The sequence below is a fragment of the Callospermophilus lateralis genome, chromosome 13 (assembly GCF_048772815.1).
Source record: "Callospermophilus lateralis isolate mCalLat2 chromosome 13, mCalLat2.hap1, whole genome shotgun sequence".
In the NCBI taxonomy this organism is placed as follows: Eukaryota; Metazoa; Chordata; class Mammalia; order Rodentia; family Sciuridae; genus Callospermophilus; species Callospermophilus lateralis.
Window position 1 is genome coordinate 93,999,019 of NC_135317.1, and position 278,002 is coordinate 94,277,020.

At 38.9% G+C, this 278,002-nt stretch overlaps 2 protein-coding genes, 1 non-coding gene and 1 pseudogene across 8 annotated transcripts; all 4 read left to right on the top strand.

Moving 5' to 3' along the window:
• The first annotated feature begins 20,137 nt into the window (after nucleotides 1–20,137).
• Niban1 (niban apoptosis regulator 1) lies at nucleotides 20,138–156,397 on the top strand. Of its 2 annotated transcripts, XM_076831767.2 has the most exons (14): nucleotides 20,138–20,278; nucleotides 78,402–78,532; nucleotides 81,699–81,830; nucleotides 85,323–85,437; nucleotides 90,817–90,984; nucleotides 127,526–127,641; nucleotides 134,043–134,147; nucleotides 134,458–134,620; nucleotides 139,033–139,220; nucleotides 141,848–142,009; nucleotides 143,604–143,714; nucleotides 145,275–145,382; nucleotides 150,108–150,219; nucleotides 152,047–156,397. In XM_076831767.2, exons 1-14 carry the CDS (start codon nucleotides 20,224–20,226, stop codon nucleotides 153,135–153,137), a joined length of 2,757 nt encoding a protein of 918 aa, XP_076687882.2. In that variant the 5' UTR covers nucleotides 20,138–20,223; the 3' UTR covers nucleotides 153,138–156,397. The 2 variants fall into 2 exon arrangements, with proteins under 2 accessions (XP_076687882.2, XP_076687883.2); XM_076831768.2 differs by lacking the exon at nucleotides 90,817–90,984.
• On the top strand, nucleotides 106,198–106,954 carry LOC143379503 (large ribosomal subunit protein eL33 pseudogene; annotated as a pseudogene).
• On the top strand, nucleotides 122,206–122,312 carry LOC143379780 (U6 spliceosomal RNA). The gene has a single exon (XR_013088557.1). It is a non-coding gene; the product is annotated as a U6 spliceosomal RNA (small nuclear RNA).
• Nucleotides 156,398–183,433: 27,036 nt separating the features above from the next.
• Edem3 (ER degradation enhancing alpha-mannosidase like protein 3) lies at nucleotides 183,434–254,357 on the top strand. Of its 5 annotated transcripts, XM_076831422.2 has the most exons (21): nucleotides 183,434–183,776; nucleotides 188,296–188,341; nucleotides 202,296–202,396; nucleotides 202,883–202,922; nucleotides 207,653–207,765; nucleotides 208,812–208,965; nucleotides 212,310–212,444; nucleotides 215,268–215,373; nucleotides 220,289–220,386; nucleotides 222,018–222,143; nucleotides 222,611–222,694; nucleotides 224,807–224,890; nucleotides 225,417–225,541; nucleotides 229,679–229,844; nucleotides 230,064–230,218; nucleotides 231,144–231,300; nucleotides 233,572–233,763; nucleotides 235,011–235,176; nucleotides 238,624–238,809; nucleotides 250,382–250,810; nucleotides 252,829–254,357. In XM_076831422.2, exons 1-20 carry the CDS (start codon nucleotides 183,616–183,618, stop codon nucleotides 250,789–250,791), a joined length of 2,805 nt encoding a protein of 934 aa, XP_076687537.1. In that variant the 5' UTR covers nucleotides 183,434–183,615; the 3' UTR covers nucleotides 250,792–250,810; nucleotides 252,829–254,357. The 5 variants fall into 5 exon arrangements, with proteins under 5 accessions (XP_076687537.1, XP_076687536.1, XP_076687539.1 ...); XM_076831421.2 differs by having other exon boundaries at nucleotides 250,382–254,357; XM_076831424.2 differs by having other exon boundaries at nucleotides 231,144–231,243; nucleotides 250,382–254,357.
• Nucleotides 254,358–278,002: the final 23,645 nt, after the last annotated feature.

Here is a 278,002-nt window from a genome sequence, read left to right on the forward strand (position 1 = left end):
GTGAAAAGTATAAAGATGGAATTCTGTGATGACAACACCTGAAAGGGTTGGGAGCGGAGCAGTTATAGGAACAGAGTTTTTGTATGTTATGGAACTTCAGCTGATCTAACGTCAAATTAGAGTGTTGTAACTTTAAATGTTGAATATAACCCCCTGTGGTAACTACAAAGAAAGTAGTAACAAAAGATACACAAAAGGAAATCCGGAAGGAATTTAAATGTTTCACTGCAAAAAATCAACTAAGCAGCCAGGTGTGGTGGCTCACCCCTATAATCCCAGAGGCTCTGGAGGCTGAGGCAGGAGGAGCATGAGTTCAAAGTCAGCCTCAGCAAAAAGCGAGGCACTGAGCAACTCAGCAAGACCCTGTCTCTAAATAAAATACAAAAATAGGCCTGGGGATGTGGCTTAGTGGTTGAGTGTCCCTGAGTTCATTCCCTGGTACAAAAAAAAAAAAAAAAAAAAAAAAAAAAATCAACTAAGCATAAAAGAAAATAGTAATACAGGCCATGAGGAACAAAAAAGCTATAAGACATATAGAAAATAACAAAATGACAGTCTTTACTATCATTCATTATTTAAAATGTCAATGAATTAAATTTTTTTCATCAAAAGACAGAAATTGGTAGAATGGATTAAAAATATGATCTTCTGTTTATAGAAGACTAACGTTAGAACAAAAGATACAAATAAATTGAAAGTGAAGGATGGAGAAGGATATTCCATGCAAATAATAACCAAAAGAGAGCAGGGGTGACTAGTATCAGCCAACATAGATTTAATTAATTTATTTATTTTAGGTATAGATGGACACAACACAATGCCTTTATTTTTATGTGGTGCTAAGGATCGAACGCAGGTCCCACCCATGCTAGGCAAGCGCTCTACCGCTGAGTCACAATCCCAGCCCCAAAATAGATTTTAATTCAGAAAAAGGTTAGAGGAGAAAAAAAGGATTAATAAAAGATTTAATATAGCAAGAAAATGTAATAATTATAAACATTTATATGGCTGTGTGCAGTGGTGCATACCTGGAACTGCTGCTACTAGGGAGGCTGAGGCAAGAGGATTGCAAGTTCAAGACCAGCCTGGGCAACTTAGAAAGACCCTGTCTTATCAAAAAACCAAAAATTGGAGATGGAGCTCCATGATTAAGCACTTGACTTCAGTTCAATCTCCAGTGCCACAAAAATCAAACAAACAAAGCCCATTTATACATATAACAACAGACCAGACCATCAAAATATATAAAGCAAAAATGGACAGAATTGAAGGAAGAAACAGTTTGACGATGATAGTTGGAAAACTCAATACCCTACTCTTGATTATGGATAGAACAAGACAGAAGATAAGCAAGGTCTTAGAGGACTTGACCAGCACTATATGCCAACTATATCTCATGGCTATATGTAGACTACTCTACCCAACCACAAAAGAATATATAGTGTTTTTGAGTTCCTGTGGGCTTTTCCAAGATAGATCACATATTAGACCACAAATTGTCAATATATTTGATTTATTTTTTTATACCAGGGATTGAATCCAAGGATACTTTACTACCAAGTTACATTCCCAGCCTTTTTTATTTTTGATTTTGAGACCTCACTAAGTTGCTGAGGGTGGCCACAAATTTGTGATCCTCCTGCCTCAGTCTCCCAAGTTGCTGGCATTACAGGCATATGCCACAATGCCCGACTCAATGTATTTGAAAAGATAGATATCATTCAAAGGATGCTTTCTATATTTTCTTTTGCTTTATTCAGAAAAAAATTAAGTGGATGGTGGATTCAGAAGCTGGTGAACACATTACTACAAGGAAAAATTAATGTTTTGGGTGGATGGTAGTTACTGAGAAGCTTTCCAATCCACAGTGTGTTGGGGTGAAGGAATATTCATAATTTTCACCTGTAGGACCTGAAAGCATTTAGAATACTTGTTTTGGTCAGAAATCTCACTAATATCCTCTCCGTTTTGGGGGCATCAACATTACCATGAGGGCAATGGGAAACAGCAGGGGGCACCTGACCCTGGCATCAGTTTTTGGGGACCTTGATCCTGTACCTTTTAGCTATTTTTTGTTCCAACTGCTTATCTTCTCTTAGATTCATTCCTGTTGGCTCAGTCTCAGCACCTCTAGACAAAGTTGCCTTGCTCATACAAAGCGTGCATGGACAGAATCTAGGTTTTGCGGGCTTCTGTGATTGCACTTACTCCATCTGGATGCTCCTGTTGTCTGGATTAAGCCTGCCCTTGAGCCTCCCTGTCCTCCTTTGCTTGATGACCTATTTTTTATGTGTTCTCTGGCCTCTGCTCTGTATTCTCCTTCAGACAGTAACCTATGCACAGAAGTACCCCTTCATCTCCCTGCACTGCAGGGGCACATCTATACAGGAACTGGACCCACAAATCTGTTGCCCACCAGGACTTCCCAGTAGAAAGAAAAAAATTGTGTTGGGCTCATTCTTCAGTGTGAGTGCAGCTTTCTGTCTGGTTCTCAGATGAGTATTTATCCAGCCGCCTCTGACTCTCAGATGCCTTTCTGGTCTCTGCAGAGTTCTTGGCGCCTGCTCTCAGTTTTCGGTTCTGGCCTCCCAGTTGACTTGTCTCCTTCCTGCCTCCCCTGGCAAGCTCCACCGTGTGAGACTTGGATTTAGTCCTGATACACCCATAATGGCTGTTCTCTCTGCTTCTATTTGCTGATTTTATTTTATTTAAAAAAAATTTTTTTTAGTTGTTGATGGACGTTTATTTTTCTCATTTTCTTATATGCAGTGCTGAGAATTGTGCCTCACACATGTGAGGCAAGCGCTCTACCACTGAGCCAAGACCCCAGGCCCTATTTCTTGATTTTAAAGGCACAATATATAAAAAGGAATGAAGTTCTGATACATGCTACAGTATATATATATATATATATATATATATATATATATATATATATATATATATATATATGCTTCAAAGACATTATACTAAGTGAAAAAGCCAGACACAAAAGGACAAATATTATATGATTCTACTTATATGATCCTACAGATATTATATGACCTCTACATTGGGCAAATTCACGGAGAAAAAAAGATGATTCACAGAGAAAATTCACAGAGAAAAAAAGCTTCCATTGTTTGGAGAGAGGGGAGGAATGGGGAGCAATTGCTTCGTGGTTCCAAGATTTCTGTTGGGTGCAATGAAAAAATTTGGGGAATAGTGGTAGTAATTGCACAACATGGTAAACTATACACTTAAAAATGGTTAAAACGGTAAGCCAGGTCTGGTGGTTCACAGCAGCTCAGGAGGCTGAGATAAGAAAATCGCAAGTTCAAAGCTAGCCTCAGCAATGGCGAGGCACTAAGCAACTCAGTGAGACCCTGTCTCTAAATAAAATACAAAATAGGAGTGGGTACGTGGCTCAGTGGTCAAGTGCCCTTGAGTTCAATCACCGGTTAAAAATTGTACATTTAAAAAATATATATTTGATTTTATATATTTTAATATATTTTTATAATTATAATTTATAATCACAATAAGACAAAAGAAAAAGACACAATGATACCTCCTTGCCCTTTTTTTAGCTTCCTGCAGGCTGTGCCTTCTCACATGCCTCTCAAACATGAGAGTTCAGCCTTATTTGGCTCCTGGCTCATTCTTTTTTTGAGTATCGGAGATTGAGCTCAGGGGCACTCTACCACTGAGCCACATCCCCAGCCCTATTTTGCATTTTACTTAGAGTCAGGGTCTCACTGAGTTGCTTATGCCTTGCTTTTTGCTGAGGTTGGCTTTGAACTCATGATTCTCCTGCCTCAGCCTCCCAATCTGCTGTGATTACAGGCATGTGCCACCGCGCCTGGCTGCTGGTTCTTTCCTATACTGTCCTGCCTGCTCCTTCTGGCTAATCTCCAGTTTGCTAATGATGACTAGTCCTGTGTTTTTAGCAACTCTCTCCTGAGGGGCAGTCCCAGGTTATTAAGCGATGACTTGAAATCTCCACGTGGGGATTCATGCTCCACTGGCTCATCGATCTCAACATTCCCCAGCAGAATTCATCCATTTTTCCCTCTGTCAATCACCAGTCTTCTGTTCTCCACCAACCACGGTTCCCCAGACCACATACTCAGGTGTCTCTGCTTCCTTTTCCCACATCCAGGGTCTTGAAAAGCCCTGTCTTTCCTGCTTCACCTTCCCCAGTGCCCCACCAGTTACCCTACAGCAAAGCCGAGCGGCTGACCTGTCAGTTTAACTCTGTGTCTTTGGAAGCTCCCTCTTTCTGCCTGGGATATTTTAGAATCATCTTCCTTATTCATGGTGTCTTTTTTCTCATTACCCTAAAATCCCTGCCTCTTCAACTTCGAGACCTGGGTAGGAGGTTTACCTTGTTGATATTGTCGTTTATTTACCTTCCCTCTGCTCTCCCTTTCTGTTTGGCAGGATAATCTTTCTGTCCTTCTTGCCTAAGGGAGATGCTTGGTCCATTCAGGCTACCCTAATAAGGTACCACAGACTAGGTGGCTTGTAAATGGCATAAACTGATGTCTCCTAGTTATGGGGCCGAGAGTCCAAGATCAGTGTTCCAACATGGCTGGGTTCTCCTGAGGGCCCTCACAAGACTGTAGACTGCTGACTTCTGGTGACATCCTCATAGGGTAGAAAAAGGGATAGAGAGCTGTCTGAGGTCTCTTTCACAAGGGCAATAATTCCATTCATGAGGTCTCCACCTTTATGACCTCATCACCTTCCAAAATCCCACCTTTGGCACTAGGATTTTAACATGAATTGTAGAGGGAGATAAACATTCAGTCCATACCCGTGGGAAGTGGTCTCATAAATGATTGTAAATGCACGAGTTTCGAAAATCATTTTTTTTACAGCTCTCCAATCATTGGGATTGCTTGTTAACTTGGACCATCTCCCCCACCAGGTTCTCTCTCTCTCTCTCTCTCTCTCTCTCTCTCTCTCTCTCTCTCTCTCTTTTCTCATTCTTTGCAGGGGTGGAGGCTGTGTCCAGCTCCCAGCAAACACTCTGGTCCATGGTAGGTCCCCCTCAAAGTCTACTCATTTAACCTTTCAGAGGTCTAAATCTATTTAACACTTGAAGTTCTTGTGTTTTTCAGAAAAGTCAATTCATTTTATGTCTTTTCTCTCTTTGTTATTGGGTGTTGCTAAATGGCTGTCACCTAACCGCTCTGAGCCCTGTTGTAATAGCAATTCCCTCCATTTTTTTTTTTGTTACTCCAGATGCTTTTCTGATAATCCAAATTTTCTACTTCAGTGGGTTTAAATTTGTTGGGACAGGCAGGGCTCAGCCCACACCTCTAATTGCCGTATCTCGGGAGGCTGAGGAAGGAGTATGGTCAGTTCAAGGCCAGCCTGGGCAACTTAGTGAGACCTCGCCTCAAAATACAATTAAAAGACTAGGGATATAACTCAGTGGTACAGCACCCCTGGGTTCAATCCTCATGACCAAAACCAAACCAAAACAAGAAAGCCAAGCACGCGCGTGTGCGCGTGCACACACACACACACACACACACACACCCCTTACTGGAACACATCTAAAGACAGATATTGCAACACAATCTGGATACAAGCTAAGAACTGAAAAGAAAATTCTAGGGGATCCCTGAAATTAGCACTTCAGAGGGTATAAAGTTGTAGCATTTTCTCTTTGCCTGATTTAATGACAACCTCAGTACTCTCTCACAGCTATAACCACAAGGATTTCTAAAATTAAAATGACTCACAATTAATTTTATTTTTAAGATGTTCAGTCTATTTGTACTGTAATTAGAGTTTGAAATATTCCAAAGCAGGGGCTGGGGCTTTGGCTGGGGCTCAGTGGTAGATCTCTTGCCTTGCACCTGAGAGACACTGGGTTCTATCCTCAGCACCACATAAAAATAAATAAAGATATTAAAAAATATGTATTATAAAAAAGATTCCAAAGCATATTTTGGATTTGTTTTTGAATAAATGCTATTAGAGGCTCTTATTTGCTTCAGTCATCTTAATACTAGTTGACTTTTGATCTGTTACAAATAATGTAGTTACTGTAGCAGTCAAGATTCTCAAGAGAAACAGAACTAATAGTTTGTGAGAGTGGGCAACTTCGTTTACAAGTCCTGAGACTGGAGAGTCCACAGGAGTGAAGCCAAGAGAGAAGTAATTGGAGCAAAAAGAGCCAGGATGTGTAGGAGCCAGTCTCCCAGATATCAGCGACAGATAGAGCACCTGCCTATCGTTTCTGACTACCCCTATGTTGGTGTATTTTCCTCAAATACTTAAAATATATCATTGCAATTTACAATGAAAAAGAAAAGAAAACCCTTCTGACTATATAATATCCTATATATGTGAAAAGATGAATGGTTTACGGGATTGCAGTGTTGGCAAATATGAAACTTATAAGCAGGCCTGAAAACTAGAAATTCAGGCAAGAGTTGATGTTGCCATCTTGAATCTGAAAATTTGGGGACAGGCTGACAGCTTGGAGAAACTCGATAGGAATTCTGGATTGCAGTCTTTTTTGTTTTGTTTTTGTACCAGGGATTGAACCCAGGGGTGCTGACCACTGAGCCACATCCCCAACCCTTTTTTAATATTTTATTTAGAGACAGGGTCTTGCTGAGTTGCTTGGGGCCTTGCTAAGTTGCTAAGGCTGGCTTTGAACTTGCAATCCTCCTGCCTCAGCCTCCCAAGCTGCTGGGATTACAGGCTGTTTCAATTGATTGAATGAAGCCTATCCACATTATTGAGGATAGTCTCCTCTATTTAAAGTCAATCAATTATAGATGTTTATCACATCTACAAAATACCTTTACCTTATTTATTAGACCCTGTATGTGTATTGGGGTCCAGAGATGTCATTTCTCTTGTCTGCTAAAATTATTTTTCTAATTAAAAAAAATCTTCACATAAATATCTGGACTAGCATTTGGACAAACAGCTTAGCATAATAGACTATCAATCAACACATGAAATTGAATCATCACAGGTACTCTAGTGGATATATTTATTAGTAGAGGATAACATAAAGCAGTAGTGTACTCATCCAATGTATCTAAGCCTACAAAAGTTCTAGATGGTAAAGCAAAGAGATGTCTAACAAGGTAAATCCTAGCAGAATTCCTGACTACCTTGGTGCAAGTTAGCTGCAAAAGGAATTTTATAGTGGTGTTATCAGAAAAGAGATCAGAAATATGTATAGAGCCATTGCTGGGTGGGTTTTTAAAAAATATTTATTTTTTAGTTATAGGTGGACACAATATCTTATTTTATTTTTATGTGGTGCTGAGGATCGAACCCAGTTCTTCACACATGGTAGGTGAGCGCTCTACCTCTGAGCCACACCTTTAAGTGTGGGTTATTTTTACCTAATCCTGCATCTTGACCTCTGAGTCAGAATATTTAACTTGAGGAAGATAGATCATTTTAAACTTCAATAGGCAAAATTCAGGCTATTGAGCTACCCATATTTTTGTTGTTGTTGTTGTTGCTGGGTTTTCTTTTTCTTTTCTTTTCTTTCTTTTTTGTTCTTGTTACCAAAAGACCTGATAAGAACAATGTAGAGGTAGAAAGTTTATCTGGGGCTCATGGTTTCAGAGGTCTCAGTCCATAGTTGGCTGACTCTAGAGCTCTAGGCCTAAAGCGAGACAGAACATCATGGTGGAAGATTGTGGCAGAGGAGAGCATGGCCACAAGGAAAGGGGGTGGGTGAGAGTCAGCCCCACACAGGAGGGACAAAGGCATGCCCCCCAACAACTTCCCTCCTCCAGCCACACCCCACCTGCCTACATTTACCATCCAGGAAATCCATTCAAGTGGATGAATGCTCTGATTAGGTTTAGGCTCTCATAACCCAATCCTTTCTTCTCTAACCTTTCTTGCCTTGTCTCATATATGAGCTTTTGTGGGACACACCAAATTTAAACAATAACAGCTATAGACCTAATGTTATGATTTTCTAATTCCCATAATTGAATACATTTGTATGCACCCGTTAGAAAATAATCCTTTCTTAGCTATAAAATAGAAATAATTTCTACCTTATACTGCTGAGAATAGAACATGTATTAAAGTGTCTATACATGCCCAGTACACTGTAGGTACTCAATAAATGTTTTAGTCACCCTTCCTTCAGTAGTTCTCAGAACTGCCACTGGAGAGAACCCTGAAGCAATAGCTCCTTGGAATTCATGAAAAGGTAAGCAGATGAAACTATTTTTGTCTGTGAACTTTCCATGAACCTTCAGTGTCTTTCTTTTGTATGTTCGTTCGTTCATTCATTCATTCATTCACTTGTGTGTTCACACAGCTGTCCTTCACTCTTGATGTTCTGCTCCAGGCATCATGGCAGGTACTGAGGACACAACTCTGACTGCTCACTGTGGTCCTTGTCCTCAGGGGCTCATAGATGATGATAGGGTGACCAGGATCACTCACACATAAGACCAGATAGAATGGAAGGGGGGCATCCAGGGTCCTACTACTAGTTTCACATATAATTATACAAAGGCTAATAAGCATCCAGTAGATAAAATGCTATAGCTTTAAAAATACAGCATGTTAAAATGAAAAGGAAGAACAGTAGTGGATGATAAAATGTCTTAATGACAAAATACTTGCCCATGGATGCTGTCTGCATTTGTAATGTCCATTCTTACGTCGCAGTTAAATACCTGATCTTTTTTTCTTTCACAGATGGGGACTGTACCTATGACGTATCATTTTGGATAATCAACTTAAAACTTAAAGGAATAGCTTCTACTTTAAAATTTCTGTTACTTTGATAACCACACCAAATTAGGAATAGTGATAGTTCATTTCCTCTGGGTAGAGCATTCTGTCCTTCAGTTCTGAGAATGACTTTAGGATTCTCATCTTGGGAAATGGGAAAAATAAGGTACAGAGCACTGATGGGATGAGACTTTGAACCAGGAAGCCCAAAGTCAGAACCTGTCATTTTAATCACTATCAGGTAGGGAAAAAATTTAAATAACACAACAGACTGAGATCTTAGCTTTTGCTGCGTCTGTGTTCGTGTGTGTGTGTATACCATTTTATTTAATTTTATTTTTTGCATATTGCAAAGTATATGTAATACTCTTGTCTGGTTCAAGATTTTTAAAAATATTTATTAAATATCTCTCTCTCTTTTTTTTTTTTAGTTGTTGATGGACCTTTATTTATTTGTATGTGGTGCTGAGAATTAACCCAGTGAGTGTCTCACACATGCTAGGCAAGCGCTCTTCCACTGAGCTACAACCCCAGCCCTCTGATTCAGGATTTTAGAGATACAAATGGGTATATAGTAAAAAAATCTCTGTGTAAGCCTCATTCTCTAGCAACCTATTCTCCCTCCCCTAAAAAAAAATAAACTTTTATGTGTATATTAATTTCTCCACATTTTGCACTAATGGTGGGCTACTACATAACCCATTCTCTCTTAAAAAAAATGTATCCTAGGGAACTTTCTGTATTTTTAGTTTTCGTTTTTCTACATTGTAACATAAAATGTCTCCTCATTCTCTTTTCAGGTTTGCCTAGTAGTCTGCTGTTTTTTTGGATGTCTTAAATTTTCTGTACTTGGGCTGCGTTATAGCTCAGTGGTAAAGCGCTTGCCTAGCATGTATGAGGCATGGGTTTGATCCTTAGTACCACATAAAAATAAATAAAATAAAGGTATTATATTCATTTACAATTTTAAAAATCCTTAAAAAATTTACTTACTCTGTTCACTGTTAACAGACTTTAAAGTTTTTTTCCAAAAATTTGATTTTACAAAAATAGTTTTGTGTTCCTCAGATTATATATAACATACAATTAGTTTCCTTGTTTAATCTGCACAATGTTGAATATATAATGCACTTAACTGTTTACAAATACATCATACAAGAAAGTGGACACATTTTACAAAGGATTTTTCCCTCTTCCTGTCTGTTCCCCAGCCTTCCTGATATAGGAAACCAATGTTACTTGTTGCTTGTATATTGTTCCAGAGATATTTCTCCATATCCTCCTTTAAATAAGTCTTAGCATGCTATGCATCTTGCCTTTTTAAGCTTAATACTAAATCATGAAAGATCAGATACTCCATTTCAAACTAGATGGACTGATTGGGTTACAGCTCTCACAATCTGTTCATTTCCCTTCTGAACATTTCTGTATTTACACAGGAGTTGTTGGAAGATACCTCATATCCAAACCATCACATTTCCTTTTTATGGTTTCTAGGTTTGTTTAGTTTTGAATATTTTATTATGTTGCTATATAAATTGACATCTTTAAAATAAACCAGAACTCTTTAAAACTTTGCAGGAAGTCAAAAAGAATATGGTGGACATAGGTCTGTCATGACCTCCCCTCATCTCTGCCCATTTTCTCCTCTTCATTTTCTTTGAAGTGCTATAGCTGTTTTTCTTTCCATTAAACACATGAAGCACATACCTGTCTCAGGCTCTGCCTTGTATTTTGAATATTCTTCCTCCTACTCTTGCATGGCCATCTTTCACTCACACCTAGCTCACATCTGGGTAAATTTTCAGTACAGAGAATTTACCTAAATCATCTCCTGTCATTCTCTACCACAACATTCTTCATTAGTATTTTCCTAGCATCATTTATCAGGAGCTGAAATGATCTGATTTCTTCATTTACATGTTTTGTAATTACTAGAATTTAAGCCCCTTGAAGACCAGACTTTGCTCTGGGGTATTTCCATTATCTGAAACATGCCAAATATTTATTAGGTAATGGGCACTTGATAGATGTTTATTAACTGTTTACGACCTTCATCTCCGTTGTGTGCAGCTAATTTATCTCTTTTGTTCTCCATTCCTTCACTATTAGGATAAAGAAGCTTGAAAAAAGGACACCTGAAATTCCCTCTCCTCTGGTTCAGTGCAGATGACTGTGTCCCAGAACCTAGAGCAACAACAGAAAAAAATCTTATTGTGCCAAAGATTTTTTTTTATATCTGCTGTTGAACACTATTCATTAAGCAAGCATTTGTTGAGTGTTCTGCACAGTAGACATGACTCAGAGCCATGAAGATAAAAGTGCAACTCTCTCAAAAAACAAAAAATCAAAACACAAACAAACGAACAAACTCTGACAACTCAGAAGTTTGATGCTTTTTTTCTCCAGAAGGTTCTATACTGATACTTTTATGTCAATTTTCTCAACATTGCTTAGTTTATGTATACTGGGCTACTTCTAAATTAAAGTTATTATCGCTCTTATGGTAGCTATTTTCAAGAATTTGAAGATTAAGTTGTAAAATTTATACAGCTATAACTTCAATAATACCATGTAAAACATGGCCATTAATGCTGTAGATTTTCTATCAATCTGTTTTAATTCTAATCCAAATTCTGCCATACCTCCTCATTTAAATGCATCATTACTTGAGGAAATTTAGAATTATTTGAATCAAATTTTAAAAAGAATAAAATTATATATATATAAAATGATATCTGCACATCTCTCTATATATCCAGGTCATGATGTAAAGCAGGATTGCTAATTATTTTGCCAAAATTTGAGCCAGCTGCTTTTAAATCTAAATTGGAATTAGTGAATATGTATAGTCAATTATTAATCAAATGCCTAGAATGAGAATAAATCCAAATTGACTATAAAGAATGATAAATTACTGAGAAAAGTCAACTGTCATATATAATAACTGCCATTTGTTGGCTCATACTGCAAATCATTTATGGACAATGATCTTTTATTTGCTTTAATCAACTGTGTAAAGGAATATAATATAGCTATGGAATATTTTAATCGTGCATACGAGCAATTTATTTAAAGCCTTGTTTTTGTAAAAATGCTTTTGGTTGGGAAAGAAGGCAGACATCTACTTTAAATTTGCTTCACAAATAAAAGCAAGGAGAATTTATGGTTTCATATGAGTGGGTGAGCCAGGACTCAAGTAATGAGATGCCATCAGATAATTATTTTCTCTCAATGAGGATCTCTCCTTTTGATGGACAGATGTCCACTTAGCAGCTCAAGATTCATATTCTACCAGTTTATCAATCCAGGGGAACCCTAGTCCTCTTCAATAGCTGCAATGCAGAAATCCTGCGCAAGATCCTCCTTGACTGTTTTAGAAATAACTAGCATAGTGTGTTCTAAAAGACCCATGCTTCTAGATTACGTTTCCTTCTTCTTCAAACATGATTCTGGCTGATCCTAGCTAAAATTTTGATGGAATGCAATCTGATTACATGGATTCACCTTAACATATGCAATATAATAGCTTTGTCAGCTATAACTTAAGTGAACCCATATTTGGTGTCATGTTAAAATGGGAAAATGAATGAAGTAGGGTGGATGAAGATAGTTTTAAACAGGTACAGTAAGGCATGCCAATGGAGAAGAGGGGATATTTTTTCCATACATAAGCTGTGAACATCTCTACCCCACTCCCTCCCCACACCATTTGTGAGTATAAATATTCAGAGGTATGTGGGGGTGGGGAATATGTGGTAAGGGTCTGCCCTTGGGTCAGGAAAAAGGAACACATTGTGGGACATCAAAAAGCAATAATAAGCTGGATGCAGTAGTGCACACCTGTAATCCCAGCTACTCAGGAGGCCGAGGTAGGAGGACCAAAAGTTTGAGGCCAGCTGGACAACTTAGTGAGACCCTATCTCAAAATAAAAAACAAAGGGGCTGGGGATGTAGGTCAGTGGTAAAGCACCCCTGGATTAAATCTGGAGAGGGAGAGGGAGAGAGAGAGGAGAACAAAAATGGGGCTTTACAAACTAAAATGTGTATTATATACAATAAGTACAAGCTTGTAAAAATATAGATGTAAATCCCAGAAAAAGAGACTAGGAATGGAACCACATATGTGTTCTAGAGGGTAATTCGTTTGAAAAGAAGCTTAATGTTAGTACTTGTAAGAAACAGATGAGTAATAATGAGTGACTTATAAACTGACCCAAGTACACTCATGTTAATTGGGTTTGGACCCCGGCAGTGCTATTTCCCTCAATGCCAGGTAACCTTGGCCCTGCACTGAGTATCATTAGTGGTCCAGCAGGTGGCGCTCTTTCCTAGTACTGTGCACTAGTACCGAATGCAGCATCTTCCCACCCCGACCGCCAAGGTAGTTCAGAGCTTTGCATCCTAAAGAACCTGTAGAATTCTTGTTGCCTTTGGCTATGATATGTCTATAGTTTTTTTTTTTTTAAACAAAGACGAGTGTGCTGGTCTTTGACATATTTGAAGCTATGTGCCTACACCTTTAAATTTCTCTTTGGTTCTAAATTTGTCATTCTTAGTTCTACGCCTTTATTGGTTTCTGCTAAAACATTTATACTTCTACTTTTTAGAGGTCTTGTGCAGTGCTCAAGGGCTATATAAAATTGTGATGATTCGTGTTTGAAAAGTGCATTGAATAAACGTTCCTCTCGGTAAAAAAAAATCGATGTCTTCCTTTTTGTTGTTTGTTTTTAGTTAGACTCGGAGCACAAATAAATTTTTAAAAATAAAATCCTGTGCTTATATATCTAAATGAACTAACATTTGATTATCTACTGTTATATTGTGTATTAATCTCTTTTTCTCCTTTAGCAACATGCTTTTTATTTTTTCTTTGTACAATATAAGTATCACAATAGTGGGATTTGTTGTTATACATTCCTACATGCACATAACACAATCCAGTCAATTTCATCCCCTAGTAGCTCCCCTTTCTCTCCCTTCCCCTGGTTCGCTTTCTCTACTCTATTGGTCTCCTATTTTCACGAGATTCCTCCCTCCTCTGTTTTTTCTTTAGCTTCTACATATGAGAGAAAACATATGATCCTTGACTTTCCAATTCTTGCTTATTTTGCTTAAAGCTCTCATGTTCCATCCATTTTCCTGCAATTGAAATAATTTTTTTCTTCTTTATGGCTGAGTAGTTTGTGTGTATACACAATTTCTGTTTCTGTTCATTTGTTGACCAAACATCTCAGCTATTTCCTTCATATCCTGACTTTAATTCTTTAGGATAAATACTGAGGAGTGGTGCTGAGAGCCATTAGCCAAGCAGGTATGACAATTTCCTTGCCAGCGTACCCCATGTTACTTAGAGGAAGGACTCGTGGAAATGGGCCTTGGACATTTGCAGTGACATTGCATGTAAGGTGACCTTGCTTAAGGACCAGGGTGGATCCGGGTTTAGGGCTCTCCTTGGGTTTATGGCGGTTCCAGGTTTAAGGTGTACCCTGCTGGGAATAGGGCGTATCCTGCTGCCTCAGGCGTGCCCGCTCCTGGAGTTCCCATTGAGTTCTCCCGGGATTTAGAGAGTATTTGGGATAGAGAACGTGATTTTCCCCAGAACGTGATTGTAGAGTGCCGGTGTGAGATCGGGAATAAAGAATTGCTGTTTGAATCTACAAAGCTGTGAGTGGCTCGTGATTTTGTGCCCAGCCAGACTGCGGTAGAGTGGTCTAGCTGGGTCATTCCTAGACTAGAAATGTGATTCCATTCCTAGTCTCTTGAGAAATCTCCATACTGATTTCCATAGTTGTACAAATTTACAATCCCACCAATAGTGTGTAAGTGTTCCTTTCCCCTTAATCCTCTCCAGCATTTATTATTTCTATTCATGATTTTTAAAAATATTTATTCACAATACCTTTATTTCACTCATTTATTTTTTACATGTAGCTGAGGATCGAATGTAGGGTCCCGCGTGTGTGATAGGAGCACACACTCTACCGCTGAGTCACAACCCCAGCCCCTGTATTCATGATTTTTCAACTCTTATTTATTTATTTATTTTTTTGTGGTATCATATGTTGTGGTTTGGATGTGAGGGGTCCCCCAAAAGCTCACATGTGAGACAATGCAAGAGATTGGGAGAAGAAATGATTAAGTTATAGCCTTAATCTAATCAATACATTGATCCCTGATGGGATTAACTGGGTAGTGGCTGGAGACAGGTGGGGTGTGGCTGGAGCAAGTGGCTCACTGGGGTATGGCTGTGGGGTAGATATTTTGTATCTGGAGAGTGGATTCTCTCTCTCTGCTTCCTGATCACCAGGTGAGCTGCTTCCCTCTGCCACACTCTTCTGTCATGAAGTCTTGCCTCACATTCAGCTCTGAGGAATGGAACCTGCTGTCTGTGGATATGAAACCCTCGGCCCCTTAATAAACTTTTCCTCCACTACGGTTTTTCTGGTTGGGTCCTTTAGTCACAGCAGTAAGAAAGCTGACTAAAACACTGGAGATCAGACATGCTGGGCAAATGCTCTGCCACGGAGCTGCCCCCCAGCCCAATCTGTCCTTTCTTCTAACAAAAGTTTACACACCCTGGAACTCCTGCAGCTCTTTCCCTCTCAAAAATTGTTGATGAGCAGAAGTTGGATTCCATTTTATTCAGCTCAGCTTTCTATAGCTTGTTCTGTGAAACAAAATTAAGACTTAAGATAAAAGAAGCACACTCAGGGTTAAACAATGAATCTGGAGTCAGACGAGTCCAGGGCTCCAGTGACCTTAGATAAATTTCTTTTTAAAAAAATTTTTTAAGGGGCTGGGGATGTGGCTCGAGCGGTAGCGCGCTTGCCTGGCATGCGTGCGGCCCGGGTTCGATCCTCAGCACCACATACAAACAAAGATGTTGTGTCCGCCGATAACTAAGGAATGAATGTTGAGATTCTCTCTCTCTCTCTCCCTCTCTCACTCTCTCTTTAAAAAAAAAAATTTTTAAGTTATAGATGGACACAATATCTTTATTTTGTTTTAATTTACTTATTTTTATGTGGTCCTGAGGATCAAACCCAGGGCCCCAAATGTGCAAGACAAGCACTTTGCTACTGAGCCACAACTCCAGCCCTAAATTTCTTACATTTCTTCATCTTGGTTTCCTCATCTGTTAAATAGTAATAATAACAATTACCTGAATGGGTTTTGTGAAGATTAAATTACATAACTGATGTTACCAATTAGTCAAGTAATTTAAGAGTTCTTTTTTTTTTTTTTAATGTTTATTTTTTAGTTATCGGCGGACACAACATCTTTGTTTGTATGTGGTGCTGAGGATCGAACCCGGGCTACACGCATGCCAGGCGAGCGCGCTACCGCTTGAGCCACATCCCCAGCCCAATTTAAGAGTTCTTATTCCTGTATTACAGAGCAATATGAGGTACTCAGGGAAGTACAAAGTCTGAGACCATTCCTGTTCTGTAGGTGGTTAAATACCCCCAAGAGACAGATGTCCCTATGAAATGAGAACATAGTAAACAAGTTCATAATTCTCCTTGCAAGGGAATCCCCAAATACAATATTTAAGGGTATTATATGACTATTAAACAAATTTGGTTTTTCAAAAGTTCATCTAAATGGGTAAATTTTATGGTATGTGAATTATATCTCAATGAAGATGTTGATGTCATTATTTTGGTGTGTGATATATCACCTGAAAGAAAGGGTCATTAGAGTATTTTAACACAAAATATACTGATACAGAATAGAAATGAACATTGCAGAGGAGATTTTCTAAATGAGCTGATTTGAGTCATACGAAATTCAGTCTGGTTCCTAAAGTTATTGAATTACTTGGAGACTTACTTTTAATGTGTGATTAATAAAATGATGCCCACATAGGACTTTCAAATATTAAATACTATGACTAAAATAATGAATTCTTTAATTTTTCCTATAAACCATTGGGAGAAAAAGAATTTTATTTGTTTTGGGAAGAAAAAGCAGCAGTTTCTTTCTTAATGCAGCACAATGGTTTTCAAGATCCAAATAACACTTCACTTTCTCTAGAAAATTGCTTCCTTGATCACTCCTGCCGTCGCTGGTGATGATCCTAGCTTCCATTTATTGGACACTCTAATACTCCTGGGAATGTTAAGCATTTCACAGACCTGACCGGATTTTTTTTTTTTTTTTTTTTTTTTTTGTCAACAGCTTGTGAAAGAAGTGTTATTAGTTTCACTTAACTGATGAAGAAACCGAGATAGGTACCATGATCTGGATCTGGAATGTCTCCCAAAGGTCTGTGTGTTAAAGGTTGGTCTTCAGTTCCACACAGGATGGAATTTTTAGGAGGTGACGTCTAATGGAAGGAAGTCAGGTCCTTGGACCATGGCTTTGAAGGGAATATTTGGATCCCAGCACTTTCCTCTCTCTCTTTGCTTCCTGGCACCCACAGGTGAGCAGCTCCTCTGCTGCACACTCCTGCCCTGTTGTAGTGTGCTTCTGCAGGCCCAAAGGAATGGAGAGGCGACAGAACCATGTGACCATGGTCTAAAACCTCTGAAACTGTGAGCCAAAATAACCCTTCCTTCTTTTAAGTTGATTCCCTCAGGTATTTTGTCACAGTGACACAAAGCTGATTAACACAACAGGCGAGTTATGCAATCTGTCCAGGTCACACTGCTAGTTAATTGTTCAAAGCTGGAGCTGCCAGGTTATAAAACTGTTAATACTACACCATGCAGATCCTTTCTTGTACCTTGTTCCTGGTGTACATGCCACAAAGAGGAAAGAATGATCGATTGGTATAATCAGTCTTTTCTCGGAGAATTCCTAAAGAAGAGGTGACAAGCTAAAACTATACTTCTGGCAGGAGATCTGAATTAGTTTTCTTCAGGAATAATAACATTCTGAGGCACAATTGCAGCGAATTATGTAATGAAAGGGGTTCCTTTCATTATAAAAAGTGGGAAAACACTTCATTATCAGTGACTAGAACATTAACAACATTGACAGAAGAGCTCAACACTGAGTAGTTTAAATCATTGAGTAGGTATCTGGAAATGCTCTTCATTCATTGAGGACAGTTTTGGTTTTTTAAAAATTAATTAATTAATTAATTCTAATTAGGTATATAGGACAAGCAGAATGCATTTTTTTTAAAGAGAGAAAGAGAGAGAGAGAGAGAGAGAGAGAGAGAGAGAGAGAGAGAATTTTAATATTTATTTTTTAGTTATCGGCGGACACAACATCTTTGTTTGTATGTGGTGTTGAGAATCGAACCGGGCCGCACGCATGCCAGGCGAGAGTGCTACCGCTTGAGCCACATCCCCAGCCCGCAGAATGCATTTTGACTCATGGTTCACAATTGCAGCACAGCTTTTCATTTCTCTGCTTGTACATGATGTAGTGTCGCGCCCTATGTGCAGTCATACACATACCTAGGGTAATGATGTCCACCTCATTCCACCATCTTTCCTGCCCCCCCTCCCCACCCCTCCCTTCCTTTTGGAGAAGAGTTTTTGATGAGTCCATATTCTTAATGTTTTATATTTAATTCATTCATTTTTTTTCAGTGATTTTTTGTATTGAGCACCTACTATGTGCCAGGTGCTGTTCTAGACATCTGAGATCTATCAGAAGGCATAATAGACAAAAAATATCTGCCCTTGGTGAAAATAAAAATGGAAAAATAAAACATTTATTAAAAAACAAACAAGAAAGACCAAAGACAAAGAAAATTCATGACTTTATGGAGTTTTTATATCAACAGGAGAAGACAGAAAATATGTTAGATGATGCTAAATGATATGAATAAATATAACAAAGGGCAAGGGTGGTGTTCAGGACTGCGTGTAGACAGGGGATCAAGGAAGGCCTCTTGGAGATATTAGCATTTAAGTGGAAACTGGAATGAAGTGGGGGACTTAGAGAGTACCTGTGTGACTATCTGGGGGAGAAGATCATTGTAGGCACAGGAAGAACAAGTACAAAGGCCCTGAGGTTGATGTGTCCCAGGAAAAGCTGGAAAGTCCACGTGGCTGGAGCAGAGAGCAGGGAGGTAAGTGGTGGTGGATGAGGTCAGAGAATAAGCCAGGCCTAGGTTGTGACAGATGGCGGCTTTTTCTCTGAAGAAGGGAGACCAGTTAGGAAGCACTGAAATGATCAGTTGAGAAATACTGGCAGTGGAAGGCATGAGAATTGGTTGGATATTGGACATATTCTGAAAGTAAAGCTGACAGGACTTTCTGATGGATTGGAATGTGGGGCATAAGAGATTGGGTGCGAGGTGTGAGAAATATCTGTGTTAAAGTGCTTGTTGATTAACTTCAGAGGCTGCCGTGGGGAGCCCTCAAAGTCCTTCTCGGGCTTGGTGGTGGTGTATAGAGACCATTTGACCTTGAGGTTAAGTCAACAGGAGTTGCTAAACATCTGACTACTAAGTATAGGTTGAAATCCTGGTGACCCCTCTGCCCAGGCTGATCTTATTTGGGAGAGACTGCCAAGCCAAACAGCAGTTGTGGGAAAAGAACAAGGGTCCTTTCTAATGATCTACTTCCAGTTGGATCAGGAGAGGACCAACCTGAAGGTCTTCTCTCTAATCTTCCAGAGAGTCTTAGGAAGTTTTAGGGCTGGGAGTATAAGACTCAGCCTTAGTTCTTCCTTAGGTTTTAACATTTTTCTCTCCTTTCCCCCCTTCATTTCTCACTCTGTCCTTGGCCCAACTTCTTGGCCGCAGGAAGAGATCCTCTACTGGTTCCCATATCTCAGTGTGCATGGGAATTCCCCGGAGGGCCTACACCACGGAGCTACACCCCCAGCCCCTTCTTTTATTTTGAGGCAGGGTCCAACTAAGTTATCCAAGTTGAACCTTAAATCTGAGGTTCTCCTGCCTCAGCCTCCCGAGTGCGTGGGATTTCAGGCGTGGACCCCCGCACATGCTCCCTTGGAGCAGATCCTGGAGTCCCACTCCCAGAAGTTTTAATTAGACTGAAGTGTGTGCCTGTGTTTAGGGGGCTGGAGAGGGAGGGTGCTGAGGATCTCAGGTGGGTCTTGAGAACCGGTGCTTCAACAAGAAGGGTGAAAGCAAGGGGAATCTTGCCTCCTCCTGGTTCCAGGTGAGCGGGGAAGGTTCCAGATCAGGGAGCACTACAGTCAACTGGGAAGTGGTCCACTTCCTCCAGGACGTCTCTGGGCTGCCCCCAAACTGGTGAAAACCAGCGAAAGTCCGCCATGAGTAGGAGCGGGCAGTCCTTCGGGGTTAGACAGCCCCTGAGGGCTGGGAAGTGAGGCGAGGGCGGGAGACAGGCCGAGGCCAGCCCACAGATCCTCCGAGGGCGCGGACCGGGAGGAGGCGCCCCAGAAGGCGACGCCTCTTGGAGGAAGTTTGCTCTTAATTACGGAGCCGGGTTCCCGGTCGCATCAACCTTCAGGAGCGAGCAGCGCGCGCAGTCCTGAGCGGCCAGTCCGGTCCGGGGCTCGGGCTGGGAAGTTGCTGCACTCTGCACGCGCGACACAGCTACCATGGGCGGCTCGGCCTCCAGCCAGCTGGACGAGGGCAAGTGCGCCTACATTAGAGGTACGTCCGATCGCCGGGGTCCCGGGGCCAGGGTGGTCGCTGGGCACCCGCCCCAGGGTGCATGGGCAAGCCGGGGCCAGCGGGGTCCCGGGGGTCCACCTGCGCCACCCCGGGTTTCCTATTATAGGCAGGAGCGCAGCTTGCAGAGCGCACCCGCCGGGTGGGGACCTGGGATGGTCACCGTCTGGGAAGCACCGGCGGACTCTGGGGAGAGGGGCAGGTGCAGGATGCAAGGAGGGGATGACTGACTACCCCTCCGCTCCTCCCGCCCGCCCGGGTGTCATTTCGGTCCCCTCCCGGAAACATCTGGCCTTCGGGTACCTGGAGCTGGATTTAGTTCTGAACTTGGCCGCAAAGAAAAGAGCGGGGATATCCCTGGCTGTTAGAGGTCTCCCTGGGGATTCCCGGCCTGTGAAGCAGAATTTCCCTCTGGGTGATGTTGGCTGGGTTTTGTAAAATGCAGCCTCGGGCCACGGCTTCACTTGGACTTCATCGTCGCTTGCAGGATCATTTCTTCAGAAGCAGAAAAGACCATGTCATTACGTCCCCAGGTTGCAAGGTTCCCTTCCCTCCCCAGAGACGGGGGAAAGCGAATGAGGAACCCTGGCATGTTTTGTAAGAATTGCTAAAGTTACAGATGGAGAGAAGCTCCTTTGGGGAGATGGTCAGAGATAAAGCGACTCGGTAAAGTGAAAGAGGCAGAAGAAACCAAAAACCAAACCGAACTGAAACGGCAGGAAGTGATGAGCCTTTATCTCCTGGTGTGTTTGGCCTACCCCCACCCCCCAGCCCAACCTTGCCCTCAACCATTACCTAGTTTCGTGATCTTGTAAATTTAGGAGTCTCTGTGTGTGTGGAAGGCGGGCAGGGGGATAGGTGTATTTCCTGGCTTCAGAAATCCTTTTAATACCTAGGTATTAAACCCTTAAATTTTACCTTAATTCTTCCCAATACCTCTTTCTGGTCCTAGACACTTATTTGGTGGTTTTGTTTTGTTTTGGTACCAGGGATTGAACTCAGGGGCACTCCACCACTGAGCCAAACCCCCAGCCCTATTTTGTATTTTATGTAGAGACAGGGTCTCACTGAGTTGTTTAGTGCCTCCCTTTCTACTGAGACTGGCTTTGAACTTGCGATCCTCCTGTCTCTGCCTCCTGAGCTGCTGGGATTACAGGCCTGTGCCGTCGTACCCGGTCTTTATTTGGTGTTCTTATTCCATATTTGTTTTCTGTGGCCACAACATTTAGAATCACTTTAAAAGGATATCAGATCAGGGCACTCGAAGGGCAGTGTATTGTAATTGATTTTCCAGATTCTTGCTCTGGTGCTTTTGAAGGTAGAAGATCATCAACAATCTGTACTGTCAGGCAAGAAAAGGTGATCACATATCCCTTTGCTGTTGTTTATTAAAAGAGGCAAAAGATGGATGTTTTGTTTAGTTAATCTAAGCCCGCCTGGAAAGTTTGGCAGTTTGCTTGTTTTCACCGGTGGGTGGGGCAGAAAGGTGCAGCAGAACAGTAAAGAAGGACTTGTATTTGGTTCTTAGCAACATTAAATTTATGGTCTTTGTAAGACTTTGTTTCACTGGAAAGTTTCAAAGCACCTGAAGTTGAAACAAAGCAATGTATAGTAATCATCTGAAATTCAGCAATATGAAGATAAACTTGCTTGAAGACTTCAAGGTCATGAGAGCTATTGTGACGGATGCAGATATTGCACTCATATAAGAAAATATTTTCTTCTTTATTCTGAAATAAATTATTACACATACAAAAGTACAGGGTACATTTGAAGGACTTGTCATGGATGCATTTGGATGAGTAAAATTGCAGCAGATTCTGCGATAGCCTAGTTCAATTTTGTCTCTTCTTTCTCTTTTTGGGAGGGACTTTCAAGGTATGTGTCATAGAGGAGGGGAGAAAAGAGTTAAAGTTAGAATACCTCCAGATAAAATGAGACATGGCTTCATGTGAGAACACTAGTCTTGCCAAAAAAGAAAAGAACCTTGGAAAAATGCACTGTGTTGTGAATTGTTCTTGCGTGAGCAAATGCAGATCACGGGGCTGGGAGTTCTTGGTGGTTTTGAAGCCTCCAGTCCCTGAACAAAACCATGACCCTGTCTTTACCCTTCGCCCATCCCTTAGCCTATAAACATTCTCAGCTTTGATTTAGTTATAGGCAAACAATGGTAGGTATGACTGCAAAGTTTAAATACAGTTTTATGAACTGTTTCTCATAAAGAAGCCACCAGTGAAATATGAATTTGAAAGCTCCAGACAATAAGTTTTTTTTCAAGCCTGAAACATTTTGTTAATATGGGGAATGACTAGTCCATATATTTTTTTGAGTTTTGTTAACTTTATTTTGTATGTATTTTAAGCATCTGTACTTCCATTATGCTAATGAGTCAATCCGTGTGTTTCCTCTCACACAAGTCCTTTAACAGCTGCAGTTTATTGTGTGCCTTAAAACTTTGTGTTCACTGTGATCTGTGTCATGTGGCTGTTTTGAAAACACATCATTTATTTGGATTTAGTCAGTCTCTAGGTAAAGAGATATGAGATGCATTGAGAAGTTACTTCATTTGTGAAAGTGTCAGTTTTGAAGATGACAACACCTATGTTTCTTAAAATGGACTAAATTTTAGTATGGTTTCTAGAGGACTTTCAGTAATTTCCCATGACACAGTGTTTCTGTTAATAAATAATACCGAGACCAACTTGTCTTCAGTGTCATCATTTAGCCTTTAGTGATGCATTTGGCACTAATCTACAAGGATTTTTCCTTTTGTGAGGAACAAAACTCATCTAATCCAGGCATTAATGGTCAATTTAAAGTGTCTTTTTCTTTTTATGCCATATATTTTTTTCCTTTCAAAACTTTTGGGCTGGGGTTGTGGCTCAGTGGTAGAGCGCTTGCCTAGCACGGGTGAGGCCCTGGGTTCGATCTCCAACACCATATAAATAAAGTAAATAAATAAATATAGATAGATAGATATTGTGTCCAACTACAACTGAAAAATAAATACTAAAAAATTCTCTCTCTAAAAAAAAAAAAAAAAAAACAAAACTTTTGACATGGCTAATATTGAACTTTAGCTAAAAACAAAACAAAGCAAGCAAACAAACAAAAAACCAGGAACAAAACAAAACGAAAACACAAGTTCCCAAAGTACAATGTGTTTTCCTGTTTAAAGCAATGATTTTATTTCCTTTTAAAAGTCACTATTGAATTTTTAATGAATCAAAAAGAAAACAAACCTGAAACTCTCCCATGTAAGGAGTCCTGTAGAAGATCATGAAAGTAATGGAAATCAGTGCTGCGGCTGAGAGTGGGGACACACAGGTGCTGGGGGGAGTGCTGGGTTCTAGGCCTGCTGGCAGCCAATAGTTAGGAAAATCTTTTTTTTTTTTTCTTCCCCTCTTTAATTCTCTACTCCACTGTCAGTGACAGTCTGTAAAGGGCCCAGGGGTTTATTTGGAAATGCTCATCAACCATCTGATGTTTATAAAGTCAGAATTGAGTTTCAGCTTAAGGCAGCACACGTTTCTCTCAGGGGAGTGCTCCCATAGTGACACCCGTGTTGGTGGCTTTATGCTGATAAGTATCTGAGGTGGAGTCTCACTGGCAATGTAGAGGATGGGAGAGCCGTACCCATTTGCAGTCTACCCAATGCAAGTGCGTAGCTCTAGGACACACTTTTACTACTTCTTCTGCATAATTTGTTGATGGGGGATGGGTGTAAGAACTGGTCTGGTTAATCGAGCTAATCCTTTTGACGGTCACCGTGGAGTCCAAGTTACCTGGCTAGTAGCAATGGGAGTAGGCTGTGATGGAAATGTTAGGATATGGAGTATGGTAGTCCTTGCGGGATGCCAACTCAGCTTCCTTTCCCCATTCCTCTTCCTAACAGAGCCCCATTTGGCACTGTGTTGGAGAGCCTATCCTCATGTATGGCCCTGGTAGGGTGGTGCTGATTGGCTTGGGCTTCATTGCACTTGAATGAGATGTATGAGCTGCTGTTTTTTCTTGAAGAAAAGAGGGAGCTAGCTTAAAGACAAAGGCATTACTGGACAAAGGTAATAGTTGGAGCTCTGCAAAGTGGAGGGAGCTTCTCTTGCTTTTTTTTTTTTTTTCTTCATTATTGTTGTTGTTAGCCAAAATATTATTTTTATTTATTTTTTATTTTTTTATTGGCACATTATAGTTTTACATAATGGTGGGATTCATTTTTCCATATTTGTAAACGCACACAACATAACAATATAATTTGGTCAATATCATTCCTCAGTATTTCCATGTCCCTCCCCTCTTCCTGAGGGAGCTTCTCAAAGGGAAGCTATGACATGCTTTGCTCATCACCTGCTTTTCCTACCCTAGGTCTTTCCTGTATATGAAATGTCAAACTCCCTTGGAGTTGGGGTAGTAAAGATTGTTAGTTATCTTCCAGTATCATTCTCTCCTGCCATCTTCTATAATAGAAATTCCACATTTTAGCTGACCGCATGAGCCCCCAGAATAAACTAGCTTCCTTTGTAACTGAGTTTTGGCTGGTGGGTTATAAAGGTTGTATGCTATTTCCAAAAATTTGACATTAAAAGGGAAGAGTGGGGTGTCTTTTGTCCTGTCCCCCCCATACTGGCTGGATTGTGAACGTGGCTACATAGCCATCTTGGATCATGAAGCAACTTTTTAAGGAGTTTGTGCAGAGTGGAGTAACTGCACAAAAGGGGCCCCGGCTCCTGTGGCGTTCACACGGTAGAACCTCCATAATGAGTTCTGGAGTATCTACCCTGGACCTTAATAAGAGAGAAAGAAGTCTCTATCTTATTTAAGCCAGTGTTATTTGTGTTATTACTCTTATCCACAGACAAACTTTATCTGTTCTTTGTGGCCAAAAGTATTGTAGCCAGTGTACAAAATGCCATCCTATTTTCTCTTTTAAGAAAAATTAGTCCAGGGCTGGGGATGTGGCTCAAGCGGTAGCTCGCTCGCCTGGCATGCGTGCGGCCCGGGTTCGATCCTCAGCACCACATACAAACAAAGATGTTGTGTCCGCCAAAAACTTAAAAAATAAATATTAAAAAAAAAAATCTCTCTGTCTCCCTCTCTCTCTTACCTCTCTCTTAAAAAAAAAAATTAGTCCAAAGAAAGTAGAAAGCAAATAATGATTCTACCATTAGTATTTGTCTTAGGTTCTAATTTATAGAAATGAGTGGACTCTTCTGAGAAGCAAGGAATTACAGCTCTTCTGGTGAGAGTTAGGGGGCTGGGTAGGGGAAAGAGGAGGGAGAGGGTCCTGTATATTACTTTATATTCTGATGTGTGTGTGTGTGTGTGTGTGTGTGTGTGTGTGTGTGTAGTTCTGGGGATTGAACCCAGGCCCTTGTGCATGTGAGTCAGGCACTCTCCCAACTGAGCTGTATCCCCATTTTAAAAACAGAATATATTCTGATTTTAAAAATGTCTTCAAGCATCCCAAACTACTGATGAAACTACTAGGAGTTTTGAATCAGGAACACTGCTGCAGACTGGGAATTTCCAGGGTCAGCTATTACCTTCTACTTCCTTCAGTCTTCATGAATGGAAACCAAGATTTTGGGAAGGAATGCTCTTTAGAAAGCACCAAATCTAATGGTGGAAAACCATAAAAGATTTTGTGAATGGAGAGGGGTTTTTTTGTATTGAATCAAAAAGGAAGTAAAGACGGCAGGTTGAGACAGATGAACATTTTCTCCTGTCCTTGCGGAGGAAACAGTGACCTGGTCTCTGTGAATTCTAATACAACCTTTGGTGGACCCCATGGGGTCTGATGCTGAATCAAGACCTGTTCTCGATGGAGCACCTCATTCCACTGCAAACTGACTGCAAAGGACCACACCATGACGGGTGCTGTAGTGATCGTAACTACTAAGGGGATAATAGTAATTTATGTTACTTTATTTTTGCTGTGGACTGCTGAACTGACTGTAGTCTTACTGTAATCTTTGGGAAAGTCTGAACTGGATTCACAGGTAGAAAGTACAACAGCAGGGGTGCAATTTGTAGTAATAGTTTCTAATTTAATTAAAATAAGTGTACTATGAAAGTTTTATAAAAATATGCTGTATAAATTACAATAATAGAATTCTGATCTCTTAATTGGAAATTTTATTTTATTTCTTTTCTTAGTAAAGCTAGGTAACATCACTCTAAGGAGCAAAAGTCCATATAACAATTTACATCATGAAATGGGAAATGAAGATAAAGGATGATGGAAAGAATAAAAGCACACTACATCTGCTACAGTAGTTTAAAGCACTTTCTTAAATTATAGGACACGAAGGCTGAAGTTCTAAGTTTCAAACTAAAATACACTCACACAACCAAACAAAACCCCAAATGCAATGCAGATTTTTGTCCTTTGAAACTGGAAAATTCATTTTAAAAAGAGACTAGCAAATTGTTGCCAGTAAGAAAATGCAAGCCAGCTTTTAAAAGTACCTTTTTTTTTTTTTTTGGTACTGCGTGTTTTTCTCACTTGGAGGAGAGAATAAAAGGTTCAGAGATATGAAAGCAATTTATTCAGTTTCACAAATTGCAAGGTCTAAGACCCAAAAAAGCTCATATTTCTATGCTTGATGTTGTATGGAATATGTCTATAGGATTAGAACAAATGAATGGTTTTTGCTAGGAGCCCAGAAGTGATTTTTTTTTAAAGCCCATTCTGAAGGAATTTTGGAAGAAGAGTAAGTGTCTCTATGCCAAACCATGTGGATATTTTTTTAATTCCTTTTTAAAAACTATTCTTATTTTAAAATAAAACATAGGATCAGAAAACCACACAGAAAAGATGCATAGCTTAGTGAATCATATAAGACAAATATTCGTGCAGACATTACTCAGGTCAAGAAATAGAAAGACCCTCTACAGCTGGGCATGGTGGTGCACGCCTGTAATCCCAGTGGCTCAGTAGGCTAAGGCAGGAGGATTGCGAGTTCAAAACCAGCCTCAGCAAAAGCAAGATGCTAAGCAACTCAGTGAGACCCTGTCTCTAAATAAAACTCCAAATGGGGCTGGGAATGTGGCTCTGTGGTCAAGTGCCCCTGAGTTCAATCCCTGGTACCACTCCCACTAAAAAGAGAAGCCATTGCTGAAACCTCCATGTGTCCCATCCCAGTTCTCGTCCCCTTTGTCTGTCTAAAAATAGCCATTATTTGCCATAGTCTGCTGCGCAGCAGACTCCTTTAAAGATGCTGGCTCTCATAGCGTATTTATTTGTTCACAATTCTGCTGTCTGGACTAGGTCCAATTGTGTGGTTCTACTTCTTGTTTTTGCTTGTGGTCCTTCCTGATTCAGTGGCAGATCATCTGGTGGCTGGACTTTTCTGGGGGGGCTTTCTTTCTGTACAGGTAGCCTTCCTACATGGTTGATCCAGTAGATTATCAGACTTTTAAAATAGTGGATCAGGGTTTGCAAGAACACCAAAGCTTCTGGAAGGTGCTAGGACTTCTTATGGCCTGGGTCTGTAGAGGCACGACATCACTCTGCCATCTTCTGTTGGGTAATGCAAGTCTCAGAACCAGTCCAGATTCCAGAGGAGGGAACTATTCATAGGCAAGAGTACCAGGAGGAATGGCGACTTAGGGGCCACCCCAGTCACAGACCACTCATCCTAGATTTATGATAATGACTTTCTCAGATTTTCCTTATGGTTTTATCAACTCAACCATGCATTTCTAAACACTGTAGTCTTATGCTCTTAAAAAAACATATCTTTCAAGTATATATTGTTGAAGGAGCTGGGCTGTTTGACATGTGGTTTTCCACAATGAAGAGTTTGCTCCTGGTGCAGTTCCACACATTTCTCCTGTATTTTCTACAAATAGAGAGATGGTGAGACTTGATCCTCAACCTTTTTTTAAATCAAGACTACGTGTGTTGCTGTTCTTCATTTGATGACATATAATATACAGTTGTCCTCCCATTTAAATTTCTTTTTTTTAGGTGTAGATGGACACATATACATTTATTTTATTTATTTGTTTTTATGTGGTGCTGAGGATCGAACCCAGTGCCTCACTTGTGCTAGGCAAGTGCTGAACCACGGAGCCAGAGCCCCAGCCCCAGCCAGTTGTCTCTCCTTTTGATGTTAGCAGCTATGGATGCTCATTGCCAGGACTCATTAATTCACTGAGGAATGAAAAATAATTTTTTTTTTGATACTAGGGATTGAACCCAGGGTCACTCAAACACTGAGCCACATTCCCAGCCCTTCTTTTTATATTTTATTTTTGAGACAGAGCCTTGCCAAGTTGCTTAGGGCCTTGCCAAGTTGCTGAGGCTGGCTTTGAATTTGTGATCCTCCTGCCTCAGCCTCCTGAGCCATTGGGATTATAGGCGTGTGTCACCACACCCAGTCCTGGCCCATTGTTCATGTTTTAGTTTAAAATGAGATCTTGCTAAGTCCTTAGGACCTCGATAAATTGCTAAGGTTGGTCTTGAACTTGCTATCCTCTGTCTCAATCTCCCAGGTCGCTGGGATTTTAGGCGTACACCACCATACCTGGCTCCAAAAATGATCCAATCTTTAAGTCTCTCTGTAAAAGAAAGAAAGAAAAAAAATCTTTGCCAGTTGCCTCGCTAGCAGACTTCCCTGACGTCCCATTGATCAGAATTAGGCACAAATGTCTTCCTAAGCCATTGCTGGCAAGAGTATGGAATTATCATGATTTGTTAGACCAATCAAAATTTGCCCCTCAAATGAGACGGGGGGGCCACTTTCCTGAAGCACATGGCTATGGATCATGGACACCTGAACAAAATCAGGTTCAGTTATAAAAAGCATGAATGGCTCCAGGGTAGGTAAGCAACATTATAAATTTTGATAAATGTCACAGGGGGAATAAAAAGGGAATTAAAATAGAAAACTGTTGGTAGTAGAAAGATGAGATACATGTGAGAGTGTTCAGGAGGATCATAAGTTGCTCTTTCTGTGAAGAGCAAAGGGAAGGATGGTTTTGACGAGTAAATGTTAGTTTAATGAATGAATGAAAGGAGAAAAAGATTTAAAATCTACAATGGATTTCTTACACAATAAAACAACTGTTAAGTTGTAAAACAGGTTCAGGATGTGATGATATGATAATAGAATAAAAAAGAGCTCTTGCAAATTAAAAATCTGATGCTCAAAAATTTAAAAATCCACTTGGTACTTTACAAAATAAAGTTGAAAAACATTTCAGAAAATATATAGAAAATAGAAAAAAGATAGAAAATGGCCAGGTATGGTAGCGCATGCTTGTAATTCTAGTGACGTTGGAGGCTGAGGCAGGAGCAATGCAAGCTTGGGGCCAGACTGAGCAAATTAGTGAGACTCTGTCTTAAAAATTAGAAATAAAAAGGGATAAGGATATAGCTTGGTGGTAGAGTTCCCCTGGGTTCCCTCTCCAGTAGCAAAGAAAGAAAAAAAGAAAGAAAGAAGAGGAAAAATGCCGCAGTCTGTCTGGGCACAAAATCACCGAGCCACCACAAAGACTTGTAGATTCAAACAGCAACTCTTTATTCCTGAACTCTCACCAGCACTCTACACGCATATTCTGGGAAAATACACTCCCTCCACCGGGCTCTTTGTACCAATTCTCTCAGAACCCCGCCAGAACTCATGGAAAAGGAAATTTAAAAAGAAAATCCAAGAGTCAATCCAAAAAATTTTAATGTCTGACTAAAGAATAAAGATAAGGGAGAAAATTATGAAAGAAATAATATAAGACCATGTTCTGGAACAAAGATCATGTGTCTTTGGGTTTATAGGGACAAATAATTCTTGGAACTCAGAGTTGGGAATAGTTCATGCTTCCATCATCCAAAATAGAAAGACATTGGGCAAAGTCTTCAGTAGTGAGCAGAAATTAACCCTAGACTACAAGGCTGCTCTGGACCTGCTCTAATAAAAAATTAAAAGAAAACCTCAAAAGAACCAAACCAATCCCAAATAACTTTATTGAATGAGTAAACAAAGCCCAAATCTTTATAGGAATACAACAAAACGAATTTCCAACAATGTAAAATGGACAATGTCCAGCACCTAATTGAAAATGACTATGCAAGTGAAAAATACAGGAAAATAGCTATAACTACAAGAAAAAATAAACACACCAATAGAACGGAGTTAGGAATTACAGACATGATGAATTTAGCAGACAAGGATGATAAGGCAGTAATTACAAATATATTCCATCTGTTAAAGTAAAGAAGAGAAATGAAAGATAGAAGAATACTTTTTTAAAAAAAATTAATACCAAACTAATACTAGTCTTAAGGAAGAACATCACAACTTCTGTGTTTCATAGCTGGTTGGGACATCTGGAGAGAGGATAGCTGTGCTGACCTGCTACTAGTGTTCTTTTCTTTTTTAAATTTTGTCTTTGTAGTTGTAGATGGACAGCATGTCTTTATTTTATTTATTTTTATGTGGTGCTAAGGATTGAACCCAGCACCTCACACACAGCTAGGCAAGTGCTCTGCCACTGAGCTACAGCCCCAGCCACTGCCAATGTTCTTAGTAGATCTAGGAGAGGAGCAGGGTAGCCTGCAGAGAACTCTGTGAAAGGTGAGCTGGTGAGGCACCAGGGCTGATCTGGGACCAGACAGATGAGCAGGGACAATTCAAAGATGAAGGGAAATTATGGGTGTTCTTTTTAAAAAGGAAATTGTTAATAGTGGTCATGTCCCCTTAACTATGGGGCTCACAGAGACAAGTACCAATTTCTATGATTAGCCCAAAAGAATTCAGAGGTTTTCCAAATTTGGACTGCATGTGTTTGCTTAAGGAATTATTTCCTACGTAAGTCATGCTGCATGTGTTAGATAGATATGTCTGAATAATTGCCCAAGCAATGCAGACAAGGCTTAGAGTTAGAATAAGGATAAGTTTTATTAGCAACATGGCATATGTGTAATATCTGAGTATAAATATTTAAAATGGTTATGCTGGAGGGAATTAAATGAATAACAATAATTGAAATGCACTGTTTAAACTTAAAGTAAATAAGAATTTTAGAGTATGACTAAGACCTGTGCAAATCAACTGAGATGTCAGTTCTTAATTACAAATAACTCCTGTTCTGAGGAGTGATAACAACAATAGTAAAAGCTAACATTTATTGAATGCCTACCACGTGCCTGGAAAGTAAATGTCTTAGAGAAAGGGAACAGGATAATTCCACAAATTCTAAGTCTTTCTTCTAGAAATTGCCCATTCACATGGCTTTTTTCTTTAATGGAAAACAGTATCGACTTGATCAGATTTGAGCAGTGTCTTAACTCTTTTCAGCCCTTCAAGTGAGCCAAACCTGTTATTTGTCCCTTGGTATAAGATGAAACATTTATCAAAACTTTGATTTCATGTTTTGATCCTAAATGATCTGGATTTTTTTTTGTGTGTGTGTGTGGTGCTGGGGATTGAAGTGCATGCGAGGACAATATTGGTACTTGTCTTTGTAAGCCCCATAGTTAAGGGGACATGACCAATATTAACAATTTCCTTTTTAAAAGAATATCCATAATTTTCCTTCATTTCTGAATTGCCTCTGCTCATCTGTGCTGGTCCCAGACCAGCCCTGGTGCCTCACCAGCTCCCCCTACACAGAGTTCTCTGCAGGCTACCCTGCTCCTCTCCTAGACCTACTAAGAACATTGGCAGTGGCTGGGACCGTAGCTCAGTGGCATTAAAATTGATCCAAACATATTATGAAATTTTCAAATGATGCAAGAAGTATTGCAGGTCATTTTAACTTTAAATAAAATGATGCTGCTAGGTAACTTTTCCATTACAAAGGGAGAATTTATATTTGGGAAGCAAGGGACAGAAGTCTAATTATTGGAGCTTTCAAATTTGAAGAACTGGCATGACAATCTCCTGAGGCCTTGCTGAATCTGAAATTGGATTCTCCATAGATATTGTATCTGTGGGCAGGCTACCTTCAGTTTCTTATATGTAAAACAGAGGCTGTAGCAATGCTCAGGGAGATAAATGGAGCTGAGAAATGAATGAGATAACATAATAAATGTAATGCGATTCCCAGATTTCCCAGTTCTACTATTATGCTAATCAATTTGTTTTACGATCAGTAATGGCATCAGCCTTTGCAGAGTAAATAATTGGCTTTCACATACTGCCAAATAATACCTATCTTACACATTTGTTCTGTAGACTAATTAATGTTTGAGTGTTTAAACACAATGCCTCTACAGAAGCAATGGCATTATAATGTGTTGGGACACTCTAGTATTGTAATTAGTACTAATTAGATTCTTTTCAACAGCTTGTTGAATTTCCAAATTACTGCATGTAAGGTATTCTGCTTTATTTACTCATTATGAAAGTGTCAGTCACGATGGTTTAAATGGAAACCTTTAAGTAACTATTCTCAACGTTCAAAACCATCCCCTCCCTTAAAGCCAAGAAAAGGCAAAAGGAAGACACCTTCCAAGGAATTGTCATGGGGTACAGCCATCCAAGGAGTGGGCCAGGATCCCTTTTACCCTGGCAGGAAAGAACTTGCTCTGGACATTCCTTCCTATTGCAGAGTTCACTGATATCACATTGGTGGTTGGAACCAGCCATTACATGGGTCCTTTCATTTATTTATTTTTTTGAGACCCCATTTACCAGCACATGACATCCAGTACCCTTCTCTTCACTGTGTGGAGTCTGCTTGCAGCGGTCCAAAGCTAGATTTCAGCTATACTGTGTTTACAATGGGCAACAGCTGAAATAATCATCCCTCACATCTCAGTGATCCCAGTGTGACTTGTGGGACTTAGGAATAAGAGTGGGGTCACAGGACCCAGACGCTTTTTACCTAGGACATTCATTGTGCCATGGACCCTTTGGTATTGTAGTGAAACCTATGAACCCCTTCTTAGAATAACATTTTAAAATGAAATTAAAAGCAAAACCAAAAACAACCACAGGACTAAAGAAGTAGTATTACTAAATTAACAAAACATGTTTAAAAGTCGCTGCCATAGTAAGATATATGCTTCTTTAGGAAAGCACTCAATGGCAAGGTCTTGCAGTGGATTTAATAACTACTGTCACTTTAAGAAGTGCTGTTCTAAGATCTGTGGCAAATGAAATGCACTATGAAAACATTCCTGAGCCTGGTGGCAAGGTCACAGTACAGCTAAGTTCTGTGGTTTGTTGCCTGTATTCTGTGTTTGTTGCTGAATTGAAGTTGAAGGTTAATAAAAATAAAGGTGGTATTTTCCTCACTCGACTCTAAACCCCTGAATTTGGTCCACAGAGCCATCATAAATCCCCGTTTAAGAACCCCTGACCTATCCTGACCTAGGGACTCTCTTACTCAGGGCCACAAAGACCTAATGGAGACTTGTGCATAAACACAGGTAAGGGAAGAAGAGTGGAGGAATTTGTGGGTAGATTTGGTGGACCAGGCCTCAAGGTGGCGTGAACCATTTCTATCTAACCTTCCCATTTCAATATGCCAGCCTCCTTTTGTAACTTTCCATAGGTAATTCTTATATTAAAAAAGCCCTATTCTTTTCTCTGTCGGTCACCTCTTATATCACACTGAACATGTTAAACTTAACCTTTTGATGAATGGTTTTTCTGCTTCAAGTGGATTCTCACTTTGAAGGCAGACTATATATCTTTTTTATCTTTAAGTAGGAACAGTTGAAGCCCTCTAAATCTGCACCGTCCAGTAGCCATCAGATGTCAGTGACTTAAACACTTGAAATGTGGAATAATTCCAAATTTATGATGTAAGTTTGAAGATTGAATGCAAAGAGTATATCAATCTTGAAGATACAAATTCAAGCTATCCAATTTTGAAGATTTAGTACAAAGCAAAGAAGGCAAACTAGCTCATTAATATTACTTAATAGCAATTATATATTGAAGTGATATAGATTGGGACTAATGGATTGAATATAATATGTTAACATGAATTTGTTCAGTTAAAAATTTTCACATAGCTACTAGGAAACTTTTTTTTAATATTTATTTTTTAGTTATAGTTCAACACAATATCTTTATATATTTATTTTTATGTGGTGTTGGGGATTGAACCCAGAGCCTCGCCTGTGCTAGGCGAGCACTCTACCGCTAAGCCACAACCCCTGCCCCAGGAAACTTAAAGTTACATTTAAGGCTCACATCTATGGCTCGCATGGTACTTCTTTTACATTGCTGTTCTTAGATAAAGATTCATAAAAGGATTCATAGTGCTGCAACCCTTTTATTGTACTCTGAGAGGCTGAATGAGCTACCCTCACCTGCTTAGCGAGTAATGGCAGAAACACTCCTGGTACAGAGTTCTCATAGTCCATGATGTCTAATCAAACCAGACCAAAAATTTCTAAGTTTTGAGTTTCTAGTCTAACCCTGAACATATTCAATAATTCAGCCATAAGCAAGAACCCTGAAAATATGTGTGTGTGTGTATGTGTGTGTGTGTGTAAGCTTACATAGATTAAAATTTTAAATCTATGGACTGTAGTCTTCATCCATAGATTTAACACACACAGACACACACACACACCCTTATCTGTTCTGGATTTGGTCTTATGGGGATGGAAATATGGGGAGCCCATATTTAACATGACTACCTGCTTCCTCACAGCCAGGTGGTGGTAAAGTGAAAAACATTTAAAATAAACCAATGATGGGCTTTAATTCCCCCCCCCCCCACTTTTTAAAAATAATAAAGAGGATATCTGTAATCTTTACTGACCTTTTTGTTTCAGAATATTCCTTCCCATGGGGTTTCCCCCGCTCCAACTCAGTCTCCTTCTGTAACTTACCAATTTCTTTTCCTTTTTCTTTCTTTCTTTCTTTCTTTCTTTCTTTTTTTCTTTCTTTTTCTTTACTTTTTTTTGTAGTTGTAGATGGACAGAAAGCCTTTATTTTATTTATTTTTAGGTGGTGCCAAGGATCAAACCCTATGCCTCACACATGCCAGACAAGCACTCTGTCACTGAGCTACGGACCCAGCCCAACTTACCAATTTCTGTAGGATCGTATTTGAGACTGTTATGGTTTAGCTATGGGGGGAGCCCAAAAAGTTCATTTGTGAGACAATGCAAGAAAGTTTAGAGATGAAATGATTGGGTTTCGAGTCCCTGAACCTTATCAGTGCAATAATCCACTCGAATGGATTAATGGTAGGCAGGTGGGGTGTGGCTGGAGGAGGCAGGCCACTGGGGGATGTCTTTGGGGTTTATATTTTGCTCCTGGTGAGCAGAGCTTTCTCTCTGCTTCCGGTGGCCATGCTCTGAGCTGCTTTTTCTGCTGTGCCTTCTGCCATGATGCTCTACCTCACCTTGAGCCCAGAGGAACTGAGCTGGCTGTCTATGGACTAAGACCTCTGAAACCCTGAGCCAAAATAAACTTTTCCTTCTCGATTGTTCTTGTCAGGTTTTTTAGTCACTGATGAAAAAGCTGACTAAAACAGGGCCATTGTGTAGTTAGGAGATATTTTTAAGATAAAGGCCTAGATAATAAGGCCCGTTTTTTAATATATTGCCAATACAACATTCCCTCCCCTCCCTTAGAAATTTTAAGTAATGTTAGTGCTCTTTAAATTGTATATTTTGCTGTTGTAATTGAAATCGTAGTTACATTACTTCGCATTCTTTGCAAAAGATATGACACCTAGACTCAGCAGTTGTCCCTCTTTTTTTTTTTTTTTTTTTCATTTTCAGTGGTCTGTAGAATTCTAAGTTCTAAAATGAGCTCTCAGAGTGATAATTTCAGTGACTCACTGACATGTTTCGTGTTTTGGCATTTTCTGTCTTTAATATTGTTATTTGGCACTTGTTCACAAGAAACTCTTCAAACCTACCTTAACTAACTACTTGGCTAATTTCAGATTATCACAACCACTGACATCAATGGATGTCCAAGAGAGGGAACACAAACCCTTCCTATCTCCATATGGGTTTTGTAAAACTATATACCTTGAAATGTGTTGACAAGCCAAACTCAGCACTTCTCCAGGGATATTTTTAAATTTTTGCATTGTTAATTAAGAGAAGAAATAGATACATGTGACATATTTTGCAAATAATTGTGAGCTTTGCTAAGATATGTAATAAAAACTTTCAAAATATTATTTACAATATGTATCTAATCATTTTCAGAACACTGGATAAAATAAAATGAGCTTACAGAGCAGCAGAATTCTTCTATAATGTTAACCACGTAATTTTCTTGATTCACAGTGCCTTGACTTGTGGGAAGATACTTGTGTTTAGTCACTGACCCACACTAGCTGTGCGGCCTTTGGCAAGGTATCTGCCCACCTCTAACCTTGGTTCCTTACATTGCAAAATGGGAAAAGATTGTTTATTTTTAAGATTGTTGTGAAGATTCATGACACCAATTCTTGTAAAGTGCTTAACACTGTGATAGGGACAGGGACTCTCAACAACAGGTAGCTTCTTTCTTTCTTCCTTTCTTCTTCTTCTTTTTTTTTTTTTGGCAACACCATGGTTGAATCCAGGATCTTGTGCAAACCAGGCAAATGCTTTATCACTGGGCCACACCCCAAGCCAAGTTGCAGCCTTTAGTTTATTCCTTAAAATTTGAACTTCACGGAACCCATCTATTTCTCAAAGTAAAGTGTTCATGGCCGCCTTCATTATAGTCGCCAAATAGAATATGCCCTGTTTTATGAAAGGCAATGAACAAAACAGGCTAAATCACACAGAGATGGTGGTGAGGAGAAATAAAACAAGACTGCCTCTGGTGATAAGTTTTTTGAAGCAAGAAGGTCCGTGTGGGTACAGAGGATGAGTGATGGGAACTGTGGGCAGGGCAGGGCAGGGACTGGGGTGGAGTCACATCACAGAGGGGTGGATAGGCATTGTCAGGCTTGGGCTTTTTTCCATGGGGAGTTGTGAGCAGCAGTGATTTCTGTAACTGCTGTGTGGAGTTAAAGAGAGAAGAGAGGGAGCAGGAAGGTTAGGAAGAAGCTGGAGATATGATCCAGGTTGGGGATTATGGTGGTTTCCACTAAGGGAGAGCTGGCGGAAGTGAGAAGAAGTTGGGTGATAAACGCATTTTGGAGGTGCAGTCGACAGGATTCGCTGATGAGGTATGCGGTATATAAGAGATCAGGAAGTGGCTTCAAGGGCGACTCCAAGGTTTACCATCTGTGTAGTAGAAAAAATGGAGTTGTCACTCACTGAAGCAGGGGGAGACTGGGGGAACAAATGTAAGGACAAAAATGAAGAGCTCATTTTGGGTCATGTTAAGTTGAAATTCAAGTGGAGATGTCAGGTAGGCAGATGGATGCCTTGCCTAATAGTGACTGTCATGTGTCAATGAGGCCCTAAATTACCTGCCAGGCACTATGTTTAGAACTTCATACATGTGACCGCGTATAAATTGTCACAATAACCTCCTGAGGTAGGTGCTAGTACCCTCATTTTGCAGATGGTAAAACTGAGGCCCAGAGAGATTATCTGTGGTGACATCTGTATGTCTAACACTTAATGGGCAAAGTTCTCCTTGAAGCCAAAGCCCTGCTCTTCCATATGTTTCTCATATGGAAGAAGAGGCTGGACTTGAGAATAACCCGACTGAGTTCATGCTCCCATAAGGAGTTTGCTGTGTAGCTTTGTTTCTGTTGTGTTGATTTCTCTTTGTCTTCATACTAGTGGACACCTTGAGGGTTATTGAGTTTCAGGTCAGAAATACCATTTGCTATTTAAGAGCAGAAAGATGCTGAAGACATATATTTATGATATATTTTACTTCTGAGGATTACAATTAATTTTCAGCACCAAATACCATAATTCAAGAGAATAGTAAGAACTGTCATCTGATAAAATTATTGTTTCTAAAGGAAATAAGCTTGGATGCTGATCTTTGTCCATTATTGTCTTCTTTTATAGCTGAATAAGGCATTTGGCCATGAATTTTCCTTTCCAGCATATCCGGATCTGAAACCAGCTTCTTATTTGTGATGCTATTGAGCAAGTGAAGTTCTTCCATCTATATTTCATGATAGCCTTTAGATGAACAAGCAGAAGTATAATCATGATGTCCTCATTTGCATAAGCATCTCCCTGACAGGTCATCAGATATTTTTATTGTTCTTGGGTACATTTCATGGGCTGCTGAAGGCATGCATAATCATCTTTAGCAATTCATCTTTTTACCTAGCTTAATGGCCCCTGTTACATATCTGGAGAATGATGGAGTGAAAAGACAGTGTGTCTAGGGCCTGTCTGCCTAAGAATGTGGAGTAAATTACACTGGGGAATGAATTACATTAACTCTTTCTCATCATTCAGTTACCTTTTGAAATTTTTATCTCACTGGGCTACACAATCCTGGATGACCTATAAAAAAAAAAAAAAGTCAGACACTTTCTCACTAGCTGGTTCACATTCCTTGTTCCCTGTTAAGATAATAGAAACGGATTCTATTATCTCTTGAGACCAGCTACTTCTAAATTAATAAGGCTGGTGCATTTACTTGAGTTGGGGTTGGGGAAAGGGTTCTTACCTTTTTTTTTTCTTTCTTTCTTTTTTACTGTTTTGGAGAGAAAAGCAGATAAAAATCATCTTGTTTTAAATACACAGTTGATTGAATTTTCAGTTTATTACTTCTTTCTTGGTCTCCACTCAACAAAGATGGCGGTAGTGATGGTGGTGGCTATTGACTGTGATGGAGTCTGGCCTGTGGCTGGTCTGTGGCAGAGCAGAAATCCAAACCCTGTAGATATGGTCATCCTCAGTTTCCTAATAGACTTCATTCAGGCCTATGGTTTCTTTTGTTTTTTTAATTTGAATATGTGAAATTCATCCCTGTTAGCATTTTCCTGACTTAGCTTTGATAGTCTGAAGGAACACAAGATATTTATTCTCACAAGATTCACAATTCTGTTTCCAAAGGGAAGTGCTCTGTGCCACCTCTTACTCTGTTTTCAAACTTATAGTTGGTTGGACAAATAGAAGGGACACATGGGTGGCTGTGTGATTCAGTGGAAAGACTGAACCAAGGATTCAGAGCAGCTCCTATTTGGGTCCTATTTGGGTCACCTTGCACAAGTTATTTACTGAGCCTCAGTTCCTACATATGTAAAATGGGGTACTAACAACTAATTTGCATTTAGTTGTGAGGATTCAGCCATGCTGTGTTCTATTCATAGGGATTCAACGAAAGATAGTTTTTTTTTTTTTTTTTAATTACTATAAGCCAACGTCTTTGAAAAAAAATTTCAAAGAAAAGAAGAGAGGCAAATCACACACTCCAGAGCTTAGTAAATGTAGAAGATTTTAAAACAAAATTAGGGCAAAATATTAAAGAAAAATATCACTTTTATTTAAATATTTTAAGTAATAATTCTACCTATAAATTACTACATGAAAGATGAAGGAAAATATATAAAAAAGTAAATTATTCCTGATCCCTCAATCCACTGATAAATAATTTGTTTCCTTTCTCTCTTTTTATCTACAAGTATCTTTGTCTCTTTCTTTAATATCATACAAATTTATTAATGCACATAAAACACAAGTTTGAACCATATTTTTCATTCAAACCTATATATTGCTACTTCATATTATATCACAAGTCCTCCATCACTAAATATTCTTCTAAAGAGTGTTTATTGGCTGTGGAGGATGCTAGCTTTTGTATATCCTATAATTTATTTAGCCATTTCTCTCTTGTTGGGCATTTAGATAATTTTCAAATTTTTATAATTATAATAATATTTAATTGAACATCTTATATATATATATATATATATATATATATATATATATATATATATATATATATACTCCTCTGATTATTCTCCTAGAATTATTTCTTGGATCAGAGTTTGAACAGTTTTTTAAATTGTAGTTTTTAAAAGAAGGCATAACAGATGCATAATATATCAGCTACACTGAATATCAAACCTCTTGGAATTCAGTAACGAGTCTGAGCTCTTGGTGGCAGAAATTTTATCTCATTTATTTTCCTACCATTTCTGTATTCCATGTTATCTCTCATCAATCTTTGTTTGTTGAATGAATGAATAGATGAATACGTATTTCCTCTGAACAGGTGTGAATTGACTCTAGACCTCTTACAGAGAGAAATGTACTTGAATTAGGCCTTTCTAGATATCATCTATACCTGAAGGACTCTTGAAAACAAATTCTGTAAACTTATATAATAATGACTGTTGTATTTGACTGTTCTTATGCCAAAGGATTCTTCTCTTTTTATTACATATTCTTGAATCTCCCAACTGAGCTTATCCAAGAGTAGGTGGAATAGCTAAATCATCTGAGAGTTATTTTTCCATATCTCTTATTTTTCTATTTCACCATTATTTCGGGAGATTTCTGAATATGTCTCCTAGTTCAAGGGGATTATGATAAAGGAATAAACATCACCTGCTTGGCCTTTTGGAAGGGAATTTAAAGGTCATTAAAGGTCACCTCATGCTTGAATGCTCTTATCAAACAGGTGAGCAGCTTTCAGTACCGGCAGTAATAGGAAACTCGCTATCTCCTCAAGCCAACCAATCCATATTTGGACAGTTATTTTGTTCATGAGTTATACCAGGGCAGAATTCTTCCGAGTTCCACCCCTGCCTCTTGGCAGGCACTTAACTCCCATGCCAAGTCCTCTGCCACCCTTTCTTGCCTAGGATCAGCCACTTCTTCCTCATCTCTGGCCCCTGATCAGCACCAGGACGGACTCCTGTCTGTGTAGGCAGAGAACTCAAATTACAAGAATCTGCAATTCAAACCCAGTTCCGTTTAATCTCTGGTCACAGCCAGACTTTTTTTATTTCCCTCCCCCAAACTGTGGTAAAATACATGTGACATAATATTTATCCTTCAACCATTTGTATGTATGCAATTCAGTGGCATTAAGTGCATTCATGATATTGTTTAGCCATCACCACTATCTGTCCCCAAAACTTTTCCATAATCCTCATCATTGCCTTTTTTCTGTTGCTATAACAACATACCTAAGGCTAGTGATGTAGGAAGGAAGAAAAGAGGTTTATTTAGCTCACAGTTTTGGAGTCTGAAAGTCCAAGATCAGGCAGCCACAGGTGTTTGGCCTCTGGTGAGGACCTCATGGGGGATGGTTTCTCAAAGGTGAAAGCACGTGCAGAAGAGATCACATGATGAGACAGGAAGGCCTGAGACACTCAGGGTCTGGCTTATCTTATAACAGCCCACTCTAGTGGGAGCTAACGGAGTTTCTGGAGAACTACATTAATCCCTCCTGAGGGTGGAACCCTAATAACTAGATTCCTCGCACTGGGCCTCATTTTTAAAGGTTGCACCACCCCCTCAGTGTTGCCAGACTGGGGGCCAAGTTTCCAGCGTATGATTCTTTGAGGGACACTCTCAGACCCCAGTGATCCTTACGTAAACTCTGAACCTGTTAAGTAACAACTCCCTATTTCTCGTCTTCCAATTCTGAGTGACCTCTCTTTTACTTTCCGTTGACGAGTTTGCCTGTCCTGGGTACCTTCTATAAGTGGAATCATGTGACTTTTGAACTCGTGTGTCTGAAGCCAGACATCTTCCCACTGCAGCGCCCGGCCTCTGTGGCACTGTTCTCTAGCCCAATGCATTTTGGCTGTTTAATCTTCCTGTACTCTTTTGGGTCCTAGAGCTGCCACACTTTATAGAGATATCACAGGCTTTGACTATGTGTCATGTGATCCAATAGAGAGCAAGGAGGAGGACAATGCAGGTCTTTGTCTTGAACTCTATATAGACTTTTTAGGCAACTTTGCTTCCTGTAGAGCCAGATTCCTTTTTACAAAAATATGAAGAATGTTCCTCCACCCCCATTCGCAGTCATTCTGGTTTTGATCCTGCTTTAAAAAAATGAGGGGCCAGGGTTGTGGGCCCGGTGGTAGAGAGCTTGCCTAGCATGCAGGAAGCACTGGGTTCGATCCCTGGCTATACATAAGAATAAACAACAATAACAACAAAAAATAAAGGTATTGTGTCGATCTACAATTAAATTTTTTTTTTTAAATGAATGTCTCTATTATTTCTCCAATAAATTTGGTAACAGCTGTTAGTTTAGAAACAGATACTACTTATCGTCAATTTGCTTAAATCATGAAGTTGCAAGCCATCCATTAATGTCAACTTTATAATCCTTCCTGGTATTGAAATTAAGCTCAAAGTCTTCAATATATGTGAATAAATCCCCACCATTCCTCCTCTTTTCTCCTTTTGAGAATCAGATCTATATTTGTACATTGAACTCTTCTGGCACCTCTCCCTGTTGGCAATGCTGAGCACTCTTATCCGTAAATTTTTCCAGTCCACTGGATTGTAGCTGTTTTATAGTGCCCAATTGCCCACTTTATTTTTAATTAATACATAGTAATTGTACATATAAATGTGTTTCCTTGGGATACTTCCATACATGTATACTGTGTGCATTAATCTTATCTGATCCCCTTCTTCCACTGTCCCCTGCCTACACAACACTCTTCCTAGTCTCTGGTAATTGCTATTTTTACTTTTAGATCAACACTTTTAATGTTTTTCCCCACATTTTAGAGAGAATGTGGTACTTATTTTTCTGTGTCTGACTTGTTTAATTTAACATAAAATCCTCCAGTTCCATACATATTGTTGCAAATGATAGGATTTCATTCTGTGTGTGTGTGTGTGTGTGTGTGTGTGTGTGTGTGAGAGAGAGAGAGAGAGAGAGAGAGAGAGAGAGAGAGAGAGACATTCAACTAAAGTTCTGCCTCAACCTCCCAAGCCAAGTGTGTTAAGAACACACTCTACCACTGAGCTACACCCTAGCCTTTGAAAATTTATTTTAATTTAAAATATATTAATGAAACATACATGTCATTCACCAATCTTTGGCATGGGCTAAGTTCTTTTTAAAAGAAGTTATTTGAGTCTGTGTTGTAACTTTTTCATTATTTGTAATTTGAATTTTTTAAAAGTTGGGGACACCTTTTTTTTTTGGTACCAGGGATTGAACTCAGGGGTACTCAACCACTGAGCCATACCCCCAGCCATATTTTGTATTTTATTTAGATACAGGGTCTCACTGAGTTTCTTAGCACCTTGCTTTTCCCGAGGCTGGTTTTGAACTCACTATCCTCCTGTCTCAGTCTTCTGAGCCATTGGGATTACAGGCATTTGCCACTGCACCTAGCTTGGGCAACACCTTTTAAAGAAATCTTACTAGAGACTCCATCTAGATCTGTATTCTTCATAGTTTTTAAGTTTTCAAGTGACCTTTACAGTGGTCTTGCCTACACCTAATTTAACAGCAGTTCTTTTGTAGCTGTGAAGACATCCTAAAGCATTCGACTTAACTAACAACTCTTCTTTTTACATTAACATTTATTCAGCTTGAATACTATTTAAGTTATTGATGCATCATGTCCAGGACAACTGGCATGAATAGGTTGAAAGGAAACACAACTGGTTGATTGATAGGCCCACAATTTGGCAGGTACTAGAGAGTGGTCCATGGAACTGAAGCCCTGGCTCCCTGGACATCAGCAACATATTTCCACAAAGACAGTGGAAAGTGAGTGAAAGTTGGGGGTGGCTGAGAGTGCTTCTACTGTAAGCAATAATGATACCATTGATTTCATCCAAATTTCATTATTTCACTTCACGAGCTGGTACAGCTCCAAGTAGCAGTTCCCCTGGCAACTTCCTCTTTCTATAGAGAAAGTTGTTATTCTGTCCAAGCACTAACTTGCCAGACATTCTGCTTTTAGTTGAGTCTTTAATTGCATGTAGTGGAAGTTTCCCATCACAACGATTTCATCCTGCGTGCCAGCATTGTAAACTGAATTAGAAACACATCATCCATTTCTTCCATTTGGCCAGAGAGTCTGCTAATATCTGATTCATCAACAGTATGATTTTTTTTGCCTCTCATTTAATCCTCATGCAAATGCTATTTCATTGTCTTTATCACCCAGGTTCATGGTTCAATCACCACAAGTGATTGGTGATATTTCTTTCTCTCTCTTCCTTGCTGATATATCTTTGGAGTACTCCCGAATTCCAGTAACTAGTATAAGACGGTATTTGTCATCTTTCTCACAAGTTCCCATGCTCTGTACTGGTCCCACCATACATCTATGGGACTCTTGAGAGTATCATGTTGGGAACTTTTCCCAAAAAGTATAGGAATCTCATGACTCTGCATGCATATTCTTTTCCCCACGGCATGACCGTAGACTTCTGTGGTAACTGGCTTCATGGTTTTAATCTAAGCATTGCTTTCTTCCCTTCTTCATATTCTATCTAAACATCACCTAGTGTCTCCAAGACTCTTCCCTGTTCTTGCGAGATGTGCTTCAACCCTCCCGAAAGTCCATCACTGTGTTACCTGATGGCATTGCATAGCAGTGGTCCTCGGATTCCCTACTCACCCCTTCTAGCCCACCACTCCCCCAGTATTCCTTTTCCAAAGTCTTAATCCTTGAGAGGAAGAGGCTACAAGAACCTCATCTGTACCTCTGGGTCTTTCAGTTTCCAGCCAGTGATTTTTTTTAGGTGCCAATGATTCTCCTTCTGTCTTCAGTAGTGCGGACACTCCCGTGAAGACCTGGGGGTTAGTGTCTCATGATGTCTCAGGAGACTATTCTGTTCCAGAACCAGTCACCAGAAACACAGACAACAAGTTTGACTGGTCATATCTTGTCTGCACAGAGACCCCATCCCTTCACTTCCTCCCAGGGCAGTGGCAGGTTTCCTTGTACTAGTGGTCCTTGGATATCTTTTGGAGGTGATTCCCTGATGCTCTATGTGCACAGAGATGGCAATCAGCAATGTCTACAGAGGTTACTGTGTAGCTGTTGCATTTGTCAGGGGCAAATGTCAGAGACAAATGCATGCATGACTTTTCCATATATCCTTTGGGAAGAGTGGCCTATTCACCCCACCTCTTTTTGGTGATAAGCTTAAAATTCTGAGTTTTCTCTTTTCCCTTTGGGTTGCATCGACCACAGTGTCTAGTATAATGTGTGAGAAAATTTGGCACTTAACACATATTTTTTAAGTTAATTAATTCATCTAAGATTCCACTAACTATATGAGCAAAATTTTTGAGAGTCATTTTTGAACAACAATTTGCAGTTGCTGTGTTGTTGGTGTTAACTTGCTACACTGTATTTCCTTAGCACATTGCAAATATTGAAGCAGCAAGATACATCTTCAACTTCTTAACACAACGGTTGTTTTTCTTTCCTGTGCCATTCAGCGTTAACGTGTTCTAGCTCCATTAACCTGAACCTCAAACATAGCCTCTTTGCCTCTATTATTAGGAAAATGGAAATTTCTCCCTAAGACTTTTGTGTTTTATTTTGAGATGAGGATGACTTGGGACTTGCAATCCTCCTGCCTCAGCCTCCCAAGTCCCTGGGATTACAGTCGTGTACCACCCAACGCCACGGGAGTCATCATTTTTATTTCTTTGAATATTTTCTACTTTTTTTATTATGTTAAAATACACATAGCATAAAATTTACCATCTGAACACTTTAAAGTGTAGAGTTTAGTGGTACTAAATAGATTCATAGAGTTGTGCCATCCTTACCACGATACATGGGCAAAACACTTCCATTTTTATAAAACTGCAACACTATAGGAGTTGTCACTTAAAGAACTGAACTTAAGTCTGAACTGAAACATCCATAAATTTTGATGTAATCTCCTTCCTTTGCCTTTCAGGCCAAGGCCATTGTTTCTCCACTCATGGGCTAATGCAGGCTTCCCACATAATGTATTCCGATCTTTTATTTATTTATTTTTGGTATCAGGGAATTGAACTCAGGAGAACTTAACCACGGAACCCCATATCCAGCCCATTTACTGTATTTTATTTAGAGATAGGATCTCACTGTGTCACTTAGGGCCTCAATAAGCTGCTGAGGCTTTGAAGGTGCGATCCTCCTGCCTCAGCCTCCCAAGCTGCTGTGATTAGAGGCCTCCGCACCTGGCCTGATCTTCTTTTATAAATGAGAACATGAGGAGTGCTAACTTCAGAAGGGTGCTTCACAGACATCTCAATCAAAGTGTCTTGACTTGGTGTCAGGGAATTTGAAGTGACAAAATTTTGTGACTACATTAGTTTTTTTTTTTTTTTTTTCTGTATTCAAAGCTTTCAGCAGGCTACTAAAGGGGTGCATGGCCCCAAAAGCTTAACCATTTTTCTCCATATTTTGATTTACTGAAAAAGGTATCACTTTCTCTCCAAAATAAGCAAAACACTTTGTTTACATTCTCATTGATGTTCTCATCTTTGCGTGTGACTTTTGTCCTGTTTGGGTTGAGGATTTTTCAAGTCACATGGAAGTGCCTCTCTCATCCTTGACCTGAGAGGCGCTGGCTGAAGTGTCAGGGCAGTTAAGGTGTGAGTGTGAGAGATGTTCTGGCCAGTCGTCCTGGGTGCTGGGCTCCTCCATAGACAGTGTCCAGGAGAAATGGAATGCTTCCACAAATGGCAGCTCTCAGCACATTTCTACTGCACATATATCTGTGAAGTTTGGCTTTAAATATGTTGGTAAAGATTTTCTTTAAACAGGTGATGAAATTCATGGCTTTTGTCGATTTCATTTGTGTTCTTTCTGCTGTGCTAAGTGTTTTTGTATTTTATAACCCGCAAAATGAACCTCCTCTTTTAAATTGGAAATAGCTAAATGGAGGCAAGAAAGGTATAATTTTCATGCAGGAAAGGGAAAGATACCATAATTATCATGTTTTTTTTCCTGATAGTTTATTATTGTATTTCTTGGCCTACATAACTTTCATAATGAACTCTGTTAATTCCCTCAATTTTTCTACAGGTCAGTAATTTGTGAGTATTTGAATAAATAACTCAGAAACCTCTGCAAATTTTAAATTGTCTCTCTTAATTTGTGTTTGTGTGTGTGTGTGTGTGTGTGTGTGTGTGTGTATGCGCGCGCACGCGCGTGCTTTCCTGGGGATTGAACTCAGGGCCTCAGACATGTTAGGCAAGCCCTCTACCATTGAGCCATGTCCCAGCAACTTCATTTGTTCTTGCAAACTGTAGGCATTGTTATGATTCTAAACACTCTCTTAATATAGTCTTTGTTGTTGAGCTCTGAGCCAGGGGAATTTAAGTCAAGATCGGTCCTCTATTTTGTCATCGGCTATCATTACACTGTCTCCATATACTTCTCTATGGTTAAAAACTTCCCTCTTCTTCTGGGAACCATGAACATCCTTCTCGTGAGAGACACCTGCTCTCTGTACTTCTGTGTTGGAGTAACTGAAGACATTGACCCTGTCTGACCTCAAAAACCTAAATGACAGACACGACTCTCCTTATCTATAGTATTGTATGGCTTTCTAAGTCCTAGAGATACTTTTTTTTATTTGTGCTCTTTATTTTTTAAAATTTGTTCTTTTTAGTTATATGTGACAGTAGACTGTATTTGACACATCATGCATACATGGAGCATAACTTCCTATTCTTGTGGTTGTACATGATGTGGAGTTACACTGGTCGTGTGTTCATATATGAACATAGGAAAGTGATGTCTGATTCATTCTACTGTCTTTCCTATTCATATCCCTCTCCCTTCCCTTCTTTTCCTCTTTGTCTAATCCTAAGTACTATTCTTCTCTCCTCTTCCTTATTGTGTGTTAGTATCCACATATCAGAGAGAACTTTGGGCCTTTGAGTTTTGGGGATTGGCTTATTTCACTGAGTATGATAGAGACACTATTTTTTTTTTTTTTAGTTGTAGATGGACACAATACCTTTATTTATTTTTATATGGTGCTGAGGATTGAACCCAGTGCCTCATCTGTGCAAGGCAAGCACCCTACCACTGAGCTACAACCCCAGCCCCTTAGAAGAGACACAGTTCTTAATGGGGCTAATACTTTGTGACACATGTTTCTTAAAGAGAACTGGGAGGATTCGACCTGACTTAGGTCAGAGAACTGCAGCGTAGGTGGTAGAAGAATTTGTTACCAATTAGGGCAAATATAGTCTCCTTCGCCTCTGAGCACCTGATCTATTGCTTAACCCCATCTCTCCACATGTTGCAGGAAGATGCCTATGGGCCCCCACCTGTGATATTATTTAACATGGAACTCAGGGAAGCAGTGGTAAATGGTTTAAGCAATGTGAGTAAAGCAATAGTAGGATCGTATGCTGTGTTCCCCTTGTCCCCTCCCCCAGGGATCTGAATTCAGGAGATTCATGGAATCTCTCCCAGATTCTCTAAATAAAAGTGTTGACATTTTAGGTGTTTAACTTTCCTAACTTAGAATAAAACTTGTTGGCATTGAGAAGGAAAGGAATGCTAAATAGCCTCAACTGGCTTCAGTGTGAGTGCTACAATTTCTTTTCTCCTTTCTTTATATTCTCCTCTTTCTCTTTCCTCCTCCTTTTGTGTATCGGATCCCTGAGTGAAGTTTGGGTATTATTATAGGTGATGTCAAGAGCTGATGAAATGTGTATAAAAATTTCCCAAAGAGTGTACAAGAAGAGCAAGGGACAGAAAGGATAGAGTGCAGGGTGTCCAGATCTGAATTTGCATGTACTGACTTTGCAGCCAGCTGAGAGGTGAGGGACATCCACCCAGAGAGCCCCTCTCCAGCAAAGTGGGTGAAAAGGCTTCGATGATTCTACTGTATCTTTTCGGTTCAGAAGTAGGAAGGGCCTCCTCACATTTTTACAAGAACCATTTGTCTCTTAACTAAGAGTCCTAAATGTGTGTGAGCATTTTTACTGACAGAATTCATAAGAAAAAAAAATCACTTTGCTTAACTTTCTTGCTAAATATTTGCTTTAATAGTAAGTTAATGAGGATTGTGACAAGGTTTTAAGACAACAGTAGCTCTTTCCCTACTCCTACCAAAATAAATTAGGGAATGCTAATAATTTACACTACTTAGGGTACCACATAGTAGGTGTTTAATATGTTTTCCTCAGAAAAGCATTTAAAAGCAAAAAATCATAAATTGCTCTCTTTCCTATATTTTCAAGCCACTCACCACTCGGTGGTGTGAGGGAAGTCTGTGGTATTACACGATTTGAGGAATTCAAAGTTTCAGGTCATTGCTGGGTCTGCTAAATTCATTTGGGGAGATTTGTTCACTACCATGCATCTTTGTGCTATTCATGATTACTGATTTCTTTAAAGCCAGGTCTTGCAGTGGGCATGGAGACTCTTATTTATCCACTGAGGTCCACTCACAGATCTGATGGTGCTGGCCACTAGGGGCTATGGCTGCAGGCTCTCTTGCCAGCATGATCTCTGAATAATCTCTTACCCACACTGCCCTTTTTTTCAGGGTTGGGGTGTCTCCCCAGAACCTCGGGTTAGCCCAGGACCCAGGATTTTTATTCACTCCTTCTCATTCTGCCTGGAAACGTGACTTCCTCACTGTTTTCTTATTTTTGGAGAAAATGCTTCAGTCAAGCCCACTTTACCAGTACCAGCATCACTGTCTCCACCCTCACAGCCAAAAATCCTTCCCTTGGTCTTTTGTGTTGTCACCCTCATTGGGTGCTATCCTTTTCCCTCTTTCTTTAACCACCAAACTTTCAAGATTACAATTTATATTCATGACTTTGATCCTTCCGCCTTACTACTCTGTATTCCTGCCTCTACCTTCACTTGTCCACAAAAAACTGCCCACAGATAAATGGTGGCCTCTTTTCATGAAATCCAATTTGCTCAGTTGTCCCTCTCCTTGTCTGTAACATTTGCCACTGTTGAGACCACCATTTTTGTTTGAATCTGTTACTTCCTGTGTTTTCCATGATTGAGGGTGACCTCCAGTTTAGTTTCTCCCTTACCAATCTGGCCAATCCCCCTTCCCACCACCTCTGCCTTTTCTTTCCTTTCCAGATTAGGGAGATTATTCTTTTCCAGATTGTGAGATTATTCTAGACCTTATTCTTCCTTTCTCCTTTCTTCTTACTATTCGATCTCTTGATACCACTACTGGTGGTATCAAATATAGCTCTCAATTGTACACATCCTGGTGGATGATTTTCTTCTGAGTTCAAATTCTGAATTACTGTCTGCTTACTGAATATTTTCTCCTGAAGGTCTTCTCAGAGATACTTCCAGAGCCACACATTGGCTACTGAAATATGCAATTTCTGTCAGAGATGAGTTGGAATTTATCCCTGCCCACCAGAGGTGTACGATCTAGTGTGGGAGACAGAGTTCTGAGTGGGTCATAATGAGAGTGGCTGGTACCTACTGAGCCCTGAGCTTGGTGGGCATGGTGCTAAACCCTTGATCTAACTTATGCTCTGCCATCCTAGCCTGTAGCATCCCATTTGCTAGATAGAGAGATCAACAGAAAAGTTAAGTCATTGCCCCAAGTACTTGAGATGACAAGTGGCAACATGGGGTCTTAAAACCTGTCAGTCATTCTTAATATTAAGTGATGAATGCATTTAAAATGTGTTCAGAGGGGCTTTGGGAATTCCCAAAAGGAAGCTTTAAATTTACCTAAAAAGGCCAGAGAAGGCTTCTTAGAGGAAGCAACCTTTGAATTGAGACCCACAGAAGGAGGAAGGAAGAAAGGAAGTTATTTTAGGCAGAGGAATCTGCACCAGAAAAGGACTGCTGTACTGGGGACAGTAAAAAAAAAAAAAAAAAAAAGGTAGGGGGAGAAGGCTTGGCCTTGTCACCCTGTGTGTTTTTGCTCTGGTGGTTCTCCCTGCCCCAGAGTCTTTCTGCCTTGGTCTCTGCCTTTGGTTATTTCGTCCTGGGAGCACAGCTGTCCTCGGGTCTCTGACAGCCTTGTCCATGGCTCTTACCCGGTGCCCAGTGCCTTCTGCCCTGCACTAACAGGCTGCATCTCACCCTGCACCTTGTTCTCCCTTAGAATTCTGAGGCATCTAGGACTGTTACATATAATAACAACTCGACACACTTTAATTGAATGTTGAATGATGTTAATCAGGGCAAGACAAGCAAAATCAGAAAAGTGAGTAAAAATAATCCATAATCCTTCCCAGATGGAAGGGTAATCAATTTGCTTCAGGAGTAAATTATCAAATGGGTATTTGATAATGTAACTTGATTTAGCTACTGAGCTGGCTTTTAAACATGCAGCTTCTCCACTGGTCATGGGATATTGGTCATGATTTCTGTGGTAAGCCCTAAAAGCCTACCTTTAAAATTTTGTTTATATTTGGCATCTAAGTCCTCTTAGAACTATATAATTTCTTATGGGTGAGAAATATGCTTTAGCTTCAAACCCCCATCACAATCATTACATGTTCTGAAAGTAAAGCTTAACAGGATCTAAAAATACTTTTCCTAGTGGCTCCATGAGGTCAAGACAACCACTTTAAATCTGAAAAATATGTCCAGCATACTTGTATTGATGTCATAGTTTGAATTTCTTTTAGAGTCACAAGGAAGGATTTGATGTGAAAGAAATAAAACACACAGAGAACGCGAGAGAGAGAGAGAGAGAGAGAGAGAGAGAGAGAGAGAGAGGAAGAAGAAAAAGGCAGGCAGGCCCTTCTCTTAGTTGCTTTGAAGTTATGCAGATATAACTTGAGAAATGTGGAGGTGTCTTTATCTTTTTCTTCTCCATTAGCTGCCACAAACAGCTCACCACTAAATAGTAAATTCTAAAGTCCTCTAATAGACCTCTTCTCTTACCGATTTCCATGTCAATGCCAACTCTATGCTTTTAGGAATCTTTGCCAGGATTGTTGCACCAAATTGTAACTGATCTTCACGACACTCATTTTCTATGATCTCCAAACCACCCTTGACATGTATAAATCTGAGCATGTGACTTCCCCATTACAGTGTTTTCAACGGCTCTCCATGACCGAGTCCTGCTCACCTCTCTGGCTTTATCTTCTGACTCTCTTTCCACTCACCTCATGCTCTCAGCTTTTGTCTGGACTGGCCTGACAAACCTCCACCTCCTGCCAAGTTCATTTCAGGCCTTATGTCTGTCAGTTTTCCCCAGGCCTTCTGCAGCCTCAGAGCTCCTTGAACCTGTAATGTCCCATGTGCTGAACATCTATTATGCTATTTAGTTCCCACAACGGCCTGTTTAGAGTGGACAGTCTTTATCTGCACACTACAGAAAATTGAAGCTCAAAGAACTAAAATAATCTGCCAGAGGTCACACTTTAAGAAAGTAAGTGGGGCTGGGTATGTGGCTCAAGCGGTAGCGCTCTTGCCTGGCATGCGTGCGGCCCGGGTTTGATCCTCAGCACCACATACAAAGCAAAGATGTTGTGTCTGTTGAGAACTGAAAAATAAATATTAAAAAATTCCCTCTCTCTCTCTCTCTCTCTCTCTCCCCCACTCTCTCTAAAAAAAAAAAAAAAAAAAAAGTAAGTGGTAAACTGGAATTTGAATCCAGTTCCTCAACACGTTGCTCAATTGCTTGAGCTTCCCCCAGCACCCATGTTTCCTTTTATCATGACATTGACTGCAGTCCTCTCTTTATGCTGCACACATTGAGGGAATCAACTCTCATTTGATATTTTCAGAAATTATAGAGCATGGGGCTCAGGAGAGTGGTGAGGTATGAATCAAACAACATGCAAACAATATACAAACCTCACCTGTCTGTGTATAATGTAACTTGGTCTTTTCTTTGTGGTGATGCAGAGAAGCAGAAGGGGAAGAAGTAATGGGTACCACTCTCTGGAGCAGAAATGGTATAATAGAAGGTGCATGACCTCTAAAACCACTGTAGGAAGGATTTAAAAATCAGCTACAAAAAGAGAAGTTAGGAGTGAATACCTAATGATCATTTTATTATTTTTGAGTATTTGCATTGCCTGATATTTATTGTTTCTCCTGATGAACTTATAATTAATTCCTTATAAAGAAATATTCCTATGTAAGGAGGAAAGATACATAGAAGGAATAGGAAAAGGATGGAGAAGACTTGGGTCCATATGAGACACTGGGTTACTTTATTTAAAAATATTTTTATATTAACAGTGGAGATGAATTTTCTTAATAAGGTGCATTAGGTTGAAGAATGTCTCCCAAAGATGGTCCTAACCCATGGAACCTGGAAATACTACCTTATTTGGGAAAAGTGTCTTTGCAGATGTGATAAAATTAAAAATCTTGAGATGAGGCTATTAAAATACATTCACATGTATCTTCATAAGAGAAAGAAATCAGTTACACACACACACACACACACACACACACACACACACACACATTTGAGAAGCCAATGTGAAGATTGAGGCACTATGCAGTAAGGTAGCCACAAGCCAAGGAGTGCCTGCAACCACCAAATATGAAATAAGTCAGGAATTCTCCCTAGCACATCTGGAGGGAGTGTGGCCCTCTAGAGGTTGGTGGGACTGCTGATACCTTGATCTCATCCCAGTAATACTGATTTAGACTATTGGCCTCTAGATCAGTTGGCCTTTAGGATTTCAGCTTTTTTTTTTTTTTTTTTTTTTTTTTTTAAGATTTTGAAATATTTGAATGTATATAATATCTTTGGACTTTAGACCCAAAGCTAACCACAGGATTTACTAATGTTTCATATATACCCTATACATATAGCCTGAAGGTAATTTTATACAATTTAAAAAAATAATTTTGTTCGGGGAATGGAATTTTGTAGTGTCATGTTGGTGCTCAAAAAGTTTTTGAATTTTGAAGGACTTCAGATTTTTGGATTAGAGATGCCCAACTTAAATGAAAAATATGAAGCCCAAGGAACAGAGAGCTCTGTGTCATCCCTCTATGTCATCCCTGTTTCTCTTGGGAAACTGTCTACTTTCATTCTCTTGGAGATCAAAGACAGGAAGAGCCTGCCTCTGGAACCATACTCCTGGAGTTAGTGAGCTCTCCTGTCGTTCTCTCTCTAACAGGATCCCGATTCTAGCATCCACCACAGTGGAGGCCCAGCATAGATGCATTTTCTCCAGTGAATAGTATACGGCTTTCCCCATCTGATGAGGGTATCTGGGAACAGGGCTGTATCAGGATGAGGTCAGTTCTGGGAGGGCAAGCTCATGCTACTTAATTAGTTTAGCATAAATATAAACCTTTAGATAGGCGCTGAGCTTTCTCTTATTTTTGCATCATCATAAGAATAGGTAGAATTAGATGACAGCTTTGGCTTCTTCAGACTCTGAAGTCCTGTTACTCTCTCACTGGTCTCCGTTGACTTTCACCTGAGACTGTAGCTCGCTCTTAGGTGACCTTCTGCCACCAAATCCAAGTTGAGCTCTCTTTCCCCATATAAGTTCCTGGAGAAGGAGGTTTTATTTTTCATTCTGGATCCCAGATAAAAGTTCAAAACAAACAAACAGACAAACCTCATTTGGTGTCATTGGATTTTGGAATTTACTCAATTAGGCTTTCTTTTCCCAGGTACCTACCTTTACCCAAAATTATGACCACAGCTTGATCAAGCCAGGTTGAATTCTTACAAACCATTATTCCATTTTCTACATTTTTTCCCTTTTAATTCATTTCTATCATGTTGCTTACTTTAGATCTTCCATTCTCAATCATTTCCATCAATTATTGCCTCTTTTGAGCCCACGATATATCCACATACATTCTGAGATTCTTCACTGTTCTCGTCTTTCTCATCCCAGTTTCCAATAAGAGTTCAATTTGCCTCCACCTCTCACAATGTCAAGGAGGCCAGTTGGTCCTCAGACTCCCACCTCTGCACCATGGGATTGGAAAACCTGGAACACAACTTTCTAACTAAGTACCTGCTCTAAGCCAGACATTCTATAGCGAGTGTTCAAACTGATTGTCAGACATAAAATCCAAGTCTTGTTCATTGTGAAGAGAATAGGTAAGATAACCACACCAATAATAAGATGAAGTAGGTGTTTCTGTTGATGGAAATAGCCTCAGGTACAAAGTCAGTAGACCTAAGTTATGGTCTCAATTAGGATAATTGCCATGGGTGTGAATTTATGAAGATTAGTTTTTTAATACACCCAGAGAGTCTAGGGAGACCATACTTTGGAAGGTGTGTGAATTAGATGGTGTAAGTGTACATGGAAGTGTCTAGCACTATCCCTGGTTCATAGCAGGAAATTGGCCCGAGGTTCTAAAATAGCAGAGAAGGGGATTCAAAGAAGGAGAGATCACTTGAGGTTGAGAGGATTCAAAAGGGCTTTGTGGAACATGTGGTATTAAAGAGGGCAGGAGACTTCTGTCTTAGATTTTACCTATCCTTAATATTTTACATAGACACTGTGATTACCTTTTCCATAACTCATTTCACAATTAGATGTCATGTTTCAAATTTTGCAAGAGGTAACCCTGATGTGCAGAAATAGTTGCAGGTATATGGAAATATCTGAAGGGAGAACCACAGAGAGGGTGTTAAAGACAAAATTGACTGTGACATTTGTTTGACTTGACCCTGACCTCAGTTTTAAGTGCACCCTTATTTTGTGTTCCATTAAGAAAAAAAGTGTTGCCAATTATGTTTAATGATTGTCCTATACTTCACATGAATCAGTCGTACCAGCTTCTCATTGCTTTGACATTTCTTGCATCTGTTCTGAGATATTTAGCACTTTGGCCTGCTCTTATGTATTGCTTGGCATGAGATAGACAATCTTTTGCACATATCTCTGTAGCCAAGTGCAACTCAGCTCCATTTATCTGTTGTTCAGATGCCACAAAATTATTGTTGCTTTTTAGTAAAATAGTGAGTGGTGGAATTTTTCCAAAGACAAATGTTTATTCCACTAATATTGAATTTATCCATTTTCATGCCTTTCTACTTACATGATAATTTTTTGTTTCCAAGTTTGAATCACTGTAATTTTTAAAAGACATGTAAAATGGCAATTAATTGAACATAATTAAACAAAGCTCAATTAAGATGCCAGCAATATGAACGTCTATGATCAAGTTTTGTGCGCATGCGACTGCTGATAACAACTGGTAGAAGGCAGTTTAAGACAGCATTGATTATAAAACACACTCCCAAATTATAGATGTTAAAATGGAAATAAAATATGTGGAAACAATGGAATACACGGACTTTAGAATGTGCCCTTGGGCCCCTTCTACCTTTTGCTAAAGTATTTGCTTTATCTTTCAAAGACTCAATTGGTTGAACTATAGCATATCCCTTTGTGGCTCTGGTTTCCTGATGTGCACTAATGTACCCTCTAACCATAATGGATGTTTGGTGAGTACATTCATCTTACCAAAGGGCTATGCCAGAAGGGAGGCTGGTGCCCTGAGCATTCATGAACTTGAACCCTGTTTCTCCTATCTGGTGCATGAGGAGGCACCATTGACATACTGGTTCTTGCTTCTGTTCACCTGTTATATGTACCAGTTAGGAGTTTGTTTAATGGATGATTTTGTGATTTTGTTGTGTGTTTACTTCTTTTTTGTTTTGTTTTTGTACTGGGTATTGAATTCAGGGGCTCTTGACTTCTGAGCCACATCTCCAGTCCTATTTTGTATTTTATTTAGAGACAGGGTCTCACTGAGTTGCTTAGCGCCTTGCTTTTGCTGAGGCTGTCTTTGAACTCGAGATCCTACTTCCTCAGCCTCCTAAACTGCTGGGATTATAGGCGTGTGCCACTGCGCCTGGCTTCTGCTTACTTCTTGATGGTTCACATTTCATAAATCATATATTCTTTTATTGAAATCACATCACTTACCCTCCTTGAGCCAGTTTCATTCTTACCATTTTGAGCTTGCTCATCTCAGACATCCCTGTACTACAGAGTGTGCCTACAAATAGAGATGTGGGAAACCTGCCAAAAGAAATCAGACTGTCATTCTCCTTCTCTTCCAGGCAGCAGGTTGATAGATATATCTGTCTGTGTTTTGGCAGCCTTCACTCTGAATTGAACAGATTTCAAACTTTCCTCTCAGCAGTGTACCTAGAGCGAATCTCTGAAGACTTATTTTATTGCTCATTTGCAAAATGAATAGATTTGAGTTTTACCCTATCCATTTTCTTCTAGTTGCTTACTGGTAAAAGAAATACTGAGTAGGAAGTTAGGAAAGAGGATAAAGCAATGCTCAGCAAACTAGACAGTCCTGAAAAGTCCGCAAGAGACTTTACCTGGAAGGTAAACATCCCGTGGCTCTTATTCCTGGCAGTCAAGGTCATTGCAACGTGAGCAGGACAACTTCAGCAGAGTGGACTGATCCTTTGGGTGTTCTCTGGGGCTGGAAGATTTCTTAATTCATGCCTTTGGTCTTACTTCTATTACCATCTTAAGAGGATTGCTTTTGTTCTAATCTACTGAGTGCTGGTTAGATGGTGAAATGTGATGTTTATAATCCTAAGCATGATGTTTAGTAGAGGTTATACAAATCTTTCTGTGCCCTACCAGGTATACTCTAAAATTTTGATTACACCTTAGTTGAGCTGAAACAATTAGCTAATTCATATATATATATATATATATATATATATATATATATATATATTTATATATAATATGTATATTATATAAATATAATATTATATTTTATATATTACATATTATATAAATATATATTTAGTTGTAGAAGGACACAATACCTTTATTTTATTTTTATGTGGTGCTGAGGATCAAACCCAGTGCCTCATATATGCCAGGTGAGCATTCTACCACTGAGCCACAGAATTGTATAACAATTCTTGTTTTTATTAAGTTTGAAAAAACAAAGTTTACATTTAAATGTATAATCCATTTTATGGAGAAAAGAAGACATACTTTCAGAGGGAAATTCTTTTTTTTTTTGGTGGGGGGTACCAGGGATTGAACTCGGGAGCACTTGGGCACAGAGGGGAATTCTTATGCTAATGAATTTTATGTCTTAAAAAGTAAGCGTCTGAAAACATATTTCTTTTTCTTTGAGAAAGAAAAAAGCCCAGGAAGTTGCTATTTACAAAAAATAAGTGGCAGAGGCCTTTCTGTCACACTTTTAGAAAAGCAGACTTACTAAATATCACTTAGTAAGTCAAAACAAAACACTACTTAGAAGCACTTAAAATACTATTATTTTGAGGGAACATAAAAATTTAATATTTTATATTTTTATATAAATATTGAATATTTTGAGGGAACATGAATATTTAAATGAGAACAAAAGTAAGTAAGTATTTGTTACAAAAGTATCTGTTAGATGGACTGTATTGGTTTTTTTCAATCTGGATTTTCTGGTGTGAAAAAATATTTCATATTGTGATCATGATGTTTGTACAGTTATGAACATTTGTTACAAATCACTGAATTTTACTCTTAAACTTGGTGAGTTTTTTGGTGTAAATCATACTTCAGTAAGGCTGACAGAAAAATAAAGTGCTTTGGGACTTAGCAGAGGACTGGATGAAATTCCAAGGAAGGGAGTTTCTATGGACAAACTATGACACCAATGTAAGAGATGGGAAGAGAGGTTATTTTAATCAAAAGCCAAGTGAAATGAAACTGTTAGGAAAATGATTCAATATCTGTGCCTTACATGCATCCCATGAAAATGAGAGGGGTACAAAAGGTAATCAGTGAGAGAGTCAAGTCGTGGGGAGGGTAGTTCCTTCAACTCCCATGAATTAATTTGCCCTAATTAGGTGCACGTAGGGAAGAGCTAATGTATTTCAAAAGGATCGTGTTTGAAAATTGTAATATGAAAGCAAATATGAGAAGAGAAACAGATGAACCCATGTTGGCTCTATTGTACAATAACTGGTTCTTTAAAATTGGGACTCCAGGCTTCAAATAATCATAGTTCAGAGTCATATAGTTTAGCTAAATCAACTACTTATTTCAACTGTCTGGCCTCAAAAATGATGGCAGAATTGATGCTATTTTGAGGATTACCATTGATTACTACCCTTGAAATTATTGGATTGATTACACCTTACGTGGCAGTTAATAGATCACCCATTTGCTTTGATTTTTAAGTACTAAGTTAATGATATGTAATAGGTAATTTGGGCAAATATTGTATGCTCTCTAAGCAGGTTATTACTTTGTACAGTTTCCTTGGAGAAAATTTTTTTATACCCACTTAAAAGTAAGCTATGTCTGCATGGCATATCGTTTTATAAAAACAGAAGGAAAATAATTTATCTATGAGCTATTATCCAATGACAATCACTGTTATCATTTTGATGTATTTCCTTTCAGTCTTTTTTCTCTACATAGCTGGTTTTGTTTCTTTTATTTATTTGTGATCTTTCTCTATGAAAGTCTTTGCTCACTTTTTGGGTTTTTTTTTTTTTTTTTCTATTTCTTTTTCTGGTACTGGGGATTGAACTCAGGGGCACTCAACCACTAAGCCACATCCCCAGTGTTATTTTGTATTGATTTTGAGTATGTGTGATTAAGAAAATTGGGGAGGGTTGGTTATTAATTAGTGTTTGTTTTCTGTGTTTACTTCCTTACATGCGGGTTATCAAGGAGCAGGTGACTCAGAAGGCACTGTGTACTCACATGCACTTTACCCTTATCACCAAGGGTGTTTACCCAGCCACCCCTGGGGCATCCTTCACCTGCTGCCATCTCTCACAGGTAGACCAAAGCCGATAATGAAAAAGAGCAAAACGGATGAAAAGGTAGCTCACTTCTTTTCTTCTGAAGGGTTGTTCTTTTAAAAGTTTTTTTTTTCCCAAAATAAATTTGAGTATTTTCTTTCCTAGCAAGTAAATAATGTCTGATATTCAAACAGTTTAAAGCTGATTCTTTTCCTCACACACTGAGTTGGATTAAATTAACCAAGTTGTGTGTGTGTGTGTGTGTGTGTGTGTGTGTGTGTCTGTGCATCTGCACATGCATGCCACATAAGCAGTATCTTCATCTAAATTTCATCTCAAAGCTTTCTTGGTAAATGTGTGGCTTTGATTCTTTTCTCTCAGATAGGATTTGGAGAAGAGGAATCAAATGCTCCCTGTGAGAGCTGCCCTCCTGAGCCCCAGGAGAGGAGCAGGTCTGCTTGGTTTACCTCCAGGTCAGGACAGACCAGTTGATACCAGATGTTAAAACACTTAAGTTACTGATCATCCTTTTTCCAATTTGTCTCATCCTAAATCCCTGTATTTTAAAACATATTGCTTTAGGATGAGTCTTCCTGACACGTTATTATTTATTTGAAATCTTTCTGGTCCTCTAATGAAGGGAAAATAAACTCGTAGTATATATAAGAAACAGACAGGTTTGGAATGGAGTTTTCTGAAGAATTTCAGAGGTACTACTCCTAAGTGTAAACATTGATATAAATGTTCCATTCATGTGGAAAATTCATTTTCCATTTGCTTTCCTTCAAGTCCCATGGTGGAGGAGTTTGGGAGGGTATACAAGGAAATTGCACTTGATATAAGCTAATATTTGCAATGTCGATTCATCAAATATTTATGGAGGAATACTTTGTGCCTGGTACTGACCTCAAGGTTCTCAGGGACAAAGACGAGTAGTGATTGTTCAGTGAGCTGATGTACTAGAGGAAAAGGGCATGTGACTCTATCACTAAACTACAGTGTAGAAATGGGCCCAGGTGGGAGTGGGGCGGTTCAGGTAAAAGCCAGTGTAAACATAGAAAGGGAGCAATTAATTATGACTGAGGTGGTGGGTGAAGGGACGTCAGGAGAAGCTTCAGAGTAGATGATCCGTTGACTTTGAAGATCAACAGCAGTTTGCCTGGGTCTGTGGGTTCCAGGAAGAGGGAACATTTCTCAAGCTGCATTTGAGAGATATTTCCAAGGTCAAATGGGCATGCTTTGTTGATTGTGGCACCAAAAGGAGGAAAGTAAAGGAAAATTCTGAAATGCTTGCTGCAGGTACCCAGGTGATGGTGAGTCTGTTAACTGAGAGATGGGAGCAAGTCTGAAGTGCCTGAAGGAGATGAGTGCTTCTTTTTCTTTAGGGCTTGAGCAAATTTGTGGGTTAAAAAACCAGTAGAGAAGGAGATAAGGATGATCCAAGAAAAAGGAGATGATCGATAGGGTGAGTCTGCAAGAAGAATATTAGCATGTTTTCCTTTTGAGACAAGCAGAAAGAAGGAAAGTGTAGCTGATGATGAAAATGAACTTTGAACTGGTAGAAAGAAATGCCATTTATAATACCTGTATTTCCTTCAATAAGGGGATCTTCTGAGAACAAACGGAGGGTGGAGACCAGGGTTTGTGGATACTTATAAAGATGCAATAGCTTCTTTGAAAAGTGGACCAGTCAGCCATTAGGCATGAGAAACATTTGTTGGGTAGTGACGGTCTGGCCGAGGCCAGTGCTCATTTGTTTGTACTGGAACCAGTGCATAGCTTTCCACGATTTTCCGCATGCCTGGGAAGCCTGCAAGAATCAGCCAGAAAAATGGACAGATGGGTTGATCCAAGGCTATAAAATGGCTGGGAAGATTTTGAAGAAAGATAATGAGTGGTAAGAAAATCCAAGTATTCTTGACTATGGTGTTAAAGGATAAACTGTGGAATTCCAGAGGTCAAGGATAGGTTGTGAAGGAAATTAAGCCTGAAAAGATCCTAGGGGCTAGGAAAATCAAGAAGGGCAAGTGCCAGGAAGGCTGCAGGAGATTCTAGTAAAATAGTAGGAAGGAGGAAGGAAGGGAGAGATGGGAAGAGGAAGGGGGGGATGGGGAGAGACAGGGAGGGAGGGAGGGAGGGAGGGAGGGAGGGAATGTTAAAGGCAAGGAGAAGTGGTGTTTTTACCCATATCCAGTTTATTCATTCATACACTCTTTCCTTTAATAATTGAAATACTTATTTTTGTTATATTATCATAAATATAAAATATTTCTATTTTGTTACATTAAATGGAAACTTAAAAGCAACCTTCTATCTTATCCTGGTAATAAAATATTTTACTTAAAAAAAGCCCTCATTTTAAAGCCTTGGCCACATTATGTGTAGTTTATCTGGATATATGTAACACATAATATAAATATATAAATGAATTATACTCGTGATAAAAGGAAGTGAATGCATTTTTGTTGTTGTTGTTCGTAGCTGGGTTATCTCCCACTTTATTAGCAAAATAAAAATCAAATACGTAGAATTTTCCTATCATTATCATGTACATGTTAAAATTAAATAAGGTGAAAAATTTAAACGCAGGTGAAATTTCTAACCTAAGCTTCTTTTAGTTTTACACGTAAACAATTTACTCCCTTCTCCTAACTTTCTTTCCCTCTCATTACCATTTTTGTGTTCCCCCGTTTGGGGATCTTTGTTATAACGTGGACCCCATGCTAGCTCTTTTTACTCTCCAGATGTGTTTCCTTAATGAGTAGAGCCCATAGAAACATTATTAACAGGGGATGTTCCTACTCTGTAAGTAATTACCTTTCTCCTGTAATGTTGGCGTCTTTTATTTGGAGAGCCTCATTTACTCTGAAAGAATCCCATTTGGTTCCCTGAAGGAAAGTAGATGAGCAGATGGCTCCCACAGCTGCAAAATGGGAATGTTCGTGGGTTTCTGAAACCGTACTGAAGTTGCAGAACTCTCTGGCCGTGATATGATATGCTCCTTGAAACAGCCGCGGATTCAGGGCTGGACTAGAATGCAGGTCGTTTGCCAAAAAGACACCCTTTAATCCTATTGAGATCATTCTTTTTCTGTTTCCTGAAGTTAACCTGGCCTCCAGGAAGACTTTGCTCTGGAGTTTTTCTTTCAACCTTTGTCTCTCCTCTGTTTCTCTCTCTCTTTTCTATCGTTTTTCAAATTGCTTTGAGGGTGCAGCTGCACATCAGTGGTTTTCTCTTACTTCCCATTCCAAGCTCCTTCACCAGATTTCAAACACAATTTATCATATCAAATTGAGAATAGAGTCAAGATCATCAGGTCATCCCTCCTTTAAGCGATGCATCAAGACATCCTGGACTCGTATTGCTGTGTTCTTCCTTATCACAACAAAACAAAGACGAGCCCTCTGCACTCTGGAACATGGAACTTGACAGCCCCCATCCCTACCCTCCAGAAATACAAGACTGTCTTACTATTTTTCCAAGAGCTTTGAAGTGGGTTTTTTGATACCAGGGAACAGGTATGTGAACAATTAACATCTCCAGAACACAAGACTTCTTCCTCTGGAATATGCTCAGCACCAGACACCTTGCTAATGCTTAGAAATGCAGGCATCTACACTTCATTATGATGCTATTAAATACATTGAACTAGCCTGATCACAAGAATCTCCTGGAGGAGAATATTGAAAACAGATTCTCTGTCGTCTTTCGGGTACATTTGGATTCAGTAGATCTGAGGTAGTGAACAGGATTTTCTATTTTTTATCAGGCAGCTGAAGAGACTTTTAGGACCAGATAAGTGATCTTTAAACCCATTTAAAAAATTTTTTTTTGTAGTTGTAGATGGACAGAATGCCTTTATTATATTTGTTTATTTTTATGTGGTGCTGAGGATCTAACCCACTGCCTCACGCTTACGAGGCAGGCCCTGTGCACCCTGAACTACAGCCCCAGCCTTTTATCCCTGTTTTTAAGATGAAGATGTGAAGGTTTTCTACAGCTGCACTGCTGAATATGATAGCCACACATGGCTATTAAAATGAAATTATTAGTTTAAAAAAGTAACCATGTGAGATTTGACATATGTTAACCTGCTTTGCAGACGACACTTACTAGACAATGCTTTTATAGCACAGGAAGGATGTTTCTTGAAACCTTTCTTGTAATGTTTGCATCTTTTATTCGGAGAGCTTACTGTACTCTGAAAGAATCCCATTTTGTTCCCTGAAGGAAAGTAGCTGAGTGGATGGCTTCACAGCTGCAAAATGTGTTCTGAAGATAAAGTAACTTGGCGAAGGCTAGGTAACAACATGGTGGAATTAGCTTAACAGGGATTTGGACCTGCACCTTTCTGGGGAAGAATCCTGTGCTGCTCCAAGTTCATCTTTGTTTAGCAGGTTGAATCTGTGTTGAGATTGAACCAGCCCTCTTTAGATGTATCTGAAACCCCAGAGGTCTCCCATTTGATGTGCTAGTTAAGTGAAATAGTGGGCCCTCTCATAGTGGCTGCGTGTGAACCCCTAATGGTACCATGCTCTGGGCAACACAGACAGATAACAGCTACTAATCTATTCCACAAAAAGTCAAATTTGTTTTCACAAGGGTAACCTGAACTACCTCCAATCTATATCCAATCAACCGCAGGAAGTTCACCTAATCCAAGAGAGGATTCACTTTTAAAACATTTCCCTTGGCAAAATGGAAATAACAGTTTCTATTCTCATATCCAGGCAGTCCTTCATGTACTCCAAATGTTTGAAATTTAAGTCAGTGGTTTGGATTTTTGAATGCTTTTTCTTAAAGGAATGGTATTATAAATGTTGCTTTGGCTTCCTGGCTTGTCCTACAAAAGTCTGCAAGGTACATTAAGGAAATAGTGTAGTGAAGTACAATATAGAATCATAAGTTATATGTAGCTGCCATTTATAGCTCTTCTTTGGTGAAACTATACAATATACATTCCAACTCTCAATGCTGAGAATAATTCTTCCCATTCTCTGTTAACTACAGTTTTAATGGAGGGCTGGCTTAAGCTCAGGTGGGTGGGATGATATTTCTGGGCTCTTTATTAACTCTCTACATCTGCATAAAAGAGGAAGCTCTCATTGGCAAAGTGGTCAAATTCCAGTGGAAGGTAGTTTGTCCATTTTTGTTAAAATTTCAAATGCATTTACTCTTTGTCTTGGCATTTGACTTTTGCAAATGTATCTTATTTATAATACAGCTGCTCAGGCACAAAAGCTATCTATATATAACATGATTTATTCCAGCATTGATTATACTTCACAAAGCAAACTGCCCAAGTATCTATTGATAGGGAATTGATTAACCCATTAAGTCCCAAGTTTTTAATTATGTGAATATTTCAATGAAATTGACACAGATCCATTAAAATAGCTAGTAAACCATGATCTAGAGCTTATATATCCTTAATAAATCACACGTACATGAAATACCTATATTTTTTTCAAATGTGCTAATCATCTCAAAAGAATAGAACCCTAAAAACATAATATTTATTTCAAAAGTTACCAGAAGTGATATATTTGTTGCTCAATTTAATTTTCTATAGGTGTTCCATGTCTGGGACAATGGGACTTACCAGGTTAAACCAATGTTTCCAAACTGGTATATCACAATCACTTGGGGGACTTGCTAAAACATTGATCTCTAGGTTGCACTCCCAGCCTTTCTTATTCAGTAGGTGTGGGGCTGGAGGGCAAGCAGAGCTAAAGTCTAGCCCACGCTGTATTCTCCATTCAGGTGGGACTGAGCATCTGAGGCAGGGATGCCTTCCCTAGGTTACACATTGGTGCTATAGTTGTGGTCCTAGATGGGAAGACTACATCATAAATCTGTCAGCCTCATGACAGCCATAAATCCATTATTATTCTGATAAAAAGTCAACCTTGTTTATCCATGGAACTTGACATAATTCACCCAAAATTCATGTGGAAGAACATTGACAACGAATGGCTAAGAAAATTTGAAGAAGGACGAATGGGAGGATTTTCTTCTCCAGATATTGGAAATTATTCTAACACTATAATAATTGAGACTGTAAGGTATTAATAACAGTACTGGATGAACAGTAGACCACTGGAACAGAATAGAGAGCTCAAAACAAACCATTTCAAATGCAGAAACTTGATATATATATTTAAGAAGAGTCTCACAATTATCTATACGTAAAAACACATTTCCAAATCGTACTCTATCAATCCATAATAGCTAAAACTATGGAACCATCCTAGGTGTCCTTCAATAGATGAATGGATAAAGAAAATGTAGTATATATATTCAATGGAATATTACTCAGCTTTAAAGAAGAATCAAATTATAGTATTTTCCAGTAAATGGATGGAGCTGGAGAATATCATGCTAAGAGAAATAAGCCAATCCCAAAAAATCAAAGGTTGAATGTTTTTGCTAATATGCAGATGCTAATTCACAGTAAGGGGGGGCACTAGAGAAGAATAGAGTTACCTTAGATTAGGTAGCGGGAAGTGAAGGGAGGGGAGGGGGAAAGGTGTGGGGATAGGAAGTACAGTAGAACAAAACAGACATTATTATTTTATGTATATATGTGACTGCATGACCAATGTGATTCTACAATATGTACACTCAGAAAAATGAGAAATATGATATATTAAAGTGCATAAATGCATTCTACTGTCATGTACAGCTAATTCAAACAAATAAAAAAATTTAAAAAATGATAAATCATACTCTACATAAAAATAAACCCTCAGTAGTAAAAGACCTTAATGAAAAAAGCATTCAAAAGAAAATATAGGAGACTGTCCTCATGAAAAAAAAAAAAAAAAAAAGAATAAAGGAGGATTTCCTAATCCAGACACTGGTGAAATTTGACTTTATTAAATTTGCAAACTTTTTTCAACATAACATTATAATTGAAGCAAAAAGGTAAGGCACAGATTACAAAAATATACTTGCAATGTTTCTGAGAAGGGTTCATACATAAACTTTATAGGCAATGCTCTCATGTCAATAAGATAAGATGGCGTGGGGGAAGAGGGTGTGGATTTATCCAGGAAACCTGAATGGCCAGTGAATATATGAAAAGATGCTCAACTTCACTAGTAAACTGAAGTTAAAGTACCATTTTTAACCTATCAAATAGAGAAGAATGTTAAGTGTGACAATATCAAGAGTTTCTGAGGACATAGGAGGGTAGAACCCTGGTTCTCTGCTGCAGAGAAGTGGTTTACACACTTTGGAGGGCACTTTGCTTTAGTTTTCTGGAAACACATTCTAGGTAAACTCACATATATGCACCAGGAGATACATCAGCTAACGTTCATATCAGCGTTGATTATAAGAGTTAAAAAAACAAAGGAAATAAGTGACAGGCCCACTAACAAAGAAAAAGGTTGCACTGTTAGAGTTATAGAAAGCATTTAAAACAAACTAGAATGAAATATATCACGTGTGTATATAGGTTGTGTGTATGTATGTACATATAAGCATGTATGCATGTCATATATATGATGTGAGTCAAGAAAGCAAGCTGCAGAATTACAGGTAAAGTTTGAAAACATGCATAACAATGCGATTAATTGCATATGGATACAAAATATGCTGTAAGAGTTTAAAATGATTTGTAGGACTAAACAGTTTCACATGGTGGTACCTGGTGATGTTGTGGGGCAGGGTAGAGGGAGCTAAAAAAATATAATTATCATAACTTGTTTAAAAAACTCTTGAGGCAAATAAGCCATAATGTTGACATTTACTTAGCTGGGCAGCAGGCATACATATTATTTCACTTTATTATTTTGTATTTTTGAAATGTATCACAATTAAAGAAAATACACACATACACAAAAAACTCATTATTAGTGATCTGTAGCTCAGCATATCTCATCTCTTGCTTTAAGTTGAATACAGAGCAGAGACAAGAGAAACGTGGTTAAAGGCTTTTCAAATACCCCGCAGATGATAGATCTGGTCCATAGTAGTACCTCTTAACCTTGATTTCATGGAAAATAAGTTCTTAATTGGTAGATAAGAAAATCTACTTAATTAGTGCATTTCCCAGGGAGCCTTATGTTATTAGCCAGCGAGGACTGCAGCTTTAATTGAGACGGTGATGCCACTTAATTGGAACACCTGAATAGGATTAAGGGGTACTCAGATAAGGTCAACTGGTTTCCCTGGTGCTCAGAGCTCTGCTGGGTCTCTGTCCTCTTGCTGGCAGCTTCTGCCAACTGGATGAAGCTGAGCCACAGGCTTTCACTGCCTTTCATAGATCACCTGATAGAATGTTTTAAGCACAGATTCATGTATTTGTGAAACACTGGCATGCTGTTTCTACTGCTAATTTTTAAAATGCATTATGTAGAAGCACTAGGCGTTTGCTTGTTTTCAGCTTGTTATTGTTCCAAAAGTTTAATATATGTTAAATGGAATAAATTGATGATTGGGATGGCACTCAATGTATTTCACTCAATGATATCTGTATAAGTCAAGGTTCTCCAGAGCCACAGAACCAATAGGATACATATATCTATGTGTGTGTATACGTACACATAATGAAGAAATATAAAAGCATCTTCATTATGAAGACTTGGTTCATGCAATTGTGGAAGCTGATAAATCCCAAGATCTGCAGTTGGCAAGTTGGAGGCCCAGAAGGGCTGATGTAGTTCTAGTCCAAAAGTTGAAAGGCTGGAGATCCACGAGGAGCCAATATTTTAGTCTGAGTCCAAAGAGTAATGTTCAAGCTCAAGGAATTCAGGAGGATAAAATTTCATCTTACTGGGTATGGGGGTAGGAAGGCTAGATAGTAGAATGAATCAGACATCATTACCCTGTGTAGATATGTAACTATGCGACTGGTGGGATTCTACATTATGTATAACCAAAGAATGAGAAATTATACTCCATTATATATGATGTATCAAAGTGCATTCTACTGTCATATATAACTAATTAAAACAAATTTAAAAAATTCCCTCTTACTTAGTGCTTTTGTTCTATACAGGACTTGAACTGGTTGGATTAGGAATGGCAATCTTCAATCAATCTCAGTCTTCCAATCAAATGTTAATCCCACCCAGAAACACCCTTTCAGACACAGAATGGTATTTGACCAAGCGTCTGGGTGCTTCATGTCCAGTCAAATCAACCCATCTTTTCACCCCAATTTAAAATCATTTCATAAGGCTTCTTGACAATGTGGTTTTTATTACCAAAGTTTACTTACATTCCTTAATTAATTATGAAACATGCTTGGATTCCTCCATAAAATCAATATTGGATTAGCAGAGGGAAAAACTCTTAAAAAGTTGGCATTGGTATTTAAAAAATTTTTTTTCATGAATGTTCTATTGCTAACTAGTTTTATGACTTTGGACCAATTAATTTCTTTATCTAAAAATAGGAGAACGTTGGAGATGACTGTTTTGATCCCATCCAATTGTAGAAGTCTATAAACTTTGATCTTTTTATCAATATAGAAGTTGGCATGTCATTGGCATGGGCATGTCTGGGCTGCCACCCACATGAACTCAAGATGCTCACTTAGGTGCACTGAGGAAGGTGGTCTCAGTTATTTACAGTGCTACTTCATACTTAATCCCTTGGATGCTTGAATGACTAGTTAGGGGGGAATTCATTCCAACGTGAGCCTAGACTCCACGCAGAGCTGATATCCTGAGGTTGCAGCACATTTGTTAAGTGCCATGTGAACTCACTTTACAGAAAAGCAACTTTCATCTGAAAATGGGGTGGCTTGGGAGAACCTAGTGCTTTCTGTATAGTGCCTTTGGAGTTTTTGGCAAGCATTTATTTTTCCTTGTTTACTTTTAGAGCATCACATACAATAACTTTTGGATGGTTTTCCACTCATGTTTATCACTCAGGAATTTAAAATTTAATAATAATTAACTGATCTAGTGAATGGAAATTATTGCATTGCCAAAAAAATCAAAATTTGACTGTGGAATGAGCTGTATTTTCTTCTTTTATTTTTATCAGATTTTATTGTTGGCAATGTTTAGATTGTTATCAAGAGGACTATATACAGAAACCTAGTGCCTAATCAGTTCAAGAGGATGATGGGTAGAACCATGATGGCAGTTCTCAAAAACCTTGTAATGATATGCTAAAATAAATTTTTCTAATGGGTACCCTGTCATCCTTGTAAATAGTTTCAAAAAAGTTGTTGGCCTACAGAAGTGTTGAATAATCTTCAAAGTTTTTGTTAGAGCCTACAAATGCTGCCTTTCATTTCTTAGCCAAGCCTGTTCCTTATTATTTCCCATGTTTTCAGGTGAACAGAATATAAGCACACCTGAGCCCAAACCACAGTTATCTAGAAATGCATTTTTTTTCACACGAATGGCATAGATTCTTGAGAGAGAATCTATAAAGTATTTGAAACAAACGTACCTCTATGTGGAGAGGAGAAAAGTGGCATGAAATAAGACAATGGGAAGGACACCAGAAGACCAAATGTGTTGCAGAGGGAAACTAGTCAAATTCCTGCACTTGCTGCCTGGTCTGTTTTGAGTCTGGCCTGTCTTCTTTAATGACCATGTTGTGTTTATTTGCATGGTTGCAATCTCTAAGCAAAGAATATTTTCAGGATTGTGGAGCAATTTGAAAGCTTATGCTAAAAATATGTACAGAAAAGATTTAGTAACTATGATTAGACTCAAAAAGAGCAAAGGGAATCTCATTCTTTGGATTTCTGAATTTTGGTAATACACTGTCTTCAAAACCAAAAAAAAAAAAAAAAAAAAGCTTGTCCACTAAGCAAAAACATTATTATTTCTCTCAAAATCACAGTTCTTCTGATACTGTCTGAAAATTCAGCTGTCAGATTAGTTTAATTTCCTTTTTCACATTCTTCCCTCTCATTTTTTTTGTAAAGAACAGACAGCCAATCTGCAGCTTCCTTGGAGGACATTAGCTTAGAAAAGAGGCAAAATAAACAAGATTTATTCTCATCCGATATGTCATGAGAAAATGAGAGGCATGCTGTGAAGTAATGGCAAAATAATCTTGAAAATTTCCAAGTACTTTATCCAAATGAAATGGAAGAAAATTCAAAGCTACCTCCATCTAATTATGGCTCAAGAAAGATGTGTGCACAAATGTACTGACACACATATATTTTTCTAACAATAATAGAAAAAGAGGAGACCAAACTTAAGTCCTTATAGTTCTAGAAATCTGTTCCAGATTTTTCTAAATGTGAAAAAGGTGGTCACAGTGGGGTTTTTAGTTTTCTATAGAATAAGGTAGTAGAAATTAAAACTTACAAAATGGTAATGTTTTTCCTTTCTATGTCTTCTTCCATTTCTCTCTCCTTCTCTTTTTAATTTTTGAAATACTGGAGATTGAACCCAGAGCTTTAGCATATGCTAGATAAACACTCTACCACTGAGCTGTACCCCAAGCCCTTTATTTATTTAGAGGCAGGATCCCAATAAGTTGCCCAGTCTGGCCTCCAACTTGGACCCTCCTGCCTCAGTCTCCTGAGCTACCACGCCTGGCTTCCCATTTCGCTTACCTATATTAATATGTGAAGGTATTAGTCTACGAGTATGTAGAGCAGATAGGACCTTTATTTCAGTGACTGTGCTCCTTGGTAGAAAATACTGTTTCTGAGTCTCCTGGTGCTTGCTCTTTTATGTAGCATCATAAGTGCCTATAAAAGATGGGTGGCCATGTAAAATACAGGACTTGCTTTTTAGAACAGGCTTGGGAGAAACGTAGGGTTTCTAGTGGTCTGAGGGCAAGCTTACTCTCAGCTTTACTCACAGAGTGTAGGAAGGCTGTGAGTGTGAGTGTGGGAAACGAGGAAAGTGTGTTCTATTGTTTGTTCCTGAGTGTGTCTGCTTTTCTTCCAGATGCTCACCGAGCCCTGGGAGGGTCCTGGCATGACTTTTAATATATTTAATGTAAGCTCTGGTGAGCATGAATGCTGTGTGTTTCTCTTGGTGGATTAATATCCAAAGTAAATCATAGAGAGTTTAAGTTGGTTTATAGCTCATATTTTTAACTCAAGGTGGAATTTCCGCAGGGGAGGCTGCAGAAGCAAGGCTGCCCATGAATCATTTTGCCTTTACCTAGTGGAGCCTGTTCAAAAACCTGTCACTTGAGCACGAGTAATAAATGTGCTTTAAAAAATAAACACACACACACACACACACACACACACACACACACACCCTTTAGTTCAATTATGGAGAATCCAATTTATCTTCATTCTCTAGGGTATTTGCTAGAAGAAAAAGAGAGTCCTTGGGCATTATTCTGTGTAATTAGATTTCTGCACCTCTGTGTGGTGAATTGGGATTTCCGATTTCCCCACCCTAAGGGGTAAAGAGATGGCGCTGAGCAAACTGAGATCATAGCTGATGCTATAATTCATAAGGCTTTCAAGCTTTTATAATTTGAGAAACTCTGGGGAAAATAAACAGTAGTGGATATTGTACTTTATTTTGCAATTATGAAGAATATTTTATTTTTCAGAGGCATTTGTCTTGTTTCCTCAAATTAATCTTCACTTGAAACTGTCAAGGCTTTTAAGAAACAATGCCAAAGGCCTGATTAACCTTCTCTCATGTGTGGATTTACATCAGTTCCCAGGAAATAGCCATCTTGTTAAAATATGTATATTTTTAAATTTCTGTATTTTTTTTTCATAATAGCAATGGAAGTGTATCATGTGTAAAATCATGATTTATTTAGAATGTCTAGGAAAAATAAAGATGAAGTGTTATATAAGTAAAACCGGATACTAATACAATAATCCTGTTTTTTAAAATTTTTTACCTTTCGATGGACACAATATCTTTATTTTGTTAATTTATGTGGTGCTGAGGATCTAACCCAGTGTCCCACGCATTCGAGGCAAGCACTCTACCACTGAGCCACAACCCCAGACCCAATAATCCTGTTTAAAAAATAAAAAAAGAAGGGAATATAGGAAAGATAATGTTTGGATTTTTTATATCTTTTCGTTCTTCTGAACTCCTTTCCCCAAAATAATAGAAACAGGGAGGAATCTGAATTGTCAGACGTTTTACAATATATCATAGTTGTGACACTGGAATAACGGGTAGATATAGTAGATCCTCTACTATAAACAGTATCTTTCAAGATTGTTGAAAAAGCGTAGATTTGAGTTGGACTTTTGTAGGACTGGGAACCAGCTTTAAAAGAACCTTCTAGAATGAGAAACTCTTTCGTTCATTCAACAAATATTTGCTGAGTATATTCAGACTTCATATAAGTTTTAACTAGACCTTTAAATACCTCCTATATTTCCAGACTGGTAAAGGAAAAGAACAAACTAAGAAGGGATTTTGTCTGTAAATAATTTCCCACAAATATTTCATGCACAAAAATCATTTAAAATCTTAAAAAAGAAATTACCCTTTAAGAGTCTGATTTTTTAAATTTTGGTAAGCAAATATGAATTAATTGAGCGTATATTCTTTTTTTTTTTTTTTTTTTTTGTGCCTCACTAAGTTGCTGAGGCTGACTTTGAACTCCCAGTCCTCCTGCCTCAGCCTCCTGAGTTGTTGGGATTAGAGGTGTACACGACCATTCCCGGTGGTATATTCAAGCTGAAAACTATACCTTTCTCCTTTCCTGGGAAATTGGCACGGGTTTCATTATTATTATACACTGTGATTTGCTTTAGTCAGTCTTGAATATTTACTCAACCACTCTTTCATTCATTCAACAAATATTTGCTAAGTATATAAATACAGTATACCCTTGGAGGAAGGATGAGCTATATTTAAACAGCTGTAGCAAAAGCAGTGCATGGTTTCGGGAGAATGCAGAAGAGCTTATTTCCTGCTGAAGAGATCCAAAAGACTTCTTTTAGTGTTGGGATTGCCTTCTAGGCTTGAAGGGTCTGAAAGTGGCTGCAGGGTTCTTGGGGGCAGAAGGAGCGAGGGCATTGGTATCCACAGGGCCCTGAGGTTGAGTGGAAGAGGCGGGAAATAAAGACAGCTGTGCCAGATCCCGCCAGCACTAGGCCGAGGCATCCCCGCTCCTCAGGCAATGGGGGAACTGCTGAGGGTTTTTACAAAGGTACTGAGTGACAAGGTCTGGCAGCGACGTGCCAGAGGTTCGCGCCTCCAAGACTGATGATAAATGCTCCGTGTGGCTTCTGAACCCGTTCCCTAGTAGCATCAGTGCTATGACTTGGTTCTGAAGGACGGTTCCCCACGTTAGCTTCTGGGTCTTGGTAACTTGTGCCAGTTTTATCTTTAGTGGGATCACTGCCAGCTTGGTTTTGGCTTCTCCTGTTCTGCCCCATCAGCTCTGGACTCTGGCCCTCTCAGAAGCTGCCTCTGCCCCACAAACCAAGCTTTGGCGTCCTCCCCACAGTTCTCTGGGATCTGGATATCAGTCCCACTCCGTTTTTGACTTTATTGTTCCCTTTTAAGAGCTGAAAACTACTTAGGTTTCTGTGCTCTGCTGTGGTGCTGACTTAGGTCAGATTAAAAGATTTCTTGGGGCTGAGTTGTGGCTCAGTGGTAGAGCGCTTGCCTGGCATGTGTGAGGCACTGGGTTCAACTCTCGGCACCGCAAATAAAATAAAGGTCCATTGACAACTAAAAAATATTTTTAAAAGAAGATTTCTTTATAGTTATGGAGAGAGAATAAGATCTTTATAGAAGGTGCTGTGGGTGGGATGGGGGAAAAGGAATAGATTCCAGAAATGTTGTAGAAATAGGATTGACAGCACCTGAGAACTGAATGTGGGAGTGGAGGAGGAGTCATATGAGGGCTGCAGGTTTGAGGCTGTATGGGTTAAAGCGGCCTTTTAAAGGAATACCAGATGACTTCTCTTATTTTTCCAAAGTTGAAGTGAAGCTCCATTTTGTGGATAGAGCTGTGGAAGGGGCTTCTTTTTGGATTGCTTAATGACTGTGGCCTGTGGAGTGAACTGTACCCACACAGTGCTCAGCACAGGCCACAGTCATTGAGTAAGATCAAAAGAAATATGCTAGGTCCAAGGGCTGATGTACCAAAATGTGGAAGAAGCCCTTCCATCTATCCTCATCTTTCTATTATCCAGTAACCAACCTCCCTCTCATGGGAGATTTGGTACCATTTTGCAAACAATTTAGGAAAGAGAATGTCATCCTAAATTTGGGGGCAGGGAAATGAAGGAAATTCAACACTCAAGAATCTTGAAAACTGGGGCTGGGGATGTGGCTCAAGCGGTAGCGTGCTCACCTAGCATGCACGTGGCCCGGGTTCGATCCTCAGCACCACATACAAAGATGTTGTGTCCGCCAAAAACTAATAAATAAATAAATAAATAAATATTTAAAAAAAAAAAAAGAATCTTGAAAACTGTAGAAAACAAGCTGATTTCAGCTGAGTTAATTTTGTGTGGCACCTGTGGGATGATCTGCTTATCTGAATGCTTTCACCATAGAATATTAAATAATAGCAAAAATTTATTGATCAGCTAGTGGATAGTCATTTTAAACACTTTGTTTTTACATGGTGAATTTTTCATTGACTCCTCACAACACGCTGGGCATTTTATCTCCATTTTGACAGATGAGAAAATCAAGACTCTGAGAGAGAGAAGCTTAATGCAGCATTGCTACTAATGAGTGCCTTTTGCCCTAATGTTTTACTTGGTTGGTTTTAATTCATCAATGCACGGATTGTCTCTTTTTCTGATATATCTGTGAGAATATAGGTTGTATTTGTTTTGAGCATGCAAGAGGTGGGGCAGCTGTTCTGTTGCAGAAGGTCAGGATGCCCCCTGAGCAAGAGTGCTTTTTGGATTCTTCCTGATTCTTAGTTCAGCTTGAGGACCTTCTCCTGGTGCTTGACAGGGGGCTTCATTGTTATCATCATCTTAGCTTGAACACCTTCTGTGTGCCTGCTTCAGTGCTGCGCTACATTGCTGTATGTAACCATTACACCACCTTAGGAGGCCGCTACTCTTGGCTTCACGTAATGCTCATGAGGTACCACGGCTGGCAAGTAGCAAAGATGGGACTGGAAACCATGGCCAACTACTCCACAGTCTGTCTTTCTGAGTACCAGGGCATTTTGCCCAATGTGAGACCTTATTTTCATTCTCAAGATCCCTACACCCAAGGCTCCTTTATTTTGGTTCAAATTTATTTAAACTAAAATACAGATACATTCGGAGAATAGCATTAGGTTCTTTTGTCCTTAGAAATTAAAAAAAAAAAAGCAAAATGTTAGTATTAATGGGCTAAGACAAAAAGCATGTGTGAGTAGGAGTGTTACCTGGAGTCTTTCCCTGCGCCTCAATTTCTTAGCTGTAAAATAGGGATCGGGGCTCATGTCACAGGGGTTTGTGAGGAGCAAATGAAATACTCAACATGCGCAAAAATACTTAGAAGAGTGCCTGACCACACATTCATTAATTGATACGCTTTTACTATTATTTACATTTCTGAACCTATCATTGCATTAATTACCTAAGGAAGCTGTAGTCCCTGCTTTATAAGTGCTGCCTGGCAGGTGATGTGCTGATAGTACCATATGCAGATATTTAAATCACAGAAGCATTCTTCTCCTGTATTAAAAGGGAGTGGTGGCATCAGAGCACATCAGTAGAAGCAAGGTGGACCTGGGAGAAGCTTGGTGATGTAGCAGGTCAGCTTTTGACGCTCTATAGAGGTCATGGTAACATGACCACAACCTCCTTTCATTTCCATCCAAATGCTTGCAAGAGTGCAAAAGTTAGCATCAGCAATTAACAGTCTGCATTTTTGATGCAGAAAGCAGTGCTTACTTGGAGCTAAAGGGCAAATTTTGTTAATCATTTTGTTTTGGTAAGGAGAGACTCATTCTCATTGTGGGATGTCCCATTCCTACATAAGAAAATTATAGACAAGGATATAGAATTTTACTATGGCTGCATGGTAATAAAAGCTAATAAAATAATAACCAATTAGATGGTTATAAAGCTTGAGCATATTAAAGTATTATGCAAATACTGATTAACTATAATACCATAAACTCACAAAGCAAGCAAAAGCATGCCTGATTGAAATTATAGGAGCTTTTATTTGCATGTCTACAGAATCTATTATTAGTGGGTCTCAAAGGACCTTACAAGAAATAATTACTAAAGCCCATAAATATGACCAGTAAATGTCATTTTGCTAAAGGAATGCAAAAGAATTCTCCTTTATCTCATACATATCCCAAGACTAAGATGCCCGAGCAAAAGTATTCTATCTGTATAGAGAGGGTATTCATATATTCTGGATGTTTGGGGTGGTGATTTCCTAAGTGTACAAACAGGTTTTTGTACACTTCTTTTATAGAGTAGGTTCTTTTATAGAGTAGTATCTCAGTACACTAGGTTAGAATGCTTCACTTATTTCTGCAAATTTACATGAAGAATAGCTTTAAACAAACTTTGCCAATAAGTTATATTTTAATAGTTCTCTGTTGACTATAGTATCAAATTTGGAAAACAAAAATTATGCCAAGTTCACATGAAGTGTTTAAAAATGTTTTGGAGTGTTACGTCAGGTTTATTTTTCCTCAGGCTGACATCCTATTCCATGGGCTAACTACTTATTGACACAGGCAGAGAAACTTCACATTTTTTTTCTTCTTTCTTCTGTAGCAAGTTCTAAAATGTTGTGAGGACTTCTAAGCTGCCCTTTCTGGTCCACCTTCCCGCCTCACATACTCCCCAAGCTAAGGAGGGGTTGGAAAAGCAGGAGAAAGTTCCCAGGGTCCAACTCTCCCTCTACTTCTGGTCCTCACACTCTCCACGCGTGGTTGATACTCATTCTGTGTCCGGGGCTGATAGACTATTTATGGCAGCTGCCAATCACTGTTGTGAGGGAGCTGTACCTCTGTGACCAGACCTGCGTGCGGTATGGGACACTGGAGCCCGGAGAGCTGAGTGAGTTGACTGAGGTCAGACAGCTGGTTTCTGCCTCACAATTAGATAGGGGACCACAATCGAGGTCCCCAGACTCCTAAACCAAAGTCCTCCCCCCCGCTTGATCTCATGGTGATTATATAATGCTTTGAGTCTCTCTCTCTCTCACATACACACACACATACACACATACACACACACATACATACACAATCTTGAAAGTCAGAAGCAGAGGACCACAACTAGAGGAAACTCTTTGTTGGCTTCATCCAGGACTGTGGGTTGAAAGTCTAGAGGTGGAACTTCAGAGATCTGGAGAAAAATGGAGAGACATGCATGCAGAGTTGAAAGGGTGAACTGTGGGAAGGTTGGGAGGAAGAAGCTGAACAGTTGGACGTGCAGGAGACTAAAGAGCAAGGCAAAGTAGAGAGACCAGGCAGAATGGTCTTAGAAGTACTAGGAAGATGATTGAGTTTGTGCCCATGGCAATGGGTACAGTGTACATGAAAAAAAAAAAAAAAAAAACCCTCTTGATTACTGGGTGAGGAGCCTTAGGTTCCTGCAGTCTCTTGGGAAGCGGCCAGAGGGGAGGGAGAGAGCCAGGCAGGTGCAGCGGCCATGGACATTCTCAGGGAACACAGGCTGAGAACGAATCCCTGGGAAACAGTGGCATGAAGGAGACTGCTGAGAGAATTGTGTAGGTTGGTGTCTATTCTGTGAGAGATGCTACATTTAAAATTATAATTTTCATATTTTTCCAGGGAAAACTGAGGCTGCCATCAAAAACTTTGGTCCATACTACAGTCGCCAGTATTCGGTGGCTTTCGGCAATCACGTGCGCAGTGAAGTAGAACAGCAAAGAGATTTAACGTCACAATTTTTGAAGACCAAGGTAACTATAGACCTTTGGCTCATGAATTTCTTCCACTGAAGAAAGCTTTATAGTTCATAATGTTTCAGAAATAAATGATTTGAATGATAGTTTAAAAAATATGCTCTGAAATCATTTCGTGTTCAAAAAATCCTGTTTGCTTAGAAATTAGAATATATAGGATTTCTTTTTTTTAATTTATTATTATTTTTTTAGTTGTGGATGGACACAATACCTTTATTTCATTTATTTAACTTTTTGTGGTGCTGAAGATTTGAACCCAGTGCCTCACATGTGCCAGGCAAACACTCTTACAACTGAACTACAACTCCAGCCCAGCTATAATTCCAGCCCTGTATGATTTCTTGTTGATAGTGTAATCCATATAAAAAGAAATTGGCATTATTCCACATGTGTTTTTTTCCCACATTGATGCTTTGATATCAGGAAATCTGACCTGCTGTTGGAAAGTTCAGTTTTTAAAAAGTCATAATTGCAGTGTCTTCTGCTATGGGCATTTTTATTTTGGTTCCTGATCAAATATGATTTTTCTCTTTGAGCTCTCTAATATATTCTTATTATTTTGCTCCATTATTAACTTTAACCTCAACAAATATTTATTAGCACCTCCTTGTCAGACTGTTATTTCTGACAGAGTGCTAATGCATATTAGAACTGGAGAGTGAGACCAATTCTCTGCCTTCTTGGGGTTCATATTCAAACATAGGAATCAGGCCATAAACTAACAAACAAACAAATATCGGGTGATGTCAGGTCATGGAAAACGCCACAAAGAAAAATAAAGCAGACATCTTCTTTTGGGGAAGTTGGTAGGCGAGGGAAGCCCTCTGTAGAGATGGCTGGAATGAATGACAGCTATATGAGAGTTCATGGGAAGAGTATCCAGAGACCCTACAGTCAGGCTGGGAAAGCTGGTGTGCCCAGAGTGCTGTGTGCAGGGGACAGGGATGAGCAGCGATTACAGAAAGGCAGACAGAGACCAGACGGTGTAGACCTGTAGGACACCAGAAGGGTTTGATTTTGTTTTAAATGTAATGGGAAATCCCACTGGAAGCTACTAAATACGGAGTGACCTATGAAGGGTGGGTAGAGAATAGACTATGGGAAGGGAGGGGAAATGGGAGACTGGCAAGGAGGCTACTGCAGAAGCCCAAGAGAAGAGTGGAGAGGAATTGAACTAGAAGGGCGGTGGTGGTAGAGAGAAGAAGTACTTATGATGGAGGTGACAGAACTTGCTATTAGCAGGACAGGATCAGTGCTGATCTCTTGGTCTTTAACCTGAGTAATAAGTGGATAGACTTGCCTTTTACTGGGGAGTGAATGGGAGGCCTGAGTTTATTTTTGCCAAAGGTTGAGATGCTTATTTTACATACACCTATAGAAATATTGAATAGGCAGTTGGGTATTCCGATCCGGAGCTCAGTGGAGAGATTGGGACCGGAGAAGAGCCATCTGGGGAGTTGTTGTCTTATAACCAAGAGGAAAGTCATGGGGTGTAATTGAGAATGAACACGGAGAAGAGGCACAGAGTACTGGCCCCACCAGCATTTGGACATCAGAAAGAGGAGAAGGATCCAGACACGTGGGCTAAGAAAAAACAGCCTGTGGAGTAGGAGAAAAATCAGGAACGTGTAAGGTGCCAATAAGGACAGGATTTCAAGGAGGAAGTGGGTGATAAATGGTGAAACGCCACGCAGAGGCTGTTAGCCACTAGATTAAGCAACACGGGTATGTAGGGAGAGCTGATAGGAATCCCTGTGAAGCTTTGGTTCTTAAAATTTAGGGAGCTTGTTTAAAATGCAAATTCTGAGCTGGCTGGTAGTGCAAGCATGTAGTCCCAGCACTGGGAGACTGCTTGAGCACAGGACTTTGAAACCAGCCTGTCCCCAAACAAAACAGATGCAAATTCTGGTCCACACCCCAGAGAATCTGATGCAGTAAGTCTAGGGTGAGTTCACATTTTTTAGCCTAGCAAGCTTATCCATTGATGAAATGGCCCAGCTTGAGGAAAGATGCATGTAAGAAGATGAAGTTCCCCTTATATTGGTTCCAACCTCATTTGACAAGAGGAGTGAGGTCTTCTCTGACCTTTATTTTTGGTACTGGGGATTGAATTCAGGGGCACACGACCACTGAGCTACATCCTCAGCCTTATTTTGTATTTTATTTTAGAGATAAGATCTCACTGTGTTGTTTAACGCCTCAATTTTGCTGAGGCTGGCTTTGAACTGGCAATCCTTCTGCCTCAGCCTCCCAAGCCACTGGGATTACAGGCATGAGCCACCGCACCTAGCCTCTCTGACCTTTTAACTAGGCAAGATATCAAGCTGCCACGTTGTCTGTCACAATGGAACTTTAAGCCACTTTGCTGGACTACATTTTGAAATAACGTGGGAATTGTACAATGAGAGGGGATAGAAATTATCCCTACACTTCAAGCCCAATGGAGGACCTAAGTAGGAATCTACTGGAGATTCCCCTGTACCATATCTATCATCAAAGTTAAGGAGAGATGCCCAGCCTTTTAAATCGGAGAGGTAGAACTGAGGTTTGCTGGCTTGATGCCTCCCTGTTTTTGAACCCAACATGATATCAAGGAGAGTCAGGATGGGTGAAGTGTTTGTAAGCCTGGGTCCCCATGGCTTTTGGGAAAGCCATTGAGCACTGGCTCTTGAAGCGCCCATGGAGGTGTGATGAATCGAGGAATCACCTGTTCATTCTTCTACTTTTCTGGAAATTACCCTGAGACATGCCAGGGATTTGGGGTACATGTCCACAGCTTACATTATCCCAACTCTCTCCCTCTCCCCCACAGCTTATCGAGCATTTATTAAGTGCCATGTGTATGCAAGGTACAACTTTATTGTGATAATCCCTTCTACCATATGCTCCTATACCTACAGCAAAATACAGGAAAATGAAAATGTTATTTTTAATACATAAAAATAACAATAGGACAAATATTTGTGTTTGGTCAGGAGGAAGGGGCGATGGTGGAGGAGAGGAGGAAGGGGCGATGGTGGAGGAGAGGAGGAACGGCCATTTCCCCAGGTTCTCTGCACACCATGATTTCCTCAAACAGGCCTTGAAACACCAGGACTAAGGCCATGGTAACCCAGTGTGTTCTCTCTTGTTGAGGTGGCTAACTTTGTCCATCTTCTTTAAGCCACCGCTGGAACCAGGAACCGTCTTGTACGAAGCAGAGCTCTCACAGTTTGCTGAAGACATACGGAAATGGAAGGACAGATACGTTGTGGTTAAAAATGATTTTGCTGTGGAAAGCTATGAGAACAGAGAGGTGAGACATTTCCCTGTTACCCCAGATTCTCGCAATATTCTTACACCCTTGGTGAGGTGGATCGGCTCGTCCTCTCCTTTGCCACAGATCCGTGCAAGAAGCACTCATTCGGGGATTATTTCAATTAAAATGACATTTATTGAATTTTTATTCTGGGCCAAGTGTTACACAAGGTTCTGGTTAAATGGCTGTTGATTAGACAGATGTTTACAGTCCTGGGGACAAGACAGACTTTGAGCACATGATCACAAGTGAGTGTGAAAACGGAAGGCTGCGCAGAGTGGCTGAGTTCGCACAGGAGCCTTTCCCACGGCCCTTCAGCCTCCAGGTCTTTCCCAGTCACTGGCTTGACATCCTTCCCTCTGCTGTCTTCATGTCTTCCCACTCTTAAGCCTTGTGTGTGACAGAAGGCAAAGGAGTTACTTATTCACTAAGGTTGTGATGGGATTTGCCTGGGTTCCTGGGAATTTAGAACACTCCACCTACTTTATTCCACTTCTTGATGATTCCCCCCACCGCTTTTGGACTTTTTTCCTGGTTATTTTTCTTGTTTGTAAAAGGTTGAAAGATGATGTATATAAAATGGACTAGACCTTGAGAGGACTTCAGTTTTTTTGGTTCCTATTTTTTTCCCCACGTAGGGATGTAACACACGAGGGAAAGTACACTGGGCAGCGAATTTGGGAGAGTACAGTTTAGGTCAAGCGCCACTCATTGGAATTGAACTCATGGACAAGTGACCTGCTGTCTCTGGGCCACAAAAGTAGAAAATTTGGTTGAATGATCCCAATGGCTCCTTCCAGATCTCAGACTGTACACAGTTTTATCTACATAAAATCCTCAACCCGCCCCCGCCCCCTTGGAAATGAGTGATCACGATTTACCAGTTAAAGATCATAACATGTTTAAAATTCTGCAAAGTTCAAGAGCGGTCAGGACAAGCTGCATGGTATGGAGACAGCTGCCTGATACTCAACCGTAGTAGGAAGCTTCGGGCTGGCAGACCATGTGTTTCCTTCCCATTTCTGGTAGAAATTAGGAATAAAATATAGTGCAAACATATTTCACAGGCTACTGGATGAGGTTCAAGTGCTCTCTTGAGTAGACTTACTTCCTTCAACATTGGCTAAGTTTATACTTTCTCCACTTATCTATGTTAGGATTTCATTCAACACTTAATTTGTACTCAGAAGCAAAGTATTAATACACTACAAATTGCAATGGTAGTAATAACAGATTGCTTTATTTTTTTTTAGAGAGAGAGAGAGAGAGAATTTTTTAATATTTATTTTTTAGTTTTCGGTGGACTCAACATCTTTATTTTATTTTTATGTGGTGCTGAGGATCGAACCCAGCGCCCCGCGCGTGCCAGGCGAGCGTGCTACCGCATGAGCCACATCCCCAGCCCTGCCTTATTTTTTTTATGGCCCCTTATAATGTCCTTTCAGAGAAGCTTGAGGAGAGGCAGTGTAGCATACTGGTTAATCCGACAGGTTTTGAGTCACATCTTTGCCAGGTTCTAGGGATATGTCCTTACCTAAATTGTAAATCTCCTTGAACCTCAGTTTTCTCATTAATGAATGCATGATCCCTTTGTTGTTTACAATAAATAAATTTATTGAGGCATTTAGCACCTAGCCAGGCCTTTGGTTGAACCCAATGTTGTGCAGATATGATTATTTCTAACTAAATTGGGAGGAAACCCTGAAGGGCTTTTTCTTTGGTTTACTTAAGGTTTTTGCTACATTTGACGCTAATTGAAATTTCTCTGTGAATCAAATTTTGGTGGTTTGTTTTACTTCTTGGTTCTGAAAACTTGCTCCCTCAACTTGAAATTTATGAGTGATACTGTTGTTTTTTCGTTTTGTTTTTGGTCCAGTACTTTCCACCAACCTGTGGTCATTAAGATAGAATGGCTGAATTTGATAATAAACACATATTTTTATAAACTCACTTGGATATTTAAAGGGAAATTCCAGTCACTTATCATTGCTTACAGCTTTAATAAAAATCATGATTTTTAATTTATAAAAGTGCTTTTAAAAAAAATACACACCCCAGAATCGCACATTAAGAACCTATAAATTGCCTGTTGTTTTATTGTGAGTCCAATTCTGGGTGGTAACTAAGCAGGAGCACTGATAAGTCTACCTTCTGCACACTGGCCCTGGGGCTGGACAGACATGAGGAAAATCCTGGATTTGTTACCTACTCACTGCTGGGCCATTGGCAAGTGATTCAATCTCTTTGAGCTTCATTTTTCTCACTTGTAAAATAGAGATAATACCTAACTCATTGTGCTGTTTTTAGGATTAAACAATGTAATGTTTATGAAAGCCAATGAGCTTATTATAACTAATAACAATTCACATTTGAGTCCAGCCTGAATCAAATTGCTTCTGAAATTTCTCCAGACCATACATATTTAGATTGTCCTGTGTTAGGCTCTGGATCCCAGATGTGTTGAAGCCGTTGATGGATGGTTCTCACAAGTATGAAAACAAACTTCTCAGATATCTGAGAGTTTGTTTAGTTTGGGTTTCTTCACTCGCTATCTTACTGATGCAGAATGTGTTATTGTTATTCTGAGTTTGTTGCCTAGATCAATGTTATTTTAGTTATTCCCAAGGGTACTCTTGGGCGTTTGGGTCCCACAGTTTCTTGGTTTCAATTCTCAGCTTGCATTAAGGTTTCTATTTTCAAAATTCTGCCTGGATGTAGGCATCTCCCTTCCGGCACACATACTTCATCTGGGTGACCTTGTGGCTGTGTCTGCCTAACTGCTCTAGGGATGCTCTGTGCCTCTTCTGCATTTCTTAAACAGCAGAGCTTCCTGTCTGCCACCAGAATGGTTTGATGTCACAAAACTGCACTACCATCTCAACTATTTTATGCCCAACAGGCACATCTGAGGGCCAAGCCGTTGGCATATTTTATCACAGAAACATTTTAAAGTTTCTGATGGAAATCCAGTAACCATCATTACAGTTCCTTGTTGCATCGTCTTGTTGGTCAATGAACCTGGTCCACATCAGTCACCGAGCATTTTGTGCAGCAACTGTGAGGTTGTCACCTTCTCGGTTATCAGAATGACTCGGCATTAGTGACTGAAATGGCAAATGTGGTGTGTGCGATTCTGGGGTGTGCATTTTTTTTTTTAAAGCACTTTTATAAATTAAAAATCAAGTGCATGTTGCTGAAGTCATTTTTCCCATTCGAGAGCATACCTACGAAGAATATTCCCGAGATTAGGGACCCTGATTTGACATGTTGTGACCATCACACAAAAGTACTAGATACTGCCTTGCAAGTGGCAGGTATGCAGAACAGATTTTTTTTTTTTTTTTAAATAAATGGCTCTAACTCAGTGACCTAGTGTGGAGATTTCTGTCTCTGGGTGTGTGTATCTGAGTCTACGTGTCCATTTTTAATATGACTTTCCAAAAATCCAAATGGGGAAGAAATTCATTCACTTATGCCTTTTCCTCCCAGGCCTATCAGAAGGGAGCGGCTCCTAAAAGTCGAATTCTTCCAGCTGGTGGCAAGGTGTTAACATCAGAAGATGAATATAACCTACTGTCTGACAGGCATTTCCCAGACCCTATTGGTAAGTCACTGAGCATCTTTTTTCAAGGAAAAAAAATTAAACTGATTTTACTGAGCCAGAGCAGTGGTTCTTAATGGGGAAGAGGAATTTAACTTTGTAGGGCCATTTATCATTTTGGTTGTTTCAATTAAAATGTGAGTGCTACAGGCCAGGGATAGTGGATACAGGCCAGGATGCTGCTGGAGATCCTGTAGTGCATGGGACAGTCTCCAACAATGAAGAGAAAAAATCAGTAATGTCCAGGTTGAGAAACCCATGCCTCACAGACAAAGGGAAGACATCATTTCTCTTGTTTAGCCAACATTATACCACTTCTGTTATTTGATGTTCCATTTAGTATTACACAAATCAGTTATTGTGTTTCTAGCACATGGAAAATTTGCTATTGGTCAAATACCTGGAAGCTTTTGAACATATTGCAGGCTTTGATAGCACTTCCCAGAGCAGTGGAAATAAATAGGTAGGGCTCAGTCTGTGAAAAGCACAATCCCATTCTTTGAATAAATAAGACTGACCCTGTTGGGGGATTATTGTCTTTCTAATTTTGGGGTGATATGCAATTAAACATCCCAAATTGACAAAAAAACGAATTTAAATATTATAGCAATTCATAGCTAATATGTAAAAAATTTTAAAAAGGCACTGTATCAATTCATCTGTCTATAAATAAAGCTGAGCGCTGCCATAGAAAGAGCATGGAACTCAGAACTGGGAGCCGGGACTTTTATCTACTTCTCACTGTGCCACTTATCAAATATTTTAGAGGAGCAGGCTGCTGAACCATTCTGGTTTCTATTTCTCCAATTCTAAAATGAGGCTTTGAACTTGAAAGTCTAAAAGGGTATTTCTGATATTTCTAGCTTTAACATTCTTTGATTCTCATTCATTCCTTTTTTTTTTTTTTTTTTTTAGAGAAAGTGATGGATAATGTATAGACTAAATAGGGCAATTCACAGAGATTCATGAACTGTGAATAATGTGATAGCTCCATCTGGCTTTGTATAAATCATACCACATAGTAATTACTTGGCTTCTTGAAGAGAGGCCTGGTTTTTATTAATAGGCACAATCATTTCATTATAATTTATGGGAAAAATGTAATCATTCCATCAATTGTTATTTTGGTGAAGAATGCTTAGCATAGTGTTTTTAATAACACAATTATGGGATTAGTACATGGATCATAAACCTAGATTAACAAATTATTACTAAGTAATTCAGGCTAAAACAACACTTTATGTACACTATACACATTATTATATTTTTTATTTTCTCTCAACATTTACTTATTTGCCATCCTGACTACAGAGCTGTAGCTAGAAATGGAATACCAACATATTGGCTGTTCAGAATTTCTCCAGAACTTTTCAAGGAAATCCATCGGAACAGACAATATACTTATTGATTTGTTCTTGAAATCATACCAGAAGAATGAAAAGCAATGAAAAACACAAAGCTTATGTGACTAATGCCTTTGTCCCAAGGCTTCAGATTGGGGCATTTTAATGACTATTTTTATCATATGGTGTGGCCTTCTGAGTTTTAAAAATAGAATATTCTATAGTAGGTCATTTGTGATGTCTTTGTGATACAATTCAGAAAATATGCAGATGGATGGCATTTGGAAAAATTATTGTAAAAGGTTAAGTGAGGGAACTCTTGGCTAATAGGAGTGGATTTTATGGGTCTTGCTGAAGCTTTTAATTGCAGAGGGTCAAAGTTGATTTCAGTTGTTTGTACAAAATTGTGACATCTTGGAAAGGGCAAGGAGAATTGATTCACAAAACCATGTTAATCAAGAGGACTTACTATGTGACAGTATTTCTACCAAAAAGAAACTTAGGCAAGATAAAAGGAATTGTCCTTGCTTGATTGAGAAAAGGCACCAGAGCTTATGAATATTAAGGCGTCTGTTGTTGACCCTATGTTTTGCTAAAGTGATTCACTTATTTGGCATTTTATTAGTTAGATGGTGGTTTGCTGCACATGAAGAAAAATTCAATTAAATACACAGTTTTTATTATCTTTTTTTATTTGTTCTAATTAGTTATACATGACAGTGAACTGCATTTTGACACAGCGTACATATATAGAGTGTAACCCCTCATTCTTCTGGTTGTACATGATATAGAATCACACCGGTCATATAGTCATATATGCATATAAGGTATTAATATCCAATGCATTCTACATCCTTGCTAGAAATATTTGGGTTTTAATCCAGAGTTGGTGTGGCAAATCCATAAATTTGTCAGGGATAGGCTCTGTCTAGTTTTCTCCTATTTATTTCTAGGCTGTGGACCTTAATAGCAGAGTCCAGGATGGCTGCTGGAGCTCCAGCCACAGCTTTCTCATTTCAGGCAACAGGAAGGACAAAACAGACGGAGGGGTGTGCATTCCCTTTCTCCAAGGTTGCATACACCACTTCAGTTACATCCCATTGGCCAGAACCTAGTAGCTATGGGTTACCAAACTACAGGGAAGCTGGAAATATGTAACAGTCTTCATGCAGTCATTTGCCCAACTGAAAATCAGGGTTTTTATGCTGAGAAAGAAGGGCTGAAAGGGTGCTGTTACATCTAGAGGTGTCCACAGCCTGCAGCTGTTCATGCATTGGTTTGTTAACTCACATGGCGATTCATTCTTAGTCACTGTGTGCCAGGCTTGGTGCTGGAGGCCAGCTTTTGCCCCCAGTGCTTCCACTCAGTTCCCTTCAGGTCCCAGGACAATGGAACAGAGCTTCTGTATATGCCCCCTAGAAGTCTGTTCTGTCCTTGAGTCAATCCTATTTTATTAACTTACCAGGAACTGGCTCCTTCTGGGGCCTTCCTCCCAACATTAATATTTTTTTAATTTATATATGACAACAGAATGCATTACAATTCTTGTTACACATATAGAGCACAATTTTTCATATCTCTGGTTGTATACACAGTATATTCACACCAATCTGTGTCTTCATACATGTACTTTGGATAATAATGATCCTCACATTCCACCATCATTTCTAACCCCATGCCCCTTCCCTTCCCCTCCCACCCTTTTGCCCTATCTAAGTTCATCTACTCCTCCCATGCTCCCGCTCCCTATCCCACTATGAATCAGCCTCCTTATATCAAAGAAAACATTCAGCATTTGTTTTGGGGGGATTGGCTAACTTCACTTAGCATTATCTTCTCTAACTCCATCCAGTTACCTACAAATCTCATTTTATTCTCTTTTATTGCTGAGTAATATGATGTATATATGCCACTTTTTTTTTTTATCCATTCATCTATTGAAGGCCTTTAACTTGGTTCCACACTTTAGCTATTGTAAATTGTGCTGCTGTAAACACTGATGTGGCTGTGTCCCTGTAGTATGCTGTTTTTAAGTCCTTTGGGTATAGACTGAGGAGAGGGACAGCTGGATCAAATGGTGGTTCCACTCCCAATTTTCTAAGAAATCTCCGTACTGCTTTCCATATTGGCTGCACCAATTTGCAGTCCCATCAGCAGTGTATGAGTGTGCCCTTTCCCCCACATCCTCGCCAACACTTATTGTTGTTTGTATGCAAAATAGCTGCCATTCTGACTGGAGTGAGAAGAAATCTTAGAGTGGCTTTAATTTGCATTTCTCTAATTGCTAGTGATGATGAATATTTTTTCATGTATTTGTTGATTGATTGAATATCCTCTTCTGAGAAGTGTCTGTTCAGGTCTTTGGCCCACTTATTGATTGGGTTATTTTATTTTATTTTTTTTTTGGTGCTGAGCTTTTTGCGTTCTTTATATACCCTAGAGATTAGTGCTGTATCAATGTGTGAAGGGTAAAGATTTGCTCCCAAGACGTAGGCTCTCTATTCACCTCACAGATTACATGCATTGGAGAAAAGATAGCCTCCTCAACAAGTGGTGCTGGGAAAACTGGAAATCCATAAGCAACAAAATGAAATTAAGCCCCTGTCTCTCATCATGCACAAAACTCCACTCAAAATGGATCAAGGACCTAGGAATAAAACCAGAGACCCTGCATCTAATAGAAGAAAAAGTAGGCCCTAATCTCCATCATGTGGAATTAGGCCCCAGCTTCCTTAATAAGACTCCTTTGGGGCAAGAATTAAAATCAAGAATCAATAAATGGGATGGTCTCAAACTAAAACGTTTCTTCTCACCATCTTTACTATTAACGACGAGTTTCTTGAATGCCAGTGCTCTCTGCAGACTCCCAGGGGGTCCTCTTCCCCCCCATTCCCTGCTCATTCTGTACACAGGGAACACCCAACCAACTTTTCCTTCTGCATGTTCTCTGGGACTCTGGGAAGAAGCAGGGACTTTTAGCCATGTGCAGTGGCTTGTAACTGGAATGCAGGAAAGGAGTCACGCGGAGGCAAGGCTTCTGCCGAGTAGCCTGGTTGAACATGCGTTGCTTGGAAAGGATTTGGAGCAAAAAGATGAAAGTCTCATTCTTGAGGGCTTCTAAAATTCCCCAGGCCAACATGGCACATCTGTTGACTGAACACGCTGACGCTAAAGGTCTCCTGGTTCCCCTGATTGTGCTGTGGGCTGAGGATACCAGGACGTGTGAGAGGCCGTCCCCACCCTCTGGGAGCCCACTGTTCAGGGTGGTGGCTCTGCTTCCTGGGAGGCGACTGTGAGAATCACTGGGGAAGCTCATCGCACTCTCCCCGCCACTGTCCCCTGAGTATGGGGGCCAGACATGGCAACCGGTCATCACGGTGGTTTGGGGGAGCAAGGAGAGGAGCACCCAGTTCTGTCTCAGGTGGCAGAGGAGGTGCTGGCAAAGGCATCCCAGAGGAGATGGCTTCTGAACCAACTTTTGCAGGAGGAGAGAGAATGTTCTATGGGAGAGTGTGACGGGAAGGAAGGCGGGAAGGGTGGTGTGGAGTCCAGGAATGACAGGAAACGTCACGGAGGGGATGAGCCCACCTGGGCTGGTGTAGACAGAGTGGAATAGAAACCACTGGAGACCAGCACAAGCATCATCACTTAGTGTGACACGGGGGGATAGCAAAGGAACCACAAGGTGACAGAGAAGAAACGGCTTTAAAAACAAAACAAAACATACAGGAAACGGGGAGAGAGAAGCTCTTAGAAGTGAAGAGGTGTTGCCAGCAGCAACAGCTACCCTAGATCAGACCGAAAGGGCAGGTAAGAGAGAAGCAGCCATGTGCTGGCAGTAAGGATGGCACTGGTGACACCAGCCATGGAGTGAGACTAGAGGTGGGGGGCACTAGGGAAGGGATGGGCCGAAGTCCGAACTAGCGTGTCCCTCACCCATGTTCCATCTCATGGCCTGCCCCAGATACCCTCCCAGCCTGAAGTTGGTATTTAAGGTAAGAGACCTGTGTGCTGAGATTGTGTTTTAACATGTCTTTAGCTTCCAGTGAGAAGGAGAACTCTCAGCCGTTTGTGGTGCTGCCCAAGCCTTTCCCAGTGTACCTGTGGCAGCCCTTCCTCAGACATGGCTACTTCTGCTTCCACGAGGCCGCGGACCAGAAGAAGTTCAGCACCCTCTTGAGTGACTGCATCAGGCACCTGAATCATGGTACGGCACCGCTTCCTTCTCGTCCCGAATGGGCTGCCTTTCCTGAGTTGACTTGGTCATTCGAGATTCCCAGAAGGAGGGACAGAGAGTACGGCCCGGGGGGTGGGGAGGGACACCCAGGGAAGTGACAGTTCTGTCCTGGAGGCATGTGGCCCGCTCACTGGTTGTTCAGCCAGGACTGGGAAGTCTCAGGGAAACAGAATGGGGCGTGGGGATCTGGTGGCCGTGGCTGCTCTGTGACTCTTCATGCCTATCATTTCACACCTGATTCTCCCTCCTCCTCCTCTTTCCTGATGCTTTTAATCCATATGCCAGCAAGAATGTGCCAATTGACCCCGGCAAACTTCTAGTCTTTATGACGTTTCTCGTTTCTTTTCACCTTTATTTCTGAATAACCGTGCCACTTACCTGACGTCAGCTTTCAATATGTCGCCATAACAGGTAAGGTTCCTGCGGCTCAGGGTTGGAGGCTGCAGTCTGTGGTCGCGGGCCCATTGCTTTGGGGCCTGTGGCGGGCAGCACATCTTGGTGGGAGCAGGTGGTGGAGCAGAGCCCCTCACCTCATGGCTGGGAAGCAACAGGGAATGAGGAGGGAACCAGGGCCCCATGATCCCTTCCAAAGACAGATCCTTAACCACCTTAAAGACCTCCCAGAGTGTGCCCACTTTTAAAGATTCCTCTACCTCCTGTAAATACCTAGCTGGGGACCAGTCCTTTACCATGTGGCTCTCCAGGGGACATGTACCCAAAACCAAAGCAATGGCTCTCAGAACTTGAGAGTTTGTGAGACTCACCGGGAGAACCCAGTTAAAACCCAGGTGTCAGGGCTCCACCGCAGACGTTCTGACTCGCTGGGTCTGGGCTGGGCCCTGGGTTTTGCTTTTCCTACGAACTGTCAAGTGACCCAAGTGCAGCTGGTCCAAAGGCCACGCTCGGAGTGGCATTGCTTCAGACCCTTTTGCCTCAGGTATTGATTTGATGAATATTCCAGCTATAATAAAAAGACCTTTCATTCCATTATGTGGTGTTTTTGATACCTGGATGTGAATGCATTGTGTTCTTTGGAAGTCAAAAAGGCAGCCAGTCAAATGCCATCGGCCTTAACTCTGTGCCCAGCTCCACGCGGGTGTTAGGAACGCAGGAAGGAAGTATGCAAAGTTCCTCTCTCAGGGCATATTTAGACTCAAACAGGGGGAGCGAAAACATATTCTGATTTGATAGTTATCAAAGTTAATGTGTTAAAGAGTTAACTAGAGGTCACAGCCTAGGGAAGAAGCGGCTACAGATGGTCTCAACTTGACAGTGTTAGAATTAATGATTTTTCTAGTTTATGACAGTGCAAAAGCAATATGCATCTGGGTTCATAATAATGAGTATGATTCTCTCTTGAAGCTGGACAGTGGCAGTGAGGGCAGCTCCCAGGCAGCCACATGATCATGAGGGGAAACAACCAATACTTTTCCAGTGTGTTATGTTGACAGAGATTTCTAGATCTCATGCTTTGTGTTTTTGCATCCTATCATGTCTACAAAACACCCATCTCTGTGTGCATGAGGCATTCAACATGTTACTATAAAATAGGTTTGGCCTTAGATTATTTTTCTACATTAAGTTAATCCAAGTGTGCTAAGCACATTTAGGGAAATCTAGGCAAGCTCTGGAGCTTGATAGGTTAGGTGCATTTTCAACTTATATTTTCAACTTGTGATGAGTTTATTAGAATATAGCCCCATGAAGGTCAAGAGGCACCTGTCTAGTACTGAAAGTCTTGAGCAGTTGACATTGAGCAGAGTTACCTTCCATGAGCACCTTATTTCCTACTATGGTTAATTTTATTGTACACCATGAAGTTCAGGGGTTTCCCCAAGACCATCAGTCCCACAGAGCAAGTCACTAGTGATGCATCTCAGCCACTTCTTGGGTTTTAATTTGCATATCAATAGGAGGCTAATGGAAAAAAATAATGTCACCCTGTCTTGCTATAGCAACTCATCATAATATTGACTCCTGACTAGTTAGAGTCTTTATAAAAATAATTCCCTTATTAATATCTTGCCTTGTGGTTTTGATGTTTCAGAGACAGAATCGTCCAGCTCTGCCTGTTCCATGCAGCTCATTTTTCAATACTCTTACCACCTCTGAGTCTAGTACGAACATGCAGTTGGCACTGAACACAAGAACTGCGAAGTTTCACTGAACAGAGAATGTTCTGGGCCTAGCCAAGTGGGACTGACCACACTCCCCCTCCCATGTACATAATAGGAATTTCTCTGGGGAGTTTTGAATGTTATGTAGCCTGCATTTAGACACCATTTATGGAAGACTCCAGCAGATTCAAAACCCAAGTCTGCTCTCCAGTATGTTATCAAAGGCACTAAGATAATGAGGCCTAGTTTTATTACCCTGGGTCTGTGGCACATTCTTCTGTCCAGAAACCATTTGTCCCTCACTAAGTCCTTATGCAGAAAATCTGGCCTAACTTCCAGTGGCTCCAGTCAGAGTTGCAGACCATCATGACATTACAGGGAAAAGTGGTTGGCTATTGTGGGCTGGTGAGCTCATGGGTCTTTCCTGTCTTGCTTCTCTTTCTGTTCTTGTGTGTGTGTGTGTGTGTGTCTCGCTGGGGATTGAACCTTGGGCCTTGTTCACTCTACCAACTGAGCTATATCCCTACTCCCCCATTCAAAAAAAAAAAACAAGTAGGAAGCTTTATGCTTTTCCTTCCTTCAAGGGAGGGGAACATTTAGAGGCCAAGAGATTTTTACACTCTTATGGAACATGGAGGTGTGGGGGTGTGCACACATGTGTGTTTTGCTTTGATTTGATTTTGGCACCTCTTTATTGAGCAGGCATAAAAATAACTCCCAAGATTAATCTTTAGCAGAACACCTCACTTCACGTCACTTAATATTAAGCCCATCGAATGGCATATGCCTAGAACAACAGCTGCTATTCCCTGTCTCTTGTCCCTCACTGGAGAAGGCCAGGGTTCTTAATGTGAGCTGCTCCAAAATGGGATTTGCATAAATCCCAAAATGTTCTGAGTCATGTACTGTCATCCAAAATTCAGTCCTATTCTTCCGAATTTTAGTTTGCAAAATCTGGTCATTATAGTTACAGAGATACAGTTAAAACTTCAATAAATGTAGAGGGCTGCACACACGCAATATGGAATAATGGTCACATGGATGTGAGTCTGCTCTTCTGGCTCAGGATCATCATTCCTTGGCATGTGACTTTGCAGGAAGAGGAAAAAGTGTTCCTGGCAGGAGGCATGGGATATGTAAGAACCAGATGCAAGACAGAGCCTGGACCGTCCAAGGAACTGGAAGAAGTTTGTTGTGGCTGTTGCTCAGATAGGAGTCCATCAAAGATGGGGAGACAGGTGAGATCCAGGTTTTAAGGGGCTTTGTGATGCACCTTAAAAATTTGGATCTTATTCTAACAGTAATAGGGAACCACCTAAAAGTTTTAAGTAGATAAATGACCTGATCAGACACCCACTTTGGAAAGGTCATAGTGGCTGCAGTGCACGGTGACAGCAGGGGTGGATATAGCTTTCTGGGGTTCCAGGAGGCCACTTAGGAAGCTTTGGCAGGTAACAGATGCTGGTAGCTTGCAGGGAGGAGTGCAGTGTTGAATGAAGGAATAGGTCAGTGTTAAGCCATTGACCTCCACCTAAAGGATTGAGGAACAGAAGAGGTGGATGTTAGAGGACAGCCATCACTGGATGAATGATAATTCTTCCGAGGAAGTGGAATACTGGCAAAGTTTTTTTCAACAGTGCTGTGCTGGCCAGAGGATAGCCTAACTGCCACTAAGCAATTGCTAGTGTTCACATCATTATGAGCACTAAGGAAGAAGGGACAGTAGAGTATCTGGTAAGCGTGAGGGCAGTGGATTTAAAAGTACAGAAGAATGACCCAGGGGATTTTGACAAAAATGATCACAATGGTGTAAAGAGACTCTGTAAACCTCAGCAAGCTGCTCAGTCACCTGTGACAAATTGTCACCTCCAAGGGTCCTTGTGATGGGGTCAGCAGGCTGGATGTGGAGCTGTGAGGGTGATTGCATTTTGGAGCTCTTATCCCAGAATTCCCATATGAAACCAGACCCCTTTATTAGATTTGATTTTGGCACTTGGACCTTTTAGGTGTTCAATAAATGTTGCTGAATTAAACTGAGTTTTAGAACAAAAAAAATCACTTATAATTCAAATCAGATACAGCAAATAGTTTGGGTGTATTTATTTATGCGTGGAGTTTGAGGCTCTCTAGTCCTTAGTGACAGATCTCAGATCTATTTTCGCCAACTGAATTTCTACCCAGAGCCCATTTTTACCTATGAATCAAGTTCATTAGTTGAGGGACTAAGTGTTGGGTGTGGGCATCAAACAATTCTTGCTGAAAATTTACAATGAATTTTAGTTTGTAATAGATGAAAACATACTTTTAAATTTCATGGCACAAACTTATATTTTTGGACAAACACATATTTATGAGTTGGAAAATTGCTTAGGCTTTTTGGAGCACTTTAAATGAATAATGTTTGGAGAAACTAAATAAGAATACAACTTTTGCAAACATCTTTTTGGATGCTTTGACTTAAGAAATATTTTATAGTATACTTTTGTTGCAATGCATAAAAGCCTTTATGCATGTACCCAAAACGCTTGGTAATTACCATTTCATAGAAACTAAGTACCAATTTTCTGTTTTAGTAGGACTGTGTCAAACTAGAGTCTTTAAAAGGATTTTTCTCTGCTTGGATTGCAGTCTCTCCTGGAGTTTAGCTTGAGTTCTTTGTGTCACACAGTTAATATTCTACAATTATAAATATTTCTCTTTCTTCCTTTGTGAGTATGTGGTTTTCTCTTAAGAAATCATCACTTCCTCTTTCTGGTCCGTGGTGACTAGTCATCAAACTCTAAATTTGGGAGAGACCTTTGTGGTCACCCATTTGTCTCCTTAGAGTTTCTTTGTGATAAGGCTCAAATAGGTCATAGCAGGGGGTCAGTTGTCCTGACATCTTATATCCTAATGGCCCTTGACAACTGTTTCAGTTGTACATGTCAGGCCTTATAAAAACTTATCTTTTGGGAATTTTAAACATGCTACTTTTTAAGTCGAATCACTCTTGTGATACATTTGCATGATCGGGAGGGAAGCAAATCCAGAGCTATTCATCTGAGGTCATCAGAGAGCTGGGAGGGTTTCTTCATTGGTACTCTGAAAGCTCACTTGGCATCTTGGTCTGCCTGCTAAACAGAATTTTATCTTTGCATATCTTTAGGTTTGCTCTGGAGATAAAGTGGCTGAGAATGTAGCTTATTTACAGGTTAAATTTCGTGTAGTCTAAAATGCAAATCACATATGATTTTATACAACTTAAATAAAAAGACTTTACACTGCTTGTGAGCATATGGGTCGGAATAATTTTAAAATAATTGATCTGAAACATGCTTTCATAATATTTAGTCTTCTGATTCTACTTCAATTACCTGAAATTCTCAAAGAAATCTAAGAGTTGGAGCTGAAGGGACGGGTCTCCACCGGAGTCAAGAACAACAGAGAACTGCTCTCTCTGGGCCATTGGCCCATCTCCCCTTAAGTTCATTGCTGCTTAGAGCTGTGTTGACATGGAACTGCTTTCAAATGCTTCGTTTGGCCTGTCCAACCCGATATTGGTTCATTGAAACCACTAATGCTCAACCCCTTTTCTACTTCCACTCACCAAACAGTTATTTTGATATGAAGGTCTAAAGAGTGTATGTTTACAGTAGTTAAGGGTGACAAATTGGAACAACTACAATTAAAAAAAAAAAAAAAGACTAAATAAGCAGAGAATTGAAGTTAATGCAAGCAAAAAATTCTTTTTTTTTTTTTTTTTTGGTCTGTGCAGTTTAGATTGTGTAGCCTCCAAAAATCACTGGACAGTTTTTGAGATGATTGTGACTGATTGTGGCAACCTTTGAATAGTTTTCAAGTTTTTGTTCCTTTTTTTCTGTTAACTTGTGGTTGGAATCTGTTGAGATTGAAACATACTAATTAAAGTGACAGAACAAATGTGATGGATGTTTTAATCAGTGGTGAGATGATCAACATTTTGAAAGGATTCTACTTAGCATCTATCCCTGAATTTCTTTTAAAAATCTTCAGTAAGATTAAATTGCACCTTGTATAAGGTATAGGCTTCTTTTAAAAGTCAACATCCAGGAGCACTTGGAGAAAATGCTCTCCTGTTGTTCTAGAAAGGGGAGCTATATTTATTTCCTCTCCCACACACACATCAAGAACAAACTTAGAGAAGGGATGTGAGAAGGAAGAGAAGCACAATAGGAGCTACATTGTTCATTCCATTAGCTACTCAGAGTTTTTTAAGTTAAATATTGAGCAGACATACACGAATGCTTAGGATGTATTTAGGAGACATAGAGAACATCCCTGCTCCCTCTGAAATTTCATGTGTTCTTCCCTGTTACTGGTGCCTTCTTTCCTTTGGAGAGAATGCCATCCTGGATTTTGTGCTTTTCTTTTTGATAGCTTTACCCCATACGCTCGATCCTGTTGCATATTTTCAAACTTTATCCATGTGGCATTTTACCACATCTGTTGTCAGGAGGACCCACCACAGGGGACAGCTTGTGTGTTCCCACATGACAAGGGTGAGGTTCTCCCAAGTAAGTGACCCGAGACAGAGAAAGCAGGCAACAGTTTTTCTGATTGTGACCTTGTTCTGGAAGTCACATAGCATCAATTCTGCCTCGTTCTGTTCATAATTAAGTCACTGTGTCTGATCCAAATTCAAAAGGAGGAAAATGGGGCTCCCTGGTTGAAGAAAAGAGCACCAAAGGACCATGTGAGTCATCCAACCTTGGAAGCCTGTGCTTCCTCTTGTCAGCCTTCAGAAGGCTGCAGGATTGGCCATCCTGGGCTGCAGCCTAATGAGGGACCTCAGGCCAGAAGCACCTAGCCAAGCTGCCTTGGGGTTCCTGACCCACTACCATGAGAGATGATGAGTGTTTGTTACTGTTTTTTTTTTTTTTCAGTTGTCAATGGACCTTTTTTATTTGTTTATTCATCTGTGGTTTTGAGGATTGAACTCAGTGCTTCCTGCATGAAAAGCAAATGCTCTGCCACTGAGCTACAGCCCCAGCCCCTGTTACTGTTTTAAACTAGTAGCTTTGAGGGTAATTGGTTTTGTAACACTGGAAAACTAAAATACTTAATTTGTCATCAGTCTTTCTTTTGTTAAGTAAAATGCCATAAATTTCACTCTACAAACTATTTTAGCTGATTTTCTCAGGTTTATTGTGCAGTATTTTTCATCATCATTCAAATGTTTCCTAACTTATGTAATTCCTTCTTTTACTATGTGCTACTTAGAATTGTGCTTCTTAAATTCCAAATATATGTTGTGTGTTTATTACTGATTTCTAGCTTAATTTCATCATGGACAGACAGTATAGTCTATATGATATTGTCTTTGAAAATTTTTTTCACCTGGCTTTGTGGCCTGATATGTGGACATAAGCTCATGGGTCAATACCTACTTTATAATCATAGGTGCAATTGACATAGCAATGTCAGCTATGCCCTTCAAACCTAAATCCTGATTATTTTTTTGCTATGCTAAAATGATCAGTTACTGATCATTATGTTCACATCTACCACCATGATGTTTAGTAGATTTATTTATTTTATTGTTTGCATTAATTCTATTAATTGTTGACTTCTAATTTTAAGATATATGCACACAAACAGACTAAATGGATACACATTTAAAATTGTTGTAGCTTCCTAGTGAGCTGAGTCTTTTTTCATTATATAATGACATATTTTTCTCTGTTAATGCTATTTGCCTTAAATCTTTTTTGTCTAATATTTATGTAGCTACACCATTTTTTTTTTAGGGCTTGCATAGAAAATCTACCCAATAAAAACACCTGACAGTCTCTTAGATGGACCATTCAGTTTATTTATGCCTATTATAATCACTCTTATTTTTGGTTTTAAATCTACTATCTTATTTTGTGTTTTCTATGTATTCCACTTTTCTGTTTCCTTTTCTTTACTTTCTTGCCTTCTTCTGAATTATTATTGCTATATAATAGAAATATATTCTATTTCTATTTTGCAAGTAGTCCCAGAAAGTTTAGCCTGTAGGACTTAACTTGAATCCAAAAATTAATCAACATATTTAACTACCATGAAAAATTAGAGAACTTAAAGTTCTATAATTCCTTTAACATACCCCTCTACTTATAGGCTGTTGTGAACCTGAACTTTAATTGAATCTTTTTATTTTAACCCCCAAATATATTGTCTATTTTAAACTTAGATTCGGTTACTAAGAGGACAAAGGTCTACAAGTTTAATTTAATGTTGATATTTTTACATGGTATGGAGGCTTCACAGAAATGTATAGAAAAACCCCAAAGAAGCAGTTAGATTTGGGTTCTGGTACTCAGCATTTGAGGAGGCCGTAAAAGTGTTGCTTAAGGTCACAAGATTCTACTAATGCCTTCAAAATGAAAGCTAGCTTCAACGCTTGGCTTTTGTTTTTGGTTTTTGTATTAGTTTACTAGAGCTGCCATAATAGCCAAGTACCACAAACTGGGTGACTAAAACAGTAGAAATTTATAGTCTAGTTCAAAATCAAGATGTGGTCAGATTGCTTCTCTCTGAGGGCAATGAGAGAAGGATCTGTTCCAAGCTTCTCTCCTTGGCTAACAGAAGTGTCGCTATGATCTGTCTGCATCTCAGCGTGACATTTTCCCTATGTATGTATTCATCCAAATTTCCCCTTTTTATGAAGACACGAGTCATATTGGATTAGGGACTTACCCTACTCCAGAATTACCTCATCTTAACAAATTACATCTGCAATAAGCCTATTGCCAAATAAGGCCACTTTCTGAGATTCTAGGAATCAGAACTTCAACATGTAAATTTGAAGGCTATGCATTCTACCCATTAAGAAACCCATAAAACAGCCAGGGTTGTGGCTCAGTGGTAGAGTGCTCGACTCTCCTGTGTGGGGCATTGGGTTCGATTCTTAGCACCACATAAAAATACATAAGATAAAGATTAAAAAAAAGAAACTCATAAAAATAAAAATAAAGTTTCTTACTTTATTGTCAGTTCATGGGTATTTAAAATATTTTTGAAAGTGTAATTGACCTAGTATATCTTTTTTTTTTTTTCTAATGAGAGGATTGTTAGGATATAGAGCAAGCCATTTTGCCAGACACTCACAGAAAAAGTTGAATGGTGTTGACAAGGTGACTCACTAACAGCAGATTTCTAGAGGCTGCTTCTATCTTGAAGCCCCCCATTCATCCCCCATTACATTGTCCATGAGATTCTGCAGCTGCACATTAGCCATTTAAGAAGACTCAAAAGTTAAACCTGACATTTAGAACTTGAAACTTGAAGACAGTTATAGGGACACTATAGTCCTTCAGGTAACTCTATAACAAATGCTCTCTGCAACTATAGCGCACATCATCCATAACAATAATTTAAAAAACCCCTTCAGTAAGATTAAATTGCACCTTGTATGTGATATGGATAAAGAAATTAAAACTGGACATGGTAGTGCATGTCTGTAAATTTCAGTGACTTGGGAGGCTGAGGCAGGGGGATCCCAAGTTTGAGCACAGCCTGGACCACTTAGCAAGACCCTGTCTCAAAATTTAAAAAATAATTTTTTACAAAAGGGCTAGTGTTTTAGCTCAGTGGTAGAGTGCCCCTCGGTTCAATCCCCAGTACTGAAAAAAAGAAAAGACAGGGAAAGAAATGTGGAATACATTTTAGGAAGGCTTCCACTAAGAATAGTTTCAACCTTAATGGAGTAACTCTCAGCTCTCCGAAAACTCTGCTTAAGCAATCAGAAGATGTTATTCATTTAGGGTTAGCCATAGGCAAAGACTTTAGCAGTGCTTTTCAAAATGTGATCTGTCCACATCTTGCTTCTAAACAAATTATGTTCAGTCAGAAAGGAGGGGAAGAAACTTTAAAATTTCAGATTCCCTGGCTCTAGTCTAGACCTGCTGAATTAGAATCTCTGAGGAAGGGACCCCTCAAACCTGCCTTTCAAACAGCATCCCTTCAAAGGTAGAGAATGACAGCTGCCTAGGGTTTTCCTCTTAGATGTAAGGTGTTTTGCTTTAAACAACTTAGGTTTTTTTTTTTAGTTCTTTTTTTATTGGTAACATTATAATTATACATAATGGCAGGAGTCATTGTTACATATTTATACATGCACATGACAGAACAGTATCATTTGGTCATTCCTTGGTACTTCTCCTTTCCCTTTTTTCCTCACCCTTCCCTGTCCCTTCTGGTGTCCCTTCTATTTTCATGAATAAGTCACTTAATTTTTATTTTTTTTAAACGATATGATTAGTAAAGAATTAGGATTTTTACAATGTTAAGCTGGTATTTGAAATGATATTTAATAATATAGTTAGAAAGTGATCAATGGGGAAAAAAAGCATTGAATGCCCAAAAAGTGTTTAGCATTTATATGGCAAAATTAAACCATTTATATTATTTTAGTTAGGGTACCACAACTGGGCTCTTTATAGCATTTCCTTTCTGAAAGTAATCTTAAACTTCATACTAACTACAATGGAGATACATTCTCTTTACCAAATTTGGCCTTTCTAATATGACCCTTTTTCTTGCCTTCTGTATTATTTAATTCTATGTAATAGAAATTCTCTGTACTGGGAAAAACCACTGCATGAATTCATCTAATCTTCACAGCAATCCTGTGAGACGGGCAGTGTGATTTGCCTCATCCCTGTTTTTAAGATGAGGATCCTGAAGTTGCAGCTGAGATTTTAATCCCAGGCAGTCTGACTCCAAAACCTGTGCTCCAACCTACTGTACCATGTGACTTCCAATCAGCAAGTACTTAGTAAGCACCTACTGTATGCCCAGGATGTGACTAGCTGCTACCAAAAAAAAAAGAGAGAGAGAAAAAATAAGAAAAATAAGAAAGAAAGAAAGAAAGAAAGAAAGAAAGAAAGAAAGAAAGAAAGAAAGAAAGAAAGAAAGAATCTGAATCCAAATTCTTATTCAGGACCACATGATTTGAGGTTGGTCACTTCTTACTAAACTTGACATATTAGTTTCTTAATATTTGTTTAAGAGGGAAGTGAATTACTGTACATCTGTTGAAATTTAGATGGCAACTGAGATGCAGAAGTTGTCTTTTCTTTGCTCTGAAACATGAAGTTGTGCCTTAACCCAAGTGGGTGTTCCTGTGATAAATTGTGACTGTAAAAAATTATGTTTTCCAACACTAGAACTTTCTTGGCTTATACAAATTTACAGCTGAAACTAATTTTGTAGGGTGTTACAGGGGTGGGGTTGAAAAATGGATGGTGCTTATGTATTACTAGTTCGCTATGTTTTCTATAATTAACCTCATTTTACTTTTCCTTTCAGCATTTTCTTATGTTAACTAGATTCCCATGTTGGCTCTTGCTGGGGGTATGTCCCAACTTGACCTGTTTTTTTTTTAAGAGTTTTCTTTTGAGAACCACAAGTCATTCTTCAGATCCCCAGCCTATGGCTGTTAAGGAGACATTCCTTTTTTATGGGGCTTAGAAAGGAATGGAAAAGAGAAGGAAGTTGGGGAGGGGCAATGGTATCATAATGCCTACTTTCACATTGTACCACACTAAGCCACTGACGACCAAGTTCCTTTTGTGGAGATCAGGCATGGTCTTGGCCAGTACCAACTCAGAAGGAAACTGAGACTTCTTACTTTATTTGTACTTCTCTTCCCCCCCAACCCCCTGCTTCTATAGAAACTAGAGGACAGCCCCGACTTCCCAGTCTCCTAGATTGGTGATTACCATTTTTCTGGTAGTTTGTGCATGTATGTCAGGTACAAATGACACTTTAAGTCTCAGGATAGACCAAAGTGGGAACAAAGGAACCTGTCTCAAGGGTCTGATGTGTGCAGAAGATTGTCTTAGCTGCAGGTCATGAACAAGACTCCATTTGTAAGGCTAGCCCATTCTACTGATGGTAGAGCATTCGAGGAATTATTTTCTCCTGATATTTGGAAAGGCAGAATAAAAGAATGTAAAGTAGACCAGGAATATCTCAGCTCATTCTATCTCCTTTCATGTCAACTCTTGGCCAAATCCAGTGGTTCTGTTCCAGAGAACATGGTGATTTAGGCCAGATGGGCTCTTAGAACACATTTGAACCATTTTTCTGTCCTTAGATCCCTGGTGATGAAAGTTGAAGGTACCCTTCTGGTTTTCTTTTCCAAGTTGTGAGAATGTGTCTGTGTGTTGCGGAGGGATGCTGGGGATCGAACCCAGAGCCTCACACATGCTAGACAATCACTCTACCACTGAGATAAACCTTTAGCCCACTTTTCCAAGTTTTAAGATATCAGCTTAGATATTTTCGAGTTGAGAATCAAAAACCTTTCCAGAAAGTCATAGACTCCTTTTGGCAACAGTAATGAGTCATCCTTGCTGAGAACAGATAGCTTGCTCCTTGCAGTTATTGTCTGCAGAAGTTTAACACATACAAAGTTGTATTTCCTGGCACCGTATGCCCTAGTCACAAGCCACAGAATTTTGCAACAAGGCTGTTCATTAAGATCATTCAATATTATATACCTTGGGTAAGTGTGGTGTGTGTACTGTGTGTGATGGGGCTGCACCTTCCTGGTTGGCACTGCATTTGTATAGATACCATACTTTGTAACTTTTGTGAGATTCAGGTCATCATATTTAATGTCCATCTTCAAAATGAAACAGTTTGCTCACTTGCACATTAATAAATGGATAATAGAAGGGAAAAGAAATATTGATTCTGTTTGGGTAGAAGAGGTAGAGAATTTCCATTATTTCTTCTATAGATACCTTGCAAGCTAAAAGCCACCTGGGATGGCCTGGTGAGGTTCTCAATATCACTAGTTTTTAAGATAGGTTGATTGACATTTATAGTTGGATTTGTTGTGATGAAGTACAGGGAAATTCCCAGCATAGATTCCCATTGGCCAGAGAAGGGAGTCTAAATTTTTTTCACCTCTTGAAAAATTCCTCTTCTGATTTCCGGTTTCATGTTGATTGTTTTAAATGAACACATATAAAGTACTGCTCAGAGTGTACCATTTATCCTTTCATCAGATCAAGAATCTAAGTAGTTTATGATCTAATTAAAATGGTGCTGGAAATATGAATCTCATAACTGAAGAGAAGAGAGTAGATTTGAAATTGTAAAATATTAGGGAGCCGAAATGGAGTTGAATGGATTGTTACACATTTTAATCTTAAAATTATATTTTTTTGTCTTGTGAATTTTCCTCCAAAGAACATCTTTTAGAATTATAATACTATTTTCATTGCCCTTTGCTTCTTTCTGCTCTTAGAACTAAATCTTGGGCCTTTAACTCACTGGGGAGCTCTAGTTTTTCTGAAGGCTTTAGATTGTGTGTCATTTCCTCTAGAAAGCCTTCTTGCTCTATTGGAGGTGGATGTCCGTCTATCTGTCCCTCTCTCCTCTCCATTCTCACTCCCATCACCAGGCACATTGTACCATGGCTGAGTGTTTATTTGTCTGACTCCTAAAACAATAGGCTCCTGGAGGTTGAGCCTCTGCCCCATGGAACATCTTGCATCTCAACCCTCAGCCCTGGCCTGGGCTACAGTGAGCACACGCATCTTTTCTTTTTCTAACTGAAAGAGCAAACATTTGAGGAAGTGTCTAGAAACCGTAAGGATGTTAAGGAAGGCCAGTTTGTTTGGGAGTATGGTTTCTTCTTCTTCTGTTAACAAAGAAGACACCGTTTTTGGAAGACTCAGCACTCTTCCTTGACGCCTCATGCAGTTACTTCCGTTTTTCCACGTAAGCTTTGCAACCTTGCCTCATGCTCCTCATTCCTTCCTGTCTCTCCTGTTTAGTCTTCCCTCCTTATATAAAGCAGTGTTTGGCGCTTATTACATATGTAATTCATGAAAACCCATCTTACTAGTCAGATTTCTAAGACCAGACTGGCTAAGTGAGATGTCTCACATTATGCCATGATTTAAATTATTGTTTTCCTGGCTGTGCCCCGTGGAACATTCCTTTCTTTTGTTTAAAAAATTCTTTATTATAATTTACACATATGTTTTCACTTAACACATGATTCTTTACAGTCACATTGGTGATTTAACTTTACCATTGCTTTAGCATAAGTGACAAAAACAACACCACCAACAGCAAGCCCAAGCCTGTGCAGACACTACCCCTCCCCACATTGAAGTGATTTCTGAACCCCAATCCCCTCCATGCGCTTTCCTGGAACAATGGCAGGGAAGAGCATAGCTTCCCTTAACTCATATTTGTTCACAGAATTCAATCATACCTATATAAAATGTTTATTGATTACTATACAGTTCCTAAAGGAAGAAAATAGAAATAAAATGGTTTATAACTTGTAACTTGTCAGAAATTCAGTTGCCAATAATAATGACAAAACACTCACTTTGCTAATATTTACTGAGCACTTACTGTGTTCCGACCGCTGTTGGTTAGGGAGGAGAACAATCATTTTGGTTGGAGATTGTTACTGTTCCGAAGAAACAGGCTTAGAGGGTAAAGTCACTTGTCTAGTGGCAGGCAGTTATCAAGTGGTGGGCTCAGAATGTTTGCCTCTCAGCTTCTAACAGCGTGTGTCAAAGATCCCAGCAAGCATTTTCCCTGTCACGTTTTAAGAGGGATTTTAGAAAGTAGTAATACTAGAATCCTATTGTTGAACACCGGGTTAAACCAGGTAATATACTAACATGCTCTCTCAGTCTGTTTGATAATACCAAGAAGAAACAATTGCATCTTCATTTTGTAGGTAAAACTGAGGCACACGGAGACGAAGAAATTCAAAATCACAAAGCTATTAGATAGCTAAGCCCAATTCACGATTATACCTCTGCTTTTGCTGTTGTATTCTAGAATGTGTTCAGAATATGCGAGGTCTGGAAACCAGGTTATATCCCTGAGAAAACTGAGGATGTATTATGATTTGGCTGGGAGATGTCTCTCAAAAACTCCTGTGTTAGCCCAGGAAGAGTCAGAGGTGAAATGATTAGATTATGAGAGCTGTAGCCTCATCAGCCTACCCTAGTGGGAATGGACTAACTGGTGGTGACCATAGGCTCGCGGGGCATGGCTGAAGGAGGCGGGTCACTGGGGGATGCATCTTCCCGATGGCCCCTTCCCCAATCTGCTTCTTGGCTGCCAGAAGGTGAGCAGCCCTCCTCTACCGTACCCTTCCGCCATGATGTTCTGCCTCACCTTGGGCCTAAAGCCATGGAGTCCCCCAACCACATACAAAATTTCAGAAACCATGAGTCAAAATAAACTTTTCCTCCTCTGAGTTATTCTTGTCAGGTATTTTGGTCCCAGGAATTTGTTAACTAATACAGTATATTTATTCCGCTGGTCAATGATTGAGGGGAGGAAAAAGTCTTCAAATATCTTCTGTTAATTAGAAGAAGGATCGGACATTTTCTTTTGCTCCAAAAGGTTCTAGTGTCTCCCATAGGCCTTTCTCTTTCTGCCTTCCTGGAGCCTAAGGAGACCTGTTGCAAACAGGACCTTCTAAAAGGCAGATGTGTCTGGCAGGCTATGTGCAAGGCCATTTTATTCTGGCTGTAAGTGGGGTCTCCATAGTCAAAGGGAGCACAGAACACGTCTTAAAATTGAAGGCATTCATTCCAGAGACAAAACTGAATTCTATCTGGGCAAGAGCTGGGCTCTTGTGTACAAAGCAAAAGATATTACCCTGACTCCTGGTCGCCAACCAGACAAACTAAAGTAATCTAGGGAAAGGTAACTCCTCGTGTCCGTGGAAACAGCGTCAGGGCTCTGGCCAAATTCCAAAGCAATCTTCCTGCTAAAGCTGTTGGGGACACAGAATCCATGTGATGCTGTCCCTCTCAAGGATTTAGACTAATGAAAATAAATAAAAATTGATTTGTGTTTTGTAAAAAAGAAGCGTCTCTTACAAATGTAGGCAATCTAATTCCTGAAATTGCCATTGCAGTTGCTTGCTTCTAGGAATTTTATTTAATTAAAAGTGGAAACTGAATGTAGAATTCAAAGTTAGAACAAATCAAATCTGAATTCAGTTAAAGCCCCCAAACAGCACCTGCTAACACGCGCCATCTATTGTATTACAATGAGCGACACCTTCCAAGTATCAGAGGAGAGGCCCTCGGGTCAGTTTAGAATCTGCCAGAATGCAAAGAAAAGCCATCTTTTAATTTTTGTCCATCTAGGAATAGGATGTCAGCTGTTCTGAAGGAAGATGAGGTCCCTCAGGGTATGGGAGGACTTAGTGTTCAGAGCCTCCACAAAGCCGAGAACCCTGGGCAAGTCACCTAGTGATTTCTGCCACATCATGGGGGGGATGAGGTGAGGGAGAGAGGACTGCTACATGGGAAGTCCTTGGCACTCGTGGAGGAGGAATGGAACCTTAACTAACAAGACCTGGTGAGAGGTGGAGCACCCAGGGGAAGGGGACCGGTGCAGAATCAAGAGACCCACTGTTAGCCAGTGGCTTCTGATCATGGTATAGCAGCTGCTGTTAACCAGGCGGGAGAACCTTTAAAGACAAACCAGGGAAGGTCTGCAGGTGCCAGGGAAAGTCGGCAGGTGATTTCATAATATTTACTTTCACATGGTCTAATGTTGACTTCTGGCAAGAAAAAGACCAGTTGGATCTTCTCATTCTTTCCTTTCCTTGGAGAATAACTGTGGGTCCTCTTGCACCGATGAAGAAAAGGATAAAGAATGATTTCTTTCCCACATAGAAAAGGCACTTGGTTTCTAATAGTCTACAAGACTGCATACTCCCAGAGGTGCTGGGAGAGGTGGCTTTTTGACTAATTCCACTTTGGAAGACAGACCAGGTTAAGTATGAGTAACTGACTCTTCCATCCCACCCCCCCCCCCCCGCCCCATCTATCTCTCCCTCTCTTCCTTCCTCATTTCCTTCAGTCAGCAAATACTTGCTGAGCACCTTTTGTATCCCAAGCACTTGCTAGGTGCTCGGAATCCAGTACTATACAGAACACATATGATCCCTGCCTTCTTGGAGGTTACAAACTCATACTAATTTTTAAAAAATTCAATTACAAATTGAGATGTGTGTGGAAGATGCACCAAGAAGTTATAACAAAGAGGTTGGTTTAGATGGGTTCAAGGGAAGGATTCTGTGAAGGAGTAACACAGCAAATTAGTCTGAGGATCATGTGGTCTAGGGTGAGAATTGGCAAATTGGTCTAAAGGCCAAATCAGACTGTCGTCTTTTTCTGTGTGAAACAGTGCCACATCATTTGCCTGGGTATTCTTGGGCTGCTTTTGCCAACCAAGGGCACATGTGAGTAGCTGTGACAGAGGCTGTGTGGCCTGCAATGTCTAATATACCTACTGTTTTGCTTCTCACAGAAAAAAATAGAATATGTGAAAATAAAACCCAGGCATCTTTTTAACAGAGAGGGCTAGAGACTTTGCATAACAGATCTTTGTGAGAACAAAGTACTTGGATGTGATAGTAATATGTCTCTTCATGAAGTAGATTTTCAGCCTACAGGAAGGTTTTCTCAGAACTTGAGATTGCATATTAAAATGGATTTTCTCTTTGTGGGGCAGGGGGTATAGTATACCACTACACTATAGCTTCATATGGAGAATCAAGACTGTTTTTTGGTTCTGGGGAATAAACCCAGATGTGCTCTACCTCTGAGCACATCCTCAGCTCTTTTGGAGACAGGTCTTACTAAGTTGCTGGAGCTGATCCTGAATTTATGATCCTCTTGTCTCAGCCTCCTGATCACCTGGATTACTGGTGTGCATTGCTATGCTCAGCTGGAATCAGACTATGTTGGGTTCAGATCATGACTTTATCACTTAGGAGCTGTGTTACTTGTTCTTATTACTCCTCAGATCCTGTCGGTAGGACAGAGACGCTCATACTGCCTCCCCCATATAGCTATTGTGAAATGACATGAGATTAACCTAAGGAACGTATTTAGCACAGTGACTGATATACAGTCAACACTTCATATATAATCAACCTTATTATCAAGATACAAAACTATTTTCATCAAATAACCCATTGGTTTTTGTAATGTCATCCCGTAAACCATGTTTATTGTTTTGGTTTCACTTTCAATCCTAATCTAACAGTTTTTTTTTCAAAGTCTCAGGATAAACAAAAGTGGTGACCTGTCACTATTTTACAATCTTTTGACAGTGATTTTGTAATACTTGGAACATTTCAGCATGTATACAAAACCAATCTGTTTCCCTCTGGAAGTTTGAGGAGTTTGTCTCCTGGGTATCCCCCTCCCTCCGTGCTATACTCTGGGGGAGGTCTTCCTACTGAACTCCCATCCTTATTCACAATGGCTTGTGGTTTCGCATCCTTAATGCCACGTAGGCTTGCCTTCCTCCTCTGGTTCATGGCAGGGTCTACTCTTCCATCTTTTCTGATTTTCTCTTCCTTTGCTGTCTACAGTCTTTGCACTGACCTGACAGCTTCCCCCATTCCCGTCCCTTCATCCATTTTTCCATGAAGTTTGTGCCCAGGCTTCAGATTCCTCTCTGCTGCTCTGCAGAAGTGCGCGGGTGAGGAGGGATTGATTCTAAAGCCCGAGGCAAGAGGGCGAGGGTGGAGCCGGCTGCCTCTCTCGCTCGCCCTCCTTGACTGTCCCCTTCCCCTTGGCTGTCCAGGCTTCCCTTAAAATGCCTGTTTGGTGACCAGCTGTCACTGAGTAGAGTTGGATGGGCATTGCGGAGCACACCAACAAAGCACAGGCGTGCAAGTTTGCACACACGACACACAGTGGCTCCTTGTCGTGGTGAAAATCGGCACCAGCCAGGTCAAGAAAACAAAAATCAGAACAGTTAAAACAGAAATCAGGTGTGGTGTGTTCTCAGCTTCTGCTTTTAGATTCCTTTGGGGCTTTCCATAGACTGTATGGTTTTGGGGGAAATATGCCAAACTGATGTTCTCAACCTGGCGACACAGGAAGCCGAGACATCCAATGATCATGCCACAGCTGGAAAGTGCCTTAGAGATCATGTACTCTGTTGCCATCATTTGATAGAAGATCCATGGAGGGAGAGAGGTGCTGACAGATGTAAGCCGGCTGGGGACATGCGTGTAGGCAGCAAAGTTTCAATGAACCAAATGATTTTTTGAGTTTAATGTTGTTCCCCCCTTTTAAAAATTTTTCTTTTAAATATATATTTTTATAGCCGGGCGCGGGGGTGCACACCTGTAATCCCAGCAGTTTGGGAGGCCAAGGCAGGAGGAAACAGCCTCAGCAATTTATTGAGGCACTTAGCAACTCAACGAGACCCTGTCTCTAAATAAAATATAAAAAAGGGCTGGGGATGTGGCTCTGTGGCTAAGCAACCCTGGGTTCAATCCTCAGTACCAAAATATATATATATGTGTGTGTATATGTACATATATAAACACATATATGTGTATTTATATATAACATATTGTATAAGACATATTTTAAAATATGCATATATTTAAATATATTTAAATACATAAACACATGCATATATAAACATGTAATTTTATGTACATGTATGACTTGGATCTCATTCATTCCCTGAATCCTTCCACAAACAGTATTAAAAACCTGTATGAATCTTCCCATATCTTTTCTCAGATACATAAATACATGGTAAGGTTTCTTAGTCACTGTTTATGAACAAGAGGACCATGTGATACACGTTTTTCTGTATTTTGTTTTCCTCACTCATGACCTCATGGAAATTCCTCGGAGTGCACTGGCGTAGTCTACTTTGTTTAGAGCAGACACAGCCCAAGGTCCGCACTCTTGCATTGATCGGTTCTCCTGGTGAGGGCCTTCGCTTTCTTTCCCAGTTTGTCTCTATGCTCCCTGATTAAATATGTCCTCGTATTCTTATTTCTGTGAGGCAGGTCCAGGAAGAGGGGTTGCTGGATAAATGCACTTACAATTTAATAGATGTTGCCAGATGAATCTCCAGGTGGACTGTCAAGTTTCACATTTCCAGAGTGGGTGAGTGTAGGAGAGCACTCTTTATCTGTGTTCCTCCAGGCAATAGGTCTTTTGACTCTTTATTTGTTCTGACAAGATGACAATGTGGCCTTTCCCTGACTGCCAGTCTGAGCAGGTTATCCGATATTTATCAGCATTTGGATTTACTTTTTTGAGAATTGTCCATCAGTGTTCTTGACCCATTTTTATTTGTTCACACTTTTCCTTGTTCTTTTTTCAGTAAAAGGTCTATGAAAACTTATATATTGACCTTTAAAATATCTATATATCTATATCTTTTATATATTTAGAGGCATTATTTTGTGTGTTTGGTGGGGATTGAACTTGCAGCCTCATGCATGCTAGACAAACATTCTACCAAATTCTACCACATCCCTGGCCCAATTAAAAACTTTTAAAATAAAATCATCTCTTATCTGTTACCAGTACTGATTGTTATTATTAGCCTTTAATTATGATATATTTTGCTGTGCAAGGATGTTTGATTTTTATATAGCCAAATATATCCATCTTTTCTCTTATGGTTTTTGGATTTCCTGCCTTTGGTAAGAAGATTTCCCATAATCTTAGACTATATATATAATTTCCTAATTTTTTGAAAGTTTTTATGTTGTTATTCTTTTAATATTGAAGTCTGTAGTCTGTGTGGAAATCATGTTCATTTATATTGTATGTCAGTGGCCCAACATTTTCGCTTGATGGGTAACCAGTTGTGCCGGCACTGTTTATGAAATAATCTAACTTTCCCACTGAATATAAAAATTACATATATGAGTGTGTGTGTGTGTGTATATATATATATATATATATATATATATATATATATATATATATATTTGAGGTTAACTAGGTATTTTCTTTTCCATTGGTCTATTTGTTTATTCCCGTGTGGATGAAATTTTGATTTATAGTAAATTACAGATTTTTTTGTTGTATATTTGTATATCTGATCAGAAAAATTTTCCCTTACAATTCATTCATTTTAGATTTGACATTCATATTCATATTACATCTTGACTTTTTTTAGAAATAGATTCTTACTTGTGAAGCTTCCATTCATTGTAATTAATTAGCCCCTAATGCCTGCTGGGATTCCAATTACAACCACATTAATTTAAAGGTTATTTTAGAAAATATCATTGAGCTATTACATGTCATAGTCCATGGGCAGTCTTTTTTTTAATATTTATTTATTTTTTAGTTGTAGTTGGGAACAATACCTTTGTTTTATTTATTTATTTATATTTTATATGGTGCTGAGGATCGAACCCAGGGCCTTGCACACGCTAAGCGAGCACTCTACCCTTGAGCCCCAGCCTCAGCCCTCCATAGGCGATCTTAAGAATTCATTTTAGAGACCAGACTCATGCTCTCAGGGATAGGCTCAGCATTGTCACATGTGCTCTCTCTCTCTGAGTGGAGGACACAAAGGAAAGTACTGTTAGCTGCAGAGAGCCCAGGGCCAGGCTCTGCTGAGTCCTCCCTTCACTCATGATCTGTCACCTTAAACAAGATGCTGCTTGTGAAAATGTCCTCAACTGTAACCCAAGAAATAAAGGTCACACACGGGGGAGCCTGCCAACATCAGGAACCTAATGTTCTCATGTGTGACACATGGACAGGTGGTGACGGTATCTTCCAAGTGATGCACACGTGTTGGATTTTAACCTGGAGACCCACACTATTTACACATTAGCACTTACTATCACCAGTACTGATTATAGGTCTGCAGTAATTGATACACCATTACACTTATTTATCATGTAAGTGCTGCCTGTGGTAGGGAAGTGACCGGACAGAAGTCCATTCTAGCTCTATGATTCCGTGTGTCTTCCTTAGTCACAGAAATACCACTAGAAGCTGGGAATATCCAAGAGGCACTTACTTATAACAAACTCACTACCATAGAAAACACATGCGTGCATACACACACACTCCACTGATTCATCCGAAAGCTCTGACACAAGAATTGACATTTTTTGTCTTTATTTCCTCTTTCTCTGTTTTACCATAAGGGAATCAGATCATTGCACCAATTCTTTCAAATAAATCCATGGAATGAGTTAATTACATGTGATTCAAGTCCATAGCCACTACTGGGATTGTCCACAAGTACTGGGGCACCTAAATTCATGAAATATTTTCTCTGTTGTTTTTTTTTTTTTTCTTTTTGGGAGAGGGTACGAGCTGAGTGAACAGTTTCTTGCTAAAAATATACCAGGTTGTTGTAAGACTGTATCCTGTTTGGAAATGATCTCATCGAATGCGTCTGTTGGCGGTTGGCAATTTTCGACCACACTGAGCAGGAATATTATGCGATGGCATTGTTGTTAGAGAGTCTCAAAGGTAGCACTGCAGGGATTCCTCACAGCCCATAAAGTAGAGTTTGTGAGTAAGATCTAATTGTCAAGGGGCTTAAACTTGAACTGGCATTAATCTGTTCAGGGACTTGTTACAAGCCACTTGATTTCTTATTTTTGTGTATTACTCTAACCCTGAGATCATTCTAGGAGATGAACTGTGCCACGTGTATAATGATGAATTAGAGAAGAAGTCAGGTCTCTCCCTTCATTATTGATTTAGAACAGATCCTCTTGGTAATCATGCTGTTTGAACCTGGCCAGGTGAACAGGGGCATGCTCTCTTTCATTGCCTTCCTCCTTTGTCCCCCTCAGATTAATAACTACCTCTTAAACCATGAGCTGTGTTGTTCAATCAGGCAGCCCCTGGACATATGCAGAGTCCAAACCAAAATATAAGTATAAAAGGCACACCAGGTTCTGCAGATTTATTACTAAAAAGGACGTAAAATATTTAATTAATAATTTTTATAGTGATCAGTTGCATATTTTTTTCATATTTGGGGTTAAGTATAATATATTATTAAAATCAATTTTACCTATTTTTATTTTTTTGATGTGGCAACTGTTAAATTTAAAATTGCACACATGGCTTTCATTGTATTTTTACTGAACGGCATAAACTAGAGTCTCTTTGCCCTTCCATTTCCCCTGCTAGTACTCCAAGAAAGGTCTTATAGATGATGATGATGATGGTGATAATGATGAGTACTGGGGGTTGAACCCAGGGGCACTTTACCACTGAGCTATGTCTCAGTCCTTATTTTTTAGATTTTAAGACAGGACCTTGATAAGTTGCTGAAACTGGCCTCAAATTTGAGATCCTCCTGCCTTAGTATCCCAAGTCAATGGAATTACAGATGTGAGCCATTGTGCCTGGCTTAAAACTAAGATTATTTTATGCAACTGAGAGAATGAAGTGTGTGCAAAGGTACTTGTGTGCATGTGTGTGTCAGGGCCGGGGTGGGAGAAGGTCCCATGGGAAGCATAAGGGGCAAAAGAAGAGAAGAGAAGCAAGCTGTTTGGGCCAGTTGGGCTGGGCTGCCACCCACCCTTTGCTTCAAGTAAGGAAGAAAAGAATAGCCCTGCACAAATCAGGGCCTGAGAGGGCAGATTTGCTTAAAATGGGATTAATCACTGGAACATTGGGCTCAGCTGAATTCCAAAGTAAGTGCACATAATGCTTCCATAACTTCAGCACAGAAGCAAACAGAAAGTCTTAAGATTCTTCAGTTAACAAGAACAATCCCAAACTGACCTGTATCCCGACTGATAGTCCTGATTTGGTCAAAGGGTATGTGATTATATTTTGTTCTGCAGCCCTTTACGAGAGAGAAAGTTCTGGTGGAGATAGGATTTCTTAAGTGGGCTTAGAGTCTTTATGCAAAAAAAAAAAAAAAACTAAGATGGTACTTTTTCTGATAAAGTGGATGATTTTATCAATCACCACGATGCTTTTGTTAAATGTTGAAAAGAATATCAGACAGAGTCTACTTTTTCAAAGGAACAGTGGGGGGCGGGTATTTTAGAGACCAAGCTCATGTAACCATCTTAGTTAATGATTTCATGTTTTGTTGGTCAGTTTTACTACAATCTTGTCATAGATCATGAAATGGCAATCTTGAATATTTGCACTATTTTATTAGCTTAGTTACTTAGCCCATATGGTAAGCCCAGGGTCGTAACCACGACATGAACTGTTACTCAGGGAATTGGGAGGGCAAAGAGACTCTGGAACAAACACTGCCCAGTAGAAAATAATGAAAGACACATATGTCATTTAACATTTTCTAATAGTTACGTGGATCACTTTATGCAGCTTAGAGAAAGATAAGTATTTGGGAGAGAAAGAGAGAGAGGGTTTGACGGGAAGAAAAGGTTACTGTGGCCTTGAAGCTGGAACTTTCTGCCCCAGAGTTGGAATAGTGTCGTGGAAAGCACTATCTGAATGTTAATAAAACAAGCTGTACTTTAAGATGGTCACAGAATTAACTATTTCATAGCCAAAAAAGGAGAACCACAGCTAGCACGTCTTCTGAAATCAGGAAATTAGGCCCAGAGAAAGAGAGTAACTCGCCTCAAATATCACAGCAAGTCTCAGGAGTAGAAATAGCACCCAGTTCACCCAGTTTTGATTTTCAGTGAACCCTGGGCTGTAACCTACAGGGACAGCCCCTGTCCTTGAGGACATGACTGTGTGATGGGACACAGTTATCCAGCTGTGTCACAGGTGACCTCTCTACTTTCCAATGCATGTGCATGTGTGCTGTCCGGGATCTGGCTGTCAGGGTGGGAAGCAGGCGGTAGTAGTCACACACACTTGCAAGGACCTCTGGGACAAGCCCCAGGGTGCTCCAAGATGGGAGGGGTTTTTTTACCCTCTATTTATGAAAAGCAAGACACAGGAGGGAGGCAGTGGAGTCCTCTTTTGAGTAAACCACACTGAACAGTCTCTGTCAGGAGGAGAGGTAAAGACTGGGCTCTTCAGTTGAAATCCCACAGAAACCCACCGTGCTGGGCTCAAGCTCCAGAGAGATGCACATGCACCTTGCTTGTTGGGACTGTGGAGCCTGCTTGTGGTTTGGCAGCTGCCCCTGCTCGTGGGAGCTCTCTCAGGTTCCAAGTGCCAGAGAGGCAAATATCACCCATGGTCATGAGAGGATAAGTTAAAAAAAAAAAAATTCATTAAATCAGCATGCATCTTCCAAAGGATAATTAACAGCATAACATTTACAAACGTCAAGCCACAAATACAAAAATCTCCTATAATTCACTTTTCATTTCTTATTCATTCCCTTTCAATCTCTGCTCACACGGGTGTGCATTTCACATTGCTTAATCAGCTCAGATATGTCATTGCATAATGTCATTGCAATTAAAAAATCATCCTGAACTACTTTTCCATGATATTTCTAACTCATCACATGTTATTTTAGTGCCTGCATAATATTCCATTCAGTAATCCTATCTTGTTTTGCTTAAATTTGTTGTTAGCTAAGTTATTAAATGACATCCTCCTTGGCCTTTACTGAAAATGATTTTGAATGCTTAGAGTTTCACAATAAAATCATGTAGTTGATCTTAAGTGCAAAACCATGCGAATTGAATCCCTTAGTGAAACAACACATACTGACATACCACACAGGCCTTCAACCATCCCAGCTGCAAAATGCTTTCTGAGTATCTTTTGGTTTTAAGCAATTAGGCAAAATTGTTGTGCATCATGGACTTTGCTCACACAGAAATTAAAACATGCTCCATTGAAGCACTGTTCCTTCTTGTACTAGGTCAGGAATGTAGACCTATTTTTATTAGTACATGACTTCTCAGGCTTCCATTTATAAAAAAAAAAAAAAAATTATCTGGGCTGAGGTTATGACTCAGTGGCAGAGAGCTCACCTCACGTCTGTGAGACCCTGGGTTCGATCCTCAGCACCATATAAAAATAAATAAATAAAACAAAGGGACTGTGTCCAACTACAACTTAAAAATAAATAAATAAATATTTAAAAATTATCTGTTTTCTAAGAATCTGATTACTAAATTGTTATTGTCCCTCAAAACCTAAGGAGGGACTGGGAAGTCTGCCAACTTCGTCACCTTCCTAATCAGGACAAGTGATAGTTTTCCAGGAGTCTGTGGCTGCCATTCCTACTTCTTACAAAAAGAATGGAGCACAGTCGATTTAATTTTTTTTTCCCGAAAAAGTCACAAATAAGGAAAGTGAGTTATTACCCTAGACAATAGTCTGCTGGAGTTAGGAAGCTTAAAGTAAGGTTAGCTCTTTTTAAAAGTTGAGTCTGTATCAGACAAGAAATTTGTTTTTTTATTATTTTTATTCTTATTGGTAAACTAATAAAATTAATTTTTTGACCTTGAGCAATGACGTGAACTTCTTTGTTTTCAATTTTCCCCTTTTTTACCTGGAATGATTACCTCTGGTTAACTTGTCTCATGAAAATTGCTGTATGAATCAAACGAGATGGTGTAAACTGTAAAATCTCTTGACAAGTTCAAGGTTGATGCTGTCATCCACCATTGGTGGTGACGATGAGTGGGAGATCCCCAGACAGCATCATTAGTGCTGTGCCCTGTAGGTGCCATCTGGTAATGGATATGGAGAAGGGACGCCTGTTGGTGCCAGTGATTTGTTCTCTAGTGTAAAACCTGGCCGGGTCACTTTATCATCTGTCTTTACTTATAGAAAGTGTGCTGTCATGGATATGGGTAAGAGGAACTCTGGGTTCTGTGTTCAGATGGTAGAGTCACCCATAGAACCAGTCAGGAAGAAATTCTCGAACACTTCTGTGTGTCATGACCACACACTGTCCCCTATTCCAGGAATAAAAGAAAACTATCAAAAAATGAAGGACCAGGGCTGGGGCTGGGGCTCAGTGGCAGAGCGCTTGCTTAGCACATGTGAGGCACTGGGTTACATCCTTAGCACCACATAAAAATAAAAAAATAAATAAATAAAGACAGACAGACATTCTGTCCATCTGTAACTACAAAATAATAATAATAATAATAATAATAATAATAATAATAATAATAAAATTTTTAAACAAAGGAGCAGTCTGTGACCAGAGGAGTATCTTCCTCTTTTGAAAACTCAGGCCTGCTTTAATTGTGCCGGGTTGTGTGGTGTGTCTTGCCTGCAGGGGTAAGCCACACCACTCCCCACAATGTCACTGAAAGATAACCGAGCCTGTGCATTGCCACAGCTACCTTTTAAACTTTACATGGTACTTGCTTTTCAACTCACATTTTAAACAGGGAATTAGATAGTTTTCATTTGTTTTTCTGAAGTTTTTGAGTGCCATCTTTTTTTCTCTCCTGAATACGTTTCAGTAGCATCTCCTCAGATTGCTATTAGAGGACTGGGAGAGAGTTCTGCACTCACTGTCTTAGAAAACAAGTCTGCTCAGATAAAGCCTCGGATATTTGTCCTGGGCAGAGAGGAAATAACTGATGGAGTCGTTATTCCTGTCGGCCTGGATCTGCCCAGGTATCGGAGGCACAAAGGACAATAGATTATCAAAGGCTCCTGGAGGACTTCCATGAATCACAGCTTCAGGGCACAGGGTATTTTCCTGGTATTCAGAAAGAAGCAAGTTATGACAATAGCCTTACTTTTTGGAAGAAACTAGAGCATAGGTCATTTTAATTTTTATAAGCCTTTGGTGGGGAAAAAAAAAAAAACTTAAGGTAAAGGGAACTAAGATCATTTATGCTAGAGAAGAGGCTGTCACATTCAAGATGCAGACCACAGAGCCACTAAGTAAGTATTCCAAAAGGGGAAAAGAGATCAACCAGGGTTACAGCTGAGGACTGATGTCCCGTGACGAGGGCTTCAAGGGAGGAGGGCGGTTCTCCTCCGCGGGCAGAGCTCTGGTTGTTTGGAATGGTGTGTGGAACTGGTGAAAAAGGCCGACTCTTTACCCACACACTTTTTTAACAAAGCTCATCATAACATTATTTTTAAGCATCGCTTTGAATTAGGTACCTTGGTGTAAAGCGGGTGGGCATTGATAAAAGGGACATTTCCTAACCTATTAATGGGGGAACAAGGTCATCAAGAGCCTAACCATTCAAAGGTCCAGTCTTCTCCTCTAGGTTATTTTCTCTCCACACTGTGGTCCTTAAACCACCTGCCACAGAATCACCTGGATAGCTTGCTGAGTTGCAGATTCCTGGGTCCCATCCAAGACCTGCTGACTCAGAACCTCTGGGGCAAGGTGGAGAATGGAATTAATAACCAGCACCATGGGAGACTGAGGTGCTTGGGAATCACTCCCTAAGGCTGGGCAGAGGAGGGTTCTCAGTGGGTTCCTAGACCTGCAGCCTTAGCCTCACTGGAGTTTGTTAGATATGTGGATTCTTGGTCCCTACCCCAGGCCCACTGGGTCACTCTGAGGCTGGGATTAAGTCTAGGGGATTTTGAGGCTCACTGAGGTCGGAGATACATTAGGTAGAATATATCAGTTCCCTTCCAGAGCTCCTTCTAACAGTAGGGAAGGGGCTCACTATGACCCTCTGATTTATTTGCAACACTTGAGCTTTGTTTGTAACCATGAAATTTCAGATTAGAAGATTTAGCCCAGTACTCCCTCTGGTGTTTTAATCCCTTCCCCTTCCTCCCTCCCTCTCTCCTTTCTTCCTTCTTCCCTCCTTCCTTTCTTTGATTAATAAATGCTATGTGCTAGGGGTTGTACCGTGGTGAATACAAATAGTAGCCCCATCTTCTCTTGAAACTTGCAGTCAAAGGGAAAAATCATATTTCACATGATTATAGTAATCATAAAATTATTGCCAGAGGCACAGGCTGCCATGACAGTGTATAATAAAAGGATCTGAGCAAGTCTGTACACGTTCTACAGGGTTACTCAGCCCTGATGGATCCCTGTGAAGGGAATGTTGACATCCTATTGGAAACTATTTCACTTAAAAAAAAAAAAAAGATAAGCCTAAATGTTAAAAAAGTGCCCCTGTATTGACTTGAAATCCGCCACACTCTGTTCAGACTCTAGCATCTGAACCTATGTAGGACAAAGGCACTGCTCTTCACCCGGCAGGATCTTCACATAGGTGGAGACCTCCTCTTTCTGTTTTTTTTTTTTTTTTTCCTTTTAAAGCTGTGAGATTCCTCTTAAATTAGTATGTAAGTTGGTAAAGGAGGGAGGGAGAAAGGAAGCAAAGGAGACAGGAAGGGAAGAAAAAACTCCACCTGTTTTCTTTATTTTAAAATGTTTCAAAATATTCTGGTGCTAGCAAGAGCTACAGGTGTGGGGTTGGGGCTGGGCTCAGCCGTGGATTGCTCTCCTAGCATGCACGTGAGGGTTGCTGGGTTTGGTCCTGCGCACCACATAAAAATAAAATAAAGGTATTGTGTCCAACTACAATTAAAACAAAATATTTTTTTTAAAAAACAGCTACAGGTATGGAGCAATAATTCAGGAGAGTGAATGTCAGAATCTGTCTCCGACTTTCCTTGCCATCCACATTTCTGAGATCCAACCTCAGCTGCTTTGTGGACACCTGTGACATGCACCTCTGACCTGCACTGATCTCACAGTTATGTGAAACCCTAGGGTCTGGGTTTGATTTTTCCTTCAAAATTTGTACCTTTATTTATTCAATGTACTTGCTAATTTTTTGTTGCACATCTACTATGTATTGGGCACATATTGTTCATTATTGTAGTTGTGTTTGTGGATGAAGTGCTACATTTATCCATATTATACTTCATTTTGTATCCTGATTCTGCAATCCTGTAGACAGTGAGGAACTTGATTTTAAAAACCTTATATTGGTGTGATATAGTGACACATGCGTGTAATCCTAAATACTTGGGAGGCTGAGGCTGATTTCAAGTTCAAGGTCAGCCTGGGCAATTTAATGAGACCCTGCCTCACGATAAAATAAAAAGGGCTGGGAATGTAGATCAGTGGTAGAGCACTTGCCTAGTATGTGTGAAGCCCCTGGGTTTAACCCCCATTATCCCCACAAAAATATTATATATTTTTTCTTTGCAAGGACTAACTATGTTACTGATATACAGTAGGAAGTAAATAAAATTTGATAACTGTAAGGACATATATCTCACATATCAGATATATGTAGATATAGCTCCTTTTCCAAATAATTGGAAATGTTTTAGGGGAAGTATCCTACAGCAATAGCCTCAGCCGTTTAACCAGCACCCATCCCTTGGGTTGTCTAACTATTTTGCTGTTTGCATTATCAGCCGATCTAAACTTCTTCAGCGTGTCAATCAAAATCACACAAAGCGTTGATAATTGCCTTGCGAAAAATCTAGACACAGGATGTCTCCACCACCCTTCTAATCTACCAATCTGGTCCGTTTAAAGGAAATGAGGCCAATCTGTCTTCACTTGTTCTAGTCATCACCACTTCCTTTTCTCTGTTGACAAACACCCTTTTAATTTTTATTGACGAGTCAAGAATTTATGAGATGACTGCTTTTGGCTGGGCGAGGCATGCGTCATTTTTCTGGGTGTTTAACATGTTCTTTCAAAACAAAGTCTTCACTAGAAATGCTTTTCTTCTCTTTGTTGGAGGTGCATTTTGTGTCCTCCAAGGGAAGTCTCATAACATGGTATTTTCATCTAGAGCAAACCCACGGTCCCTGCGTCCCCATGAAGGGGACATACTTTCTTGGCATGCTCCTCTCCTATGGCTGGCAGGTCTGTATATAGTCAGTAGATTAGGATTTTAATCAAAGAGTTTACAAAATATAGTTCAGAACCTCTGAAAATTTACCAGTTTATTCTCAGTACCTTGGGTTAGTTTTTTTTAATATTTATTTTTTTAGTTGTAGTTGTCAATATCTTTATTTTATTTTTTTATTTTTATGTGGCACTGAGGATTGAACCCAGGACCTCGCACTCGCTAGGCGAGCACTCTACCTCTGAGCCACAACCCCAGCCCCCTGGGTTAGTTTTTACAGGAATTATCATCTAGAGTGTAAAAAATATATATATACCTGCTTATATTGGTCATGTATAAATAGGATTTTAAATATAAATTAAAATGTTTAGTACCATTTCTTTAGAATGGACACCATTCATTATGGATTCCGGGGAGGAGATTTTCACTTGTTCTGTTTTATTTGTAGTAATGTCATGCTACATTCTGTCTGGCCCTCAATGGACTCACTTGTAAAGTGGGGAGTTTGAGCTAGATAGATCAAAATCCGGAATCGCATGATTCTAAACTTAGAGAAGGAAGGTTCCTTTTAAAGATACGCTTGTGCTCACTTTGGTAGCACATATACTACAATTGGAACACTACAGAGAAGATTAGTGTGGCCTCGGTGCCAAGGTGACATGCAGATTTGTGAAGCGTTCCATATGCCCAAAGTGATTCTGGGCCCAAAGGAAATGCTATGTATTAGCTGCTGTAATTGTGAACTGGCTTCTTTCTTTTTAAGAACAAATAAAAATAATGAAGCCTAGAAGCTTCTCGAGACTCTAAAAAATAATATTGTAAGAACCACTGCCTTATTTAAATTCGACTGGTGGTTGCAATTTTCAATAAGCCATTTAGAAAAATAAATAAATAAACAATTTTAAAATTAAACCACAACACACACACACACACACACAAACACACACACACACAGAGGAGTGCAGGTGACATCTGAACAAGAAGGTTGGATCGCATCAATGTCAACTTCATGGTTGTGCTCTTGTACTGCAGGAGGGATACTGGGTAAAGAGTATGTGGGATATCTCTGTATTCCTTTTTACAATAGCGTATGAATCTAAAAATCATCTCAAAAAGTCCTCTTAATGTTAAACCACAATGGGATTTGGAAGTGGGCAGATTTGGAGGTGAATCGACCTTGCTTGACTACATACTAAATTAAGCTATTTGTGTCTTCCTGCAACTCTGTGAAGTGGAGACGTTACTTCCTACCTAGCAGGATTGTTGGGATCATGAGACATGGTTCCTGATGCGTGGCAGGGACTTACTCAGTATTGGTCACCTTCCCCTGCACACCTTCAAGAGAAGATAGATCTAAAGATAGATCTGGAGAAGAAATTGGGGCACGAAGCTCTCCCAGGAAGGGTCTGTAAGACCTGAGCCAAAGATAGTTTAAACGATGTGTACATGAGTGAGAAGAAGCCATAGCAGTGATGTGAGTAGCGCTGTTACATAACTGTCACAAATCACCAGGCGGATCAGCTAACATGGCTTGGCACGGTTTATCAATAAAATAAAATAACAAGGCAGCTTCCAAACCCGGTCCTGACACAGCAGCCAGGGTCACAATCTACATCGACTCCACGGGCCTAGGAGCTCTGGTGTTTTGGTTGACTCAGACATGTTGTAAATCTGTGTAAGTGGAAAAAACCAAAAGCGATGCCTCTCTGACTGGCCTCCTGAATAACTGTCCCCAGGAGGCCTAGAGAAGCTTTCCTTCGCTTGCAAAGTTTTTAATCATATCTCCCAAATATGAGTTTTCCATGCAGCTGTATGGATGAGGAAACAGGGAGAGACAAAGGAGAACAGTGCATTCCTAGACATTTCTCAGTCCTGGGATGGGACTGTTGGATGAATGGCCAAAATGTGTCTCCCACATGTCTCCCAAAATACTTTGTTTCCCAGGGCTCAGTCTGTGCCCCCTGATCTGGGGAATGTTTTATCCGTGATCAGTGACAGAAACATAGAAGGCAAACCTAGCAAATTTTCTAACAATACCGAGGTAAAAGCAGGTTAGGGGACAGAATCACAATTTTTAAATGATTTTGGCAGGCTTTAGCTGACTGGGCTGAGCACACTAAGTAGTCATTTGATAGGTATACTGTTAAAAATCCATGCTACAAAGTCAAAAGCAGAAATACAAGTTAGGAGAGGCTTAGATTGGCAAGAGTTTTATATGAAAGCATGTAAGGATTTTATTGGATACAGGAAAGATATGAGTCAACAATATATTGTATTAAAAAAGAGGTTTGAGATCAAAAAAAGGAAAATAATCTTTCTACTTTATCTAATTTGCACTAGTCAGACAATATCCAGTGTCATGGAGTCAGTTCTAAGGACTAAGTTTAAGAAAGATGTTGATAAATTAGAATGTACCACTGAAAGGAGGAAGGGAAATGTAAGACCAAAATTAAATATTATATATATATATATAAAATGTAAATATGTGTATATAAATATATTATATATTACCATATGGAAGAGGAGTAAAAACTTGCCTATTTTGCTCTGAAAGCGAGAAGTGGGATTAATGAGACAGAGTTCATGGCAACATATTTTGGCTCAATAGAAGGAAAAAATTTTCAAATAATTAGAGTAGTTCTTGACAGGAAGAGCTATTTCATGAAATTGTGAGCTTTCTGTTATTGAAAATATTCAAGCCAAGGCCAAAATGAGTGTTTGGGATTCTGAAGGATCCCAATGTGGAAGGAGAGCTTGGGGGAGGTGACCTTTAAGATCACTTCCAACTCCCATCGTCCATGATTTAAGTTAGCGTGAATGCCAAGGCTGCTTATGACACGCTAGAGCCGCTTTTTCAACTCTTGGCTCCGATACTGACCAGCTGTGTGACCTTCAGCTACAAAATTAACCATTTTTTTGTCCCAGTTTTCTCATCCATAAAATAAAGGAGCAGAATTTAATGATGTCTGAGTTGCTCCCCGGGGACATCTGTCTCCTTGAATGGCCTCATAATTACAGCACACTGGGCTGATATCTGCCATTTTTCTGAGTCCGCTTGCAAGGAGGAAGCCTAAAGACCAAAATCCATTCTTGATCCTGGGAGCCACTGAACTAAACTCTCAATTTGCTTTTTGGCAAGAGGGTGATTATGAACCTGGAATTTTCCCTTGAGATCTGCAGGAGGAAGTTGATCAAATAACTGATAAACTGGTTTCTCTCAAACACCTGTACATTCTGAGTTCAGCAATGCCTTTTAAAACAATTTAAGAGAAATGAAGATCATATTACTATTGCAGTGCAGTTCTGTCTTTTGCAAAGCAAATCTTTGTTTTTTTATCTGCTTAATGACCCGGCAATTGCCATTGAGTTTTGTTTATAGCCGTAAGAACAGATACTCATAAAGCAATTTAGTGACAAATTGTTCTAAAAGCTTGGTATAAATAGATTTATGTAGTTGATTCTACAAGCTGAAAATCTAATGATAAATCAATAGATTAGGTCCTTTTTCCCCTTATGGAAAGGGCACAGTTAAAATCTAGTTTGTCTGTCTTCATGGTAAAGAGTGGGTATTCTGAGGCTTCATCGCTCAATGACTATGATTTCTTTTGTGGTCCATCTGATCACTAATGCTTTTCTTCTCTCCTTATGGTAGGGTGCCTCACTCCCACCACTATTACATTCTAGCTCTTCCTTTATTCCTTCTTTGACTTCTCTCTAATACCCATATCTTTGCCTCCAAATCCCACTTCTTCGGTTGTTTTTTTCCAACCATCTTCAGCTACCCAGCCATCTGTGTGAGTGTCACTGTTTGCTTTGATGTAGACATAGAAGGGAAGGCACAGGATTTATAATATCTCCTCCAGTTACTGAGGTCAGCAGGGGAAGAAATAAGAAAAGTTATTCTTCTCAAAAGGACATGAAGACTTTAAAACTTCATTCCTCGGCCAGGGATTATGGCCATGATCCCTGCGTCCAAATACAGTACCACATTTTCTTCCATCTCTTTGTTTCCTTGGGTTGGAAATAAAAACAGCTGTTAAAAATAAGAGCATATGAGTCAATCTGGAATCCCAATGTGGTAATTACCATTTCCATCTCCTTCGGTCAAGTCCCTCCCAGTGTACTGAACCCTGTATCAAGCCCCTAGAGAGAGAGAGAGAGAGAGAGAGAGAGAGAGAGAGAGAGAGCACTACCAATGGTGCTGTGTATTTTATAGCAAGACCTTAATTTTCATTTTCTAAACCTCTGAGGTTAAACACTCAATCAGTTGCCAAGCCAAGAAAAATAACAAGGAAGAAAATACTTTAACTCAAAAACTTGGGACATGCCCATTTTCTGATTTTCAATTTTGATGAAATCTTTATATTGATATTAGAAATGTCACATTCCCAGTTCACTTTTTTTTAAGGTGGAACATCTGGACTTTATGGTTATCTCTGAAGAACTTTTCCTGAACCCTTGTAGACACTATGCTCTGAAGTTTGTTTTCTCTTTTCCAAGTTCCTGAGACTTGGGGCCTAGTAAGCCAATCTCAAAAGAGTTACCTACAGCCTATTAATTGGTTGTCACCTTGCAGAGAAGATTCATTCTCTTTTAGTTCTGCCCAGATGCCCCATCAGCCAGTTAGCCCTTGACTGAGTAATCCCACTGTCTAAAACTAGGAAGGTCTTCCGGTGAATCAACACCTTCAAGTGACCGGTTTCACCTTCCTGGGTAAGTGCAGATTAGATGCTGCTAGCAAGACAACTGTGTGTGCCCTGTGGTGAGAGAGACAGGGGACTTGTCCCTTTCCCTCACTTCATCCTCGCTTTCTGAAAATTGATTTCTTTACTGTTTGATTAGGCCTTTTCTTTTCTTTTTCTATTTTTGGTGTTGGGGATTGAACTAGGGCCTCATCCATTCTGAGCACTCACTATACCACTGAGCTATACTGCTTCAACCCTGGTTAGATTATATTAAAAGTTCATTTCCCACTAAGATTTCTACAGCTTTATTATCACTGTGTCCTGCAAAATCTAGTCTTATGTGTTGGAAGGGAAGGACCTGGCCTGTATGGTGCAATTGGTGAAATTCTAAGATGGACATTTGTCCCCAGCTCCCTCTGTCACACATAAATAAAACCCTGCCATTGGATATCGATTCCTTTGTGGTGGGATACGACTTCTTACATATAACACCACTTACAGTCCAATATTTTTGGAAGGACAAACCCATAAAACTAGTATGTAAAGCAATGTAGTGTGTTGATCAGAAGAAAGTTCAAAGTCAGTCATCCTGGATCTTCCACGTACTATCTATAGGAGTTTGGGCCATTAATTCATCTTTCTGTGCTTTGAGTCTCCTCATCTGTAAAATCATAAGAAATAATACTTTCCTCCAATTTTTGTCAAATCTCAGTGAAACAGGTCAAGTGTTTCAAAGAACGGTATTCTGCTATAGGTGTATTAATAATTATTGTCTAATGTTTGCATGAATTAGCATATTACATAGATGTCCTTTTCACAGATAGTTGACATTAGGTCACAAAGAAATTGGGGTTATATTTGGGAAACTGAGATATTTTGGACACAAGAGGTGCTGTATGAGTGAGATGTGGGGTTGGTAGGGCAAAGTCACTGGTGCCTCGGTGGAGAGAGAGAAGCATTTTTACAGGAGGAAAAAAAGGAGGTTTTTCGCCTGCTTCTGGCTGATGGAATTAATCAGCTAGGATGGTGAAGAAGTAACGTGATGCCCACCTGCAAATGAACTTTGAATTGGGTGCTTGCTCTGCTTTTTCTGTGTCTCATAACTTCATGCCTTGTAAAAGATAATGCTAGGCCTCACCCTTTACATTTGAAGAACCATGGAAAAATTTACACTAGAGCATTTTACTCTGCTAACTGTCCCTTCCTCTTTCCTCCAGATTACATGAAGCAGACGACATTTGAAGCCCAAGCCTTTTTAGAAGCTGTGCAGTTCTTCCGACAGGAGAAGGGTCACTATGGATCCTGGGAAATGATCATTGGGGATGAAATCCAGGTAACACGGGGCTCAGAATTTCAGATCTTCTCTCTTTCTGGTTGGTAGGAGGTCAGGGTTATTTTTTATTTATTTATTTTTTTTTAGAGAGTGAGAATTTTTTAATATTTATTTTTTAGTTTTTCAGCAGGCACAACATCTTTGTTTGTATGTGGTGCTGAGGATCGAACCCAGGTCGCACGCATGCCAGGCAAGCGCGCTACCACTTGAGCCACATCCCCAGCCCCATAGGGTTATTTTTAATAAGCAATCAGAAGAGAAGTTGCAAGAATGAAAGATGTCATTCCAAAGGCCATTTCTCTCTTGGCTAGAAGCCGTTAGTCAGTAAGCTACTGGGCACCCACTACAAAGAACCCCAGGCCAGGCACTAATAGGGCAGCCCAAAGCACCCCGGGCACAGTGGAAAGCTGCTGTCACTGTCTTTTATCAAAACACCACTTCTCCCAAATGACCTCATCCTTCCAGACTAGAAGCAGATGTGAGTAATGGGGTATTGTGCAATGTGTGTATGGAGGGGGGTGGAGATAGGGTCATTGGACTTGGATTTAAATCTCGCAAATTATTTAACCTCTTTCAGCCTCAGATTATTCCTCTGGAAAAAATGGTCATAATAATGTTTACCTTGTAGAATGGTAAGAATTCAGTGAGATATTGTTGAAGCAATATTTGGCACAGTACTATCTTTATCTATTGAATAATATATATTTTAATTAATTTATTGGCAAATTATACATAATAGTGAGATTCATTGTGACAGTCATACATGCACAAAACATAACTTGGTACTGAATGACATATAAGTGAAGTAGTAAATAGAAACAAATTTCAAAAGCACTAGCCAATTATCTGTTTGTTTATCTTTTCTACTTTTTTGTCCTCTGTGATCCCTTATAATTTCCCATGATCCCAGTAAGATGCCAGTCATGGCCTAAATACCTCAGTGTGAAGCAAATCTCAGTGTGGTCACAGATCTCCAAAGGAAGCTGATTTGTGCTCTGATCCCGGCCTCCATGATGACACTGTTCACGTGGCTGATCATGCGCATTATTCAATTATAGAAACATGGTGTCCAAGAATGATATTTATTTATTTATATTTGCTGCATCTCCAAGAGAGCCTCTTTTGGGGGTTGCTGAAATTTGCTATCAAGAAACGATATTTGGGAGGTGCCGGATGGTGTTTTGCTCTCTGTATGTTCATTAAACATCTAAAGCCCAAATTTTCTCATGATGATGGAGCTGTTCTTCACTGTTTTGCCATGTGAACTAGAATCTTTCTCCCTCCCCAGCCCCTTCTTAGATTCTTAATCCTTTTATTTCCCAGTACTGGGGATGTTTGGTGGTAGTGCACTCGCCTGGCATGTGTAAGAACCTGGGTTTGATCCCCAGCACACATACCCCCCTCATACACATACACACACAATCAAATACCATAAGTCAGGGGAAAAAATCCAGAGGAGGGACAATAAGAATGATCTTCTAGGAAACAACTGTAGCATTCCATCTTGTATCAACTAGACAAGAGTTACCAAGTGGCCCCATGAAGAATCTGAGTTTCTTTAGTGAAATCAGACTCATAAAACCTGAGTGCTAAAAGTGCCTTTCAGGGTGTTTGTCCGGCACTCTCCAGGTGAGGAAAAGAACATTCAGAAAGGTTGTCCAAAGCCAGTCTGTGACACAGATGGGCCTGGAGAAGCTGGCAAAAGTAAACGGCTTGGTGAAGGTTAAGAGTCACCATCACCCTTCATACCTGGAATGGCACAGTCAAGCTCCTAAGCTCAGAGCGAAGAAGTCAGGACCGAGGAGCTAAAGAAAGTGGCAAAGTGCAACTGAATTTGAGAATATGACTTCTTTTACCTAAAGCACTGGGTTTATTTGCATTTTTTCCTATCTATTACAAACTTAATCATAACACTGTGTGACCTCCACCCCCACCCCTGGGAACCATATCAGAAGATTCTCAGCCTTGTTACCTTATCTCTTCATAGTAGTGACTCACACAGCAAGTATGGCGGGCTCCCCTGGCAATGGTTATTTTAGGCAAGGGTCCAGACAAAGAAGTATCTCAAAATATCTGGCCTGACAGACTGTTAAGGTGAAACTATTTGTATATCAATAAAAAAAATCAACACGTTTGCTACTTGTCAATATAATGTATCAAGTGAGATCATGAGAGAGAGTCTTCTGCAAAATGTAAAGTAGCTCCAGTTGGTAGGTTTATTATTTGCCTTTACATCAGCCAGATGGGAGAGACCACAGCTCCCAGAGCTGAGTGGTTTCAAGAAAACTATCCACCTTTCAGGCCTCGTCCATGCATTCTAGAGCCGTCCTTCATTGAATGGTTTTGAGTGTGACCTTCTAAATAGATTTCTCACCCACAGTCCTTCAGTAGCACCAGGGCTGGGGGCCCAGCAGCCTAGTCAGACCTGAGGCCTACCTCAGGAAGTGGGTGATGTCCACTGGGCCCCACAGCTTTCTCAAGCTTCGGTCTCTGAAAGGAAGACTGTGGTGTGGCCTTCAGTGAGTGAGCCCCAGTTTGTTGGTTGTGATCAGCCTAATGACATGCTTGATTATATGCGTGATAAAATTTTAAAATCTTAGTATTCCAGTGGTTGGGTTTGCCCCACACTCTCCCTGTTCTTTTTTATTAGACGAGATTACATTTTAAGGACCCTCATGGTAAAACTCGGTGGATTCTGTCTTGTGTGGAGGAGATTAGAGAACCCTTTTGTTGTTATGATGTAATTTGTTAGATTACCTACTTTCCCTATAAAAGCCCAAGGCCTATGGTCCTGGTTATGGAGAGCTGACCAGGGTAGTGAACCCCAGAGTGGACCCTGGGCATGTGAGGTGAGATGCGCTGAAGGTCAGAGGAGGCTGATGTTGGAATGAGACGGTTGGGTGTCAGCACCCACAGCTCTTCCTAAGCCCTAATCCACTCACCCCACTTCTACCCTCCTCTTTCTTTTCCCAGACATATTTACTTGTCAACTCCATAGTTGTAAAATGAAACCAAATTTTTTGGAACACTGTGTGGGAAAACCCAAAGAAAACTGTAAGCCCACCCAAATGGAATGTTCTTCCCCCCACCTCCCTTTGGCCTTGTTATAAAACATTTGCCTCTTTTTCAAATCTATTCATACTCACGCTCAAATTCAAACCGATCTCAGCAACAGGGCGCATTAGGACTTTTATTATGATTTTTGAGTTTAATACTTTACAACCAAGATAGTATTTCCTATTGGTCATAAGCTCTGGTGTTAGTTTCTGTGCCTCTTAGCTACCTCTCCTCATGCCACACTTGGATTGCTCAGGCAGGTGCATTCTAAACAGGAGCTTGCCCATCTGAACAGGATGGAGCCCTTCCCAGGGGACTATTAATTACCTACAGAATGTAGTTGTTGGACTTGCTGATTTCCATGGAGTTTGTACATGTCGAGTTCCTGTTCAACTCCTCATCTCTTAACTGCCCCCAGAGAATGGTTAAGAAAGGCAAATACATCTCTACCAATGGGCTCCGAGGACTAGTGGAAATCCCATCCCCGTTACACCGTTCATCCCAGTAGGCAGAAGCACAGTGCAGTGAGCAGCCCCACCTGCTGCCCTCACCTGAGCAGCCTTCTCTCCTGGAAGCCAGGGGCACAGGTGGACTAGAGGGCTTGTGCACCTCCACCTGGGAGTGTGAGCAGAAGCCTCACACCCTTCCCTAACAGAGCCCTCATGAAAGGCAAAATCTAGTGAGCTCATAAGTGTTTCCACTAGCATGCTGCTGACCAGTGACCTCAGAGAAAATCTTCTGTAATCCCCAAAGCATCATTTGAATTTTTATGAGACGTGAGAAGGAGGAGATCAGTTTTTTTGGATAAATATTATTTTAACTTCAGAGAACAGATATCTTGAGTGAGTCTCTGCTTTTCTGCCTGTTTCCATTCCCATCATCACTACACTTGCCCTTTTGTAAATCTCCCCCCCCCCATACTAGGGATTGAACCCAGGGTGTCATGCATGCTAGGCAAGTGCTCTACCACTGAGCTAGCTACACCCAAGATCCCTTTTGCAAATCTTAATCTGCAGCATGCTGTTGAAAGTTGAGCTGTGAGCCCCAGAAGACTCATTGTAAAAGTGAAGCTGAGCAGCAGAGCTGCTCCAGTTTGAGGGTGGGGTGTGGGGTAAAGACAGAAGGGTCAGTGTTGAGGGAGCAATAATGCATGGACGCAGATCTTCTCAGTCTCAAAGAAATGTTTTCACTGATCCAAGGAACATTTTAGGAGAGATTTAGGAACACATTTTTTTAAAAAAAACACCCTGGCCTCCCTGTATTCAGCTTTGCCTACCAACGTCCGATTGTTTCAAAGTATTTCTTTCTTTTTCTTTCCTTTTTGTTTGTCAAGCTGTGTCCAGATTTATTTAAGATACTTTTCATAAACACTCATACTATTTCAGGCAGGATATGGACAGACAACGGTATCCAACAACTTTTAAACTCCCTTCTTAGTGTGGACTACCAGCATCCAAAAGCCCTGTAAGACCCAGTGACATCTTCTTTCAGTGCTCTGAACTGGACAAGTTCAGGGGAACAGTTGACACCACATTCAGCATGTTTTTAACAACTTTCCAGGAGCAATCGCTGCTTTCAAGAAAGGAAAGGAAAATGGCAGAACTCTCCATCTGGAGATCCACTATCTAGAAAGGGAAGCTTTTTGGGGGGTACAGGCGGGTAATGGGGATTGAACTCAAGGGCACTCGACCACTGAGCCACATCCCCAGCCCTATTTTGTATTTTATTTAGAGACAGGGTCTCACCGAGTTGCTTAGCGCCTTGCTTTTGCTGAGGCTGGCTTTGTACTCATGATCCTTGGGCCTCAGCCTCCCAAGCTGCTGGGATTACAGGCTGCATCACTGTACCCCGCTGGAAAGGGAAACTTTTGAGGGATACTGTCTTAATGGTATCACTGGAAAGTCCAGGTTGTCTGACATACTGATAACCAATTTTGCGAAGAGCAGGTTCCGATAGGTCTCTGGGTTTAAGGAGGTTAAGTGGATACTGAAGACAGACAGTGAAAAGAGAATGTAAAAACTAATTTTAGTGTTTTCATGCCATGAGGCATCTATGCCAAGATGGCTGTGTGCCATCGTCAAGGAATCCCTCCTCTGGGAACCAAGAGGAAGTCCCTCAAAACTACAAGAGAAAAGTGTTTTCCCCACAACACTCCAGCTTTGGAGACTTTTATTTGTGATACATGCTTCTTGCCCCTAAAACAACAATAACATGTTCTGTGTGCTAACAACATAGCTTTAAGAAAAGCAAAACAAAACTCTCTGTTTTTATAAAACTTGATTTAAAATAGCATTTAAAGCTGTCCAGTCCCCAGAAGTAGAGAGTCATCTAAAAGGCAGACACTGCCCTTGGCATCTCCAGGACCTTCAGGCCTCTGTGCCTGGTTTGTTTGGACATCTCCAGTTTCTGAGGGTTATTACCATTCTTGCCCATGTCAGTTTTTCCCTTTTGCCCGTTGGGTACATTCTCTTCCTTCTTGGCAGGGGCATTTTGAGGCTTGGGCTCAGCCTTTGGAGAGCAGGTTTAATCAACAACGTTGCAGATCTTCTCTGTGCCTCATCTTTCACCTTGGCATTAGCATTCCTTTCAGCCTTTCTCTCTTTCTTTTTTTTGGCCCAGGATTGAACCCAGAGGCACTTAACCACTGAGCCACATCCCCAGTCCTTTCTATTTTTAAAATTTTTTTGAAACAGAGTCTCACTAACTTGCTTAGGGACTTGCTAAGTTGCTGAGGCTGGCTTTGAACTTGTGATCCTCTTCTTACCTCAGCCTCCCAAGCTGGTGAGATTACAGGTGTGTGCCACCACATCTGGACCTTCAGCCTTTCTCTTGGGCATGATGGTGGTGCAGGATGTAAGTGCTGGACAGGGGAATGCAGTGGCTCAGGGGCTTTAGGCCATCTGGGGATTGTTCTCGAGCTCTTCTTCTTTACATTGCTCCTCTCTTCTTTTTCTAAATATCAGAGAGGGTGAAGATGGTGTTCTTTCCATGAGGAAATGGCACTGGAGAAGGGTTAGCAGACGGTTCTGTTCCTTGTGAATGTTTAAGCATGTTTACTCCACAAGATTGTCTTAGTTGATATTTCTGTGGCCTTAGAACCAGGGGTAAGCTATTAACCTAGGCTGGGGGTCTGATTCATGGTGGAGTGGGTCTTATTTAAATGCACAAGGCCCTGTGTCCAATCCCCATCCCTAGCTACACACACACACACACACACACACACACACACACCATTACCCCAACAGAGTTCACAAAGCCCAGGACGAGGACAGCCACTATGAGATCTCTAGTAGGCCCCATGCTCAGACCAGCTAGCTCACCTAAGGCTCTCTTCCACACCCCAGATCCTGAGCAACCTGGTGATGGAGGAGCTCCTGCCAACCCTTCAGACAGACCTGCTGCCTAAAATGAAGGGGAAGAAGAATGACCGGAAGAGGGCCTGGCTCGGTGTAAGTGGTGAGGTTGCTCTGCAGCCCTGCTTCTCAAAATGCACCTCCTCTTCCCTTTCCTTTTCAGGGCATTTGTTGTTGCTGATTTTAAATAGTTTGTTCCCTGGGTGGAGAAATGCCCACCTCAAGCCTGCTTAGTTCACTTACATGAGGACTAATCCAAACAAACTTGAACTTTAAAAGAAAAATTCAAATGCGCCTGCAGTTCATTCATGCCGCGGGAGTCTGCGTCCACCCTCCTCCTCCCTCTGCTTGAGCCCCTCACGCACTCCCCCCTGCAAGCCAAGATTCACGTGTCCTTCCCTTTCAGCTGCTGGAGGAGGCTTACAACCTGGTTCAACACCAAGTTTCAGAAGGATTAAGTGCCTTGAAGGAGGAATGCAGAGCTCTGACCAAGGGCCTGGAGGGAACAGTCCGATCAGACATGGATCAGATTGTGAACTCAAAGAACTTTTTAATTGGGAAGATCAAAGGTCAGTGGAGATAATCCGTGCTCCTACTAATTAAATAAGCTGTATGTTTAGGGATTCATTCATAGTTAGATCTCTAACTAGCCATCTGTATCTGCAAGTCTCACATCGATGGTTTCAAACAGCTTCAGATCAAAAATATATATATTTTTAATTGTATTCACCAGGTACAGATTTCTATTCTTGAAAATTATTTCCTAAATAATACAGTGTAACAACTACGTATGCAGCATTCGTGTTCACTAGGTATTATAAGAAATCTAGAGATGACTTAAAGTATATCATGTATACAGACAGATGCACATAAGTAAAACACAAATACTGGGCCATTTTATATCAGGAACTTGAGTGCCCTTAGGTTTTGGTGTTCTCAGTAGTGGAGGTAGATAGGTCTTGCCCCAAAATACTGAGTGATGACTGTTCATAGTTTCAGAGAGTTAAACTGAGGGAACTGGGGAGGTGATAACAGTTATACTAGAGCCCGCTGTAGGTGCCATGAAGGGCCTCGGTCTTTCCTTGGAAGCTTCATGGACACGAGGTGGAGGGAACTTGCTTCATGCCCTGCGGTGTTACCTGTGTATTCTGATGCTGTCTGTGCTGCCCCAGTTATTGGACTTCTTACATGGACTTAAAGTGGCTTCTGTCCACCTCTGCTGTGCTGTAAACTCTCAAAGACCAGAGCCAAGCCAGGCACGGGGACGCAAGTCTGTCATCCCAGCAGCTCGGGGCGCTGAGGCAGGAGGATGGCGGGTTCTAAGCCAGCCTCAGCAACAGTGAGGCACTAAGCAACTCCATGAGACCTTGTCTCTAATAAAATACAAAATTGGGCTGGGGATGTGGCTCAATAGTTGAGTGCCCCTGAGTTCAATCCCTGGTACCAAAAAAATAAAAAAGACCAGAGCCATGTTGTCTCGGTTTACTTAAGTATATTCTTGCCGAGTACCATATCTGGCATAGATGGACTCTCAGCAAATAGTTAAATGAATAACAGACTTTCTTTTGACTGGAAAGCCTACGATTTTGGCTTAGAGTCAATAAATCTGCGTTTCTAGCTCCAACTCCAACATTGGCCAGGCCTATGTGCTTGGGAGGTCACTTGAATTCTGTTTGCCTCAGTTAGTTCTCAGATATCATTGGCTTATTAAAAAATGTTTACCACCTGCCTCCTGAGCTCAGTGGAGCTTTGGCAACGCACACGGAGGCCCCAGTTCCTGGACTCCAAGGCGTGCAGTCTGATGGGATTGTCCGATTGGGGGATTCTCCTGTGCAGTTCAGGCCCTCTTCGTACTGCAGCTCAGCTTGCTTCTGGGCTCTCAGAACAGGTCCTGCCTGAGAGAAGATGAGAGAAGGCCTAACACCACGAGTGCCTGGTGTCTGTCTGGGTCTGTTCACACGATGCCTTCCAAAGCCAGAGGTAGAGCAACTCCAGAGTGCTGTCCGTTTGCTGTCATCCAGGTCTCATTGCTCCATGAGTGCGATGATCTAGGGTTGAATATACGTTGAAACACTCTCTACACCTTCAAACTGCCAACACCAACTCCTGTGCCAACTCTCTGCCCTCTGGGGCTGCGCTGGACCCAACCACAGACATTCATCCCCATGGCTCAAATTAAAACATTCTCTCATCTAAATCTGTTGCTCTGTGTGTCCTCATACGCTGGAAAAAGATTCTACCCTGGACTATTAGTTGTTTCCTAAAAGAAACCTTAAAAAGCTGGGCATATTGGAGTACACCTGGAATCCCAGAGGTGTGGGAGGCTGAGGCAGGAGGATCACAAGTTCAAAGTCAGCCTCAGCAACTTAGTGAGGCCCTCAGCAACTCACTGAGACCCTGTCTCTAAAGAAAATATAAAAAAGGGCTGGAAGGTGGTTCAGTGGTTAAGCACTCCCCAAAAAATTAGAAAAAAAAAATTTAAAAAGAAGTAAACCCTGAAGTCTTTTTAAAACAAAATATCAGAAGCACATTTTAACCAGACCTCTGGTTTCCTACCTTTAAACAAGGAGAGAAGTCTCGGGCTGCATTGATTAGGGGCCTTGGGTTTCAAACAACCACAACGACGACTGTGGGAGTGGTGAGCAGTGCTCTCTGCACTTGAGCTCTGGCCCGCAGTTATCTTTTAATTTCTTCAGCACTTATTCTGCTTCTGCTGAGTCCAGGGGCTGTGAGAATTAAGAGACAACACGATTTTCCAGGTAAGAAGATGAATATCTTCTTGTCACAGATACAGAGACAGAAGGAAGAATATGTGAGATGCCCTGAGAGGTTAGAACAAAGCTTAGTGGTTCCCAGTCAGGATCCCATTTCAACTTCAGAAAACTGTGCGGGTGCATCCTAAGGAGGGTGCTGTTTGAGTGTTGGGCAATTAGAAAGAATGATAATGCCAACAGGTACAATAAGAGTTAGCAGGAACTGCAGGCTTCCAGGGCTCCCCCTCGGTTCTACGCACTTTGCAAATCGTAAACCCACTTAATCCTCATCATAATCCCAGGAAGGAATGACTTTTATGATCTCCATTGTACAGATAAGAAAACTGAGGCAGAGGTTAAGGAACCTGCCCAGCTAGTGAGTGGCAGTCTGGCTCTGAACCCTTCCCTTTGGCTCCGTGGTCCCCTCAGGGCTTTGTGACAGTGGTCCTCACTTGAGCAAGCCTTTTGAATTAACATGTCACAACATAGTATTCATCACAACCACATCTTTGCATGCTTGAGAAAATAGCAGATCATCCATGTGTGGGATGTGGAATTCAAGCAGCCCATGAGAAGACCCCTGAAGACCGCAGTTCAGGAAACTGTCAACTGAAGATCATAGTTCAGGTGGTACCAGGGCATTAGGCTGTCCCCGATGGGTGGCATTTGATCTGGGCCTTGAAGACATGAGAAGGATGTTTATGAGTAAAAATGGAAGAAGGAAGGCCCAAGTAAAACAGGGGTGAAAGAAGGCAGGAGAGCGGGCTGGAGCACTCTGCGGCCAACAGGAGGCCGGAGCAAGTGGCCTGAGGAGCATCCCCTGCCACGCCCACCCTCTCAAGCCCTGTCCACCCCGGGGCTGCAGGGGAAGTCGGCCAGCTTTGCGGAATCACGACTCGCGTTGCAGGATTATTCCAAAATTTCAATTAGATTCTTTTCAAGTAGTTCCTCTCACACTTAATCAACTAATAATTAATTTATTCTCCTGGCAGTTTTGCATTTTAATATCAAAACAAGTCATTTTTACAAGGCATAGATTGTTTCATATTTGAATCATACAACCAAAATGGTTTTTTCCTACTAATTCCATGGCCTGTTTAATAGTTTACATCCCAAATATTTTTAGTACTATTCATCTAAGATTCTCAGAATCAAAGGACCCATTTGATCCTCCATGACTCTGACTTATTTCTGTAAACCAAAACCATTCATCTCCCCCTAAGCAAGTTCTTTGCCAATAAGAACTTTAAAAACACCCTTGAATTTAGTCTCACTTTTGCAAACTAGGATGTGACCGTGGCTGAGTCACCCAACACTGCCAGGCCTCTTTTTTACCCCATCTATAAGTTGGAGGTGGAATGCCCTGGGGGCTTGAGCTTCCCCTTTGAGTTCTGGGATGCTGTGACACGGCTTGTGACCTGTCCAGCTCCACAGAGCAGGCTCAGCCCTGTCCCCTACCTCACTGCTTCAGAAGCTAGCTGATCCTGATAATCCCTCTGTGCTGACCGCCACAGGCTCCCCTGCCCTGCTCTGTCGTACCCTGACCCATGGTCTTCCTCCTCCAAATCAAAGCGAGTATTTGTCTCTGGGGAGAGGAATTATGGCAACATTTTTTAAAATCCCTCTTTGTGATTTTCTGTTCTCTGTACATATCTGTTGCTATATTTTTTCCTTATCAAGGGAAAAAAAATATTGTGGTCTTGTTTGGATTTGCTTTAATTGTGAATGAGGACAGAAGGTACGATGGCAAACTGAATGCAAGTTTGTTCCATTTGACCAAGAAAAGATTGTCCTTAAAAAGTTTGTGGGTGCGGGGCGGGTGATGGAATTACATTCATTCTCTTAGAGAAATGAATATATAAATTATAAAATCATAAATTATGTTTATAGAAAAATAACCTGCATATATGAGGAGAATGATGGATAGGAGCAGGCGGGTCCCCAACATTTTCTTCTTAGTATTAGGTTTTGCGTGTTCACAGAAACCAAGCCAAAGAGAAAGAAACCGGGCAGAGGAAACTCGGGAGGGGAGAATGTCTGTTTGCCCGGCTTCTCAGAGCAGCCATTGGTTTCCATTCTGATGAGCCCTGGCACTGGACCATGGTGCCCATCTGTCTGGCCCATTTGAACCTGCCTAGGCTGCTAGGTGGTTTCATGGGGCACCATCCAGCCCTGACCTGGATCCAATTTCACCCTAAGTCACACTATTTGGCTATTTCCTACTGCAGCATTGGTGGCCCAACCCGCAGAGAAGAGCTGTGGGGAGAGTGTGCAGCCTTTCCTGGCGTCCATTCTGGAGGAGCTCATGGGGCCAGTGAGCTCAGGGTTCAGTGAGGTGCGCTCACTCTTTGAAAAAGAAGTGGATGAACTCAGCCAGAGCTTTCGCATCACCAAAGACAGCGCCCAGCTAAAGCAGGTAGGATGGCAAGCCAGGAGCTGCAGGCAGCTGGGCTGCTGGGGCTGCCCTCTCCACGTGCTTCATCTGCCTCCTTTTCTCTCTCCTCCCTCTCCTCTGCCCTTCCATCCACTCATCTGGCCTCTCCTCCACCCATCCAGCCACCTCATTCATTTGCCCATTCATACATCCATCCATTCACCTAATTTTCTTCCTTAAAGATGTTCAAGTTGCAAAAATAAAAATGTGTAAGTGAAAGAGTCTACTCAGTTCATACACACACAATATTCACAGGCAAGATCAATCATCATCACTGATACACACGGATCCAGTCCTCCCCCAACTCCTAGCCACCTTCATCCCCACTCCCTGAATTAGAAATATAAGTAGCTCCATGTGTTTTCCTGTGGGTTTTTTCTTTGTTCATCCAAATATATAAGCATATACCCTCATTTAAAGAACTTTCTTTGATTCGTTTATTTTCAAAACTATACACTCGGGATATAGATTGGGGTCTTTCAAAGTGGGGTCCTTGGACCAGCATGTCATCATCACCTGGTGGTCGAAAATGCAGAGCCCCAGGCCCTCATCAGATCAGGAACTCTGGGGAAGGGACCCTGATATCTTGTTTCAGCAAGACCTCCAGAGGATCTGGTGTACCCTAAAATGGAGAATAATTGGCATGGACGTAACTTGGCACCTTGGTTTTCCACTTGACATATTGTGAGGAACATCCCAACAAGTCAGTAGATTAGACCAGATGATTTAATTCTGAATCTTTTCCTTCCTCCCTCCCTCCCTCCTTCCTTTTCTGCCTTCTCTCCCTCCTTTCTTCCTTCCATCATCAAAAGCTAATAGCAATTTTTTTCATTTGTACATATTTACGGTATACAGTGTGATCATATATAGTACATAATGATCAAATCAGAATAATTAGCATTTCCACCTCCTGAAACATTAGCCATATCATTGTGTTGGGAACCTTCAAACGTGTGTAGCTCTTGATAAAACAAGACTGTTTTGTAAACCCTTTGAGGTTTTCCTTGCAGCCGGTGTTTTTAAAATTTGCCTTTACTCCCCTTCCTCCCGAACCCCACCCACCTCCTCTTAAATAACTAGTGTCACTGACTTAGCAGGTGCTACCCTGTACTTTCCCCATGCTTATATAGTATATAAACATGCATATTCATAAGCTGTTTTCTTATGATTTGCTTTTAGAAAAGTGGCATTATATTTCCTACAGGCACTGCTTATCAGTTTTCTCATTCAAAAATACTTCATGAAACTGTTTCCACGGTAACCGTTCTAGCTCTAAATCATTCTTTGTGATGGCTGCATAATATTTCCTATATGAAAGCACCATGATTTATTCAATCATCCCAATATTGCTGGCACCATGAACAAAGCTACAATAAATTACCTGTACATATATCCTTATATCCTGATGTTTTTATTTCTGTGGGATAGATTCCTGGATTGAAAGGTATATTTCTCATGTTAATAGATGTTTTCATTGTACTTTTTAAAAAAGGTCTAATTTTACATTCCACTAATTGTATATGGCAGGGACTTTCTCCCCCACATTGCCATCAGTGATAGGTGTTATTGCCTGTTTGAACTTTGACAATTTAATAAGAGCAAAGTGACAACCCGTTTTTCCTCCCCTGCCTGCTTAAATAATTGACATATTTTTTTTTAAATGACACATTCCTTAATCACACAACAAGGGTCAAATTCGACTGTGCTTTTGATCATTAATTCCACTTCAGTGAACCAGTCCATAATTTGCTTCTTAAATAGAGTAATTTTTCCCTTTAAAGGGCCTTTTAACACTTCCTGACAGACGATGCGTCCTGCCTCTCGAGGTTCAACCTGCCTCCCTCCCTGGAGTCCTCATTCTTAGCAACCTTCTCTCTGTCTTTTCCACCTAGTCTCCTTTTCATATTAAGCATCCATTCTTCAGTTTAAAAATATTTTAAAATAAACTGTGAATATAGAATGCTTCTGTTGCGGCAACATTTGCACGTGAGAGTACGTTGACAGTCCTGGGGCTTCAGCAGCTGGGCTCTCACAGGAAGAAGCACTGTGGCCTCACTGATTAAGGTGGCAGTTGTGCAAACTGAGTAGGAGAGACCCCACTTTCAAAGCTGGATGTCTGCTGTCAACCCTCTTCCTCTCCCACTCTCCATCGTGAGCACCTTAGAGTGGCCTTCTGCAGAGGGAAGCCCTGTGCGCACTGAGGGGTGTGAGGAAGCCTGCTTCCCTCCCCGAGTCTAGGAGTCCAGGGAGCCTCCTAGTCTCCCTGGGGTTTAGGAGAGGGCTGTCACTCCTTTAAGAAAGTTTTGCCAATTCCATTTGCCAAAGAGCCCGCCTGCCTGGTTCTTGAGCTTGGAAGTGGGAACTTGGAGTTTATCAAGAACTCAGCTGGAGTCCCCCTGAATGCACCCCTGGGTCCTCCTGTCACCCGGTTATTTCTGACATGGGTTTCTGTCCTAGCAATAGAGTGGCCCAAGGGACCCACTGAAGAATGAAAACAAGACAGCTGAAAATATCCCCAGGTCTGAGTAGTGATTCACTCTAACTGTATGACGTGTATGAAGTATGGCTCCAGTCTGAAGGTCTTCATTTTTCTCTTCACTGAAACGCAGCATCTAGAGCAGCTTATGAGTCTTCCTCTGGATTCTGTGAAGATGGAACCTTGTTACGCTAAAGTCAACCTGCTCCCAGAGCGCCTGCAGGAACTCCAGAGCCGCTTCAGATGCCCCCACGTGGATCTGGTGGTCCAGAGGACACAGAACGACATGCAGGAGGTGGGAGCAGCAGGGCAGCCCCGGTTCATGAGGACGGAGAGGGGGCAGAGAACTGTGCTGGCAGAGGAGCGGGTACTGGTGCCGCGCAGGGAAATGGGCAGGATTCCTCCGTCCTGTTGACTGAAGACACACTCCGTCCTTCACAGGGTTCTCCTTCCTCCCATGTTGATGAGTATCACAGAGAAGAAATACCTGAGGGACTGGAGTAGCATTCATCGTTATTACTTGGTTGCTCGGTGCTTTTCACCTTGCCTGCCTTGCACTTTAGAAACTTCTGGGGAGATTTTAAGACATACTGATGTCTCCACCTCATCCCCAGTGATTCTGAATATATATTGATGTATATAAGTAGGTGGACAGATATTTTATATATGTAATTCCCATAAATATTAATTTATATATGTAAATATTTATAATTTATATATGTGTAAAAATTTTAAAAGAACTTCCCCTGCCTGCCTTTCCACTCTTTCTAATACACAGCTGGGATTGAGAACTACTGACTTAAGTTAATTTCCTAACCTGATTAAGAGTAAACCAGCCAATTGATCATGACTTCATATTTGAATTTCTTGTGTCAATTGATAGGTTCCTTTTTTTTTTTTTTTTTACCTGCAAGGAATTTTTTTTCCCCAGGAACAGAAATGAATACCAAACTCTTTCCATGTTACAGTATTCCTAAATGAAGAAAGGTGTAACCAGACACTATTCTCTTTCACAGATATTTTGGGGCAAGCTTACTCTAGGCTGGACATTGTGCCAGATCCCACTTCACAGATCCGTAGTGACACAAATTCTTAGATAAGTTCATTACAGTGTTGAAAGTGGGTTGAATGGTGTGGGATCAATCCCAGGCACGGGAAAGAAAGGAATGTTGTTGTTTTTTTTTTTTTTCAACAGTTATGGGTAGGATTCATCAATATATCTTATTACTTAACCTCTGAGTCTTGAGGGATTCAAGATGGGTAAGGAACAAAACTGGGCAACAGTTTAACTGCAGTCTAGATAGGAGTGCACCCCTGAGGTCTGGATACAGGTACAACTGTAGAGAATAAGACATCTATCTGAACCATCTCTGTTTCCTGACCTCACCCTCTGTCCCTTCCCAGCCTTGCAGAGAAAGGAAGGATGTGAGGTGGTAGGATGGGAAGCAGAGAGATGTGCTGTGGAGTAGTTGATGTCCACCTAAGCCTGGAGATGCAGCCTGTAAATGGTTGGCAAAGGCTCCCACCTCATCTTGTCAATCTGTGGTTGCAGCACCAGAGCACGGAGGAGGGGCATCTCAGTCCCACAGCCCTGGGCTTTCTAGATGAGGGACATGGGGAACAGATGAGGGGGGGAAAATAAAACAACACTACATGCATGCAGACCTGCATATGTCCCTCCTAACCTCTTACTGATTCCCCTGTAGCCATGTGGCTGTTGGTCTCACAGCCCAGATAGTGGGATGAGAACCCGTTGCCCTGGGTCACCTCCCAGAACAGCAGGACTCTGGGGGCTCAACCCCTCCCTTCTCTCCAAGCCCAGATGGACATCGCTGGATGGTCATCCCAGCCTCTCACTTGTTCTGTTTCTGTGTTGTTCTGGTTTCTAGCTCATGCAAAATGCAGTATTCACTTTTGAGCAGTTGCTTTCCCCACATCTCCAAGGAGACGCCTCCAAAATTGCAGCTGCCATTGAGAAAGTCAAGCTCCGAGTCCTGAAGGTAAAGGCTTTTTCTCATCTGTGGAAGCAGAAAACAAGAAAACCCCCGTTTCTTTTGTTAGGTGAAAATACCTTGTCCTCCCTTTCAATCTGCTCTTCCCCTCTCCTTCCTCTCCCCTTGACTGTCATCCAGCAGCAATTCCCCCAGTGGTTTTCATGCCTCTTCTGCCATCTAGTGGAGACTTTAGGGACTACAGTTATTCAGCATCCTTACCCACCGTTAGAAGTAACTACTTTCACAGCAGTAGTACTTAACAAACGTTATTGGCTGTCCCCACAAGCACTGTGACAGGTATTGTATAATATATAAAAACCGGCAAGGCACAGATTCTCTCTTCAAAGAGTTTAACACATAGTAAAATCCATAAAATCAGCCAGCATTTTTAAGAAAAATCAAAATCTGAAGGCAAAGGAATTGCAAGGAAAAGATATCTGCCAAATGAAATTGTTTTAAACTGGCTTCACATGTGAGTGCAGAGTAAATGGCTGCAATAATAGGAATTTGTATAAATATAGTATATTGTTAAAGCTTTTTAAAAACACCTAGGCTGTTTTGTTTGATTCTTACAGGAAGTTGTGAGATGATTAGAATGTATCCCCAATGTACAGATGAGGAAACGGATCCTCTAAAAGCTTAAGTGATTTTTTACCAAAGCTCAATCAGCTATTCAGTGGTGATCTACTAATTTTTTACCACCTGCTGTTTCCCCTAAACACTGCTCTCAGAAGGTCAAAGCCTGGAGGTGGTCCTTGGATTTTAGACCTGATCTTGATGTCTCATAGACCAGAGGAAACTCTAGCAACCAAAACATTGCAATTAAAAACAATGATAAAAACAATGAAAACATGATAATACAAATAATAATAATGCACCTGCAATTGACCTGAAAGATAGTGCCACTATCAAGTGCTCCCATAATACTTGGTAAATGCCCTCACCTAACTATCCTTCAGTTGGCCTGACCATTCTGCTCATATGCCTGTGACTGTCCTCTACATTGTCTGTGATCACCTTGAAGTGACATCGAAAATCAAAACCTGGGCTCCAGGTGTGGGTATTCAATTCAGAACAGAGAGAACCATCATCCTTCTTGTTCTAGATATTGAATTTCTTTGGTTGATAGGTCTCAGTGTTGATGAGCCATGGCCCTCTCTTCTCTGTGCAAATCATTGCGACACACTGACCCTGCCTGCAGAACAGATTGTAATGTAATAGCCAACCGTGACTCCCATGGGCCTACATAGACAGGGTGATGAGGTGCAAACTCACCCCCTAGTTCTATCTCCAACTACTTGATAACACAGATGGCACCTCTCTGTTTTGACCTTGCCTCAGTTTCCATATCTGTAAGAGGGGATGGTGAGATGGGTCATTCTGTCACAACCTCCACCTAGAGTATGCAGGAATGACACAGAAAGATCTCTGAGACCTTGGAAATGCAAGAGTCCTCAGAAGTTCGGGTTGGGGAAGGGAGATGATGTGGTTGTCTTGAGTTTTTTGTTTAAGGGAACGTTAACAGATTGTCGTGTTCCTATTTAACATATGTTTCTGCATTGACAGCAATATGATTATGATAGCAGCACCATCCGGAAGAAGATCTTTCAGGAGGCGCTGGTTCAGATCACACTTCCCACCATGCAGAAGGCACTGGCATCCACGTGCAAACCAGTAAGCGAATGGGTCACTCTAAAGAGCTTACTCTTATTGCCTCTGAAGTTCAAATGAGCTCTTTCGCTGCTCTGTACTTGCAAACATCCGACTGGGCCTGGGGAGGGGTTGGCACACTTTTTTTTTTTTTATATAAATAGTAAATAGTTTAAGCTTCATGGGCCATTTTATCTTTTCTGTTGTGACTGCTCAACTCTGCTGTTGTGGCACAAAAGCAGCCAGAGACAGCGCACAGACAGATCTAAGTCTGTGTTCCAAAAAGCTTTATTTACAAAAACAGGAAGCTGCCAGGATTTGCTGACCCCTGAACCAGAGGAAATCTCAAAGGGTAATTATCTGAACTTGAGCCAAGCTAAGGGTTGGCACAGAATGCCTAAGGGGACCAGGTGTTCCCTATTATAGCACGGCTCATAAGTCCAACATGTGCTCCGAAACTTGACTTCAACATCCAGAAAATCTCCAGCAACAAGATGACAGTAGGGTATTTGTTCTGTTACATCCAGTAATGTTTGCTTACCGAAATCAATGACATTGTGTAAATGTGCTGCACACAGCTGGCACACAAGGATAGCCACCATCACAGAGGTGTGACTTGGTCTGAGGGGAAGAGTAGTGGGCAAGTGGAGTCTTAGGGCTGGTTCAGAACCAGGGTTCAAGTCCCAGATCCTGCATGTTTCTGCCCTTGGGCCCTGGGCCAGTCACTTCTCCTCTTTTGGTCTAGAATTCATCTTTTTAAAATGTAGCCAATAATATTTTTCAGTATCTTTCTTAAGACTGAGAAGACTAGAATGGTACCCTTAACACTTGATGAATCCTTACGATGCTTAAACAGAGTGGATTGTTGCAAGAAATTTCACAATAGCCCTCTGAGGAGGTCCTGTTTATATCCTCGTTGTGCAAATGAGGAAATCTGAGAGGTTAAGCAACAAGCCCAAAGTCACAGAGCAAGTTCCCACCCGAATTTAAACAGTCCACACTCACCACACTCACCTGTACCGTGGTGGGTTCCCTGAGGCTGTTCGCCTGTCACACTTCTGCATTTTAAGAACGACTTGCAAGCTTGGGCATTGGCAAGGGCTGCTCCCTCTTGGAGTAAAGATTCAAGAACTTCTTTATCCCACAAAGGGCTTTTTGGCAGCTTGGAGAGTCTCCAAGCAATGACACATTAAAATTCATCTGTGAGTTTATTTCACTGTGGAATTTTCTGTGGTCATTTTTATATTCTGTAAATGCCATTTTCCTTCAGCTAGTCGTTGGTGTATCTAGTACTGGCATTTATTTCTGGGGGTGTATTTCTTTAGTAGAAAAGCATTTGATTAAGCTAAAGGAGAAAGAGTTGGCCTACATGACTGTCCCTTGGCCTTGTGTGCAGAAAGTCGCCCAGCCCATCACTGAGTCTACCTCTAAACGTGCACAGAGACCTGCAATTGAACCAAGAGACGCTGCTTTCAGAAGAGCCGGTGACTCCGAGTTTTCAAGAACGAGGGATGTTGTGTCAGTGTCATGAGCTTTCAAAGCTCTGTATTTACAGAATGGGTAAATCCGGGGATTATCTGCTTCATAGGAGTCTTTATTTTACTGTCACGTGTTTGCCTTGGTTCTTGGGAACTTCCTAGTTCTGTGGCACTCAACCCTATCCTAGCTGCCATTAGAAGAACCTGGGGAACTTTGGGGGAAAAAAAAAAACATTCCCAAGACTCATCCCCAGGATTCCAATTTAATTGGTTCAGAGAATTAAGCATATGATGAAGTTCAATCAATTCAATATAGAAGACCTGTTTTGTAAAACTGGGCATGTCACCACAGTACAAATGTCCCTCCGTTATTCCTTCTCACAGAATTATTCTGTTGGTTGAAAATTTAAAGGCTCTCTATTTATTCATTAACCACGTATTAAACCCTGCTGTCCTGGAGTTCACAGTGTAGAGGCAGGTGACAGCCATGTGGGATGCCGCATGGGGAGCACAACAGTGGCCTAATGGAGGAGGATTCCTGGGACTGTGCTGGACCCTGCTTTTAGGGTCAGGGAGGACCTGCCATAGTTGTGCCTTCAGTTGGTCCTCAGGGATGAATGACAGAGGAAGGGAAGATGAAACGGTGTTCCACGCATGAACCTCTGTCCCTCATTTAGCAGAGGAAAAGACAGAGGTTCAGAGTGGTGACATGGCTAACCCAGGAGCCAGTGGAGCATCCAGGACAGTGTCCAGTCTCCTGGGCAGTGATCTGCACATCTGCCTGGTCTCATAAACTGTCTAGGAGTCACTGAGGCTCATGTCTCTCCAAGCCTTTGGGTTTCCTCTCAGGTGGGTATCCAGGGATCCCATCATTGCCTACTGGAATACAACCCTGGACCATAGCACCCCCAAGTCATAGCACTGAAATTTGTTTGAATATTGTGATTTCCACTTACTTGCTGAAGGCATCAGATCCCACTCCACTTCTCTAAGAGCCAGAACCGTCAGTGCAAAGATTGCTGACTTAGTCACTGGAACCTGATTTGGTACACTGTGATCCCTGCCCTGTCCTTGTGCTGATCACAGGCAGCTATTGGGAAATCCTTAGAAAGCAGAAAAGGTTAAGGGATTTTGCATCATGCCTGGGCTATCTTAGAAGGAATTAGTAAATGTCAGGTTCAGTTGGAGGAATGGAGGAGAATGTTTTTGAATAATCCTCACATGACTCCTATAAAGTTAAAGCTATGTCTACCTCGTGACCCAGAAACCTCACTTCTAGGTATATACCCAAGATAAATAAAGTCCTTAAGGCCTCAAAAAACACCCTGTTCAACTAAAGAAAGAAATTGAAGAAGATGGCTCGGGAGGCTGAGGCAGGAGGATCACGAGTTCAAAGCCAGATTGAGCAACAGCAAGGCGCTAAGCAACTCAGTGAGACCCTGTCTCTAAATAAAATACAAAATAGGGCAGGGGATGTGTGGCTCAGTAGTCAAGTGCCCCCAAGTTCAATACCTGGCACCAAAAGGAAAAAGAAAAAAAAGAAAGAAAAAGAAAAAGAAATTGAAGAAGACCTTAGAAGATGGAAAGATCTCCCATGTTCTTGGATAGGCAGAATTAATATTGGAACATATCAAAATGGCCATACTACCACAAGCACTATACAGATTTAATGCAGTTCCTATAAGTTTCTAATGATGTTATTCACAGAAATAGAAAAAGCAGTCATGAAATTCGTTTGGAAAAATAAGAGGCCCAGAATAGCCAAAGCAATCCTCAGCAAGAAAAGTGAAGCAGGAGGCATCATAACACCAGACCTTAAATTAATCATACTACAGAGGTATAGTATCCAAAAAAAGCATGGTGTCGGCACCAGACAGACATGAAGACCAATGGGACAGAATTGGAGATACAGAGACAAACCCACACAAATACAGTTATCCTAGACAAAGGCTCCATAGACATATCTTGGAGAAAAGATAGCCTCTTCAACAAATGGTGCCAGGAAACCCGAAATCCATATGTAATAAAATGAAATTAGACCCCTATCTCAATCCCTGTACAAAACTCAAAGTGGATAAAGGACCTAGGCATTAGACCAGAGATTCTGTGCCTAATAGAAGAAAAAGTCGGCCCAAATCTCCTTCATGTCAGCTTAGGAATTAACTTCCTCAACAAGACTACTAAAGTGTAAGGAGTAAAATCAAGAATCAATAAATGGGATGGTATCAAACTAAAAGCTTCTTCACAGCAAAGGAAACAATCAAAACATGAAGAGAGAGCCTACACAATGGGAGAAGATCTTTGCCACCTGCACTTCAGATAGAGCATTGATCTCCAGGATGTACAAAGAACTCAAAAAACATGGCAGTTCCGACAGTCAAAAAGTGGAAAAATCTCAATGTCCAAGGAGTATGGATAAATAATTTTAGTTTATCCATATGGTAATTGCTATTTATCGGTGGGGAAAGGAATGAGCTACAGATACATGCAGAAACATGGAAAAAATATGAAAAGCAAACACAAATGAATATATAATTTTGTTTATTCATGAACAAGCAAATATGAATCTATCATGATGTGTGTCAGACAGTGCTTCTCTGTTGGAGGGCTGTGGACTTGAGGGGGGCCAAGGAGGAGCCTTGGGGGCAAAGGAAGTGTTCTCCATCCTGATCTGGGTTGTGGATACGTGGGTATACTTATATATTTAACATTATTGGACTGTACTTTTAAAATCTATGTATTTTATTGTATATTATATATAATATATGATATAGCATATATTACATATAATATATTTTATATATACAATAAAATACTGTTGGCATTAAATTAAAAAGGAAAAAGGAAATACATTAGATTTGATAGAAAATAAGGCAGCCCAGACCCTTATTTTCTATCAAGGCCTGACAAGGTCTTGAGACGATCCAAAAATCTCTTCTGTCTTCCCCCTTGAAGCACCCAGGATGTGTGCCCAGGATGAGGGAAGGGACTGGAACTGCCGATGGTCAAGCACCACCCTGTCCTGGGCAGTTAACCCTGCATACATGCCTGCGTGCCTAGAGTGACTCAGATTGGAGAGAACACAGTCAAAGATCGCTGGACTCAGCTGTTATCTAAGCATCTTCTGCCTGTGGGCCACCATGACCCTGTCCCTCCCTGGAACTCCCAGGAGGGGATCACAAGTGGGAGTCACCCTTTCCTTATCTTCCCTGAGACCAGAAATCCCATTGCACGGCTTTTCCTCTTCATCCTCTTATTTCTCTCTCTTCAGGAGCTTCAGAAATACGAGCAGTTCATCTTTGCAGATCACACCAATATGATCCACGTTGAAAATGTCTACGAGGAGATTTTATATCAGATCCTCCTTGATGAAGCTCTAAAAGGTGAGAGGGCTTACCGGGCGCTGGAGGGAACTCTCTGTAGAGGGAAGCACTTCTGAAGTGGGAATTAGGAAGACTAAGAGAGGGGAAGAGACAGTTGGCATTAGAGAGCAAGGAGGGTGGGGAAGGAAGGAGGTGACCTTGACTGAGCACCCCTGATTTGGCACCCAGTGTGCTAGCCCTTCAGGTATTATCCTCTTTCAACACACAGGAACTCTGGAGATGGGAATGTTAAGCTTCCATTCACAGATGAGAAAATTGAGGCTTAGGGGGATTAAATGAGGGTCTCTTCTGAAGAGCTATCTCCATGCACCGTGCCAGATGGAACCCAGGAAAGAGCTGTGGGCAGAGGCTCAGGGCCCCTCCCGGAGTAGGGCAGCTGTGGGTGGCTCCAGCCGCAGGCTCGACCAAAGCTTGCTCAGCACATTCCTCACCTCCGCTAGGCCAGACAGAAAAAGACACAGAGTGATGATGACACAGTGCCCTGGGAGCCTTACTAGGACTCTGGCACCCCGTGGGCTGTGGAATGGGACCTTGCCTGGGATTGGAGTGTAAATGGGGATACTTTGATAAAAATATGCTGGAGAGGGCCACCATCAAACTGCAGGCCTAGGAGGCATCTGGTCTCCGTGGCAGAGACCTGGAGTGTCCCTAAATGCTTCCAGTTCTAAGGCCCATGCATGTCACAGTAGCTAATCACAGGGATTGAGGAGATGAGGCGTGTAAAGGGGCCGGCATGGTGTCCACGCCAAGGAGGACCCTGTCAGGGCCGCAGGCAGCTATCACAGCCACCTCTGGGTGATCTGGAAGTAGGCTCCTTTCCTTTGGACACTTGACTGCCCTCTGTCAGAAAACTGTCAAAACTTAATTATATCAGTATTTCCCCACGTGTGTTTTTTAATGAAATTATAAAGAAATATTTAAAAAAGAAATTGTCACGATGCACTTTAAAAATTTCACGTATTCTATATTTCCCTGTTTTTCAAATAAAATTCTATGAATTTTTTAAAAAATAAGAAAATTGTCACGATATCCTAATTTCATTAGAATAGTCTATGGCGAGCTGATGAAAAATTATACCAAAGACACAAATCTATACTGCCTCTGATAGGGATGGCACCCCCAGGGATGTGGCCTTATTGGGACTGCAAGCCCTCACAGCCAGGAGTGGAGGCCTGTGGCCAGAAACAGCTGCTACTGTTTTGTTGTTGCTGTCTTGCCTCCCTCCCAAGGCTTCGAGGCTGGTCTCTGTGAGCATAGATTTTCATGCCAACGAGGCTCTGTCAGATGCATGATCAGAACTGAACACCTAGGACACAGGAGGCTCTATCAGATGCATGATCAGAACTGAACACCTAGGACACACTCGGGACTGTACTCTGAGAAAGAGCAGAGGTACAAAGGCTGCCCCTGCCCGCAGGAATTCCAATCTAGGTGGACACACAGAGCTACACATATTTGCATGCAATGTGACGGGGCCTCTCTGAGCAAGACGCTGCTGGAGACTATGCGTCTCCGAAGCAAAGGCCATCTCTAATTCACCTCTGAATTCTCAGTGCTGGTTCCATATCGATGCCCCACAGACATTTGCAGTTTGAATAAATGAATGAGCGAATGCAGCCAGGGTTGAGTCTGGAGAGACATTTGTAGTCACTGGTCATCAGGGAAGGGGACCTGGGAGAGGATGGCCATAAGCCCGGATCTTGAAATTGAGAATGTGGGTATCCAGAGAGGGTGGCGGGGGAGTTTGGTTTCTGGATAAAAATCAGAAGATCCCAGGTTTGCCAAGCAGAGTGTTGATGTTGTGTTTTGTTTTCTGGTGTATCTCAGTGATAAAGGAGGCTGCGATTCTGAAGAAACACAACTTATTTGAAGACAATTTGGCCTTGCCCAGTGAAAGCGTGTCCAGCTTAACAGATCTTAAAACGCCCCCGGGGTCAAACCAGGCCAGCCCTGCCAGGAGACTGTCTGCCCTGGTCTCTCCGGAAGCTCCAGATAGCGAGACCCCGGGTGGCAGCGAGGTGTTCCAGGAGTCAGAGGAACACCAGCAGCCGGAGGAGGAAGGAGAAAGCCTTCCTCTCCCTGGGCCCAGCCCTCCTCCAGGTGGGGATGAGCAGGTGCTCAATGACCTGGCTGCAGAGGACACTGCAGGAGCCCTGAGCACAGCTCCGTCAGAGCTAAAGTCGGGAACGCCACCTGGGGATGAAGAGCCCAGCCCGGAAACGCCCGAGTCCACGGCTGCCTCAGGATCCCTGAAGGAGCTCAGAGAGCTGTTGACGGTGACGGTTGATGGACCAGCGGAGTCAGCCCCGGGCATGGGAACAGACACAAATGAGACACTGGTTCCCCAAGAAAATGAAAAAGAAGAAGAGGAGCCCCAAATCTACACCGATGGCAGTCCAGCAGCTGCCCCCCAGGACCACTCTGAGGAAAGCCCAGTCAGTGAGAACGAGGCCCGACCTCCCCTTCCAGAGGCTGAGGTCCCCGGAGTGGACACGGGGGCATTCCCAGAGGCCGGCAGCCCTGCTTCTCAGCCAGCCAGTGGAGAGACCAGCCAGGATGCCAGCTGTCCAGGCTCTGCGGAGGGGCCAGCAGAGGCGGTGGAGCTCCCCGAGAGGGAGCCGGCAGCAGGGACTTCCATGCCGGAGGCCCGTGAAGGAGAGGCTGTGTTGCAGGAGGGTGGCACTGTAGGTTCTGACCCCGGCTGCCCCAGAGAGAGCCAGGTTTCTGAGGAAGCAGAAGCAATGGGAGGGGAGAGCTGCACAGCCCCAGCTGTGGGAAGTGTTCCTGAGGTTAAGGCTGCCCGCGTTCATGAGTGTCAGTGGGTGGTCGAGAGCGTCCCTGGCACCCAGGGCCTAGAGGACAGGAAGGAGTGGGAAGCTTGTCAGGAGAGCGCCCCAGAGCAGCCCTCAGAGGAGTGAGAGGGATAATCTGGCAAGAGTCTTTCTTCGAACAAAGTCAGTTAAAGGGTTCTAGTTATGGGCATGCTTAGGAGTTGCTAATCAAAAAATTCTGAACTATTTCCAGAGGTAACACACACAGGGTGTGAACACGGAGGCAGGCCTTTGTGGGACAGGACTGCTCCACCATGAATGATTGCTTTAGCATTTTAATAGGCATCACCAAAGCACTCAAGGGCTGGGGTGAGAGAGAGCTCAAGCCAGGAGAGGGAGCTCGGGGCTTGGCATTCTCACATTGCACGGGTGCAGTTTTCCACTTGCACTTTAAAGCTTTTAAATTTTGAGTAAGAATACAAATATATACTGTAACTCCAGCCTCACCATGTACTCTATCAAGTTCACAGCCTCTTCAAGACTCAGCATTTGTCCTCAGTCAGGCTGCAAGGAAGGGAAGGTCAGGAACCTAGTGGCCCTGCCATGTGCAGTCCCAGGGGGCCGCCCATGCCTGTGTGGTCTCTGGAGAAGCTGATGGAAACCGAGGGAGGAAGAAGGTTGTGATCTTGTCTGGGCCTGTTACTAATTCTGCTATCAATTTCTTGTTAATGAATCTTATTGATTCTTATCAGTTAATCACCTTTTAAGGAAATTCAGATGAGGCAAGGAAATCTCATTGGCGTATATAAGCCTGAAAGCATTTCAAATTAGCCATAGACGGTGCAAAGAACTCAGCTAAATTATGGAGCCTAAAGCCTACTAGTTAAACAAAACATCATTTGAACAGCTACTGCATGCCACATACAGTATTAGACATAATAATAAAAAAAGAAAAGGTAAGGTGCTGTGTCTTATACAAATTAAAAGGCCCATGAGAATTTAGTCTAGAAGAAAAACAAGTGCCAATTGTCCAACCATAGCAGCTTTCTCTCTTTCCATTCAAATGATCCTGATTCATTCACAGAAGGGAACAAAATAAATGAATAAAAAAAAAAAGGAATGAATAAAGACAGAAGCCAAGGTTTGTATAATCAAGTTCCAAAAATGTTACCAAAAAGTAGAAATCATTTGGTCGTTCAGCAAGTTAATTGAGTTCCTGTGAGTTAAAAACCACTGGGGATACACCATGAAAAAGCTGGTGTTCTTTCTTCTTGGAAGGAAATAGAAATATTTGTGAGAATACCAAATCTTCTAAATGGAGCAGGGCCTGTAACCATTAATGTTCAAGATAGAATGGATTTACTTGCAAAAAATTAAGATTTGTTCTGTTGTCCTTCAAAAAATGCCAGATTGTCCCAAGTACTACATCCTGAAGATGCCTTCCAGAGACTTTTTAATATTAGATTTCAACATATTGTCCTAAGAGCCTGTTTTGATTATCCCCATCAAGTACATTTATATCAGTTCTTCAGAGAATTGGTTTCACAGGTCAGCCATTTAATCAAGAATTAAAATATTTCCCTTCCCCATAAAGGACGAATAATAGTATCTGAATGGTCTCCTGTGATTTGCTTCAGCTCTTCTTAGAGTGGTTAGACCCTCATGTCTAGGGGTGATCCCGTCACAGGTGAGGAGGGCAAGAGGCCACTCCTCCCTTGGTGCCTGCGCACCCTGGGCTCCCTCCCTCATATCCTGGCTTTCTGCCCCGAGGATTGAAATCATGTTTACTTCCTGCCTCTCCCAGAAGCTCTCTCCAAGGACAGAGCCTAGGGGTTAGTCATCCTATGTGCTTCCTGCTGCAAGCCCACAGCCCTGAATAATGGCTTCCTGCAAGTGCAGTAACTTTCATATCCCTGACGCCTAGTACAGGAACTGGCACGTGTCACCCTGCTCAGGAAACGTGGGAACTGAGCGCCCTGCTCGCTGCTGGGCAGGGGCTATTTGGGGCTTGCTGTTAGGAAGGGAGTTGTTTGTAAGCAGGCTTTCTGCCCTTGGTGAGTCTTCCCTTCAATAAAGTTCAAAGTCCAAGGGGCTGATAGCCAGATGGCCAGAAGCATCGCCCAGTAAGGCAAGGAGCCAAAGGAGCAGTGCCCAGTCCCACAGACTGCGCTCTCCCTAGGAGATCCCGGTGCGGGTGCAGTCCCAGGGCACAGCCAGCCCCACTCCAGCCCCTCCTCCCTTTGCTCACCTCTGGGCTTCTCGCCCCCTTTAAAAAAGCTGAGAACTTTCCAACCGTAAAGGAGGATTCATTTCACTGACTCGGAAGGACCGGTATCCATGCCCTTCTTTTATACATCCTGTAGGCCAGAAAGGACGAGGCTCGAAGTGGCAAGATGTGCTGGAAAATGCAGTCGAGGAACTTTGCTTTTACACACTTCACAAGTTCTCTCAAATAAGCAGAGTGCTTGTTACACACTAGGATGGAGCAGGAAACAGAAGCCATTAATCTGTAACCGTGTTAACAGTTTGAAGGGAAGAACTTCATGTTTCCAGGTGTTTGTCTTGCTGCTCACACTGGTTTGTGTGTGTTGCTTTGGTGGCTTCCTGGTGGGAGCCAGGCTACTGTGATCTCAATGAGCAGCGTGAAAGGCCTCCACGTGTTGCTCTGGGGGGTTTCTGCTATGGGCAAAGCATTAGAAATGCCTAAAATCTGAAGACATGGTTTTTGGCAAAAATGATGACATTAAACCATTTCTGTTACTGTTGACCTTTCACGAAGAAAATATTTTCCTTGGAAAAAAACTTGGCTTGTCATTTTTTCCTATGTAGTTAGGAGGACAGAGAGTAGTGCCTTGCATTATCTATTTTTTTCCTAACCAAAAGAGAAAGAAAAAAAAAAAAAACTACCCTTGTGACTATAAGGATAAGATTCCAGTTTTTCCAAAAGCTTTATAAAGAGGCTGAAGGTGAAGAACAGCAGTTTCTTAGGTCTGACCTATATTTGATTATAAAGATTCTCAAGACTGGTTTGGCAGTTCTCCGGATCAAAGCCCATGACTTCAGAGAGTTTTACTATTCTCCCAGACTTTCCTTCCTTACAAAAAGTGACTGTTAGGTGCTACACAGCAATTTTCAGATGGGGAAAGGGAAGGACATTGCTGACTTAACAACACAGTTTCACTAGGTGAAAAAGCTGGCAACTTGAGCCTCTGTACTTTTCCATAAATGAATGGGTTTGGGGGTTTGGCTTCAGAAGTCTGCAACTTCATGAAGAAAAAAGAAAAAGAAATCTACACTTTAGTTTTATTTTTATGGTCACTATTTGAAGCAAATAAACTCAAAACACTTTGTAGCCATGCATTTACTCTGCCAAGTGCCTATATTCCAATAAAATCCTCATTCTTGAAGAGCTGTCCAGATGTCATTTATTTGGAATAGGGCTGGTTTCATCTTTTAAGCAAATGTCATACTTGAGCTGGAAGGAGCAGAAATGAAAGGTGAATCACCCTTGCTACACTGTGAAACTTTTGCTTTTCTATCGTTAGGAAGGAATCTGCAGGGAAGCCGCTTAATGCCAGGGGAAATTACACTTTGATAATGCATATGCTTATTTTTCTAGGAATTGGATCGCACCCATAGTACAGAAATGGGCCATTACTCAGCACATTAAATGGCTGTTCAATCTTAAATATCTTTTCAGTGGGTAACATTGGACAAAACATTCAGTCTTTCTATAATTATAAAATTGTATTTATTCACTGACATTCACAGTTGCTCATTTATCCATGAATTCATTCATCAAGAAAATAATGACTGTATATCTGTTATATATAGGCATTGACTATAGTGGGTGGTGGAGAAATAAAACCAAACACAGTAGTTGTGATCCTGCAATCAGCAAACTCAAATTCTCAGGGTGGACATGGCCAGAATGTCCTAGACATGAACTTAGACTGGAAATTTGCTTCCTCATCTGACATAACCTTGTCTATTGTCTCAGCTTTAATTCTACACCAACCACTCATGCAGGGGAGATACATTGAAAAATCAAGTCTAGCAGCGATGGAGATGCTCAGTGTGGTATAAACTTTATCATTCCTTCTCCTGCTTCCATACTAAATTTGCAATATCCAATTATCACTCCCAGAGTGGCCCCTTTGGACCTTCTATGTAGGGCCAATAACATATTGGAATTGGGGGTGAGGGAGTTGATTTGGAAGTGTGCAGAGTTTTGAGGTGTTTTTGTTTTTGTTTTTGTTCTTATCTATGCTTATTGGGTGTAGCTTAGGACAGTGGAGGCCTTGGGAGAAGTCTTCTAAAGTTGTTCTTTCCTTAGCTGTTTCTTGAGCATCCTTGGCTGTTTCTTGAGCATCTCTAAATCTTTGCCATATTCTTTACTTTACCATAAGCATCCAGCTCTCCCTTTCCATCTGGCCAGTTCCCACTTTTCCTGAAAGTCAGAACACATCAGGACAAACTCCCCACCCTGCCCCCATACCCAATGATATTTTCTGAACTCTCACCCTGACTTACTTGCCTACTTCTGTTCATCCTCTCTTACTCTAATGTTGCCATCTACCTTCCCTCTGCCTTTGGGGCATGTACCCCTGTCTTCAATCTTTGTGTCCCTAGCAGAGAGACAGTCTTTATATATAGTAAATGCTCAATACATGTTGAATGAATGAATAAGTAAATGTCACCCATTCCAGATGTTGGATAAAAGTACAGCTGGTGACCCTTTAGCGCACCTGAAGGGTGTGTAAAGATGGCAACTACTCAACCTGGAGTGCTGTTTTAGTGATGAAACTTGACCATGAATTTATGCAAACCCATTTTTTCAGGAGGGAATTTGAGGGCCAAGTTACCCCCAAATCAGGGGTACTATGAACCACCTTGAACCACCTCCTGGTTTTCAGGAGAGTGGCTTCCATTGGACTTTCCCAGGGTCTCCATGAAATAAACTATGCAAAAAGGTTAAGAAGTTCCCTTGCTTTGCACTCTAGTCTGCAAAACCCACCAATGCTCATAGAGAGCATTTGCCTTCTGGCCATTTCTCTTCTTGCTGGGCAAGGAGCAGAAAAGAAGATGTGGTCCCTGCTTTTTAGAAAGCTCAGTCTAGTTGAGGAGACCTAGAAATAAATGGGAATTCTGCAAGAAGAGGAGGAGAGTCCTGATAGCACACATGAGGAGCAACTACTGACTATCCACCCAAGTTCATGTTTAATTATTGAACCTATTCAGCCTGCCCTCTTTTTGCCTCTTTTAAACCCTTAAGAAAACTTGGTAATTACCAAAATCCCTTTATCTCATTCCTACAGGCTCTTTCCAGGAATCTTGTGTCCTCTGTGGGTGCTGTTCTAGACTTTCTGCAGACCTGGTGTGTCTTCCATCTGGTGTCTACACAAAGCAGTACATACGTGCAGTGGGGAAGGACTCTATGTGGGTTAACAATCCCAAGAGGGGTGGAAGACAAGGCACACTGGGCAGGAAAGTGTGTTTGTGTGCTGAAGAAGCCACTGAGGTGATTTTAAAACTAAGAGGTAACTTCTCCTGGTATGACTTCAATTCTTGCCTTCTACATTCTCAATTTTTGGGAAAGTGATTTTATTTGAACATAAATTTGGGAGAGATCATGTGGGAAAAAAGGAAGGTGTCTTTATTTCTATCTATTGGAGGCTTCAAGTTTTTGAGTCCTTGAATTTTTCTATTTGTGTTAGATGATGCTTTCAATGTACCGTTGCAGGAAGCCATCCGTGAAATGCGTGAGGACTTTCTTCAGCGTTGTAGCCAATGAGGGAGTAGATCTGGCATTGGGAACTTCCCGTGGCAGTCCCACAGGGATAGATATCCCAAATGCAAGTGAACTCCCCCTCAGCTCTGCTAAGTGTTCTCATGCAGTATCAAAGACGGGCGCGAGCAGCTAGGAACTGAGCAGCCTACCTGCCTCCACATCTATCCTGTTTTGGTGAAGAACTTTCCATAGAATCTCTTTGATGTCTTCTGATATAAATAAAGAAAATGCAGGCTCCTTTCTTGGTTAGAATCTGGACCCTTCTGGTTAGCTTTGCCCTTCTCTGTGTTGCATATTCTGCCAGGCCCTGAGAATAGAGTGGTAAACAAAACAATCAGTCCTTACCCTCATTCCATTCAGACCTGTGGGCTGTCTTTTCTGTTCTGAAAATTTCAATTATCTAACTTTAGGGAGAAACTCAACACACATAAAAAAAAATCAAATCACATTTGGAACTCCATGTCAGCTTTTTCGTGCTGTGACAAATACCTGAGAAAAACAACTCCAGAGAGGAAAGGTATTTGAGGGATCTTGGTTGCAGAGGTTTCAGTATATGGTCGGCCAGCTCCATCACTTTGGGCCTGATGTGGGGCAGTACATCATGGAGGAAGGACATGGTGGAAGAAAATTGTTCACTCATGACAGCCAGGAAGCAGAGAGAAAGAGAGGGACCAGGGACAAGAAATTATCTTCTAAGGCGTCCCCCCAGTAACTGACTTCCTCCAATTGTGTCCCACTTCCCAGAAGTCTATTCAACTATCAATGGACGAATGCACGGAGGAGATTAGAGCACTCATGATCCAATCACTTTCCAAAGGCTTCAACTCTGATCTTGTTGCACTGGGGATCAAGCTTCAACTCATTAGTCTTTGGGGGTCACTTTGTATCCAAACTGTCATAAATTCTTCATTAAGCCTGATTATCCATTAGGTTCACTCTCTCTCTTAGGTCCTTTGTGAGAATGTTGCACAACTGTCACTTCATTCACTTTCCTTTTTAAAAATTGTTGTGGGGATTAAAAAAGGTAATGTACTATAAAACTTAAGCCCAGATGAAGTTGAGTAATGTCCTGCAGGTTACATAGCTGGTGACTAGTTAAACAATTGTACCACGTAGCAATCATTACAAAACAAATCATTCTTAACACTCAGTAGCTTAAAACATTCTTGAGCCAAAGACTATAGGTTGAGCATCAAGTAGATAGTTCTCTGAATATGGCTCTCTCAATATGTTTGGGAGTTGAGTGGCTAGATGTTGGTCTAGTCTAGACACCTTTGGGACAACTGGGCTCTACTCCATGTGGCCTCCCAGATGTCAGCTGTCTAGTCCAGGCTTATTCTTCAGGTAGAAGCAAGGTAAAGAGAGAAAGAGAGAGGGAGACAGAAGGAGAAGCCAGCAGAAGGCTCTTAGAGTCCTGGGCCAGAACTGGCCTGCCATCACTTCCTCCCTATTCTGTTGGCTAAAGGAAGTCAGGAGGCTGGCCAAGTTTCAAAGGATAGGAGAGCTGCAAGGTCACACCACATTGGGCATAAATCCAAGGATGCCATTAACCAGGGACTATCAATGCAGTCTGTCTACCTCACCAGGATTCAGATGACTCCTGCTGGTCTCTAAAACCCACACTCTTGCCTCCAGACTGCACTAACTATAAATACTCCCTCAGCCAATCTAAGTCACTGTCATGCACTCTTCTAATGTCTAATCTCTGCTGGAGCCAGACTTGCTATTGGGTGAACAAAACATGATCATTCCCAACTCCAAGCCTTTGGTCTATCAAAGAACCTTGATTATTACTAGTATTACTTGTGGTGCTGGGGATTGAACCCAGGGCTTTGTGCATGTGAGGCAAGCACTCTACCAACTGAGCTATATCCTCAGCCCCAGAACCTTGATTTTTGCATTGGTTTTGAGAATGAATCTTCTATTAAATTTTTTAGAATTCACAAACCTTGCAAGAAAAAAGATCTAAAGAAGATTTTAGCACACAAAAAAATTTACATTGTAAATTTATATCTCTCTTAGGCTAATAATAAGTTCAGTGGTGACAGTTAACATGTTAATTATCTCAAAGAGAGTGCCAAAACATCACATATGACAAACATAGTTTGTAACTGATGTAGCAAGCACAATTCTTTCTCCAAAATGTTAATAACCAATGCATTTTTCTATGGCAAATAATTATAGTCTCTATAAAATGTTAAATTCCTTTAGGGGGGTAACTATAAAAAGTTAAATTCCTTTAGGGGGGTAACTATAAAAAGTTAAATTCCTTTAGGGGGTAACTATAAAAAGTTAAATTCCTTTAGGGGGTAACTATAAAAAGTTAAATTCCTTTAGGGGGTAACTATAAACATGTACCTGCTTTTGAAGGAAGCTCTTTTCCTTTCTCCCAATTAAATCAATCAGATAAATAAATAAAACAAAACACTGGCTAGAAACTCAATTTCCAACCACCAAACAATCAAATAAAGATCTTACTTACAACCTTTATCCTGCTTGGTTAACACCCTTTATTCTTTATAATGCTAAGTTAACTGATTTGATGAACATTATTCGTTACCCCTCTCCTTTGCCTATCAAAATGTGACCCCCAGGATACAACATTTTTTTTTTAATTTTATTTTTTTCATCTTTCATACATTTGATTCAAGTGAGTTATGCACTTCCATTTTTACCCCAAATACAAATTGCAGAATCACATCAGTTACACATTCACAATGTTTACATAATGCCATGTTAGTGACTGTTGTATTCTGCTGCCTTTCCTATCCCCTGCTATCCCCCCTCCCCTCCCCTCCCATCTTCCCTCTCTACCTCTTCTGTTGTTTCTTGAAAACACTTGTTATCAGATTTTGCCCTTGAGGTTTTCTCATTAGAATATTGCTGTGCTGGGCTGGGGCTGTAGTGTAGAGGTAAAGCGCTTGCCTCCCATATGTGAGGTACTGGGTTTGATCCTCAGCATCACAAAATAAATAAATAAATAAAGATACTGTGTGTTCATCTACAAACTAAAGAAAAAATTTTTTAAAGAATATTGTTGTTCTGAGTGACCTACAGTTTCCTTTCAAATTTTTAATAAAAGCTGAATAAAAGTTTTTGAGACTTATGACAATTTTATTCTACTTCTTGCGTATGCCATCTCCCCAGAATTTCTTCCTTTTCCACAGGACCACATCATTCTAAGCTTCCTTCCTATGAATTCGCTTGGTTAGTATTGCTAATGATATTGATTTGGGCATTTCTCTATGTGCCACCAAGAAATCTTTAGTGATTTCTCATGTGTTTTGTCTCATAACCAGTTGGTAAGCTTTTAGAGGACAGAAAGTTTGTGCTCAATGTCTAGACGTCAATATACTCATAGAATCATAAACGCTTACGGCTAGAACATACTCTGAAGTTCATCCAGTGCAAATGGATCTGTTGTGCTTGCATTTCCTTTTTAAAACCTGCCTGCTGTGTGGTCATCTGCCAGGGATGAGAAACCCACTCTCTCTCTAAGGAGCACATTTCCAGACAACTCTAATAATGAGAGGGTAAAAAATATTGCCCTCCCATTTTCCCCTGCTTCATTCACCTCCCCAAACACATGCCATAATTTTCACCCTGTGGGTCCAGTTTCGTCCATCAGGGCAGTACACAACATTCCAAGCCTTTTTCCTCATAACAGCTTTCAAATATCTCCAAACTGAGATCTCTTCTTCAGACGAAATATTCCCAAATCCTTCTCTTTTTAATGTGGCGTGGCTTTGAGTTTCTATGTTGGGTCTTTTTACAAACTAATTCCTTGTGCTTTCCTTTTTTCCTAGAAGCGGATTTATCAAAATATCCCCCATCTCCTTCTATAGCCTCTACCTCAGTCTAACACCTACGGATTTCCTTTCCCCATACCTGACACAGAGTGAGACACCTCCTTTCACTACCTACCCTACTTGTTATTTTCAAAGGAATGCAAGGAATACTTTTCCCCAAAATTTAATGTAAAAGCTTTTGCTTCCAAGAACTATGGAAACATAAATGGGATAAAAACAATAAAAACTCTGAAATCACAAAAATTAAAAGTTTTTTTATACTCAAGTTTTCAGATCTACCATTTTTAACTCCTTCAGAGGTGGTAAAAAAAAGACTTGTTTGTTGTCAGCCCTCAACTTATTTCTAAAGGTGAGGCTCACCAACATACCCTTTCTACTTCTGATCCCAGCTTGGAGAAGGCCATAAGAATCCTTTCTTTCTAGAAAACACCTCTTCCTAGCATGCAATTTGGGAAAAACAAAAGTGTTTCCATAGTTTTTTTCATCTGTAAGGGCTTCCAGACTATAAGAAATCTCTGCTAGATTTGTCTTAGCAAATCTTGTCTTCAACTTGATGTGTCTTGTTAATCTCTTTTTGATATTTTATTATTCCTCTTTGAGACATCTTTGTGGTCTTCTGAGCATTTACTGATCACAAATTTCTACTCCCACAAAATGGATGTATAGAACAAGAGCCCCAAATATGTCAAGGCTAGAATACGAATTTGAGAGTCAAAGGCATATATGTGGTAGCTGAAGCTTTGAGAGTGGATAGAATATCTCCCTTGAGACTCTATAGAAAAGTGAGCTAGGAAACTTAGGTAGCATCCATAGATGGGGAGAAAGTCAGAAAGGGAGTTAGGAAAAAAAATGTAAGAGCAATGATGAGGAACTAGAGAAGACACCTTGAAGGAGCGGGTAGTCAATGTGTCTGCAGAGAAGGTCAGATAGGATGAGGATGAAATGTGTCCACTGGCTTCTTTATTAGTACCTTGGGAAGATACAAAGCTGATTTGATGGGGTAGACACACTCTAGTTTGTCTTTGTCTGCCTTAGAGTGTGTTACATCAAACTCAATCTGATATTCTAAGCATGGTCTATGGCCTGTTGGAACAAACTAGGATTATCTCCCCATTTTGAACAATCACTCTATTAGTGAGATTCTAGCCACATTAAGGTATTTTTTTGTTTTGTATTATGTTTTGACTGTCTACTAATTGCACCACTCCAGTGACTCATACAAAATGTCATCTGTTTACACCTTAAGCCATTTCCACATGTGGCAGAAGAAATTCATGACTTCCCATTCAGTGCTCCTGCAGTTAAGTTGTAAAATAAAATTCAAAATTCCATTTAGTTACAATTTACATTGCTAGTTTGAGTTCTTTGTTCCAGCCTGTCATCTAATCTATTATTCATCTGGCTTTATGTCATCCATAAATTTGCTTTATGCACCATCAGTGTTCCCATCCAAGTAATCAATAATGTAAAGTCACAGGCATTCAGGTAAGGATGGGGTGAAAACTGGAAGATATGGCTGAGTTTGAAGCCAAAAACAAACATCAAAATGCTGACACTAGCAGGTCTGAAGACAGGGGAATCGGTGCATTTGGTACTAAGGTTGTTATGTAGGGGATGGGCAATGGATATGGAATGGTGGATAATCAGGAACTGAGCCAAATCACAATGTAGATGAGAAAATTCAATGCAAATGATAAATACAGAAGTCAGAGAAATTAATAGAACATTCAAAGTCACTTCAGGCTCAATATATATATTGATCATAACTCTTAGACTTCTAGTGGCTTTCATTTCCTTTCCTCAATGTACAAGGCTAATTGTCCTTCAAAATTCCAAGGGGTTTGATAAATCAGAAATGATACAGGACAGGTCTTCTAACTCTTTTCAAAGGAACTTCTCCCATGTGGAACTGTTGGGGTTGGACAGAACCAACTACTAATTCACCTAGGTAATAGTAACTACATCATTCATATTTTCTTCCTATCTCCAAGAAGATGAAATTTTATCAGGAAAGTTGGAGGAACAGGGAAAGAGCATGATTTGTCACTGAGGTTTGCTGTATTATATTACACAATTTTGTTTTCTGTCCTGAAATTTCATTGAGGATTAGCATTAATATTATTTTTAACACATATTAGCTATAGATAAATTTTTTAAAAATCTGAGTACTGATGAGGATACAACAGGGACCCTCAGTCATCGATGGTGGAAATGCAAGATGGCATGACATTGGAAAACAGTTTGGTAGTATTTTCTAAAGTTAAATATACCTTTACCATATGATCCAATAATGCTAAACCTAGCTGTTCATTGAAGAGAATGAAAACTTGGTTCATTAAAAAAAAAAACATAGGCAAATGAGTATGTCTGCTATCTTTTTTTAATATTTATTTTTTTAGAAGTAGTTGGACACAATACCTTTATTTTTTCTTATGTGGTACTGAGGATCGAATCTAGGGCCTTGCATGTGCTAAGTGAATGTTCTACCACTGAGCCACAATCCCAGCCCACTGTTTGCTATCTTTATATCTGTCAAACCCCCAAAACGATCCAAATGTCCTTCAGGTTGTAAGTAGATACACAAGCTATGGTACATTCATAGATGGAATACTACTAAGTAATAAAGCCTTGTTCTGCTGAGATGTACAATAATACAGATGAATCCCAAAACAATGGGGTACAGTAGAAAATACTAGACCTGAAGAGCCTACGTACTATGATTCTTCTTATCTAACATTCTGGGAAAGGAAACACTACAAGAACAAAAATAAATCAGTGGTATGTGAGGAAATTTTGTGGGGTGATGGAACCATCCTGTGTCTTGATTATGGTGGTTTCTCCATGACTGTGTACTTTTGTCAATACTCATAAAACCATCTACCAAAAAGGGAAAACCATATAAAAGAGTCATTTTATATGGTTTTCCCATTTATATGGTTTGCACATTTTTTGTGTGCAAACTATACCTCAATAAACATGATTTAAAAAAATTTCCTAAATGGCTAAACAATAAAGGAATTATTAAATATATTATTAAATATTTATGTAATGTATAAATGTACAATTTATATATTATGAAACATTTATACAATCTAGCATTATGTAGTTGTATTGAAGACTTTTTGTCTGTCCAGAAGCTTATGAATAATCTTCCCCTACGGGAGAGAATTCTCACCTTATAAGAATATGTGTTAAATTAGAAGCCACCAACTTAACTTTTCCACTCTCCTTTGCAGGTAGGACATGGTATCTGATGTATGCTCTACCAAGCAGGCTCACTTATACAATTACTATTCAAAAGACTGATGAGAATAAGGAGGTGTCTCTGGAAACTCCATTCTGCTGAGGGTGGTGGACTGGCAGAGAGACAGAGACAGAGGTCCAGCAGCAGGGTTCCAATGTCACGGGTGTAGATTCTTTAGGCCAGGTTCTTGGGCCTTCCAAGAAAAGAGCACATTAATGTAAATATTAGTTTCTTCAATTAGCAAGAGTGTTGTTGCAACCAAGAACTAAGACTGATAGAATAGTCATTAAAAATTATTTTTAAAACCAGACCATTAGCAAAGTGGGCTATGGCTACCCAGTGAGTGTGGAGGCTTAGATCATCATTGAGAAATGTGGCTTGTGCTTGGTGATGACTTCTACATCACTAATGCATATAGGAGACAAATGGCATCATCTCCAGCAAGATATAGCCTGTGGCACTCATCCAGTGAACTGGATTCAGTCTCCATTGAGACAAGCCAGAAAGAGAGAAAAGCTAGATAACGTCTTCTCTAACTGCAGGCCTCCAAACTCACTGTTGGAATAAACTTCAAAATACCAATTAGAGTCATCTGAATCTTTCTGCAAGTTTTATTTTCAGTATATCTAGGTATAGCAACTTTGAATTGTTTACAAACTGTAGTAATGTGGGAAAGGTTTAGCTATGGGTTACATAGTCACAAGAAGTTTAAACATATATGCACAGACAAAAGAGCCTAGGAGAAAATTATTAAAATGGAAAGAATGGCTTGAAGTGGTGAGATCATCTTCATGTTTTACAATGAAGATTCAGCTGTGCAACCAGCATGCTTGCTTCATACTAGAGGTTCTAAGCATAGAAGTTAACTAGTGAGATCAAAATAAACACACATAAACTCAATTTACCTTTTTCTTTGACCAGGTCTGAGACGGCTCCCCACTCTGGCTCCTGCCTCGAGTCACCGGGTGGGGCAGCGAGGTTTACACAAGACTAGCAGGAGAGAGAGAGAGCGCCCGAGCATGCCAGAGGATGGCCTTTTATTGGGGAACAAGAAATTCAGGGGAAAATTCCATCCAATGAAGGTCGAGGGGGACAGCATTCCAAGGTCAGGGTCAGTGATTGGTCTCAGGGTCAATGGTCTGTCACACCCCACATGGATGGGCTCTCGCACCTAGAAAGGGTGGGGATTAGTTCTGACACAGTTTAGCCGGAACGCCTCACACCCAGTCAGGGAGGTGCCCAATCACGTGTGAGAATGGCTTCCCACAGAAGATGTATTACTATCAAATCGGGAAAAAAAATGAATGTTAAAAATAATTTAATTAGAATTTGAATTTAGCAAAAAGGTTCTTCATTATGGCATTTGCCAGCAAATGGATAGAGCTGGAGAATATCATGCTAAGTGAAATAAGCCAATCTCAAAGAACCAAAGGCCTAATGTTCTGTCTGATATGCAGATGCTAATTCACAGTAAGGGTGGGGCGAGGGAAGAACAGAGGTACTGTGGACTAGACGGAGGGGAGTTAAGGGAAAGGAGGGAAAGGTATATGTAGAGTCAAACCCCATGGGCATATATGATTACATTTCTGGTTTGACTCTACATCATGTACAACCAGAAGAATGTTATACTCTATTTATGTATGATGTATCAAAATGCATTCTATTGTCATGTACAACTAATTAGAACAAATAAAAAAATAAAATCACCATTTGACAAGAACTGTTCGGAAGGGTTCTTCTGATCTTTGAAGTTCTGACCTCAACTCAGATCTTCTCCATCAGAATTCCTATTTTGACATCCTGGCATCTGGCAGGCCACTTTGCTGGTACTTTCTTCCCATCATAGGAAGCCAAGCACTAGGCATGGCGAGTTGTGAACGCCTGGCCAGATGGGAGTTAGGAACTCCCAGGTTATAGTCTCAGCTAGGTGTTGCTGAGGAATCCCCTGGGAGGTCTAACATGAAAGAAAACTTAATTTATTTAAGGCCATTTCCATTTGCTTCATGTGCCTTAAGAAATTACAAACACGAAAGAGATTTCACTCATTAAAGCACAACATGCCGTGCAGTGAAAAACACAACATATGGTTATTTGAAATCTGAAAAGCCTACTGAGTTTTAAAATTTTCACCTGGAATATCTTTTGATGTGTAAATGGGTTTTTGTTTGCAAAATAATGCTTTCTAGATCAAAAGCACAGATAGAAACTCTCTTGGTGGAAAAAAAAATACCTGATAATAACATTAATAGACTCCATTAAGGAGAAGAGACCAAACACATGACCACAACTGTTTTCAGCACATCTCTAATGGGTCAGGAGCAGAATTCCCAGTGAAAGTCATGCGTGAACTTTTCTTTATTCGCCTGCCTGTCAGCAACTTGTCAATGCCCAGGCAAGCTACAAGATAAAGATGGGAAAGCCTCTGTCAGCTTGTACAGAACCAGCTCATAATTATTCTTTTTTAATTACTTACTTAATTTATCTCTTTATTGTCATACCGAGAATTGAACCCAGAGGGACTCTATCCTGAGATCCATCACCAGCCCTTTATTTATTTATTTTTTTGAGACAGGGTCTAAGTTGCCCAAGCTGGACTTGAACTTGGAATTCTCCTGTCTCAGCCTCCTGGGTTGCTGGGATTATAGGTGTGCACTACACAGTGGGTTCATGACTACTCTATTTAAAGTTTAGTAAACCCTAAAATTGGAGAGATTTCTTTAATTATTTTTTCCTCCTGGTTACATAATACTTATCATGGAAGCAGTGGCTTTGTTCCACTTAATTAAAACTGGTGACCCTTCAAAAATTATACAGAGCTGTTACCAAGAATCTATTTTGAAAAGAAGTTTGCTCAGAATGAGCAATCTTGTAGTAAAATTATGCATTACAGCCTTGATTCATTAATTACAACAATTCTGTCGATTCTTTCATATAACATTTTCTGACAAATATTCATTGGACTAGCTAAAAACCAGTGATCAGAGTCAAAACTTGGAAAGGATAATGTCAAACACAAAAACTAAAGACTGAGAGATAAATGCATAGATTAATATAGCCCCAGTGGGGTCAGTCTTCTGCAGAATTAATGACCTGAAGGAGGTGAGGGATAAGGTTTACAAGCCAAGATTGACTTTGTTGTGCTTTGGGCAAAGTCACAGCAAACAGGATATGTGGTTAGACTGCATAAGAAGGAGAGTTGAAAGATAGAGGTTAGAGAGATAATAGAGTAGGGGAAGGTGGGTTATGAAAATATGATCATTCATCTGAATCAGGTTATCTATGTATCTACTGTTACATACCAAACCATCCAGAAATTAATGACTCAAAATAACAACTTTTTTTATTTGTTTTAATTAGTTACACATGACAGTACAATGACCTTGACATATCATACATTTGAATCAGATGGGATATAATTTCTGATTTTTCTGAGGGTACAGGTTGCAGAATTACATTGGTCATGCAGTTACGTATATACACACAGCAATAATAATGTCTATTTTATTCTGTTGTCCTTCCATTCCCCCCTTCCCCTTCCCTCCCCTTCCATCACTTCTCTCAACCCAATCTAATGTGACCCACTGCTTTTTTTTTCCCCTCACAACGTCATACCTGTATTCTGTATAATGAACGAGGTCTCCTTCCCTCTTCCATGCAGTTCCCATTCTCCCTCCCTTTCCCTCCCACCTCTCTTTCCCATCTAGAGGTAATTTTCTTCTCATGCTCTTCCTCCCTACCCCATTTTGAGTCACCTCCCTTATATCAGAGAAGACATTCGGCATTTGTTTTTTAGGGATTGGCTAACTTCACTTAGCATAATCTGCTCTGATGTCATCCATTTCCCTGCAAATGCCATGATCTTGTTATTTTTTAGTGCTTAGTAATATTCCATTGTGTATAAATGCCACATTTTTTTTTATCCATTCATCCATTGAAGGGCATCTAGGTTGGTTCCACAGTCTAGCTATTGTGAACTGTGCTGCTATGAATATTGATGTGGCTGTGTCCCTGTAGTATGCCATTTTTAGGTCTTTTGAATATACTTCGAGAAGAGGAATAGCTGGGTCAAATGGTGGTTCCATTCCCAGTTTTCCAAGGAATCTCCATACTGCTTTCCAAATTGGCTGCACCAATTTGCAGTACCTCCAGCAATGTATGAGTGTACCTCCCCGCCCCTCCCCCCCGCCCCGCCCCATCCTCCCAGCACTTATTGTTGTTTGACTTCATAATGGCTGCCATTCTTACTGGAGTGAGATGGTATCTTAGAGTAGTTTTAATTTGCATTTCTCTGATTGCTAGAGATGGTGAGCATTTTTTCATGTATTTGTTGATTGATTGTATATCCTCTTCTGAGAAGTGTCTGTTCAGGTCCTTGGCCCATTTGTTGATTGGGTTATTTGTTTTTTTGTTGTTTAACTTTTTGAGTTCTTTGTATATAAAGTTGTTGTTTTGTATATCAAAATAACAACTTTAACATTTCTCATTATCCAAGGTCAACTATTTGCTGCAATTATCTAGCATCTTAACTGAGGTTGGATGACCAAAATGACCTCATTTACAGGTGCTGGTGTTGATTTTTGGCTGGACCTCTCTTTCTGTGTGGTCACTCATCATCCAGTAGACTAGCTTAGGTCTCCTTTACTTAGCAGGTGCATTTCAAGAGGCCCATGCCGCAGTCTGGCTGGGCACAAGATCACGAGCCACTCAAACAGGAACAAACTTTATTTGAAAAAACCGCCAATACCACGTTCGTGCCCGGGAAGATTCCCGATCCACCCACGCCGCGTTCCGCCGGTTCCTTCCCGGAACCCCAGCGCAAGATCCTCCCCCGGAATTCCCTCCTACTGTACTTTCCCAACCAATGGGAACTCTCCAGGAGTCCCGCAGCAGGCCAAGGTAAACAGCAGGAGTCCGGTATCCATATGAATGTAATTTTTAACATAATCATATCATCTCAATGGCTAGCTGGCATCACCTTTCAATCAAAAATGCCATGCATCATATTAATTGGCTGTGGCTCCCAGCAGGCCCAAAGTGAAAACTACAGGAATCTTGGGGCCAGACCTCTGGGACTTTCATGTTGCCATTTCTAATATATTCTATAAACTAAAGCAAATCATGAGGCCAGATCCAATTCAAAAGGGAGGAAATGAGACCTCACCCTTTAGAGGAGGTGAAAAAATACTAGGGTCATGTTTTTCAACCTATCTCACAAATGTGCTGTTGTTTTATTTACAAAAAAACCTTCTCCTGGAAATAATCATTTGATAGTATCACATGAGACAATTCATATCATATGAATTTTGTCACACCATTATAAAAAATATCATCTGGCTTGCTTTTCCATCCTTTGGTATTTAAATCACTCTCTTTGAAAGAATCTATTGTATCCTAATGTGGTGTGAAAGTGATGTTTGAGTGCAGGCTAATTTCTTAGAGCTCAGTTCATTAGTGACTATTTTCATTTTAGAATGACCTGCTTTCTTCCACAAACTTGTATTTGCAGAGCTTAGAATGAATTTTCTGATAAAAAAAACTTCTATTGATATGAGAATTTGTCAAACAAATAAGAGACAACAGGGACTGTTCTGTTTGCCCTGGGGAGGAATAGTCTGGGGCTGGGGAAGGTGGCTGACAGCTGTTGACAGCTTTTCTTGCACAGCCTTGTACTTTTTAAATTCGGCTAAATAGGAAGACTCATATGGCAAGAATTAGGTTTATTTTTATTATGGTAAAGGGAAAAGTTTCAGAAGTTGAAGTACAAAGAACCCAATTTCTTCCCAACGTGAGGAAGGACTATCTGATAGAATTAATAAATAGAAAATATCTTTATGCAGATTAGCAAAACATCCACCATTAAAAACTGCTGAACCCCAAGTCAATAACCCTACATATCCTACAAATGCTCTTGCATTGACTTGGAGTATGAAGGAATTTTAGGTGGAGAGGCTGTTGGTTTAAATCTTCACAACCTTTGGGTTAAAGCAAATTACTACGGAATAGATTAATTCAAGCTTGGAAAAGAGCATCTACCTTCTCTCTTATCCAACAGACATAATTTAAAATTTAATTAATTTACATTAGAAAAAGCAAAAGAGGACTGGGAGTGTAGCTCAGAGATAGAGGGCTTACCTAGAATATACAAGGTTCTAGGTTCAATCCTCAGTGCCTGCATCTGCATCAGCATGCAAGCAGGCAAGCACAGGAGAGCTTGAGTTTGTGTGCGCACACACACACACACACACACACACACACACAGGCAAAAAGAAAAAGGTGAAATTAGTGATCATAGTTTATTCAGCAGTATATCTAAAAATCCATTTAAATATTTAATCAACGTTCAAAAATCATCTCACATACTTTAACAAGTCTCCGAAATCTGTGATATTAGAATAAAATCCGTCTATTTACACTTGAGAATGAACAGTTTCACGTGCTCAAGGGCCACATGTGGATGGTGGACTTCACAGTTTGAGCACATGCCATTAGTGAAATCTAATCAGATTTCTAGGGGTGAAAAAAATAAACCTTCATAAACACAGAACAGAATTGTTTCTAAAAATCCAAGTTTCTTGGAATCTTGGAAGAATGGAGGTGATGAAGAAAGACTTCTGTTTACTTGCTACATTCTCCCTCCCTTGAGTGTTAATTCTCATGATTTCCCTGCCTTCTTGCCAAAACCCAATATAAAGTAAATCAAATAAGTCTGCAAACCACTAACTTTTCTTATCAACTCTGACAGGCTCCTCCTCTCCAAAAAATGGAACAGAAGTAACATCCCTGTGGTGCTTTTATGTGAAGGCTACTATATTTTTTTATTCTTTAATTTTAGGTGCTCTTTCAATCGCTAGTATTCTAGCTTTTACTGTTTACTAGCTACATCTCTTATCACCATGGGATTTAAGTACTCACAAGGGAAGCTGCCTTGCAGTATTTCCAGTAACATATTATTTCTACATGTCTTATACTGAGGAGAAAGGAGAAGGAAAGCCAAAATGATAAACTGGGCAACTCTAAAGATTCCCCAAGGCTCAGTCAAAATAATGAGGTTTTTAAGCACCTTTTCAAAGAGATAATTTATTTATAGTAGTAAGGGTTTCAATAGATAAAACTATAGGTAGCAATAAAAGTGAAAAGTAAACTGGGATTGATTTTCCCACAGCTAACCCATTTTAGAAATCTTTTAGTGTTTTAAAAATTCACATTTGCATGTTCACTATAAGTTTAATGATGACTTACAAAGACATCAAAGCAAGGATTTTGACACAGACTGCCAAGTGTTTCCCAATATTTGTTATTCTCTTCTTTTTTCTAGTTATTGAATCCCCCAAGTTAAGATGGGTACATGGCTGCTCAGAGAAAAAAAAAAAAAAAATCTCAGCCTTGTAGCCAAGTGTGGCCTAGGGATTAGCTCCTTCCCCAAAAGATGAATAAAGGGATGTTCAACTTCCACGCCACATCTTTATAAAGGAAGCTGCCTGCTGTCCTTTCTCTTTCTACCATCAGGAAGGCTGGACACTTTATCTGATGCTGGTGAACCCTAGAGATACCTATCAACTGATAGAATAAGCAACCTGAGCTCCTGAACGACCATCGAATACATAGGCCATCAGCCCTGGATCATCCACATACTTCTGACTGTTACCTTCCATCTTGTACAAGCCATTGTATTTGGGGTCCCTGTCTTCTAGCACCTTGGCTTATTCCGTAGCATCATCATTGTCATTTGTACTACTATGCTCAAAACTTCCTTCTTTAAAACACACACACACACACACACACACACACACACACACACACTAAGCCTGCTTAATGTGGCCAACCTCCCAGAAAACATGATCCAGGTCACATGCACTACTTCCAGAATAATTGGTCTTTCAGTGTAGCAACAGGAGGGTGAAACATGGGGATAAGAATCTTTTCAAATACTCCATGGAAGCTGCTGCCTACTTTTTAAAAAATATTTTTTAAGTTGTCAATGGACCTTTATTTTATTTATGTATTTACATATGGTGCTGAGAGGTGAACCCAGTGTCTCACACGTGCTAGGCAAGTGCTCTGCCACTGAGCCATAACCCCAGCCCAGCTGCTGCCTACTTTACCTATGTATAAAATTGGCTCTAATTATTTGGGACCTTGATTCAGTTCACTACCTAGAAGAAACTTCGTTAAATGATCTAATAAAGTTTTATTGTCCAATCTCATATGTTTATTTATTCATGTGAAGACAAACCTAATCAAATTAGCATGTCTTTTTATTAATTTTGATTTTTTATTTCACTCTTTTGAAATTATTTAATGGCCCTAATGTTTTTATACTAACATTAACTGCATTAACTGAGTATACAGAATCCACCCTAGAGGAATGTGCAAATAAGATAAGGACCTTTCTGACTTTAACTGACCTTTCTGCAGAATGAGACACCATCGGCCACACCCTCCTTGAAACTTTCTCATCCTTTGAATTATTACTCTTTGCCATGGTTCTTTTCTTGCTTCCAAACTTTCTGCTTTTTAAATTTTTTTATTTTTTGCACTGGGGATTGAATCCGTGACCCTTTACCACTGAGCTGAGTCCCCGGCCCTTTTAAAATTTTTTTGGAATTTTGAAGTAGGATCTCACTAAGTTGCTAAGGCCCTGCTAAGTTGCTGAGGCTGGCTTTGAACTTGCAATCCTCCTGTCTCAACTTCACAAGACTCTGGGATTATAGGCATGTACCACCACCCAGCTCTGGTCCTTCCCCCCACCCCCGCAGTCATTTTCTTCTCCCTCTTAACTGTTGGACAGTTCCCAACTTTCTTTTTTAAAAAAAAAAAAAAAAAATATATATATATATATATATATATATATATATATATATATATATATAGTTTTTTAGTTGTAGTAGTTGGACACAAGACCTTTATTTTTGTTTATTTATTTATTTATTTATTTATGGTGCTGAGGATTGAACCCAGTGCCTCACATGTACTAGGCAAGTGCTCTACTGCTGACTCACAACCCTAGCCCCTATCCTTCTCTTTCCACAATTATTTTTATCCGTTTTTGGGGAGTCACGGACATCGTGGAGATTGTGGTAAAAGTCCAGGAAACTTCACTGGGGATTGGGGAGAAGAGGTCATGTTGAAAGTTTAGGATGACATGGACATCCTGAAGCAACTGGTAGACCTCCTAAGGGTCCTTACGCTTCAGGTTAAGAGCCACTTTTAAATGGGTATAACTACCACCTATGTGGCTAGTGACTCTCAAGTATATTGTATATTTAGCCTCTATGCTTATTGTATTCCTTCACTTGCATGTCACCCAGGCACCTCAAATTCATCTGTCCCAACCAAACTCATGTCCTCCTCTTCCCAATGGTCCTTCATCTGTGGGTTCCATTGTGTTGAGTGGGACAGCCATTCAACCATTTGCCCAAACTGCTACTTATGAACAAATGTCTACTGAGTGACTAAACTAATGAATGAATGAAAGGATAGGTCAAATATGATGAAGACAATAGAGAGTAATGAGAATGATGTAGGGGAGCCCATTTAACAGTATTTCCAGAAAACTGAGGAACATAGTTTTTCAGAAGTGTACTCAGAGGATTTCTTGTGATACAGTTATTAAGTTCAATGAATCTTACCTTATAACCAAGAAATGCTAACTTATCAATACCTTCTCTAGGGTCTTGCTCCTCATTATGACATCTTCAAAGACTTCATCATGGCTTACACATAGCAGCTATTACAAACGACACTCAAGAAGATAGGACACTCTCAGAGCTTAGGTCACTAAATTTATCTCCCTGAATTTCCTTAACTCTATTTGCTTTTCTCAGATGGCATTTGTTTACTGCTTTATGTATGATTTGTTGCTTATCCTATATCTCCCATCAGAGAGGGTTTTTCCTACAGACTCTGTACTTATAGCTGGGAACGGTAAATCATTCATTATAGAGCTAATGAATGCTTTTTATATTTAAAAACTCATTTAAAGGCAATGTAGCTGTCCTATAAGTTAATTAAATATTACAAATAGGATAAATTGTGCATTGCTTTCCAATTTTAGAGGAGTCTACTATCTATCTATTTATTTATTTGGTACTGGGGATTAAACTCAGGGGTACTTGACCACTGAGCCACATCCTTAGTCCTATTTTGTATTTTATTTAGAGATAGGGTCTCACTGAGTTGCTTAGCACCTCACCTTTGCTGAGGCTGTCTTTGAACTCACAATTCTCCTGCCTCAGCCTCCTGAGCTGCTGGGTGAGAGCAGCACACTATTTAAATAAATTACAGACTTTTGCTTTAGTCAGTAAGGCAGCAGGGAAGGTACTAACTTATCTTGGAAGTCACTCATGAGGCCAGGTGTTGGCTGGTCAAATGCTGCCTCTGAAGTAGGACTGCATGGGTTTGAAATGTGGCTTTGCCATTTAATGACCAGGAAACTGAGGGCCACTTGGTACCTCATTTTCCTCTTCTGGAGAACGAGACTCATTATAGTACTTATCTCTAAGAATTGTTAAGAGGATAAAAAAAAATACATACACAAAGCACCCAGAATGATGTTAAGAACTCATTTAGAAACCAACCATAAAAATTTCATTATCCTAACAAAGTAAAAGGGTGAGGGTGGAGGATGAGGGTAGTGTTCATGTATTACATTAGGAAATGATGGAATTTTGTTCCTTGGAAAATGTGATAAACATAACAATTCTCGAATTCTCCCAGCTCAAAACACTACCATCACCCCCAACCCGTCCATGACACCACAAAATACCTAGTGGATACTTTCAAGATGTAAGCAAGAGTTCAACATGTTTTATTATAATTTTTGACAAGGTTTCTGTATGCTACCAATCTACAGGGCTGAACATTTTAAAGATAGACTCATCTTTACTCATATCTCTGTCTTCCAGGAATTCTGCTTATTTATTCAATAAATATTTATTAAATACTTGATATACACTAAGTTTTGATTTCACAACAGCTAAAAGTTTCATTTTCACAACCATTTACAAAGAGTCTGCCTTAAAATAATCTCTTTATACAAAAATATATTTTTAAAGTGTGTTTTGATCCTTTGAGATGAATAATAAATCTGTAAGAAACAATTTTATTAGAAAACATTTTCTACTTCTCGGATCTTAAAAAGGATGCTTATTGTGAAAGATTTATGATTTAGAATGAACTGGTTTAAATTTCACAGAAATAATGCTCTTTTTAGTATTCCCTACTTAAAACACTTATTTTCCCTCTCAGACCATGGTAACCAATTTTAACTTGTTTTCCCCTTGACACACATCCCTCCAAAAATAAAAAATAAAATTTGGAATTGAACCAAATCTAAGGCACAAAGCAAAAACAACAACAAAAAAAATTACTTTAATCAGAGAATTCTAGGTTGTCTAGCTGGCCTTATTATTGGTTTCTGTTGTCATCCTGCCATTGCTGCCAATCACTGTTGAGGGCCCACTGTTGGCAAGACTCGGGCATCATCAGAGAAGGTAAGAAAATGTCAATGGCTGTAGCTTAACTTCGGTGCAGAAGCTCCCCCAAAATAGTAAATATCAGAGAATGGTCCATGAAAAATAATGGAACAATAGCCACTAATTGGCGTAAGCAGAGTCAACCAGTGACGGGTTTATGGGTGACAGAGGGCTGCCTCTACCTCACACAATAGCACTTTTTATTTCTAGAAGCCAGCTCACTGCTGAGCCTTAGGCCAGCATAATCTCTTCTAGAACCCTCTGATGAGAAAAGACCAGCCCTTTCTCAACCCACACACATGGACCCACAGCTTTCTTTATCATTTCAGGAAAAGACATTCCTGTGGTCTGGAATTTTGACTTTGCCTGAAAAAGGAATGCTCTTCCAGTAAATGCTCTTTCAATGCATCCAAGAGATGTGCATCTCAGTTCCCACAGTTGACTGGTAAATCTAATTCTACACCAAAGGTGTGATTTTCACATTATACTTTTTTATTAAATTGTTTATTTATTCTAATTTGTTATACATGATGGAAGAAAGCAATTCATTTCGTATTACACATATAGAGCACAATTTTTCAAGTCACTGTATACAAAGTATTTTCCCACCATTCATGTCTTCATACATGTACTTAGGGTAATGATGTCTAATTCATTCCACCATCATTCCTACCCCTTTGCCCCCTCCTTTAGCCTCCCTCCCCTTTGCCCTATCTAAAGTTTCTCCATTCCTCCCATGCCCCCCTCCATCGCCTTTTTGAGCCAGCATCCTCATATCAAAGAAAACATTCAGCCTTTGGTTTTTTGGAATTGGCTTGCTTCACTTAGCATTATATTCTCCAACTTCATCCATTTACCTGCAAATGCCATGATTTTATTCTCTTTTAATGTTGAGTGATGTTCCATTGTGTATATATACCGAAGTTTCCCTATCCATTCATCTACTGAAGGGTATCTTGGTTGGTTCCATAATTTAGCAGCATAATTTGTGAATTGTGCTGTTCTAAACATTGATGGGGCTGTGTCCCTGTAATATGCTGTTTTCAAGTCCTTTGGGTATAAACCGAGGAGTGGCATAGCTGGGTAATGGGGGTTCCATTCCAAGTTTTCCAAGGAATCACCATACTGCTTTCCAGATTGGCTCAGCAGTGTATGAGTGTGCCTTTTCCTCCACATCCTTGCCAACACTTATTGTTGTTTGTATTCTTAATAGCTGCCATGCTGACTGGAGTGAGATGAAACCTTAAGAGTAGTTTTGATTTGCATTTCTCTAATTGCTAGAGATGCTGAACATTTTTTTTTTTTTTATGTTTGTTGATTGGTTGTTATCTTCTTCTGAGAAGTGTCAATTCAGTTCCTTGGCCCATTTATTGATTGGGTTACTTGTTGGTTTTTTTTTTTTTTTTTTTTTTTTGGTGTTAAGGTTTTTGAGTGCTTTATATATCCTAGAGATTAGTGCTCTATCTGATGTGCTTGTGGTAAAGATTTACTCCCATTCTGTAGACTCTCTATTCACCTCACAGATTGTTTCTTTTGCTGAGAAGAAGCTTTTTAGTTTGAATCCAACCCATTTATTGATTCTTGGTTTTAATTCTTGCTCTATAGGAGTCTTATTAAGAAAGTTGGGCCTAATCCAACATGATGGAGATTTGAGCCTACTTTTTCTCCCATTAGGCGCAAGGTCTCTGGTTTAATTCCTAGGTCCTTGATCCACTTTGAGTTTTGTGTGTGGTGAAAGGTAGAGGTCTAATTTCATTTTGTTACATGTGTATTTCCAGTTTTCCCAAAACCATTTGTTGAAGAGGCAATCTTTTCTCCAATGTATGTTTTTGATGCCTTTGTCTAAGATAAGATAACTTTAGTTATGTGGGTTAGACTCTGTGTCCTCTATTCTGTACCACTGGTCTACAGGTCTATTTTGGTTCCATCATATTATACTTAATGTGGTAGAATTTGGGTGCAAAAGTCCCCCTACCTTAGTGTTCTAGGGTAAGTATAAAAGGAAATAGCATCAAATTTAGTTAAAATGCATATTCTTGGGCAAACGAGATTGAAAATACAGCTTAATTTCAATATTAGATCTCAAATCATGTCTGAGAAATAGAAAAAGGCCTGGGGACATCTTTGGGGTAGCAAATCATCTGAATTCTTCATTCTCTCTCTTGGAATTTGGATAAGTCAGACAATTATGCAGGGAGTCAGTCCACAACATTCACTGACTACTTTTTTCATGAAGTACTCCTTCTAGGGCCTCCAGTCCCAAGCTGTGAAAGTAAAATAAGCACTGTTTTGAGTTCATGATTGCAAGACTGGGTTCTCAAGAAGAGAAGTGTTTTGGAAATTCCACACACTCACAAACAATGGGAAAAGCGATGTGAAGAATGACAAAACCACCACTCCCAAATTCCATGCTAGAATTTTAAGAGTAATTGGATCTGTAATATTAAAGAATTCATTTAGGGGCAACTGCTGCTGTGTAACCCGTCTCACGCAGCTGGTCTAAGCCTCCCGACTCTTTCTGAGCCATAATGTTAAAGTGGAGCCTCTCTCTTATGTTTGTGAATCCATACAGTTCTATCTAAGCTCCTGCTCCTTCCTCACAGCTGACAGAACAAAGATATTTACATAAGTTACAAGGCTGTGCAAACAAACTCTTAGCTGGTTAAAGGGCACTTTATAAATGACTCTTATTCTTTCTTTCTTCTACTTAATATTCTTTTTTTTTATTTTTCCTGTACTAGGTATTGAACCTAGGGGCACTTTATCACTGAATCTTATTCCCAGTCCTTTCTATTTTTTATTTTGAGACAGGGTCTTGCTAAATTACTTAGGGGCTTGCTAAGTTGCTGAGGCTGACCTCAGACTTGTGAGGTCAGCCTCAGCCTCTTGAGCTACTGGGATTACAGACCTATGCCACCTCACCCAGCAATTTCTTATTATTTCTAATGGGCTTTACCCATCTATGGATTATGCTGATCCATAAAGTCCTTATCTTTTATTCTCCTTAAGGGCTTTTCACCAGTGTTTTCTCCCGTGTAAAACACCAAGCTCTCTCAATTAATTCCTATATCCTTTTAATCAGTAGTATATTGGGCTTATAAATTTTTCCTAGGGTCCAAAACTGATAATTAAGAATTCCTATTATTTTCATTAAGGTGTTAAAATGGATTCTCCTTTTTAATTATTATAAGTATTATCTCCTTTTCTTTCTTTGTTTATTGGTGCTAGGGACTGAACCCAGGACCTCACTCAAGCTAGGCAAGCCCTCTACCACTAAGCTGCTCTTGCAGTCATAAATGGGTTCTCTTTTGAAATGCATTTGTAAATAAATATATGTTTTACTTCCATGGGGGATCCACCTTAGATTATGATACATTTCAATACTTTTTAGGCAACATCAGCTTTTCTACTTAGAGGTTTGCAGGTCAGTGAAAAATGGACTCAACCATTAGCCAAAAAATAAATTTTAGTAAAGAAGAAAAAGATGCTATTATTTAGCAAGTCAACAAAAAATATGTTCTGGCTTCTCAATGATGACACTTAAAAATGCAGTGTTAGCTTCAAACAAACAAAAATGCAGACAATGTTAAATACTAAAAGCCAGTATCTCTCTTTCTTCAGTATGCTGCTTCTTAATGACAGTTAATAGCCAAATTGGACTTCTTATGAAGGCTTGAACAGCAGGAAGGTAAAGAAAACTGAGTCACTGACAATATTCCACTCTAACTGACTTGATTATATTTCCATTAACTCAAAGCCATTGACTCTTTTTCAATGTTCTTTGTTCTTAGTTTTCAAATACTGGATGATTGGTGTTGACCTTTAATGTGTCATGTTCTCTATCACACAGCCAAGATCAACTCATAGGTATTTATTGATTTAGCTAACTTCATCATTAAGTTTGCCAGAGAGGATCCAGGATTTAACCAATGCAGGATTGCAGGTTCATAAAAAGATAAAATTAAACACTGTTTAGAAATGACCTCATGTGATTTACAGCATTCACGTATGTACCTAAAAACCATATTTTTTTCATTTTATAGATGAGAAAACTGAAGTGATAAGAAAACAAAAATGCTCAACATTTTAGTAGGAAACGCACAGGTTGGAGTTTTGGTACTAAATAAACAAGTCATTACCCTTCCAGTGGTCACAATCTAATGAACATGATAGACTGTGAAATATGAAATAATAAAGGCACAGACTACAATGGAGGAACAAGACAGAGGGTGACTTGTACTGACTGGAAGGTTAATAATGGTTTTCTGGGCCGGGTTATGGCTCAGTGGTAAAGCACTTGCCTAGCATGTGTGAGGCACTAGGTTTGATCCCCCACACCACATAAAAAAATAAACAAATAAAATAAAGGTGTTGTGTCCATCTACAACTAAAAAATATTTTTTTAAAATGATGGTTTTTATGAAGATGGAGTCTGATCCAAGCCTTAATGGGGGTTGTGGGTATTCTACAAAGATGGTGGGGTAGAAGAGGGGACGGTAAGAGCAAAGACACAGAAAGGATGTAAGATCCTTGCATAAGTTTTGAGGACAGGGCAGGAGAGAAGGGAGAAAGTGTGCAGAGCATTTGCAGATGTCCTTGAAAGCCAACTTGGTAGCAGTATAAAAAAGAACAGGATGGTAGAGAAATCACAAGGAAGCCATTGCAATGGTTCAGGAAAGAGGTAATGAACACTCAAACTAAGCAGAAGTAGGAAGGCAATAATTAGAAAGATACCAGAGGTAGAATCTATGTAATCTGGCAACAGACTGGACACCAACTATAAGGGAGGAGGATGAGGTGAAGATGATTCTAAATACATTCATTTTACATTTGAGCTACTCTTGGGCCAGGCATAGGAAATTTCTATTAGGGAGGATGGGTATAATGATCAGGGCATATATTGATCTAGAAATCAACCAAGAAATAGTTGGCTCCATATAAGAAATTACCAAGGAATAATTAGAAAATGAAGAGAAAAAGGACAGAAAGAAACCTGTATTTGCAAGAAGAAGAGGAGGAGGAGGAGGAGGAGGAGGAGAGATGGGGAGTGAAGGAAGGAGTGTCACTAATGGAGCCTGAATGGTTAATCAAAGAGGTAAGTGGTAAGGTTATACAAGCCAAGGAAGTATCCAGAGAGCTGAACTCCGCTGAGGGGACAAACAAGCAATTTACTGTGGTCACAGAAGTCACATCCAGGCTCCTCCACTTTGCACTTACTGAAATACCTCAAAAGAAAAAGCAATGTGCTTTTTTAAGAGGAACCTACAGCTCATTTTATCTTACACCTAACTTTTTTGATAACTAGTCCTTATGCACCCTTCTTCGTCTTTGTGATTCTGCCCAGTGCTAAATGCAACGACTTCTGAATCAGAGGCTGGCTGCAATGCAATCCAGCAGTGTCAGGAGGATTGGTTCACTAATTCCTCTAAGCCTCGGTTTCCTCGTGTGCAAATGATGGAGGGCTGGTGGTGGGTACTTACCTATTAGAGTCAAGAAGAGTATATAAAATAATGTAAGTAACACTTGAGCACAATGCTGTCGAAGGCTTAACTCATTTGTTTTGTAATCTCCCTGAAGGCAGAGGACGGTTCCAACACTACTTCCTAAGCACCGACCTAGGTATGGTGTCCGCCCTCAGGGAAACATCCCGCGTAGGAAGAGGGATCATCAGCTGACAGGACCCTGCAGCCCACCGAAGGAGGATGCCGCGGGGCGCTGGGGAGAGCGGGGCGTACGAAGCCGCTCGCGCCCCGCGAAGACTACACATCCCAGGGTGCAGCGCGCCAGCCAGGGACGCAATTTACGGAGGAGGCGCGAGCAGGGATATGGGGGTGCGGGGCTCCACAGCGCACGCTGGGACTGGAAGTCCCCAGGTGGCGACTTGGAGGGTCGGAGGAGGGTCGCAGCGGCGGATCCCTCCCCCGTCCCGCCTTTCGTCCACGTCTCAATTCTCAGGCCCAATGCGCTCGCCCGGCGCCGGCGCTGGCCCTCTCCAAGGCGGTCTCCATTGGTCCTGAGGCTCAACGCCGAGGCCCTACCCGGAAGTAGCGTTGGGGGAGGCGGTTTCCTAGACTACGACACCGGAAAGCTGGGGGAGGCGCTCCCTGCTGCTGAGGGCGGAGGGCGGTGGCAGCGCTGGCGCTGGGGACCGGCTCGGTGGCTTCAGCAAACAGTTTGGCGCCGGCGGCTGCCCGCCTCACTCCACGTCCCGCCCGCGGCACGGCTTGCAGCCCCCTCGCCACCGGCGTCTGGCGATGTGTCCCACGGACCGGGCATAGCAGCTGCGCGTGCGCGGAACCGCGGGGCCATGAGCGAAGCCGGCGGCGGCCGGGGCTCTGGGTCTCCGGTCCCCCAGCGAGCGCCATGGAGCCTGGTGGCGGCGACGGCCGCGCTCTGCCTGGTGTCGGCCACGTCCGTGGGGACGGCGGTGGCCGCGCCCATGAGTAGGGAGGAGAAACAGAAGCTTGGGTAAGGGTGCTTGGCAGCCTGGGGTGGGTTTCCTGGTGAGGCTGACCACAGGCGAGGTGCCTGTCATTGACACTCGGGCGCGCAGTGGCCTCCCCTGTCGCGAGTGGAACAGCTGCTGCCGCGCGAGGACCTCGGAGGGGTGGACAGGGGTCCGGGAAGATGGGAACCGCGGCCCGCGACGTGACCTCGAGAGGCTGTCGAGGTGTCGCCCGGGCTGTCGGTGACATGTGCGGGCTCCTTGAGTCCAGCCGTGGTGTGTCAACACAGCTGCCATGTCAGTGACCCGTGAGGGGGCTACAGCCCATGTAGCCGCGTGCGAGAGTCCTGAGGTTGCCTGCCCACAGAGGCGTGGTTAGATTTCTCGCCCAGATGAACTCCCAGCTGGAAAATGTTGCTGATCTCGCATTAGTTAAGGCTTACACCTGTTAGGGAAAAGGGACGTTCACTGGAACTTTACAGATTTTCCTGTTTCCTTGGAGTGTTTTCCTGACTGCGGTTTTCATAGTAGACTGTTTGATAGTATTAATCAAAAGTCCTAAATAAGTGTACCTACTCACTGTACCCAGAGTCGTTTTATCAGCTTGAAAGTGTCATAAAACTATCAGTTGTATTTTCAGCATTTAATTTAGGCTCAGTAATGCTAATTGGCACGAGATTCCGCATAAGAATAAGAAAAAAGCCGAGAACCAATAGAAAATGGGCAAAAGTCTGAACAGTTAAGTCAGAGAAGAGGGACTGCAAGTGGTCAATAAACATGAAAAGTTATTCAACCACATAAATGTAAGAGATGCAGATTAAAACAAGACAGCTGATTTTGCCTAACAGATTAGTAAATACAAAACACAAGGATACTGTACTGGCTAATTACGACATGGGGAAAAAACTTAATGGGAGTGTAAATGTGACTTACAGACTGTATCTGTAAATTTACAAAATTAAAATTGTGCATACTGTTTGATTCATCAGTCCTACCCCTGGGATTCCGTCTTGGAGAAATAAAAGCACTGAGATTGATGTACATTATGAGAGAACTGTTCCTTGGAGGGAACTGCTTGAATATGTTGCATGTATTATGGAGTAGTATTCACGCATTAGAAGAAGGAGGTGCGTCCTTAGAAGGCTGTTCAGGATGTATTCCAACACACACACACCCAGAAGCAAGTTGTGGAATAATCTATATATAGTATTATACCATATTTTTTAAAGAAAAAATATTGTCTAATTAAAGATTTGAAAAGATAATTATTTCGTAGCGTTAGGATGAAAGGGAGGTGGAACCATCAGGTTTTAATTTATGTACTTTATTTAAATGATTGCAAGAATCTATTTTAAATAAAATGGCAATAAAGATCATAATGGAAAAAAGATAAAAGTATTAACTATCAAAACAGAATTACCCAGTAAACTAATTAGTGTCTTAAATTTTCTCAGTGAATTTAATGTATCATTGACAACTTTTAATGAATACCCCATTTTGTTAGTACTTTACATGTGTTATCTGTGTAATACTATTATTTCATGAGGTGAATGGGATTTTCATTTTATTAAGTGAAGAAACTGAGATTTAAGGTTAACTTGTTAAGAGTTGTGAAGCTAGTAATTGGTAGAACCAGTTTTCAAACCACAGTCTGTCTGATCCCAGATCCCATCCATTGGGCACTTTCTTAGACATATGAAGTTGATTAAGGACCATAGGTATTTTATTTGACCATTGTTTTTTCTCCTTAAAAAATTATTTGAAGGAGTTATTGGATAACTCATTTTTTATTAGAATTAATTTTCAGTTGGAAAAATCCAACCAAATGGGCTTGAGATTTCAGCTCAAAATTTGAGATCATTTGCAAAAGTGAAGTACAGTTATTTAGGCTTCTTAATTTAGATTGTCCTAGTATAAGAGTAGAATAAGACTAGAGCTACAAACCACAAATATATGATGACTTTCCCCTTTGGAAACTTTCAGAATATGAACTCTGATTTATTAGATTTACCTGTGTGATTTTTAAAAAGAGTCCAAATAAGATTTATGATAAAAAGACAGTGCCCTACCCTTTTCCCTGCATCCCAAACCAAACAGAAAATAAAAAAACTGGGATTGTTATGAATAGTAAGCAGTTGCTTGTAGTTTGTGGATTATTTACCTGATCATAGTCTTATCTTTCATGGAATACATTGTTCTTTAATTTTGTTTCCAAATGTTAGGGCAGCTTTTGCTAATGCTATCTTTTTGTTTAAAAATGACTATAAAACAACTCAATTACCATAGGTGTTGGCAGGCAATGTAACTTTAAAAATTATCTAAAATGAAAAAGACATGATTTTAAAACTGGAGATATGCTTTTCAATACATTTTTATTCAGTTGTTGAACAGATATAAAATCTTATAGAAATAATTTTTCTGTTTAATATAGCAATTATTTTGTATTTAGATATTATTTTGTGTTTAAATATGTCTTTCTTAGGACTTGTAAGTCAGAGAGCAGCTAGATATTAAATATGTCCACTTTGAAGTATGTGTTGTGAAATTTGCTGATCATAAGAGATGCGTAAATGAAAGGATTGGAAAAATAGTGTGTCTTACTTGTAAGCAATCATAATTTACTTATAATTTTGAAAATTCAGTGCTTACAAAGTTGGGTTAGCAAGTTAAAGCTTGTCATTTGGAACACTCCCACCTAGGCACTACCATTTCCAGTTATAGCAATTTCTACTTCTTGGTTTTAATCATTTTTTAAAAATATTTTAGTTATAGATGGACACAATACCTTTATTGTTTATTTTTTATGTGGTGCTAAGGATCAAACCCAGTGCTAGGCAAGTGCTCTGCCACTGAGCCACAACCCAGCCCCCATATTCTATCATATCTATACAAATTCATAAAGAATGAATGTTTTAACCAAGTGAATAAAATATTTCTAATGATGAGGTGTTGTTTTCCTTCTGTTACTGGGGATCCAGGACCTTGTGTATGTTAGGCAAGCACTTTACCACTCAGCTACGTCCTCAGACAGGATCTTGTTAAGTTGCCCAACTTTCCTTGAACTTTGAATCCTCCCTCCTGCCTCAACCTCCTTAGTAGTCAGGGATTATAGGCCTGCACCTGGGTTTACTGATTGGGTGTTTAAAATTATTATTATTCATTTAAAAAAATGTTTTCAGGGCTTATTCATATCACAAGTTTGAGTGTACCTGATTTTGCTGGTCTTTATAGCCAGGGTCCAAAAATTAGGTCTTTTCTGTCTCCTAGTTTGTTGATTATCAGTATTTCATCATCCACGATTGCAATGACAGAAATAACAGTTGCATTATAATAGGAGGCAAAATAAAAATACTATCTATTTCTTTATACTTTTTCAGTTCTTGCTACTAGTAATTGGAATTTGGGGAAGAGTTAATAATAGATTGTTTAGCTATTGTCCTCTGTTAATTTTTGAGAGCTCTGACCTTGTCTGGCCACAACATATGCTTTTGTGGTTTTTCTAATAGCATTCAAGCCCCTGAACGTTGAGACACTGATTCCTTTGCCCCAACCTTATAGGTGGTTCTTTTGTTTTTGTTTTCTGTTGTTATTATTGTTACTATTTTGCACTACTGGGAATGAACCCAGAAGTGCCTTACCACTGAGCTACTTCCCCAGTGCTTTTTGTTTTTTTGGGACAGAATCTGACTTAGTTGCCCAGAATGACTTTGAATTTGCAGTCCTCCTGCCTCAGCCTCCCAAGTTGCTGGGATTACAGGCATGTGCCAGTTTTGGTTTAGTAAATCTGAAATCCTTTTTAAATAGTCACCTTGAAGGTCTTGAGTGATGTTAGCTACAGCATATTAATTTTTTTGAGCCTTAGGTTTCTCACTTTACAGGTGAGTACTATTTTTACAGGGTTTTTTGTTTGTTTGTTTGTTTAAAGGGAACAGAGTATATCATAAAATATATCTTTTGGAAATGTGATAAAACATAAATATATTCTTAAACTAGGCATTACTGCTTTTATTCAATTTATCTGGAAAGACATTGGCTTGATTAACTATTATTTCATATCACTATTCACACACACCCATCCCTCTCTTTTGGTAGGACACATAGGATAAATAATGAATGGTACCAATAATTATTTCTTTTGGAGCTCTCCAGTAGTATTCCCCCTTCAAGACATATTAAATAATTATGTTAAGAGGTATAGTAATTGGTTTTCATCATCAGATTTCCTTCCCTCTTTCATCAAGATTCCTTCCCTCTGTTCATGGCACACATCATTTGCAGGTTTTTTTTTTTTTTTTTTTTTTTTAGGAAAAATTATAAGATGAACTTTTTTTCAATTACCAGGAGTAAAGTTTGGCCCAGCTCTTTGCAGTGAGTTTATGAAAATTTATTTACTAACTGGTATATTTCCTGACTCTCTATGTCGCCGTCTAACTAAATATTTCTTTTGCTTTTTGTTGGAATATTTAGGGAGAATTAACTTTTTGTAACATGGTAAATATAATGTGTTTAACTTTTCTCCATTTCTGTGTTTTTTGAAATTAGGAATCAAGTACTGGAAATGTTTGATCATGCTTATGGTAACTATATGGTAAGTAGAAAGCTTATCTTTTCATTTATATAAGCTGATTATTATATGGGCACCATAATTGGGAATTTTGAAACCCACATTACTAGCATATTTTTTAAAGAAAGTTTTTATTGTGTGCATGTGAGCAAATATGTAATAGTGAGTTTCACCTTTATGTTCAATTATAAAGCACCAATTAACAAAATATGGAAAGAAATTTTAAAAGATTTTAAAAACATCTGGGCAAGCATAAGCAACAGAATGTGGTGGTTCTAAGTGAATGGATAGATTTTCAATTTATTCTTACCAAATAGGTAAGAATAAATTGAAAACCGATCAATCATTAATCCATTAATCTTTGTATTTAAAGTTTCCTTGGAGCTGGGCTCTGTGGAGCAAGCCTGTAATCTCAGTGCCTTGGGAGCCTGAGGCAGGCGGATGAGAGTTCAAAGCCAACCTCAGCAACTTAGCAAGGCCCTAAGCAACTCAGTGAGACCCTGTCTCTAAATAAATATATATTAAAATGGGGGGGGTACTTGGCATGTGGCTCAGTGGTTAAGCGCCTTTGGGTTCAATCCCTGGTACCAAAGAAAATAAATAAAGCTTCCTTGGGCATTTTCAACAATGCTCATTGAGTGTTTTATATAACTAGATATTAGGGATGAAAACATGAAAAAGAATTTAGCCGTGACTTTAAGGAAAATTCTTAATTTAAAAAACTTTTATTACTTTATATAATCTTTGAAGAAAACCATTAAAAGAGACGAATTGTATCACCTAGCTTCCATTCAAATTATATCCTTGTGAACTCTGAATTGAATACATTTTGCTCTCTGCTATACTAATCTATACATCTATACTGTTTTAAAACTCCTTTAAAATGAAATATGGTTTCAGTTTTACAAGGTGAAAATTTTTGACATCTATTATACAATCTGTAGGGCAGATTTTAGAGTTTAAAAGAAAGTTTTGCATATAAATTTGTGTAATTTTAAGTGTTCAATCAAATTATCTGAGAATTACTTTTTTTTTTTTTCCTTTTTTTGCATAGCTAGGGATCAAACCCAGGGCCTCTGACATCCTAGGGAAGCAACTTTATCACTGAACTATATCCCTAGCCCAAGAATTACTTTTTTATAACCTTGTTTTCACATTTAAAAAATATGTCCTAGGCATGGTGGTACATGCCTATAGTCCCGGCGGCTTGGGAGGCTGAGGCAGGAAGATGGAGAGGTCAAAGCCAACACAGCATGGGCCTAAGCAATTTAGTGAGACCCTGTCTCCAAAAATAAAAAAGCAGATTGGGGATGTGGCTCAGTGTTTGAGGGCCCCTGTATGGATTCAATCCTTGGTACCAAAAATGAAATAAAAATGTTAGCATATTTTCTTTTATGATTATAGTCTTTAAAATGTAGTTGACAAAAGTTTGGCAGGGAGCTAAGTAGAATTTTGTTTTCAATATTTTTCAAGAGGTATATAGTTCTTTGAATCCATTTTCATTATATAGCAACCAAATATCTTCATATAGTAACATCATTATCGTTGATGAACATCTGAGTATATGTACTTTGTTTTTGTCTTTTTAAAACATGTTTTACATTTGATAATCCTTGTTCTCTTTTATATTGCTCATTTAGTAAGAGCACATTTTGACTTCTTAATATTTTAGAATATGATAATAATTAAGTTTTTGGATCTACATTGAAAACAAGAGTTTTAAGTTTTAGACTTCAGCCATTCCCTTAATATTTTTTTGAAAATTATTTATACCTGCTTAATTCAGTTTGGATAAAGCATAGTTTAACAAGTCTAGGCTAATGGTTTTGAGAGGGGCAGGTAGATTCATGCTCTACTCCCCAAATCATAGTCATCTCATAAATGTAGACTTTTGTTTAGAAAGTCGAAAAAAGTATTTAACTAGATAAATTTACTACTTCTTACAAGGAATAGGAGCCTCTCTTTATAAAGTTTGATACCTTTAATATCTTGTGTCTCTTAAACAACAGAAAGTTATACCAATACATTTTTTTCTCACCATAGAGTATACTTAAATAATGAGTTTGTGACAGAGCAGGTACTGAAGGCAGCCTTCAATGAACTTTTTGGCCCAGTTCCTTTTGTAATCTAACCAGGTTAACTTTTTGCTACAACTACTTATGAGATTTAAGCTAGAGAGATTTCAACTTCAAAGACTGGGAATTTCTGAAAGCAGCCTCTTCCATATTTCCATTGGGCCATACTCACTGCAATTCATTTTTAAATGTTCAAATATTTTACAGTCTGCATGACTCTTGCATTGTCCTCATGTTAGGCTCAATCTGTGAGGTATGTAACCCAAGATTTAGTCTAGAGTTTATCCTTCCCCTTTTCAGATTCTCAACTGATATGACACAGTTCTAAAATATTAAAGAGAATCCAGGTACCTTTTAATTGTTATTTGAAGTTACTTGAAAAGTTTTTCTAGTTTCTACATTCAGAAACACTGTTAGCTTGTTACCACTCAAAAATGTATTAGTTTTAGGGTTAGATGGTTTTGAGTTCAACTTCTGAGTCTGCTCTTCACTAGTTTAGACCCTAAACTGATCATTTAACCCCTTGGAGCCATGTCTTAGTGATGTAAAATGGAGGTGATTACAAAGTACTATTGTAAACAATAAGATTTTTTGAGAACAGAGACTCTTTTTCTTTATTTTTAATTTTTTATTTTCTGTGCATTGAATGTGGAATATAAGTGCTTATTAACTTTTTTAAAAGTGAATTATTGGTAAAGATAAAATAAAGTAATGTTTATTTTTTGTATTTGAGTATTACACTCCATATTTGCCTTTTCCAAAGAAATAATAATTTTCTTCAAAATATGAGTTTATGGCCAGGCGAGGTGGTGTACACCTGTAACCCTGGTGGCTCAGGACGAAGAGGCAGGAAGATCGCAAGTTTGAGGCTAGCCTTATAGCAACTTATCAAGGAAGCCCTATGCAATTTAGTGAGACCCTGTCTCAAAATAAAAAATATAAAGGACTGGGGATGTGATGTGGCTCAGTGGTATGGCACCCCTAGGTTAAATATCCAGTATCAAATCAAAAAATAAAAATACAAATTTATGAAGTTGGGCATGTGGCTTAGTGATGGAGCACTTGCCTGGCATACTTGAAGCCCTGGGTTCTATCACTAGTAACTAACACATACACATACTCTCTCCCTCCCTCCCCCACCTCTCTCCCTCCCTCCCTCCCTCCCTCTCCCTCTCTCTTCCCCCCCTCTCTCCCCCTCTTCCTCTCCTCCCCCAGCCCCCCTCCCTCTATCCCGGGTTCCATCCTCATTATCCCCCCCCCACACACACACATACACACACTCATGTTTATGGTGAATTTGGGGTTCTTAAATCTCCTTACTTTGTAATTGTCAGTTGCTTACTCTGCTAAAATGTAAAATATCTGGTGCATGGTGGGCTTTTAATAAATGTTGATAGCTTTTCCTCATTTCATAGTTTTCCTTATATTCTCTGGCCTAGTCTGTAGTTAACAGTTCCTTTAGCCTTCTTAGTTCCCAGGAAAACAATGGTATTTTCCAAAGACAGGCAACATAATGTAATTAAGAGCAAAAGCTCTGGACTTGGAACAGGATACCCTTAGGTGGCTCTGCCACCTACCAGCTGGGTTACAGTGGGAAAGTTACCTAATCTCCCAGAACCTGTTTCCTCATCTCTGTGAAATAGAGACAATGGTTTGCAAGCCTTATAGTGAAAGGAAGTGCTATGCAAGAATTGACTACTACTCCTCACAACTGCTACTGATAATAGCTCTATGTAAGAATTTACTACCTATTCTACTAACAACTACTACTAATAACTACTACTATTATTATTATGTATCCTCTGCCTGAGATTGATATTGCCCTCTAAAATTCATTTAAGCTTTAATTCTGAGCTTTTTCTTCAGATTGTACAGAGAAGTTCCTTAAACCACATACATTCTTTCCTGTTCTGGGCATGTGCCCTTTGAGTTTACTTTTTATTTCTGGTCATGAAATAAAAGGTTTTCTTCAGTTTATTTCTTAATAAAAATGTCCTGCCCGCTCTTGGTAGATTATTATATCTCTGCTATCCCTGGAGTTACATTCAGGAATTTTCTGATCTCCTCAATTATTGGCATAATCATTAATATTGTAATGATTGACAGATCTCTAACCCTAATCAGAATTCAATTTATCCACAGTGAGTTGCACAGATGGCTTTCTCTTTTCCCAAAATAACATGAAATTTGACATTTATTTTGGCAAATCTTGTGTAACCTTACTTAACCCCAGACCATAGTCACTTTAGGGCTCCTAGTAGCATATTTTTGAATCTTTATGCTAAGTTCAGTTCACAGATTAATGTAGATGACAAAATGACATGTATTTGGAACACACAAATGTAGAACCTTTTTGGATCTTAACTCTAACATGGTATTTATTTCCCAGTGTTTTTCCTGACTACTACAGAAACTATCTTAAGCAATAACTGCACTTGGTAGAGCACTAAGTATTACAAGTAGACTTGGAATGAATTGGTAAGCAGAGTGTCCATTAACTAGTAAAATCATAGCTAATGCTATAACCACTTTTAAGTTTGATTTTGTAAAAGAAATAGTTGATTAATGTTTATTGTTGAACCAGAGAAACTGTTTTTAAGTATACAGTTAACTTAATGCCAGTTCTGTGGCATTAAGTTCATTCACATTGTTGTACATTCATCTGGAATTTTTTTCATCTTCTCCATCTGAGACTGTACCTGATGTTTCTTTTTAATAGTTTGTTCATTAAAAAGAATAATCTGGCCAGGCATGGTGGTACACACTTATAATCTCAGTAATTCAGGAGGCTGAGGCAAGAAGATAGCAAGTTTGAGACGAGCTTCATCAATTTAATGAGGCCCTAAGCAACTTAGCAAGACCCTGTCTCAAAATGAAAAATAAAAAGGGCTGGTGACATTGTTCAGTGATTAAATGTACCTGGATTCAATCCACAGTGCAAATAAAAAAATCTGTAAACAAAGTATTTTAGAGGATATAAATTTATATTTATCTCTTTGTATAAACCATTGTGGGATTATCATGTAATAGTCATTGTTCCTTGACCTCTACTTTTGTAGCGTCCTAAAACTTCACCAAACCTATACAAGAATGCTGTCATATTAACTCATAATGTTTTTTAATTATACTCTGGTACCCCAAATAGAGTTTTAATTCAGGAGAACTAAATCTTTCTGTTTAATTAATATAATTTAGGTATGATTTATGAGGAGTAAAGTTCCAATTTTAAGTGCACAATTCTTAATTTGACATTTGTATGTAATTATTTAATTACTACCATAATAATGATATAGAACATTTCTATCATCCCCCCAAATTTTCTTTGTGCTCCTCTGCACTAAATTCCTTTCCCTCACTTCGGACCCTTCCAAATATTGCTTCATTTTTTTGTCACAATAGTTTTCCATTTTCTAGGATTTCACGTTGTCATACAGTATGTAGTCTTTTGATTCAGGTTTCTTCATTTAGCATGATTTAGATTTACTGATATTGGTGAGACATCATAGTGTATTTGTTGCTCAGTAATGTTCAGTTGGTTTGATATAACACTATTTGTTGATGAGTATTTAACTTGTTTCTGATATTATTATAAAACTGTCATGAACTCGTGAGTGCAAGTTTTTGTGTGGACATATGTTTTCATATATTTTCCACCTAGGAGTAGAACTACTAGGTCATATGTAAGTTTAACTTTATAAGAAACTTCCAAACTTTTCTAAAGTAGCTGCAATATTTTGTGTTTGCAACTGGCAGTGTATGAGTTTCAGTTACTAAATGTCCTCTAAAAAACTTGGTATTTTTAGTCTTTTTAATTTTACCATTTTAGTGGATGTGTAATGCTATTTCATTATGACTTTAATTTGATTTTTCCTGATGTATAATATGTTGAAAATCTTCCCATGTGCCTATTTGCTATTCATATACCTTTTCTAAAATATTTTTCCTAGTTGTAGATGGACACAATACCTTTATTTTATTTATTTATTTTTATGTGATGCTGAGGATTGAACCCAGCGCCTTAAGCATACTAAGCAAGCTCTCTACCACTGAGCTACAATCCCAGGCTCTGTATCTTTTTTGATAAAGCGTCTGTTCACATCTTTTTTTTTCCATTTCAAAATCAGGTCATTTGTTCTGTTATTACTAAGTTGTAAAGATTATCTATCAAGTCCAATTTATCAATTTCTCTTTTATAATTCATGCCTTTAATATCTTACCTAAAATATTTGTCTAGCCCAAGATCACAAAGTTTTTCTTTTCTTCTTATAGATGTTTTATAATTTTAACTTGTTCATCTAGATTTATATCCATTTTGAGTTAATTTTTTGTATATGGTATGAGGTAAAGGTGGATTTACATTTTTTTTTTCCTATGAGGCTATCCAATTATTCTATCACCATTTGTTAAAATTAATATTCTTTCCCCACTAAATTACCTCGATACATGTGTGTGTGTGTGTGTGTGGGGGGGGGTAAACAATCCATAGACCATTTGTATGCACATGTGGGTCTCTTTGTAGACTCTGTAACTTGTTCTAGTGATCTAAATATCCTTATACCAATATCTCGTTGTCTTGATTATTATAGCTTCATGTTGAGTTCTAAACTTAAGCAGTGTTGATCTGTCAGTTTTATTGTTTATTTTCAATATGGTTTTGGCTATTTTAGATCCTTTATATTTTCATGTAAATTTTAGAATCGCATTGTCAATTTCTATTTTAAAAAGTCCTTTGAGCTTTCTTGTACAGTTTAAATCTGAGAATCAATTTAAAGAGATTGATTTCTTAACAACATTGTCTTTTAATCCATTAATATAATGTTTCTGTCTCATTATTTAGGCCTTATTTAATGTCCAAGCCACATTTGAGTTTTAAATGTGCAGGTCTTTGTGCAGCTTTTGCTAAATTTATCCAAAATATTTTGTATTTTGATGCTATTGTAAATGATAGTTTTCTAATTTTAATTCCCATATTCCCATTAATATTACACAGAAATACAGTAACTTTTGTCTTCTGACAGACTGAGCTTGTTGTTTCTAGTAGCTCTTTGGTAAATTCCTTAGGGTCTTCCATATGGTCAGTCATGCCATCTGCTATGGCAGTGGCTTGGACCTCCAGTAGCATATTGAAGAGAAATGGTGAGATCCTTGCCTAATTCATAATTTTAGGGTAAAAGTCTTTCACTATTGAGTACAAGTTTAGATGTTGGTTTTTTTTGTTGTTGTTGATGCCCTTTATCAACTTAAATTCCCCTCTATTCATGGAATGAGAAATTTGATCATGAATTTTGCCAGATGCTTTTTCTGCATCTATTATTATAATTTTTTTTAAAACCCTCTTTGCACGCGTTCTAGTTGTAGATGGACATAATATCTTTATTTTATTTATTTTTATGTAGTGCTGAGGATAAACCCAGTGCCCCATACATGTGAGGCATGTGTTCTACCACTGAGCTACAGCTCCAGCCCTTGTTATAATATTTTATTCAAAAAATCTGCTAGTAGCAAGACTTTATTTCATTATTTATTATTATTTTTTTCATATAACAATATTATATCAGTTTGATTTATTTTATTGACCAAAACCAAATTGATTTTAATAAAGAATTTGGAGACTTTTGTTTTCATCTAAATTTGAATACAAACTTGAAATATAATTACATCTGTAGTATGAATTTAAAATCATATGAGACAACTCCAGTTTTTTTACTTATTTCTTCTCAGTAGAGAAACATTTCATGAAATAGGATACCTTAAAGGACAACAAATATTCAGTGTAGGAAGTTAGTCAAATACTTTAGATAAGTGAATTTCTAAACACCTGAAAAAATTGATAAATGAATATAAGTGATAAATAGAAAAGGAGTGGAATTGAAAAGACAGTTGGTAGATTGTGCAGGTGCAGTAGCTAGCATATTCTATTAGTATGTTTGTTTGTTTTTATTTATTTTTGTTGTGTTTTTATTTTAAGAAGGAGTATCTTAGCTGCCTTAGGGAGGAAGGATATTTAACAATGAGGATCTGGAATAAAACATTAAAAAGTGTATGTAACTATTGAAAATAAGCATAACTGGTATTTCCAACAATTTTTATAATTAATGATTTTTTAAATTATTGGTTTTAGTAGAATAAAACCTTTTATCTAATTTTAGAATTTATTTTACTAAAAAGTAAATTTTTGATGTTGCTTTGATTGTTTTAGATCAGTTTGTCACCCCAAGGCCCTATTAAATTTAAGTCTGATGTGGAGAATCTACTGTTTCTTTATAATTTATTTTTACCCTTTTGCTTTAACTAGGCACATACACTTAATTTGTATAGGACTTTTTTATCACTCGTATTTTATTTCTGAGTGGTAGTTATTAAATGTCTTCGTGGCTCTCAGTCATGCCTGGAAGCACACTGTGAAGAGGAGATACTACTGTACTTGGGACAGCCAGGATGTTTGAAGTCTCTGTTTATTTGCCACGTATGCATTACTGTCTGGAGCCCTCTCTAGTTTGCTTTGTGGTTAACCCAAAGAAAAGGGTGTGGTTTTACTTTTATCCTTAATCTTGAAACAAAAGGACATAAAATATTTTCATACACGGCTCAAAACTCCTTTATGTGATTGTTATGCTTTGCTTGCTAGTTACATTTTTATTATTAGGTAAGTTCAGGGTTTGAATTTTCATATTTTATTTGGAGTTTGTATTTTATTTCAGACAGAGGTGTTTGTGTCTGTTTTATAAAACCTTAAAAATAGTGTGAAGTTTTCTAAGCAGGGGTTTAAAATAGAAAGGAAATTTTAACAACCAAATTAACATTTCAATGAGCTTTTTACAGAATGACTTTTGAAATACATCAGCAACTTTTAAAATTTTGGTTTTCCTGACTTCTGTTATTTATATGTTAAATATTAAACTATAAAGCAGTGAAATATGTCCATTCTTGGAAATCACTTCTATTGGAATTGACACCTGAAAAAGTAATTAGGAATTTGACATGTGAAAAAACACATGTAAAAGTAATTAGGGATTTATGCTGAAAAAATTACTGAATACTGTATTGAATTCAGAATTTGGTAGCTGTATGTGGATTCTAATTATATCAAAACATCTGTTGCCTGGAATCCTTTCCTCAGGGAATGAATCATAGAGCACTCAATTTTTATGAATACTTGAAGAGGTTTTAGGCTTCGATGCTTTTTCTTTTTCATATTCTTCAGCCAGTTTTAAAAGTTTTGAGTGTTTTGTTTGGTTGGTTAATTTTGGTTTTTGTCTTTGCCTTTCTATTGACTGTATGTGTAATGTTCCTGGTCTCTATTTTTCTTTTTCTTAATGTACTATGAGTTTAGAATCTAGATAATTCAGTTGAGTGAGAGGCAGTAGGAGAGAGTTGGACATGTAATTGGAACCATTCTTGCTGAAATTTAAGAATGAAAACTCATGGGCATTCGCTTAATAAAAACAAGTTATGTACAGTGTACAAAAGATTGGACTGCTCTTAGAAACTTTGCCACAGCAGTACTCAGTGAATATATGAAGGGTGTGGAGATGTATCTTCCAATTTCTGAAGGAAAGCTGCCTCAAGCATCCATTCAGATTGTTGTCCCAGGAAAACCAGAACAATATTTAAAATAAGCTAATATGAATAAACTACCTGAGGACACTGAGCAGCTAGGAGAAGTCACAACTAAAACCTCAAGAATGGAGAGTCCATAGAAAAATGGTGTAATTGACTCCCCTCATGTAGAAGGGCTCTAACACTAGCAATATTGGGAATTGAGATTCCACACTAAAATGCAAATGTTATAAGCTTCGAAAAATCTTTGTCAAAACATTAAAAAGTCTGTTTCTGATGGTTATAAATTTAGAGAGAAATGGAAAAAATAGCAAAATGATATTTGGTATACCACAATTAAAAATACTGAAAAATAAGTTGTTTTTCTTTGTAAAACACTCATTAAAAGCAGTTTGAACAACACTTCCTTGCCTGTGGCTTCTCACTGTATCACTTAGGATAGGAGCAAGCATCTTTTCTATGCTTGATGAATTTTCACACTGCTTTTAAGTTTGGATCCACTTCTGACATTTTATCCTTTGCTCTTTTAGTGTCAAGAAATGTTCCTGGACTTCCTCCAATAAGAAGGCTTTTGCAGGCCTCACTTCCTCTGTGATGTCTTCATCCTTTCCCAACCACTTTCTTAAGTTATGTTGGTAACTTGGCTTTCACTAAGTTTCTCTGGCTGCATATGTTTCTTGAATGGTGCAGTGTTAACATTTCCAGGGTCAGCCATTTTTTCTCTAAACCCATTTATGTTCAATTTGAATTTCACTTCCAACATTCCATTTTTCTTTTTTCTTTTTCTTTCCTGAGCTTTCGTCTTTGTTGACTAATGCTCTTTTATTATCCAGTTTGTAAACTGTCACATAGGATGATTATCACTGAATGACAAGAAGTCAGCACACCACATCCTTGCTGTCTATGTGTGAACTTAAGGACTTGGACATGAATATACAGAGTGATCAGTTACTGACTGACATTGAAGGAAGTAATACAGTTGATTGCCAATCAGGATAAACATCTGTTATTTATGTAGTGATTTGTGGGCTAAAGAACTAGCATCAAAATTTGTATTTTATGCAGTTACTAACTGACATTTGAACCATGTTCTTGGATGTTTAAGTTGTAGTGGTAGAAAATTATGCAAAGTGAGACGGTGTGAAGAGAAGACTGCCTATGATAACATAGCTGACAAAAGTGCTATATTAAGTGGGAAAAAGTAAGAGTATGGTAATCCTATTATTTTCTTGGCAGGAGGTTAATAAATGTTTTCTAAAATTGAAACATGAAGTTAACACAATGTTTCTAACCTCTAAATGCTTCTGATATTGTATTAATCTTAGGGAAAATCTTTTATGACTCTCCCTTGGTGAAGAAAATATAAAGTTCAGCAGGTGTTTCTTGTTTCTTTCCTTTTCTATTAATTCTGTGACTAGAAGGTAGGAAATATTCAGTCCAGTTTCATAGAAGCAGCTAGCCAACTTAGAGAGCCTGGTCCTGGCTATGGCCACATGTGCAGGGCCAGCAGCATCAACTCTGGTGCCCTTTGGGCATTACTGTGATTCCCACTAAAGCCTCTTTATTCCTAGTGCTTATGTTGTAGTCATGCAGCTTTATCTTCTATAATCCACTATTTACTTTTGGTACTTGAAAATTTCTTTATTTTCAAGCTCAGCTTGTGTTTATAGTAGGTAGGAAAAAAAATTTTTGCACGTACTTTATCAGCATCTAAACTGAAAATGAACTGTCATGTCATTCTTTTAAAAAAAATAAATCTCAGGGCTGGGGATGTAGCTCAAGCGGTAGCGCGCTTGCCTGGCACGCGTGCGGCCCAGGTTCGATCCTCAGCACCACATACAAAGATGTTGTGTCTGCCGAAAACTAAAAAATAAATATTAAAATTTATTCATATTTTTTTTCTCGCTCTCTCTAAAAAAAATCTCAGTAATCCAAACTATAAAGTACCTGTTAATGAATATTAGAAATATATGTATGCATAATTATAATGCTCTAATAAAAATATGTGAGAAGCGAGGCATGGTGGCTCATGCCCGTAATCCCAGCAGCTCCGGAGGCTGAGACAGGAGGATCAAGAGTTCAAATCCATCCTCAGCAAAAGCAAGGCATTAAGCAACTCGGTGAGATCCTGTCTCCTAATAAAATACAAAATTGGGCTGGGGATATGGCTCAGTTGTTGAGTGCCCCTGAGTTCAATCCCTGGTACCAAAAAAAAAAAAAAAAAAAAAGTCAGAACCGAATATGTTCTTAATAAAAAATATGTGAGAACTGAATTCATAAAATTGTGAATAAATATGGTAATATATTCCTAGATAGGAAGAATCAGTTAGTAAAGACATCAGTTCTCCCAGATTAGGTTCTTCTAAATAAAACTTTAGAATATGAAGGAAATTTTAAAATTATCTAGAATCAATGTGAGAAAGTATGGTGCGAAGATAGAATAATTAAGATAATGGTTTTGGGATAGGCAAATATGTCCACAGAACAGAATAGAGACTACAAAAATGTGTGTTTGTGGGCAGTGAATTTCTGTACATTTTAATAATTTATTGCAGCAGAAAAATCATTGTGGGAATGAATTTTTTTTTTTAAAGTGGCATTTATAAAATTGGCTGTTGGGGGTGCTAATGCTGTTAAATTCCCTATTTCACATTATAAACACAAAGTAGATTCTAGGTAGATATTTAAATGTAAGAAAAAAAAATATACAATTGTAAGAGTACTATTTTCAGAGGCCTAGGGTAGTCTTATAAAAGGAAGAGACTAAGCTTAATGTGAAAACACCATAAAAAAAAGTTAAAAGACAAAAGACAGGAGAAAAATATTTACTATATATAACAAACATAATAAGTCTTTTTTGCACCCCCCATAACCCAGAAAAATGGAAAAAAGGTATAAACAAACATTTCAAAAAGGTAGTAGCAATGACTAATAAAAACAAAAAGATGCTTATCCTTATTAAAACTGAAATTTGAGATTACAGTTTTTTAATCCAGATTGGCAAGATATAAAGCATTGATTATCTCCTATGTTAGAATATAATAAATTGTAAATTGATGCCATTGGTTTGATAATATAAAAAATTAATTATGACTATTAGAATGAGAAAGGGAATACTAAAAAATTAATATGCCCTTGACTCAGTGGGTTGTTTTCAAGTAATTCACAGAAATTCTAGCATATGTATAAGAGGCAGATGTACTTTACAGCATTGGTTTTTTTGTTATTTGTTTTTGGTGGTGCTAGAGATTGAACCCAAGGCCTCGTGCACATTGCAGCATTGTTTGTATACTGAAAATGAGAAATCAACCTACATATTCATCAATGAAGATAGAAATAAATTGGCATGTCTGTACTGTGGAATACTCTGAGGAGCAGGAACCATAGGTTCTGGAGTCAGATTATCTTGCTTTGAATTCTGGATCTTTCATTTACTACCTGCATGGCCTAGGCTTCTTTAATTTCTCTAGGCCCCAATTTTCTCAGCTGTGAAATGGAGTTGAGTCTATTACAGAGGGTTGTTGTGATAATTAAATTATTAAAATGTCTAGAATAGTGCTTAGAATGTAAGTGCTCAGTGAATATTAGCTAATATTAAATTATTACTTTGCAGTTATTAGAATGAAGTATATCCATAGTATTCTAGATGGGGGTGAACCTCACTGTGATTCAAATGAACAAATTTTAGAGTAGTATATGCATGTGGCATAGCACCTGTATATAAATAAAAATTATTAATTATATATGTACATACATTTAAATGTGTATGGATAAATCTGGAAGATAAATGCTAGTCTTTTAACATTTATTTTTTAGTTGTAGGTGGACACAATATCTTCATTTTTATGTGGTGTTGAGGATTGAACCCAGTCCCTCAAGCATGCTAGGCAAGCGTGCTAGGCACCTCTAAGCCACAACCCTAACCCTAAATGCCAGTCTTAACAGTAGTAGCCTCTGGGGAATGAGATTAGTGGAGGGAAATCAGATTGTGTGGGGAGTTTTTATTTGGATAGGTTTTTTGTTTAGTTTTGTTTTGTTTGGGACACTGGGGTTTGAACCTAGGACCTTACACATGCTAAGCAAATGCTCTACCAATGAGCTACACCTCCAGCCCTGGTTATCAGCTTTTTAAAGGAATATTTTTTGTATTGTTTGACTTTTTTTCAAGCAGGTGTTACATTAGTAATTATAATTTAAAATTTTCTAGACTCTAAAGATTGTACAACTTTTGACTAAATCTCATCTTACTTTTTTTTTTTTTTAACCATGAAAAGGTCATATTTGCTAAATGATTTGTACTTTCTCTTATCTTGCTTAGTGACTTAGTAAGTTTTCTTTTGCAGGAACATGCTTACCCAGCTGATGAACTCATGCCTTTAACCTGTAGAGGTCGAGTGAGAGGCCAGGAGCCAAGTCGGGGCGATGTGGATGATGCCTTGGGAAAGTGAGTAGAGTGCAAGGCCTGGCCTAGCATTCGCAGTCCCATGTCATAGGCTCCTTAGAGGCAGTTTGCAGTCTTACTTCCAGGAATTTGCTAAATTTTGAAAATCACTTTTAAGTATTACATTAAACACCTTTGTTCCTTTCTATTGTCTTTGTAAAAAAAATTGATCAATTTACCTCTTAGATTGGAGAAAAATTAGTTTGTTAAAGCTATATGCATATTAACATTATAAAGTGTTGTTACTTTTATATTTTCATTTGTTTTTAAAATCACTAATAAATGTCTGTGTATATCTTCAAAGATGTGTAGAATGTTAAGACTTTTCAGATTCATTCAGTGCTTTTTATGTTGTATTGCAACATAGATATATGGAAGTACTAGTTAATAGAAGCTACCAGTAATAGGATGTGGGTATGTCTGTTTATACTTTGTGAATAAAATACTTAGAATGCTAATGTTTTGTGTCTCATTATACTTGTTTCTCAGATTTTCCCTGACACTGATTGATTCTTTGGACACTCTTGTGGTACGTTTGATTCTTTTTGAATATAATATACACATTCAAGTATTATGAATATAATCAATACAGTATAAAATAAAAGCCTTCAAAATTTAAGATGTACAGATGTTTGCTTCTAAATAAATCACTGTAGAGTTAATGGTGTCAAGTGAATGTCAAGTGAAATTATGCAGAATAATAGAAATGCCCAAATAATTTATAGGGCTGTCACTTTATGTGATGACATCTTAGGGAGGTTCTCCTAGCCTTTTTTTTTTAATGTTGATGAAACTTTGTTTTATTTATTTATTTATATGCGGTATTGAGAATTGAACCCGATGCCTCACATATGCTAAGGCAAATCGCTGTCACTGAGCCACAACCCCAGCCCCCTCCTAGCCTTTTTAAGTTGGATTGAAGTTATTAGAAGAAAATACTTTTGGCAAATGTCATTGATATATCTTGTTTCATAATTATATGCCACAATAACACTGAAATTATTAACTAGAATCTTTTTATATTATGTTCATAAACAAGTTTATTTTTTGAACAGTAATTTTTAGCATTAATGACTTCTTGGCTCTCTTCAAGCTCATATGATGTAGAACTATTTGAAATCACAAAGGGGAAAGATTGAGTTCCAGATGTTATGATTTCAAGTAGTGTCTTTCTTTTAGATCTTATAGTATCAAAGTAATCTCTTTTAAGGATTTTCTTTAGGCCTGATGTTGATGTCCCAAGTGCTTATTAATATTCAAAAAACAAAACAAGACAAAAATATCTTCAGGGTAGCAGAAATTTTTCAGAACCAAACTTTGCTTCTGGATAGTTTCAATATTCTTTTTTCACCAAGGCATATTTTATTTTTAGAACAAAGATTCTCAGTTCTAATAGCAACCTACAAAGATCACCTGTGGGGGTGGGGGAATCCCTGCTTAAGTTATTCTGATTTAATTATTCTGGGTGACGCTGGGTATTACTGTTTATTTTTTCCTCTTTAAAAATTTTTTCTATTAGAGCTTTATAGTTCTACATAGTAGTTGAGTCTCTTCAGTTTTAAAATGTGTCAATGGTTGAGAAAAATGTGGTTGTTTAGATCTTCTTAACTGGGTCAGAGTTTGGAACTTTATTTTTTTAAGAGACGAATGGAATGTGTAAGCCCCATTATAATATCTATGAAAAATAGAATGTGCATTTTTTTTCATTTCTCCTACTTGATGCCTAATTTTTGGTTTCGTTGTCCTGGGTGTTCAGCATAAAATAGCTTATTGCTAACTGAACCTGTACAGGTATAGGTAATTTTTATTTATACCTGTTACATATCAGGTCTATTTTGGGAGTAGGTGAAGAGCAGATGCTTTGCATTGGGAAGGACCATAGGCGTGCTTAAATTTGTTTCTCATTATTTGTCTCAGCTCTATTTCTCTATGTAGCAAGTTTTTCATCATTTCTCTAAGTTATTAGTTGATTTTCATGAACACTGACCTCAACATATGAGTTCTCCAAAATATTATCAGAAATGAAGGAGAAAAAGTAGTTTCAGGATGTATAACTTTTCCTACATTTAGTAATCTGTTGGCCTCTCTAATGGGGAAGCCATTAATTATTATGAAGGTTATATCCTTCAGGTTATACTTGTTACACACTTTGGCACTGGTTCTCAAAATAAGATCCCTGGGCCAGTAGCATCAGCATTACCTGAGATCTAGTAAGAAATACAAATTCTCTGGCTGTATTGCAGACATACTGAATCAGAAGCTGGGAGAGAGGCCCAGCACATAAACAAGTTTTCCAGATGATTCTGATGTATGCATTAATTTTTAAGCTTGAATGTACTGTAGGTTGCCTAGGAATCTTGCTAACATGTGAACTCTGATCCAGTAGGCCACACCAAAGTGTGTGGTATAACAAGATTGTACTGTAAGTTGTGTCCTCACTCTGAGTAGCAGGGAGTAACAAGAAGTGATACTTGGCCAAATTATTTAATTTCTGTGGACCCCTGTTTTTACTACAAAAGGGTCTAGAATAGGTGCTGGTCCCTAGTAGCTATATTACTTCTCGCTGATCTTTGGTTTAGAGTTAGATAAGTAATGCTTGGTTGTTGAAGCTGTCTAAGAGGAGTCAAGCACAAAAATCAGTAAAGTCTGATAAACACTTAAAAACTTACTACATGAAATCTTTAAATTTCAGTCTTTTCAAGAGGGAATAATGAAAGTAACTTATTACATAGTATTAAAGCTTTGAAATATATAAATTCATTTTGAATTTTTATTAATTTTTATTAAATATTTTCTTCTGAATTAAAACAAAAAATTAGAGGAAATTAAAGTACTTTGAAATGTTTTACTATATTTAGAAGGAATGTTATGTTATACATTTGTCAATACAAGTAGTAATATTTCTGATTGACTTTGCTTTTATTCTGTGATTAATTTTTCATTTGGTGATTTAACAATTTGAAAATATTAATAGGATATATCACTGTAACAGTGTATACAGCTCTACCATTTTTATTTTTGTCATACCATAATATGTTAAGTAGAATTTCTGTTGCCATAATTTGATCTTCAAATTTAAACTATTCAAAATACCAGGTATCTAGTTTCTATTGATTGTCATAGAGTCAAGCAGTGAAATGTTAAGGGTACCTTTAAATTCAACATTACCATGAAATCTGTAGAAAAAAATTGAAACAGATTAAAGATCATGGGGGAAAGAATGAGATCTGGATTGTTCTTTTGTTATCAGCTAGAAGATTAAGAAACTATTGGAGCTGATTTAAAACAAATTTTCTAGCTAATTATATACAGAGATAACTCTCTGTCCCCTTTTATCTCATTTGAAACACATGATATCGGTACTATTGTTGGTTAGTTTGATATTGGCGAGAAGGGGGAAAAGTTATTCAGTTAGAGAACACATGTGGAAGGAAATTTGTAAGAAGAGTGACAGAAAAATAAAACTCAGGAGATAGACTAGGGAGAAGGTGAGATGAGATTAAAAACTGGATACTAAAATGTATGTGTTTGGAGGGTGGGAGGGTAGAACTGTTGTGTTTCATTCCACAAGTAAGGGGACCAGGACAATTTGCATCTACTTTTATTGCTGCAGAGTTTACATGGATTTTGAGATTGAAAAGACTTAGAACTTAGTACTTAGAACTTGCCTCTGATTTACTTTTACTTGAAATTAGGCACATAATCTTATGGAATGTCTTAAACCTGAATTAGAATTTTTTGTGAAAGTATCAGGTCAAGTTAAAAAAAAAAAAACAATTCCAAAACAAAAATATTGAACAGTCGAGGGAAGGAAGAACACTTCTAATGTGTCTAGTCTCTAAATAACATCTAGTCATGCAGCCTTAATTTAGACTGAAAGATCAAAACAGCCTGTGTAATAACAGTGAGCCATGTGATAGAGCTCATGCAAGAATCCACAGAGTTGTTTAGTCAGAATTCTAGACCTACGTGGTGATAATAGTAATGAGGTTAGACACTTTATGTTAAGACTTAGTATTCAGACACTCTGCTAAAAGCAGTTGATACACATTATCTCATTTAAGAAAGCAACCATAGGAGTAGGCATTTCTTCTTTTTCTAGGTGAACAGGCTCAGAGGAACAGGCTCAGAGGTTAAAGGAACTTGACTTGGATCGCAGGTAGTAAGTGAAAGAACCAGAATTCTGATCAGGACCTGCTTTTTTCTTGGTGCTGGGGATCAAACTGAGAGCCTGTGAGCTGTATTATTACACAGCTTCCTTAATGAACAGGACGACCATGGGATAAAGATGGCAGGTGTACACTTAGGATCAGTCAGTTAAAGAAAGCACTTTCTTCTGAGAGTAAACTGTTGTTTAAGATGGTGTTTGGTATATAGGATGAGTGGTTTGTTTGGTTTTGACTTGGAAACCAATCCCAGTAAAGTTCACCTCATGAGGTCATAGGTTTTTCATGTGTGTATGTGTATACAGAGAGAGAAAGAGAACACTCATATTTATGAGGGGAGGTGGTTTCCTGAAATACATGGGGCCAGAAGTGTTAGAGATTTCAGTTTTTGTATTTTGGTATGCTGTAATAGCCTTTACTTTTTTGGATCCCTAACCCCAAAATCTGAAATGATCCAAAATCAGAAACATTTTGAGTAATGCCAATATAACCTTGAAAACTCAAAAATGCTTAGATTTCCAATTTTTGGCTTAGAGATGCCCAACATGTACTAAGAAACTAGTATCAGTTTTGCTAATGATTGTTTTAAAGTTCTAAAGATGCTTCAGTATGGGGCTGGGGTTGTGGTCAGTGGTAGAGTGCTTGCCTAGCATGTATGAGGCCCTGGATTTGATCCTCAGCACCACATTAAAATAAATAAATAAATAAAGGTATTGTGTCCAACTACAACTAAAAAAAAAAGATACTTCAGTATGTGGATTTGATCCTCAGCACCACATTAAAATAAATAAAGGTATTGTGTCCAACTACAACTAAAAAAAAAAAAGATACTTCAGTATGACTGAAAAAGAAAGGTATAAAGAGGCTAAGTAATTAGGCATTTAATTTTTTTTAGTTTGAGATAGGAGGTTTTTATTTTTAAAATGTTATGGTATTATAAATTTTATAATACACTTAAGGGAAATATTAATTATTATATATGCCACTTTTTTGCATTTTAAAGTGTTCTAAGTTGCTTTTAGTAGCTCATTCTGAGAATATTTGTCCTTGACTTTGTAGAAAAGAACTTCATTTTGTAATTTTCTTCTCCTAGGTATTAAATAAAACTAAAGAATTTGAGGAAGCTGTGAGAAAAGTTTTAAGAGATGTTAATTTAGATAATGATGTCGTTGTTTCTGTCTTTGAAACAAACATCAGAGTTCTGGGGTGAGTACTTAAACCACCAATGCTTTAATTTTAGTAATTGAGAAGCTTAGGATAAATTGCTTATGGATCAAAGGTAAGGAAGTAGTTTCTTATGTTCAAAAACTGGAGTATTGTCCCACAGAGTTAGAAAACCTTGCTTTATATTGGTCACAGACAGCAGCTGTTTTTGGAGTGGTAGCTGCAAATCAGAGGTATTCTCTATGTAAAAAGCAACAGTAGGTTGGACATAGGTCGTATTAGCTATGTCACAGGTTTTTTCACTAGCTTCCATAGTTGGTTACCTTAGCCATGCACCTCTCAACGAAGCCAAATAAATTCAAATTTATAGGATTGCCTTTCAACTAAACAATATGAAATGATCTTGGGGTGCTTAAAAATGTGTAATTATGGGCTGTGGTTGTAGCTCAGTGGTGGAGCGCTTGCCTCGCATGCGTGAGGCCCTGGGTTCGATCCTCAGCACCACATAAAAATAAACAAATAAAAATAAAGATATTGTGTCCACATACAACTAAAAAAATTTTTTTAAATGTGTAATTATAAGATTTAGTCACTCATTTCAACATTAGTAAATTTTTATATTTAATAATTACTTTTATATTATTGTACCTCATTTCCTTTTGTTCAAATAAGTCTACTCTTCAATTAAATATGAGTGGTAATGTAGCTTTTCAGAGTTTATGAATCTTTTACACTTACTGGAGTAGGAGGTTTTTATTTTTAAAATGTTATGGTGATAAATTTTTAAGTTTGCAGTTTGTTAAGATTAATTTGTCACATTTGTTATATGCGATGTCTAGGATGTTCTTTGTTTTAAGAAAATTTAGTGTATTTAAAAATGCCAAACACTTTACAATAACATAGAATATCTGATGTTGGCTGTGTAATTCTAATAGTTTGCCATAACATAAGTAGCCAGTAAAGAATTAAGGTCTTCTATGGTCTTTCCTTACTTATGCTTACTTGTTGATAACAAAATGCTCACACATTTTTAGGTGGAATGTTTAAGTGTCTGTAAGAGGTAGATAATATCATCTCTGTGATCACAGGGGTCTTTTGGGTGGACACTCACTGGCAATCATGCTGAAAGAAAAAGGTGAATACATGCAGTGGTACAATGATGAACTTCTGCAAATGGCAAAGCAATTGGGTTACAAACTTTTACCAGCTTTCAATACTACCAGTGGCCTTCCTTACCCAAGAGTAAGTAATTCTAAATATGTATAACAGTCTTTGTATACTTCCTTTGTTGTTTTACAAAATATTTAAATGTTTTTTTGATCAGAGCCATTGTTTCTCAATGGTTTCATTCTTTATTAGCACTGGAAAAAAATGCTTCAAAACTATATAACAAAATTATATTGACATTTCAATTAACTTACATTTGAGTGATGTGAGAATTAGATTAGTTTAAGCTTTGCTGTGTCTCTGTATAACAATTTGAATTATGCTGCAGAAGGAAGAAATATATGCTAGACTAAACCTTGAGCCAGAATTGTTTGTGCTGAAGTTATGGTCAAAGCACTGAGAGGAGGTAGGTATTGTTCTCCAAAGGAAAAGATTCAGAGAGAAGAGGGGACAGACAGAGGAATGAGGAGGAGGTAGAGCTGGTATTATAAATATATAAATATAAATAGTATTATAAAATCCAAAAATGGGAACTTATAAAGGAGATGTTCACCAATCATGATGGCAACACTCCTGTAATCCCAGATAATGCTACTTGGAAGGCTGAGCCAGGAGGATCCCAGGTTCAAGGCCATTCTGGGCAAATTAGTAATACAGGGCCTCAAAAAAAAAAAAAAAAAAGAGGTGGGGGACTGAGTGGTAGAGTACTCACCTGGCATGTGTGAAGCACCCTTGGTTAAATTCCTAGTAACACACACACACACACACACACACACACACACACACACACACACGCCATCCTAGAAAACTTGAGGAGAATCGAGTACAAAGAGAACCTTGAAGGTTGTAGAGGGGTAAATTAAAGGGGAAAGAAGAATCCAAAGTAGGTAGAAAGTACATGTGGACCACTTATTTGGGGGTTTCTTCTGTGTTGGTAGTTAAAGGAATGCTGGCAGTAGAGTCATTGTGGGAATTTTTTATTTGATTTTTCCTCTGAGAGAATTTTTTATTTAAAGCAGAGGGAAGGAGGTCATTGAAGATGGAAAGAGCTGTCTCTTCTGACTTTTTTCATTCTTTATTAGCACTGTTATTTTCTTCCTTTTATCAAAGTCAGATACCTCAGGCATTACCAAGCTCTATCACTTTTTTCCTTTTCTTATTGCAGCTATACTGTTGAAGCAAGTATAATTTTGTCCCTAAACTTCTATAAATACCTATCCTACTCTTTTCTGTCTGGTTCATGATCCAGAGCACTTGAATAATTAATATTACTAAAGCATAACTTAAAAGTTTTGCTCATTCATCGTCCCTATTGTATTAAGTGTTCTTTATCATTTAGAACTCTTCATAGTTAGACAGTAGACTTTTTGGCATTCTCTTATAGTACCATACCCCAGTGGAATCATTTTTCCACCTCAACCAAAGCAGTCTAGGTTCCCCTGAAATGCCTGGGTTTTTTTTTTTCAGTCCATATTTTTAGGCCTACTTTATCTATTACTTGGCGTTACTTCTCTACCAGTATAAATCAGTAAGGCTGTTTTCTTCATCAAGAAATTGTCTTTGTAACAAAAGTGAGTGCTAAGCAATTCAGTGAGACCCTGGCTCTAAATAAAATACAAAATAGGACTTGGTGCTCCTGAGTTCATTCCCTAGTACCCACGCCACAAAAACAAAACAAAACAAAACAAAAAAACCATCTTTGACTAGGTAGACATATAGCATGTTAAAGGCTAGTGCTTTTCAAATTAGAGTACACATCCCATTACTTACCCATTAATTTTAGTGGGTTAAGATCAGCACTTTTTTCTTTAATGAAAAAGCCTAGAAATAAGCCTCAATTTAAGTTTCCAGTTTTTAATATTTTAAATAGGTTTTCCTGTGAACATTCTTACATGTGTAAAAACATTCTTAAATCTGTTAAAAAAAAGGCTACATTTTTAATTTTTTCTTTAAGCTAAATTACTAGAAGAGGAATTACTTAATTGCCCAATTGCTTCCTGGAAAGTTTCTTCTGAACTTTTTCAGTTTTACATAAAAGTGCATGTGCCATGGTGCTGGGGCCAATACTGTATGTTATCATTTTTTTTTTTTTTTTTTACTAATTTAATGAGAAAAAAATAGAATCTCTTTAATGTGAATCTATATGCTTATTAGTTAAATTTTTTTGTTGATCCACTTTCAACTTATTAAAATTAGAAGCAATTTTAAACTATTTTTAAACAATATATAGATATTTACTTAATTAAGTTTATTTTTAGTGAATATTTTTAGTTTTTGTTATAAATAGAGGTGCTGTATTTTGAGGAATCTAGCATTTCTTTACTTTTACATAATATGAAAAGCAAGCATGGAATTGCAATAGAAGATACCATGAGCATTATAGTAAACAAAGTAACATTTTCTTATCCTTTGAAATCTCAAGAAGATTTTTTAAACTTTTTTAAAAAAAGAGACTACAGAAGAAAATGTCTTTCTATTCTTCCTTCTACATACTTAGTAAATAACTGCTTTTGCCGATGAAAATTTGTGTAACCATTCTGTCTTAGATATCATACATAATTGATAACATTTGTGGTACTGTTTTTAACCCAAAAGAATTTGCTAGACAGAAATGCTGTTGTAAGAGCTGCTGGACATTTTTTAAACTGACCTTTAAAGCTTATCCACACTACATATTGCCATTTCTTTAAAGTTAACTGAAAGCAACTTGTCTACTTTTCAGATAAGGTCTTATTCCTAAGGTTGAGTAATGATCATGTCCTAAAATACAGGGTTAATAGAAATTCTGTTGTGATTTGTACATGTTTTAAGGATTTTCCAGGATAGCAAAGAGATAATGTAGATAAATTTAGTGTAGGTAATTTATTGTTTCACTTTTCAATAAAAAAGTATCCTTTTTAAAAACCACTTTGTGATTTTTCAGGAGCTCAAGATCAGGAAGAACCAGGTTCAGATTCCTTCTAAATATAAAAGTTTATTAATACTTTTATATCTTTTTTGTCTTAAGCCTTCAAGTAAGTAGGGCAATAAGCTTTTTGTTTCTAACATCTACACTAATAATTGGACATCATTACCAGTGCCTGCTCTACATCAGGCACTGGAGGCCTAGTCAAGAGGACAGGAGCTTACCAGCTTCTAAACCAAATGTCAACAATAGGATTCCCATAAGCTAAAAAATAAAATAAAAGAAAGATTGAATCCTTCTTGCTAATTTTGTAGAAAATGGCACATGAATATTATGTGCTTAGAATGTATTTCCTTAGACATTAATTGGAAAGTCACAAAGCTCATCAGAGTGAATCTCAGTGATCAGTTATTTCATGAATTATTTTTCATGATTTGATAAAAAGGTAATTTCTTATCAAAAAATCTAATATCTCTTGATAGTTGCTAATTATAGTCTTCTGGTTCTATAATAGATCAATTTAAAGTTTGGCATCAGAAAACCGGAAGCTCGCACGGGAACTGAGACAGATACCTGTACAGCATGTGCAGGTACCTTGATCCTTGAGTTTGCTGCTTTAAGTCGATTCACAGGAGCAACAATATTTGAGGTTTGCTTTTCATGGTCTTTGATCTCCTGGGTATTGGGCATAGCTCTTTTCATATTTGTTTTCCTTTGGTTAAGTTTTAAGATTATCAGTTGGAGGATAACTGTTATTTTGATGAACTTTTCATCTAATTCTATTACGTAGTTTTTAATTGTTGAAAACATCAAAGTCATTGCAAAGCAATTATGTTAAATATCACTCTGTATTTTGTTCACAAACTACAAAGTAAAAGTTTAGTTTTGTTCTTAGAAGATTGTTTAGCTATATTATATAAATATTTCATGGCTCCTTGGGCTGGAGTTGTAGCTCAGCAGCAGAGCGCTTGCCTCACATGTGAGGCACTCGGTTCAATTCCTAACACCACATATAAATAAGCAAATAAAATAAAGGTCCATCAACAACTAAAAAAAATTTTAAAAAATATTTCATGGCTCCTTAATACAAATGTCTTATATGAAATACTATGTCTGTTTTGTTAGACTTCTGAACAGTCAGTTGCATTTCGGAAACCTTCACTACTCTGCTAAAACCATAGTGAAATTTTTGCATTTAAGTCATGATTGAGAGTCTGATCCATAAATGTATTTACTCCAAGGGAAATATTGCGTATTATCTAGAAGACTTAACATCCACATAGTTTGTTGTGGTGTAGCTATGTCTCTGTCTCTCTCTCTTTTTGAAAAGCTAATTATGTAAGCCTGTCACTGGAGTGCAATAGTTACATAAAGCACCCTCTTTTTCAAACATATGACTTAGGTGAGTTTTTAAAAATTCAGCAAATGGTACACATGGACAAAACAGAAATAAGAAATGCATTCCAGCATTATAGACATTGGATCAGACTATAAATAAAACAAGTGAAATGATCTTTTTGTGTATGCATGTGTCTGTATGTTCAGGACACGTTTATCATGGTGGAACAGGTAATCTTTTATTCCATACCTTGTTGATTAATGTTTTCCCTTCATTAAAAAGTATAAATACTATTGCATACTTTTAAATATGAGCCACAAACTCAAGAGATGTTGATGGATTTAAAGGTGAAGAAAATAAGGCTAAGAGAGGATAAGAGATCTATAGAGCTAGTGGGTGAATGAATGCAGTTGGAATTAGAATCCATCTCTTTCTGAGTTCAAAGTTCATATTCTTTCCACTGGGCTTGTTTGTGTTTATAACTAAACCTATTGAGAATCATGATTTTTTAAAAACTTCTTGAATATACAGTAATTGATTTTCAGAGAAGCAACCTGATGCAGTTGATGGACAGAGCATTGATATAATAGGTAAACTGGCCTGTGGACCAAATCTAGCCACTACCTGCTTTTTTTTTTTTTTTAAGTAATGATATTGGAGATTGAATCCAGAGTCTAGCACATGCTCACCAATTGTTCTATCACTGAGCTATATGCCCAACCCTCTCTATTTTTGTATTTTTTAAAAAAGTTTTATTAGAACACAGTCATGCTTAATTATTTTGGCCTATGACTGCTTTGTGTTACAGTAACAGAGTTGAGAATTTTGATCAGTGACAACATGGCATATAATGCCTAAAATAATTACTGCAAGCCCTTGTCAGAAAAAGTTTGCCAACCTTGGTCTAACCTATGAAAAGGTCTGAGTTCTTGTATTAGTGTCCTAGAGTTCCATTTTAAACTTGGGTTAAGTTTTCTATTTCACTGGGTCTTTTTGTTGTTGTTGTTGTTATTTTGGAATGGGAATTGAACCCAGGGGCTCTCTACCACTGAGCCACATCCCCAGCCTATTTTGTACTTTATTTTGAGACAGGGTCTCACTAAGTTGCTTAAGGCCTCATTAAGTTGCTGAGGTTGGCTTTGAACTTGCATTCTTCTTGCCTCAGCCTCCCAAGCCGCTGGGATTAACAGTCACGAACCACCACACCCTGCTTTACACTCTATTCTTAAATATACAAAGTGGCAGATTGGTTTAATAATTTTTTTCTTTTATAGTGGTACTTCTATTAGGCTTGTGTTCTGAAATTAACTTCACCTATACATGCCCTTTGCTTTTATATTTTCTAACATTTTTATCCCACACTAAGAATTTAATCAGAAATCATTTTAATTTCATATTCAGTAGTTAAAAATGAAAACATAAAAAGTTGTCATAAGGTTGTAAGTTTGGTAACACCAAATAAATATTCAGAAACCTAGTTAATTTACTAACTTTTTACTAAAATGTCATGTGTCATTTAAAGTAGGATCTAGCAGAGCACTGTGGTACACACCTCTAATCCAGGCAGAGGGTGGAGGATTTCAAGTTGGAACCCAGCCTGGGTAACTTGGCAAGACCCTGTCTAAAAATAAAAAGGGATAGGGATGTAGCTCATTGGTAGAACACCCCTGGGTTCAATCCCCAGTACTTCCTTCCCCCACAAAGAGAGAGGTTCTGAAATGACTCTTTCAAAGGTAGCATTCCAACTTTAAAATTCTCTTCCAATAAAGAATCTAAGGAGGTTAGATACTCCTTAGATCATTTAAGTGACAGAAATTATTTTAACAAGTGCATTTAATATGCCAGCCATTAATATAATTTAATGATACATGTGTGTTGTGAAGGTGTACTATAAGTTTAAATGAAAATGGATGATCTCAAAGTGGGATCACTGCCACTAAAAAGCATTTTCAGAGTCCTTAAATAGACTGAAAAAGAGCCAAGATACGACTTCAAAGACGTTTATATTATAAATGGTTAGCTTAAGAATTTTACTTAATTCTTAAAATATCCTGTGGGCCTTTGATTTTTGTTTGTTTCCTTTTTTCCAAAGGCATGCAGTTCTTCAAGTTTGCTTTTCTTTTTAAATTTTAGGAATATGCAAGAAAAGCTCTTGATTTTCTATGGGAAAAAAGACAGCGAAGTAGTAATTTAGTGGGTGTGACTATCAATATTCATACTGGAGATTGGGTGCGGAAAGGTATGTAACTTGGACTTTTAAAAGTCAAACCTTCATGTCCTCATAATAGTTGGGAAATAAAGGATTTCATTTTTTCAGATAATCTTTGTATAATATTCTGTTTCATGCCTTTATAGGTATGGCATTGTAGGTATAGGGTATAGATGAAACACTAGAATTAATTTATTTGAGGACTACAGGATCTGGATACCTCAGCCATCTCTCATCAAGGTATAGCTTAGTGGACATATCTAAGTTATCAGTCCTTCATGGGTTTTTTTCCTACCTCTGGAAATAAAGTGTAGCAAAGTAGCTAAGAACATGAACTCTGGAGTCATATTTTTGGAATTGAGGCTGTGTAATCAGAGGCAAGTTGTTTAACTTCTGTGTGCCTCTCCATATTAACATCCCCGTATCTGTAAAATGGGGATAATAATAGCACTTTACGGATTGATTGTGAGGATTAAATGAGTTAATGTAAAGCATTTAGAACAGTGTATCCTTGGCACACTACATTTACTATGAAGTGCTCATTAATGTGATCTTGGTCCTTTTGATCAATAATTTTACTTCTTTAATTTAGCATAATAAAAACTATAGAAAATTGTCCCCAAAGGTGTTCATCATATTTTTAACACTGGAAAAAGAATAGCTAAGAAAATTATTTTATATGAATGTTGAACTATTAAATTACTAAAATGAATTAGAAATAAGGAAATAAACATTGTAATGTTATATGAACACATAGGATATGATTGTATAAAGAATATAATTTTATATTTATAAAACAGCCCTATAATGCCATGGAATTAGAAGGATAACCATTAGAGTGGGGGTGGGGGAAGGAGGGAAGGGTGGGGGTGTATTTGGTAGTGAAATTAACCAAATTGTGTTTTTATGTATATACAGATATGTAACAAACCCACCATTATGTATAGATGAGATACACCAATAAGAAAATAAAATTAAATGAAAAAAATGCCCCTATAAAACAAACATCAAAGAATGGAAATATGCTAGAATGTTCCTAATGAGATTATCTTTTTTTATATAATTCTCTATGTTCCACAGGGCTTATCTTGTTTCTGTGTAAAATAAAAAACAATTGCCTGTATTTAAATAAGTAAAATTATGTTATATAATTGTTTATTAAACATTAAAATAAAACTATTACCTTTTCAGTATCATAAAAATTTTCCTAAGTTTTATCTGAATGGTTTCTGAAAGAAAACTGATTATATTTTTCTCTTTTTTTTTTTTTTTAAAACCTACTTTAGGCCTCTTGTATAAATTAATTAATCATAATTAATTTTGAATTGGTCATAATTCTTGACTTATGACATGACACTCTTATCATTGGTCCATACATGACCCATTTTATTTAATCATTTTTTATAATAAATACCCACTAATGAACCATTACAACAGCAACTTACTTGATAATATACTATTGTACATGGTCCTTGATTCTCCCCACCTTTGTAACTCCACACCTTTGCCTCCTTCCACCTGAAGTAGTCATCATCTTTATGTTGATTGTTCTCTTAATTTCCTTTTAATTAAATTTTATTAAATCTACATGTATTCTTAAAAATGTATAGTTTGTTTTATTTTAAATTTTATTAAAGGATGTCATATTTGATGCCCCTATGAGACTTTTTTCACTTAATATTACATTACTCAGATTCATGCATATTGTTGCATGGAGTTATAATTTTTTAATTGCTGTTTGATAATTTATTGAATTACTAAATCCATCATGGGCATTTGCTTATAGAATTTTGCTATTATGAGCAATAGTGTTGTGAATATTTTTGTTGTTTACTCCAGTTGTACATGTCTTAAGAGTTTCTCTTGGGCATGTACCTAGGAGTCGAATTTTTAAGTCAGAAGATAAGTTAATGTTCAGCTTCAGGAGATAATGTCCAATTGTTTTTCACAGTTATTTCATCACTTTGTACTATAAGATTACCTGTGAATTGACATGCCCTCCAACATTGTATATTGTATATTGTTAGATTTTAAAGTATTTGCCATACAAATGAGTTTCTAAATAACATCCTGTTATGGTTTAGTTTACATTTTCTTGATCACTAATGATGCTGAATACTTCATATTTATTGGTCATGTATGTTTCCTTATTTTTTAAATTGTATGGTCTTGTACTTTTTCCATTTCTTTTGGGTTCGTGTGTGCTTTTGTAAAAGAATTATTTGTAAAAGTTTTTTATATATTCTTAATACTAATTCTTTGTCAGTTGTGTGTATCACATATATCTTCTTCCAGTTTATGATTCACAACTTTGACTTTAAGTTCTTTTAAATTTTTAATATAGTTGTACTTATCAGTCTGTGATTTTATGATCAATACTTTTTTGTCCTGTTTAGGACTCTCTTACTAATCAGAGGTCCATAAGATATTTAAGTATTAGAAGTTTTTTAAGTTTTATTATTGACATTGAAATTCTTAAGCCATCTGGAGTTGATTTGTGTTTGTAATGAGAGGTAAAACTACTTCTCACAGATTTCTACTTTCTTAGAATTTTTAGCAGTGTTTTCCACTTTACAAATATAGGGAGATAGTTTAAGAAATTTTATAATAGTTACAGTTCAGTGGTCTGTATGCTACATGTATGATGTTTATGGTCTGTGTGACACCTATCCTTTGAAACTTGTTGAAGTATTCTTTTTGGCCTAGAACATAGTCAGTTTTTATAAATGTTCCACATATGCTTAAGAGAAATTGTAATTTTTCCAATTGTCAGATTAGAACCCTATGTATGTTAGTTTGCTCAGTTACTAATAATATTGTGTACATCCTAGTGATTTTCTGTTTGCTTGATCTATTAATCATTAAGAAAATTAGGTAAATTTCCAACAATGCTCTTTTTATAGTTTTGGATTTTGCTTTACATATTCGGTTGAGTGCACTATTTTAAATTGCTTTCTCTTCTTAGTTAAACCTTTTAACATTATGTAGTGACCCTGTCCATTTCTAATAATACTCTGTCTGAAAGTGTATTTTGTCTGGTAGTAACTACATCAGCTTTATCTTGCATAGCATTTGCCTAATAAGTCTTTTTCCATTCTTTTATGTTCAGTCTTTGCAGGTATTTATGCTATAAGTGTGTCTTTGGTAAAATATATATCTTTAAATCTGTTTTGTCTTTGTCTCGTAATTGTTAATTTTAGTCCATTTACATATTTGATATTTTAATATATTTCAACATTCTTTGTACTATGTTAATATTATTTCAGTATGTCCCTTTTCTATTTTTCATTTGAATCCTTTTGTTTTTCATTGATGCCTGCGTTTGCCTCCTGAAAACATAAACTTTAGTATGTTCTTCCATCCCTTTGTCTCTTTTTTCTTTTAGTCTTAGAGTTCTCTCTTTGTTTCTCCCTATCAACATCTGGGTTTGTCTCTCTTCTTATTTAAGTAAAGTCAGGCTGGGCATGTTGGTGCAGGCCTGTAATCCGAAGCTGAGGCAGGAGTATCAGGAGTGCAAAGCCAGCCTCAGCAAAAGCAAGGCCCTAAGCAATTCAGTGAGATTCTGTCTCTAAATAAAATATAAAAAGGACTGGGGATGTCGCTCAGTGGTGAGAGACCCTGAGTTCAATCCCCATACCCCCCAAAAACAAAAAGTAGAGTCAGCTTTCCGTATCTGTGCGTTCTGCCTTCAAAGATTCAACCAATTGTGAATTGAAAATATCTGGAAAAAAATTGTATCTGTACCAAACATGTAAAGTCTTGTTTTTCTTGTCATCATTCTCTAAACAATATGGTATAACCATTTTCTTAATATTTATATCACATTAGGTATTATAAGTAATCTAAAGACAATTTAAAGTAAATGGGAGGATGGGCATAAGCTGTATGTAAATACTACACCAATTTATGTAGGTACTTGGGCGTCCTTGGATTTGGTATCTGCCAGGAGTCCTGAAACCAGTCTCCTGCACATACCAAGGGATAATTGCATTTCAACCCAAACTCTTGTGTTTGAGGGATTATGCCTAACAATATCTTTATTGTGCTTTCATGTTTGAGTGAAGTTTTGAAAATACAGCTCTTTTGTCTTTTTTTTAAAACTGGGATTGAAATGTTTATTATTCTTTCATTTAGAAGCACTTTGTTTAATACTATATACACAAAGAATTGGGAAAACTGAAATATTGTTAATTAAATACATGAAACACTTCATGATCCAATTTTAGTATAGGTGCTGCTAAAGTGAGCACTCTATTGTCTTCTTAAACCAGTTTTTAAAATATGACAGCAAGTGCTGTGGATGCAGCTTAGTGTTAGTGCACTTGCCTAGTGTGTGCAAGGCCCTGGGTTCCATCCCTAGTACCACATACCACACGCACACACACATACACACAAAGTGATATCATTTTTATTTCAGTGCTTTTATATGTGGTCTTCTCTTTCTTTCTGAAGGAGTATGAATATCAAAGACAAGGAGAAATTTTGAAAAGAATTACTATAATTTTAGTGTAGGTTTTCCTCTATCTCTCCTTTCTATATTATGTGGGCCCTTTCTTTTAAAATCTTTAATTGCTAAAAATTGATAGTTAGTTTTTTAGGTATTTTATCCTTTTCACCTTTATTTCTTTGTAATTCCTGTTATCTAAATCACTGTTGTTTCTCTTCCATCTTCCATATGTCTTTTCTAATATCTCTTGCTCTTAAATAAGCCCTTTGTAAACAATTTTACAAAGTGATTTTAAAAGAAAAAAACAACTATTATCAACAAAGGAACTATTATTTATATAGTAGAGTTAATATTTCTGTAAATGTATAATTTTTACTTTAAACAATTTCGTGTTTAGACTAATTTTTCATTATTGATATACTTGTACCCTCATTTGTACTCTATAAAGAATTTTTAAGACTTGTTTAATGAAGGATCATTTATATGTATTTTCTATAGATAGTGGAGTTGGAGCAGGGATTGATTCATATTATGAGTATCTCTTGAAAGCCTATGTCTTGCTTGGAGATGACAGTTTTCTGGAAAGATTTAATACAGTAAGTTGATCAAATTTTGTATTAATTTTATAGCCAATTTCATTTGAGTTAAGATTTTGATAGAAACTCAATTGCCTGAGTTGCAGTCTAAAAAATAATTTGTTTTTAAGTGTTTGGTAGTTTTTTGTCAGAATTCCCTGATGATATTAGAGACAATGTAAAAGCTACATACATTTCAAAAAATTAACTTACATAGTAGTTTTGTTTTTTAATCTTTTATCAGAAATTTTCTAGATTTGCCAATAAGTAATAAAATATGTAGATTTGAGTTTTACCTAGTCTTTTGTGCAAGGAAGACAGTTATTGGAATAAGTTACAGTTAGCTTTTTCCATTGGAATCAAATTTTATTTGAATCTTAAAAGTTTGACTTAGTCCTTGATGATACCAAATAGAGCAGAATTTGGAGAAACTAATGACAGTGCATTTCAGAAGCAGGTCTATAAGTGTCAGGACTGAATCAGCACCAGTCATAATTTTGGGGGAGTGGGGTGGTTGTTGAGCTCAATTGCATTGCCTTTGTAAGTGAAGCAAACTGAAATTAATATGGCAAACTCATAGGCTATATCATTATGTTCTTTTAAGCATAATTTTTACCTTTTTTCTTTCTTTCTTTCTTTCTTTTTTATCCACCCCATCAGTTCACCCACATTACATATGTGAGACAGTAAGAGGGTAAAAGTATGAGAGCCATCCTGCTTTAAATCTTGATTGTACCGCCTGTTAGTTTTGTGACTTTGGGCAAGTTTAATAACCCTGTTGGCCTTTATTTCTCATTTATGAAATGCAAGTATTAATACTATTTATATGGCTATTGGGAGGATTAAATAAACATATATATACATAAAGTGATTAGAAGAGTGCCTTAACATGTGGCAGGTACTCAGTAATAGTGATTAGCAAAGAGTAGACAGGCTAGCAAAGTAACAACAATAACCAAACAACCTATTATATGCCCTACTAAATTATCAATTGAATGCTTTAAAAATACTATCACATATATTCTTTGTTAGATTATAGTAAGATTTTTCTTGAGGTGAATTTGGACAGATAACCTTTTGTTGGCTCATTAACACAGCTTGTCCCCTTTAGAAAGCTGAGAAATATCAAGGAGAAGACAAAAGAAGGAGAAAAAGAGTTGCTAAGAGCGTAAAAAGCAAAGATAGGAGACCATAAGAGTAGGAACAGTGATGTTATGTTAACTTCAGTAGTCGTGAGCACCAGTTAGTTGAGAATGCACCAAACTTCCTAGACACAGGAGAAAACTAAGTCTGTAACATAGAAGCCTGTGACTGTATTCCAAGGAGAGCTAAGAGCATCATTGGGCCGCAAAGGCATGTTAACCACAGGCTGATCCCAAAAGGAGGTAGGGATGTTTGGATTTATTCCTCTAAGAATCTCATATTAAATACAGTCCTTAGTATTCTGCATCTGACTTACAGGACATAAGGGAGAATATATGTTTCAGAAAAAATTCGATCTAAAATAATTCAAGAATTTCCACAGTTAACAGATGTGAATTTATTTATGAACATAAATTCAGGCTTAATTTCTTGACTGCACTATTTAGTATATTTAGAGTAGCACGTGTTTTTCAGTTTACTTTAATGAACACATTATTATAATCTCTTAGCACTATGATGCCATAATGAGGTACATCAGCCAGCCCCCTCTTCTACTTGATGTGCATATCCACAAACCAATGCTGAATGCTCGGACTTGGATGGATGCTTTGCTTGCCTTTTTTCCAGGCTTACAGGTATGGAGAGGACATTTTCTTCTTCTTAAATTCATTATAGTTATACGTAGTGTTAGGGTTCATTTTGACATTATATAAGCATGGAATATAATTTGTTTCAATTCAGTCCCCATTATTTCCCCCTGTTTCCTTTACTCCCTTGATCTTTCTTCTACTTATTTATAGTTTTTTTAAATTATTGCATTATAGATGTGCATAAAGATAAAAATTCACTGTGGTATCGTCATGTATGTGCAGAAGAAAGGTCAGATTCATTCCACCATTCCTCACTTTTCTTCTCCTAGTACATTTTGTTGATATTAAAATAAAATGATTTTAATTAAGTACATTTATAATCTTTAAAATTGAATGACAAAATATAGTCCCTTTCCAAAGTTGTCTTAATATACTCAGATTCATTTGTAAAATGACTATATATAAAATTAACTCATATTTTATTGGGTCATTTTGTGGTTTTTGACTTCTAGGTTTTAAAGGGGGATATTAGACCTGCTATTGAAACTCATGAAATGCTATATCAAGTTATTAAAAAACACAATTTTCTACCAGAGGTAAGCAAGTAATCTTTGGAATTCTCATTTACATATATACTGTAAATTGCTAATTAAAAAAAAATGACATCTTCATAACATGTTTGCAACATGGTTGCTCTTTTTAATTAATTTTCCCCTCGTTAAATAGGTTTTTTGTTGTTGTTTATGTAACATTATATGTTTTCTTTTTTTTTAATATTTATTTTTTAGTTTTAGGTGGACAGAGTATCTTTATTTTACATTTATGTGGTGCTGCAGATCGAACCCAGTGCCTTGTGTATGCTAGGCAAGCATCTACCACTGAGCCACAACCCCAGCCCCTGTTTTTGCTTTTCTTCATGTATCAAAGTGAGCAGCTTAATTTTTGGATAATGCCATTATTATATTAATTTTTTGTAAAAAAAAAAAAAAAAAGAAAGAAAGAAATTCCAACATAGTGTTTGTCAACCTTTCTAACCCATGCCATTGCAATTTTGTCAATTTTTTTTTTTCCTATGGTGTTAGCGATTGAATCCAGGGCCTCACACGTGCTAGGCTGTCTACCACCAACTTGTAATCTCAGCACCCTAATAGTCTCTCATTTTAACTTTCCATGTGTACCTACCTGCTAGGGAGATCCTGTTGTCTTTTATTTTCTAAGATTTGTTTGATGCCTGTTTACATTAAGTGTACTTTTGCTGGTCACACATGTTTCCTGGAAATTTGGAGAATATCTGGCCTTGCTCATACTGGCTGTGAATTACTCTTTTTTTTTTTTTTAATTTTAACATTATATTTAATAATAAGTATTCTTACTAGATCTATATGACAAGATTTTAATAGCATGCCTTTTGGCTTTCCAGAAATGTACCTTTACAAATTTCCAAATGTGATGGCCTTGCTCTGTCCCTGATTATTTACTCTCTGTGAGAATTCTAAGCATTCCACTAACTCAGAATGCTCCCTGATACATTTGTTTTAGTATTGTTTTATTAGCCTTCAGGTAAGTAGGACATGGCAATGGAGAAAGTTCATATTCAGGAAGAATAAAATGAGGTTTCAACAAATACATCTATCACATAAATTTTTGTTTGATTCCTATAAAGATTTTGGTTTCCTCTTTCTTTTTTAAACAGGTGGCTCTCTTATTGAGAGATTTAAATTTCAAATAGAGTAAGATTTATTTTTAATCAATTCCTTTGTCCCCTTCCACAAATGATTTGAGGTTGTTAGAAAAGAAAATATATACTAAAATAATGTTAAGATAGAAATATATATACTTGAAATTAGCTATGAAAGTACATTTTAAATGTTTCTCATCACACACACAAAAAAATGTTTAGGAAATGCTTGATTTAACCATTCCACAATGTATACACATATTTCAAAACATCATATTGTATACCACATATGGTTTTTATTTGTCAGTTAAAGAAATTTAAAAGGAATTATAAGAACTAGGTAAGTGATAATTAAGAGGGAATGGTCAAGCTGGGCGCAGTGGTGCACACCTGTAATCCCAGCGGCTCAGGAGGCTGAAGTAGGAGGGTCATGAGTTCAAAGCAAGGCACTAAGCAACTCAGTGAGATCCTGTCTCTAAATAAAATACAAAATATGGCTGGGGGCTGGGGCTCAGTGGTAGCATGCTTGCCTAGCACGTGCAGGGCCTTGGGTTCGATCCTCAGCACCACATAAAAATAAGTAAAAAATAAAAGTATTGTGTCCAACTACAACTAAAAAATTTAAAAAAAAAATAAATAGGGCTGGGGATGTGGCTCAGTGGTTGAATGCCCCTGAGTTCAATCCCCAGTACCAAAAATAAAAGAGGAAATGGTGGGAAAAGGAAAAAAAGAAAACGCAATTATATAAACCATCAGGATTCATGTATTAGAGTTACTGAATATCATTACTTTTTTACTGAGTTTTCTTGATTTCCTAAGAGTTCAAATGGCTATTTGCAGAGTAATCCATTTAATTGATAAAAAGGGTAGCCTTGGTAAAAATTAATTGTGATTTTAGCAGTGAAAAATTATGTTTTATAAATGAAAATATATGATTGATGTTTTAATTACTTTTGTCTGTTAATATATGCCACTTTATATTCTTGAACTGCCTGCTCATTCTTTAATCACATTTTATGTTTTTTTTCAGGCATTTACTACAGATTTCAGGGTACATTGGGCTCAACATCCTTTAAGGCCAGAATTTGCAGAAAGTACCTACTTCTTATATAAAGTAAGATATTTTACCTTTCTTTGCTTTTTAGCCCCATTACCTATTGGATCTCTCACTCTTTTATAATAGAAATTGACATTTAATGTTATAATGGTTGGATATATCACCATTTATACTCTTCTAGCCCATAAAGTTATTGAAAGATACAAGATTTTATGTGTACATTTTATGCCTTTTCAACATATTTAGCCAAACAATTCTTTCAAGAGAATTTGGGTTTTCTAGAGCTGCTTTCTAAAGCATGTGTCTCTGGAAACTTTTGGGGCATTAGAAATTTAATCTAAATGCTAAAGTTTGCAATTGAGCAGATTTTCAATTGTTTAAGAAATTCTGTGAGGCAGATCCATGGTTTATTTTCAGATCTAGGTTCTTTGTCATGCATCACCGTGGCTGATACAGTGCCTGGCACCAGGAGGTACTCAATAAATATTTGATAAATGAATGGGTAATATATAAACTATATATATATGTGTGTGTGTGTGTGTGTGTATATATATATATATTTTTTTTTTCTCCTTTTTAATAGGCTACAGGAGATCCTTACTACCTTGAAGTGGGGAAAACACTTATTGAAAATTTAAATAAGTATGCTAGAGTGCCTTGCGGATTTGCTGCCATGAAGGATGTTCGTACTGGAAGTCATGAGGACAGGTAAAACAACTGCTAACTCTCCCTTTTGTTAAGGGTAACTGAAACAGCACAAAATACAAATACCTGCTAGGATTCAGCTAAGTTTAATGTTTTGATAAAGTATAGTGGAGAATGCAATTGTGTTTATTTTTAATATTATTTTGAATAGACACATTTAAAATTTTTCAAAAGGTTTGTATTTTTACCATAGCATATAATAAGTGCTCAAATAAGTTTTAAATGGATGAATGAATAATTGTTGAATATCAGAACCTTGGTATTAGGAGTGTTCGAAATGTTTTTCCCCCTTTGTTAACAGTTTTTATTTTGTGTGTGATGTTAGAAACTGTCAAGATAATGATGAAAGATCTGGATGATTAATAGTATTCGGTCTAACATTCCACAAAAACACATCATGGTTAATGTGTGTACTCTTACTCTGTTCCTGATTTGGATGGGTGGGTAAGACCCTCAGTGGTAGTTGCTGTTTCACTGGATACTAGATGGGTATGGATGGCATGAAGTATTCAAGCTATAAAAAGCACACTTTGGTCAATTTGCTATTCACCAACATTCCAATTATTCCAAGATCATTTATCCAGCTAACTGAACTTGTTTGCTTATTAGCAAATGTCCATTCCATAAATATTTACTGAGGCCTCTCTTGTGTTAGCATTATGGCAGTTTTTAAGGATTAAAGCTATAAAGACACATCCATTCTGTCACTGAGGACAGGCAGATATACAGACTTTTATATTTTAGATAAACAGACTGTTAAAACATTGCATAAGTGCTGTGAAATACATGAAAGGGACGCGAAGGCCAGTTGGGATGTGATAGTCACTGAGAAGTTCCTGCTGCAGGATCCTGAGTCCTGAAGGATGAGCAAGAGTTAGAAGACAAAAGAAGTTTCAGGGAATAAAGACACGAGAAACAGCAGTCATCATCTACTCACAGGACTGTCCCTCAGTCCTTCACTCAGATTGTTGGTAACCCCTTTACCTGACCACAGCTGGTAAGAAATGGGTAGGTTTCTGGAAGCAGGCATACAGATAACAGCAAGAAATGAAAGCAGATACCGTGGATAGCTGGAACATTTGTTGACTGTCACCTGAACTCCGGGCAGTCTTCTGAGCATTTTCTGAATTTAACTCTGATCTTACAACTGTCCCCTGAAGCATACTTGTGTTATGATCTTCATGTTAAAGATAAAGAAACCAAGGCAAAGAAAAATTAGAGAACTTGCTCAAGATTACACAGTTAGCTAAAAATCAGAATTCTAGTCAGTGCACTTTGGATTTTGACAACTATACTATATTCAAAGAACAATAATTAAGCACCTACTATCGGCCAGGCACTGCACTTAGGTGTGAGGATGAAAGGATAAATTAGAACCAGTCTCTGCCCTCCCATAATTTATAGTTGGTGAATAAAGCATATATGGAAAGAAACAATTGGAACCACAGATATATGCTATAGTAGCAAAAGAGACAGATGGAGATATTACAGAGGAAAATATGATTTACTAGTTTAGGGGGGGTTTCATTTTCCAAAATTTCACGTCTTTCTTTTTCCCACCAAATATTCCTTTTCTGATAGTTTCTGGACCTCTTACAACTGCCTTTGCTCTGTTCTGATTTTATTCCAGTATGTAGAATATCTCTCAAAATATCATGTCCATGGACTGGAGATGTAGCTCCCCTGGAAGATTGTTTGCCTAGTAGTTGCAAGGTTCTAGGTTCAGTCCCCAGCAACACAAAAATTGTCTAGAATTACCCAAACTCAAGGTATGCCCAGCACAGCAGCACTATTAACATCTGAATTCAGACAAAGGATTGCTAATTGTCTCAGAGGCTGACAGGTTCACACTTCTGTCTAGTGAGGGTCACTCTTTCACCAACTTACCCTTCCTCATGGAACATTTTGCCTCTCAGATACATTTTACCCCCAAAATGGTTGACAACTACTGATCTTTATTATACTTGTTATTACGCCTGCATTAGACTTTATTAACAGCTTTATTGTGTTCTACTCACAGTGAGCTTGTGACTGACCCCAGCTGGTCTCAGATGCTTAACCAAAGCCTGCTGACAAATGGATGTTCTCTACCCTGCTCTTGAGCAACCAATTTCTTTTTTAGTGTAAACTTAGAACTTTATATCCATCCCAGCAAAATTTCCTTGACTGTTTTTTTATTCTGTTTCTAGACCAAAACGATGTTGACTGTCATCTCAGTCAGTCTCAGTCTCTAAGCTAAACTTAGTTTCAGTGATCTGCATTTTACATAAGCATACCTTAAATTTTTCTCAAACAAATTATTGGAAAGAATTTTGGGTGGGATCATGACTGGTGCCTCATGCTATGGAACTGGAGAGCTTTCAGGGACAGGCTTTTTGCATTTGGTTGCTTATTCTGCTGGCAGGATCCTTTAGCTTACTAGCATCCACGTGCTCCAAGGCCTGAATGTACGCATGCGCGCAGACACACGTGCATGCTTGGTTTTTCAAAATACCCTATAATCCTAATCCATGATTACCAAAAAGAATTTAAAGGGGAAAAAAAAAAGAGTAATATGAAAATCCTTTTAAAGATACTTTCTTCTTCCTGCCTAAGCTAGCATCTGTATGTATGGTTTCTTCTCTCTTTTTGGTACCAGAGATTGAACTCAGGGGCACTTGACCACTGAGCCACATCTCCAGCCCTATTTTGTATTTTATTTAGAGACAGGGTCTTACTGAGTTGTTTAGCACCTTGCTTTTGCTAAGACTGGCTTTGAACTTGCGATCCTCCCGTCTCAGTCTCCTGAGCCACTGGGATTACAGGTGTGTGGCACCTCGCCTGGCTTGTTTATGGCTTTTAAATACAAATTAGATCATAGGATATTATATTTAACTTGCTGATTTTACCCAATTCATTAAATTTTAGTGATCTTATTCTTTTAAATATTTACAAATCATGTTTTATAATTTGTTCTCAAATTTGCCAAATGTCTTGCTTACTAGTCTACAATTCTCAAAATAACATTTGCTCATGATGGTAACTATCAGCCCTTCAGGGTTAAATTATGATAAGTGTATTACAAGTTGAAGGGAAAGTTTTTTTGTCCATTCTAATGAGATTAGCATCCAAAATGAGCAAAACAATTTTGAAACTTTACAAGTGAGTTTTTGTTCCAAAATAAGAAATCATTTGTAATAAGAAAAGGAGAGCTGTAGCATTGATCTCATGTATATGCTAAGTGCTGTGCTAAATAATATCTCATTTAGTCTTTATATCAGTGTTGTGATATATTCCTTTTACAGAAGAGTAAACTGAATCAACAGTTCTCATACAATATCCCAGTGATCACAAAGCTAGTTGGTGGATGATCTTTCTGTATCCAAAGTCCATGTTCTCCACTATTGTAGTCTGATGCCTCTCCAGCTTATTTAGTAATGTTCTTTAAACTTTTCAATTTAATAAATGTTTATTGAGTGCCTACTGTATACCAGGATATTTGTATATTTGGCCAGAGGTTTGGCATAATAAAATTTATCAAAGCCATATGACTTCATCCCATTCTGTTAATATTAGTTGAAGTTTTTTTTTTTGTTTTTTTTTTTTTTTTTTTTTTTTTGGTATTGGGAATTGAACTCAGGGGCAGTCAACCACTGAGCTACATCCCCAGCCCCATTTTTAAAATTTTATTTAGAGACAGGGACTCAGTTGCTTAGCACCTGGCCATTGCTGAGGCTGGTTTTGAACTCACGATCCTCCTGCCTCTGCCTCCCGAGCCGCTGAGATTACAGGCATGAGCTACCACGCCTGTTTAGTTGAAAATTCTTATATGGGTTTCACTAGTAAAATTCATCTGGGTCACCTTTCTGCTATTGATCCTTTATAGAAAAAATAGAGAACTTCCCCTCATTCGAGGCCTATAGAAAAACCTTATCTTCATTATTAACAAGATTTAGTGTGTCTGTGTGTGAGGCAGCTCCTCTGGTCTTTTTTTTATTTCCTTAAAGTATACTTCCCCAGTATCAGTTAGAAGTGAGAGATTCTATAGATCTTTGGACATTAAAATTGGTGTAGACAAGGTCATCAACCTTGACTGTCTTTCAGTAGTTGACATTTAGATGTTTTTAATGTGTTTGTTTATTTGTGACTTTTTATTTTTAGAATGGATTCTTTCTTCTTGGCTGAAATGTTTAAATATCTGTATCTATTATTTGCTGATAAAGAAGACATTATTTTTGACATAGAAGATTACATCTTTACCACAGAAGCTCATCTGTTGCCCCTTTGGCTCTCTACTACAAATCAAAGCATCTCTAAGAAGAACACAGTGAGTTTTTTTACTTAAGTATCTTATTCTTTTTTACATTTCTATGTATTTGTTTTATTTTCTAAGTAAAAGGTAATCCATGACTAGAATTTAATAAATACATGTATGCTAAGAGAAAAAGTAAATATAGTATTTTCTTATGTTTTTGTTAAATGTTTCTTTTAAATGAAATGTAAAGTAAAATCATTTTTATTTATATAAAATTCTTTTATATTGTAGACCTCAGAATATACAGAACTGGATGACAGTAATTTTGATTGGACTTGTCCAAATACTCAGATTCTCTTCCCTAATGATCCATTGTATGCCCAGAGCATTCGTGAACCCTTGAAAAATGTGGTGGATAAGAGCTGTCCAAGAGGCATCAGCAGAGTGTAATGTATAATTTTGTGTTTATTAATACCAAAATTAATTATTCCCCCCCCCACAAGTTTTTTATCAGTGCATTATCGTTACACTCACTGATGGGATTTGTCATTGCACATCTGTACGTGTGCACTCCACAGTTAATTCTTAGTAGATGACAGAGAGCTTAAGGAGCATATTCCATCAGCCAAGGCATTCACTTAGACCAAAGATATCACTCATTGTATTATTAGTAAAGTTAGACAGTGAAACTGATTTGCAGTCATGTATTATTTTGGAAATTTTCAATGAATCCTTTGTTTAATGAACTGAGTAATAGTAGTGGGCAGAATGTAACAGTTTTTAATATCTCTAGCTCATTTTTATATAGAGGATATATACATAATAGAATATTTTTCCTGTGTCTGCTGGGTAGTGAAAACCAGGGTTTTGTTGTTTTGTTTTTATTTTTAAAGGTATTACTGATTCTTGGTTTAAATTCTGTTTGATTTGATGTGTTCATTTTCTTGCAGATAGTTACATTAGGGAGGCCATTATAAAGAAGTTAAAAAAAATTTTTTAAGTGAGCATTATTCACTAATACAAATATTGTTTTGTTTTAAATATTGGGAGAAAAAACTGTTTTGAGAAATAGACACCAATAATAACAAATCCCAACTACCTACTCTATGTCTTCAAAGAGTTTGAGTACTGTTGACTAATACTGCCTTATCTAGATGATATATATGCTTTTATAACTGGAAAGTATATTTGAAAGTTATACAACTTATTAATAACCTAAATTATGTGTAGAAAAATAAATGTTCTAGCTATTTCTGTTTTATTAGTTCTAAAATTAGCAAATTTGCGAATATCCAACATTTTAATTTGTCCTATGTTTTCTCTGTAATTCTAATTCAGAACTTTTAAAGCCTTGCCTATAATTATTTTTAGCAGAGAGGAGAGTTTCAGGAGTGGAGCTAAACCCCCTCTGAGAGCCAGAGATTTCATGGCCACTAACCCTGAACATTTAGAAATACTGAAGAAGATGGGGGTGAGTTTGATTCACCTCAAAGATGGGAGAGTCCAGTTGGTCCAACATGCAATCCAAGTAAGACTTTGCTACACTAATTAGAAACACTCTCTTCTCTGCCCTTTTTGGTCTCCTTAGCTTTAATAAGATAATGGCACCTGCCTTTTTTTTTTTTTTTTTTTTTTTAAGAATACATGGTGTAGAGACTCAGGATTTTAGAATTTAGAAGTATCTTGGAAAGTAATCTAATTCTAACCCCTTTGTAGTATAATAACAATTAAATCAGATTGGATATTTTGCTTATATTAATAGAGTCAAATGCAGGACCCAGAGCCAGGTGTGGTACTATACATCTATAATCCCAGTGATTTGGAGGCTGAGGCAGGAGGAGTACAAGTTTGAGGCCAGCCTCGGCAATTTAGTGAGACCTCTCAAAATAAAAAATAAAATGGGTCAGGGATGTGGCTTAGTGGTTAAGTGCCCCTCGGTTCAATCCCCAGTAAACCCCCACCCTCCCAAACAAATATAGGACCCATATCTAATTTTCTGTTTCTTGGTCCATCTTTTCATTATTACTTTAATTTCAAGCATAATTTTAGAAGTTAGTAATTACTTTTAATATTTATATCTCAGTGTTTCACATTATCTTACTTTCCAAAAAATTACCGAATCTAAGTATCATTGTAGAAATCAAAATTTGTATGTATTTGTGACTAGGAAAGTAACATGTATTTTAAGGAAAATTGTATTGATTTTTACTTTAAAAGTTTTCATAACACAAGACCTTTACATTATTTACCTTATTAAGCACATAGATTCTGAGAAAATTTAGTTTGCTGAATGATTTTAAACTGGAATCATATTCAGTTGTATCTTTATCTCAAATTCAAATGTCCCATGACCTCACATTTCCCTCAGAGTTTTATTTCATCTCTATTCTTCATTAAAGAGGATGTTTTCTTCATTGATTCACTCTCCCTCCCTAGTAGTGACAGTGGTGCCTCTAGCACTTTCACTTAGGCTCCAGTGATGAAATTGCCACCAAGTGGCTTTTAATCCTTAATGTGCTTTAACTTTTCTCTAATTATTGACTGGTCCCTTCTTAAAACATTTTCCTTTCTGGTGTCCAGGATATTCTGGCAACACAGGTTTTTTGTTTGTTTGTTTGTTTTGTTCACTGCTTTGCAGATTCCTTTGTATTCCTTTCTTGGCATACTCCCTCAACATAGGTGCTACCCAAGACTCTAGGTGACATTCTTTTCTTTCTGTCCTTTTCTTCAGCAGCCTCCCTGTTTCTGCAGCTCAGCTGTGATCTTTGTACTTCTTAGATGTAGTGTGAAAACCTACTACCTACAGTCCTAAACCCAGCCTTAATCTACCTGTTATACATTTCTGCATCTCAGTCTCAACCTGTCCAAACTTGAATCATCTCTTCCTCCTTTGCTCTCTTCCTACTTCCACTTCAGCCCATCTTTTATTTTTTTGTTCTCTATATTAGTAAACCCTAACATCATTCTTTTAAGTCAGGAACACTAGAAAATTGAGAATAGGCTTAAATTCTGCCCTCAACCCTCCAACTTTCATCAAGTCTTGTTGGTTTTTCTTGTAAAGTGTCAAGAATCCACCATCTTTTTTCTACAATGTTTTCCAACTTTTCCTTGGTTAAGATTCAATTCAAATGTTATTCTGATCTTTCTCAAATATGCAAGCAAAATCAGTTATTGCCTATGATCTATTCCACTTTTTCACTTAAGAGACTTTATCATAGTTAATTTTACATGTCTTTCTCGTTTAGAAGTATACTTACGGGGCTGTCTCCCCTGTGCCTAGGGAAGTGCTGTGATAGAATAGGTGCCTGATTTGTGTGTTCTGAATCAAATTGAATCTGCCTATTAGTTCATGATTTCAAGGAGGGAGGATATTGGTCAGATATAAGGTTTATCTCTTCGGGCAGGGGGCAGTAGGGAAAATAAGCAAAAGGAGCCTTTGGGCAATTGATAGAAGTCCAATTCTCAATCTGCATCAAAAGTTGTTTATAGAATAGTAAGAGACATTGATAAAAAAAAATTACAGATGTTATTTTCAGAAAATAGAATTCCTGGAAGTAATATTTATTTTGGGGACAAGTAAATAAGGCCCATAAGTCTAGGGCTATAGCTCAGTGGTGGAGCACATACTTTGCATGTATGAGCCCCTAGGTTCAATCCCAAGTACCACCAATTTAGCAGTGATCTAAAACTAAAAGGAGAAATTGTGAGCAGGAGACTATAGTGCAGTACACTTAGGAAATCAAAGACATGGTGGAAGTTTCCAGAAAGGAAGGATGAAACAAATCTGTTTGTTCCATAGGCTGCTAGTTCAATCGATGCTGAAGATGGATTGAGGTTCATGCAGGAGATGATTGAATTGTCAAGTCAGCAGCAAAAAGAGCAGCAACTGCCTCCACGAGCTGTGCAAATTGTCTCTCACCCATTTTTTGGCAGGGTAGTGTTGACTGCCGGACCAGCTCAGTTTGGGCTGGATCTGTCTAAACATAAGGAGGTATGTCCATTTGAAATACGCTTGTCAAAACTGAATTTAAAATATTTAGTATTGTCTAATTTCTTTGTCTCTAACTTAGTGGTTTTAATTTATTTTTAAAAACCTATAGGGTTTTGATCTCCAGCACACCCTCCCATATTTAAATTATAAAATAAATAAAAACCTAGGAGCTAGGGCTATAGCTCAGTGGTAGAGCACATGATTAGCGTGTATGAGCCCCTAGATTCAATCCTGAGTACAATCAAAAAAACTAGTCTCCCAGATTTAATAAAATTAAAGTATATCTTGTATGTAATGTGCATATACAATTTTATTTAACATATTTTTTAGAGATGAATAGAGGGAAGAGAACAGGGTATGGGGAGAGGGAAGAGGAAGGAGAGGTACCCAGGTCTGAATTAGAACAAGATGTATTCTATGCTTGTATAATTATGTCAAAATGGATTCTACTATCATGTGTAACTAAAAAGAACCCATAAAAAAAAAAAATATATATATATATATATATATATATATATATTTGGGGGGAGTTGGCATATAGTTCAGCAGTAGAACATATGCTTCATGTGTGTGAGTCCCTAGGTTTAATCCCCAGCACTTAAAAACTATAAAGTAAAATAAAATATTGCTCAGATTCTATGATCTGACTTAGTACCTTAATTTATATAAAAAATGATTTTCAAGGGCTGGGTTTGTAGCTCAGTGGTAGAGCACTTGCCTAGCATGTGTGAGGTGCTGGGTTCAATCCTCAGCACCACATAAAAATAAATAAAATAAAGGTAGTATGTCCACCTACAACTAAAAATATCTTTTTTTAAAAAAAAAATTATTTTCAGACCTTTTAACAACTAGTAGAACCTTTATTTGAACAAAAATATAACTTAGGAGCTTAATATAGAAAATAGCTAAAACTATTGTATCTTTGAGCAAATTGTGTTAACCTTGGCCTGAGTTGCCCTGTAACAAGATGGAAATTTGTGCATTGTTTCATTCAGTCATCCTACAGATCAGGTTTAGTAATTTCTGAAAAATGTTTTACAAAATTCAAAAGCACAATACAAATACAAAGCACAATGGAGTACTGTTACAAAATGTTAACAAAAAAATTTGCCAAGTTATTTTAGATATGTTATCATTAGAAAAGAAATGAGTTCTAATTTCATTAAAGCTATAGACTTTATCGAGGTTTAATGACTAGATTATAATATGAGAAGATAGAAGATTTGAGTTACTGTTATTTCTGACAGACTCGAGGATTTGTGGCAAGCAGTAAACCATACAATGGCTGTTCAGAGCTTACTAACCCCGAGGCAGTGATGGGAAAAATCGCACTGATACAAAGAGGACAGTGCATGTTTGCAGAAAAGGCTCGCAACATCCAGAACGCTGGAGCCATCGGTGGCATTGTCATTGGTAAGTAAGCCTCTGTGCCATTGTGTCGACCAGGGAGAGAGAAGCTTTAGAATTCTTCCTTTTGTTTTCTAAAGTTTTATTAAAGAGTTGTCATATTATTTTTATTTTGAGAACATAAATGACAGATAATTCAATGACTTAATAATTTCTCTATTATAATATCTTTTTTTGAAAGCCTAGTTACCTGTTTCTATATGTTAATATCAGTGAAAATATTTGGGGTAAAGAGTGAGGGTGGTGGAGGAGTAGTAAAAATGCTCAATACTGTGGAAAAGAAAATGTACCCATGAGACTTCTTAAGGCAAGAATTATACTCTGCCAGCTCCAGTGGGGAGCCCCTAACAACTTCTGTTCTTTCTCAGAGATGCAAGCTTTGGAGCCAGAGACATGTGAACATAGTTCCTGGCTCTGCCACAAAATCACAGTGTAACATTGGCCCAGATACAGTTTGTTTGTTTTTTTTTAACCTTTTGTTGTTATGTAGAATATTTTTTGAGCTCCAATAAAAAATGGTAAGAAATACCTTTTAGGTTGTTGCAAGGTTTAAAGATAACATATGTAAAATTTCTAGGCATAACAGAGGGTATCAATATTAGTACTAGTTACCAGCAAACTTTTATCCACTTATATATATCTTTCTACTGAAATTATAAATTACCAGCTTTAAATCACTTTACCCTATATATTTCAACCAGTAGGTTTTGCATTTTTGCCCTTCATAGAAAATCACTTATATTTCGACAAGCAGCCTATGACTACTGTCAAGGGAAACATAATTTTTCTGTTTAAAGCAAATAGAAGCCAGGTACAGTGGTGCATGCCTATAATAACCTAAGCGGCTCAGGAGGCTGAGGCAAGAGGGTTTCATGTTCAAAGCCAGCCTCAGCAACTTAGTGAAATCCTGTTTCAAAATAAAAAATATAGGCTGGGAATATGGCTTAGTGGTGAAGCACTCCTGGGTTTAACCCCCGGTACAAAAAAACAAAACAAAACAGAAGTTTATATTTCGAAAGAAGTAGAAGAGCTGGGATCTTACTATAATCGTGAGTTCTTCTGTACAGTTTTTCTCACAGGGAAAATCCATTTTGGATCTTCTCCCACCCCACAGTTAGGATAGATTTCTGAATTCAGGGTAAGCAAAAAGACACTTAAAGGTCTGGGGGTTTAGGATAGTAGAAAGCCCAGGGTTTGATCCTAGTACCATGGGAGGAAAAAAAGACATTTAAAATTAGGATTTATCTCAGTGAAAATTTATTTTCATTTCTTTTGTTTATTCCATATGGGTTCTTCAATATTGATTTATTAGTTAAATAAGAATTAAGAGAACTTCTATTTAATAAATCGGCATTTGGCAAACTATGGATTGTTGTAGTCTACTTAATGTTACCATGAACAAAATATCCAACAGCACCACCTTAGAGGAGGAAAAGTTTATTATGGGCTCATGGTTTTAAAGATTCAGTCCATGATTAGCTGACTCCCATCTCTTTGGTCCCAAGGTGAGGCAGAACACCATAGCGAAAGGACAGGCAGTAGAGGAAAGCTGCTCACCTCATGGTATACAGAAAGCAGGAGAAAGTGGCAGGAATCCTGGACACAATACATAAACTCCAAAGGCACCCCTCCCAGTGACCTAACTATACCTCCTGCCATGCCCCACCAGCCTACAATTACCACCCAATTAGTCCATTTAAATTGTTAATTTGTCAAATGGATTAATCCATTGATTAGATGACAACCCTCATAATCTAATTATTTTGAGAACATAAATGACAGATAATTCAATGACTTAATAATTTCTCTATTATAATATCTTTTTTTGAAAGCCTAGTTACCTGTTTCTATATGTTAATATCAGTGAAAATATTTGGGGTAAAGAGTGTGAATTCAATTCTTTTTTTTTTTTTTTTTTTTTTTAGAGAGAGAGAGAGAGAGAACTTTTTGATATTTACTTTTCAGTTTTTGGCGGATACAACATCTTTGTTTGTATGTGGTGCTGAGGATCGAACCCGGGCCGCACGCATACCAGGCGAGCGCGCTACCGCTTGAGCCACATCCCCAGCCCTAATTATTTCAATTCTTGCATTAACTTATGTGCTTTGCTGGGTCATTTCATATCCAAACCATACAATAGACTATAGGCCAAGTCCAGCTCACTGCCTGTTTCTATAAAAAGTTAGATTGGAACATGGCCACTCTGATTTGTTTCTATTGTCTAATGCTTTGAGCTTCAGAGATGGGAAGTTACAACAGAGAACTACAAAGTCTAAAATATGTATGCTAGAGGTAGCAGTAGAAACTAAAAGACACTAGGAACCATGATACTAACATTTTTTCTATTTCTGTTTCTATCTGCATCTCTGGATCCTTCTCGACTCTCTGCTTTTCTTTGTAATTCTGCCTCTTTCTCCAGCTTCTTACCAGCCTGCTCCCTCTTTGTTCATCATTTCCAATCGTTTTTTTAAATGACAGCCTCAACCCTGAGTCTGCATAACTTAACAGGACTACTACTCACCACTAACAGACACAGTCTTTCTGTGTTCTCCAGGGAAACAGTCAGGTAGCATCCTTTGTCTACTAAGAGTGGGGGTCATATGTCGTATTCTCCACTTAGCAGTGGTTTATGAGAGCAAGTGCTCTAAGATAGGACAGGCAATTTCTTCAGGGAGGTTGGCATGTGATACTGGGGGTGGACATGATTGACCCCTCCATTATAACAGGGCTGCTTAAATGTTATTGAACCAGTGTAAAATAACTGTATGGTGTAAGTGGTTTATAGAGGAAAAATATATATAGTCATAATTATTCTTTGTATTACATATAAAAGTTATATCAATTTTTAGTTTAATTAAAGACAATATATAGAATAAATATCCCTTGTCCAAAATGTTTGGGACCAGAAGTGTTTCAAATTTTGGAGTTTCATATAAATTCCTAATCTGAAAATCTGTAATTTCATAGGGTTTTGTATTTTCAGATAAGGGATGTTTGACCTATAATAATGTCATTAAAGGGAATCTAAAACAACAAAAACTCATTCATAGTTCTGACACTATAATCTGGTTTATTAAATTTTTCTATTTCCAGGCTTTTCCCTAAGCACATGAAATTTTTACAGTTATAATAGAATTTTGCATTCTGTGATTCATTTGTCATTCTGTTTTTCTTTGTTTTCCATCAAATATTTCATTATCATGTGTTTATAATAGTTTATAATTGTGCACAATTATAAATAGCAGTCCAGTAAACTTCTTTGGGCATGGAGTTTTTTGCTTCTTTTTGAATTATTTCTTTAGGATAATTAATGGATCCAAAATGTTTGGGGTTTTTTTTGGCTCTTGATGCAGATTAAATCTCTCAACAGGTTAAAAAAAAAAGAGCAGTAACATATGATCAATCTTTTCAGTGGACAGATGTCTTGATATTTGCTGCATTCATTTTGTCTAGATGACAATGAGGGGAGCAGCAGTGATACTGCCCCGCTGTTCCAGATGGCAGGTGATGGAAAGGATACGGATGACATCAAGATCCCCATGCTATTCTTATTCAGCAAGGAAGGAAGTATCATATTAGATGCCATCCGGGAATATGAGGAGGTCGAAGTGCTCCTTTCTGATAAAGCAAAAGATCGAGGTAAGGGTAAAAATAAAAATTGTTTTTTTTTTTTTTTTTTTTTTTTTGTGCAGCTTAACTTCAATTTTTCTAGTTTTTCAACAAAAATGAGTTACCAGAAAGTGAGAGTTGTATGTGTGTGAGTTTTTCATTTGTAAAGTAAAATTTTTAGATGATTTCAGGATATATTTTGGTTTGAAAATAAAGAGTAGTAAAATATTTATTTGCTCAGTTTTCTGAATGAGAATGATTGTACAATTATATTTTTATATGTAATTTATAATTTTTACCATGGTTCTGTCCAGGTGATAAATACACAACATCAAGAAAGCCATTTTCATATTTTCCATTCAGTTTCACTGATTGTTTTGATGTCTTTTATAAGGAAAAAGGATAGGTGGTATAGAATGATGTTATCTAATATATGATAGTAATTTGTCTCACCAGCCGCTTATACTCATATAACCATTGTCTTGATGATGGCCATAGAAATCTAGCAGTATTGTACTGCTGAGATCTAAGTTTATCACCTGGGTATTTATAAGAGTGGCTGTGCCTGAAGAACAAGATAACATGCCTTAATTCAGGAAAGCATGTAGTCCTCTTTAGGCCAAAGTGAGTGTTAGGTTTTAAAAGAGCTTTCAAATTACTACTATATAAAGGAAAGGTCTTACTGGTATTCTTTTATAGTTTACACCCAGGGATAGGTGAGAGATGAAGGAATGTGAACCATCAGACATGGGCTGTGATCCTGCTTGTGGTAGCAGTCTTTTTTACTTGCTGCAGACACCCTGTGCCTCCCTTCCCCCTTACATGAGTGGAGTTGTACAGTTTGTATAGGGTTTCTACGTCCCCTATCATATTTGGTAGATGTGTAGGAAACTGATTCATTTCATTGTGACTTCCAAGTGGGACATTCTTAAAAAAAAAAAAAAAAAAAAAGTTTGTTAGTAATCTGATGTTTGCTTCTCAGTGTTTTGTCTTCTTTACCCTTTAAGATTCTTTGCATTGTCAGCTACTGAAGAGCAATGGAGTAGGCTATAGGCTATATATATATGTAAGGACACATAGATGGAAGTAGAATACAAAGTTTTCTTCTTAAATTCTCCTATGTGCCTTATTTTCTCCCTTCCCCCAGGCCCTTTTTCTAAATTTAGATCTTCATTTCTACATACATGAAATTAGGCACACTAAACATAGGCAAATTAATATTATTTTATGTAACTCTTTAATGCCTTTGCTTTTTCCCCCCATTTTGTGCTGTCATTGGAATTTCAGCAGCAATATTAAAAGGTAAAATGATTCCAAGCTACATTATTAATAGTAGTAAGTATCTTGCCTTAATAAGCCTTAAATTATATATGTGTATGTGTTGTACAGACACATATATACATATATAATTTTGTTTCAGTGAATACCATCATAATTTCTTGTTTAATGTAATTAAATTATTTTTATGCCTAGTCAGCCATCCCATAATAAATATAATTCTTTGTCAAGCCTGTCATAACAAATTCTATAAAGTATACATTCTGTATGATAGATGGATTCACTAGTTCATGTTCATATAAGAGTCACTGTAAGCTGGGTGTGCATGCCTGTAATTCCAGCAGCTAGGAAGGCTGAGGTAGGAAGATCATGAGTTAAAAACCCACCTCAGCAACTTAGCGAGGTCCTAAGTGAGTCAGTGAGACCCTGTCTCTAAATAAAATACAAAAAAGGCTGGGGATGTGGCTCAGTGTTGAGTTCAATCCCCAGTACTAACAGCATTGTTGTTTAGGTATTTATAACTTTGGATCATTTTTTGTTTAAATATAAGTAAAATTTTAAAATATTGATTTGTTTTAAAAGCTGACAATGGAGGGGGCACACATGGGGTTAGAACTACAAGATTATGGTAAAGAATGTATTTCCCATACTAGAGAAAGGATTTAAGAAAGGACTAATTCTATGAGGGAAAAAGAAGTTTGTTAAACAGTACTCTTAGGGATTTTACAGTGAAAGGACATTATTTCAGTGATTTTTTAAAAAATATATTGATGGTCTTTAAATTTATTGTGATTCTATTACATCATGATCCTTAGATAAAAAGTCTTAGAAATCCTGTTGTATAACATCTCTTTTGAGAACTATACAGCTCTATCAAACCAAATCAGCAACAAGTTTTAATTATTAATATTTGATTGTGACAAAAATCCATGATAATAATTTAATGAAATTAACTACTTTATTCATTTAGGATAATGTTCTAAGAAGTTAAGGTCTGTAGTGTTATCATTAATTTGTCCTGAATTATTACATAGACATGTTTCTCCCCTGTATTAGAGTCAGCTGATGTACTTGTTAAAAGTGTAGCCTCCTTAATCCTACACCAAGGTATTGAATCAGTCTCTCTGCAGACAGGAGTCAGATCCCACTACTTCACAGTCACTTGCTTCCCAGGCGACTGTGAAGTAGTAGTTCCTCAGCTATATTCTGAAGAAACAGATGTGTATGGCCATTTGGGATCATTATGGGTAGTAGTTAAGATTACATAAATACATCAGATAGTAACAGCCTTAAAATTCAAATAATGAAATATCCTCCAAATTGTTCTAACAACCTCATTCCACCTATATGTATTTTTCTTTATAAAGTCACACCATACTGATTGAGCAGTCCTTTGCATATATAACACAGAAAACAGAAGCCCCCAAAAAGCCCCTGTTCCCACTTCCATCTTCTTATTCTGGTAAATTCTAGTCATTAGTGTACACATACGTGAAATAGTCCTGCCTGATTGCCACAATCTTCAGATATCTTATTACCCATTCTTCTTCAGATGATAAAACATTAGTGATTTATCAAGTGAAAATATTGCTTCCTTGGGCCAAATCAGTGGCACTTCTAAAAGTCGTCTGCATTCTGTTGTTGAACAAAATGTTTAATACTGTCTCTCGTGTGTCTCATCTTTCTGAAATTTCAGTTTATAAAATACTTAATAATTCCAATCCCAGTGCCCACAAACAAAAGACAAACTTTTGTTACATTTAGATCCAAATTGAGGCAATTTACAATTAAGAATCAACTTCTTCTTTTCCTTAATATTTCTCAAGGAGTATAAATCAGCATTTTGAAGTTCCAGTACATTGTCATGCTTGCAGCTTACAGTGCTATAGAAAGACATTTTCAGGGCTACTCCTATATTTGTATCTACCTGGTAAAAAGGCAGAGAAAATGGGGAGAAAGATTTTTGAAATTAATAAGGTCTCAGGGCTGGAGTTGTGGTAGTAAGAGCACTTACCTGGCATGTGTGAGGCACTGGGTTTTACCCTCAGCACCACATTAAAACAAATAATTAAAATTACAAAAGTAAATAAGGTTTCATCCTTTGAACTGCTCCCAATTTAAGTCAGGCAGTGTCACTTTTCCTAAGATTATTCCCTGCTCAAATTGGTTGTGGTGAATATGTTCTATACTTGAACTATAGAATTCAGATGGCTGAAAAGATTTGACTCCAAGGAAAAAAAACTCTAGAACATATTTGCCTGGAGAGGAACATCCCAAACATTTTTATTGGCAGAATTGCTACTTAGCTACCGTCCTTCTCTAATGACTGCACTTTTTTGCATGCTCTTTTGCATTTGCACATATCTTCCCTCTTTCTGGAAATGTCTTATCGATCTCGTTCCCTATCCCCATGGCCCTTTTCCCCTTTGAGAACACTAGAAAATGTGTCCCCGTCCCCTAAATGTCCAATTGAAACGGCATCTTGGTAAGAAACTTTCTCTTACTGTCCCGTAAAATCTAAGGTGTCTTTTTATAGTTCTATGATATTTATATGACATTATATAGTTCTTTACATTAAATAGTTCTCTGTATTCCTTGCTTCAGTAAACAGTGTACAGAGGAAGGAAGGAAGAAAATCCAATTTCTTAAGTCTTTACTAAGATTCCTGTCCCTTTTTATTAATACTGATTTTCTTTTCTTTGGATCTCAAGATTTTCTTCTTTCTTTGCTTCCTGTATTTCTGCTACAGCATTCCAGAATTTAATGTAATAGTTACATTCTTTTTTTAAAATTTTTTTATTGGTGCATTATAGTTGTACATAATGATGGACATGCCCACAATATAAAAATTATACTCTTGAAAGTATGATCACTGGTAAAAAAACAAGCGTCTTGGAATAAAGATTTATAGTAGTATGAAGGACCTTAACTCCAACTGCCATTTTTATTTTCCTGACTGCTGCCTGTATTTCTCATTCTATATAGTTCCATAAGTTTGTGAAAACCAAAATGTTTTCTTCTTGATAACTTAACCATCCACCTTTACCTTTCAATTTAGTTGGCCTCATACCGTGATTATTGCTATCATTTGGAAAACTATTTTTTTTGTAATCATCACTTACTTGGCATTCTTAATTATCATTTAATCAGGCATCTCTAAACACTCTATTTTTCAAGAGTCATGGAAATAAAGTTGCACAGTATGCTTTTTAAGTCAGGGTTGTTTTGATTAATGATGTGTTTATGAAGTTTATACATATTATGGGTAGACTTTATTTTCATTGCTATATCAAATTCTTTTGTATGAACATAGCACAAATTATTTAACCATTCTACTATTGCTGGACATGTGGTTTGTTTCCAGTTTGGGTCTATTACAAACACAGCTGCTATAATCATTATTGAGCATGTCCATATGGAGTTGCTGGATAATAGAGTGTATGTATGCTTGCTTGCTTTAGCGGATATGCCAAACTATTCTCCAAAGGGATTATACGAATTTTCACTCTCACCAGTGGTGTATGAAGCTTCTCTTACTCCACATTTTTGTCGATGCTTATTATGGTCATTTCTTTTAATTTTAGCCATTCTGGATAGTGTTCTTCATGAATGCATCTAATTTGTATTCAGTTTTTGCATTTCACTGGTTGCTAATGGGGTTGACTCCTTTTTCATGTATTTATAGGGCAATTGGATATTCTCCTCTGTGAAATGCCTCCTCAACGTTCTTGCACATTTTTCTGTTGGGTTGTCTGTATTTTTCTTATTGATTTGTTAGACATGTTTTTATATCTGTTATGTGTTATGGAATCTTTTCCCACCATCCTTTTCACTTTTTTATTGATTTTTTAAAAATAAATGACAGCAGAATGCATTATAATTCATATTACACATATAGAGCACAATTTTTCATATCTCTGGCTGTATATAAAGTATATTCACACCAATTCGTGTCTTCATACACGTACTTTGGATAATGATGTCCATCACATTCCACCATCATTGCTAACCCCTTGCCCCCTCCCACCCTCTGTCCTATCTAGAGTTCATCTGTTCCTCCCCCTCTCTACCCCACTATGAATCAGTCTCCTTATATCAGAGAAAACATTTGGCATTTGGGAAACTTTCTTTTTTTGTGGGGGGCGGAGGGATATACCCAGGGATTGAACTCAGGGGTACTCAACCCCTGAGCTACATCCCCAGCCCTATTTTGTAAACTTTATTTAAAGACAGGATCTTACTTAGTGCCTCGCCATTGCTAAGGCTGGCTTTGAACCTCGTGATCCTCCTGTCTTAGCCTCCTGAGCTGCTAGTATTACAATTGTGCATCCTCGTGCCCAGTTGCTTTTTTTTTTTTTAATAAAATTTCAACTTGTAACAAGTTCACTCAGGGGTATATTAAAAGTTTTTAAATAATCTCATTTTCTTGAGATAACCAACCCATATTAAGAGTTTGGTATGTAATCTTTGTTATTTTCTTTTGCACTTCATACCTTTCAAAGTTATAGATTTTTTTTCCTTTTCACAATAATGGTATATACTATAAATATCATTCAGTAACTGCCTTTTACAGTTAAATCCATATTAAGTTCATTGCTCCATGCTAGTAGGATAGCAGAAGCTATTCTTTTAAAAGCTACATTAAATTTTGTAGTATGACTTACAATGATTTATTTAATCATTTCACTGTTAAGTGTCCAAATCAGTTCTAGAATTTTTAGTTTGTTTTATCACTATATACAGTGGTGCAGGGAACATCCTGTACATGTCTTCTTATCTGTTGATACTTTTACCTGTGGAAAAATTGAGGTTTACTAAAATGGAGTGCTGGCGAAAAAGGTTTTTTAATTTTAATAAATGTTGCAAATTGCAGTAGCAGTTCATATCCCTTGTAGCAAGAAATGAGAGTGCATGTTTCCATTAATTGTACAGCAGATTTGCCTTTACATGTATATTTTTCATTGAGATTGGTCTTGCTTCTTCAGAGATGTATGTCTGTATTCGAGAGTCCAAAGACGTGTAACTAGAACAGACAAGTAAATTACAGTTGAAAGGAGCATCCTAAGAAGACAGTGTATAAGTGACAGGTTTAATTGGTGATGCAAGGCAATATCCAGAAATCTTATTCATAAGGTTAGTAATGAAATCAGAAGCATATTGGTATGTAAAAGCTACGTAGGCCAAGGTAAGGCTTTCAAGACAAGACTAAGAATAATATATTGGTTCAAAAGGAATATTTTCTGTAATGTTGGCTCAGTGAGTCCCACATGGGTTAATAGCTTAAAGGAGCCACACAGGACTGGGCCACAGTGACAAAATTATTGTTATTAGTATTATTTGTTATTAACACAAATGAAAAATATAAAGGGACTAAGTTGACTAAGTTGTCTATTCATAAGTTTTGCCTTCCTTAAGTAAGATTGTGTGTCTTTCTACATTATTTATAGGACCTATTTTTATGTGTAGAAGGATATATACATATAAAAGACAGTTATAGAGAGAATATTTATATATTGTTTAAGGCATAGCATCTTTTGACTTTATGTTAATTTATTTTATATAAAATTTTTATGGAACCAGAAATACTAATTAATTCATTTAAGGATCTTGGGTTTCCAGTCTTTCTTCAAAAGATCACACCTTCCTAGGTGTACATAATATTTTCCTAAGTTTTCTTCTGGAATTTTTACCATTTCTTTAATTTTTGGTTTTTAATTCACATGGAATTTATTTTTTAAATATAAGTAGAATCCTAACTTTTCAATTGAGTGGTCAGTTATTAAATACCATTTATTAAGCAAACCACCCATTTCTCTTGGAATTAAACTACCATCTTTGCTATATATCAAATATTTTTTACATAGTTGGGTCTTTTTCTAGAATTGCATTTTTGTCCTACTAATCCATTTATTCCTATGCCAATAATAAAATATTTTGTTTTGAATAATTTCAATGTCTAATATGGCAGCTCTCCCCTTACTCTTTATTTTTACTCCCACTTTTTTTGACAGTTAGTATAGCCACATTTATTTCTATGGTAGAGCATTTATATAGAAAAATAACACTTTCAAATCAGGACAAGTAAGCAGAAGTATGCTTTTCTCTTGCATACCCACACTCAAATATCAACATGATTTCAAGCCATTCTTAAATTAATAAGGAACAAACACAGAATCAAGATAGTATATCAATTTAAGAGTACTTATTAAAGCTACCTATCAGCCCTGGAAATCAGAGAAAACAAAGTGAACTTGTACAGCTATTTTCAATTTCAGTGGGCATCAGCCTCACCTCGACTGTGGAAAAAGCACCTTCAGGAAACTGAAGGCAAATCACCAGGATAAGCAAGCTCTTGGCCTCGGAGTAGCAAAAGGACTGAAAATACAAACTTTGTTTCTCAGTTTCCCTACTTTTTTATTGGTACATTATACTTGTACGTAGTGATGGCCTTTGTTGTTACCTATTCATACATGCACACAGTATACAGTATAACAAGCTCCCCAGCACTCCCCTTCTACACTTCCCACTTCTTGATCCGTTTTCTCCACTGACTCCCTTTTGATTTTCATGAGATCTACCCCACCTTTCTTTTCCTTTTTCCTCTCTAGCTTCTGTAGATGAGAGAAACATAAGACTCTTGACTGTCTAAGTTTGGCTTATTTCATTTAACATGATAGTCCCTAGTTCCATCCATTTTCCTGCAAGTGACATAATTTTATTTTTCTTTATGGCTGAATAAACCTTCATTGTATATATATACTTTTTTATCCATTTATTCATTGATGGACATCTGGGCTGATGATTTTATTTTTGGCTATTGTGAATTGTGCTGCCATAAACATGGGTATGCATGCATTACTATGGTATGATGACTTCACTTTGTCAGTATAAATAACTAGGAGTGGCATAGCTGGGCCATATGGAGGTTCCATGCCTAGCCTTTTGAGGAACCTCCATACTGATTTCCAAAGTAGTTGTACTAATTTTATAATCCCACCAGTGTGAAAGTGTTCCTCCTTCTACACGTTCTCTCTAGAGTTTATTATTATTTGTGTTCTTGATGACTGCCATTCTGACTGGAGCGAGATGAACTATAAGTGTAGTTTTGATCAGCATTTCTCTAATTGCTACTGATATTAAATGTTTTTTCATATATTCATTAGCCGTTTGTATTTCTTCTTTTGAGAAGTGTCTGTTTAAATCATTTGCCCATTAATTGAGTCATTTGGTTTTTTGGTATGAATTTTTTTGCCTTTACTGATTCTTTCCAGAATCTTGTCTTTCTTTGACATATATTCTTGCATAGGAACTTTAAAATAATTCTATCTGGTTCCAAAAAAAAGAAAATGGAATTCATTTGTAATCACATACTTAACAACATTTTCCTAATTTAAAGGTAAAGTATTAAGACTTTCAAACTAAAAAGTCTCTTCCCAACAAAAGAAACAATCTGTGAGGTGAATAGAGAGCCTACATCTTGGGAGTAAATCTTTACCCCTGACACATCAGATAGAGCACTAATCTCTAGGGTATATAAAGAATTCAGAAAGCTAAGCATCAAAAAAACCCCAAATAATCCAATCAATAAATGGGCCAAGGTCCTGACAGTTTCTTCTCAGAAGAGGATATACAATCAATCAACAAATATATGAAAAAATGTTCAATCACTGTTAGCAATTAGAGAAATGCAAATCAAAACTACTCTAAGATATCATCTCACTTCAGTCAGAATGGCAGCTATTATGAATACAAATAACAATAAGTGTTGGCGAGGATGTAGGGGAAAAGGTACACTCATATAGTGCTGGTGAGACTGCAAATTGGAGCAGCCAATATGGAAAGCAGTATGGAGACTCCTTGGAAAACTGGGAATGGAACCACCATTTGACGCAGCTATCCCATTCCTCGGTCTATACCCAAAGGACTTAAAAACAGCATACAACAGGGACACAGCCACATCAATGTTTATAACAGCTCAGTTCACAATAGCTAAACCGTGGAACCAATCTAAATGTCCTTCAGTAGATGAATGGATTAAAAAAATGTGGCACATATACATAATGGAATATTACTCAGCAATAAAAGAGAATAAAATTATGGCATTTGCAGGTAAATGGATGAAGTTAAAGAAGATAATGCTAAGTGAAGTTAGCCAATCCCAAAAAACCAAAATGTCAAATGTTTTCTCTGATAAAAGGAGGCTGATTCATAGTAGGGTAGGGAGGGGGAGCACGGGAGGAATAGACAAACTCTAGATAGGGCAGAGGGGTGGGGGAGGGGAAGGGAGGGGGCATGGGGTTAGAAATGATGGTGGAATGTGATGGACATCATTATCAAAAGTACATGTATGAAGACACAAATTGGTGTGAATACTTTGTATACAATCAGAGATACAAAAAATTTGTGTTCTATATGTATAGTGTGAATTGTACTACATTCTGTTGTCATATATAAATGAAAAAAAAATTAAGACTTTCTGGGTAGATATTTATGTGTGTGTGTGTGTGTGTGTGTGTGTGTGTGTATCAGATCCTGTGTTGTTTTTATTATGAGTTTATAGTAGTAAGCAATATGAGACTTATAACTTTCACAATGAATTTAGTTCTGTTTTGTAGCTTTATTTTGTTTTTATTATGAAAAAAGTATGATTTTATTTTTAGCTTGTGATTGCTACTATAGAGGATTGATAGGTATTTGCAGTGATTTTAATCTTATTAAATTACTTTATTAGCCTTAGTATTTTCTTATTAGAGTTGCTTTAGGTTTTTATAATAATTTACAATAATTTTATAGTTCTGTTTCCTATACTTATACTATTTATTCTATTTTCTTATCCTATTGCTTTATTTATATTTCAAAAGTAATATTGTATTATATGTAGTCAGAAGCTCAGTCTTAACTACTAGGCAACACAATCCTGTACCCTTTTCTGTCCTTCTAAACTACAACAATATAATCCAGAAAGAAACTTAAATATCTTTCTTTGGTTCTCCTTGGAACTTAAGCCCTAAGCAACTAGCTCCCTGATTTCTTTGAATTCCATCATGGTTTCCCTAACTGTTCAATTAAATTTACCTCTTCCATAGCTCAGAAGACAGAGAAGATATGTGAGGACTTCTCCCTCAAAAAACAAAACAAACAAACAAACAAAAAACCAAAACCTAAGGACATAAACTTCCTTCTTAAGCAGGATGAATCAATTCACATCCTGTCTGCATGCCTACATTTTCTTCAGATTTTCTGGGGTTTTTTTTCCTTCTTTGACTAATGAACTCAGCTTATTCTTTAAATCTCAGCTCAAGTGTTACTTTCTGAAGGAACCTCTCATTTCTTTACTTTCAATAATCTTTCCTAACACCACACACCTCTTTCAAAATATGTGTCACAGATGTATTTTGTGTATTTAAATATCTTTTTCCCCTTTGGACTATGGGATGCATAAGGGTAGGGACAGCATTTTATTTTATCCCTCATTTTATCTCTAGTACCACGCACAGTGAACACTCTGTAGCTATCTGCTGACTGACTGCATCACAGAAGCAGAAACTAAGATATAGCATGTGGGCATTGATACTATTTAAACACTTTTGCAGGAACCTTAAATAAAATGCCTCTAGTTGTTTCACTGTATATTTATTACAAGAGGTTTAATCTACTCTTCAGCCTTGCAGTGAATTTTAGAATGAATACACCTTAAAATTCATACACATACAATGGGAAGTTTTGTAAATAATCTCTTTTTGTCTTTGTAAAAATATTTTATTTGATCTGTAGCTTTAATACCTGTATTCACCCAAAATCTTGCTAAATGAATCTTCACAGCTTACTGAGTGGTAATTTCACTTTTCAAAGACACATTATTTTAAAATATAGTAGTGGTGATATGTGCTGTTTAAAATTGTATTCTATTTATTCTATTCTCATGTACTATTCTCATGTACAAACTTTCCTAAATTTAGATATTTAATGAATTTTTGTTGTTTATTGCAAATTTGTATGCATTTTAATATTGTTGAATGAATTTTTTGGTATTTACTAGTATTCATTGAAGTCAGTCTTCACTATTATTGGTCATTCCTTTCAATTTGGAAGAATGCTTATTTCCTAATGCTGGCATATTTTGCAAAATAAATATTAAGAAAATGTGTTTGCATTATTAGAAGACAATCATCTTCTCTTCAGTGCTAATGTTCACTGTTCTACATTAATGTGATTGTCTGACATTTTATTCTTTCTTTTATTGCAAAAACCAGTATGGCTTTTCAAGTACAGTAGTAAAATTTGAGAGGAAAAGTAGTATGAAGTTTGTTTTTTTTCTATACAGATCCTGAAATGGAAAATGAAGAACAACCATCCTCTGAAAATGATTCTCAGAATCAAAGTGCTGAACAGATTATATCGATTTCTCAGGCAGTTGATTTGGTTGATCAAGAGTCTCCTGAGGAAAGTTCTCTGAACTCTCACCCAGAGTCGTTGTCTCCGGCAGACAGTGATGATGCTGCAGCCCTTTCCCCTTCTGAACAGACTTCTAATCCCACAGAAGACCATGAGACTACAAATCTTGATGGTGAATGTACAGATTTAGATAACCAACTTCAAGAACAATCAGAAACTGAGGAAGATTCCAATCCTAACGTCAGCTGGGGTAAAAAGGTCCAGCCTATAGACTCCATATTAGCAGACTGGAATGAAGATATAGAAGCATTTGAAATGATGGAGAAGGATGAACTATGACTCACTAAAGAATCTTGTGGTAGGTATTTTAAAAGCAAAGGTAAACTGTGGTCATAGACACCCTTATACTGAGCAGGCTCTCCAGTGGGAGGCTTTAAGTATGGTGATGAGCAACCACGTTCTGACTGGGATTGGTAGTTGTCATAGGAATCTGGAGCATGCTGTGTTAGAATTGGTCTTGTTTAAACAGTCCCATCAAAATGGAAAAACTCAGTCTTCTCCTCAAATGACAGTGTTGCACACCCTGCAGCATGTCAGGCCAGGGAAAGATTACTGGGCATTTCTAGGAACTATATTCTAGTCTCTGGATAGACAAGAAACACATTCAGTTAATAATTGAGTGGGAAATAGGAGTTTGTGTAGATTTCTAATTAAAGGAAGCTCTGCTTTCCTGGTTTTGGGGTAAGAGGCTCTTCTTGGGAAGACATGGGTCTTGTGGCATTCTGGTTATGCTGCCTTCACAAAATCACTTTAAGTGACCTAACTGGTTATGAAACAAATACATTCATGATAAAAAGTTTTTGCTCATCACTTATGCTTACTTTGTTCAGTGACAAATGATTAAAATGACTTGATCCCCCCCACCCCGAACAATGTTCTTTTCAGTTAAACCAAAGGTGAAACCAATATACTTTCTCAGTGAGTTTTCTACATAAAGACTAATCAGTGGGATGAGGTAAAAGGTCATATGTTATGGAAATTGGTTACTTAATACTTTTGATAAATTGAGGAAGGGAGAAATTGTAAGTTGCAATATGAACTTTCCATGGGGCCTTCCGTAGGGAAAGCTGTGACTACTCTTAAATGGAGCTTAGAGTTATGTCCTTGTGGGGTAGATTATAAATCTTTCCCAGTCATTTCTTTTGGAGGTGGTTACCTCTAGCCATCAGCCTTACTCCAGCCCATGTTTAGTATGCAATTTGAGCCAACAGGCCTGGATAGCCAACCTGAATATATTCTGTTGCATTTTTCTATTTTATGGAGCCATGATAAAAGTGGTAGTAGTCTAAAATTCCCATCTTTCTCCTTTGAAACTTTTGTTTCTAAAGTTATACCTAAGGAATCTGTCACATTTTCTGTTGAATCATGGTTTTTAGGATTGTTTTGTTTTGTTTTTGTTTTAACATATTCTTTCTGATGTGGACTTGAAAATTAGTCTATGGTAACCTGTGTAAAAAATTTACACAGTAGCAACTACATATAGCCATATAGCTTAAGGAAAATTTTTTTTTTTTTTTGGTGGCAGTCTGGTGCTGGCCACATTTAAATTGTTGAAATTTTGTTGTTGATATTGGTAGACAGCCCATTATTGAAATCATGGCTTTACTTATTTTATTTATTTTCTTAAACTTATCTTAATCAGTTATAAAGGAATATTTGAGAGACTTAATTCCTTTTTTTTTTTACCATGACATCACACAATAACCTTTTCCTAAAACTTGGTTTTGAGGTACTAAATAACCTACACTATATATGGAGCTGTTGAAGAACAGCAGTGCTGTATTGTACTTGTATATATTCATGTACAGTATGTCTTAGATTCCAGGTAAATATATTTTTTTATAAAGGGTTAAATACCTGCTTTTAAATTCAATATAAACATAATTGGGTCAGTGAGTAACAAATCTAATAAAGAATTCACTTTGGTGGGAAGGGAAGGGGGAGAAAAAGTGGTATAACAAGACCTTTATTGGCCCTTAAAACCTGACACCAAAAAATGGATATTTTTAGTCTCTGCATGTGAAATTTGATGTAAGAAGATAGAACTATAATACATACAGTATACAGAAGGATAGACATAGTGCTTTGTTTATTTAATTGCAAAGCTGCCAAAATAGCTGAAGCTTAATTACTTGACTTGCCTTGATTTATAGGACTGGGGCTTGGAGAAAAGGAGCAGATGTTCCTCTAAGACTTTGATTACAGAAGCCTTATATACGTTGATTTGATTTTGTATTTGTAACTCAAAGCATTTCTGTCTAAATCTAATTCTTCTGAGTTATCAAAACCACATAATTTTTTTTTTTTTCCAACAAGGAAAACTTAATGGCATGGAGGATGCTGTGGCAGGCCCTTTGGGAACAGCCATCTTACTGCTACTCTCCCTTTGGCCATTAGGGGGAGTTGTTGCCTTTCACTGAGATTTAGAAGCAAATCATTCACTTGTTTGATAAACTAAATCCTTTCTTAAAAAGAGGGAAAAAAAGTTTAATCAGTTATACTTAATACCCAGAATGAATTATATACAATTTTTCCCTAGTTAAGAATATATATATATTTATATACACACACACATACATATGTATATATATATTTTTTTCATTCAGCTTCAAACACCAACATAATTGACTCAGCATTCATTTACTTATTTGACACACTGCCATGAAGTCATTTTTTAATTCATTAAAAAATTCAAACAGCATTAGTTTTTATAATGTTTTGTTTGTGAAATACCTTGCATAGATGTTTTATTTACTTGCTAAAGATTCAGGGAACTCTATGAGACCTTGAATTTAGAAACATCTGGTCTACCTCAGTTAAATGTTGACTGCTTAGAAATAGAGCTGAAATGATCACCACAGCCATAAAATTGACTAAGAAAGATTTATATAATGTTTACAAACCTGGAACCAAGTAAGGATTTTATCTGAAAGTTAAAAGTTATCTATTAGAGCAAGTATTTAATTCAGGTATTTTCAAGTTTTAAAACTTAACTTGTTTACCTACTAAAAATAGCTATAGGTTTTTTTGCATATAAAAATCCACTGAAATAATATGCCCTAATTTGCAGTACTTTTTCCATAAAGTTTTAAGTGTGAAGAATTGTAATTTACTAGATATGTTTGGGATGGTATATTTTGTTGGGTAAGTTTTCTTTTTTCTTTTTAACTGTAATAGGCTTCCAAAAAGAGTATAATTGTTTCAGAACAAATTACTTTGTAACATTTTCCTTTTCCTTTTTTCTTCACAGTATTAGATTTTAAAATGAAAAATTGTGCACTTTGAGTTTAATTTCCCTAATATATCTCTTGAGAACTCTTTTAGATTTAAATTACTATCACAGAACCCTTTTTATAGTGAAGCCAGCATTTGTTCTCTCACCAAACCCCATGCCAAATTCATCATAAAGAAAGCTCAGCATCAGAAATTTAAATAGTGCTTATAATTTTAGAGCGGTAGGTAGAATTTAGTAAATATTCAACTGGTCGTTTTATGCACAAGGCTTCAGTCAGAACATAGAAAAAAAAACATTCTGTGAATGAAACATTGTATGTTCAGATTTTATAAAAGACATTTTTAAAAGCCCAATTTACAGCCGTATATTTTCTTATGATGTAATTTATGAAAAAGATGTCTGTACTAACAGGTGCTGTAACACTTATGTTGTTGGGTTTTATTGTTTGGTGATAAATGTATACAATATTTCTAAGGGAAACTATGTACTGTGATGTAAAAGTCTGGGCAAATGTATATAATTCTTGTATATAATTGTGTATTTGATTATAATTACTGATTGTAAAGATTTAATAAAATATGTAAATATTTAGGTCTAGTTTTAATTTGAACTTTTAGAGTTATTGTTCATATCTTTATAGTTTGGATATCTTTAATTTTTTTCACCATTCTGTTCTCTTTTTCTTTTCATATTATCCCAGGGCATTGAATTTGGGGGACATCTTTGGGTATAGGAATCCAGGCATATGTTGAATTCAATTCCACAACTCAGTGCCAAGGGTCCTCAGATGATGGTTGGAAAAATACTAATAATTCAGTGTCAGTCCTGGTAACATGCTTATATTTTGAGCTTACTTATATTTAATAAAATCACTTGGCCTCTTAATGTTATCATCCAAAGTAACACCAACCCTTCCCTGTTAACTCCAGTGAAGTAATTTCCTTATACCATGACATTGTGCTTTTCATCTGTACTGTTCAAGGGTTCTGAGCGCAATTCATTGGTAACTGTTGTTTTTAAAATGAACAAACTGATACTTGAACATGTAAGCATCTTTCTGAAAGTGCACATTGAACAACTGGGCTGTGCGGCCTAATTCCCACAGGCTCAGGCTGGGGCTGTTTCCAGTGCACTACCTTCCCCCGGCTTTCTTGGCCTTCCTCCCTTATTTCAGACTCTGCTCACCTTTTTCTCAGCCACTTTTTTTCCCACTTGACCTTTCCCCCTTCTGAGATTGAAGTTGAGAAATGATAGTTATCTATTCTTAGGTTCTCTGGGCAAGGATTCTGGTCTTGGCATGTCTCCATTTGTCCAGGACAACGAATGCATCTCTGTTACAGCCAGAGTTAAAGGAACCCAGAGATAGTGTATTTTGAAAGTTTTCAAAGGGGAGGTTGATTTTAAAGATATCTATTTACTAAGAAGGGCTAAATATTTTCAAGGTTAATGGGGAATAGAAAGTGCCAGCCTCTGCATGCTAGTAAGGTTTCCACCTCTTTTTTTTTTTTTTTTTTTTTTTTAAGAAAGAGTGGGAGAGAGAGAGAGAGAGAGAATTTTTTTAATATTCATTTTTTAGTTCTTGGCAGACACAACATCTTTGTTTGTATGTGGTGCTGAGGATCGAACCCGGGCCGCACCCACATCAGGCGAGCGTGCTACCGCTTGAGCCACATCCCAGCCCCAGGTTTCCACCTCTTAAACCTAACTGGTTGGTATTGTTCTTGGGTTAGGTTGGTCAATTACCATCTACCCTGAGTGAAATAGCAAATGGGAGGCTACTGACGGACCCCTTCAAGATTTTCTGAACCCATAAAAGAATGTACTTTTGACATCCCAAATGACAGTGGGACAATTACTGTTTAGAAGTCGTGAGGTACTTTTGGCACAGTATTACCAAAATTGAAGGTAGAAATATCTACTAACAGCAGCAGGTAATGTTGAGAAAATACATTGGGGTCATAATACGATATAACTTCTTAAAAAGATTCAAACTCCCTCTTATGGTTGAGGATAGAACTAAAGTCCCTAAATACACCAATGAAAGGAACTTCAAGCTAAAAGGCTGACCCACCAGCCCACTGCTCTGTTATTGGCATTTGATAGCAACATGGGCCGCACCCACCTTCATTTTTTCTGAACCTCTAAGAAAAGCCAACTCCCTTCAGGCTCAGAGGCAGTGTAACACTGCGAGCTCTCTTTTGTCTTTTTTCTCCACTTTCCTTCCAGCTTCCTCCACTGGCAGAGTAGATAGCGTTCTCTACTAAGTCCCTGGTAGCTGCTGATACTAGAAATGCTAGTCTGTTCATTCAGCCACTCTGCCCCATGGAGAGCTTTAAGCTAATTGTATTCTAGCCTCAGTTGTCTTAACTGCACAATTAAAAACATTTTCAAAGCCCTGTGATCTAAGTCCCTAATCATTATTTCCTATTCTTCCAGTTCAACTTTGTCCACCGAGTTTGATAATTTTTCAGGAACCCCAATCCATCACTGCCCTTGACTTTGCTTCCTATCTTGGCCAGCATTAACCTCTTTTCCTCTATTGAACTAACTTGGCAAAACCTTAAATATGATTAAATCCAACTGCCCACTGATTGTACACCTAGACTGAAGTAGCTGTTGGAACTAGATGAAATCACCTCTCTTGCTGACCAGTCATGACTGGAAATCTCAAATGAGATTCACTACTTTCCAAAGTTCCAAGCATATTTCTTTATTTTTGCACTCTGAAACAAGTCTCACCCCACTGTTTAAATCTCCCACACTCCTCCCCTGTCACTTGCCTCATCATTGAGAAAATAGATGCAGATGAGCAGGCCCTCAACTTCCACCAACCCATATGCCTGCTGGATACACATTACATGGACTTGGACTTAGAAATTTCCCTGCATGTATACAAAGCTTTTTCTGGGTAGCTGGACCCCTAGACTTGAATCAAATGAATGGAAAAATTGTAGATGGTGGAGGTAGGTCTTATTTCTAAGGTGACCACCAGTTTCTCTGATCTTTGGCTCAAACATTTCATTATCTCCAGTCAGAATGGCCTGACTTAGGACATAAAATACAAACACACACACACACACACACACACACGTGAAACCTATTTTGCCAGCTTATCACAAGACTTGGAACCCCTTGAGGAAAGGAAAAGTTTGGCCTATTCACTTTTGTCATGCTTTCACTAGCACCCAGTTCTTGAAAGGCACTCACAAAGCCTTTGGGCATCTGGTTTGGAATATATGAAATCTTTTTTCCGCTTCTCCAAATCCCATTTGTTCTGAAAAAACTAGGATTTGTCATCACTGAGAAATGTTAAGTGATGTACCACTGGGCATGCTGGCACACACCTGTAATCCCAATGACTTGGGAGGCTGATCACAAGTTTGAGGGCAGCTTTAGCAACTTATCAGGACCCTGCTCAACTTAGACCTTGTCTCAAAATTAAAAAGGGCTAAGGATGTGGCTCAGTGGTTAAGCAACCCTGGGTTCAATTCCCAGTATCAAAAAAAAAGAGAAAAGAAATGATGTATGAATTTTGAGACAATTGTGTAAAGGTAATTCTAAAAATATTTTTTTTGTTAGAAGTCGACCTTGAAAATAACACAATTCACATAGGGATCTAAGAATTTTAGAGCTAACAGGTTCTTGGGATCATCCCATCATTGATTCTCCTTATTGGCCTTCTTGGAAAACAGAAGGCAGAGGTGGGGAGTGATTTGACCCAGTGACCACTATCTAGAACTAATTATGTCTTTAGCAAGCAAAGAAGTTCCGGTGCTTCTGCTTTAAGGTCATGGTTTTGTTTCACAGCCTCTGTTCATCTATTCCTTTACAAGTTAACATTCAGCCAGTAAGGTAATCACTAACTTCAGAGCTGCCCTGAGATGCATTTGTAAAACATCAGGGCTGTATGGAATATGGGTTAACCACCACTGGCTTAGACAATTCACTGTTCATTGTTCACACTTTCTGCACCTTCAAGCAAAAATGTCATAATTCCCTGAAAACTGGTCTTTCTCATTGGCAACATTTATTCTTCCCAATGAATAAAACCATTAATGAAACAATACGTTTTGTTCTTTCTTTTGTGCTGTTATTCATCTTAATTAAGTGTAGGGCAGAACTCCAAGCAGTGAGACCAGGATTCAGATCCTCTCTGCTGGGGTGGTTTCAAACCCAAGGGTCCCCAAGCTTTGTGAGGTTGGCAGAAATGGTTCCCTTTAGTCCTGAATCACTTATTCTAGCATTTCTAAATTAGAGATTCTGAGTAATAGAACTAAGAAAGAATGATAAATGACCTGTCACTCCTGCCCCTCTCTTTTGGCGGTGCTTGGAATACAACCCAGGTCCTTGCACATGCTGAACACATTCTCTCCCATCCTCCCAACCTGTTTATCTCTATATTGGTAAGGCAATTATGGAAAGTTCTAGATTCATGAAACCAGAGACATCACATTTCTAGCTAGTTCTTTCTTAACCTCTGTGAAACTTGGTAATACCCTGAAATAATTATGCTCCTTTATGAGATGGCTACACTTATCAGGTGCTTATAGCTTAAATGTTATTCCCATTTTATGGATGAAAAAACTGAAGCCTAGCAAGTGGTGTCTTTAGCCACAACCAGAAGCACTTTCACAGGGTGGGGTGTCATAGGAAAAGAGAAGTCTCTTACAGGATCCTAGTGGTGGCACCAAGGGAACTAAAGAGGGCAGTTGACTTTTTCTCAGTCTATTACATGTTATAGATTTTTTTCCCCCTCAGGCTATTACATGTAATGTAGAAGCTGAGAGTCCAGACCCTGGAGCCAGGCTGCTGAGGCTAGAATTCAGAGTCTGCCTCTTATTCTGTGACCTTGAACTGGGTCTCCCAGTTTCTTCACCTGTGAAGTGGGCATAATCATAAACCCATTTTCAAGGATGGCTATTTTTGGAGAAGTTGGCTCCTACCCTATATGGTTGCTATAATTAGCCACTGTGCCTTTAAGTCCCCTCCTCACACCACCTCCCTCCAGATTGCCCTCCTTAAGCTTCACCTGTAGGTTCCCACTGTAGGAATCAGCTCTGTTGGTTGCTACTAGCATCTTGGCTGGGTGATCTGGCCTTTGACTTAGATGCAGGGAGGGCATCCCATCAGCAGAAACACACCTGTCTCAGTCTCTCAGAAAACAGCAGAAGGGCCAGGCGTGCGTGCCTATAATCCCAGAAGCTTGGGAGGCTGGGGCAGGAGGATCACGAGTTCTAAGCCAGCCTCAGCAAAAGCAAGGTGCTAAGCAACTCAGTGAGAATCTGTCTCTAAATAAAATACAAAAAAGGGCTGGGCATGTGGCTCAGTGGTTGAGTGCCCCTGAGTTCAATCCTCAGTACCAAAAAAAAAAAAAAAAGATAGCAGAAGGGGCTAAGGTTGTAGCTCAGTGGCAGGACAATTGCCTAGCATGTGTGAGGCACTGGGTTCGATCTTCAGCACCACACAAAAATAATACACAAAATTAAGTATTGTGTCCATCTACAACTAAAATATTGAAAAGAAAAAAAAAAGCAGAAAAAGATCCCTTGAAACAATAAAGAGCGTTCAGAAGTCGGGTGTTTGGGAGAGAAGCAAAAAAGGAATGGCCTGAATTGTTCACGGAGATCTTATGCAGCAGGAGACTAGGTAATAAACTGAATCTCAGTGTGAAGAAAAAAGGAAAATTAACACAAGGGAGGTGCATCCTCAGGACACCAGGATTTATTCTCCACTGTAGTTACTGTCCTGAGAATCTCTGGAAGGGAACCAGCCAAGCAGGGAGGCTAGCCAGCTCTGCGAGGCAGTACCAAGGCTGCTTCCTAGTGACATGCAGAGATGAACCAGGTGACTGCCCAGAGGGGTTTCCATCATGTAAAATGTGTGTTGTAAAGTGTGCTGGGTTCCAGTGCCCAAGGAGCCAGGCTGCACAGTGCCAGCTTTTGCACAATCTCCAAAACCAGAGGAAGAGCTTGAAATTGCCAAAGAGGCTTTTGGGAACACAAGTGGAAAGAATTTAAAGTAAGACAATGCAGTGATTCCAACAGAATACTAGATTTGGGGCGGGGTTGGGGGGGGGAACTAAACTGCTTTCCTGGGCATTCTAAACTCACCATCAAAAAGGGACATCACGTGGGACATGAAGGCGCAGACCTGCAATTTCAACAGCTCAGGAGGCTTAGGCAGAAGTTCAAAGCCAGCCTCAGCAACTTAGTGAGGCCCTAAGCAACTTAGCAAAACCCTGTCTCTAGATAAAACATAAAAAGGGCTGGGGATGTGGCTCAGAGGAAAGCGCTCCTGGGTTCAATCCTTGATACAAAAAAGGTGGGAGGCATTGCTCCACTCACCTCCCTGGAAAACCTAGGGGAAGGCATCCCGCCCTGCCACCCCCGCCCTGCTGCAGTGGTTTTGGGCTGCACAGAGTCTTGGTGGTTCTCTGTCATCTTGTTTTCCCATCAAATTTTCTTTCTCCTGTTTAAGAAACAAAATTCCAGAAGCCTTAATTCCCAGAGCTGGCTTAGGAAGTATTTGATTTGTAAGTGCAGAACCACATGCTAGCTATGTGACCCTAGCAAGTTACCTAACTTCCTCCATTTCCTGTTAGTGATGCCAGTGTGGAAATAAAGTCTCTTGGACATACCCTTGCTTTGGCAGCCTCATAGTTTTAATTCTGCCAATGAGGTACACGTACCCTGACTTTGAGATGGAGTTTTGAATTGGAGAATCAAATTCAGAATCCCTTTATATGAAATTGGTAGTAGGTACAAAAGACTAGGAAGTCTATGAACAGTTTGTGTGTGTGTGTGTGACAGAGAAAGAGACAGACAGACTTCATATTTGGCATGCTTCCATGAGAAGTGCCCATCCTGAAGATTCTCCGACTTGCTCTCCGTCAGCTAGTTACCAGGTTGCTGAGTTGGTAGTTTACCTGTTGGTCGGTGAGAACTCATTTCTAGATCTACTTTTGACTGTATAGTAAAGGGAGTTTCAGCCTAAGAGGGGAGGGGGTTGATAATGGGAAAAAGCCTGAGTTTTCCTGCTCTCCCAGTGCCTTGGGGGTAAATCTGCCTAATTTTAAAATGATGTGTTAGCACTTTGTATTAGTTTGTAAATCCATAGGCTTTTGAGATTTTATTTATTTATTTTTCATTTTATTTATTTATCAGAAGGAAACTTTATATGATCACCTTTATTTTAGTCAGATTTTCTCTGTTACTAAAATATTTGACCAGAACAATTTTAGGAGAGGAAACGTTTATTTGAGGACTCAATGTTTCCGAGGTCTTAGTCCATAGACGGGCACCTCCAGCAGGACATCATGGTGGAAGAGTGTGGCAGAGGAAAGCAGCTCATGTGACGATCAGGAGGCAGAGAAAGACTCTGTTTGCCAGATGCAAAATATATACCCCATGGCCCCAGCCCCATGAACCACTTCCTAGAGCCATAGCCCACCTGCCTCCAGTTACCGCCCAGTTAATCCCATCAGAGTTTAATTCACTGATTAGGTTAAGGATACAACCCAATCATTTCTCCTCCATATCTTCTTGCATTGTCTCCCATGTGGTTTTTGGGGGACACCTCACATCTAAATCATAACACACTGCTAAGCACCTCAAAATTCCTCCCACCAATTCCAAAAAGCTCAAAATGTTTGTATTTGGCAAGTAGAGACCTCTCTCTCTCTCTCTCTGCTTTCTGATCACCATGTGAGCGGCTTCCCTCCACCACACTTTTCTGCCTTGATGTTCAGCCTCACCTGGAGCCCCGTGGCACGGTGCCAGATTTCTATGGACTGAGACCTTCCAAACCATGAGCTCTGAAACTTTTCCTCCTCTACAATTATACTGGTTGGTTTCTTTAGTCACAGCAGTGAAAAAGCCGACTAACATAGAAATTGGTACCCTGAAGTGGGTTTGTCTCTGTGGCTAACCTGACCATGTGGGATCGTATTGAATCTAGAGATTCATTTTGGGAAGGAAGAACATATTCAACAATACTGAGTTCATTCTATGAACATGGTATGCCTGTCCATTTAATTAGGTCATCTTGATTTCAATCAGCAATATTTTGAAATTTTCAACATAGAGTTTTCATGTATCTTTTGTTAAATTTATTTCTAAGCATTTTGTGTTTATAATGGAAGAATTGTTTTCACTTTGCTTTTGGATTATTTGTTAATATATAGACATAAAATTGTTTTTTAAAAATGTTGACTCATTTCCTAAACCTTGTTAAATTCACTTGTTAGTTCTACTGACTGACTGACTTTTTTTGGGGGGGGGTATATTTTAAAGGATTTTCTATACAAATAATCATGCTGTCTGTGAAGAAAAAAATATGTTTTTTTTTTTCCTTTTCAATCTTCATTGATGCTTTTATTTCTGGCCTTATAAAACTGACTAGAACATCCAGTACACTGTTTAATAGAATAAGTGAAAATAGCCATTCTTACCTTTTTCATAAAACTAGGGAGAAACTATTCAATAGTTCATTATTATATATGATGATAGCTGTATGTTTTTCAGAAATGTTCTTTTTTAGGTCAACCTTCTTTTTATTCCTAATTTAATGAGAATTTATCATGAATGGATATTAAATTTTGCCAAATACTTTTTATGTATCTATTGCTTGAATCATGTGGCTTTTTTTCCATTGTATCATTACCACAGAAAATTACATGGACTGATTTTCAAATACTAAACCAACCTAGAATTCTTGAGGTATAAGCCTTACTTGGATATAATGTATTTTATACATGTAGGAAAAAAATTAACAAAGTCCAAAATGGCTCATTGAAAAAAATCACTTAGCCCTTAACTAGATAATGGACCTGGGTTTTGTTTTGTTTTGTTTTTAAGTTGTGGATGGACACAATATCTTTATTTTATTTATTTATTTTTTAAAATGAGATGCTAAGGATCGAGCCTTGCATGCAAGGCAAGCACTCAACCACTGAGCTATGACCTGGGGTTCTTTTGTGAGAAGGTTTAATAACAAATTCAATAAAAAAATAGACATATCATTATTTAAATTTCCTTCCTTCTTTTGTCAGTATTGTGATTTTTCAAGTAACTTATGCATTTCATTTGAATTGTTGAATTTATTGATATAAAGTTGTTCACAATGGGTCTGGGGCTGTAGCTCAGTGGTAGAGTGCCCACCTCGCACGTGTGAGGCACTGGGTTCGATCCTCAGCACCACATGAAAATAAATAAATATATTGTGTCCAATAATTGCTTATATCTTTTATTGTCGACAAGATACAGTGATATTCTCTTCGTTCCCAATGTTGGTAAATTGTGTCCTCTCCCTTTTTCTTATCAGTCTAACCAGGGGCTAAGCAAATTTTTCAAGGGACAGATATTGAGCTTGTTCTTTTTTTTTATTTTCCCTGCAGCTTGTTTACTAACTCATTGATTTCTGTGTTTATCTCTAGTATCTTCTCCTCCAAATTTAATATGCTCATATTTTTATAGTTAATGTAAAGAATTAGTTTATTGGGCTGGGGATGTGGCTCAAGCGGTAGCGCGCTCGCCTGGCATGCGTGCGGCCCGGGTTCGATCCTCAGCACCACATTCAAACCAAGATGTTGTGTCTGCCAAAAACTAAAAAATAAATATTAAAATTCTCTCTCTCTCTCTCTCTCTCTCTCTCTCTCTCTCTTTAAAAAAAAAGAATTAGTTTATTAATTTTAAATGTTTCCCTTCCAGTTTCTGCCTGCTTTTAGTTATTCTCTGTTGCCTCTCAAATAATTTGGTATACTATTTTGTCTGTGGTTTTTAATTTTTATCTTTAGATAGTCTAATATAAATTATTCTGCTATTACTGGAGCTGGAGTTTGGAAGACTTGTCTTTTAGTTTAAGATCCAAACTTTATAATCTTGGTTAAGGATTGTAACCCAGTGTCAATTTCTTCATTTATAAAATGGGGTTTATATGACAACATGGATTTTAGAAGATTGTTTGTTATGCAGAGTACACAAAATAATGCATAAGGAAACAATTTTGAAAGACTAACTAACGAGATATACAAATTGGTTTTATGCCATTTATGCAACCAAAAGAGTATCTCCCTATCGCCATCTATTCGAGTTGGCGACCTAAGCTGAGTTCACAATATCTGACTATTCCAATAACTTAAGAAAATACCGAAGAAAGTACCCAAACACACAGAGGTACCTTTTCAAAATTCACGGATGGCTCTGTGAACTTAGGGGTCTGTGGAAAGAGAGTGAGCCACTGGAATTCTTTATTCTTATATAGGAGACATACAAGGGGAGGTTCTATGGAATATTCTATTTCAAAAAGGGGCAAAGGGATAGGATTACAAAGGAACAGGTGAGTGTAACTCAACCTCATGGGGTGACACCCACTCCTGGAGCCATACCTCATTATTCCAGTGTGGGGGGGCAGGTAGAAGTCCACTGTATTTTGGTGTACAAGAACTATTCAGTACCCCTCTACTCAGGACTTCAAGGTGTATACTTAGCTCCTGTCCAGGGCAGCTCCCAACATCTCCCATAGTATACATGTGCATTTCCATTCAACCTTAAAGTACAACATGAGTCATTTAATTTTGACAGGTGGCCAGATAGTCCCCTTTTTTTTTTTTTTTTTTTTTTTTAGTTGTAGTTGGACACAATACCTTTATTTATTTTATGTGGTGCTGAGGATCAAACCCAGTGTCTCACACGTCCTAGGCAAGTGTTCTACCACTGAGCCACAACCCTGGCCCAAGGAAGGGCTCTTCCAAGATATTCCAAGTAACCTTGTAATGATATGCAGATTCGTTTTTCTCACATAAAAATGGTGCCCGTTGATATATGAATATATATTAACAATATATATTGATATAAGTAACAATATATATACAATAACTTAAAGTTTTTTCACACGTTGATTCCACTCTTAAAAATGTATCCTAAGAAAATCCTTAGGACTGGCACCCATATTTATGTGCAAAATGCTTTCTGCAGCCTTATGTGTGATAACAAAAAAGAAAAAAAAAGAAAGAAACAACTAAGATTAAGATAAATATATGTAATTATGATACATACATACAATGCAATGTGACTCCACTATTAGGAATATGTTTTCAAATATTATGTGATCACATGATAAAATTTATATAAAATTACATAACATAAAATATAAAGTCCTAAGCTAAACAGCATATCAAATCTCAACATTCCTTTAATTTCCTTTTAATGAAGCCATATCTGATTAATAATAGTCCTAAAAAGCATGTATTTTAAATTTTGATGGCTTTAACTTTTTAACTAGCATAGTCTGCTCTGTATTATCTTTGGGGATTTGTTTTTTGTAACTTCTGTTGTATTGCTAAAATTCGTCCATACTGATGCATGCAACCGCAGATCATTTATTTTAATGACTTCAATATTTCATTGTGTGACTATATTGTCATTTATTCTGTATTTAGGCTAGTTTCAAGCTTTTGCTGTTATAAAAAGTGCTGTAGTAAACATCTTTGTACATGTGCCCCAGTGTCCCCTGTGTGACAATTCCTTTCAGATATAAACCCTAGAATGGGAATGCTTTCCACTGTGTATATGAAAGTCCAACTTTAAAAGAGGTCCTTTATACACAAAGATCCTTTACACACATTCCTTCTTTTGAGGAATGTCGATTCAGATCCTTTGCCCATTTTTAATGGGTAGTCTGTTTTCTTGCATTTCAACTGTTTGAGTTCCTTATATATTTTGAATATTAACCCCTTATCTGATATCTGGTTTGCAAATGTTTTCTTCCAATCCAGACTGTCTCTTCACCCGTCTAATTGTTTCTTTTGATGGCAGAAGCTGTTGACTTGATGCAATCCCATTATCAGATACATGAAAAACTGCTGGATGTCACTAACCATTAGGGAAATTGCAAAGGAAAACCATAATGAGATTATCAGCTCACACCTGTCAGAATGGCTATTGTTAAGAAAGATAAAAGATTAAGTGTTGGCAAGGATAAATAGAAAAGGGAACCCTTATACACTGTGTGTGGGAAAGTTATTAGAACAGACATGATGGAAAATAGTATGTGAGTTTCCAAAAAAACTAAAAACAGAATTGCCATGGGATCCAATCTACTACTTCTGGGTGTATATATCCAAAGGCAATGAAGTCAGTATGTCGAAGGGACATCTGTATTGCCATGTTCGTTGCAGCACTGTCTACATTAGCAAAGAAATGGAAATAGCCTAAATGTCCATCAACTGAGTGGATAAAGAAAATGTGGTACAAGTACCCAGTGGAACATGACTCAGTCATTAAAAAAGCATGAAATCCTGTCATTTGTGATAACATGGACAGAATCAGAGATGATTATATGGAGTGAAATAACTCAGGCACAGAATGACAAACACAGCACAATCTCACTCATATACAGAATCTAAAACAATGAAACCATAGAAGTGGAGAGTAGAGCCGGGCAAGAAGCACACGCCTGTAATCCCAGTGGCTCAGGAGGCTGAGGCAGGAGGATAGTGAATTCAAAGCCAGCCTCAGCAGAAATGAGGCGCTAAGCAACTCAGTGATACTGTCTCTAAGTAAAACATAAAAAGGGCTGGGGCTCAGTAGTTAAGCACCTTTGGGTTCAATTTCTGGTACCAAAATAAAGAAAAAGAAAAAAGGAAATAGAGAGTAGAATGGTGGCTACCAAAAGCTGGGGGTAGGGGAAATAGAGATGTTGGTTAAAGGACAAAGTTTCAGTAAGGTAGGAGGGTGGGTTCTTTGAGGTCTATTGTGCAGCACAGTGACTATATATTTAGCAACACTGTGTTATACACTTGAAAATTGCTGGGAGCCATCAGCCAAGTAGGTATGACAATTTCCTTGCCAGCGTACCCCCATGTTTCTTTAGTGGAAGGACTCGTGGAAATAGGAAATTTTGCAGCGACATTGCATGTAAGGTGACCTTGCTCAAGGACCAGGGCGGATCCGTGTTTAGGGTGTTCCCAGTTTAGGATAATCCGAGTTTAGGGCGTTCCCCATTTAGAATAGGGCGTATCCTGCTGCCTGAGTTCCCCTTGAGTTCTCACGGGATTTAGAATATATTTGGGAGACAGAAGCCCAGTGGGTGTGGATTTGGGCAGAGAATGTGGATTTCCCCAGAACGTGTTTGTAGAGTGCCGGTGACAGTTCGGGAATAAAGAATTGCTGTTTGAATCTACAAAGCTGTGAGTGGCTCGTGATTTGTGCCCAGCCAGACTGCGGCAGAAAATTGCTAAGAAATTAGACATTTAAGTGTTCTTACCACAAAAAAATAAGTATATGAATCATGGATATGTTAATTCACTTGATCTAACCATTTTGCATTATACACATATATCATAGCATCATGTTATACTCAATAAATACATACAATTATAATTAGCTAAATAATAATTAAAAGATAGCATCAAACTATTTTTCCCAGGTGGCTGCATCAACCAATGTACAGCCCCACCAATAGTGTGTGAGATCCTGTGGGTCTACCCCCTGATCAGCATTAGGTTTTATCCCGTGCATTTTTTTCTATATTCAGGAAGAGAAGAGTGTCCCTAAAGACAGATAAGCAACAACAAAATCAAAACTCCCTTGTCCCCCTTTTCCCTAAATTCTGGGAAAGATTTGGGGTACAGGAAGTGATGTTGGCAGAAACCAGCAACTTTGCAAAAACTTCCCAGTTCTAGAAAGCCTCTCCTAGCAATGAAGCAGAAACAGTGCAGGGGCGTGAGAAGGGAAGGGACTGCAGGATTTTGTGTCATGGGAATTTTTTCCAGCAGATGGTGAGATTATGCTGCAGGTCTGAATTAGAAACCTTTCTCTCTGTCTCTCCCTCTCTTTCTCATTCTCCCTCCCAAAATCTTCTCTGAAAATACAAATACTGGATCAGCCAGATTTGTATTCTCTGCAATATATGCAATATATTCTCTCTCTGCAGGCTTCTTTGCAAGTATCTGAAAGCTGATCTGCTTATATAGTGTTTTCTCTTTTTAGAACTGTGGGGTAAGAACCCGCTGGTTACACTGAGTGGGGTGACGGATTCTTGGACAAGCACCGAGGAGAAAAAAGAAACTCGGAGTCCTAAGAATTGGAAAGCTACTTCAATAGTGGCCCCCTGCTTGACCGTCCTTTCTAAGCTGAGTCCCAGTTTTTATCACTTTGCAGTTGCCTGGGGCGTGATATGGAGCACCAGAGGCACACAAGGAGATGTGTTTTTGCTGGTCCATTCTGAGCAGGGTAGGCAGCTGATTTAAAAATATACGGAAAAGCAACAACAGAGAAGATTGTCTTGAGAATCAGATAGACTGTCAGCTCAGGTTCGATGGATGGTTCAGCCTGGAGGGTGGGCCCCGGAGGCTGAGTTCTAAGGCCATTTCACAGTGTAAATCATCCAGCCACTTGACTGTGGTTTTTACAGTAAGCTTAGCAGAATTCTGTCAGGTTTCTGAAGAAAGAAAGACAATTGGGGAGGCAGCCAGTATTCCACCCTGTTTTTGAATAGAAGTAAAGTAGCTTCAAAAATCATTTATTTGACGTTATTTGGTTTCCAAATCAAATATTCTTTGAAGAAGAGAAAAAAAAATCCTCTGTTTTAAACAAAGTTTGGAAACCAGTAATAGGCATTAGGACCTTAATAGGGAAAAGGGTAACAGAGGAGTAGATCTGAAATATCTTTGGGACAGCAGAGCATGGTAGAATGAGATTCAATGTGGGGTCTGTGTTGCTCAGAGCCAGGCCACCTGATTTCAAAACCACCCAAGTAGGAAATAAGGTTTACACTGTTTGATGAAAGTTGGAGCCAAACCCAAGGGTCTTGCTTCAATATGAAATGAGAGTAATGAGGGCACTATGGTCTGGGTACGAGTTAGTTCTGCCTCTCCAGAGGCTCGTGTGAGTGGTGGCTTGGTCCCCAGGATGACAGTACCAGGAGGAGGTGGAAACTTTAGGATGTGGGGTCTCGCACTTCACAATAGCCAAGTTATGGGTTCAGCCCAGATGCCCGTCAAAGAGAAGAATGGATGAAGAAAATGTGGCATATATACATAATGGAGTTTTACTTAGCCATAAAGAAGAATGAAGTTATGTCATTTGCTGGTAAATGGATGGAACTGGAGAACATCATGCCAAGTGAAATAAGCCAGCTCAGAGAGTCAAGGGTTGAATGTTTTTCTCTCATGTGTGGGAACTAGACCAAAATGAGAGGGAAAAGGGGGGAAATATTGGATGTCATAAAGATCAGCAGAGTTAAAGAAAGAAATTAAAAGGGAGGGAAGGGGGACAGGAAATGCAGAATGAATTTAACAAAATCACACTATGTGCATGTATACATATACCACTATGAATTTCCCCATGTGTATATCTATAAAGCATAAAGCACGGATTAAAAAAAAATAAATAAATGAGTGAAAGGAAGAGCAGTCGAGGAAGGAGAATGGAGGAGGGAGGAAGGTAGGGAAAGTGGGGGCCCCAGGGACTGATATGGAGTAAATCAAATCATGTATAACTATAATACACGCAAAAACAAAAGAAAGAAATGAGGTCTAGTAGAGGGGACTTTAGGTCTTTCTCTTGTAACCCCCAAGGAGTTTCTGGGAGAGGGTTGTTATAAAGGGAGCAAGCCTGGCACTCCCTGCTTCATGCCTCCAGATGAAATCTTTTTTGCTTCTGGTGGCGCTTCCACCATTACTATCTGCCACGAGGCCACAGGGCCAATGCACAGTCTTTGACTCAGAACCTGCTGTGTGCTATTTTCACTTTGAACCTTTGGAACCATGAGGTAAATAAATCCATTTCTTAACAAGTTTGCCTGTCTTGAGTTCTGTGTTATATGAAAAATGAAAAACTGCCTAATACAGAGGTAAACAATGGAGCCAATTCTACTCACCATTGTGTTCCTTCTTGTGCTTAGCCTGGTATGATGTTTAAAAAGAGTTGTTTACAAAGACGATGGAGAGAAACATATCATGTGCCCAGGGCTAAGGGTCTCTTTTCAAACCATTTGGAGATTAGCTCCTTACACACAAATGAAATTCCCAAGTTCTCCACCAGAGAGCACAATGAATAAAAATTCAGAATAATAGTTAGCAAACATCCATCTCACAGAAAAAACGCTATCAAGACACCTGTCACCCATTTCATATCAAACAAGACAGCTTCCTTTGAGCACTCCAGTGGAAACTGGTTATGAAATGAACCTCTAGAAACAGAATGAGGTGCCCTGCTGTCTATAGTTGTATAAACACACAATTTTTTAGTTTTAGGAACATAAGCTAAAAATGACTTTGGCTTGGCAGTAATTGATCCTCAGCTCTTATTTCTGAAGGTAGAGTGGTAGAAACTCTTGGTCACCATTGCCCAGGGGAGCAACCCCCATCCCTTCTCTTAGTAGGAAAAGCATTCTTTGCAAAGATCAAAAGGGTCTGAAAGTGATTAGTATGTAGTTTAAAAGAAGAACATAAAGCATGCTCCATTTGCACTATTTTTTTGAGAAAAAAAAATGTGTGCATGGTAAAAAAAAAAACATACTTAACTCTGAAGGCATGAAGGCAGTGTAAAATGCTGCTTGTTCATTATAAAGATTAATTATTGATTGGGCTTTAAGTATAAGTGCCGCAGTCTGGCTGGGCACAATTCAGGAGCCACTTGTCAAAAGAAACTAACTTTATTTTTTGAACCACACAAGATAAACAAAACAGCTCCTCAGGAAAAAACCCTCAGAGCCCAACTGCCACCACCGGCTTCCCACACGCCACCCACTCCAACAACCTCTTTCTCCCACAATCCTCCTGCTCTTGAGGCCGATTGGCTGGGTCGCATGGGCGGAGCCAAAAAAGTCCACCAAAGAGCAGCTCCGTGGTCTGAAAGGGCAGGGAAACAGCCCAATGAGCATCACCGCAGAGGAGCCAATCAGCTAGTTGTTGCTGGGGCCGCTGTGAGCCAATCATCAGCTGGTAGTCTGAAAGGGCAGGGAAACAGCTCAATGAGCATCTCCACAGAGGAGCCAATCAGCTAGGTGTTGCTGGGGCCGCTGTGAGCCAATCATCAGCTGGCAGTCTGAAAGTTTGCTGGAGCCCCTTCGGCTGTGGCTCTCAACATATAAGCAGCAAAACCAAACATTCATTTCAATCCACAGAATGAAATTTTGGGGAAAGCTTGAGCCAGGAACAGCAGGTGATCTTGTCTATTATTGATAAGAAATTCCTACATGACAGCATAAATGTTCCAAGGGCCTGGAATCCTGCTGGAGGTCTCAGACAGAGAAACCTGAGAAACTTCAGGGTGGCCCTCACCAGGAAGAAAGTGAAAACAGAATTTAGTTAAATATGAAGATGAATTGAAGGAAAATAACTTGAAGGAAATAAACTACGCTCATTGCATTTCTCAATGGCTTGAAACTGGTGAGCCGATTGCACTGGGCCCTACCAGTTAGAGCAGACCACAAACAGGCTTTAGGGAAGAAGGCTCTGTTAGATGACTGGATCTTTTAAACTAAACTATATTAAAAAAAAGTGACCAGAGCCCAATCAGAGAGAAGCATGCAATCTACAAATTTTAAGGCATTTGTGCTGAGATGAAAGAACAGAAAGATGTCAATCCAGAGTGGAGCTTCTATGTTCACATTGATCTAGTTCATAGCTGGTTGATTTGATTATATCCCCAAATCTTACCTCATTTACAGTTGTAACTGCCAAACCCTGGGCCCCCCAAAAGGTTTTGAGTCTTTTGGATGCAGTAAGAAGTTTATATAAGATCTAAAGCTGATAAATCCTAAAGTTGACCTCTTCTTAATTCTATTAATCTGATGCTTCAGTAGTTTAGCCAAAATTCTTTTTGTTATTATCTCCCTTACCTCAACAAACCAGGAACATGTGTGTGTGGCCCACATTCACCAGACCTGAAACAGAGAGGACTCATTTACTTATATGTTTTTGACTCCTTGGCTGGTGCCAAGCACTTTTCTAAATCCTGGGAAATCAGCAAGGAACAAAGTGAAATTCCAGCCCCAGGGAGCTTTCTTTAAATTTTAATCAACCATGTACTGATGGAGAAAAAAGAAGCAAAATGTCTCTTGATGGACCAGAGATGGTGATTTTGTGTGTGAGTGTGTGGTGCTGGGGATTGAACCCAGGGCTTATGTGCACGTGAAGCAAGCACTCTACCAACTGAGCTGTAGCCCCACCTGAGATGGTGACCTTAAAAGACTTCACTCAGTAACAAGTCACTGAGAAGATCAGACAGTCTCTTTCACATCTCATCTGATGCACTCAGTCCCTCTAGTCCGACTGTGGGCATAAACAGGCACCAGCACAGGTATAACAAGGGTTACTTATGTGACCCAAATCTTCATCCTAAAGTAGATAGAGATTGATTACAATTAAATACTGATACCGACTGTAGTGATCGAATTTTCCCCAGAGTCCCCACTTTCAGGTTCTTTTATTGACACATTTTCTGTAGAAGAGGGATTCTACTGTAGAATTTGGGGGTGGGGGAAGCAAGACGTTTCCCAGGGTGTATTTCAGATTAGAAGCAGGGGTCAGGGTGAGTCTTCAGGACACCAGGGCTTACTAATGGGCAGATGGATAAAAAGCCTGAAGCAGACAACATCCTGAGAGGTGGTGATAGATGAGCAAGCAATTGTGTTTCAGGGAACAGTTTCCAGCCAGAGTTCATGTCTTACCATGCAAGTGGACGAGACAGGTCTTACAAGCTAAAACTGAGAAAGATTGTTTTGGCCTTTGGCTAGTAAAGGGTCATTTGTGCCACAGGGAAAAAAGAGTTTCAGCCAAGAGGTGGAGAGAAAGCCAGAATGCCCTTTAGGGAGAGGAGGAAAGATGAAATGACACTGGAAAGGTCAGGGGGTCAACACCATGAAGGACGATTGGTCTCACTCCCTCACTGGCCTCCTTGCCTCTACCCTATCTTGCACAACACTCACTCCGGGAATACATACTCCTGGGTTCAAAATTCTTTGATGGCACCATTATCACCTGCACAATAAACGTCAAGTTTATTAGCACTCACAGGCCATCCTAGTCCAAACCTGAGCCACAGTTATTTTTCGTAACTGCCAGTCTTTTCCACTGGATTCTTTCCTAATGGATGCAGTCCCTCAAGGGTGTGTACTATTTCTTTTTTGGTACTTTACCTCACCCTGTCTCTGCCCATTATGACATGGCCACCACCTCAGTGGCTGAATGAATGGAAAAATAAGTGAGAGATAAAATGAAGGTCTGATATCAATGGTGATTGCCACAATGGATTTCTGAGTCCCCAAAGGAACCTTGATGATAGTCTGCAATCCTCCATTGTGAAATGCTTGAGCCAGTTGAAAGCATCTCTCTACATAAGAACTGCCTATGTTCTGTTGTTGCTTAGCCACTGTCAAAAATGTTTTATTTTGGTGTTTGAATTACCTTGATGTTTCCTCTTACAACTCAACAAGCCCAATTGACCTGGAGATCTCTGATTGAAATAGGATTCTCTTAGTGATTTGGCAAGTGTGTCTGAAAGAATTACCGTTTAGCCAGCTACTAAGACAGAGCTGCGTGCCCAGTCCCCTGACTTGTGCGTAAACTCGCCAGAATCACTGGGAGGATAATAGGCTTTGCTTTCTGAGTCCTCTGGTGGCACATTTATTTTAGCTCTTCTGGCGGAGCTGGAGACTTGCCCCACTAATTCACTATGACGTTGTTTGCTAATTAGGTGTCTTGACACAGCAGGCATTCCCGTCTTGAACATTTCTTTTCTTTCTTTCTCTTTAACGTGCTAGCAAGCTGTTTGCCTTTTAGCCGCCTGGTCTTTCAGAAATGTTACCTGCCCTGTAAAAGGAGATAACACACACAAGGCGCAGTGCGGGCACCTGGCGGGGGGGAGGGGGGGTCCTTGCGACACTCATGGACACTCATGGGAGGTACCCCATGAGTAGGGGCATTTTGATCTCTTTGCTTTTCGGAGAAGCAAGCCTTAACTGAGAAGTCCCCGGAGCTGAGGTTGCACAACGGGAGAGAAAAGGAGATGGAACATGAGCCTCATGGGTTCCTCTGCAAAACAAAAACCTTTGTCCTCAACCACTACCCTAGAAGGCCTTCCAGGCCCGGGCTCTGAGGGGCCGCCACTCAGAATACTAAGGTACTGAGCAAGAGAAGAAGCAGCGCTGTTGAAAAGGCACTGCTCCTGGCAGAGCAGAAGTGTCTCTGGGCACCAGCACTCTGAGGGCCTGGGTGGATTTCCTTGGCCCCTCCAAGGCCTCCTCCAGGTCGCTCCTTAGAGCCCCTGCAAGAACGTCTCGCCATAAATGCAAACTCACAGCTACCAAGCTGACCCCTCCTTCGCGCCCGCCCTCTCCACTCCAAGTTCAAGTTCAGCCCCGCGGGAGAGAACGGCAGGAACTCCTCAGTGTTCTGGGGGCCCCTCGTCTTCCATTGCTTCCTCCCAGCCCGGGCCCTGGGGGCGAGCAGGAGCTAACCAGCAGAGCCCCTGCAAACACCAAAGAGCGGGGAGTTACCTGCTCGCCAGCGGGAGGGCCCAGCTCCCCGCGCGCGCTGACGTTTCCTGAAGCTGGGCGAGGCCAGCTGACAAAGGTGTAACCGGGAAAATCTGGTTCCGAGAGCCTGGCAGGGAGAACCCCCTGGGGAAAGGACGCACCTGCAACCCAGCTGCTCAAGATACTTGGTCAGCACGGAGCAGACTCGACCTGGAATGGGGAAGGAGTCCCTGGAGGGACAGAGGAGGCTCGCGGCCACCTGCCAGGCAGAAGGAGCACGGCTTGCCCAGGCTCCTGGGAGACCACAGGAGCGGGCGGAGGCAGCTCCGAGCTCCCCTGCAAGCCCGCAGCCTCAGGAGTCAGAAATGCCCGCGGGGCCCGCAGCCTGTTGGGGGCGCTGTGCTTCAGCTGAAGGCTGCGCGGGAGGAGACCCCTCCCAGAGCAGAGGAGCCCTGGAGAGAAAAGAAGCGACGACGTTACACAGTTGAGACTTTGCACGACGCGTGGATTTTGGAACCACGTCGATCTGTGTTCAAGTCTCACCTCTGCCTCCGAGTGGTTGGTTAATCCTTGCAGGGTCTGGTGTTAAGATTCTTTCGTTGCTGTCATTTAATGTTCAGAACTACCCTTTCAGAAAAATGATCTCCTAGTCTTTATTTGATAAAAAATGAAAGTTTAGTTCGACTGCGTGTTCATGGAGACACTACACTCCCAAAGAGTGACTGTGCCTGCCCCAGAACCTAATACTACCCAAGAAAAGACCATGTTTCTAACCATTGGACCTCCCAGTAAAAAGATGCTTGGTGTGTGGATATGAGATAAGACACAGTCCTGGTCCTCATGATGAGTTTCTGAGTTTCATCATCTCTGAAACGAGAATGATATGCTTCTTGCAGGGATTTTGTAAACATTAGAGATAATGTAAAAAGGCACATGAGAGAGAGTCCTGTGGGATAAGGTGTGGGGAGCCTCCAGACTCTCCCTGGGCCCTCACTCAGAATATGGTGGGTTAGACAAGACCAAGGCTGCTCTCCTGCAGCTGCAGAGCCCATGCTCTGTACTGCCATTTCTTTTAAATTAAACCCCTTTCAAAAACATTACATTAAATAAAATGGAAACCATTGGTGGTGAGTCTGAATGGTGAGGCCATGGATTTTGTTGTCATTCTTATATTTTCCAAATAAAAATAATATGTATTTTCTCATTTTAACTGTACTACATATTGATGTAGTAACTGTGGAAAATACAGAAGCTGTAAAAAGGAAAGGAAAAAAAAATCTTTGCTTTCTACTGTTCAGAGACAAATCCTGTTAGCATCTCCCATTTACTTCCACTGTTTCGTTATGTATTTACCATTTTACAGAGTCAGTATCATATTGTAGGTTGTTAGATTACATCCCACAATTAAATGCAATAGTCATCTGTCCTCAGATACCAAAATCCACGGATGATCAAGTGCCTTATACAAAATGAATGAGTTTGCATACTATGTGCATACATCTTCCCACATATTTTATATCATCTCTAGATTATTTATAATACCAACTACAATGTCAATGCTATGTATATAGTTGTTACACTATATTGTGGGTGAATAATGACAAGACAAAAATTGTATTCAGTACACATTTTAAAAAATATTTTTACCCTTGGTTTGCTGAATCCATGGATATGGAATCCAAGGATACAGAGGATCAAAACTATAGGTCATAAATATTATACCACAACCTTGAATAGACTTAAAACATGAAAGAATTAATGAATGATTTCTGACTTCCTTTGCAAAGTCATACATTACTTTTATAATAAATTTATGCTTATAAGAACTCCAATACATTAAAAAATACTTGTAAGAGGAGTGCACTGCTTTCCCAACAAGTGCAGTGCCTTATTCTTTCTAAATCAGGCCAGGTAGAAGGTGCTGATCCTCTGGTAGCATCCATGATATGTGAAATGGAGGGAGGAGTAGTTGATTTTGTGAGGAATGAATGAGAGCAGATGTGATCTTTCCAGGACAGTGTGGGCCCAGTGACAACAGAGTTGTGTCAGTCAATAACAATGCAAAAACAATAAGATGCATGCTGGTTGGGGGTGACCTGGAGAGCATACCTGTTAGTGGTATGCTCAAGCAGCTCCTATCAGGTCTCAGATGCTGATTGTTAAACACACAGGAATTTTGCAAGCTTTTTAAAGCAGGCTTTGCTGCTTCTCAAAGAGGTGGAGACCTGGGGGGAAGGCATACTGGTGCTTGCATAGCATTAGTAGATTTTGTTGAGATGGCCATGTCTCGCATTAGTTATGACCCATTCTCTACTGTGTCCTGTTATCTGAAATCTTGGCCCAATTACTCTTTCTTGAACTGGAAGGAGGAATAGGAAAGCATAAGCATTATGGGAACCTAAAAGGGCAAGTGAGGGGAGTTTTTGATTACACTCCTAAAACAGAAACAATTGAATTGGAGGATGAGACTGCAGGACATGGGAAGACTTGTCACCTGGAGGGACAAGGACCTATTGGTGTAAGTGAATAGGAAGTTCAGGACTGGAGATTGGCCAAGAGAGAGTCGTGGGAAGGAGCTGAAGAATGGATGCCCACAGGAGCCTTTCTTCCCATGTGCCACAGTGAGCCAGGTGCAAGGAACAGATCACAGGGCCCGAGTGCTAGACGCTTCCACAGATTGCTGTCCCTCTTCTCCGTCTGACCCTGTCAGTTGTTTCTGAGAGCCCCTCCTCCCTCTCCCTAGGTGCTCAAGGTCAGGCAGCACCCTTCCTCTCCCACTTCTTTGCTTTGCCAACACACCACTGCTCCTGTGCCCTTTGCCCTTACAGTTTGGATTCTACAAAGGCAGAAGCTAGGACAGGACTGGGCTTCCAGGTGGTCCTAAGAGACCAACATATGTGAAAAGAAGGAAAGGAAGAGGGCAGACGAGCTTTAACACAGGCCCAACACAGCCTCCAGCCTCCGCCAACCTGCTGGAGAATCACTGGAGAAAGTGCCGCCCTCCAGGTGTCCAGAGTCACTTGGGCCAGCATTTTATAAGCTCTCCACTTGGTCCCCATAGGAGAGCTGCCCAGGAAGGGACGGCCCAGGGCAGGGAGGCTCATCACCCTGAGACAGATCCTGGAAGAGCCCACAGCTGCTGGGCCACTTGCCTTGAGGGGAGGTGGCCATGAAGGCACAGCTTTCCTACTGCCCACAGAGGGAGCAGCGTCCTTAATTCCCCTCAACATTGCTGGGGAGGAACTTTCTGAAGGGCTGGGGATGTCAAAAGGTAATAGGACGCAGTAGAAAACGGGTCATAAGTAATGTGAGACACAGCCACACTCAGAGCACACAGGTCTTCGTGGCTCTCACTTAGGACCTCGTGGCCTGGCTCTGCCACCTGGGCCTGCTCAACCCTGCATCACACCTTCAAGTCCAGACCCAACTGCCCAAGGCCAGAAGAGAACAAAATACTGTCTGCTTCTGCCCAACACAGCCTCCCTGGTTCCATCTGTTGTCCTAGGGTCAATCTCTTGCCAGTATTATTCAAAGTGGAGAGCCCACAGGCTTCCTGGAGATGCCATTTTACACCCATCCACAGGCCGGGGTCTCGGGGGAGAAAGCCACCTCATGTTAGTTTCTCATCTGCAGATTCTGGATCATTGAATTTTACAAAACAGACTTGGCCTAGCTGTCCTAGGTGGCCCATGATTTATTTGCTTAACTGTATGTCACTTGTAATCTGGTCCTACAGTTTGTGACAGGGTGCATTCCAAATTCTTTCAGAAGAGG

Bases quoted from the DNA above. Each gene is read 5' to 3' on its own strand.
- Edem3 (XM_076831421.2), top strand. From the start codon at position 183,616: ATGAGCGAAGCCGGCGGCGGCCGGGGCTCTGGGTCTCCGGTCCCCCAG. The intron at 188,342-202,295 runs GTAAGTAGAAAG...TTTCTTTTGCAG, and splicing joins ATGCTTATGGTAACTATATG to GAACATGCTTACCCAGCTGA. The intron at 233,764-235,010 runs GTATGTCCATTT...TATTTCTGACAG, and splicing joins ATCTGTCTAAACATAAGGAG to ACTCGAGGATTTGTGGCAAG.
- Niban1 (XM_076831767.2), top strand. From the start codon at position 20,224: ATGGGCGGCTCGGCCTCCAGCCAGCTGGACGAGGGCAAGTGCGCCTAC. The intron at 20,279-78,401 runs GTACGTCCGATC...ATATTTTTCCAG, and splicing joins CAAGTGCGCCTACATTAGAG to GGAAAACTGAGGCTGCCATC. The intron at 78,533-81,698 runs GTAACTATAGAC...ATCTTCTTTAAG, and splicing joins CACAATTTTTGAAGACCAAG to CCACCGCTGGAACCAGGAAC.